The following is a 288,358-nucleotide window of genomic DNA, read 5'->3' as shown; positions in this document are numbered from 1 at the left end:
GATATGTACATGTGCATGGGTAATAAACGTAGTGCATGATTGCTGATTGAACAAGAGGAGAGAGCGAGCAGAGCGAGCATATGTGGCTATGGTTTATTGGTCTTTGTGCTGTAGCCAGTTGCGGGTGTTGCGCCTGAAGCTGTTATAGTATTGGTCTCTTCTTAACTCGACTGATAGCGCATTGCATTGCTGAGCTGCTTTTACTGGGAAGCTATTTCCACCTGTTTTTTGTAGGTGGAATCTGGGAATTTGGAGACAGTAGGAACTGACTGTTCTAGTTGGGCGTGTAGAGGGTTTTCTGGTTATTCTTTCCTTCAGGTATGGTGGTGCTGCGTTATTTCAGCATTTGAAGGTTAAAGTGACCATTTTGAGGAGGATCCGGTCAGTGATTTTTAGCCAATTGTAGTTTCTTCTGACATTGGAAATGTGCTCTCTGGAGGGGAGGTTCAGTGCCGTTCTGAGCGCATTGTTTTGCAGTGTTTGTAGTTTGTGATATATTTATTAGCTCCTGCATAAAGTGCATTGCAGTATTCTAACTTAGAGAGGACGAAAGCATTGGCTAGGATGATACAGCTAGCTGATGAGAGGAAGGGTCTGCATGCTTTGATGAGTTTGCCGGTGTAAGCCGTGTATAAGGCTAGGGAATTTACTTGTTTTTTTAGGGAGTGTGTGGAATCCAGGTAAAAACCTAACGTCTTCGCTTCTTTGGCCACTGTAATTATATTGTCTTCGATGTTGAAGGTATTGTAGTGGTCATTAAGTTTTTTTAAATTGTTTGCTGAGGCAAGGATTAGGATCTCTGTTTTTATCGTCATTCAGGCAGAGGCCTTGGGTTGCCATCCATGCCTGAATGAGGATGTAGATTTCATTCACTAAGGCTGTGTCTGATGTGAATTTGCCCGTAAGGGGGATAAGGATCTGGGTATCATCTGTATAATTTGTGTAGGTGATACCCAGCCTGTCCAATTTATCAAATAGAGGCTTAGTGAAGATATTATACATGGTGGGCGATACGCATGAGCCTTGGGGAACTCAATGTTGTTATGACTGGGTCTGCAGAGGCTGCCGTGGAGAAGACTCTCATGCTTCTGTTATCAAGACATGATTGGACCCAGGTTATAGCTTCACTTGAAAGGTGAGCGGCCAATGCTAGGTGTTTGCATAAAACTGCATGGTCCACCAAGGCAAAGCCGCCGACAGATCAAGGAGGAGTAGCATAGCTGTGTTTCCTTTATCGTTAAGTTCATCAATTTGGGCTTTAAGATCTATTAGGGTGGTCTCTGTGCCATGTTGGGGTCTGAATCCTGATTGGCGAGAGCCTAGTAGTTGGTTAGTTTCAAGATATTTTTGAATTTGTGAGTAGGCCACTCTGTCAATTATCTTCAGGAGTAAAGGGACAGTGGTAATAGGTCTGTAATTTGTTGGAATGGATGGGTCTAAGGTTATTTGTTTTTGTTGTTTTTTTAACTTGTTTATTTTTTTAGCAGAACACAGGCAAACGTTACATTACAATCATTCGACATATACTACATTTCAAGTCATATTCATCCTCTCCTAATTGTCCGTCCTTTCTTCCCCAGTCCGGTTGCCTTCTGGGTCTTGGTCCTCCGCTCATTGTGCGAGGTCCCTGTCCTCCGCTCGTTGGGCATTCATCAACGAGCGTGGTTTGTATGTCAGGGCTGGGAAGCGCTGGTCATAGTCTATCAGTGGTGACCAAATGTCTGTGAAGTGGTGAAGGTGCCTCTATTTGCCGCTATGAGTTTTTCCACAATGAAGATGTCCCAAAGCTTCAGCCACCATAAGATCAGTAGGGGGCCCTCTGGGGATTTCCAAGTCCGGGCCACTGTGATTTTTGCAGCTAAGAGCAATTGCGTTATGAGAGTCGCCCGCTTGCCAGATCTTGGGTATATGCCTGGGATCGGGATCCCCAGTAGGATTGGTTCCAGTTCCAGTGATAACGTGGTCTGAGTAATGTCTGCTATGGTAGCTATGCACTGGGACCAGAAGTTTGTCACCACTGGGCATGACCATCACATATGTAGGTAGGAGCCCACCATGCCGCAACAGCGCCAGCATAGCGGGCTCAGGGACTGATTGAAATGATATAGTCGAAGGGGTGGGTAATACCATCTAAGCAGGAGTTTGTGCGCGCATTCCCGATTCATCACACAAACAGAGGACGAATGTGTCCACGCCCAAATATCGGCTCATGATTGATCTTGAATCAAATGTCCCAGCTCCGTTTCCCACTGTGTCATATAAGTCGCTTTGACAGCGAGCAAATCTGTCTGCAATAATTTGTATAGAGTGGAAATTCACCCTCGGCTCGGTGGATCAGCGGCCGTTAACTCGAGGGCATCTAGTTCTCGCGTGGCTGCCATGCGGGTCTGGGGATGCGAACACCAATGTCTGATTTGGATATAAGAGTATCTATCGGTCTCAGTCAGGCCAAAGGTGCTTTTACTATGGGTCAGCGGCTGAGGACCTTCGAATAGCTGGCTTAAGGAATCGAGGCCCCCGGCGATCCAGTTTTTAAAGTTTGAGGGAGTGGCCCCAGGTGAGAAGGCCGGGTTGTGGAACACTGGGGCGGCTGGGCTCAGGTCTCTTGGGATGCCTCTGGATTTGCGTGCCCAATCCCATGCTTTTAGTGTCTGTTTAGTCGACGATAGGAGGGATGGCCATGCCCGTCGCAATGAGGCTGTCAGGTACAACAGGAAGTGGAGGGGAAGGGGTAATCGGGACTGTTCTACGTCCATTCATTTGGGGCGCGCTGACGAGATGGTCCAGGCTCGAGTATGAGCTATTTGCGCCTCCATCTGATACCTATGAAGGTCGGGGACCCCGAGGCCTCCCTGGATTGGAGTGCATAGCATGGTTCTCTGTGGAATACGTGACCTCTTCCCCCTCCAAATGAAGCTAAACATCTGTAGTGATAAGCAGTACCCGCACCTCGCTGGGATCCAGCACTTTGTGCAAAGTAAATCACGCCTAATTACCTTCCCACACAAATAAGGTTTAAGACGCACGATGATCTCAGTCTGGAAAAAAGCCAATCACACAGAATATATGATGCTTGCATTTATTATCTACAGTGGCTAATGAAAACTAAGCAGCAATTTATAATAATGTGGAAATAGAAAGTGCAAGCTATATAATGCCAATTATCAATCACAGATGAATATGCAATTATTTGGTCTTACGCTCCTAATGAAATGTAGATGAAGGTACGATCTGATCACACCCAGGACCCTCGCCGCTACAGGTGCCCGGCACTCCTCAGAAGATGAGGGGAGGACTGGCCAAGCCCCCACCGTCCTACACCAGAGCGGGGATGTGATGTTAGGAGTCTCGGCCCTGATAGTGCACAGCTGGTCGTCCAGGCACTGTTCTTCTTGATACGCGCGTCTTTCCAACAGCCCAGGATGAGTCCCCCCTTCCCTGGTCCAAGTATAGTTCTCTTATTAGGAGCTGCACGTCAATCATCATGACGTGTCAGCTCTTCGAGAAGCTTCTAGGCTCTCCCTTCCCAGCAGTAAACATGTTTTTTGCTTGGAAAGTTACAAGACTGGAAACAGCCAGTCTTGGCTCCCAGGCTTCGGGCACTGTGTTTTGAAAAGATCAGACATTCTTGCCTTATCAGTGCACCTGACTCGCAGAGCGAAGACGAGCAAAGCTGTGCCTGGCTCCCAAGGGCTGCATAGAGCCTCTTGCAAATGCTAGATGTTTTATTTCTTCAGAAAAGGCCTTCGCAATTAACCCCTTGCAAGCATGCAGGCTCACCCAGTTCGAGAGTCCTGGTTGATGTCAGCATTTTCCTCCACGCTTCGAATAGGCTCTAATACACACAAGATAGCTCAGTGGGTTAGTGCAAATGCAGGTTACTGCAAGCGCCTAGCAGCTTATCACGACATTCCACCCCTTTCGAAGTGAGGCCTGAAAATGCTGACTCAGTTCCATGATCTGGAAGCATGCACAGTGTGCTGTAGGCCAATTAAGCGTTTCTCTAGCGCAGTCATTCTAGTATAAAGGAAAGACATTCTGCGCAAGAGCCCAATGAAGACGATAAGTATGAATATTAGGGAAATCAGCAACCACAGCAATGGGTGCAGTATTATATTAAGCAGCTTAGTGGAGGAGGGAGACCATCCAGTGAATATATCCCACCAGCGGTGAGTAGTAACTGATTGCAGATGGTCAGCAGTTTTGATCAATTGGTTTCTGTCTATTATTAGCTTGTACTCTGCAGAAATAACTGAGGTAGCTAGCGTCTGGAAATCTTTCCAAGCAGTTTGAGAAAACTGTCTAATAGCTTGAAGCCGGGCAGTAATCACTCCATAGGATAGAGTCCAGTTAAGCAAATGCGTGAGCTCAGCATGCAGAGTAGTGTGAGACCACTGGGTTAAAGAATATAGGATATGAGTAACAATGTCTAAGATAGTCACAACTTGATCTTTGCAAAATACTTGAGGATTCCCTAATAACCTATAATTGTTAATAAGCAAGGAATGATTAGTAACTACGCAAGCTTTATGCTGATCTATCTGGAAGATGTCAGTCCCATTTATGTGGTATTGCATCCAGGTGTACTCCCCTGCTACGGGATGTATGCATGGGTCCGGAACCCTCCCAGTTAGGGGACACACCCACCCCTGATCCCAGGGCATGCAGGTGTGACTGTGGATGGTGTAGTTTTGGCTGTCTAACCATTCCCCTCATATTTGCGGAACCCACCAGGAACCATTGATTTTCATAGGCAATACTATAAAAGGGCACCATATTTCTAGAGCATAAGCGGTCCTACTAACTTGCATTAACGCATGGCAGGTGTTATTCATGCAATCAAAAGCAAGCGGCTTAATCCATATGTTTGCTGGTAACTGTAGCTCTGTGTGCCAGTGTGTTGAAGATAGTCGCCCCCATTCGGAGCGGAAAGCCAACACCTGCTGATTTAGCAAAGTTTGCCATAAAATGCATCGTGTGTCTTTAGCAGTTTTGTTGACATGTCCTATGGCAGAGAAAATGTCTTCATAGCTGAAATTCTGCCACTTCCAATGGTTGCCAATACTTGTAGCAGTGTTGCGCAGGGTAGGACTTATCAATGGGCCCCACTGGGCCAGAAGTTTTATAGCGCCGCTGGCATCAGAACCCATAGTGGCTAACATGTTGCGCACAGTTTCTATGTCAAAAGCATTTAAAGCCCCCGTTCCCACTCCCGCTGCACCCTCAATCAATGAATTTAAACCCCTAGCTACGCGCAATTTGGTGATGGGCCATAGAAATCGACTCCATTTATAGCAGCTTGGTAGTACTAAGGAGACATTGCCCCGTGACAAGTCTATGTCTAAGTGTACCTCTGAAATGATGGAAGCGTGCATCACATGTCTGCAATTTAAATGTTGTCTTACTACTGGAAAATCTAGCATGTTCACAGTTTCTACTTTGTGTGATTTGAAAAACACCATCCTCCAAGTGGGATGCCTACCATATACAATATTGGTTTTTGATACAAACACCATACTACCATCTGGTAGAGGCTGTTTCAACGTACAATTGTATGAAAGGCATTTGGTCAAGTTATAGTCCAGAAAATCTTGGCGAGTATACTCATTGCAGTTCTTGGGGCAAAAGAAACATGAAACATCAACCAAATTATTTGATCCATTCACTGAAACCTTTGGACCTAAGATTTCATAAGCGCCAGTCATATGAGTTAGTGATAAAAGGTGTCCGACAATGTGCCAATCTAGAACTCTTGCAGTTCCATGTGGATACTCATTTGTAACGCTTTTCTCACAGGTTACGGTGCGGTTGTAGTTATCACGCAGGACTGGAGCATCAGGTGTAGTGCATGCGTTTCTCAGAGTCCATGTAGTGTCTTGCAATAACCCACTCTTTACAGAGAAAGCGTTGGTTTGGCAGGCCAGGAGCACCCACAGCAAGGCAAGTCCCATCCCCTTCATACTGCTCTACGTTCGTGGTGTGAGCCTAGTAGCGGGAATATAAACAGGCACATCAGAATTATGCAAAAGTACAACATAAGTACTTCCAACACCTTGACTTAACACTTCCCCAGCCTCAGGCTTTTTGTTAGGATGGTCCACCCACACCTTTTTTCCCGTGCTACCAAAGCCTCCTTCCCCCCTCAATGTAGTGTCTGGGGATTGCTTGCTTTCTACTACTAGGGGGACAACTGCTTGTTCACAAATCAATTGTGCAATTCGGTCATATTTGGTTAATGGTACTGCAGATGCACCAGCATTATGTAAAAGTACCGAAACAGTCCCTCTATAATCAGGAACAATCACACCTCCCAATATGTCAATGCCTTGTTTTGCCAGGCTGGATCGTGCAGCAATGCGACCATAAGTGCCAGCCGGCAATTTGATGCCAATACCCAGCGAGATGGATTTGGTTTGCCCCGCCGGTATAACATCATCTTCACAGGTAGATAGATCAAGTCCAATGCTGCCTGCAGTCGCTTGCACAGGCAGCTTAGCTTCTTTGTCGGTTTTCCACACAACAAGAGTCTTTGTAGATTCCACTTTCGCACTTGTCAGTCTCACAAAGGGTGTCTGGCGATTTCCCAGTGGACGATTGTTCAGTTCAAACAGTGCTTGTGCCAGATGTTTGGACCACCCCTTGAGAGTGTGAGTCTTAGTCAGCTTCTTTATTTGTTGCTTGAGCAGCCCATTGCTATGTTCCACCAGAGCAGAGGATTCTGGGTATCGGCTGATGTGCAGTGTCCATTTTATGCCTTGCTCTAGTGCCCAGTCTTGCACATTGTGTCCAGCGAAATGGCTGCCTTGGTCTGATTGGATTTCATCCGGGATGCCATAGTGTCTGATGAGGTATTCCATGCCTTGCAAGGTAGCCCGTTGATCTGCATGGGCGACTGGATAAGCTAACAGCAGTCCAGAGTATGTGTCTACCATGGTCAACACATAATGCTTTCCATTCTCGGGCGGTAAAGGGCCAATATAGTCAACTTACCATACGCTAGCAGCTCTTTCACCTCTTCTCAAAGGGCCTTGAGGCTTCCTCTCCAGAGGGTAGTGCTTCACTTCACTGCACACGGAACATTGGGAGGCAGCTTGTATGGCTTGATCCATGGTAATGGGCAATTGTCTCTTTTTTGCCCATTGATAAGTTCCTGTTTGCCCTAGATGCCCTGAGGTTTGGTGTGCCCAATCCGCCATCCCTTGCAGCACCTCAGCTTCTTGCGGTGTTGTCACTGGGCGAATCTTTTCCATTTGGTCCACTTCATTGTTGAACAGGGCAGCCAGTGAGGTGTCAGGGGGCATGTGTGCATCGACATGCCCAATGCAGATTTTGCACCTCTCACCTTTGCACCACATCTCTTCCCAGATGTCTGGCCCTCCCCAGATCGGTGTGTTCTTGATCTGCCAACCATCTCTTCTCCATGCCGGTGCCCAATGTGTCAGGCCTTGATATGTGGCCCAACTGTCTGTGTATATGTATGCAGTCTCTGTTTCCTTCACCTGTTCAATCACAGAGGCCACTGCCTGCAGTTCAGCATACTGACTTGATCCCCCCACACCTTCTCTCATTAGCAGTGTTTCTCGGTGGGGCTGGAATGCGACAGCTTGCCAGTGTCTTTGCCCTTTATCATACTTTGCGGTGCCGTCCGTGAACCATGCAGACTTTTGTTCTTCTTCTGTCAATGTATCATAGGCGGGTGCGACTTTGAAGGGAGATTCTGGCAACGCCACAGGGGTGTTTGGTTCAGGCATCGCTTCCAGATCTACCGCCTCCAGCATTTGTTCTTGCAGTCTGGAAACCCCTGTGCGGCCAGCTTTCGCACGTTGCTGTAAATACCATTTCCATTTGACATGAGTGGCGTCTTGTGCTCTGCCACTTTTCCCATTTGCAGCAGTGTCACGCACCCAGCCCATGATTGGAATTTCTGTGCAAATTGTCACTGGTTGCTCGCCTGTGATTCTTTCAGTTTCAACTAGAGCCCACTACACTGCAGCAACTTGTTTCTCAAGCGGAGTATATCTTGTCATAGGATCTGTGAGTTTCCTTGACCAGAACCCCTGTGGCACTCTTTTTTGTCCTTGCTTTTGCCACAAGCTCCACACAGCCACGTCATTGTAGACAAGAATTTCCAATTCAAAAGGATCAGTTTTTGTCAGGGGCCCCAGCGTGATGTAATTTTGCAATGCGTCTTTAGCCTGTTGGAAGGAAGTCTGTTGCTCTAGGCCCCATGTAAAGTCATGTTTTTTTCTGGTGACTTTGTAAATGGGTTTCAGTATCAGGCTTAAATGAGGTATGTGATTTCTCCAAAACCCCATTAACCCAATGAATCGTTGTGCCTCTTTTTTATCTGTTGGTGGAGCCATCTGCTGAACCATATCAATTACCGGGTCAGGAATTTTCTTAACTGACCCAGACCAGATTGCACCTAGAAATTTCACCTCTTGAGCAGGCCCCTGTACCTTTTTGGGATTTATGGCCCACCCCCGATTTTGCATGTGTGTGATCAACTTTTCAGCAGCGTTTTGTACATGTTCTTTCTCAACACTGGTCAGCATGATGTCATCAATGTAATGAGCAATAAATACATTATCCAATTGCACCATCTTTAAGTCTCTGGCAATTAATCCATGACACAGAGTGGGACTATGCACATATCCCTGGGGCAATTTAGTAAAGGTAAATTGTCTGTCTCCCCAAGTGATAGCAAATTGGTCTTGTGATTCCGTGTCAATATCAATGGAGAAAAATGCATTGGCCAGGTCAAGGACCACATGCCATTCACCCAGTTCTCTCGTAAGGTTTTCAATCAGGGTGATGATGTCTGGCACCGCAGCAGCTACGGGCGGCACCTTCTTGTTCAAAATGCGGTAATCAATTGTCAGACGCCATGCCCCATCCGGGCGGCGGACAGGCCAGATCGGCGAGTTGAATGGACTGACTGCCGGCCTCATTATGCCAGCTTTCACCAATGACTCAATAGTTTCACCAATCTCTTTATGTCCTCCTGGCAACCGGTACTGTTTCAACCACAACGGGGTAAATAACTCTCACATGGATTTTTCGATTGCCAAAAACAAATTCGCCTAAATCTGTAGTCACACTTTTGCCCAACAACACATCCATGCCAAGGATGTACTCCGGTATATCTGCAATCAAAACATTTGCTGTGAAAGGCAATCCCTCGCCAATTGACATTTTTACATTAAAGGCTTTTGCAACAGTTTCTGCTCCCCCATAACCATTGACCAAAACTCTGGGACCAGATAATTTACTGGGATTGCCATTCAGAATGGTTACCTCAGCTCCTGTGTCTAGTAGAGCCAAAACATGTTTTACTTTCTCATCCAAGTACAAGGTAAGTGGCACAAAAGGGTGTCTGTCTCTGGGACTAGTTCTCTTTATTAACCGTACCTCAAAGACAGAGCCAGCCCTTCAATCAAAAATGGGGTCTGGGACCTCCCACTTGTCCTTTGCCAAATCAGGGTAACCTTTTGCTCGCACTTTGGGCTTCAACACCTCCTCTTCAGAGGGTGCAGAGGGCTTAGTTTTTTCCAATCCCTGTCTTTTTAATTTTTTCCATTTCTCAAGCAGCACAGATGTGGGTTTACCATCTATCTCTTCCCTTGGAATTCCTGCTTTTAGCAGGTCCACCCACATTTGTCTGCGTGTGATCTCGACAGTATCAGCTTTCTCTTTAGACTTTACATTTTTACCACGCTTTTTCTCTGAATCATTGTTTGCAGCCACTAGGCGCGCTGCTTTACGCACATCCAGCCCTTCTAATTGCCCTAACAGAAGTGCCACTTCACCAATGGCTTTGCCCTGCGCTGGACCCAGCAATGAAAGCAATGCGCCCTTCATGTGACTCGGTGCATTTCTTAACAAACGTGCGCGCATGCCAGCTGTAAACAACTCCATGTTAGGCCCTGCAAAATTTGCACTGTACAGTGCACACTGCAAACCCATCTCTCTAAACTGATCTGTTGCTTCAGTTAGTGATTGCCAACCACCCCAACTCTCTTCCATATCCATTGGATTCCCATACAGAGTCATTAAGGCAGTCTGAAGCCAATTAAACAAGGAATGAGAACCTTGCTGTCCGAGCGCACCGCGCACTATCTGTCCCAACATCACATTAGTAGTGAGTGAACCCATCTTTAACAGTTCCTCTGGGGTTAAGAAGATACTATCGGCACCCGTGTCCCAGAGGCGAAGGAACCATCTCAGAAGTGCTTCACCTGGCTTCTGTCTAAATAACTTAGCAATCTCTAAAAGCTCTGTCTGTGTATATTCGCGGACAAATCTTGTTTTCTGAATATTTGCACCGCCAGCTTGGCCTTTTGACTTGTTAGTGATTAACGGCCGCGCTGGATAAACACATTTCTTTGGAGCACATTCCAGCTCCTCTTCATCAGAACAATTTAATTCAGCAAGTCTAATTTCAACAGACTCATTCCAGTCATATGCTTGCTCAGTTTCACTATCACTGACTTCACCCGACCATACATTTGGGTCCCAGTTATCTTTCCTAATTAGCGCGCAAATCCTTATCTTTGACGGATTGCCCCGCTGCTGTCTGCGCCCTGTGCGTGGCTACACACACAGCTAAAGAGGCACACCTGTCCTCCATCTGATCAGCCCGTTTAACGGACGATTCAAGGGTCTGTCTCATAATAATTTGTTGCTCTTGGAGCAGGGAAATCTCATCTGTTAATTTGCGAATCTGCGCATCTTTAAGCAATTCATTCTCATGCACCTTTCTGAGCGCCTGCAGGAATAACCAGCCTATGTTTCATGCTGCCTTTAGCTCCCTTCTGCATCTCTCAAGCGGTAAACTCTCCAAGCACTTACTAATTACAGCCGGGGAAACATCATTTTCAAGCATGTCCCATGCCCTCGGTGCCGAGTACTGATGCAAAATATCTGCCACACCCGACCAAGCATTTGATGCCGGCCATCCTGGAATGTGACAGAGTGCACTATCTTCCCCATTGCATTCATCTTTTGCATGTTTTTTCCAGAATGGCATCGTGCTCGTAAACCCTGCTCACAGCGCCAAATGTAGTGATAAGCAGTACCCGCACCTCCCTGGGATCCAGCCCTTTGTGCAAAGTAAATCACTCCTAATTACCTTCCCACACAAATAAGGTTTAAGACGCACGATGATCTCAGTCTGGAAAAAACCAATCACACAGAATATATGATGCTTGCATTTATTATCTACAGTGGCTAATGAAAACTAAGCAGCAATTTATAATAATGTGGAACTAAAAAGTGCAAGCTATATAATGCCAATTATCAATCACAGATGAATATGCAATTATTTGGTCTTACGCTCCTAATGAAATGTAGATGAAGGTACGATCTGATCACACCCAGGACTCTCGCCGCTACAGGTGCCCGGCACTCCTCAGAAGAGGAGGGGAGGACTGGCCAAGCCCCCACAGTCCTACACCAGAGCGGGGATGTGATGGTAGGAGTCTCGGCCCTGATAGTGCACAGCTGGTCGTCCAGGCACTGTTCTTCTTGATACGCGCGTCTTTCCAACAGCCCAGGATGAGTCCCCCCTTCCCTGGTCCAAGTATAGTTCTCTTATTAGGAGCTGCACGTCAATCATCATGACGTGTCAGCTCTTCGAGAAGCTTCTAGGCTCTCCCTTCCCGGCAGTAAACATGTTTTTTGCTTGGAAAGTTACAAGACTGGAAACAGCCAGTCTTGGCTCCCAGGCTTTGGGCACTGTGTTTTGAAAAGATCAGACATTCTTGCCTTATCAGTGCACCTAACTCGCAGAGCGAAGACGAGCAAAGCTGTGCCTGGCTCCCAAGGGCTGCATAGAGCCTCTTGCAAATGCTAGATGTTTTGTGTCTTCAGAAAAGGCCTTCGCAATTAACCCCTTGCAAGCATGCAGGCTCACCCAGTTCGAGAGTCCTGGTTGATGTCAGCATTTTCCTCCACGCTTCGAATAGGCTCTAATACACACAAGATAGCTCAGTGGGTTAGTGCAAATGCAGGTTACTGCAAGCGCTTAGCAGCTTATCACGACAACATCTTTCTCTGCAGTCGCTGAAGCGGAGGGCGGGGAAATATAGTGGGGAGGGCGGAGCAGGTGTAGAGGAAATGTGGTAAGAGATTCATCTTACAGACCGCTATGCGACCTATTAACGAAATTTCCTGTGAAAGCCAGCGATCCAGATCCTTTTCCAGGGTCTTGAACAGAGTCGGGAAGTTCATCCGGTAGGTGTCTTCAGGGCAGGCAGGGATCTGGACCCCAAGGTAGGGGATTGCCTTTTCGCTTAATGGAATCGAGCAGTGGATACCAAAGGACTCCTTATCTCCCCTTTCCAGGCCTATTCCCAAGGCTGCTGATTTCACATAGTTGATGGAAAATCCCGAGACCCTTCCAAATCTGTGGATTTCTGCCAGGGCGGCCCTCAATGACTGAGAGGTGTCTGTAATGGTCAGCATCACATCGTCCGCATATAGCGCAATTTTATGTTGGGAAGGGCCTACTTGGAGGCCTTTAATTCTGGAGTTAAGGCGAATCCGTTGAGCCAGGGGCTCAAGGTTTCTTTTTTAAGAAGGGGTAGGACCCAAGATTCCTTTAAGCTAGTTGGGACAGTACTTGACATAAAGGAAGCGTTAATGAGTTTGGTGATAAAGGGAGCTAGATCTCTGGCTGCGTCCTTGAATATTTGGGCAGGGCAGCTGTCGCCTTTGCAATTTGAAGGCTTTAGTGAGGCAATATTTTTTTCTGTTTCTTGAATAGAGATGTTGGAGAAGCTGAATGGTGCTAAATCCGGTTTGTTGCTAGGAGGGGGTACAGTAGGGTTTTCCGTAGGTGGGAGTGAGGCTCTTTTTAACGCAATTTTGGTTTGCAATGTTTTTATTTTATTTGTTAAGGCATTTTGAATGTTGCTACACCATTGTTTATCTTTAGGTTGATTGTCCGGTGGGGGTACAGGGGATTCTAGTTTCCAATCTCAGTTCTTTTAGGTGAGGGGTGAACCAAGTGTTCAGGTGAGCTTGTTGTTTGCTCTTACAGTTCTTAAGTGGGGCGATGGAGTCCAAGATCTTAGTCGTAGCTTCATTATAGTGGTCAACCAATGTGTCTGGGTTAGAATTGCTTGGTAAGGCATTAATCACTGGAAGGAGGCAGGGTAGGATGTTATTAGTTGTGATGTTTTTGTCTTGATCTGATAGGGAGAGGGGGTGCCATTATTTTTTCTTCGTTTACTTCTTTATTGAGTGTTAGGTTAAATTCAATCAAGAAGTGGTCGGTCCAGGTTTGGGGTGTAATTTTTGTAATTCTGGTTGGGCAATTTGAGGTGGCTACCCAGTCAACGGTCGGGTAGGGTAGGGGTGGGTAGGGGTGAGGACTTTTTGGGAGAGCCCATGTTCATTGAGCATGGTGGCTATAGCTTGTGCTTGTTTGTCGCCTGGGTCTTTGAGTCCTAGGTTGAGGTCGCCAAGGATAATTTCCTTTCCATTCACAGATATCAGGGCATAAGGATGTTCACACTCTTCCCCATTCACACCTTGAATAACAATAACTGTAATATTTTCTATGTGACAGTCTCCATCTGACGATCCCTGATCCTCCTCCTCTGTTGCATATGGCACTTTTCTTTGGTTGAACATAAAATTCTTACAACAGTTGCCCCTTCCTCTTGCACTTCGCACATATTACTTTATGCCCAGGACATGACGCTGATCCGGCAAAATGCAAATTACTGGCACAGCAGAAACATAAATGCTCTTCTATTCTCTGGCCTCGATCACGAAAATTCTTATTGTCTACATTCCCTTTGGTTGCCACTTTCTCCCTGACCTTCTTTTGTTTAACATCCTCCGCCTTTAGGATCTCGACCTTTGTCTCTTTATTGTCGTTCTCAGTTAGTTTCGCCACACAAGCCATAGAATGCTCCACACTTATAGCAATGTCAAACACTTCATCCAATTTAGGTTTGTCTTTCAACCACAATTCCTCTCTGATCTTATAGCTATTGCAGTGGATTATAAATTGATCCTGAATATGTTCATCAAATGAATCTCTAAATTTGCAGGATAAAGCCAGATGGCGAAGAGCCGTTACATACTTTTCCACACTCAGCCCTTGTTCTTGTAGACGTACACCAAAATTGTATCTTTCCAAAATGATACTTGTGCGTGCGCTTCAGCAAATCCGCTTCATAAATCGCTGTTACTGCTGGGAAGTACTGTGGACGTTTACACTGCGATCGAGGACTCTTGAAAACCAACTATAAATTTAGCTTGGTGCGGGAGTGGTTAACTCCATCCCTTTCCCCCAGAAGCCTATTTGAACAGCGAGCGCGTGCTTCATGCATGCGCGCTTCAACAATTCCGCTTCGTAAGTAGGTGTTACTGCTGGGAAGTGCTGTGGACATTTACTCTGTGACCGAGGACTCTTGAAAACCAACTATAAACTTTGCTTGGTATGAACAATAGTCTCCTGGAAAACCCCAACGTTGTGCTGCATTGCAGTACTTGACTTGAAAAAGAACTTAAAATAAGCTAAACACATATATTTCTTTTGTTCTAGGTGCGGGAGTGGTTAACTCCGCGCCTTTCCCCCAGAAGCCTATTTGAACAGCAAGCGCATGCTTCATGCGTGCGCGCTTCAGCAAGTCCGCTTCATAAGTCGCTGTTAGGCTGTTAAGCTGCTTTAGCTGCACAGCGTAACGTGACGCGACAAATGGAGGTTTACAACAAGTGGTTATATTCCGCCTACCTGTCTATTTCTACCTGTGTAGTCAGACACTTAAAATTTTTATTTTTGACTCCCAGTTGAGCTGAAGGTTGCACGATTTTGATACCTTATCACAAGGTTTGCTACCCCGGGATTTTGATACCTGACATCAACTGAGTGAGTACTGTCCCGTGACTTGTTCAATTAACCTTACTCTTCAGGAGTCGATTGCTAGACAGTTCTGGCTGAATCACCTTGCAACATCACGACCTAAGGAACCTATTGATGCAAAACATCTTTTATACTTTAAAGTCTGGTATGCTGTCACACGTGGGAGTGACCCGTGCTTCTGTATTGCTAAAATCTACTCCGTATAAGCCGTCGCCCACCATCGCTCTCAAGAGGAAATGAAGTGGCCAACCCTTCCCCGCTCCAGACAAAAGAATCGCAGCGGGTGATATCCGTGAGTTTTGTTTGCCGCGGTGTGATTCAGTCAGCAACTGCAGCCCCACGGTGGTTAGTGCTTCAATTCTACCAAATGTAATTAACAATATATCTATATCTGAGTGTTGCAATGAACCTACTGCTAACGTGTCTTTTTCTGACACTCAAATCATGACTATGATACAGAATCCTGTACTTCATTGCCTGCTGTCATTCCAATGGTTGATTTGATTTCTCAAGGTAATTTGCAAGTGACACATTCTCATATATGATCAAGTTCAAGTCCGTTACCAGTGGTTATTGACCTCTCTAATTCTCATAGTAATTTAAATTCTGTTGTTCCTCCAGATGCATTATTCAACAATGTGCTTGATGTTCCTTCTATTGAGAATGCAGACTTGGTTCTATCACCTGTAAGAAAGGAAGTAGCGGCTGTTGACATCAGCCTTTATCAATCTCCTAGCTTGTTTGAACACCCATCACATGTCTCTGCTGATATATCGCCATCATTCTAACGGCCGAGTAGAGTACAAGCATCTTTTTTACCTCATGTTCCTTCCTTTGTACCTACTCCCCCAACCAAAAAAAACGGTGTTCCATTATTAGAAATAACCTTGAATGCCATGAATATGGCCATCATGTTTTTAACTAAACTGTTTGAAACATTGGATGCGAAGATCACACAGCAGTCCAAACAATACGACTTCATAGTAGCTCGGATGAATGACTTTGAATTGAATTATTTAACTAAGTCAAGACGCACCATCTCTCTGGTGAAGTGCACAGGTCTTTACCCGACACAGTTAAGTGTTCCACTTGACTCGCAGCCTCGTTCACCCTCCAATCTACCTATAGATGTAAGTGTCCTTCCAACCTTTCCTACCGTCATACCAACCATAGAGCATAGCAGTGAGGATATGCGTCCTTCTATTCCAATGGTGTCAGGCATGGTGGCTACTTCAAAACCCAAAGAACATTCTTGTGTTAACACATCTGTTGTGTAGAACAGTTTTGATTCAAAAGCAAAATTATACTTGTTTAGGACAAAAATGCAAATCCAATTTATGAAGAGCTCTATCCAATTCATTCACCACTCCACCATCACCCACAAATGGGGGCAGTGTATCATAAATGCATTGGCCTTCATAGCCGAGAAAGTGTGTAATTGAGAGAGCTTCAAATCACTGGAAAATGAATTTCCACAAGCAGCCTTTATATAATGTATAAATCCTTTTTTCCCATTGGCTGCATTTTATTTTGACTGGGCCAGGAGAAGCCATAAAGGTAGGGGGACCAGGCACACCGGGCATTGCCATTTTATTTTGATTCTTCAAGAACTGTGTTTAAGCCCCTTTTTGATTATCTCTTTGTTTATATCATGTACACAATAATCCTTTATGTACTATGAGGGGAATCCACACATCCAAGCTTGTCTTGATGCTCTTTCGAGGCGGTATTTACAGCAACCACATATATCAAACTGAACGCCTTTCTTTCTATGTATAGCTCTGTCGATGTGTTGTCACAGCAATCTTTGAATAAACAAAATGGTGGCACGTATTACCACGTCTTAGGGTTCTTTTCTTTTTTTTCTTTATTTTGATAAGCACATTAGGGTCCTTTTCCCTTCAGTGACTACAACCACACAACACAATGGAGATAAGCGCACACACACAATCTCACTCTGTTAGTGGGATTAAATGCTGGTATGGCCTGAACGTGATGAACGTATCGCGGCACTCTCCTCGACACAAGTGTTGCGCTGGAACTGACCTCATCTCTGATTGGAGAGCTCGCACTTGTTGTGGTCCCCACAAGCTCCTGTCAAAGTGCGGCTGGACATACGCTCCTCTTCCCGCTGAGGCTGGGCCTCCACAATTTCCTGGAATGCACAGCAGTAGATATCCTTCTGTATGGATGTTGTTGGCCACCACACCAAACTCTTCCTTCAGGATGGAAAGGGTGTTCCAGAGCATGGAACAAAGCTTTATGCTCTGAGAGTCATCTACTTCACGATAAACTCATCACAATTGATGCGAAGTATGAAACCTGCTTTAGAAATGGTTTATTTAAGTCACATAATAAGACCCCGAGCACAGCTCTTCCTCCTTCCAGCTACACAACTTCAACTGCTGTCACTGGAACTGGGTTCAATAGGTACATTCCACATGAATATACAGTGTTCCATATTCTAGGCATTGATACTCCTAGAACATAGCATAACACATACACATACACTTTTCGATTGTTTCATAAAGATCCTCATCAGACTTGGTTTCATGATGAACTGATTGCAGAAAGGCAGAAATTAAACAGCACGATTAGATATGCCAATTGGACTAAAGATTCAGTATCTCATGCTAAATGAAAGGTTTCTTGTGACAGGTATAAAAACTCTTTCTGAGGCAAGTGGCTGGACCCCGCGTTGGGGTCAAAACAACCAAAGTATGATACACCATCTACAAAAAACTATAACCTTATGGGATTGCCAAAATAACTACGCACACCTGGCGACCTTGAAAAGTTATACTTTTGTGACTTATGTACTCTACACCTTCAAAAGGAGCCAAAAGTATCTTAATCTGTGTCCCTTCGTAGCACTGAGACGTTTCATTCTGCTAATGCGAATTAACCATCTTGGCACATTAATGACCCGAACACGTAGCTCTACCTTACCAGAATCTGCAAAATCCTGTAGTATATGTGGTGTGTCCTCTAACCTTGAGAGGGCTAGACATGTACTAACCTTATGCCCTAAAATGACCAACTACTATAAAAAATATCTTAAGAGTTATGTAGACATCTTGGAATACATAGGGTCTGATGAGTTCTGGTACTACTGTATCAATACCCTTAATCCTAAACTACACATAGCTCTTTTCAGAATATGGGCTATCGCAGAAAAGCAAATGCCTACCTAAGGATAGCAGGAGGAACCAATAGGACTTGACCCTGGCTCTTATGGAAAGTATCCGAGCTCGGTCAAATTTCTTGGCACCTATCGGGAAACCAAGATTGAAAAAAGAAATTGAAAAAAATAAATTGCTGTTTTTATATTAAGATATTGGCAAATATTGTTTTATATGGAAAGTTTGTCATTCGATGAAGTGATTAATTGATGTCTTATATTAAGTGTAATGATTGATACGCTATAGTATTGTTTGTTTAAATGTGTAAAGTTTTAATTTTAAACTGTATCACATTAGAATAAATAAATAATATTTTAAAGAAAGGTTTGGTTCACTTTTGTAATATATCACTGTCCTTTTGGGTGGATTCTGTCGCAACCAACGGGACGTTGAGTATATAGCTCTATCCTAGAGGGCATCTTCAGATTCTAACTCCAGAGAGCTACCTATGCTGTAGCCTTACTCTTCTTGGGGTGGATGGTGGGCGCATGTGAATCCATAAAAGTTAGCAATGCTGGAGAACAGGAGTTACAGGTAAGCAACATACTCCTTCTTCAGCATTGGATCTTTCATGGATTCACATGCTTCGAACAGAATAGATAGCAGTAGAAATTAGACAAGGTCTGGTGGTGCAAGGGGAGAAAGGACTACCTCATTGAAAGAGGCGCTGCAATACTACTCTTCTCAACTCTTGCTTCCAGCTCATTCAGCTCTTCCATGCAGTAGTGCTTCACAAAGGTGTGTGGCACTGCCCAGGTAGCCACTTTGCAGATATTAGCCTGCGGGACCCCTGTCCACAACGCTGCCGAAGTACCCATCACTATTGTGGAATTAACTCGAATTGACCCTGGTAGGTGTCAGTTTTGTATGGCATTTTGAAATAGCAGACGTAACCCATCGGGCTATGCTCTACTTAGAGATGTGTTGACCTCTGTTCGGAGGACCAAAAGTGACAAAAAGCAGGTAAAACTTTAGGCTCTTGCAGAGGTCCAACAAGTGCGCGCTTTTCTGATGGAGTAGATGGATTAGCAAAGAAAGCCAGTATCACTATTTCCAATTGTAAATGGAATCCTGTAAGTACTTTTGGGATAAAGCTTGGATTTGTTTTCACAATTACTTTCTTAGATTTGAAGTGAAGGTATGGTTCTTTCATTGATAGAGCTTGGATTTTTGATGTTCGCCTGAATGACGTTACTGCTGGTAGAAAAAACATCTTCCACGATACGCATTTAATATGGGCAGTGCTTTCCGCCGGGGAGATGGGTTGGTCTTGAGCTAGATGCAGAAGGTCTGAATACTAGGCTTGACTCGGCCGCACCAGGGATATTAGAATAGTTTTTCTCCTGTACATTGCACTAATTTGCAGGTCTTTGCATATTACTGGTATCAGGGAAACACATAGGTAAACATCCCTTCCTATGATAGCGTGAAGGTGTCTCCCCGAGACCCTTCCTGTGGATATCTGCTGGCCCATTTCAGAAACCTTTTGTTCGTGCAGATCACAAAGAGGTCAATTAGAGGCGATACCCATTGTTTGAACACCTTGTACCTTGTAGAGTTGTTCGTTTGATAGCTGCTACTTGTGGCTTCGATTCACTGCTGCGTTGAACTGGTCTGCTGTTTTCTTAGTTGTAGGACGTCAATATGCCCATTTGATTCTTCTGTAGTCCATTGACACTTGATAGACGGATGTCCCATATGAGTGTCCCATCTTGTCAGAGACACGTCTGTCACCACTGTTTGTTGAAATTGGATGTCCTGGAATGGCATGCCTGGTGTTATTTGAAGGGGTTTGGCCCACCACCGAAGAGGGAGATTAGAAGTGTTGCGATTTTTACCCTGTCGCTCCATGTTCAGCTTGTTTGAGACCACCAGTCTGCCAGAAACTCCTACCACTGCCTCATACGAAGTCTGCAATGAGAGGTTAGAGGAATGTATGACAACATTGTCCTCGGCAGTTGCATACATTTCCTCACTGATATGCCATAAGTAGATGCGGAGTGGAGCCTGACATTTCCCAAAAGGGCAGACCCAGCTGCTGTTGGTGTTGAACTGTGCCCCCAGGAAGGCATACGATCTTAGACATGATTTGGAATAGCTCATCAAGAAGCCTAGCCACTTGAGGGTGTCCGTAGCGTGTTTGCTTGTGCCCTGTGCTTCATGTTTTGTAGCCGCTTTTATCAACCAGTCGTCGAAGTAGGGGATACACGTGGTACCCCTCCATCTTTAAGTACACTGCCACTGGCACCGGGCACCTTGTTAAGGTCTGTGGCACCGACCGGAGTCTGAAAAAGCAGGATTTCACATTGATAATGGTTGCTGACTAAAGTGCACATTGAAGAATTGCCAGTGGGTGTTGTGAATTGGCACATGGAAGTATGCAACTTTCAAGTCTAGTGATGCTAAGAAATCACCCATCTTATGACATCGAACAACGTGACCATCTTGAATTTTTGATGGGGTGTATTTGCTGAACTCCCTCCAGTCTAGTATTGTCTCCATGTTTTGTCTGGTTTTCTCATGACAAAGAAACTGGAATAAGCCCCCTTTCCTCGTTCAATTTTTGGAACTTTTTCTATGGCCCGTTTGATTAGCATCTTATTTACTTCATCCTGCAAGATGCAAATATGTGGCTGTTGTTGGGTGCTTGAAGACATTTGAGTTGGAACCTTGTTGGATTCTAGGATGTGTCCATTTTGAATCATGTCTAATACCCATTTGTCCTTGGTTATTTACCTCCATTGTTGAATTGTTTGGGACAGGGGGTTTCCCGAGACGGGCCTGTTTTTGTTGTCTCCCTTTTCGGAGGCTGTTCGTGGCCTCCTTCTTTGTGTTGCCTTGTAATCATTCCTTTTATAAGGGTACGCCTTTACATACCCCTGTGAGTAGTATCACTGTGCGTAATATGACCCTCTTTGATAGGGCTTGCCACCCCTGACTGAAGTTGTAGTTCGACCTGACGTTCCTTGAAAGGGTCAAAAGATGCATTAGATCAAAGGGATGCAAGTGATGTTACTGTAGCCATGTCAGTTTTAATGTCCTCATCAATTATTTGGAGCAATGGGTTGGTCCCCCTCACATGGCATGTCTAGCACTTTTGCCTTTACATCTGGCTGAAAGTCTGTGCACTTTAGCCAGGACTGCGCAACAGTACAGAGCCTGTGTTAGAGTAAGCCAGTCATACATGAAGTGCTGTAGTAGGGCCTTTATTGAAAAGGTCTATTTGTAGATTAAGATTACTTGTGGAGTAGGGATCCTTGTAGAGAAGGCAACCTTCCCTGTTACATTTCAGGTTTTCATATGGACCAAGCACTCATCGTAAACACAGCTCTTAGTTGACAATCCTGTCATTTGATGGGGCGTTCTAGTACATAAACTGCGCCATTGACTAGCCTTGTTTCTTGATGAGCCTCCATCATAGACTAGTCTTATAAGCGTCCCTTTACCTGCACAAGCTCTTTGGTTGATAAGGCTCTCTCGTAGAGAAGGTTCTCTCATAGACAAGGTGCTCTCGTAGACAAAGGCACTCTCCTAGACAAAGGCACTCTCATAGACAAGGGAGCTCTCATAGACAGGGCACTCTCATAGGCATGGCACACTTGTAAACACTGCAGTCATTTAAGAGTCTTCCTCATTTGAGGAGTCATTCTTATAGATGAGGCTCTACCACAGGCGAGGCTCTCTCGAGATGAGGCTGCCTTATAGACTAGGCTCTTATAGACTAGTATTGTTGACAAGTATCTCGTAGCCAAGGCTGTCGCTGATAGGACTGCTTGTTGATGAGGCTCTCTTGTAGACAAACCTGTCATTGATGAGCCTTTTTATTGACACAACTCTCGTAAACTGGCCTACTGTTGATGAAACTTTCTCGTAGACAAGCCTGTTATTGATGAGTATTTCTCGTAGATGAGGCTCTCGTAGACTAGTTTTTCGTTGACAAGCTTTCTCATAGTTGAGCCTTTCACATAGACAAAGTTCTACTGTAAATGAGGCTCTCCTGTAGATGAGCCTGTCATTGACTAATATTTCTCATTGATGAGCCTCTCTCATAGACAAGGCTCTCTCAAAGACAACCCTTTCTCACAGACAAGGCTCTCCTGTAGACAAAGCTCTCCCGTAGATGAGGCTGTTCTATAGATGAGCTTGTCCTTGATTAGTATTTCTCATTGATGAGTCTCTCTCATAGATGAGGCTCCCTCGTAGGTGAGGTTCACTGGCAAATGAGGCTGTCCTGTAGATGAGGCTCTCCCGTAGACAAGATTGTCATTGATGATTATTTGTTGGAGCTTTATGTAGACGAGGATCTCTCGTAGTTGAGCTTCTCGTTGACAAGGCTTTTCTAGACGAGGCCCTGTCATAGACTAGGCTATCTTGTAGATGAGGCCCTGTCATAGACAAAGATCTCTCGTAGACGAGCTTGTCGTTGACAAGTCTCGCAGACAAGGCTCTTGTAGACGAGCCCCTCTAGTAAACAAGGCTTTCTCGTGGACAGAGCCTTCTTTGGATGAGTCCCTCTTGTGGACAAGGCCCTGTTGTAGACAAGGCTCTGTCATAAATAAGGCTCTCTCTTAGACAAGGCCTTCTCATGGACAAGGCCCTCTCATGGACGACCCCCTATCGTAGATGAGGCTCTCTCGTAGATGAGGCTCTCTCAAAGTCAAGGTCCTCTCATAGATGAGGCCCTCTCGTAGACCAGGCCTTCTCGTGGACGAGGCCCTCTCATTGACGAGCCCCTGTCATAGACAAGGCTATCTCATCAACGAGGCTCTCTCTTCAACAAAGCCCTCTCGTAGATGAGGTCATCCCGTTGGACAAGGCTACCATTGACAAAGTCTCTGTCATAGGCTAGTCTCTCTCATAGACGAGCCTTTCAGGTAGACAAACCTTTCTCATGGACCAGTCTGTCGCATACTAGGCTCTCTCGTGGATGAGCCTCTCTTGTGGATGAGCCTTTCTCGTTTTCCTTTTTCCTTTTAGAAGAGGATTGAAATCTCCCTTCAGATCTGCCACTTTTTAGAGCATGAGGTTTATCAATCCTCCTGACAGTAGCCACATTCATAGAAGACTCAGTCTCAGATGAAGGATACTTCAACTCATTTAATCAACATACTTGGCGTCTGTGCCTCTCCCTCCATGTTCTTTCACTGAAAGTTATGCAGATTTTGCAGTCTTCTTGTATATGGTTGGGGCAGAGGCAGAAAATGCTCTCTTAGTTCATATCACCCTCATTTATTCCTTTTTTCCACAGGTCTCACATGGCTTAAAGAGGGACTTCTTAGATTTCCCTTCCATGATAATCCCTTCCCACTTATCTGAAGCAAGAAGAAGAAGAAGTTTGAAAACCTCTTCTGCCTGAAGAATATCTTACTTTAGTGAATTTCCTTGAAAATATTAGTAGATGAGAGTTTTCTCACAGGATAAAAGGTTTAGAGGACTCCTCAGCATGATGTGTAGTTAGAATCTGAAGATGGCCTCTAGGGTGGAGCTAAATACTCAACGTCCCACTGGCTGGGGCAGCATCCACCCAAAAGGACAGATATAGATTACAAAAGAGAACCACATTTTTATTGAGGATGCCCAGCCTGACTACAGGGAATATTCAAAGCATGGGAATTCATGAAAGACCCAATGCTACAGAATATTGTGATACCAGATGCTTTTGTAAGTAGGTGGTAACCAAACACAGCATTACATCTAGAATATTTACTGCATCTCGGGGAACCCCGAAGAGGTGCACACACTCACTACCTTTGTTTGTGTTTTACATTGAGCCATTTGTTCAAACAATAAGACAGGATGTGGTTATTGATCCGTTTGAAGAAATCAGCTGAAGTTTACACTTTATGCAGATGAAAAAGTATTTTTATAAAAATAAGGGTATTTATTGAGTGCAGACCTTGGTTCGAGAAGCAAGATAGCACTTTACAGAGGTATAAACGAATACAGATACATAACATAACTCTTGACAGAGGTGTACAACATTACAGATGTATAATGGAGCACTTTTCAGTGGTAACAACAGAACAGATATACAGCAGGGGTAGGATACAGAGGGGGACAGAAGAGGGGTACAACTGTACTGCGTAGCGGGTAGGAGAGAGGTGAGCGGTGTCTAGCGAATCAGGTGGCAAGAGGGGCGACGTGATTGCCTAATTATTGAGGCGGAGAGACTCCTTGAAGAGGTGGGTTTTGAGTTCTTTTCTGAATTGTCAGAGCATGGGGGTGAGTCAGATGCTGACGGGGAGGAGGTTACATAGTCTTGGGGCATAGGCAGAGAAGGCTTGTTTTCTGGCCCTTTTCTTTTTGAAGCAGCGGATTTCAAGTCTGCACTTGTCCTGGCTTCTGGTGGTGCACTGTCCGCTGGAGATGCAGAGTTTCTCCGCAAAGTAGCTGGGTGACTTGAGGGTGACTGCTTTATAGATGATGCAGCAAAACTTGAAGGTGATTTGTGTGTGCAGTGGCATCCAGTGAAGGTCGATGAGTGCTGGTGTGATGTGCTTGTATCTGCGTAGAGCCTTGATGAGGCATGTGGCCGTGTGTAGGACACTTCTCAAGGGCACAAAGAAGGATGACAGAAGCCCTTCAAGGAGTGCATTGCCACAATCCATGTGGAATAGGACCCACACTTGAAAGGTGGATCTAAAGCTGTCTGGAGGGAGGAAGGGCTTGGCTTTTTGCAGGAGGGAGAGCTGATACCAAGCTGTCAGAGTTTTCATAGCTATCTGTGTCTTGAAGGAGAGGTGTTTGTTGATGTGGAACCCGAGGAACTTGGCACAGGAGGTGAGCTTGGATGTGAAGCCCTCAGAATTCCTGGTTGATAGCCAGGTCTGTAAGTCTGAGTATTCGGTGTTGTTGGTGAGGAGTAAGAATTCGGTCTTGGAGGTTTTTACTGGACATCCAAGATTGGATCAGCGAGAGGCAGGGTTTGAGCTTATAGTTGTCCTTGATGGAGTTGATCTTGAGGTATAACTGTGTGTCACCTGCGTATTGGTGGATGTGGGTGCTGTGTGTGGCTAGGAGGGCTCCCAGTGGCACCATGTAGCACTGGGGCAAGGATGGAACCCTGCGGGATTCCACAGGTGACCGTTAGCATTGGCAATCTAGAGGAGTTCATCTAAACAAACTGCTTGTGGTTGGCGAGGTAGGACTTAAACCTGCATAGGACAAGGTTGCTGATCCCTATGCGCTGATGTAGGGTGTCCGTAGGTGACTGGTGGTCTACTGTGTCGAAAACAGCTGAGAAGTCGAGTAGAACCACAAGGCAGGGTCGGCCGTCATCAAGGATGTTGAGGAGTGTCGTCGACCACCCGTATGGTTTCTGACTCTGTGCTGCATCTCTGTCTGAATCTGGATTGGTAGGTTTGGAGGAGATTGTTGGGTTTGATGTGTTGCTGCAGTTGACCAGCTACCGCTTTCTCGATGGTCTTACCTAGGAAGGGAGGATGGTGTCATGACCCTTACCCCTGGCCCTCACTGGCAAGTCAGTCTTCCAGTTAGGGCCAGGTCAAAGGCCTTACAACCTCATCCAAGACTCTCTTGGAGTCAGTCCTGGCGCCAGGCTCATAACCATCATGAAGACCAACATTAGAATGGGACTGTTTACTTGGGACTATTTAACTTGGGGGGTTCAGCCAACATGGAGGCACACATATAGCTCAGTTACAAGGAACTGAGCTATGCGGTCTAGTCTTTTGGGTGTGGCAGGCCTGGGACTACTTTACCTGGACTACTTTGGGTGTGGCAGGTCTGGGACTATTTTACCTGGACTACTTTACTTGAGACTATTTAAACCGCACCCAAACAGCAGAACATGCTTTGCGTTATTCTGCTGTGGGCAGCGTAACGCTCACCGTGTCCAGTTCTTTGACGCCAGTTTACCTGAAACCAAGGACCTGCAGAGAGAGAAAGAACACTCCGAAAGTTACCTGGAACAGTATCCTGTCTTCAATCCATCGCCGACTTCAGTTCCACTCACCTGAAGGTACAAACTCCATCATCCGGCACTGCATGCATCCTGGAATACCATAACCTGGAAAGAGGAGAAAGAAAGACAGCATTAGTAAGCGTTTACTCACGTTTCCTCCCGATCGAAGAAAGCCACACAAGTCTTACCTGGGTAGTCATCTCCTGGTCAGTATCATCGCAGGAACATTATGGCGCTCGATGAGGAACATCGCGACCTGCAAGGAGAGAAAAACACAGGTTAGCAATATAAAAGGCGAAACAGCGCTGCGCATCGCGCATTACTCACCGGACAGCATCGCGCACACTGTGCTTTCACCTACCGGCCCATGCTCATCTTCAAACTGCATAACAACACCAAAATACTTTTCCATACCTAAAAGGAAAGAAGCAAGACATTATTATTCGTACTAAGATGAACATAAGAACTGCATATAAAGACTGTAAAGCAGAAAAACTACAGAGTCTCAGCAGGCCTGGATTCCCACAGGGGGGCTTGCACCAGTGAAGTAACTTGGTCGCTGCTTGCCCCCCACATCTACGTGCCCCTGCCATGAGGAGCACGACGAGAATCCACCTTTTACAATATTAAGGTGAGGAGAAGGCCGAAGGGGGAGGAAGGAGTTGAAGCCAAGGGAGGTGGGAAAACATAAAGACAATCTGGTATTGAATCCAGCTCTCCTATATTGCAGACCCATCTTTAACCAGAGGCCTTACCAAGGGACCGGGAGAGGGTTCGAGAGTGCAAATCATCCAACCAGGGCTCGGTGGCGTCCCCATGGATACCAGGTGAGCGTAACAGATGGGTGATGGGTCAATAGTTACCTAGGTTGTCGGGATCCAGAGTGGGTTTCTTTAATAGAGGGAGGATTTGTCCTGTTTGTAGGGTCGATGGGGAGGTGCCTTGAGTTAGGGAGCTGTTGATGATCTCCAGGTAGGGAAGGAGAGCTCCTGCGGGGTGGGTCTTGAAGATGGATGCTGGAAGGATGTCATCTGTATACTATGTGGTGTTGAGGGTGGTCAGGGTTTCTACCAGGTCTTCTGTCGAGAGTGTCTTGAATGTTGTCCAGGGTGTGAAGATTTTGCGAGGAGGGACATGAGGTGGGTCTGTGAATGCAGAGCTGGCGTCTATGTGCTTGCGAATCTTGCTGATTTAACAATGAAGAAGGTGTTGATGGCAGTGGATTTTTCGATACGGGCAGGGTTGGGTAGCGGGTTGACACACTGCTTGACCACAGTTAAGAGGGCTCTGCTTTTGTTGTCGGCTTCTGCTATGGTACTCTCAAGGTAGGAGGCCTTGGCTGTGTTGATTAGTTGTCGGCAGGTTGCTCAAAGTTCCTGGAGGAGCGCGAGACCAGATGCAGTCCTGGCACGATGCCAGATTTTCTCTTGTTTCCTGATTACTCTTTTGCTGAGGCTGAGTTCTTGTGTGTACCAGGGTGCAGGTTGCAGACGGTTTCAGTTTGCAGGTGCGTTGTTTCAGAGGCATGTACAATGGAAGCTAAAAGGGTGGCGTTGAGTGCTTTCAGTAGAGACTTGCAGTTTGGTTGGTGGTGCTTAGGCCAGCTTACCTAGATCCATTTGCACCTGCTCACTAACTGCAAAGGAAAGATGCTGGGGAGCTGCTTAAGTAGGGAAAAGGGCAGAAAAATAGGAAGTTGCCAACACTTTAAGGTGATTGACAGGTGGGCAGGGCTTAGGCCAGGTGCCCTAGATCAACTTGCACCTGCTCACTAAGTGCAAAGGAAATAGGCTGGAGGCTGGTTAAGTACGGGAAAAGGGCAAGAAAACAGGAAGGAGCCGACAGTTTAAGGTAGTGGACAGGCAGGGAGGCTTAGGCGAGGTGAACTAGATACACTTGTACCTGCTCACCAACTGCAAAGGAAAGAGGCTGGAGGGCTGTTTAAGTGCGGAAAAAGGGCCAGAAAACAGGAAGACGCCAACAGTTAATGGTGATTGGCAGGTGAGCGGGGCTTAGGGCAGGTGACTTAGAAGGCACCAACATAGAAGTCTTCGGGACATCCAAAGGGGGATATGCCATGTATTCTGCAACAGGAGCAGGAGTTTGTGAGTGAAGTATTGCAGGACATAGCTTGAACACCACTAATACTCAGTCTATTGCGCTGAATGCACAGAGCTACCATATGCAAACTGCAGAGGATGTTGCCTATTTGGAAGTTATCATTTGCAAAGAGCTGTTGAGGGAAACTAGAGGAAAGTTGTTGAATTTGTAGTAAGATAATTTCAATAATAGAAAAGGTGAACATCATTAAGATGAACAAGTTACTTACCCCTGGTAACGTTTTTTTGACTGGATGTTCCACCCATGTATTCCTTATTTTTTAATATTTCTAATATCCAGCTTCGTTGCCTCAGATTTTTTTTTTCAGCGGAGGGCTCTGTGCGTCGATGCTTGTCGACTCGATGTCCCTCGGAGGCCTCCGTCTCGATGTCGACGTCACTGAAGGCATATGTAGCACGCGCAGCCCCCGTTGGCTTCAGTTCCATTTTTACGCAATTTGTAATTTTACTGGAGGAGGAGTCCGAATTTTATATGACAATTTAATAGTTTTCATGGGCGTGTGTGTACGGAATGCAACACTGCTTTACCAAATACGGTCTCCTAGCCTGAGGAAGAGTCTAAACTATAATGTTTGGTAAAGGTATGTACAGACGACCATGTGGCAGCCGCACATATTTCCTTTATTGGTTCTCCTCTCTGTAAAGCAGAGGAAGTTGCCATGCCTCTGGTTGAATGAGCCCGTAGGCCTTCTGGAGGATCTTTTCCCGCCAGTCTGTAGCATTCTGATATTGCCAATATAATCCATCTGGATAATGTTTGTTTGGTGATAGCCATAACCAATTTGTGGCCCGAATAGCCCATGAATAATTGATCATCCTGTCTTAACTTTGCCATTCTAGTGATATAGAAGCACAGTGCACATTTAGGGTCAAGCCTGTTAAGCCTCGCCTCTCTCTTCCCAGGGTGAGGAGGATGGTAAAATGATGGTAAAGTTATCTTTTGAGTGAGATGAAACCCAGAGACAATTTTGAGTAGAAAGGTGGGTTTTACCTTCAGCACCACCTTATCTTTATAATAAACTGTGTAAGGAGGCTTGCAGGATACAGCCTGAAGCTCACTCACCCTTTGGGCAGATGTAATAGCTACTACAAAGATGGTTTTTAGGGTATAGTAGCCCCAAAGGACAGGAGTGTAAAGGCTCGAAAGGAGCACCCATCATAAACTTCAACATCAAGTTGAGATCCCAAATTGGGACTTGAAAAGGGATTGGAGGGAAAATATTTGTAAGTCCCTTGAAAAATTGGATTATTATAGGTATCTTAAAGTAAGAAACTTCTTTTGAAGTGTGCTTAAATATAGAAATCCTTTAATGGTCCAATCTGGAGCCCCCGATTAGCTAGGTGTAACAAAAAGGATAACAGCATCGGTGTAGTACATGTAAATGGGTCAACATTCCTATCTCTACACCAGCTGCAGAACTTATTCCAACGGCAGTGGTCCAAAGATTTAGTTGCTGGCCTTCTGGTTGAAAGCAAAATCTCAATTACATAGTCCGGGCAGTTCCCAAGCCTTGTGTCTCAGCCTCTCAGAAACCATGCGTGAAGGCTGAGCATCCTGTTATCCAGATGGAGAACCTGACCCTCCTCCCACGAGAGAAAGTCCTATCTTTGTGGAAGACGTATCGGAGAGCAGATGGACATGTCCAGAAGGTCCGCTACCACGTCCTCCTGTCCCAATGCAGAGAAACTAGGATCATGGAGTTCCTGAACTTTCTCAACCTTGTGATTATGTGATGAATGACGGGGACTGAAGGAAACACATAGAGGAGCGGAAAATCCCATTCCACTACGGACGCGTCTCCTAGAGCTCCTCTTGGGGGAAATTCCCTTTAGCAGTACAGCTTGCACATCCGGTTGGCACCAGTCACAAACAGATCCAATTGAGGGGTTCCCCCACGGTTGAAGATCTCTTGAAGGACTTCCTGAGCTAGTTCCCACTCGTGGGAGACTGTGCTCTGCCTGCTCAGAGCGTCCACTGCCATTTTCTCCACTCCGGCTAGGTGAACTGCCGATAGGGAGATTCCTTCTAGTATCGCCCAGAACCAAACCTGCATTGCTTCTCTGCACAGTGGTAGTGACCCTACACCTCCTCTTTTGTTGAGGTAGTACATGGCCACTCTGTTGTCCGTTATTATTAAGGCATTCTTTCCCCGTACAGATGGCAGAAATGCCTTCAGCCCTAGCCTGATTGCCCTCAGCTCCAAAAGGTTGATATATAGTTTGGACTCCGATGGAGACCAATGACCACTGATTGTCAGATCATTGGCGTGGGCTGCTCACGCCGTGAGTGAGGCGTCCGTCACTACTGTTATCTCCTGCCATGGTTGCCAAAACGGTTCTCCCTTCAAGATGTTCTCCCGACAGGCCCACCACGAAGGTCCTGTGAGACTCTGCTCAGAATTTGTAGGAGGTGTGACATCTTTCCTGAGAATTGGGACCACTGAGTCCTGAGAGCCCATTGGAAAGATTTCATTCTAAGGTGAGCCTCTGGCACCAGAAAAATGCAGGATGCCATGAGGCCGAGCAACCTCAGAAAATAAATGGAAGGCCGGTAGATGCTGGACATTTTGGAATTTGGTCACCATCTGCAGAATGTCTTGAGCCCTCACCACTGGTGGCAAAGCTTTTCCCAGGGATGCATCCAGGACTGCCCCAATGAATTGGAGTATTTGGGATGGTATCATGTGGGACTTCTTGAAGTTCAGGGAGAAGCCCAGTCTGTGAAGGGAGTGACAGGTGTAGTTGAGATGTTCCAGGGACTGTTCTGTGGAACTGGCCATGATCAGCCAATCGTCCAGGTAAGGGTAAATGTGAACCCCACCTCTCCTGAGACTTGCTGTCACAACCACCATCAGTTTGGGGATAACCCTCGGGGCTGAGGTCAGCCCAAATGGCAGAACCCAAAACTGATATTGAGAACCGCCAATGGTGAACCTCAGGTACTGTCTGTGCTTGTGATGGATCGGCGCATGAAAATAAGCATGCTGAAGGTCCAATGATACCATCCAATCCTGAGGCTGGAGGGCCTGAAGGATCTGAGAAAGGGTTACCATCTCTTAAGTCCAAGACTGGTCGTTCTTGGGGATTAGAAAGTAAGGGGAGTACCAACCCTTGTTCCGCTCCGCTACAGGCACTGGTTCTATAGCACCTTTCTCTAGCAGGGTTAGTATCTCCTGCATAAGGTGCGGATCTGGAACTTTGTAAGAGTTGTTCCCCGGTAGATGACTCTAAGGCTTTTTTAGAAAGGGAAGGCAGTAACCTTGGGCAACTGTTTCCAATGCCAATGCATCTGAAGTCATAGCCTGCCATTCTGTCAGATGCTGTTACAGTTTGCCTCCCACTGCAGTCTTGAGAACCAAGTCCTCAGAGAGGTTTTGGGCCGGCTGACGCAGTGGTTTATGGTAAGGTAGCTGCTGCTGTTGCGGTCTTAGTACTTTTTCCCCATCCACCATGGGTGAATCTTGTTTGGCCTCTTTGAGCTGGCTGTCCTCTGCCCCTTCCAAATGTAGTGACGAAAGTTCCTACCCCTCAAGGGTGTACCTATGGGGCGGTTTAGAGGCTGTCTGATTGCAGCACCAAGTGATTTGACTGCTGCCTTAGAGGTTTGCAGTTTCTCCAAACTCTCATCAGCCTTGCTTCCGAATAAATGAGTGCTGTCAAAGGGCATGTTGGAGAAGTCTAAATTGTACGTCTGGAGCAAATTCTGACTTTCTTAACCAGGCAAACCTGTGCATAACTGTACTCGCCGCCATAGCTCTGTCAGCAGAGTTGAGACCAGTCTGGAGGGATTCGCACATCACATTTTCCCATCCTTGACTATGTTTAAAAACCTGTCTCGCTCTTCCCCTTTGGGGATATGGTCAGCCGTCATGGATATATACTCCCAAAGGGTGTGAGTAAACCATGCCAACGTGCACTTGCCATTAGCTGATTTCAGGGCCATACGTCCAGCTGAAAAAACCTTTTGGACTAGGGCGTCATAACGCTTATCATCCCTATCCGGAGGGATTGTAGGGTATGCCTTTTGTTTACAGGTTGAGGTGGCAGCTTAAACCACCACGCTCTCTGGTGTTGGGAATTTTGATATGTAAAATGGATCAGAACTTGAAACCCTGTATTTTGAAGTCAACTTCTTGTTGACACCTGGAATAACTTCAGGAGCCTCCCAGTTGGTAGCCATGTGCCTTTGCAAGGCTGCATGGAATGGCACAATTTGGTCATCTTGGGGTCCCTTGTCCAAAATGTTGTTTAAGTCATCCTATTCAAAGATGGGAGTCGTTCTAGACCAAACCATATATTCCATTACTCTTGACATCAATTGTCTGTAAGTAACCTCTGCATGGTCACCGGGGTCTGCCTGCCAAACCCTACCTCAGGTGAGATATCTAAACCACTGGTATCATGCAGGCATTCTTGTAAATTCTTTATTCTGGAATCCTCTAAAATGAATGCTTCAGGGACTGATGGCGTACCATACTAGAGACCAAAAGGCCTAGATTCATCTGATGTTCCTCTGCATCCTCATAAATAGAGGAGAGAGACTTGAAATATTCAGCCCTAGGCAAAGGGGTATATGATTTCTCCATTGTACTCAATGTAGTCCTAATATTTGTGGTCAAAGGAGCCGAAATCGTCAAGACTGTTGATGTCTTCGATGGCTGCATCGGCCGCTTTGACACCTGTGGCGCTTCGAGCTCGATGATCGAAGCGTAGATGGTTTTTCATAATTTTTCGGCGTCAATGACGCACCTTTCAACCCCGATGGTGTCGATGTCAAGTCTTTCAGTGTCGATGACGTCTGTGACTCAGTCCTCAAAGGGACTTTTTTCTTGACTGGAGGGATCCTTCGATCACTTTCAAGGAGTTTTGCCTGCCGAGTTCTACGACGCACAGCTTTTATGCTTAAGAGGTCTTTCGACCGGAGCATGGCTTTTGGGTGTAGTCAAGGGGAAAAGGCTTTGTTCTCGAACACCTTTAACATCTTGAGTCTAAACTCTTCCCACTGGGCTGGTGAGGCAGATTTAATGGGGCATACGTCTGGTTCCGGAGAGGAACTGGAAGACGAGGAAGATGGCGATCTATGGCGCTGTTTCTTTCCATGTATAGACAATGACGAATGGTGGGAACCACTACGTGATCGGGATCATTTATTCTTCTTACGGCGAGAAGAAATAACTCTCGACTCATCCGAAGTTTGTTTTTTTGACAGAGTCTAAGAGGATTTATGAATCCTACCTGCTGCAAGCTTCTCTTTGCACACTCTCAGGGCTTTCAACGTCATGGACAGGCAGTCTTCACACTCCGATGATGGATGAGCGGATCCCAGACACCATAAACATATTCTATGGGGGTCTGTAACGGACATCTTTGAACCGCAGTCACAGCATTTCTTGAAACCCGACGAATGGGAGTGGAAGACACTGATGACGAAGCCATTCTCTCGAATTTTACTTGAAGATTTCACAAAGGTTTACGGCCGATTTTCTGCACAAGGAACGAAGCGTACCATATCCAAAGCGTTAGCGCAGAAAAAACAGAACTGAAGCCAATGGGCGCTTCGCGTGCTACATAAACCTTCAGTGATGTCAACATCGAGACGGAGGCCTCCGAGGATATCGAGTCGACAGGCATCGACACACAGCACCCCTGGCTGAAAAATTCATTCCAAAGCAGCAAAGCTGGATATTGGAAATATCAAAAGATAAGGAATAAGTGGGAGGACACAATCCATTTAAAGTTTATTTTACCAAAAAATGTTGCATCTCTTCTGCACAACATCAATCTGTTAGGATAGGGTGCAATTGACACTTCTCAATAGGTTAATTTCGGGGTTCATTTGGAATCAGAGAATCCAGGTGGACAATCATTACCAAAGCTTTATAACTATGCAGAAAGTTAAGGCAGAGTTCTATAGAGCCTGTAGTTTTCTAGTCAGAATGACCCTATGGGTAGTATTTGATGATCAGCATACTTGCCAACCCTACCGATTTAGGCGGTAGAATACTGCTTTTTGAACAGTCCTACTGCCTACTGATTTAGTGGCAACAAATACCGATTTTAGAAAAAAACGTTTTTTTATTGTGGCCTGGCTGCCTGAGGCCTGGCACAGCATGATCAGCATCCTCTGGTGCAGTGCCGGCCTTAGGGGGGGGGGGCAGCTGGGTGAACGCCGGGGCACCACTCCCCCCGGGGTGCCATTAGGCCCCGCCACGCCAGCTCAGGGGAGTATTTCAAGGGCTCCGTCGAGCTGCCGTAGCGGGAGAAGGCGCGGCATGCAGGCTTTTGACGTAAAAGGCACCCACGACGGTGGGCTAAAAGCGCCCCTATGCCACAGGTGCCTTTGACGAAAGCCCCATTAGCCCCCTACCACGCCTGCTCAGGGGAGTCTTTCAAGGGCTCCCCCGAGCTAGCGTGGTGGCAGAAGGCGTGGCAGGTGCCTTATTGCCATTGAATGCACCCGCAGCGGCGGCCTCATTCAATGACAATGGGCTGCTGACGCGCCCTATTCCTACCATTACCTCCTCGCCAGACTATTTTTGAAACTTTAAGGTTCCTACAGATTTTTGGTCACAGAATGTTGGCATGTATGGATCAGTGGTACATCTAGTCATCTTTCTTGCATGCATTTTTAAGTAAAAATAAATGCTGTAATCCATGAACCCAAAAAAGATGATGTGCTTGCATTACGTTTATTAGGCAAGTGAAATGTATACATGCAAATAGAGGTTTACATCACTTTTTTAATATTTAATATACAATGGTTTTAAAAGTGGTGAGTGGACTCGTGTGTATTTATTTTGGGCACAAATGTCAGTTTAATACTGTAAGGGATGCATACGCAATTTTATATGAGAAATATAAATCAGAAAAATATCATGTTGTGTGTTTTTTCATGTGTGCATATATTATAGCTGGCATTCCCGTATTTTGGAGCCTTGAGGGCTGTTATCGTCCCAGTATGCTCTCAAAAGCAAGGACGATTGCTGTTCACACAGGGTCTCCTCTCCCTCTGTGGTGTGAATACTTTTAAAGTAGATTTTTTCCTCCAGGAGATGGGCACAGTGATGACCAATGAGCAGGGACCCTTCCTTATATAAGTCCATTACTCTAAACCCCCTCGCTGTGAGAAAACAATCACGCACAAAAAGAAAAACAAAGATGGCTGACTACGGCCCCTTTCTATTTCCATGGTGACATGGGTGCACGAGTGGCCAGAACGAAGCGGTCCCAGGGCCAATCAGGTGAGTAGGTTTGGCTATTGTCCCCTCCCCATAGATAACCCCACGCATGTTATTTTTGATCTCCTTATTGATCTCTTCTGTGATCTCTCGAATGTGCTCATGGGCTGGACAGCGTGAACTCTGAGTTAAGATCTTCGTCACTTCCCATACTCACTAAATTTCATGGGTTGTATTGTGATACATTGGTCTATCTTAACTCTGCCTTAATGAAAGTTTTCAAGGGTTTTGTTATGCTATATCTTTTCCTGCATTCACTAGCCATAGCCCTCAAATGTGCCCACTGTCCACTTTGAAAACAATTATGATAAATGAGAATGGCCCAGTGGCCATGGCTTTTGGTCATAGCCCACATCCCCTCGCTACTAAGTAACCAGATATCACAAGCCATGGCCCTTGTCTGTGGCCATTGCCACTGTTCAAATTGCAACAATGGCTAATACCCCACACTAACGTGAGATGGGGGTTTAGATTCTATTAAACACAAGGAGGCGAGTATTAGGCATAACAATCTTTACTCTGAAACCACAGCAGCAAAGAAAAAACGTCTACAAACAAAAAAGTTGTAAAGAACAGAACTAAATAGAGTTCAATGTCAATGTAAGAGAGCTCCCCAATCCATCATGGAGGACAGGTCATGCCCTGCAGGAGACCAATGAGCAGGGACCCTTCCTTATATAGGTCCATTACTCTAAACTCAACTCCTCTTTCTGTAGCTGTCTTGAACCAGACGTCCACTCCACCGATCAGATGATAAACGATGAAGACAAATCCAGCGAAGCTCTTTTACCACGCACTCCACATCTTGTAACTGTGAGCCACACTCCTGTTCAGAACCTCAACTCGTTGCTGTAAGAACAACAAGCAAGAAGGGTGGGTGGATGGGAAGAACAACAAACCAAAGAATGTTCTCTTTTGAAACACCTGTGTACATGCGTGTCAAACTGTCATATCATATCATATGAAGGGTAGGTGGGTGGGATAATACTCACCTCCTTGTCTTTAATAGAATCTAAACCCCCATCTCACGTTAGTGTGGGGGATTAGGCATTCTATGACAAGACAGGAAGCTCATATTATGCAAGTTCGAAGACCTTGCATCCCATTAGTATAACATGATCAATACAATAGAGACAATATGATAAAAATATAATAGAAGAAAATGTTTTAAATGTTTTCATTTGATCAATCAGCTGACCGCAAGAGAATTGCCCAAGACTAGGCTGCCCGAATAACTGTCTTATAAGGCATAGCCAAATCCACTGCAAGAGAAAAACTGGAAGATGTGACAATTCCAGCGTTCCTTACAGGCCACCAAAACCAACTGGTTAAAAAGGAGGGGGAAAAACACTGAACAAAGTTTTCCTATACTAATAGGTTAGGAAAAAATCCATCGGAATAATAAACTCTGTTGTCCAATCAACCCTTTAAAACACTTAAATTCATACCATCTCTGGAAACCTAGATAGCAAATCCAAGAAGGGAAAAACTTAGCTCTCCTGGAGATAAAGAAAATACCCCTTAGGGGGTAAAAGCTTTGTAGGATCCATCCCATGCGTTAAAGAAAGATATCGCATTCGAAACAGGGCATTTCACATAACTACACTGGGAAACCAAGTGGGAAAGACAAATCTTCATAAAAGGTAAAATGGGAGTAAAAGGACATTTTAATAATCTGTAATAGGACGACCTATCCTGAGCGGAACTGAAAAGCAATAGACTTAACACACCATTGCCTCCAGACACATGTGTATACTAAGAAAGCTATGTCTTCTGGAGGCAGAAGCAGAATGGAAGAGAGGGGCCCCAGCTGAAAAGCCAAACCTGTCAAACCGCCAAGACGGAGACCTACAGACCTCCTGAGCTCTTGAAGAAGAACTCTGCTACCATGACAAAAGGAAGATATTTACAAAAACCTGACCCTTAAGAGACCGAACCTGGCAAGGAAAAAAAAATTATCTTTCATCCAATCGCTACCATTATAGTGATATCTGAACCCCCTTGTAGATGGGGTTCAGATATCCTGTTCCCTCCTCCATGGTTGAAAAATCCCCTAGAGGATCATAAACTAACCGAAGTAGGACCACTAAATTCCAAAGTCTTAGCAAAGACTCTAAACTGCAAAAAACTGATCACTAAACGGTTAAAATGAAGTTGCTCACCAGAAGAGGACGAACCTCTATCTTAGCCAATTTGAAGAACCTTGAAGCCCCCAGCACCCTGAGCTGGCACCTTATTGCAAAAACAATCTCCTGTGAAAGACCCCAAAAGGTCTACCTGCAATAAAGGTGACTAGGAGAATCAAGTCATTAACTAAATGTATCCCAGCCCTCTGGAAATCGCACTGACACCTTCTGATATAGTTAATGTAGAGAGGCTGGAACGCATTGTGATAGAGGGTTGTAATAACTTGGATGGGAGATGAGTAGCACTCCCAGACCTTTCTATCCCACCAGGGGATATTGAGCCTTCCCAAAGGAGGAGAAACCCTCCCCCTCTTACCTAAGGAAAAACCTTGCAACCCCGAGGAAGGCTACCCTGAGGACCACAGTAAAGCCCCGCTTTACACCCTTAAAATAAATACACTCTTGCACTTCTAATCAACCCCCTGACCGTGGAAGGGGGCTCCGCTTAACTTAGTGAAATACCATGAATTAGCACAAAGGAAAGTAAACTGACGGGAGGGAAATGCTCAGTGAGAGTCTGCACTGGTCATGAGCCAGAATGTCAGGAACGGAGTATGGAAGGTTTGGAAGCGCTGGAAACATTGACTTGCGAGCGCTCTAGTCCTCATTCAAGATGGTGGCCGTACCTTTAAATTCTGACTCCTCCCCCAAACCGATGCGTTGTATCTGTACACATCGCTCCGGTTCGTGTGGAACTTCGTTGTTGGATATTTCCTCCTTGCCGACCATCCTTGCAGCTACCTTTTGCCTTCCTTGTGCCTACCTTTTGTGCTTACATAATTTCTTCCCTTGTTACCTGTCTCTTGGTTCTTGCTAGTTCTGCGAGCGTTTCTCTCCTCATCTGTTCTATAGCTCCGCCTCGCTTGTGCTTCTGTACTACACCTCCGCCGAATCATTTCAGTTTATTTGATTCGGCGTTTTCTGCCTTTCGTCTTCTCTACACTCTAATTTTTCATTTGCAGACTTACTGCACTCTGCAGGCATATTTCTACTTTCTGCTTATGGTTACCTACACACTTTTCCTTATTTAGCACTGTTATTTACGGGCATTTCTCTCTGTTCTGTCTTCCTTTAAGATTTATTTATTGGTTTATTCGAATTCCTGTATCTTTCCTCTGTGTGCTTCGCCCTACTGTCACCGCAGGGCTTAACTGCTCTCTCCACCGGTGTTGGAGGTCATCTACTTCAACTATCAGCAGCAGCCATACTTCAATTACTTGTGAAGGAATTCTCCACTCCTTATTAGAACCCATCTGGAAACAGGGTTTTTTCTGCCTTTGTGCTTTTTCCCTGATTTAGGTCTGGCCCCCTGGGGTTCCCTGCGGACAGGGTTCTATCTCTGCCGCGGTGGCCTCCGGAGGGGCTGGACCCTATTTGCACGAAAAGAAAGCCAAGACATCAAAGAACACGACTCCTGTAAGGAGGAAGGACCGTAAGAAGACGGAGTTGAATCCGAAGGAATCTGCCACAGAAGATTCAGGTGAGGAGGGACGGGATAAGGCCTCCAATCTTGACAGCATACAACGCCCAATATCTACCATGGCATCGTTAGAACAATATCAAGAATTGGTAGCAGCAATGCAGAACCTTACCCTGGAGGTCCAGGCTTTGAGAACAGAGAACATAGCCCTCCAACAACAGGTTGTGTTGCATCGTGATGACAGGGGAGACCTGCCTACAATGCCACTCTCCTTTGGCAAATATGATGGTCACCCGGGAGGGCTGAAGGACTTTATTGACGCATGTAAGGTGTATTTTGCCTTTCAACCTCATGCTTATGAGACTGCTAGATCTAAGGTCGGGTTTATAATTGCAAACCTAATGGGTAATGCGCTTTCATGGGCTACACCGTTTGTCACCGGAAACGACCCGATTTTGGGAGACTATGATCGTTTTATAGAGGAGTTTAAAGAACGTTTCGACCGACCAGAAGTCTTCTATTCCTCTCTAGAAGCTATCCTAGATGTCAGCCAGGGAAACACTGACGTACAAACCTATCTGACTCGTTTCCAGAGGTTGGCAGCTAAGGCAGATTGGCCTGATTCCGCTCAGCAAACCATCTACAGACGTGGCCTTCGTGATGAAATCAAGGATGAGCTAGCCCGAGTGGCGAGACCTGCATCCTTTCAAGATCTGGTTACATTATCTCTTCAGATTGAGTTTCGTCTACAAGAGAGACGACTAGAAAGAAGACGAACCCGAGGCTTTCTGCAACCAACTGGCCTCCCCTCTCCTGTCCCTCCCACCAGAGCTACCCATCCTCCTGAAGAACCTATGCAGATAGGGGCGGCCCGGGGTCCTCTAACTCAAGAAGAAAAGAGAAGAAGAAGAGAGGCTGGACTATGTATGTATTGTGGCTCCTCGAAGCACTTTTTGAGAGACTGTCCGAGGTGCCACCTCGACGACAGGGAAACTTCAACCCCCGATCTACAGCAAGGGAGGTTTCGGGGGGAGTAACAAGCACCCTTGCAACTACACAAGAGCAGTAACCACTCCGGATGACAACAGTCTAATGGTGTTTCGAGTTGACTTATGGCTGTCTGATGCAGGTCCCACAGAGGTACTCGCCATGCTTGACTGTGGAGCAGCAGGGAATTTTATCGACTCCAAGTGGGCAGCAGAACATTTTGTTCCAACAAGATCTAAAGCCGCTCCCATTCCGGTGGAAGGGGTGGACGGAAGACCCTTATCTTCGGGACCTATTACCAAGGAGACCACTCCGTTGAGAATGAGGTTAGGCCATCACGAGGAGTTCCTGGTATTCCATCAGATCAGGGCAGCTCATTTTCCATTGGTCATTGGCATTCCTTGGTTAAGGAGGCACAACCCTCTAATTGATTGGATGGCTAACAAGGTAGTCTTCCATTCTACATTTTGTAAATCACACTGCATGAGCTTGTCCTCAACGTCCAACACTTTAGCATATGACCGAAACAGTACTCCAGTTCCAATCACAGTGGCATCAGTGCCCATCCATTATCAAGAATTCTCAGAGGTGTTCCTGGATGCAGTTCCCCGTCAACTCCCGCCTCATAGAACAGAGGATTGTGGTATAGACTTAATACCTGAGGCGGTGGTGCCCTTTGGGAGGATGTACCCGTTGTCTCTACCAGAGAGGAAGGCTCTGAGAGAATACCTCGACGCAAATCTTCAAAACGGACTCATCCAAGAGTCCAGATCCTCCTGCGGGGCTTCCTTGTTCTTCATTCCTAAAAAGGACTCAGCAGAGCTACGCCCTTGTATAGACTACAGGGGGCTCAACAAGGTTACCATTCGAGATAGGTATCCTATGCCTTTGATCCGGGACATCTTGGAGGCTGTACATGGGGCAGTGTTCTTTACCAAGCTTGACTTAAGAGGGGCTTACCACCTTTTGAGGATTAAGAAAGGGGACGAGTGGAAGACAGCGTTCCGTACCCCTTTTGGACTCTTCGAATACCGAGTGATGCCATTTGGTCTTGTGAATGCACCGGCTATTTTCCAAAGGTATATGGACAAGATATTCACAGATATGCTGTTTGTATCGGTGGTAGTGTACCTGGACGACATCCTCATTTTTTCCAAGACTCTATCAGAGCACAGGTCACTGGTCAGACTAGTCTTACAGCGTCTGCAATTCCATCAACTACTGGTAAAGCCGGAGAAATGCTAATTTGAAACTACGTCCGTGTCCTATCTAGGATATATCTTATCCAAAGAAGGTATCGAGATGGACCCCAGTAAGGTAAAGGCTATCAGAGAATGGAGAAATCCTGGCAATATCAAAGAACTCCTAAGCTTCCTAGGATTGGCCAATTTTTATTGAAGGTTCATTCCCAACTTTTCTAACAAGGTACTTCCACTGACCTCTCTATTGGAGAAAGGAGTCAAGTTTGTATTCAATGAAGGGCCCCAAAAAGCCTTCTGTTTTTTAAAAGAATGTTTTTCCACAGCCCCCATTCTGGTCCAACCAGATCAGCATCGACCTTACATTCTGGAAACAGACGCTTCTACAGGGGCGGTGGGAGCAGTTCTGCTTCAAAGGTCAGATGACGACTATGAACATCCGATAGCTTATTACTCCAAGACACTTACCTGTAGTGAACGCAACTACTCTGTGATTGAAAAGGAGCTATTGGCTATCAAACTGGCCTGTCAAGAGTGGAGACATCTTTTACAGGGAGCTACTCATCCGTTTACTATTAGAACAGACCATCGTAACCTTCGGGTTTTACAACAGTTGGAATGTTCCAACGCCAGGCATGCCAGATGGGCATATTTCTTTTTACAATATGATTTTGTAATTACATACTTACCTGGTACCGAGAACATGAAGGCTGATGCCTTGTCAAGAAGCCTTGGGGATACCTCTAGCTCCTACACGGGACACAAATTGTTTCTCCCTAATCTCAAGGTATTGGCCTCAACTGTTTCATTTCTTCAAGACCTCATTCCACAGTATCAGATGGGCACCGAGCTTCCGTCAACTGTCATTCCAGATAAGGACGGATTGTATTATCATGAAGGAGCTCTCTATGTTCCCACTAAGAAGCTACAAGATCAGATTCTTTCCTGGTGTCATGACACTCCTTTATCTGGACATCCCGGAATCAGGAAGACGTTGGATCTGATACGGAGGGGTTTCTGGTGGCCGACCTTAAGAAGAGACGTAAGCCTGTACGTTTCCACTTGTTCGGTCTGTGCATCTAACAAACACCGAACGGGAAGACCTCTGGGGCTACTTCAGCAAGAACCCTTACCGGACAATCCTTGGGAACACATCTCTACTGATTTTATTGTAGACCTCCCTCCGTCATATGGCATGACTACGATTATGGTGACAGTTGACTCATTTAGCAAACTCGCCCGTTTTTCGGCCTTTAAACAGGTTCCTTCTGCCTCCGAAATGGCCGCAACCTTCCTTCAGGATACAGTCCGTCTACATGGTTTGCCCAGGACCATAGTGTCGGACAGAGGACCCCAATTCACCTCCAAGTTCTGGGCTTCTCTCTGCCAAGTTCTAGGGATTCACAAGGCACTCTCTTCTGGATACCACCCACAGAGCAATGGCCAAACGGAAAGATTAAATGCCAGCCTAGAACAGTACCTCGGGTGTTTTTGCAGTCCGCAACAAGAAGAATGGTATCGTTTCCTCCCACAGGCAGAATTCGCCTACAATAACTCTCTCCATACCTCGATCCAAATGAGTCCTTTGTATTGTACCTACGGATATCATCCTCAACATTTACCCTGGCTTAATCCTCCTTCTACCAAGATTCCGGCGTTGGATGGGGTGCTACAGGACCTACAGGAGGTACACAGACTCGCTAAGGAAGCACACCAAGCGAGTCAACTTACACACAAGAAATGGGCAGACAAAGGTCGTACTGCCAACCCGAGCTGGAAGATAGGGCAGCTTGTCTGGTTGTCCACTAGATTTCTACCCAGATGGGTTCATAAGGGGAAGTTCTCCTCTCGTTTCCTTGGGCCATTTCCCATTCTTCAACAGATCAACCCTGTTGCATATAAGATCAAGCTACCTGAATATCTCAGAAGGGTACATCCCATCTTCCATGTCTCCCTTCTCAAGGAACATAAGGATGACCCTTTTAAGAGACCTGTGTTCAAGACGCGTGCTCAGGTGAGCTCTACGCCAGAAGTATATGAGGTGTCTCGTCTTGTCGATTCCAGATACCACAAGGGACGGTTGCACTATTTGGTTCATTGGAAGGGTTATCCAGTGGAAGAGAGGACATGGGAACCTGTGAGCCATATACATGCCAAGAGCCTTGTACAGAGGTTCCATCGCCTTCATCCGGGCAAACCAGGGGGTCCCCCGAGAAGACGGGGGTATACTGTCAGGAACGGAGTATGGAAGGTTTGGAAGCGCTGGAAACATTGACTTGCGAGCGCTCTAGTCCTCATTCAAGATGGTGGCCGTACCTTTAAATTCTGACTCCTCCCCCAAACCGATGCGTTGTATCTGTACACATCGCTCCGGTTCGTGTGGAACTTCGTTGTTGGATATTTCCTCCTTGCTGACCATCCTTGCAGCTACCTTTTGCCTTCCTTGTGCCTACCTTTTGTGCTTACATAATTTCTTCCCTTGTTACCTGTCTCTTGGTTCTTGCTAGTTCTGCGAGCGTTTCTCTCCTCATCTGTTCTATAGCTCCGCCTCGCTTGTGCTTCTGTACTACACCTCCGCCGAATCATTTCAGTTTATTTGATTCGGCGTTTTCTGCCTTTCTTCTTCTCTACACTCTAATTTTTCATTTGCAGACTTACTGCACTCTGCAGGCATATTTCTACTTTCTGCTTATGGTTACCTACACACTTTTCCTTATTTAGCACTGTTATTTACGGGCATTTCTCTCTGTTCTGTCTTCCTTTAAGATTTATTTATTGGTTTATTCGAATTCCTGTATCTTTCCTCTGTGTGCTTCGCCCTACTGTCACCGCAGGGCTTAACTGCTCTCTCCACCGGTGTTGGAGGTCATCTACTTCAACTATCAGCAGCAGCCAGACTTCAATTACTTGTGAAGGAATTCTCCACTCCTTATTAGAACCCATCTGGAAACAGGGTTTTTTCTGCCTTCGTGCTTTTTCCCCTGGGGTTCCCTGCGGACAGGGTTCTATCTCTGCCGCAGTGGCCTCCGGAGGGGCTCGACCCTATTTGCACGAAAAGAAAGCCAAGACATCAAAGAACAAGACTCCTGTAAGGAGGAAGGACCGTAAGAAGACGGAGTTGAATCCGAAGGAATCTGCCACAGAAGATTCATGTGAGGAGGGACGGGATAAGGCCTCCAATCTTGACACAGAACCACTGTAAAAGGAAAAACGGACACCATCAGGTGTTACTCCAAGAGGTGTAATATTATGAAGCAATCTCCCCCAAGGATGGCAGAAAGGAGAATGAGGGGGGAAAGGACTCTGGGATAATTATCATGCCCCGTAAATGAAAGGTTGTGAAAAAATACTGGGACCACTGTCCCTTCAAACCCTGAGGTCTGAGTCTCTGTATGCGTGTGAGGCTGACTGGTCACTATGGGGATCAGGGAAAGGAAAAATTAAGCACAATGTCTATAGCAAAATAGCACTTATATAGTGCTACGAACTCTCAGGTACACGAGTGTTGCCCATCACTACTACCAACGGTGTGTGGTGTGAGGTGTTCACTTATCGATTGCAGCAGGATGAAAGACTGATTTAGACCTTTCCAAATTAGGAACCTGCATACGTAGGCTCAGCACAGATCTGAAAGCAGCACTCTATTTGCTGCACTGTAGAAAGAAAAAAAAAAAATATATATATATATATATATAACGAAAGGGGCTAAACAACTCTCTTGAGGGTACAGAAGCCTGCTTGTACTCCTCGAGCAGAGGAGAAATTGTAACACACTGCCAGACTGTTTTTAGCTGAAAAAACAGGCCATGCTTTGAGAGGAAAGACTCCATGGGCCAGGCGAAAGTTATTCTTTGGCAACCAGTCCCTCTGATACCAAACACTCCAACCAACTCCAACCAAGGAGAACCTGGTTGCTCAACTTGCCTTGCAACAAAACTGAACAGTTACCCTCGAGCTGACCTTGTCTCCACCAATAGTCCAATAGTATAAAGAATGTCAAAATGGGACAAATAGTAAGGGAAACACGCCACCCACTAAAGTGAGCCTCAAGCCCTGCAGACCTCAATAGGGGCATAAAGTATAATTTTTTTGTCATTTCTTTTTTCTTCCTCATGTAGAGAGAAAAAATGTGCAGCTTAATCAGCACGGGCACTGGGTGGAGCAATTGTTATTGGTGAAAGCAAAACCTAAGGAACGGACTGAGTTGTCCTGAAACTAACTAAGGTAAAGGGCGACAGAATTTTACTAAAAGACAAAGGTTAACACCTGAGTGATGGCTAGAGAGGAAGGTACAACCCCCCACATGGGTCTGTATACAACCAACTCTTTTCTTCAAAGTACTTAATGAATAATATTAAATGCTATAAAATACTATAAAATACCCACTGAGCTATCCGGGGAACTGAACATTTTGAAAACGCAAATGTGTTCCAGGCATCACTTAAATATATCATTTAGCAAAAGAGTACACTGAGAAAGTGTACCTCTACCGCTCACCTTAGCAGGGTGTGGAACCAGCAGTATACGAGGTGTTCACCTCGCAGAAGAACACAGGCAAAGCTTGCCACCGAGCAAGTGACAGCAAACCTACAGGGAAGATAATGACCGCTGCCACATGCAGCACCTAAACAAAGCTGTCGACTTTAAGGGAGGAATACACTGAGCAAATGTACCCCAACTGCTCATCTGAGCAGGGGGTGGAACCAGCAGTACACGAGGGGTTCACCTCGCATTAGAACTCAGGCAGAGCCTGAAACCGAGCAGGTTGTGGCAGACAAACAGTTACGGTAATCACTAATGCCATATGCATCACCCAACAAAGTTGCCGACCTTAAGCGAGGAATACACTGAGCAAGTGTACCTTCAACTGCTCACCCTAGCAGGGTGTGGCAACCAGCAGTACCCGAGGGAGCACCTCGCAGTAGAACCCAGGCAAAGCCTGAAACCGAGCAAGTTATGGCACGCTTACAGGGGAAATAATGACATCTGCCATATGCAGCACCTAAACAAAGCTGTCGACCTTAAGGGAGGAATACACTGAGCAAGTGCACCTCAAACTGCTCACCCTAGCAGGGTGCGGCAGCCAGCAGTACACGAGGGAGCACCTCGCAGTACAACCTAGGCAAAGCCTGAAACCGAGCAGTTTATGGCACGCTTACAGGGGAAATAATGACATCTGCCATATGCAGCACCTAAACAAAGCTGTCGACCTTAAGGGAGGAATACACTGAGCAAGTGCACCTCAAACTGCTCACCCTAGCAGGGTGCGGCAGCCAGCAGTACACGAGGGAGCACCTCGCAGTACAACCTAGGCAAAGCCTGAAACCGAGCAGTTTATGGCACGCTTACAGGGGAAATAATGACATCTGCCATATGCAGCACCTAAACAAAGCTGCCGACCTAAGGGAAGAATACACTGAGCAAGCGCACCTCAAACTGCTCACCCTAGCAGGGTGTGGTAGCCCGCAGTACACAAGGGGCACCTCGCACTAGAACGTAGGCAAAGCCTGCCACTGAGGTCATGGCACGCCTATATAGAAGGCCATCACTTAAGTTATATGCGGCGCTTAAACAAAGCTGCAGATTGTCAGCGCATCAAGTTCCTGAGTGGGCGCTAAAATATATATATATATATATATATATATATATATATATATATTGTAAAATATCCCTATTAAAATATCCAATTAAAATGACAATTTTAAATATATCTAAAATAAATATGTACTGGAAACATCACCCGCATGGAAAACATGCAGTTCCATCATTGAGCTATCCTGCTTTTTAAATGAAGCAGGGGCTTTGTTACACTCCAATATAAAATCAATGAGCAAAGCCATAAAGGGCAGGCAAAGACCAAATCATAAAGTTACCGCATAATAAAATGCTCAGACATGCGCCCAAAATATATTAAAATATTTCATAACATTTTAAAAATATATATATATATATTAAAATGTAATCATCCAGAGAGGTTTCCTGAACCCTGTGTGACAGCACTGGAGGACTGGAGCTCTAACTGTTGAGCTATATAATCTCAACCTCCGTGCGCCGGGCATGAAGCAAAGCTTCCACCTGGCCGGCGCGTGTTACGTACAAAGTGCAGTCTCAGTGACACACGAGAAATAACAACCCAATAACCTAATTAGTGACACCAAAGTGAAGCAGTAAGCGTGTAACTTAAAAGTAAAACACTATACACATTCTAACATATCATATATATATATATATATATATATATATATATATATATACATATATATATATATATATATATATAGTTATCTATGTATATATAATTTCCCAATAATGTATAAATATTATGCACTCGACTAGCATGCAAGGCACAACTAGAAGGAGTGATTTAGCTGTGGTGTCAGCAGCAAAGAAAGAGGAGTTGGGTTTAGAGCAATGGACTTATATAAGGTAGGGTCGGTCCCTGCTCATTGGTCTCCTGCAGGGCATGACCTGCCCTCCATGAGGGATTGGGGAGCTCCCTTACATTGACATTGAACTATATTTAGTTCTGTTCTTTGCAACTTTTTTGTTTGTAAAAGTTTTTTCTTTGCTGCTGCGGTTTCAGAGTAAAGATTGTTATGCCTAATATGAGCCTCCTGTCTTGTCATGGAATTAGGCTTAAACACTTTTCCCCATATCACCCTCCTTAGTAAATACATTTTACCCACCTGAAATGGCATTCTGCACTGTTCATGTTCACCCAAATAGGCTAAAAGCCCATGTGCTAGCTCCTTTTTCTTTTCCCCCTTAGTTCATTCCCACAATCTTTTCCCATGGCAGATTCTCACAGAAACATAACTGTGGAGCTACTCTGTATTCCACGATAATAATTCCCACGAATAACGTTTTCCGATTAAAACAGTAATGCGCCAACACTTGAAAATTAAAAAATCTTCTCCATCACCACTGCCACTGTACATGTTCAACCCTCCTCCTGTTGATGTCACCCCACTCACTGTGTAAATCCCTCCTGTCACTATCGGGTTATCCTCTTTCCCTCCGGTTCCTGTGACACACTTCTCTTTTACCAAGCGCATCCTGCTTGATTCCTGCAGTAAGATGAAAACGATCAGACTCAAAATGGGCTCTTAAACTCTGACCGATGTTCCCAACTAATCCTTTGGTCCCTTTTCATCCACTCCATTCCTTGTCTGACGTGAATCCACCAGATTCATTCCACTAAATATAATTTTGAGCACCGTTATGTTTCACCTTCCAACGAGATTACTGTGGGAATTGCTTGATAAAAATAAATGTCAGCTTATTCAGTACTGGAATGCACCACGGGATATCTATAAACGTTTTGGTGGACCGAGAACACCCCATCTCCATCAAATTTTTAAAAACTACTAGACGAATTTACACTAAACCAACAAAAAAAAAAGAATATCTGGACCGCTTTGTATCCAACTTGTTTCTCATTTGCGGAAAATCTGTCCAGAGTTTTTCAATGTTGTGTGTCATGGAAGCGCCTTTTTCTGTATGGGAAAAAGAATGGGGGTAGGCCTAATAACTTTGCTTTACAACTTTCACACCATTTAACAAATTCGCCCCACATTTTCCAATTTGGGGGTGCCCATGCCAGATATTTTGGTTTTCCAAATGGCATCCAAATTCATTCAGTGAGTCAAACGTTATTAGCAATAGGATTTTGAAAAAATGTAAATGCCTATTCATTTTCTCTCAACTATAGGCCAGTAACACATCATAGCACGGAAGGCGGAGGACCAAGGTGCTATTAGCACCTTGGTCCATGCCGGTAAAATACCGGCACCGCCTTGGTGGAATGGGGAATTACCGCCCTATTCCAAGGTTGGCGGGGCGATAATTCCCCCTTCCACGACTGCCCTTCCCCATTCCCATTTTTGCCCCATAGGGCATAATGGGAATGGGGAAGGTGCTAATTACGGCACCGCAATTTTGCGGTGCCGTAATTAGCACTAAGGTCCCTTAGCGGGTTGGTTTTTAACGCCTGCAAAAAGCAGGCGTTAAAGCACCAACCCGCTAAGGGACCTCGTAGTAAGGCGGTAATGGTTAACCGTCACCGTTACCATTAACGGTGACCGTTAACCATTACCGCCTTCCGTGTAATTAGGCAATATATATGCATGTACATTTATATGCATATAGTGCATATGTATTAACAATCACCACCCTATAATAACCTACACCCTATTATATATAATGGGCCCAAGTCGTCATCCCATTAGCCTTGATTCAGTGGGCCACACACAGGGGTGGACTGGGAACCAAAAGAGGCCCTGGAAATAAGGTTGAAAGTGGCCCTATATTACATATTTTCAGCAAGACCAACCCTTTTCCTATGAGAACATTTGCAAAAAAAAGAAGTTACCATAAAAATAGGCCCAAGGTGCGGAGGCATACAGGGAAATCTCCCGAGTTCACTATAGGCCATTCCATCCCTGGCCACACTGACCCTGCAAGGGATCCCCAATAATCATGCCTTATGTTGTATTTTTTGTCCACGTGCAGAGCAAACAATGGACACCTGGATTAATTACACTCTCTCCCAACTGTAGTATTCTGACCAATGGCAATGACTGACTGCACTGACTTGGAACCCCTAAGAAGTGCATAAAGGTGGTCCATTACTGCTGCCGGGAGATAGGAGGCTGGGACATAGAGGAGCTTGGCCTCCCAGCCTGCAGTGTAGCGGGTCCGCGGGTTTAGTACCATGAGGCTGTGCTTCATGCAGTCCGTGATAAGCGACAGGTTGGATCTGGATACATTTGGATAAGCCTTACCAGCTTGTAAACTGTAAAGACAGAATGGAAGTCTAGTCAAAATTCTGCGGCAATTAAAAGAAAAGTTTTCAATGGCAGATAAGGATGCCCTTGTTGTGCATGGCCTGTCAAAATGGCTGCATGTTGTGTGAGTATTCCTCACGTTGCAGGGTTCTTTTTTCTAATGTACAACCCAACTGGAGAGGCATACTGGGTTTCCGAAAACAGCGATTTCTTTACATGTGCTGTGCAGGGTGCCCCGGGTTGTTTATTGTCCAGGAGGCACTGTGCGGCTTGGGACCTCTCTCCTGTATGGTCCGGAGGCAACTGCTGCTCCATCTGTCCTTCTCCGTTTTATTGGCTCGGCGTCACACTGTGGAATCCTCGAAGTACTAGCTAATACAGCATGAAGTGTACGTGGATACAGTGAGATATTAGAACAGGGTTTATTGCATAAAGGTAAGTTAAGTTAAAGTGTTACAAAAGGAGATATGAATGATGATCCACTCCTTCCTTCTCTTCTCTTCCAACCATCACTCTCCCGCTCCTTGCGTTCTCGAATGGAATCCCTCATTCCCACATTCCATGGTACAGTGCACCTGGTCTAAAGTCGGGGAAGCCATAGTCAGAAGCCAGTGACAAAAAGTACTGTGCTACTTACATTTTGTCTGTTGGTATGATACAGAAAAGATAATAACTGCACTACACAATATGTTACAATACGCTGCAGTATGCATAACCCAACAGGGATTGGGGCACCATAGAACAAATTAGATGAAATCTCATATATAGCAATTCAGGTCAAAATCTATTAGGGGCCAATGAAGACAATACACAAATCCAATATTACAACCGCTGAAAAATTTCACTGCCCATCGCAGAGACATTTTCATTTGTTACATCAGGCCCTCTGTAATAAGAGACTTTGAATGGTAAAGAGACTTTGGAACAGAAGGCCCTGATATTTTTGTTTTGGAAGTGCTTTCTCGTGGCCGAGAAGCCAAAGTGTGTGCAAAGCTCAAGTGTGCCGCCTTGTCCTGTGCTAAAAACGTGGGGAAGGGAAGTCAACTGCTCAACTATCCTGACATATTATTTCTTGAACAATTTTCTTTTGCATAACATTGTTTCCCACACCATTTTTATTTAGAAGTAAGGATTGGCAAAACGTTTATTAGTATAGGCCCTTTTATTTTGACAAGACTCAATGAGGACTGCGTTATTATTATTTGATGGTCATGGCTTGCTCCCATCTTTAGATTTAGGATTAGATAGGTGTTCAACCAACCCATTTGAAAGTTCAATAAACACCCTTAAACTGTGATCACTTGTGTCTGTCTTCACTGTTTGATACCATGCCTTCCTTACAGGGGGGATTATCCATACATAGTCAGTTCAAGCAGGCTGAGAGGCATCGCCAGATTATCTGTACTTATTCAGAGCACGCCGTCTCGAAGTACAGTGGGCTGCGTGATCCTCGGTCTCAGGGGGTCTTGAATTCTCCTAAGAGCGGTCTAATATTGATCAGTGACATCAAATCAGAGAAAATGTGTCCATAAGCTGAAAAATAAACACAGTGACCCCCCCTCAAGATGGGTAAAACGGAGCAACAGCAATCCACCCGCAAATGAACAACCCCCCCCCCCCGGAAGCTGTGCAGGACATTAAGGATATGTTCACAAAGCTACAGGCCGGCATTCAATCTCGGGATGCTAAATTAGACATGCTGATGTGTAAAGTGGACAATATAAAAGTTAGACTTAATAAATATGGCGACAGGCTGGAGGTGGCAGATAATCGGTTATCCACAGTGGAAGACGAAGCCTCAGCATGCTTACAAGAGGTAACCAAAATCACAAAGGCACTCAAAGGAGTTGAGCAAGAAGCAGGAGGACCTCAAATCCAGATCCCACAGGAATAATCACAGGATAATTGTGGTCCCTGAGACTGTAGATTCGAGGTTCATGGAACTCTTGGTTGAATCAATCCCATGCGAGATGCTGGATCAGGAAGGCTTCCCGTCTCCATTTGTGGTTGAAAGGGCACATCGTATCCCAGGATGGAGGGGGCCTGTTCCTGGAGCTCTGGGTAGACCCATCACAGCCTGACTGCGCAACAGAGACCATGCTCCAGAGAAAAGGGTGCTCTCGTATACAAAGGCAACATGGTGTGTCTATTCCCGGACTTCTCTAACGAGGTACAAGCCACCAGAAAACCTTTTCTCAATGTCAAAAGATGACTATGGGAGAAAGGTCTAATGTATGCAATGCTCTTCCCAGCAAAGCTCAGGGTACAACACAAGGGAAGAGCATTGTTCTTTCAATCTCCCGATGAGGTTGTTGACTTTCTGGATTTGATGCAGCGTACCCCCAGGATGGCTTATAGGGGCAATCATTCAGATGGCATCCTATGGAAGGGCAGTGGCAGAAGAATGTTGTATACCTCAAGTATAACTGTTTACGGCTGTTATACTGCACTGCAGTGAATGCAGATTGATAGGTCGAGGAGGGTTGTCAGGGCTCTAGCTTGGTCCTCATGTGACTATGCAGTATAGTCACTATGCAGTATACAAAGGCAACATGGTGTGTATATTCCCGGACTTCTCTAACAAGGTGCAAGCCACCAGAATACCTTTTCTCAGTGTCAAAAGATGACTAAAGGAGGAAGGTCTAAAGTTTGCAATGCGCTTTCCAGCAAAGCTCGGGGTACAACGCAAGGGAGGAGCACTGTTCTTTTAATCTCCCGATGAGGTTGTTAACTTTCTAGATTTGATGCGGAGTACCCACACGATGGCTTAGAGGGGTAATAATTCTGAGGGCGTCCTATGGAAGGGCAGTGGTGGAAGAACGATGTATACCTCAAGTATAACTGTTTACAGCTTTTATACTGCACTGCAGTGAATGGAGATTGATAGGTCGATGAGGGTTGGCAGGGCTCTAGCGTGGTCCTCATGTGACTATGCAGTACACACACTGGTTTGGGAGTGTGCGGTTTTACTGGCAGGTTAGGGTTGCTGGTGGGAGAGGGGATGGTTTTCTGTTTTTTATTTTGTTTCACGTGTTGGGTTTTATGCTCCTTTACTTCAGGCAGCAGACCTTTCTGGTTTCCAAGATGGCACTGTGACTTGCTCAAAGTTGGGGGTAGTAATTCGGCTGAAAACCAGGCTGTTTATCATGCTGCTTCAGCTGGACCCTTCTGAATGGGGAGTCTCAGCACTGGCCATAGATTTGTACACTGATTAACCATCTGGGTTTCAAATGTTGACTGACAAGATAAACCTGGAATACACTTGGTCTTAATTACCCCTCAAAAGCGCGGAAGGTTTTGTTGTACATGCAGCAACACCATGTCAATGTCTCTTTCTGACAAGAGACACACCTTTCCCCCTGATTAATCAAAAATGTCCAAACCTTGGGGCTGTCATACGTATTTCTCCACCTCTTCCAATTACTATAGGGCTATATGTATTGCGATGCTCAGGGCATTGGGCTTTCGTTTTATGGATATGCTGATCTTTCAGCATATCCATATCCAGAGTCTTCTCTCAGGGTAGGACGCTGATTGTTACAGGGGTGATACAGGACCAAGTTATCATATTGGTCAATTATTATGGCCTCAACGCAGACTCCCTGGACACCTTGGAATAGGTTGAAAGGCAAATATTTAAGTATTCAGCTAACACTATCATCTGGGTGGGGGGTGGGTACATAGATCCCTCTATTAAGCTATGCAGAAGCTTCAGCAGATTTGCTTCACCACTGAACTTGTTGATGTCTGGAGGGAACATCATAGGCTTGTAGGGGTTATACGTTCAGATCGGCAGTACACCAGTCTGCGTCTAGAATGGATTCTATACTCGTCTCAGAAAGGGGTGCAGGTTTGTTTACAGAATGTTCCATTTTGGCCGATACATTATCGGATCATGTGCACGTGACTGTTAGTGTCGCAATCCCTGGTAGGAAAAAGGGAGGGATTAGTTGGATCTTTAAGAATGAGAGCCTTACTGATGCAGTGTTTAAGAACTCTATCCAGGGGAGTATTGTACTTTTTTTCCAGGACAACGAGGGGACAGTGGCCTCTTACTCTGTTCTTTGGAAGGCTTTCAAATGTGTTATCCGGGGGGAATGTATCGCCAAAAAGGCGGGAATATTTAACATTATCATGGCTGAATTGGCCAGTAGTGAATCGCTGCTTCAACAAATGGAGGTTGGTGCAGGTTTCCTTTCCAAACCGGCTCTAAAGGCGAAGTTTCATAAAGGGCTAGGGAAATGTAGGGAGGCCGCTGAAAGGGAGGTGACATTTTTGCATAGGCAGATATCTATCCACCAAAATGGAGCGGGTCAACGTCCAGGTAGATTGCTGGCATGTGCAGTTGGGGTGAGACTCCTAGAGCTCATATTACAGCTATAGGAAATCAGGCGGGAGTCCTGCGGCATCAAGATGAGGAAATTACTCAGGCCATGGTGGATTATTATAGTAAGGTTTATGCTGCCAAGGCTATGGCACATCAGTCTATGATAGAAGAGTACATAGGTCGGATAGCTTTGTATTGATCTACTCAGGGGGAAAATCAATGGTTGGGTAGACCTATCACAGTTTAAGGGGTTCATAATGCAATCAGGGCTTTACCGTCTGGGAAAGCCCCAGCTGCGGACGGCTATTAGACTTTCGACGTTTTTGGTGCCACACCTTTTGAAGATGTTTCATGAGGCACTGGCAGACAGGAGGTTGCCTGAGTCAGGGGAAGTAGGCACGATGAATGCTCCTTGTAACGGTTTTGCTGAGAAATATAGATAATAAAATATTACCAAGAATTATGGCTGCTAGGCTAGCTCCATTAATTGCAAAAAGTTTAAAGACTGATCAAGCAGGCTTTATTACCAGGCGGTCCACACCTTATGGATTGCATAGAGAGCTTGGCCTGCTCTCGGCATTGGATCAACAAATCCCAGTGGATGGGTTATCTGGGCCTATCCACCTTGGTAGTGGAACCGTTGGCTGAATTAATTAGGTCCAGGCATGTGCATAGAGGCGTACCTTTGTTCAAACACAGGCTGGTAATTTCATTATGTGCAGACTACATGATCTTGTTTGTCAGTGACCCGGCAGTTCATTTGGCACCTATTATGGTGGATGTATTAAAGTTTTGCCATTTCTCTAGTCTTGCTATTAACCCTACTAAGTCTGTGTTGTTTCCTTTAACTGAGAAGATGGGGAGATATGGTAATGGGTTGCGCTTCCAATGGCATGACGAGAGTACGTGCCCTTTGGGGATTCGGGCTTGCGCGATCCACCAAGATTCTTTATCAGAAAAATTATATTGCACCATTTGCACAGGCTAGGACTGTAGTGGAGAGGTGGAAACATCTTCCACTATCCTTGCACTGTCGTATATCCTTGGTTAAAATGATTGTTCTTCTGAGGTTTTTGTACACTTTCTTGAAGTGCCGAGGGCCTTTTTGATGCACTGAAGCCTATTTTGTCCGCGTTTATGTGGGACGGTAAACCACCATGAATGCACTGGGATAAGTTGCCAGCTCCTCTGGAGAAGGGCAGACTTGTACTAACAGATTTGAATCCTACTATAATGCAGCAGAATCTTAGTTTCTGTCTTACTGGTACTCCCCCAATCCGGATAGATCAGATATCCAGATACAGAGGGCCCTTGAGGCTTTGTCGCTTTTGAGGGTGGTGATATTTACCTCACCACATTGTATTGGTAGAGCTAGAAATATGGTAGAATGCACCTGTAAGGCTTAGCAGCGTATTGAGCATAATTCACGCCACAAAGTAATGTACTCTCCCCCTGTTGCTGTTGTACATGTTTCAGGATTCCACTAACTGAGGAAGTGGGTTACACTCAAAGCATGATTAAACTATGTATTTCAGATGGCAAGATTTATTAACCTTAGGACAATTTCCCACAGTATATGAGTTTAAGCTCTTGGGAGGGACAACTGCACTGGGCCTGTTTCTCTATTTTAGGCTGAGAAATGTCTTAAAAGAATGGTTGCCGTCCTTCCCAGAGGCGCCACCTGTAACACCTCTTATTCCTGGTACGATATTTGCAGAGGGCATGGGTAAGTTGGTTTCAAGTTTATATGCAAAGATTATAGAGAATAAAGTGGGTTGCACTGAGAATGCTCCCAGGAAATGGGAGGAATCGCTGGGTCCCCTATCCCGGATGAGATGTGGCGCTATTGCTGTGCCCTGACTAAGAAGGTAGCACGCAACAGTAAATACATTAATACATTTTAAATTCCTACACAAGTTTTATTTCACTCCTGTAGGTCTACACACATGTTTCCTCTATGTTTCGTTGAACTTTTGCAATGTGGGCCGCCCTACCCGGACACCTTTTCACGTTTATCATGGCAGTGGCCTTGCATATATGATTATTGGATGCAGCTGGTCGGCGTGATAAGTGAAATTGTCGGAGAGCACTTGACTCTGTGGTTAATTGCTTGCTTTGCTGGGATACACAAAGGAAACGGCTTGTCATATCAGACGTCTCCTAGGTCTCCTTCTTGTGCTAGCAGAGGACGGTGGTCCTGGCCCGGGGAAGGGGTTTCTCGCCTAGGCATGAGCATTGGAAATATTATATCCTGTATTGTCATGATGTGGAAGCTCAATACTGTGCTCCCTCTGCGGGACCCAAAGATATTTGGGACCCGTATATGTCCTATTTGTTATCAAAAACACATCAGAACCAATTGATTCCATGGATTCGACTGATGATTACTAGTAATTACTGTTGTCCTACATGAAATGATTGAAATTACACATTTCCTGTAAAGTGTTAATGTCAAAAACAATAAAGTGAGTCGTTTCCAAAAAATGGTTCCTGGGTTTGTAGCTATTGATTGATTGATTGATGAGTGGATCAATGCCATTGCTGGGTACTTTGCATAATCATGGTAAGGTAGTCAATCCATTAAACACACTGGAATCTTTAAATGGAGTGCGACAAGTCAGACTTTAGATACATCTTCAGTAATTACCTTCCTGACAACTATATATATATATGCAATCCAGTTGTGACAGTGGCTACAGATCATGATTATTGCACTTAAAGACCTTGGGGCTTCCGCTTGAGGGACAGAGGTGTTCTTAATGCCAATCATGAAGCATGTCCTTCAATTCAGAAGGGAGGGAGTTCCAGTGATTGGAAGACATGAAGGTGAAGGAGTCAAAGCAGGAGACAGCGCAGAATGGATGTGGGAAGGTTATGCTGAGGAGAGGCTGATGGGGTGCATGCAAGAGGGAAAGTATTAGGAGTTGGAGCTAGACAAGCAGTGGTGGGTGAAAGTGGGAGCAAGAGTACACCATGCATGGATTTAAACACACAAAGGAATTGGAATAGGGAGAGGCTCTAGTTGGTGTGGGTAAAAAAGGAGTAAAGAGGAGTCCCTTGAGGAGGCTCGAGCAGTAATCCAGCCCGCTGAAGACCCCAATGATGATGAGTGTTTTAGTGGAGTGAGATGTGAGAGGGGCCGGATTTTACTGATTCAGGAGGTTACGCATGGGAGCTGTAGCTGTGAAGGAGATGAAGCACTGAAGTTTCAGATCACTGTCAAATAGGAACTCCGGATTTTGAGCCTTCTTTTATTGTATAGGGAGGACAGGGAAAGGGGGTGTGAGGATAATGACTGTGGCATTGGAAGTTGGGAGAAAGATCACTTCAGATTAAAATTAGTTGAGCAGCAGGCAATGCAGCAATATCCAGTGATCGTGAATAGGCAGTAGTGATACGACCGGTCAGCTGAAGGGTGGATTGGGGAAGGAAGCGATCTGAGTATCAATGCTACATAGTTGGTCTGAGAAGCCAAAAGAGGAGAGGAGCTTGTAAAATGAGAAGGTGTAGGGTGTGAAGAGATGAGGACCAAAGACTCACCCTCGTAGGACCCCTTCCAAGATGGGGACGAGAATGAGGTCCATGTGTTCCAGGAAAAGGAGGGCATCAGCCAGGTATATGGCCACTCAAGCGAAGATGGTGCCCTGAAAGCCATGATTTGAGTCTGAAGGGTAGAGTGATTAAATGTGTCAAAGATGGCAGAGAGATCAAGGAGACTGATAATCGATGACTAATGGCTGTGGTGAGATAGTTAGAGATGTGGGTCAGCTCTGTCTCATTGAAGACTGAAGACTGAAGACTACTGGGCCTTTTGGTCTCTGGACCGTCAATGATGTGGTGTAAGACTACACACTTGAAAACTTTGCAAGTGTGGAAGTAGAAAGACAGATGGGCAGTTGGCTGCGGGGCTGGCGTTAGCGATGGGTTTCTTCAGAATGTTTAATAGCAGTGATCACCTCGAAACAGGGTAGGAGGCTACTAGAGGAAAGTGAAATCATGAGGAGAAAGGATAGGTGCTAGTTCTGCTTGGGTGGTGCATTGGAAGTCTAATAGTGAGGAGAGGGTGGTGGTGAAGACATTGAGAGAGGGAGGAGGAGTGACAGGGTGTCCCATGTCTTCAAGAGTTTGCCCACGAAGGGGGTAGTGGAGATAGGGTGGTAGTTAGCCCGGCAGGAAGGGTCCACAGATGGATATTCTAGGAGGGGTGCACAAGGGAGTGATTGAGGGGTGATGGAAGGGAGCCAGTGGCAAAAGAATGGTAACAGAACTCAGCCAAGGAGGGTGCAAGAGAGACAGTTTTGCCCTTGATAATTCTAGAGGAGCAGGGGAGCACCTGTTTGGAAGAGACATTCATAGAGCAGACTGTCTTGATAACCTTATCCAGCGCTAAGGGTGAAAAGGAGGTTAGGGGAGAAGGAGGGAGGGGGGCCCAGGGAGGTCTGGGTACGGGGGAGAAGGGAGGGCGGTAGAGGAGAGAAAGAACAGGATGTCCTACGTTTTGGTAGTGAAATGGGTGGCTAAGGCCATGCAGAGGGCCTGGGAAGGAAGCATAGAAGTGGAGACAGAAGGAGGATTGGCAAGATCCTTGCATATTTTGGAAAGTTCAGCCGTGTTGTTTGTGGCCCCAGAGATGTGGGCTTGGATATGGGCCCGTTTCTTGGAGCGGATGGAGAGTCTGTATTGCCTTGGGAGCAGGTGAAAGGCCAGTTTGTCAGAGGATGTCCTCGAAGACAACCATTTCCGTTCAGCAACTTTGCGCTTGTGTTTAAGCGAAGCTGGGTTGGAATCATACCAATTATTGCACTTGGAGGCAGGCTTCAAGTGGATCCTCATGGCATGAGCAAGGATAACAAGTGTGTTGGAGATGGAGAGGTGAAGGTTAGCAAGGGAAGAGTCAGTGTAAGAGTCAATAGCAGGAGTGGGGGGAGGAATGACGGAGGCAGCAAAAGCAGCTACTGACACTCGCTTCATCGGTCTAATGACAGAGAATGAGACTGGCAGTGAAGGGAGAGGCTTAGCCGGGAAGTCCATGAGCTCCACATGGGAGGAGAGGAGAGCATGGTCAGACCGGAAGAGAGGGTTAGAGAAGGGGATATCAGCTGTCATGAGCGCATCCAAGGTGTGCCTGGTTGAGTGGGTTGGATCAGAGGGAAGAAGGATGAGGGAAAGAGAGTTGCAAGGGTTGCGTAACAGTAGAGTGGCTGCATCAGATGAGTCTAGATGAATACTGAAGTTTCCAAGGAGGAGAAGCTTCGAGTTAGAAGTCAGAAGAGAAGAGGTGAGATCAGCCCACTCCAAGAGGAAGAGTGAGATCGGCCCAGGGGTCCTTTAGATGAAAGAGAGTTTGAACGAGAGGGAAGGAGAGATGCAAAGCTTACAAACAAGACATTCAAAGGAGGTGTAGGATTGAGTGGGTATGACGGAAGCAGGGACCATTCAGGGAAGACAATAGCCACTCCGCCTCAAGACCAGTTAGGCCTCGGCTTGGAAAGGATCTTACAGCCCTCAGGAAGGAGAGTGTCAAAAGCAGTGACATAGCTGGCATTGGACCACGTCTCAGTGAGAGCGAGGGCGTCGAGGTCAAAGTCTTCAAGGAGGTGACAGATGTCAGAGGAATGTTTGAAAACAGAGCAAGAATTGAAGGTAGCTAGGTGAAGCAGGTTGATACCTTTAAAGGTCTTCCAAGGCAGGGTACAGGGACGAGGTACATCCGTCGGTGCAGGCGAAGAGGCCATGGGGGTGGCAGAAAGAGGAGTGGCAGGAGAAGGGAGGACTTTCGCGAGGAAGGGAAGACACCTATCAAGAAGGAGGAGGTTGGACTGAGAGCGCCATTCTCGTAGACATTAATGATGCATCTGTATAAAGTCTGCCACTAGCACTTCGCATCTGGTTCCACCATTAATGGGTGAGGACGAAAAAGGGAAGAGGATAGATACCATGCAGGGAATCCATAGGTCGGGAGAGGGGACAGCAAAGAGGATGTCAGTTATAGTCTGCCTGGAGGAACCAGGTAGGTGTCAGCAATGGGCAATCCTGGGTTGGAGACCAGGAGTGCTTTTATAAATGCTTCCCTTCCGGTCTTCGAGAGAGGGGTAGGAAAGGTGATAGAATAGCAATTAGAGTAGAAAGGAGAGATGGAGAACACAATTATTTTAGGGAGGGCTGGGGGGCAGGAAGCGTACTGCACAATGCACGCAGAACTCACAGGCGGCCTAGCAGCAATTCCGGTGGGGAAGAGTCAATGCAACAAATGAAAACAGAAAATCAAAGGGTAAGAGGGAAAGGCCCTAGGTTACAGCAGGCGGAAGGGGAGCACGAACATTTCACAGTTTAGAGCAACAGGATTCAATAATCAAAAAATTAAATTCAAAATGCCAACATGTGAGTAAAGCCAGCAGTTTTGGGAGAGCAGGAAAAGGGAGACAGGAGAGAGTGATAGGGGAGGGAGACAAGGAACTAAGCAACCAGAGCAATTGTAAAGCGTGTAGGTTTGGCTTTCCTATAGGAGAGGAAAGAGTATACTGTCCAATACAAACAGCAATATTCAGGTAGGCAGATTCGAAATTTCTTATAGGTGAATAAAAACACACACTTTCCAAATGCAAGACAGCAATATGCAGATACGATATTCCAAGCAGGTGAGTAAAACACACTATTTGGCAAGGAAGGTAATTGCAAAATGCATACAATACATGGAAACATTTGGTTAGTATAGTCGCAGGCAATGCCTAAGTGAATGAGGAGAAAGGCACTGTGAAATGAAGGCGAGGAGCAGGATACATTTTGATATACGGCCTGTGTGGAAGTCACTGAGAAAAGGATGGAGACCAAAAATAGAGTCCATCAAAGAACGGCGGTGCAGATAGGCATTGAGACAGATCGATCCGGCCCACATGCAGGTGCAAGGAAGGTGGGGGACCGTGAGGCATAGCAGGAAGGCAGTATAGTAGGGTAGAACACTGGAGTGAGGTAGAGGGAAATGCGAGATGGGGAGAGGCGGCAGGTTAGTGATCAGTAAAGGGAACGCAGGGACAGAAGAGGATGCATTACAGGAGTGTCTGCATACTAGGTAGATCAGCGATGTAGGGTCGATTGGGGATGCTCACAGGAGGCACAAGTGAGGCAGAGGGAAGGATGTCTTACCAGCTTAGTGCCAACTGGGGATCCACAGTTAGGAGACAGTGAGAAGCAGGATTGGGAACCCTCTGATCCCTCCAGGACCCATACAGGACAGTCCCTGCCCATTAGAGGTGGCCCTTAGATGGGGGGGGCGGCATTTGCCTGCCGGCTCCAGGGCCTGGAACAGACATAATGAAGCCTGCGACCAATAAGGCGGCTTCAGGGAGGCTGGTGGAGTGCCTCAGAAAGCAGCATTGTGTCCGGCGGCCATGTTTGAAAAGGACCGGTGGAGATGAAAACAATGCTGACCTGGGAGGCCTTAAGGGCATTTACCAAGAGGAATCAGGCAGGAAACCACTATATTATCAGTGCCTATAAAAACCACTGGGCTCCTCAGGCAGGTGAAGCCCAATAGAGACTGCCAAATTGTTTGCATCTTTCTCCAGTTTGATCAACGAAACCCTGCCTTGAGCTGACTGGTCCTTCCAAGTTGTTCCCCACTTTTTCAAATTAGCATCTGTGTTCATTACATCTATTGGTGCCAGATACAATGGTATGCCCTGTAAAGCTGCAACTAGCCGTGCTGGAGGGGTGGCATTATGTTACCTTTGTGGCATTTTCTATGTGGACCAAACCTCTAGAAAAGCCAAAGAGCGACGGAATGAGCACAAAAGTAACATTCAGATACTAAATCACCTGTCACAAGGCATTCTTTAGAGCATAGACACTCAATTGCCCAACTTTGTTGCGTATTTCATAAGGTAGTCCATAAAGCACCTAGAAGGGTAGCCTTAATAAGATCCTGACTCAATGTGAATTATACTGGATTGATAAGCTTGATTCTCTATACTCGAATGGAATGAATGAAGACTTCTACCTTGGTGCATTCCTGTAGCCATTGACTGCATAGGCCACTAATCTTTATGAGTTATCTTTCATTCACTGATATTGCCCAATGTACTGGTTAGCTACCAATATGCTGGTTCCTACGACATAACGTATATGTACTTGTTTGGACCATTTTTGATTTTGTGACCTCGAATTACCCATGATCATGATTTTTTATCATCTTACATAGATGTTACATCACATGAATGTTCATTACCCATTAACCCTATGGTTTTATAGATTGGTCAACCAGACACTATATTTACGCTCTTCTGACATCTTCCCAGAATGTGTACCTTTTGAGATTTCAGATAACCTTGGTTAACTTTCCTGTTGCAAACCTTTTTATCTACACGGATATTGACATGAATTTATACTGGTTGTGATATACTGTAAATATGAGGCTCTTCTCATGCATTGGGGTGTCACAATGAGTTATTTGATTGTTCGCAGTATGTAAACAGATGCGTTTGTAAATTGGAAATATTTACTTATTTGCCTATGGGCAGCAACCCATGCAAATCTAAATTTAGCCGTCTGCGAGTATGGCCTACATCTGATTAATGGATTCAAGTTTTCGCTACATGACTCTCTTCATTACCGTGGATATGGGACACACACCATGCCAGTGGGGCACGTCCGTGACATCGTCGTTTGTGACATCGTCCGTGACATCATCACACCATCAGGTGACCATTGAATTCACGTCCTGTATATGGTGGCCATTTCTTTTGCTGCACCGCATGGAGTGCTGGTGTTCTATCAACCTCTGCACGGGCTATCAAAGAGAGTTTTAGACCTTCAAGATAACTTTGGGTAATTTGGATTATGCTCTCTTATATGAATAATTTGCACCGTACTTAGGTGTATGGTTGACATTATGTCTCTAATTTAATCTATTGTACTGTTTTGCCCCTTGAAGACTTGCCGTAAACCTGATGGACACGTCCTTTCTGGCACAGTATCTATACGGAGACTGCTAAATTGATTCTACCCCTCTTTGATCTCAATTGTCTAATAACCTTAGGGGGTAGCTGAAGACTATACTCGTTACTCGTACATCTTTTATTCAGACCTGTTTGAATATTAATATCCAGACTCAGACTGTCAAACTAAGCTCCCTCAACCATTATATTTGAGATTTTAAGGTATGTTTATGTATACCATCACAGATATCTATGTGCTTATGTTATGGTATTGTTTATTTATATAGCGCCTACACACAGGCAAGTGTTTCAAAACGCTCGAGGAGGGTGGGAACACGGGGAAAAAAACAACAGTCGCTCAGAGCCCTTGAAAATCTGAGACGATAACAGTCTGCGAAGGCAGAGTAAGTGCATAAAATACATTTAACAGTATGGGATATAGCAAATAGGCCTGACAGCGATTCTGCAATATTAACAGTACAATTAGGGGTGAAGAGAGGGGAGAAACAGACAGATGATCTTCAGGCGTGGTGCTTATGGATCGTGCAAGGGCACAGAGGGTCACAGGGAGGGTAGGACCAAGTGCACCCGGTCGGTTGAGACTGGGGTAAGTGCAGAGAGTCACTCTCTTGGGTTAATTTCTCAGTGCATTGAGTGTGGGTGGGGTGTAGGGCCCTGAGGAAAGTATGAGAGAGGATGGGCAGGGGTGCTTGGACCCAGTGAGACTCTAAGTTACACCTGTCGGCCAGTCAGCATTCTGTAAGGAATAGGAGGGAGAGAGGGAAAGGATAGAGAACTAGGTTAGCAGGGTAGCGGGAGAGAGAAGGAAGAGGAGCAGAGGAAGGTCTTGAGAAGTTTCTGGAATTTCAGGAGCTCCGGCTTAAGACGTATGGCGGCAGGGAGGCTATTCCAGAGGGAGGCACCTGCTGAGGATAAGGATCTCCCACCAAATCTCTGCTTGGAGAACCGGCTCACTCACAGAAGGTTGGAGGTAGATGAGCGGAAGGCTCGTGAGGGACAGTATTTAGGGAGGCAGCGTTAAAGGTAGGTGGGTCCCAGGCCCCAGAAAGCCTTGTGAACAATGAAAAGGGTCTTGAATGTGATCCTTGCAGACACAGGGAGCCAGTGGAGGGATGTCAGCGCCGGAGAGATGCAGTCCCTGGGATTGAGGCCAAGAATACGTCTCGCAGTTCTATTCTGGATGAGTTGCAGAGGGCACAGGGCAGAAGAAGGGAGGTTGGGGAAGAGGCTGTTGCAATAGTCCAGCCTGGAGAGAACCAGGGCACTGGAGACAGTGAGCCTCTGGGGGAAAGTGAGAAAGGGTAGAGTACTTCTAAGGAGGTGTAGCTGATAGATTTTTTTAGAGATGTCTGAAATGTGAGAGGAGAAGGAGAGAGTGGAATCAAAGATGACCCCAAGGTTTCTTGCTTTGCAAGTGGGTGCAGGTGTAGGGCGAAGGGAGGGCGGCCCGAGTGAAAGTGGGAAAGTGGGAGCAGGGGTCCCAATGCGAACAATCTCAGTCTTAGTGGTGCTGAGGCAGAGGTTGTTTGCAGCACACCATGACTTAATAGCAGACAGTCAGATATGAGCGAGGAGGATGAGGAGGCTCAGGGTAGCCTGAAAGATAGTTGAATGTCATCTGCATAGCACTGGAAGTTAGAGGTGAAGGTAGCAATCACCTGTGCCAAGGCAGCCATTATATGGGTCAATGTTTGTTATTATGCAGATTATTAGTTGGACCTAATTTTCACAACGTTGTTTGTAAAGGGTTCTCTAAATGAATTACAGTATGATCGGCGGATCAGGTACATTCAATCAATATTTCACCTACTTTTTGTAATTATGAGCTATAAAATTGGCTTTTTTTTATACCTCACATATGTACAAAATGTATGCTCCTAAAGAATGGAAAATTCATGAAACATGTTGAGCTCTACACTATCTTATTCTTGTTTTATTTGAATTGTTTATGTATGATTGAAAATGATGCTTCTAAAAACAGTCCAGCCTTATTGCATTATGACTTTTGTTGTAATGTGTATACTCAAATTGTTAAGCTTGAACTGAATATTTGACTGGTCTCAGGGTATAGGAGTGCAGGCGACGGGAGTGTCCTATAAGTTAGCATACCAGTTTTTTTCTTGTTGTATTGCAACCTTTGTGCCAGGGTTGTTCTACCTCCGCAGCACCCTTGTCCTTTTAGGTTTTCATGATATTTTATCACACATCCTTACTATATTCATAAATTAGGTGTGCATCTTTCCCTTTCTCGTTTTGGATTACTTCGTCGGTGGAGCTGCTCGCCCAGGAGCCTCTTCCACACCTCAAGGAGAGCATGAAGGTATGCTTTTGATGTAATCATTTGTACCATGCTACGCACATTTCGAAATTTGCCACCAGCAAATTGTACATTAACGTGCAATTGTAAGAATTTCATTGGAACTGCAACCGAGTGACAATTTTCAGCATTTTGGTATTTTTTAAATCTCTATCACTCGACGTATCTGCTGCTTTTTATTGCTCCATCATGGCTACCACTGCTTGAGCACTGGAGTGCTTGGGTGTTTGTTCCCATTAGGGCCTGTGATTGGCTGTTGCCTAACTCATCTGGGCCAAACAGCATCACCGGCAGGCGAACACCAGCCCCAGTACAATAGGCCACTCCTGAGGCCCCAGTCTGACCCTGTCCGGGCTGAGGAGGGTCTGGAGGCCCTTAGCCCTGTTCAATCTATGCTCTGTCTCCCTGACTAACTATACCTTCCCATGTCGTGGGATCCTAGACTATCTACGCTTCATCCAGACATAAAAGTGAGCTTGGCTGACCTCCTCCACTATCTCTCCTATTTGTGCCTTTCATTTCTTCTCGCTGCAATCAACACTCATCTTCCATCAATGCAATTGTGACTCCTAGGTACATCAGAGTCTTGTGTGTTTGTATTCATCTGTGAACCGCCTGCATTTCATTGTTTTGTGCATCCATTCTTAAAATCGGATTTAGGTGTGCTTTTCACTGTTTTGTGCCTGCATTTTTTAAATCGGATTTAGGTGTGTTGTATTCATCTGTGAACCGCCTGCTTTTCACTGTTTTGTGCATCCATTCTTAAAATCGGATTTAGGTGTGTTGCATTCATCTGTGAACCGCCTGCATTTCACTGTTTTGTGCATCCAATCTTAAAATTGGATTTAGGTGTGCTTTTCACCTTTTTGTGCCTCCATTTTTTAAATCGGATTTAGGTGTGTTGTATTCATCTGTGAACCGCCTGCTTTTCACTGTTTTGTGCATCCATTCTTAAAATCGGATTTAGGTGTGTTGTATTCATCTGTGAACCGCCTGCATTTCACTGTTTTGTGCATCCAATCTTAAAATTGGATTTAGGTGTGCTTTTCACTGTTTTGTGCCTCCATTTTTTAAATCGGATTTAGGTGTGTTGTATTCATCTGTGAACCGCCTGCTTTTCACTGTTTTGTGCATCCATTCTTAAAATCGGATTTAGGTGTGTTGTATTCATCTGTGAACCGCCTGCATTTCACTGTTTTGTGCATCCAATCTTAAAATTGGATTTAGGTGTGCTTTTCACTGTTTTGTGCCTCCATTTTTTAAATCGGATTTAGGTGTGTTGTATTCATCTGTGAACCGCCTGCTTTTCACTGTTTTGTGCATCCATTCTTAAAATCGGATTTAGGTGTGTTGCATTCATCTGTGAACCGCCTGCATTTCACTGTTTTCGGACTCCTTTTGACTTCCGACTAGGCCTCCTAGGGAGTTCAGCTTGAACACTACTCTGAAGCCACTCCTCTTTCTTTCCTTGTCCAAACCTCTGCTGACCTATGGCTCTCTCCATATTCTCTAACTGCTACACTATCACCTATTCCCCCTCACTCACTAAGACCGGCAGTAAAAAGCACTACAAATACATCTTGAGTGCAAACCCTGGACTGCCCATTGCAGACATCTATGTCAGCGCTTCCTCTAGAGAGGTTTTCACTGATATCCTCTTCTCTGTCCCCTCTCCAGATCTATGGACCCCCATCTCATTTCTACTCTCTTCTTCCACATGCTCTAGCATTAACGGTGGCACCAAGTGAGAAGTCCTCTTGCTGGCTTCTCATCCTCTCGTTGTTTCGTTAATGTCTATCACACTGGCACTATCCTGGTCCAGGGTCCACAACCCAACCTCCTTCTCTTTGATTGGATCCTGCCTTCTCTCATTAACTTCCTTCCTTCTCCTACATCTCTGCCTTCTACTCTCAATGCCAGCTCAGTCACTGCTTTTGACTCGCTCCTCCCTGATGGCTTCAAGATCATCTCCAATCCTCGACCTCATTGCACTGGCGAGGGGGTTGCCGTAATCTTCCATGAGTGGGTTCCTGCTTCCATCTTACCTACCCAGCTCTACTCTTCCTTTGAAAGCCTGGTTTGCAAGTTGGTCATCTCTCCCATCTCCACATTGACCATTGTCACTATTTACTGGCCCCTAGGTGCCACTACCCTGTTCCACTCTGGATGGGCTGACTTCTGTTCTTCCTTACTTTCCTCCACATCCACCCTACTCCTACTGGGTGACATCAACATCCAACTGGACTCCCCAGGCTCTGCATCCACTTGCTTCACTGACCTCTGCACCTCGCATTCCCTCCTCATTCTTCCTTCTGGGCCAACCCACTCAGCTGGACACACTCTGGATACCCTCAAACACTCTGACCTCTCTCTGTCCCCCCCCCCCGACTAGTCACCCCGCTCCCCTGGTCTGATCATTCTCTCCTCTCCTCCCACTTGAATCCCCTTGTCCCCTGTTAGGGAGAATTTTCATTTCTGTGCTAGATTCCTCCCACCTTGGAGACACCCCAGCTCTTTTGCTGGACTTAGGACATTTTAATTTGAACTCTTGAGTGAGTTGGACCTCTTTCTCCATCTCTCATGTGTTTTAACTTGATTTGGATTTTGTGTTTTCACTGTTTCTGGAGTCTGACAAACTCGATGGGCATCTGCTTTTTGGATGGTGACACACAGCACCTTCAGTGCAGTGTCACTGCGAAATCCTCTGAATTTCTCCCAAGGTTGAAATACCTTTTCTTGGTTGAACTACCGTTCCCAATAATAGTAAAGTGAAATTGACTTTACTTACCTTTTCTCTTTGTAGGTTCAGCACAGCACACACCATGTTATGTGGAGTGCTTGGGGCTTACTTAGTAGCCCCTTATCCTACATTCCCATGTAAAAAGAAATGTGTTACCGGCACTGCTTTAAATGGCTGGTGGCAGTGGTTTACTTTTTCCTACCATTGTGCTTTTCTACTGCAGGCTGAACCCTCAGCTGCAGTACAGCACCAATGGGTGACCATTTTGTCAAAATGGCCCCTGTATTCTTTTTTTGCCATTTTCTGTTTGTGAGCTTTTTCTTGGCTTTTACTCTGTGTGTTGAGACAGGTTTGAGCCCTTTGTTTTTCTGCCTTCGGTGGGCTTTAGCCCTAAAGCCCGCCCATTGCTCCAGTGTGTCTGGAAGAGCAGGATGTGAGGGAGGGTCCCGAAGCTCCCCTGTCCTTTGTCTCTAGGAATGCCTGAATCAAACTAGTCCTGATTGGCTGACTGGCTTTCCTAAAAGGACAGGCACCCTGCTGTGTGATTGACAGCCTAGGCTGTGCATGAATGGGAACACTTAAAAGTTGAGGTTCTTGGGACTACAGGCAGAGTCGACCACTGGAAGAAATATCGGACAAAGAAACTGAGAAGCCCGCTGCAACCTCCTGGACCTCGAATTGCCCGGTGAAGCCCTGCTGCTGTGCTGACCTCCTTTTTCACCTCGACAGAGAAGCTCCGGATGGAGTAACTTCTCCTCTTGGGTTAGTGGGAAAAACTAACCCCAAGACGAACTCCACTTTGGTGCAATCCCCGACTTGCTGTGCCTCTCTGTTGCTGCAGAAGCCCAATGCCAGGGGTCGAGTGTCCATAGTTGAGTGCAACATCTGCTGGTGAACAAATCTGTCCAAAAGCTCCAGGGACCTGCTAAGGACCTTCTAGAAGCTGGAAATCCTGATCCAGAGTCCCCTCACCAGAGTGCCGGACCGAGGGAGCAAGGAAAGTCCAACCGGTAGCCATCATTCTGCATCAGTGCTGTTTACGGAGCACCGAAACCGCAAAGTACAGCTGAAACGAAGAAAACCTGCAGCTGCTGATGACCATCCCGAGTATCGCCGCAGGAGCCCTCCAGATGTCCTCCCTCTTGTCCCCATGACTGAGGCTCGAGAACCAGGGCCTGCTTCGCTGTAGCAAGACGAAATCCAGCTGGACCCCTTGCTTCTAACCAAAGGTATTTTTTCGGGCTTGGGGGTACTTACCTTCTTGCCTTAAGTCATGCTGTCTCACTGAAGAGCCTTGCACCGGCTTACTTTCTGAGTTGATTTCAACGCCCTTTGCACAGGCTTAACAGCTTGTGTTCCTACCAGGGATTTTTCTGAACTCTCTAACTTTGTGCCACACTTTGTATCCAAGAAGTGCATCAGAACTATAGACTTTGTCCAAAATGCTTTGGCTGTCCTGACTCCCTACAGGCACTCTTCTATATCCATCGACTTTGATATTGCTTGTCCCTCATAGGTTGTAGCTTGTATAATACTGTTACTGCTGGGAAAGGGTCATCTAGACTTCATTGGAAGATTTAGTTGTCCTTGCATGTTCTGAGAAACTGTTATAACCTTTTCTTTACTTCCCTTAAGCCTTCCTTTCTGCAACTCAAGAGTTTACCAAAGTATTGGTGTGATATATAAATGCAAATACTATCCTTGTGATTGAAGTCACCTCGGGTGTAGGAGACGTGTATGAAGCATATCCAAAGATTATCCACTAGCTTTACTAACTCATATTTCCCCCTCTTGAGATAGGCCTGGCTGCTCAGTCACACTACCAACTTGTGTAGTACAGTCCTACACCAAAAGGTGGGTTACCTAATACCAAGCAGATAAGACTTGTGTAGTCTCATACAGTGTGACTGCATCAATTCTTACCTAACAGCCCCCTGACTCCCCCCCGAAAGTCCCACCAATCTCTTTCGCTAACATCCGCCCAATGAAACGAGTGTCTGCAGCTGCCTTAGCTTCCACCCGCACCCCCCTCAGCCCCCACCTCTGACTCTACCTCTGACTCTGACCTCAGCACCCTCCACCATTCCATCACCAATACTCTTAACATCCTTGCCCCAGTCATGAGGGTCTGCTTGAAACCTGCCTCTAAGCGTGGCATCTGGTACGATACTTAACTTTTGGCCCTGAAATGTAAGTGCAACGGAAGTTGCAAACCTCAGGCTCCTCCCCTGACAAACTGGCCTGCCGCCTACTCCAAAGGCCATACAGACACTCCATCCGTGCCAAGAAAAAAGCACACATTCAGAAACGGGTTTCCAGTGCATACAATAACACGGCTGAACTTTTCAAGTTCTGCAGGGAACTAGCCAGCCCCTACTCAGTCTCCTCCTCCACTGCTCCCTCCCAGGCTCTCTGCAATGCACTGGCCTCACACTTTGCCTCCAAAAACCCAGGATATCCTTGCCACCCTTGCTACACACCCTCACAACCCGTCCCTCACCCCTTCACCTCCCTCCTCTGTCCTCATTCTCCTCCTTCACCACTGGCACACCTGTAGACGTTAACAGAGTTGTCTGCTCCATAATAGCCTCTTGTAAGCAGGTTTCCCCCTGCTCATCCAGTACCATCAAAGATAACATCAGCTCTCTTGCCCCTGCTCTTACTGATTTCTGCAATCATTCTTTTTTCACAGAATCTTCCCCTCCTCCCTTGAGCACTCCATTGTGTGCCCACTCCTGAAAAAACCTTCATCAGTTCCTACTTGCCCTGCCAACAACCGCCCCATCTCCATCACCCCCTTCCTGGGGAAACTGCTGGAAAAATTGGTTCTGTCCCACCTCAACTCACACACTGGACTTGTTGGTGGTCTTCACAACCATCAATCTGGATTCCGAGCATCCAGAGGCATGGAAGCTGCTCTTCTGAACCCCCGTGAAGAACTGCTCGCATCTCTGGACTCCAACTCCCCAGCTGTCCTTATGCTTCTTTATCTTTCCTCTGCCTTTGACACAGTCTACCATTCCATGCTCATATAAAGGCTCCACAATACCCTTGGTATCTCAGAACATGCACTGGACTGGCTGACATCCTTCCTTACTGACCGCTCTTCCCAAATCATCCTGGGCACGTTCTCCTCTCCTACCTGTCCCTGCACCTGTGGTGTCCCCCAGGGTTCCATCCTCTCCCCCTGGATGTTTAACCTCTACCCTGCTCTGCTTGCACGCCTAATCGCCTCCTTCTCTTGCAACTTCCAGTGTTATGCAGATGACAGACAGCTCTTTTTCAAACTCCCTGCCAACCCTCTTGCACCCTCCATCATCCCAGACTGCCTATCTGCCATCCAGTCCTGGTGCACCGCCAACGATCTATACCTCGACAGTGTAAAACTGAGACATTTCCCATCTGGACCTCTGCTCCTTCCTTCTTCCCTTCTCTCTGGCCTTCCTCTTTTGGCTCTCCCCCCTGCGCCCTCTTCTGAAGCCAGGAACCTTGGAGTCATCTTTGACTACTCTGTCTCCTTCCTCCCTCACACTCAGGACATTGGCAAGATGCCCCACTTTCAGCTGTTCCTTCTCAAAGGATTTCTCCCTTTCTCACTTTCTTCCAGAGGTTCAATGTGACCCAAGCCTTGGTGTTCTCTCTAGGTTTGAATATTGTACTAGCTTCCTCCTGAAACTACCATCTTCCACTCTGCGACCCATCCAACTAATCCAGAATACGGCAGCGAGACTTATCCTTGGCCTTAAGCCCAGGAACCGCATCTCTCCTGCACTAAAAAGTCTTCACTGGCTCCCGGTTGCTGAACGGATTAAAATGAAATCCTTATGCATCATCCCCAAGGCGGTCTGGGCCCAGGGGGACACTATTTTCAACTCTACTATACTAAATACTCTTCCTCTAGACCACTACGCTCCTCTGGCTCCAACTCTGTGTGTGAAGCATTTTGCTAAACAGAGGGCAGGTGGTCGTTCGCTTTCCTCAGCTGGCCCCCTCCTATGGAACAGCATCCCCTCCCTCTGCGCCTTGAGCAGGATCTTATTAAATTCTGAAAGCGCCTTAAAACTCACCTCTTTACCTCCTCCTTCCCTTCCTCTCTCCCCTACTAATCCCACAGTTGCTGCTATTGGTGTCCTGGGCTCTCATGCATCCTCGGGGCCCTGACCTCCCGCACCCAATTGGCCCAGCTCCTGTCTATCCTCTGCACTTGCACTTACACCCTCTGCACTGGAGTCTTGCACTTACACCCCCTTGCGGCTCCAGGTCATGTAGCACTCAACATTCCTAGCACTTCATCTGTGGCTCACCCATGAGCTCAGACTCCCCTGCACTTCCCTCCTGCCCTCTTCCTTGCTGCACCTGCCCGTTCTGAATACTCACAAGGCATAGTAGTTTTGTCCTCTCCCACCCCACTGCTCTCAAGTATTGTGTTTTTTATGTATTTTAATGTATTTGCCACTCCTGCTCCCTCCGTTGCCCTCTGGGCGCTTTGAAACAGTATTTCCTATTGGTTAAGTGCCAAACAAGCAAACAATAAAAATAAATAAATAAAATTATCACGCACAACCAGCAGGAGTATCTGTTCCTATGGAGCTATGCTGGCACCGACAGCATGAAAATGTGGTTTTGTACATGCAAAACGGAGACACATTAGTCACAGGCAGCATTAAAATGTGATTTACAAGGCATTCCCGCAATATATTGTTGGGTACAGGCTGCAAGAAAATTTGTAATACAGGGCAATGCCGGAATATTTTGTGGATAAAGTCCTCATGGTTAGTTTCGACATAGCATGACAACGTGCTGCAAAATGTTGCTTTTTCTGTTGATGTGCTGCCTATCATCTATGGTAGTCTCATGTTTTTCCTACATAATTAATTGTAATTTGTATGACATTTGTACTGCTTACTTCTGAAATGTATGCATAAAAATGCACTATTTCAGCCCATTTTTACAAACTGTTCTTAGGGCAAGAATGTCACCAAATCTCCCTAATGGTTTGTGCTTGCTCACTTAAACCAATTTGGGGGAAATAATTGCTCTCAAACCTTCGATGCATGCAACAGTCGCCCCTGGTTTGGGTATTCTCAGCAGCAGAGTGATGGCTGGTTCTGGGCATGGTCATAATCAGTGGAATAGATGACGGAATCTGGTTGCTCTCGTGGGCAGTCTATGAATCTTCTGTAGATGATAGTCTGCTACTCAAAGAGCAAAGGTTGTTAAAGGGTATACTGGGCACTGGAAAAAAGGGCCAGACTCGCCATGCGTCAAGATATGCTCTGGGCTTGTGAAATCCTAGGTGGCAAGTTGACCCACATGTTTTGGTGTTTGCTAATGAGAGGGAACCGTGCCACTGATTGACCCTATAACTGGCCTATGCAGAGAGCAGCATTAGCTATAAATTCGGCCTTGGACCCTCACATCGTATGTGGTGAATTGTTGAGTATGCCCACACCTCATATTCCTACATGCTGACACCCCACTGAGGACATTGAAGATATCCCCGACTATGGCCATTTTCTGTGACTTGAACAGTTGGAGTCTCCATATCCAAAGGAGGAGTGCAAATATCAGAATGGTCACAGGAATGCAAACAGACATGTCATCATACATGCATACCTAAACCAGACTTAATGAAAGGCGTAGCGTGATAACCAAAATGTGCTGCATATTGTCATTATTTGAACCTTTACTCTTGGCAGGCGATGTTGCGACTTAAGCCCCTCCTGGGCTCGGGCGAAAGGCACGTGTGATGTGACACGTGGGTGACCTGTCATTAGGCCAAGAAAGGGCTGGCGGCTTCCCGCTCGGCAGGCTTTTACCACCAAGACTCCTGCCTCCAGCCTGTCATTTTGCGCAGTGCCAGCGCTGCACAAGAGGCAGTGGGCCTGCCCAGCAGAGAGCAGAGCCCTCCACCAGCAGGGCCTGGGAACAGCCCCTTCAATCTGATATGAATACTAACTTCTAGGTTCGTCTGGCACCCTGTTCTGACTTGATGGGTCCGACTTGATGGTCGTGCAGTTATGTAATGCCTCCGCCCCCAAGTACCGCTCGAGCAGAATGTAAAACACTGCCCTAGCAATCTTTGAGGCCACAGGTAGGAGTGTTGTCGTCAGCCTGGTATTGAGAACGCCGGAAGGGCCCCTGAGTGCTGTAAGGCAAAGGATTACGATCAAGGAAACACTCTAAAAGGCAATTGGCAGTTGGCAGAGAGAGTAAACAAGATGCAGTGACACCAGCTTACCTAATAGAGGCGGAGCGTAGGTAAAAAACCTATGCAGGGGAATCCACGGCAGGCTGGGATGATGTAGTTGGCACTCCTGAAAGTACCTGGTGGAACAAGACAGGATCCGTGGCAAAGCGTGAAGCAATCCGAGAGTTGCAAAAACAGAAGGGCAATCCAAGAGCAAGTCCAGTATACAAAAGGTGTCAGATGTCCGGGAAATCAGAGAGCACGCCAGAGTCCAAGGGTAATCCAAGAGCAGTTCCAAGAGAGTTCCAAGGTTGAAGCAAACAAGAAGCAGAGGTAACGCGAGACAGTCCTCCGTAGAAGCAGCTGTGAAGCAAAGAGTCTTGTTTGCCGGCTTCTTTTGAAGTGGCGAGCGGTATCACGTGACGCATCACGTGACTGCTCGCGCACGTTGCGTGGAGCGCAACGCGGCCAATGATTGGGGCTGCCGGTACTTCCTGGTATCCTGACGTCGCCGGCTGTGCAGGAGGCGCCATGGCAACCGCCAACGCGGAAAAGGGCGAAAAGAGGCGGATCCGCCCAACATGGTATTCCGCCTGCCATGTTTCCCCCGCTGGTGTAAATGGGAAATACGACGGGGAGAAGCGCCTGATGAGGGAGACAGGTGTGAGGAGGGAAGTGAGAGATGGGTTGTGTGAGAGGGCGTGACAGAGCCCCGCCTCAAAGGCCCACGACCGCGTGGGCAGGAAGGATGCTCCCGGTGAAACCGGGTCACCAGGCGAGGAGCGTGAACATCCCGGGAAGCAACCCAGGAGCGGTCCTCGGGGCCGTACCCCCGCCAGTCTACCAGATACTGCAACCCACCCCTGTGAATACGGGAACCCAGAATAGCCCGTACCTCAAAGACATCGGGGGACGAGACAGAGACCGGGGCAGGAGGGGCAGCCAATCGGGTAGGGCCAGGGCAGGGCTTAAGCAGGGAGACATGAAAAACCGGGTGGATCTGCCAGGCGGGAGGCACCGGCAGGCGCATAGCCACCGGATTCAGGACTTTGACCACCTCGTAAGGACCCACAAAGCGAGCGAGAAGCTTGCGACAGCCAGGAATGTGTAAATGGCGGGAAGAGAGCCAAACCTGGTCCCCCACCTTGTACGCAGGTGCATCCGCCCTCCTCCTGTCAGCAGCGGTTTTCATGGAGGATTGGCCTCACGCAGGTGGATCAAAGTTTGGGCATGGACTGAGACCAAATCCCTAGCACAGGCTGAAGCAGCGGGGGTATCAGAAGAGGAGAAGTCCGGTATGGGAAGAGTACGGGGATGTTGGCCATAGAGGGCGAAGAACGGTGAGAACCCAGTAGCTGAGTGCAATGTGTTGTTGTAAGCAAACTCGGCGAGATGCAAGAGGTTAAGCCAAGTGTCTTGATACTGTAACGTTAAGCAGCGTAGATATTGCTCTAACGACTGATTGACCCTCTCGGTTTGCCCGTCGCTCTCCGGATGGTAAGCAGAGGAATAATGAGCATCGATACCCAACAGAGAGATGAGGGCCTGCCAAAAACGAGAGGTGAACTGTGTGCCTCGATCGGACACCAAAACATGGGGCAGGCCAAAGAGACAGAAGACGGACCTAAAGAAATGCTTGGCTAAAACCGGGGCTGAGGGTACCCCCTTGCATGGTATGAAACGGGCCAGTTTGGTATAGGAGTCGACAACGACCCAAATAGTATCGAAACCCTGTGTACGTGGCAGATCAGTAATCAGGTCCATTGAGACCGTGTGCCAGGGACGTGGAGGAACAGGGAGAGGAAGAAGAAGGCCCAAAGGTTGGCCCCTGCGTGACTTGCCCTGAGCACAGATTGAACAGGTATTGACGTAATTCTGTATGTCACGTTTCATAGCCGGCCACCAACACCAGCGTTTGAGTAATTCTAGGGTACGATGCTGCCCGGGGTGACCCTTAATGGCAGCATCATGAGACCACTCCAATGCCAGGTTCCTGGTTTCACTCGTGGGAAGAAAAAGCTTCCCGTGTACAAAGGGCAGCCCATCCTGCATAACGGGATCCTATTCTGTTAGTGACTGGGGATAGCAGGAGACCCATTGTCGTATGGTGGACTGCAATGAAGGTGATGGTGTGCAGACACAAACTACATGAGACTCACTCAACAAGGTTTCAGGGAAGGATGGGAGAACCTCCCCCCCAGGGGAACGAGACAGAGCGTCTGCTTTCCCATGCCCGACACCAGGTCTATGTTTGACCACGAAGTCGAACGCGGCAAAGAAGAGATGCCAACGTACTTGTCGGCTATTGGTACATTTCAGGGAGGCAAGGTCTTGGAGATTCTTATGGTCGGAGAACACCTCCGTCTGGTGTTTTGCGCCCAGAAGGTGATGTCTCCAGGTCTGTAGGGCGTCCTTAATGGCCAATATCTCTTTTTCTGTGACTGTGTAGTGTAATTCACTTGCCGTGAACTTGCGAGAGTGAAATGCCACCGGATGTAAACGACCAGTGGCAGGACATGGTTGGGACAGTACAGCTCCTAGTGCATAAGAGGATGCGTCTGCCTCGAGGAGAAACGGGAGTTCAGGGTCGGGGTGTTGTAACACCGGAGCAGTGGTGAACATAGTTTTCAGAGCGTCAAAGGCGTTTTGTTGTTTTACGGACCAGACATAGGGGACTGAAGGACTAGTGAGCGCAGTGAGTGGTGCTACAATAGAGGAAAACCCAGCTATGAATCGTCGGTAAAAGTTGGCGAAACCCAAAAATGACTGCAGTTGCTTGAGTGTGGTTGGAATTGGCCATTCGTTAATTGCCCGAACTTTGGACTGATTCATAGAGAGACCCCCGGGGTAGATATGGAACCCCAAGAACTCAACCTGGCTGGTATGGAAAATGCACTTTTCGGGTTTAGCAAATAGTGCATTGGCTTGAAGACGCAACAACACCTCCTTGACATGCATGATGTGTTCGTCGAGAGAGGAAGAGAAAACCAATATGTCATCCAAATACACTACTACGTAAGCATTGGAGATATCGCCAAATATGTCATCCATGAAACGCTGAAACGTAGCAGGAGCATTACAGAGGCCGAACGGCATAACTGTATACTCAAACAGTCCTTGTCGTGAGCAGAAGGCCGTCTTCCATTCATCTCCCTCCCGCATACGTATGAGATTGTACGCGCCCCGTAGATCCAGCTTGGTGTAGATAGTGGCATGAGTACGTTTGTCCAACAACGGGGTAATGAGAGGTATAGGATAGCGGTTTTTTACTGTGATGGCGTTCAAACGCCTGTAATCAATGCAAGGACGGAGATCCCCTTCCTTCTTTGGCACAAAGAAGATAGGACTTGCAGCTGGGGATGTTGATGGGCGTATATGACCCCGGCGCAGGGCCTGCTGTATGTATTCTTGCAGGACTCGCTCTTCTGTCTGGGTTAGGGAGTAGATCCGCCCTTTTGGGATGGGGGCATCCGGGACTAAATCAATGGGGCAGTCGTAGGAACGGTGCGGAGGAAGACCTTCCGCAGAGCTTTTGTCAAACACAGCCCGAAATTCGTAGTACTCAGAAGGTATGTTGTTCGTGACCGCCCCTACCATGTGAGTGGCCCGGGAGTTGGATCCGTCTTCTATGGCTAATGAAGCGACTACCCCTAGGATGTCTGCGGGACAGGAAACCCGAGGTGTCTCAAGTAGGCAGTAGTAGTGACACGTTTCCGATTCAAAGAAGACCTGACCCGTACCCCAGTTAATCAGAGGATTGTGCCTCTTTAGCCAAGGAATGCCCAAGATAACACCAAACTGAGGCGTGGCTATGAGATCAAATGACATGGTCTCTCTATGGACTTCCTGTATGATTAATTCCAAAGGGGCTGTCTGTTGTAAGATTGGTCCAGAGGCTAGGGACGTCCCGTCTACTGCATGAACCGGTTCGGGGTGTTTCTTTTGGACCAGGGGTAAGTTTAGCGCACTGGCCAGTGCTATATCTATAAAGCAGCCTGTAGCTCCAGAGTCAATCACTATTTGTACTGCATGGGAGACCCCTGCAGCTAGGTTCAAGGAAGCTTGCACCACCACAGGTCGGACGGGACCAAAAGCTGGATCAGAGGTATTTGGTATAGGACTCGCCCCAACCCCTGATCTCAAGGGCGAGTCTTTGGAAAACCCGGAACTTTGTTTCTTGGCCGGCGGGGACACTCCTTTACAAAGTGCCCGTTGAGTCCGCAGTAGAAGCAAGCGTTGTCCGCCCTTCTGCGCTCTCGTTCGGCATGAGTAATAGGGCTGCGTACCCCGCCGATCTGCATGGGTTCAGGTAATGTGCCAGATGAGGCTGAAGGTGAGGTACGGGATAACCCTGCTTCCCCCTTTCGTTCTGCCCGCCTGGCATCGATTTGCAAGGTTAAATCTACCAGGTCGATATAGAGTGAGGGAAGAGTTGGCACCACAGATAAAGCATCCTTCATGGAACCACACAGGCCCCGATAATAGATCGCTGCTTTCTTGTTCTCTGGCCAGGAAGTCTCAGTAGCGAGTTGATTAAACTTGGTAATATACTCAATGAGAGTGGATAGGCCTTGAGTGAGATCTAAGAGTTCCATGTCTCTGGATTGGGCTTTATATCTAGTGTCAAAAACCTTGGCCATTTCTTGAGTCAATAACTCGAAATCGTACAGAGCAGGATGATTGCCTTCCAACAATGGGTTAGCCCATGTGGCTGCCACACCCGACAAATGGGAGAGAAGAAAAGCCGCCTTAGAGACCGGATCGGAGAAAGCCTGGGGTCGGCATAAGAAATGGAGTTTGCACTCATTTATAAAGGTGCGATATTTCAAGGGATCCCCCTGGTACCTCTCAGGGGCTGCTAGAGGAAATGGAGTCTGAACTACCACAGACGGGACTGGCAGAGTGGGTGGTGTGATGGGAATCGTGTTTTGGGATGGGGCAGCATCGCCGAATTCAGCGTCGACAGGTAAGGTATGTCGGGTGCTTTGCATGGCATCAAGACGGTGGTTCAGTGCATTGGTGGCAGAGGCTAAATCAGTGCGGAGAGCAGTGGTAGCAGCTGCCATATCTGTCCTAAGCGATGTCACTGCTTGCATTAAAGCAGTCACAGGGTCCCCGGCTGAAACATCCATAACTGGACGACCATAAGGCTTCACAGTCTGTTCTGACTTGATGGGTCCGACTTGATGGTCGTGCAGTTATGTAATGCCTCCGTCCCCAAGTACCGCTCGAGCAGAATGTAAAACACTGCCCTAGCAATCTTTGAGGCCACAGGTAGGAGTGTTGTCGTCAGCCTGGTATTGAGAACGCCGGATGGGCCCCTGAGTGCTGTAAGGCAAAGGATTACGATCAAGGAAACACTCTAAAAGGCAATTGGCAGTTGGCAGAGAGAGTAAACAAGATGCAGTGACACCAGCTTACCTAATAGAGGCGGAGCGTAGGTAAAAAACCTATGCAGGGGAATCCACGGCAGGCTGGGATGATGTAGTTGGCACTCCTGAAAGTACCTGGTGGAACAAGACAGGATCCGTGGCAAAGCGTGAAGCAATCCGAGAGTTGCAAAAACAGAAGGGCAATCCAAGAGCAAGTCCAGTATACAAAAGGTGTCAGATGTCCGGGAAATCAGAGAGCACGCCAGAGTCCAAGGGTAATCCAAGAGCAGTTCCAAGAGAGTTCCAAGGTCGAAGCAAACAAGAAGCAGAGGTAACGCGAGACAGTCCTCCGTAGAAGCAGCTGTGAAGCAAAGAGTCTTGTTTGCCGGCTTCTTTTGAAGTGGCGAGCGGTATCACGTGACGCATCACGTGACTGCTCGCGCACGTTGCGTGGAGCGCAACGCGGCCAATGATTGGGGCTGCCGGTACTTCCTGGTATCCTGACGTCGCCGGCTGTGCAGGAGGCGCCATGTCAACCGCCAACGCGGAAAAGGGCGAAAAGAGGCGGATCCGCCCAACATGGTATTCCGCCTGCCGTGTTTCCCCTGCTGGTGTAAATGGGAAATACGACGGCGAGAAGCGCCTGATGAGGGAGACAGGTGTGAGGAGGGAAGTGAGAGATGGGTTGTGTGAGAGGGCGTGACACACCCTGATGATGGGCAGTTTTCTGGCCCATGGACTCATTCAAAACAAGATGGGAAATGCATTTCACAGGTGCAACCACCCAGTGACCTCATACCACAGGTAGGTAGGGCTGTAACAAATAGCATATTTAGTATTCAGCCGAACACCAAATAGTTTGGCAACTATTCGGCCGAAGCCGAATATGAAGCCGAATAGTTGCTTTATTTAACAAATCATGTTCCAAACTTAAAAAAAACACACTTATTAAAAAAACAAATAAAGCACCATTTTAAATGCATTGTATACTTTTATTTCTCTTCATTGTAATTAATGTAGCATCTTTATTTATAGCATGAAAGCCAGAAATAAAGCAGATTCAACCAAAATGAAGGGACCAAATGTACAGAAGATTGTTGCATATTCAGTGCCAGTTGAAGTAGGAGGCTTCACAAATACAAAAGGACTGCCTTTGTGAACCAGATGCATTGCATTCTCTATCCAGTTGCAAAGTCGATGTGGTTGAGTTTCGAAACTTCATTGCAGCTCACATAGAAATGTATATAATGGTTGATGTCGGCTCATGCAGGACACAAGTCAAGAGGAAATCTGAAATGCGTGAACTCCATCTCACAACTATTCACCCCACCCAAACAAATGCTGCTCACTTCTCACTTATCTTAACCACTCCTTCTCGCCAATACACAAACATATGCAACTTATCATTCCTGATAAAATATCAGATAATGTTAAACTCAGGACTCAAGTCCTTAAAAAAAGAAAAGGGGGGGGGCTATGACGTACGTAATGGGAAGTGACATGACAGGAACTGAAAGTATCTATGCACATTTCTTGGTTTGTCTTTTCCAACTGAAAAAAAGTGTACATTTCATATAAACATTCGCCAAAAGAAAAGATTTTCCTGTGTTGTTACAGGCTAAGTATAAAAGATGAGCACCTTTCATGTCTATGAATCTGTAACAAAACATGCCCTAAAGAGCAGATTACAATATAAGATATTTTTCAGCTGTGTGATAGCAATTTGTCTGGTCTAATTCTATTCAGTTTTGCAAACTGAAGTCTACATTTGCCTTTCTGAGTTCATGTTGCATTGTATTCAAATGAGAATGTCAAAGTATTCGTCAACAGCCGAATAGCAAGAAACTATTTGGCCGGAGCTGAATATCCTTTTTTCAGCCAGAATTCGGCCGAATACTTACTCGAAGCCGAAGTTCGGTACACCCCTACAGGTAGGATAGGGTATGTGGAGGGAGGTGATGTGCATAAAGGGAAGCAACTAGAGAACATTGGATAATCCACGTTTTAGCTTTTCTTTGCAGCCTGCAATCTTACCAGACAGGAACATTCCTGCCTTTTCACCTGAACCTGTTGCACAACGCGTGTATACCTAACACGGGGGCAAAATTCGCAGAAGGAATGTCACCCTCAGACAGAGTAGGACTCATGTTTAGCAGCAGGACAGATAGCTCACTGTGTTAGGTGCTTGCTGCTGAGGTCTGTGTACCTAGGGCAGGTAACATAAAAGTAATAGAGCCAGTAGATAAAGTGGGCGGGACCGGTGTTCCTCTACTTTTTTGTGTGTGTAAGTTTTACTTTTCTGATACTTTTATTTTAAAAATAAACCACTCTGGAAAGGTTTGGTTGTAAAATAAAAGTGTAGGAAGAAGTTGAAACTTGCACTTCAATGCACTGCACGGAACATTCCCTTAAATGGCAGGTGTGTTTGGGGGTTTGGATTGCGTGGGAGGGGGAATGGTGATGGGGTTAGTGGGGATCAGGGGGGAGACCAGCAGGGAACATGGTTCCACTATTTCTTTTTGTACACTTGGACCACTGCATGGGGCATCAGCATGGCCCGGACATATAGACCGCATTACGGCCCAGACCGCCCTCGTACCAGGAAGCTCTGGGTCGGGATTGATTTTCGGCAGTGCCAGAGTGGGAAGGCAGGCACAGCGCTGGTCTGCACAATATTATAGCACAGACCTTTTGTATGCACATGGCAAGGACTTTGCACAGGCAGCGAGGGTTGTTTGCAGAGCTATTTGGAGCCAAAACATAGAGCCAATTCTGGGTAGTGATCGATTAGCAGCAGTCTGAGAGTGGGAAGTAGAGGCCCGGTACAAGGCTTATCAGTACAATGTTGCAGGGACACCTATTGTATGTATGTGGCTTTTGTAGCAAGGACTTTGTACAGGCAGCGAGGGTTCTGTGCAGAACGGTGTGCTCTGGCTTTATACAGCCACGTCTAATAACTGCCCCAAGGGAATTCGTTTTAATGCACTACGAACTACATGACTAATTCATGACCGTTCATTCATAGCACGATATAGAATGGGGTAAAAAAAAGTCTCCCATTACTACCAAAATCTGGAGGGATATGTGTACTGTATGAAAAGGGCTTTAGATAATCTGGTAACAGCTCAGTAAGTTGAGCACACGCTGCAGAGCTACATGTCACCTGCAGATCACAGAGACCACTCCCAATCAGCTAGCTCATCAGGTTAACGGACCTGTTGCAGAGATCTGTGTGAAGCCAGTAGGTCATATGTTTAATGGCAGTACAGTAGCCTCAGGGAACGGTGGAGATACTCGTTGAACATGCCCATATGGATAGCACATAGGGTAAAGTACTGTCCTCTGACATAGGGACTACCTGCTGTTCACAAGTCCGATTCCAACTGCAGAACTGATTCAGCCCTTCATCCTTTCAAGGTTGATAAATGGAGTACCATTAATTGGGCAATGAGAACAACTATTATTTAAAGTGCTATGATTGGCACCTTAGCCCTGTTCAAACTATGCTCCGTCTCCCTGACTAACTATACCTTCCCATATCGTGGGATCCTAGACTATCTACGCTTCATCCAGACATAAAAGTGTGCTTGGCTGACCTCCTCCGCTATCTCTCCTATTTGTGCCTTTCACTTCTTCTCTCCACGCTGCAATCAACACTCATCTTCCATCAATGCAATTGTGACTCCTAGATGCATTACAGTCTTGTGTGTTTGTATTCATCTGTGAACCGCCTGCATTTCATTGTTTTGTGCATCCATTTTTAAAATCGGATTGAGGTGTGCTTTTCACTGTTTTGTGCCTGCATTTTTTAAATCGGATTTAGGTGTGTTGTATTCATCTGTGAACCGTCTGCATTTCACTGTTTTGTGCATTCAATCTTAAAATTGGATTTAGGTGTGCTTTTCAGTGTTTTGTGCCTCAATTTTTTAAATCGGATTTAGGTGTGTTGTATTCATCTGTGAACCGCCTGCTTTTCACTGTTTTGTGCATCCATTCTTAAAATCGGATTTAGGTGTGTTGCATTCATCAATGAACCGCCTGCATTTCACTGTTTTCGGACTCCTTTTGACTTCTGACTAGGCCTCCTAGGGAGTTCAGCTAGAACACTACTCTGAAGCCACTCCTCTTTCTTTCCTTTTCCAAACCTCTGCTGACCTATGGCTCTCTCCATAGTCTCTAACTGCTACACTATCACCTATTCCCCCTCACTCACTAAGACCGGCAGTAAAAAATCACTACAAATACATCTTGAGTGCAAACCCTGGACTGCCCATTGCAGACATCTATGTCAGCGCTTCCTCTAGAGAGGTTTTCACTGATATCATCTTCTCTGTCCCCTCTCCAGATCTATGGACCCCCATCTCATTTCTACTCTCTCCTTCCACATGCTCTAGCATTAACGGTGGCACCAAGTGAGAAGTCCTCTTGGCCGGCTTCTCATCCTCTTGTTGTTTTGTTAATGTCTATCACACTGGCACTATCCTGGTCTGGGGTCCACAACCCAACCTCCTTCTCTTTGATTGGATCCTGCCTTCTCTCATTAACTTCCTTCCTTCTCCTACATCTCTGCTTTCTACTCTCAATGACAGCTCAGACACTGCTTTTGACTCCCTCCTTCCTGATGGCTTCAAGATCATCTCCAATCCTCGACCTTACTGCACTGGCGAGGGGGTTGCCGTAATCCTCCATGAGTGGGTTCCTGCTTCCATCTTACCTACCCAGCTCTACTCCTCCTTTGAAAGCCTGGTTTGCAAGTTGGTCATCTCTCCCATCTCCACATTGACCATTGTCACTATTTACTGGCCTCTAGGTGCCACTACCTTGTTCCGCTCTGGATGGGCTGACTTCTGTTCTTCCTTACTTTCCTCCACATCCATCCTACTCCTACTGGGTGACATCACCATCCAACTGGGCTCCCCAGGCTCTGCATCCACTTGCTTCACTGACCTCTGCACCTCGCATTCCCTCCTCATTCTCCCTTCTGGGCCAACCCACTCAGCTGGACACACTCTGGATACCCTCAAACACTCTGACCTCTCTCTGTGGCCCCCCTGACTAGTCACCCCGCTCCCCTGGTCTGATCATTCTCTCCTCTCCTCCCACTTGAATCCCCTTGGCCCCTGTTAGGGAGAATTTTCATTTCTGTTCTAGATTCCTCCCACCTTGGAGACACCCCAGCTCTTTTGCTGGACTTAGGACATTTTAATTTTAACTCTTGAGTGAGTTGGACCTCTTTCTCCATCTCTCATGTCTTTTAACTTGATTTGGATTTTGTGTTTTCACTGTTTCTGAAGTCTGACAAACTCGATGGGCATCTGCTTTTTGGATGGTGACACACAGCACCGTCTGTGCAGTTTCACTGCGAAATCCTCTGAATTTCTCTCAAGGTTGAAATACCTTTTCTTGGGTGAACTACCGTTCCCAATAATAGTAAAGTGAAATTGACTTTACGTACCTTGTCTCTTTGTAGGTTCAGCACAGCACACACCATGTTATGTGGAGTGCTTGGGGCTTACTTAGTAGCCCCTTATTCTACATTCCCATGTAAAAGAAAATGTGTTACCGGCACTGCTTTAAATGGCTGGTGTCAGTAGTTAAATCTTTCCTACCATTGTGCTTTTCTACCGCAGGCTGAACCCTCAGCTGCAGTACAGCACCAATGGGTGACCATTTTGTCAGAATGGCCCCTGTATTCTTTTTTTGCCATTTTCTGTTTGTGAGCTTTTTCTTGGCTTTTACTCTGTGTGTTGAGACAGGTTTGAGCCCTTTGTTTTTCTGCCTTCGGTGGGCTTCAGCCCTGAAGCCCCCCTATGGCTCCAGTGTGTCTGGAAGAGCAGGATGTGAGGGAGGGTCCCGAAACTCCCCTGTCCTTTGTCTCTAGGAATGCCTGAATCAAACTAGTCCTGATTGGCTGACTGGCTTTCCTAAAAGGACAGGCACCCTGCTGTGTGATTGACAGCCTAGGCTGTGCATGAATGGAAACACTTAAAAGTTGAGGTTCTTGGGACTACAGGCAGAGTCGAATACTGGAAGAAATATCCGACAAAGAAACTGAGAAGAGAAGCCCGCTGCAACCTCCTGGACCTCGAATTGCCCGGTGAAGCCCTGCTGCTGTGCTGACCTCCTTTTTCACCTCGACAGAGAAGCTCCGGATGGAGTAACTTCTCCTCTTGGGTTAGTGGGAAAAACTAACCCCAAGACGAACTCCACTTTGGTGCAATCCCGGACTTGCTGTGCCTCTCTGTTGCTGCAGAAGCCCAATGCCAGGGGTCGAGTGTCCATAGTTGAGTGCAACATCTGCTGGAGAACAAATCTGTCCAAAAGCTCCAGGGACCTGCTAAGGACCTTCTAGAAGCTGGAAATCCCCAGAGTGCCGGACCGAGGGAGCAAGGAAAGTCCAACCGGTAGCCATCATTCTGCATCAGTGCTGTTTACGGAGCACCGAAACCGCAAAGTACAGCTGAAACGAAGAAAACCTGCAGCTGCTGATGACCATCCCGAGTATCGCCGCAGGAGCCCTCCAGATGTCCTCCCTCTTGTCCCCATGACTGAGGCTCGAGAACCAGGGCCTGCTTCGCTGTAGCAAGACGAAATCCAGCTGGACCCCTTGCTTCTAACCAAAGGTATTTTTTCGGGTTTGGGGGTACTTACCTTCTTGCCTTAAGTCATGCTGTCTCACTGAAGAGCCTTGCACCGGCTTACTTTCTGAGTTGATTTCAACGCCCTTTGCACAGGCTTAACAGCTTGTGTTCCTACCAGGGATTTTCTGAACTCTCTAACTTTGTGCCACACTTTTTATCCAAGAAGTGCATCAGAACTATAGACTTTGTCTAAAATGCTTTGGCTGTCCTGGCTCCCTAAAGGCACTCTTCTATATCCATCGACTTTGATATTGCTTGTCCCTCATAGGTTGTAGCTTGTATAATACTGTTACTGCTGGGAAAGGGTCATCTAGACTTCAATGGAAGATTTAGTTGTCCTTGCATGTTCTGAGAAACTGTTATAACCTTTTCTTTACTTCCCTTAAGCCTTCCTTTCTGCAACTCAAGAGTTTACCAAAGTATTGGTGTGATATATAAATGCAAATACTATCCTTGTGATTGAAGTCACCTCGGGTGTAGGAGACGTGTATGAAGCATATCCAAAGATTATCCACTAGCTTTACTAACTCATATTTACCCCTCTTGAGATAGGCCTGGCTGCTCAGTCACACTACCAACTTGTGTAGTACAGTCCTACACCAAAAGGTGGGTTACCTAATACCAAGCAGATAAGACTTGTGTAGTCTCATACAGTGTGACTGCATCAATTCTTACCTAACAGCCCCCTGAGTCCCCCCGAAAGTCCCACCAACCTCTTTCGCTAACATCCGCCCAATGAAACGAGTGTCTGCAGCTGCCTTAGCTTACACCCGCACCCCCCTCAGCCCCCACCTCTGACTCTACCTCCGACTCTGACCTCAGCACCCTCCACCATTCCATCACCAATACTCTTAACATCCTTGCCCCAGTCATGAGGGTCTGCTTGAAACCTGCCTCTAAGCGTAGCATCTGGTACGATACTTAACTTTTGGCCCCGAAATGTAAGTGCAGGGCAGCAGAACGGAAGTTGCAAACCTCAGGCTCCTCCCCTGACAAGCTGGCCTGCTGCCTACTCCAAAGGCCATACAGATACTCCATCCGTGCCAAGAAAAAAGCCCACATTCAGAAACGGGTTTCCAGTACATACAATAACACGGCTGAACTTTTCAAGTTCTGCAGGGAACTAGCCAGCCCCTCCTCAGTCTCCTCCTCCACTGCTCCCTCCCAGGCTCTCTGCAATGCACTGGCCTCACACTTTGCCTCCAAAAACCCAGGATATCCTTGCCACCCTTGCTACACACCCTCATAACCCGTCCCTCACCCCCTCACCTCCCTCCTCTGTCCTCATTCTCCTCCTTCACCACTGGCACACCTGTAGACGTTAACAGAGTTGTCCGCTCCATAATGGCCTCTTGTAAGCAGGTTTCCCCCTGCTCATCCAGTACCATCAAAGATAACATCAGCTCTCTTGCCCCTGCTCTAACTGATTTCTGCAATCATTCTTTTGTCACAGAATCTTCCCCTCCTCCCTTGAGCACTCCATTGTGTGCCCACTCCTGAAAAAACCTTCATCAGTTCCTACTTGCCCTGCCAACAACCGCCCCATCTTCATCACCCCCTTCCTGGGGAAACTGCTGGAAAAATTGGTTCTGTGCCACCTCAACTCACACACTGGACTTGTTGGTGGTCTTCACAACCATCAATCTGGATTCCGAGCATCCAGAGGCATGGAAGCTGCTCTTCTGAACCCCCGTGAAGAACTGCTCGCATCTCTGGACTCCAACTCCCCAGCTGTCCTTATGCTTCTTTATCTTTCCTCTGCCTTTAACACAGTCTACAATTCCATCCTCATATAAAGGCTCCACAATACCCTTGGTATCTCAGAACATGCACTGGACTGGCTGACATCCTTCCTTACTGACCGCTCTTCCCAAATCATCCTGGGCACGTTCTCCACTGCTACCTGTCTCTGCACCTGTGGTGTCCCCCAGGGTTCCATCCTCTCCCCCTGGATGTTTAACCTCTACCCTGCTCTGCTTGCACGCCTAATCGCCTCCTTCTCTTGCAACTTCCAGTGTTATGCAGATGACAGACAGCTCTTTTTCAAACTCCCTGCCAACCCTCTTGCACCCTCCATCATCCCAGACTGCCTATCTGCCATCCAACTCTGTGTGTGAAGCATTTTGCTAAACAGAGGGCAGGTGGTCGTTCGTTTTCCTCAGCTGGCCCCCTCCTATGGAACAGCGTCCCCTCCCACTGCGCCTTAAGCAGGATCTTATTAAATTCTGAAAGCGCCTTAAAACTCACCTCTTTACCTCCTCCTTCCATTCCTCTCTCCCCTACTAATCCCACAGTTGCTGCTATTGGTGTCCTGGGCTCTCATGCATCCTCGGGGCCCTGACCTCCCGCACCCAATTGGCCCAGCTCCTGTCTATCCTCTGCACTTGCACTTACACCCTCTGCACTGGATTCTTGCACTTACACCCCCTTGCGGCTCCAGGTCATGTAGCACTCAACATTCCTAGCACTTCATCTGTGGCTCACCCATGAGCTCAGACTCCCCTGCACTTCCCTCCTGCCCTCTATCTTGCTGCACCTGCCCGTTCTGAATACTCACAAGGCATAGTAGGTTTGTCCTCTCCCACCCCACTGCTCTCAAGTATTGTGTTTTTTATGTATTTTAATGTATTTTCCACTCCTGCTCCCTCCGTTGCCCTCTGGGCGCTTTGAAACAGTATTTCCTATTGGTTAAGTGCCAAACAAGCAAACAATAAAAATAAATAAATAAAATTATCACGCACAACCAGCAGGAGCATCTGTTCCTATGGAGGTATGCTGGCACCGACAGCATGAAAATGTGGTTTTGTACATGCAAAACGGACACATATTAGTCACAGGCAGCATTAAAATGTGATTTACAAGGCATTCCCGCAATATATTGTTGGGTACAGGCTGCAAGAAAATTTGTAATACAGGGCAATGCCGGAATATTTTGTGGATAAAGTCCTCATGGTTAGTTTCGACATAGCATGACAACGTGCTGCAAAATGTTGCTTTTTTCTGTTGATGTGCTGCCTGTCATCTATGGTAGTCTCATGTTTTTCCTACATAATTAATTGTAATTTGTATGACATTTGTACTGCTTACTTCTGAAATGTATGCAGAAAAATGCACTATTTCAGCCCATTTTTTACAAACTGTTCTTAGGGCAAGAATGTCACCAAATCTCCCTAATGGTTTGTGCTTGCTCACTTAAACCAATTTGGGGGAAATATTTGCTCTCAAACCTTCGATGCATGCAACAGTCGCCCCTGGTTTGGGTATTCTCAGCAGCAGAGTGATGGCTGGTTCTGGGCATGGTCATAATCAGTGGAATAGATGACGGAATCTGGTTGCTCTCGTGGGCAGTCTATGAATCTTCTGTAGATGATAGTCTGCTACTCAAAGAGCAAAGGTTGTTAAAGGGTATACTGGGCACTGGAAAAAAGGGCCAGACTCGGCATGCGTCAAGATATGCTCTGGGCTTGTGAAATCCCAGGTGGCAAGTTGACCCACATGTTTTGGTGTTTGCTAATGAGAGGGAACCGTGTCACTGATTGGCCCTATAACTGGCCTATGCAGAGAGCAGCATTAGCTATAAATTCGGCCTTGGACCCTCACATCGTATGTGGTGAATTGTTGAGTATGCCCACACCTCATATTCCTACATGCTGACACCCCACTGAAGACATTGAAGATATCCCCGACTATGGCCATTTTCTGTGACTTGAACAGTTGGAGTCTCCATATCCAAAGGAGGAGTGCAAATCTCAGAATGGTCACAGGAATGCAAACAGCCATGTCATCATACATGCATACCTAAACCAGACTTAATGAAAGGCGTAGTTTGATAAACAAAATGTGCTGCATATTGTCATTATTTTAACCTTTACTCTTGGCAGGGGATGTTGCGACTTAAGCCCCTCCTGGGCTCGGGTGAAAGGCACATGTGATGTGACACGTTGGTGACCTGTCATTAGGACAAGAAAGGGCTTTCGGCTTCCCGCTCGGCAGGCTTTTACCACCAAGACTCCTGCCTCCAGCTTGTCATTTTGCGCAGTGCCAGCGCTGCACAAGAGGCAGTTGGCCTGCCCAGCAGAGAGCAGAGCCCTCCACCAGCAGGGCCTGGGAACAGCCCCTTCAATCTGATATGAATACTAACTTCTAGGTTCGTCTGGCACCCTGATGATGGGCAGTTTTCTGGCCCATGGACTCATTCAAAACAAGATGGGAAATGCATTTCACAGGTGCAACCACCCAGTGACCTCATACCACAGGTAGGTAGGGCTGTACCGAATAGCATATTTAGTATTCAGCCGAACACCAAATAGTTTGGCAACTATTCGGCCGAAGCCGAATATGAAGCCGAATAGTTGCTTTATTTAATAAATCATGTTCCAAACTTAAAAAAAAAACTTATTAAAAAACAAATAAAGCACCATTTTAAATGCATTGTATACTTTTATTTCTCTTCATTGTAATTAATGTAGCATCTTTATTTAAAGCATAAAAGCCAGAAATAAAGCAAATTTAACCAAAATGAAGGGACCAAATGTACAGAAGATTGTTGCATATTCAGTGCCAGTTGAAGTAGAAGGCTTCACAAATACAAAAGGACTGCCTTTGTGAATCAGATGCATTGCATTCTCTATCCAGTTGCAAAGTCGATGCGGTTGAGTTTCGAAACTTCATTGCAGCTCACATAGAAATGTATATAATGGTTGATGTCGGCTCATGCAAGACACAAGTCAAGAGGAAATCTGAAATGCGTGAACTCCATCTCACAACTATTCACCCCACCCAAACAAATGCTGCTCACTTCTCACTTATCTTAACCACTCCTTCTCGCCAATACACAAACATATGCAACTTATCATTCCTGATAAAATATCAGATAATGTTAAACTCAGGACTCAAGTCCTTAAAAAAAGAAAAGGGGGGGGGCTATGACGTACGTAATGGGAAGTGACATGACAGGAACTGAAAGTATCTATGCACATTTCTTGGTTTGTCTTTTCCAACTGAAAAAAAGTGTACATTTCATATAAACATTCGCCAAAAGAAACGATTTTCCTGTATTGGTACAGGCTAAGTATAAAAGATGAGCACCTTTTATGTCTATGAATCTGTAACAAAACATGCCCTAAAGAGCAGATTACAATATAAGATATTTTTCAGCTGTGTGATAGCAATTTGTCTGGTCTAATTCTATTTAGTTTTGCAAACTGAAGTCTACATTTGCCTTTCTGAGTTCATGTTGCATTGTATTCAAATGAGAATGTCAAAGTATTCGTCAACAGCCGAATAGCAAGAAACTATTTGGCCGGAGCTGAATATCTTTTTTTCAGCCAGAATTCAGCCGAATACTTCCTCGAAGCCGAAGTTCGGTACACCCCTACAGGTAGGATAGGGTATGTGGAGGGAGGTGATGTGCATAAAGGGAAGGAACTAGAGAACATTGGATAATCCATGTTTTAGCTTTTCTTTGCAGCCTGCATTCTTACCAGACAGGAACATTCCTGCCTTTTCACCTGAACCTGTTGCACAACGCGTGTATACCTAACACGGGGGCAAAATTCGCAGAAGGAATGTCACCCTCATAGTACGACTCATGTTCAGCAGCAGCACAGATAGCTCACTGTGTTAGGTGCTTGCTGCTGAGGTCTGTGTACCTAGGGCAGGTAACATCAAAGTAATAGAGCCAGTAGATGAAGTGGGCGGGACCGGTGTTCCTCTACTTTTTTGTGTGCGTAAGTTTTACTTTTCTGATACTTTTATTTTAAAAATAAACCACTCTGGAAAGGTTTGGTTGTAAAATAAAAGTGTAGGAAGAAGTTGAAACTTGCACTGCACGGAACATTCCCTTAAATGGCAGGTGTGTTTGGGGGTTTGGATTGCGTGGGAGGGGGAATGGTGATGGGGTTAGTGGGGATCAGGGGGGAGACCAGCAGGGAACATGGTTCCACTATTTCTTTTCGTACACTTGGACCACTGCATGGGGCATCAGCATGGCCCGGACATATAGACCGCATTACGGCCCAGACCGTCCTCGTGCCAGGAAGCTCTGGGTCGGGATTGATTTTCGGCAGTGCCAGAGTGGGAAGGCAGGCACAGCGCTGGTCTGCACAATATTATAGCACAGACCTTTTGTATGCACATGGCAAAGACTTTGCACAGGCAGCGAGGGTTGTTTGCAGAGCTATTTGGAGCCAAAACATAGAGCCAATTCTGGGTAGTGATCGATTAGCAGCAGTCTGAGAGTGGGAAGTAGAGGCCCGGTACAAGGCTTATCAGTACAATGTTGCAGGGAAGACCTTTTGTATGTATGTGGCTTTTGTAGCAAGGACTTTGTACAGGCAGCGAGGGTTCTGTGCAGAACGGTGTGCTCTGGCTTTATACAGCCACGTCTAATAACTGCCCCAAGGGAATTCGTTTTAATGCACTACGAACTACATGACTAATTCATGACCGTTCATTCATAGCACGGTATAGAATGGGGTAAAAAAAAGTCTCCCATTACTACCAAAAGCTGGAGGGATATGTGTACTGTATGAAAAGGGCTTTAGATAATCTGGTAACAGCTCAGTAAGTTGAGCACACGCTGCAGAGCTACATGTCACCTGCAGATCACAGAGTCCACTCCCAAACAGCTAGCTCGTCAGGTTAACGTACCTGTTGCAGAGATCTGTGTGAAGCCAGTAGGTCATATGTTTAATGGCAGTACAGTAGCCTCAGGGAACGGTGGAGATACTCGTTGAACATGCCCATATGGAAAGCACATAGGGTAAAGTACTGTCCTCTGACATAGGGACTGCCTGCTGTTCACAGGTCCATTTCCAACAGCAGAACTGATTCAGCCCTTCATCCTTTCAAGGTTGATAAATGGAGTACCATTAATTGGGCAATGAGAACAACTATTATTTAAAGTGCTATGAAATTGTAAAAATGTGGTAGCTTGCACTATATAAAATATCAAATATTATATTTCTTGAAGGTTGCATAATTCAATACCAGTGAGATGGTTAAGGGATTAACTAACTTTCTAAAGGATTGTGCGTTTGACAGGAATACAGAGGTTCAAGTCCCAATAAATTAACATATGTGCTTAATGATCTTGCTACCGAGAACCATGGGGAAATGAGTTCCAATCCTAGTAAAATAGTTCATAGAGAAACATGCTTCTGGCAGTGATCTGCATGCACCCTAAAGATCACAGGTTGAAATCCTTCAGGAGCAATTTAAAGTTTTATCCCCGAAGGGTGATAATATGCTATGCAAAACCTAGGGATCGAGAACTTTATGAAAGAAAAGGCAAGCTAATATATTTCTCTACCCCAAAGTACCCAAGTTTCTAAAATTGCAAGACAGAACTGTGCTTCCAACAACAGAAAAATGCCCCTCAATATTAGACAGTTGAAAAGATTGTCATGGTCCAAAAGGAAAAATACCCAATTAATTGCGGTACCGTAATTGGCTCCTTCCCCATTCCCATTGCGCCCTATGGGGCAAAAATGGGAATGGGGAAGGGCCATGGAGAAAGGGGGAATTATCCCCCCGCCAACCTTGGAATGGGGTGGTAATTCCCCCTTTCTCCATGGTGGTACCGGTATGGTAGCGGCGGCAACCATGGTGCTAATAGCACCATGGTTTACCGCATAACGTGTAATGAGGCCCTGAGTTTACTCCCACTGATGCCATTTTCTGATGCCACCTATAGCACTGCCAGAGCATATGCAAATTATATGGCATGCACATTTTATGCTGCACATGGCTATGTGCACTAATCCTAGAACCGGCTCTGGTTTCCACCTTTTCTCTGATAAAACCAAAGGTGGGCTACAGAGGTGGGGAGGCAGGTATAGGTTGTGTGTTCTGGTTTATATTTATACACTTAAAGGCACAGGGCCTCATCACAAGTTGGGCAGTAGCCCTTAAATACGGCATTAATGGTATTACCGCCGCATTTAAGGGTTGGCCCTATCACGAGTTGGGCGCTAAATGGGCTGTTTTACCTCCAAATCCCATTTAGCGTCCTGTTTTTGACGTAATTACCACTGGCTATATTTGCGCTGAAAATGCCCCATTGGATCCAATGGACCCAATGGGGAATGGGGATTTACAGTCAACACCCAACCCGTGATCCGGCGGTAATATCACCGGACCGGTTGGCGCTAACAATAAGATAAGGACTCATCACGAGTTGGGCGGTATCCTTTTGGTATTACTGCCGGGATACCACCTGGGCTAATATCATTACCGCCAAACCCTACGGCACTATTAGCACCAGATCACGGGTTTGGCGGTAGCGGTAATTCCCCATTGGGTCCACTGGGGGATTTTCGGCACAATTAGCGCGGGCTAATAGCGCAGTGCTAATTGCGCCTGAAAATGGAAATTTTCCCGGCGCATTTACCCCCAGCTTTTAGCTGGGGGTAAATGCAGCCAAACCTGTGATTTGACAGACCCTTAAATGCGGCGGTAATAGCGTTGCCACCGCATTTAAGGCTTACCGCCAAACCGTGATGAGGCTGTATTACAGTTGGGTGGTATTGCAGCCGGGATACCCCCCAACTCGTGATGAGGCCCACAGTCTACAGGAATCCTTATGGTAAAGATATATTGTTTTTGCGAGTCATTGAAACCTGCATGTAGCTTGATGATGTAATTAAAAAGTACAGCCCCAGAAAACAAAGGTGTAACACAAAAGATGACTTAACATTTAAAGTTAAAAAAAAATCTATATTTTCTTTTTTACCCATACAGCATATCAATGTATATTATTTCCATATGGCCTACCAACTAATTCAATTTAAAGAAATGTCTTTCCACACATAAGGTATTCATCTTCCAGAAAGACCTTAGATAGCTATTGACATTATAAATCTTTGCTAAAAATACCCAACATATAGACACAAATGTACTAATTTCATGAACATACAACTAGAAAGACCAGTCTCAAAAGTCTGTACCACACATAAACAGTCATACTACGGACAACATATATACATTGAAAACATAGAAAAATGACATCCATAATTAGCACTCAGATTTCAGTGTACAGATCGTCATCAGTTTTCCAATTAGTGCAAGGTACAAAATGCTCTATTAAATACATAATTCAATAGTAGTGTGCAAAACAATGCAATGTGAAAATAGAGCTTTTAAAATTCAAATTTCATACTTCAAAAGTTCATTTGATTCCTTGAATTCCCTGGTGCCTAATTTCGCGGTACTATGTCATAATCATAGTTTATAGCTTGATTATGTGGCTTAGTGCTGTTTAGTTGGTGTTTACATCAGAGTGCAAGTTTAGTGTTCTTACCTGCTTACTTGGGCTGTGAGGTCATGTAGAATCTTTGTGTCTCATGGAAGGTTGGCAGGGTTTGGGGTTCTGGGATTCTGGGAATGGACAGTTGAAGGCTGCTCTGGTTGAGTGTGGATGTCCCGGTACTTTCCTGGTATGTTCCTGGGTAATTACCTGCTTGTAACTACTATACATAATAAACCTGTATTATAATTTACCGGACCCAAGTACTTTGATTACATCACTGACGACAAGGATTCGTGCTGCTGGGAAGGAGCAGCTGGACACGAGTAGCGCCTTCCTTAGGTGACAGTCCACATTTTCGCCAGGTCAGGACTGCCAGAAGGAGTTGGCTGGCCGGATTCTGCCGGGTGGGGCAGAAGCAGCAGCAGATTGTCGGGGTCCAGGAGTGTGGCCCTGATCACGGTGTCAAGTGATCTAAGATAGTAGGAGGCACAATCCAGGCGGCAAGGTTGTGCTGGTCTGTGCCTGTTGGCGCGGGCGTCGCTGGAGGAGCAGTCCAGTGTGTGGCATCGGCTGGTGAGGTGCTGGCACTGGGCCTGTGGGCTTCAGGTCCCATGAACCGCAAGGGTAGTCTGCACGAGTTGATTGCAGTGCGCACAGACTGTGCGTTGTGCTGGGTGGTGCTGCGACATGGAGCGGGTCCGTTTCTGTGAGGATTTTGGCAGGCCGAGGGGAGTGTTGTGCAGGGTGGCGCAGCAGAACCGAATAGTGACATGGAGGATGCCGGAGTAGGTGTGCCGGTAGGAGACTTTGCTCCTTTGGTGACAATGTCCATTATGATGACGTCGGGTGGAGGAGGGCCGGCATCGGTTGGAGGAGGGCCGTCGTTCCAGCATCATGAGCTGGAACGCAACGTTGGATGTCACAGCAGCGTTTGTTTGGAACGCAGCGTAGGCGGCGTTGTCTGCGTGGTTGTGGCCTGGAGAGCCGGGGCGGAGCAGTTTATGGCAGAAACTGCAAAAACTGAGGAGTGGTATGTGAGCATCGCTCGGATGATTAACGCGAGCCTGGAGGAACCTGTTTAACAGAAAAAATTTGTGCGGTAACCACTGAGGATGATGGGTGCAGGATCATGTGCCCTGCGGTTGCGCCAAACTTGAGGGAGTTGGATCGCGACCTATAGGGTCTTTTCAGGATGATGATGGTGTGCACCAAGGCAAACCTTTGGAGCCTATGTTGGTGGATCAAGATGTGCACCTTTGCGGAGGACTAATTGGGGTAGGTGTTGATGAGGCCTGTCAAATAGGTGTTGTGTATACGTTTTGGCCTCAGGGGGTAGTTGCCATTGGGTCGGGCCCTGGGTTGTTAGTGGTTTTGGGCCTGTGATATTGAATTTTGATTGATGTTGTGTTTATGTGCGTGGCCTATGGGTTTAGGAGATCACAGGGTTTCGGTGGACTTGTGGGTGCGGGGTCCTGGGTCATGCTATGTGGTTGAGAGAATGCTTGTTTTTGCAGGAAGGGGGTCTGGATGGACTTTATGGACTTTTCCTTTGGGGTATTAATGTTTTTTTTTTATTTTTTATTTTCCTCTTACTTTCCCCTTCGGGACTTGAAGGTGTGGGGCAGCGTTGTTCTTCAACGCATTTGACAATTGGACTATACCTATGTGCATCTTATTCCGGAATTTAATGCTTTGTCATTTTATCTGTTGTGTTGTTTTGTTTTTGTGTTCGTTCGTAGGGGAGATTTCCCCAGGCTATTTCTGGAGTGGCCGGGTGGGCTCTGGAGGGAGGTTAAGGGGCAGTTAGGTGCTGTCTAGGTTAAGGGACAGTGAGGTGCTGTCTAGGTTAAGGGGCAGGAGGTGCTGTCTATTTTTGCGGTAAGGTCGCAGTTAGGTGCTGTCTAGGTTAAGGGGCATTGAGGTGCTGTTTAGGTTAAGGGGCAGTGCAGTGCTGTCTAGGTTAAGGGGCAGTGAGGTGCTATCTATTTTGCGGTTAAGGGGCAGTTAGGTGCTGTCTAGGTTAAGGGGCATTGTGGTGCTGTTTAGGTTAAGGGGCAGTGAGGTGCTGTTTATTTTTGCAGTTAAGGGGCAGTTAGGTGCTGTTGAGGTGCTGTCTAGCTTAAGGGGAAGTGTGGTGCAGGTGCTATCTAGGTCAAGGAGCAGTGAGGTGAGATGCTGTCTATTTTGTGGCTGGCAGTTAGGTCACGTCCAGGTTGTGGTGGCTGGTCGTGGTATGGGGGTAGTTAGGTTACTGTTTTCTGTATTGCGGGGGTAGAAAATTGTGGAGTTGAGTATAATGGGCACAGGCATGGTGGCCACATGTCTGTGTGGGGTTTTGGTGGTGAGTGTTCATGTTTTAGTGTCGGGGTGTGCAGGGTGCTTAACGTGGAAAAAAAATAAAATGTGTTGTTATCCAGTCGGTATGCATAGCGCTTGTTTCGTTGAGCTGGATATGGTGGTTGTGGGCTTGCGGGTTTAGGTAGGGTGTAGGCATTTTGTTTCAGTGTTGTTTTTGGTTTCATTATAGGATTCTAGCGGATTTTCCTGTGACGTGGCATGTTTGCTTTAGTGGTGAGTTTTTAGCTCAAGGTTAATGTGAGTCGCAGGTTTTCTTCACTGTGTTGTGTATGTTGCTTTCATCTACTTGTTGGTGCACAGTGCTATTGGTGGAATCTTTTCCACCATCGGGTTGTTGTGACAATGGTAAGGAGGGAGATGTGTCATAATCATAACTTATAGCTTGATTATGTGGCTTAGTGCTGTTAAGTGGGTGTTTACATAAGAGTGCATGTTGAGTGTTCTTACCTGCTTATTGGGCTGTGAGGTCATGTAGAATCTTTGTGTCTCATGAAAGGTTGGCAGGGTTTGGGGTTCCGGGATTCTGGGAATGGACAGTTAAAGGCTGCTCTGGTTGAGTGTGGATGTCCCGGTACTTTCCTGGTATTTTCCTGGGTACTTACCTGATTGTAACTACCATACATAATAAACCTGTATTGTAATTTACCGGACCCAAGTACTTTGATTACATCATACTATTTAGAAAATTATGGTTTTGCAATCTTATTGCTCACAACCTATTCATCATGAGCTCAACAGTTTTAAGTAGTTATTCAGCATCATTGTTTTTTTCTGGAAAAGCTGGCAGTTTAATTGGGAATGTGGGAGCCTTGTGACGTTTTGACATTCAGCTGCAAAATTTCCTGTTACAACTCTGATTACCCAAAAGCTGCACACATTGCTGCCTTCCTTTTGCTATTTACTGCATGACAAAAACAAAGACACACTAAGGCTGCTAATCTAGCCCATAGTGTGCCTGAAGCACCAACACCTTTTCATACCTTTGAAGGTGCTCAGGGAGCTTCAAACCCTGCATTTCGAAGACTCTAATAGGGCTGAGCTGCAACAGTCAGCTTTGATGCCATGGCCACACTTATTGATAGGGCTAGGTGAGAAGGGTCATGTGGGCCGCACAGTTAGATGACCACTGTAGGGTGTCTATTGCTTGGGAAGGCTTTTGTCCTCTCTGTCACTGTTTGCTGATGCCGCTGCTGTCATGAGTCATTAGCACCTTGGTCCATGCCGGTAAAATACCGGCACCGCCTTGGTGGAAAGGGGAATTACCGCCCCATTCCAAGGTTGGCGGGGCGGTAATTCCCCTTTCCCCCATTGCCCTTCCCCATTCCCATTTTTGCCCCATAGGGCTCTATGGGAATGGGGAAGGCGCTAATTACGGTGCCGCAAATTGCGGTACCGTAATTAGCTCCCTGGTCCCTTTGCGGGTTGGTTTTTAACGCCTGCAAAAAGCAGGCGTTAAATTCTCCAACCCGCAAAGGGACCTCATAGTAAGGCGGTAAGGGTTTACCGGTACCGGTAAAATACCGGTACCGGTAAACCCTTACCGCCTACCGTGTAATGAGGCCATGGTCTGGATATCACATGAGCCGTACCACTTCTGCCTCAAAGTGGGAGGGCTTTAGCCATCCCAAGCCCTAGCCTGGTGCTGCCCATGGAAGCATGGTAAGAAGGGCCTCATAAAACAGACTGAACTGAGCTACCAATGGAATCAGGGCTGCTGGTATTTGCGTCCCACTTAATGAACAGGGCAAAGGTTCCTTCAGACAGCACTCCAGCCCGGTAATGATAGTGCACACGAAAGAGCTACTTATTGGTTATACTGCCTGCTCCAAAGCTCTTCTAAAGCAATTAAACCACTGTACTCCTGTACTTCTTCAAACTACGCACCTCAGGTTTACGTCTCTATAACTTCCAAAAAAGGCTCATCTCATGATCAATGGTGGAAGGATGGTTTTCTCCTCTTCACTTTTGGTGACTTCTTCGAACTTCGCAGCTTCACGGACATTGAGATTTGTTTTCAGCTCGTCAACAATGTTATATTGTGCAGACAGGCCTCATCAGTTACATCTTAAGCATTAAAGTGCATAAAGGCACGGGACACACCTACCAGATACATAACTCAGTTCAGCTCAGCTCTCAACACGGCATTCACTGACATTCTGACTCTCACGCATTATGGCCATCAGTAGTGGTAAACAGGAAACAACAAAGTCTCTTTCAGGTTAGCAGACCCAAGGTTCACCATAATTACTGTGCTCAAGTGTAGAGAGAAAAAATACGGAGGAGGATGGTCTAAGGATCGAAATGTAGAAATGGCAAACTAGGAAAGTAGGTGGAGTTATCATGGGTTTATCATGAGTTCTTCTGCCTTTGACACAGCCAACCACTCCATCCTCTTAAATTGCCTCCATGATACCCTAGGCATCACGGGCAGGGCACTGGCATGGGAGACCTCCTTCCATTCAAATAAACCATCCCAAGTACAAATGGGTCCTTTTCTCTCTCCCACCTCTACCTTTGGAGTACCTCCCATCGGCATGGTTCTTCCACATCTACCTGGCCCCTCTGGCCTACATGATCTCTAACTTCTCCCCAATATTTCCAGTTTTTTGCAGATGACTCACAGCTCTCCTTCAAGTGGCCATCCTCTACCTCACCCCTCCTTCATACCTGACTGCCTGACTGCTATTCAGGCATTGGGCTCTGCCAAAGATCTCTGCCTTAATGCCAGTAAGACGGAGATCCTTCTCATTGGGACGCCTGCTCCTTGCTCCCCCCACTCTCTGGCCATTCTTCTTGCCCCCCCCTCACCAACTTGGCAAAAAACCTTGGGATCATCTTTGACTCCTCACTCTCCTTCTCTACACACATCACGGACCTTGCCAAGAAATCCAACTGAGGAATTCTACCTTTCCTCACCTTCCCCCAGAAGATCTACGTCTCCTGAGGCCTGGTTCTTTTTAGGCTGGACTACTGCAACAGCCTCTTCCTTAATCTGCCTCTTTCCTCCCTTCACCCCGTTCAACTAATCCAGAATAGACTGCAAGACTTATCTTTGGCCTTAAGCCCAGGTGGCGGATCTCTCCAGCCCTAAATTCTCTCCACTGGCTCCTGGTGCCCGCAAGGATTAAACTGAAGACCCTTTCCATCACCCACATGTCTGTCCGGGGCCTGGGACCCCTTTCCATTCAGATTTCCCACCCTAAATACCTCCTTGCCAGAGTCCTTCGGTCCTCTGGCTCCAACCCTCTGCTGGTCAAACGTTTCTCCAATCAGAGAGTGGGAGGTCGATCCCTTTCCTCTTCAGGTTCCTCCCTCTGGAAAGACTTCCCTGCCCCTTCCCCCTCAGACTTGTGCCAGATCTTCTTAGGATCCGGATACTTCTCAAGACTTTCCTTTTCTTCTCTTCCTTTCTTCTCCCCCTCCCGTGCTAACGTTCCCTCTGCCGATGCGACTGGGGCCTGTTCCCTTCAGTCACACAGGGGCCAGACCACCCCCTACCAGTCCTCTTCCAGCATCCTTTACCAGCACTTGCTCACGGGCTCACGGGCTCCCGTCCAGGGACTAGCCCTAACCTGGTCCTCCCTGTCCACTGCACTCCTCCTCCCATCCCCCTGGCACTTGCCACCTTGGTCCTCCCTGCTCTTCCCTGCTCCCCCTTCCCTTGGGAGCCCTACTCCAACACTTCTCTCTCGCCGCTCCTCCCCCAGTACCCACAACTTGTCTTGTGGCCCCTGGGAACACTTGTGTTAGGCACGATACAATTGTTCAATAAACAAATAAAAATAAATAAAATGAGGCTGAAGCCCTGAAATGCATGCATCAGACTCAGCTTAAAGAATGTTCCAAATCAGAGGACGTGAAAGTCTTCTGTGAAAAAGTTCTAAATAAACAAGCATTGGAAATGCCAACAGTTTGGGTTTTTGTGTAGGCATGGCAAAGGCACTTGCCAGGCACGGTATCAGAGCTCTCCCACAATCCCCAAGTAGTTACCAAGGTCTCAGGGTTGCAGGTAGTTGAACTCGTAGTGTAGTAGACAAGTTCTTCCTACCAATGTACCCCTCTGATCCGTTAGGAAATAACCACACAGAGGGGTCTATTAATCGGAAGATGGGAGGGACCCACCGCAGGACACCACCGGCTGAAAGACAAACATACAAATAAATTACCTGTCTAGAACAGCTGTAATAGTACAAGACAGAGGACAAACAATGGGGCTGACCTGTGTATGGAGTAGTGAAAGGACTAATGCTAGGGCGTACCTTGGGTCAGCCTGAAGACGGCGTCTCCTGTAACACGTATACCAAGGGTTAGGGAGGAAGACCTAGGAAGCAAGGGCTATATTGCGAGAAAAATGAATTCACTGGTCTCTTACCGAATATGGCATCCAGGGAAAGCACAACTAAGGGAAAACCAGATGTTCCTCTGCAAGGGTTCAGTAATCCAGGACTGGAAGGCTATCCCGACAGCACGAGGATGCCTAGATGAAGAATGGATCTCGGAAGAAATCTCTAGTCCCAAACAGGTCCACCTACCCCGATGTCACGAGGACGCCTATGAGTTCCGTGAAGTGCACTAGCAGGAAGTCTCTAGTCCGTGCACTAACAGTGGGGGACTAGACATGAAGTCCGGATATGCAGGCCGCAGTACGGTAGAAGAGTCCAAAGGTGAGCAAGGTTGGTAACGAGCGAGCAAAAACCAGGGGCCAAGGAATTCACGAGCAATGCATAACACAGATCTGAGTAGGCTTTTCACAGGCAGCGAGGTACAGAAGGTGAGGCAAGAAGTCCAGGAGGCAAAATCAAATCGATCCAGTGGAATCACAATCAGACAAAAGAAGTAGGCAAGGCGAGGTTCAGGAAACAAGCACTTGGTCAAGAAACGAGGAAAACAGCCTCAGAAGCAGTAGATTTCCAGGCAAGCTGCTGAGAATCAGAAGCACTGGGGCAACGCGAGGGTGGAGCTTAAATCTAACCTGTCACATGAAAGAGCGAGCCGCGGCTTCTCGGTTGGAACGTGTGACGTAGTGCGTGCACAGGGTACCAGTGTTTCCATGGCAACTGCCAAAGTGCACGGAACGGTGTACTGTGTCCGAAGGGCATAGTCTTTTGGTGGATGCAGGACCGCGGATCACTGAGCTTTGGATATTTATTATCGTGTGGTCCCTTTTGGCTATGGGGAGACTTGAATGCGGCTAAGGGAGCGCGATGCTTGAGCTAAAACATGGCGCTGGTGCGCAATGCATTCTGGGGGAACTCAAAGCCATAATGGATATTTATCCATGCCTCAGTGGAAAGCTACACTTGCTTTGCGAAAAAACATGTTTTCAACATTATTTGTTGCTGGGCCTGGAATGCAGGCCTCCTCAGCCAAGGACACGGCGCTGGGAAAGCTAGGATCCGCAGGTGCCGGCTGGTACTAGATAACAAGGTTTGTTGTGGTTTGCTATGCCCGCGCCAAGGTTTTGAGATGATATGATATGATATATGATTGTTTATTTATACAGCGCCTATACACAATGTGTTTCAAAGCGCTTCAAGGCAAGGGAGGAAACAAGGGAAAATACAACCACATTCTTACAGGCCATGAACAGTAAAGATGTGAAATTAACTATCGTACTCGGCCTGACGACATTTCAGATAGTGCAAGAGCTAAGACGTAGATAAGGAAGGGAGGGGGAGAGTGGGAAGGAAATGGAAACAGACAGGCGACTACCGTACTAGGCCTGACGACATTTCTGGTAGAGCCGGAGAAAAACAAAAGGTGAGGGAGAGGGGTGCAGAAAGGGAGGGGAGGAACAAAACAAGCGACTATCATACTAGGCCTGACGACATTTCAGATAGTGTTGGAGGGGTGGCGAGGAGGAAAAAAACAGTAAAGGGAGGGTGGAGAAAACAGACGAGGTTGCTATCATATTAGGTCCAGGGACAATTCTGATAGAGTAAGTGCATAGAAGAAAGCAAGGGGAGGAGATAGGAAAAGGGAGAAGGGAAAGGAGGAGAGAACAGAGAGTAAGCAGTCAAAAAGAGTGGAGAAGCAAGAGTGGAGAGCGAATACAATTGCAGAAGTCAGTAGTAACACATAGGGCCTCACTACACGGAATGCGGCAAGGGTTTACCGGTACCGGTAAGGGAACCGGTACTGGCAAACCCTCACCGCCTTACTACGAGGTCCCTTTGCCGGACCCGACCTCAACAGCTGGTTTTAGCAGTCGTTAAGAAACGGGCCCACAAAGGGACCTTGGTGCCAACTTTGGTACCGCAATTTGCGGCACTGTAATTAGCTCCTTCCCACTCCCATTGAGCCCTATGGGGGCAAAAATGGGAATGGGGAAGTGCCTTGGTGAATAACCCAGATGAGTTATAGAACTGTTGTCCATAGCGTTTTAGGAGAGGGAAGTGCTTTGCTCCTTGGGGTTACTGTCGGTTGACCCAGCTGGCAACCAACGGTCACTCATCAATGTGCAAGCACTAATGCCAGAAGGTTCGAGAAATTGCCACCCCTTTTGAGGAGTGAATATATGCGGAACTCTGTAACGTTAAGGCGGGATAAGCACAAAGACCTCAGTCGGAGGTGGGACGCCTTGTTCCGACATACCTGCGGGCTGTTGTGCTCTCGGCCTGGCTGTTACCGGGGTCTTCCAGCCGCTTCTGGCGAGATGAGGGAGTCAGTTACGTCCATGGTGATGTATTCTTGTTAACTTGCTATCTTTTCTGTGATTTTTCTGTGATTTATTCCTGTATTATCACTTATTGCTTATGTATGTTTAACTATGAATAAATAGCTGTATAAGTGCTACTTACTCTCTAAGTGTGCGTGTGGTTGTAAGTCATTGCGTCGTCTACCTGCGTTCAAAGTATTGGCTCTGCAACTGTACTGGTGATAAATGACTGTCCGTGCACTTTTGGCGAGCAATAAAGGGAGATAACCTGGAAAAGCGTGTGTGACGTGAAATGGGCGATGCCGTGAACGGTTTCCTGACAGCCGGCCATAGTGGTATTAATTGGCCATTGATGGTAGCAGGTGCAAAATGATGCGAGTACCTGGGCATCCAATAGCAGTGCCTGGCAAATGCCTAATATGTACACACAAGTCAAAACTGTTGATGGTAAAGCTTGATCAAAGGGGGCTCACAGAGTTCCCATGAGGAGGTGCTTCGGGCGGGGAGGAGCAGGAACTGGGTGGGAATGGCCATAGAGATTAGCATAGCCGTGGGCAGTCAATGAGTGGGCTAATATCCAAACCACACCTACAAGCTGTAAGTCCCTCCTGATATGCCATTGCTCCCTATCAGTACTATAATTCAATAGTGTCAGCTTATAGGTGTTGCAAGTGACACCTAATATCCCAAACTAAAAAACTGTCAAACCCCAAGAACAAGATGGTCAAAAAGTCACTGTGAGTGAGTTGAATGTGTTCTATGAAGAGCAGTGCAAACCCATTTGCTTCTTGGCGCTGATCATGACTGCAGGAGAGACACCACCATAGCCAGGGAAAGTTTTCAAAAGCACCCTGAAGCAGAGCAGAAATGGGTCAATTCCAGACTCCTATGCATATTGCCTATGTTTCCTTTTTGTTTTCCCAGATGGCTAACCGACAGTCACTCTAGGGATGACCAGCAAGCAGAACCATATAGGTGCATCTATGCTACCTAGGAAAAATTGAATACTAGTGAATTGTAGAATTCAGGTAAATGTTCCCACACATGTAGGCACAAGGCGTGGCTTCCTGCATTTTTAAAAGGATGGTCATGGGAATTCCTGTATATAAAAGGTTGTAGGCATTTTAGCTGGAGTTCAGAAGTGCCTGGAGGCTGGTGAATATTTTAAATGGAGGGGCGTAAATGTATAGAGATGGTTAAAATGGGGCATGTTAAAGCACACATTATATGAAAAGTTGTATACAATGTCACACAGTTTAAAATTGGTTTTGTAGGGTAACGTGAAAAAATCCAATAGATGTAAGTCACCAACAGTGCACAGGAGCATTTTCCAATGCATGTTCGCGATGCTATTGCCCACAATATATGCCAACATAAAGAAAATCATGCTAGCTGTGCACACACTGGCTACATTAGTATATGCTGGCATTCCCCTATAAGAACATGTACACATTTGCTTTGCCCATAATCCCAGTAATGATTCTGTAAGAAAATATGTTCATGCTGGCTTTGCCAATATATGCCAATGCACCCATGTAAGAACACACTCCGGCTGGCTTTGCCAATTGAATTGCCATACCACAGTAAGAAAACATGTTCAGATTGGCTGCTCCAATGTAGGCCAGCATGGCCACGCAAGAGCACACGTTGAGTTTGGTGTACATTTGATGCAAGCAAAAATGCCATGCCACAGTAAGAAAACACTTCCAGATTGGCATTGGCAATGTAGCCAATATGGCCATTTAAAAACACTCATCATGTTGACTTTATCCTTGATACCAATAACAAATGCCATGTCAAAGTAAGAAAATATGACCGGACTGGCTGCCGCTGCACAAATGTAGCCTCTCTCCCAAATTAGAGGCTCCCGGCCCAGCACACACACTAGTACATGCAATCATACATCATAGTGTCTTATTCACATACGCATACATACAGCATACATACACTATCTCATTCAACCGTGCACCCATACACCATACACTCTCTCATTCACATAATAACCCAATCAACATGCACTCTCTTATTCACAATCGTAATTACACACGTAAACTTTTGCATCCCCAAATACATACATACATTTCTTGGTTACATGTCTTTATAACGAATCCCATAATCCCATATATTGACACCATATAACAACGAATACCATATAACGAATACATATTTACCGAAATGCATTCAAAATCATTAGAGGAGTATAACGTGTATAACGAAATCAATATCTCGATAGTGAACAAGGAGCTCTGAGAAAAGGACCCTAATGAGGAAGTGTGTTTGAAAACAAGAGCAACGGTTCAATAACAGTTCATTGCGAGAAAAAGACAGCAGTGACTTGACTGAAGAGAGTAATGGAAGAAAAACAAAAGAAAAGGAACGCACCATATTAACTTCTGAGTTAAGATTTATAACGTGCACGTAAGGTAAAACATTAGTGATTCTAACATATAACAGTGGCAATAGAGCATTTAAAAAGGGTTCTTAAATAACATTTTGGTTAACAAAACAAGGTTTTTCATTCATTTAGAGTTTCACATAATGAGCGACAGCCTGCAAAATATTGAATCAAAAAACAGAAAAAACAATTGATTATGAATGGCTTTATAATGAACAAAGAAAGGGAAGAAAACAACTTACTTAATGAGGGAACCCACAACCACATGCCAGACAGCACAAAAGTGGAAATCATGTATTTTATAGCAGAAATGAAAGCATATGTAGATTCAAATGAAAACGAGCCCAATGGATCTATAATAAAAAAGGATGCAACGGTTTACCATTCCACGTGGCAGGACAAATGCCTAATGTCAAACTACTTCAAAGATAGTTGTGTTAACACAGACAAAAAAAGCACATTTTTCTCCAGCTCCACAAAGATTTCATGATGTAAAATTGCCACTGGAATTTTTAACTTCAAAAAATGAAAACTTTTTGCTGTTGGACAACGAAATGATGGAGCAGAGATTGCTAATTTTCGGAACCACAAAAAACATTGAGTATTTGAAATATGCAAAACAATGGCAATTAGACGCAACTTTCAAGGTCTGCCCAAAACCATTCTCACATTTTACAGTGTGCGCGGTATAATATAAGACATTTTACTTCCGTTTATATTCGCACTAATGCCTTCTAAATCAGAAGATAATTACAAGCAAATATATAGGTTTATACATGAAAACATTCCACAAATGAGCCAGAAATTGTCATTTTAGATTATGAAATACAACAAATGAAGGCAGTAACAGAACTCTTTCCAAAGACTAAAATATAAGGTTGTTTTTTTCATTTCACTAAATTATTATGGCGTAAAATACAGGCAAATGGAGAGATTTAGAATTTCAATTCAACATAAAATTACTGTTCACTTTAGCTTTTGTACAAGAGAATCATGTGGAAGAATATTATGAACTTTTGACACAAACTGACTTTTATAAGGCAAATGAACAATTTTTAGAACCAATTTTGGACTATTTTGATTCAGCATGGATAGGACAACTAACAAAAAGTGGGACAAGATGAAAATCACGTTTAGAAAAAATCTGTGGAATTGTTACATAGCAGTCAGAAACTAATAACAAACTAGAGGGATGGCACAATGGCATCAGACAGTCCTTCAAAATGTGCAATCCAACATTATGGTGCTTTTTTCAACATCTCAAAAAAGAACAATCATATCAAGAACTACAGATTGCACAACGTACATCATGAGAAAAAAACAACAGTGCAAAGAAAGAAATATCGGAACAACCAGCAATAACTAAAAGAATGTGCACTTGCATTCAAAAAGCAAGAAGAAATAGCATATCCGAACAACATTACATTTAATATCAACTATTGAAAAAAAGGAAAATTCACTTACACCGCAAACGCCAAAATTCCAAACACCAAATATCCATAAGTAGAAAAAGCCAAATGGATCCAACAAACAAGAAACAAAATCCAATCCAAAGTCATTCCCGAACCGAAAATAAATAAACTTCAAAAATCTGATTACAAAACAAATATCAATAATCAACAGTACGGGTATGCAGAAAACTGTGCAAAAACACAACCGCCCCCCAAAAACCCAGCCAATCCACAAAAAGCAAAAAGCTGTTTGTTGAAAAAACAAATGTTCAAATAAATCCAAAAAAGCAGGAAAAGGCGCAAAAAGAAAAAGAACTCCGGAGAAAGACTTCATCCACTGCAACGCTGGAATGCCAAAACGGCTGCAAAGGTTCTGGTGTATCCTAGTGTGAAAAATTAACTATAGAGCGATACTTACTGGTCAAATTAAATATTACATTTTACAAAAAAGTTGATGTATTTATTTAAAATGTTATAAGTATTAAATATAAAAAAAATGATTTATTTAAAATAAAACATAAATCATCTATAAATGTTTTCTTCATTAAATAATTCGATATAAAAAAATTCTTTATATATATTTTTCGTTATTAAAAATTCATTGTAACATGATTCAATATGAAAGCTTTGACCAAAAGCTTTAAAGGAACTTTTGAGTGTAAAACACGTAAACTGTACTGCGGGGTTGGCTGGGAGGGTCGATGAGGAATACGGGGGGAGGAACATCCAATCGAAAGAATGTTACAGTTGGTAAGTAACTTGCTCTTCGAATGGATTGGGTCCTCCCACGTATTCCTCATCTTAGATAGGCTCCCAAAGCAGTTTTAATAGGAGAAGGGAGTACCATGAACATTAATCATGTACAGAATGAAGTAATGATTTTGCAAAGAGACCTCCCTGTGAAGAAGTTGAGTCAAGGGAATAGTGTTTTACAAATGTGTGCATGGATGACCATGTGGCTGCTGCACAAATATCTTGTATCGGGACATCTCTCTGAAGAGCTGTTGAAGTCGGCATGCCCCTGGTTGAATGAGCTCTCAGCCCATCTGGAGGATCTTTCCCAGCCAATCTATAACATTCAGTTATAGCTAAAATTATCCATCTGGACAATGTTTGTTTTGTCAGTGCCAGCCCTAATTTATGGCCAGTATATCCCACAAAATGCTGGTCACACTGATGAAATTTAGACAGTCCCGATATACAGAAACTAAGAGCTCTCTTAGGGTCTAATCTGTGTAAGCTCTCTTCCTCCTTACTTGCGTGAGGAGGAGGATAAAATGCAGGTAATGTTATCCTTTGTGACAGGTGAAAATCGAAACAATTTTCGGTAGAAAAGAGGGTTTAACCTTTAGAATAACTTTATCTTTGTGAAAGATGGTGTGAGGAGGTTTGCTAGAAAGCGACTGCAACTCACTCACCCTGCGGGCTGAAGTAATTGCCACAAGTAGTATAGTCTTTAGAGTTAAGAGCCTTAATGGGCAAGAATGTAATGGTTCAAATGGAATACAAGTGAGAAATTTTAACACTAAATTTAGATCCCACATAGGTATTTGAAAGGGTATAGGAGGAAACACATTAGTAAGCCCTTTTAAGAACTGTACAATTAAAGGTATCTTGAAATAAGATTCCTCCTCTGAGCAGCGCTTAAAAATGGATAGCGCTGCCAAATACCCCTTAATCGTGCCAACTTGAAGCCCCAAATTGGCCAAATGTAAAAGAAAAGACAATATTGTAGGAATATTACATTGAAAAGGATCCACATTCTTATCTCTGCACCAGTTACTGAATTTTATCCAATGATACCGGTACAGAGATTTAGTTGCTGGCCTTGTGGCCGACATCAAAATCTCCATTACATCATCCGGAAGTTCCCAATCCTTGTATCTCAGTCTCTCAGAAACCATGCATGAAGGCTGAGTGTCTCGACCTCTGGATGGAGAACCCGACCCTCCTCTCGCGAGAGAAGGTCCTCTCTTTATGGAAGACGTATTGGAGGGCAGAAGGACATGTCCAGAAGGTCTGGGTACCACGTTCTCCTGGCCCAATCTGGGGCAATTAGGACCATGGATTTCCAGAACTTTCTTAACCTCCTGATTACTTGAGGAATCACGGGACTGGAGGAAACACGTAGAGAAGTGGAAATTCCCAGTCCACCACGAAGCGTCTCCTAGAGATCCTCTTGGGGGTAATTCCCTTGAGCAGTACAGTACGCATTTCTGGTTGGCACCGGTCGTGAACAGATCCACTTGGGGGGTTCCCCAAAGGGCAAAGATCTCTTGAAGGACTTCCTGAGCTAGTTCCCATGCGTGGGATACTGTGCTCTGCCTGCTCTGAGCTTCCACCGCTCTGTTCTGCTCTCTGGCTAGGTGAATTGCTGTTAGAGAGATTTGTTCCTGTATTGCCCATAACCCAAGCTGCATTGCCTCTCTGCACAGTGGTAGTGACCCTACTCCTCCTCTCTTGTTGAGATAGTACATGGCCACTGTGTTGTCCGTCATTCTCAGGATGTTCTTTCCCTGTACAGAGGGCAGGAAGGCCTTCAGCGCTAGTCTGATTGCCCTCAGCTCCAAAAGGTTGATGTGTAGTTTGGACTACAATGGAGACCAGCGACCACTGATTGTCAGTTCGTTGGTGTGGGCTCCCCACCACGTGAGTGAGACGTCTGTCACTACCGTTATCTCCGCCCATGGTCGCCAAAAAGATTCTCCTTTGAGGATATATTTGTTGCAAGCCCACCATCGCAGATCCTGTGCCACTCTGGTTGGGACTTGCAAAAGATCTGACATCGCCCCTGAAAACTGGGAACATTGAGTCCTGAGTGCCCACTGTAGGGAGCTCAACCTCAATCTGGCCTCTGGCACCAGAAAAATGCAGGATGCCATAAAACCGAGCAACCTTAGAAAATGGAAGGCCGGCAGATGCTGGGCATTCTGGAACTTTGTTACCATCTGCAGAATGTGGTGAGCTCTCTCTTCGGGAGGTGAGGCTTTGCCTGAGAAAGTATTCAGGACTGCTCCGATAAATTGGAGTCTTTGCAATGGTATCATATTTGACTTCTTGAAATTCAGAGAGAAGCCCAGTCTGTGTAGGAAGTGGCAGGTCTTGCTTAGATGTTCCTGCGCTTGTTCTGGAGAACATGCCCTGATTAACCAATCGTCCAGGTAGGGGTAAACGCGAATTACCCCTCTCCTGAGACTCGCTGCCACTACTGCCGAAAACTCTCGGGGTGGAGGTCAAACCGAATGGCAGAACTCAAAACTGATAGTGAGAGTGGCCAATTGCGAACCTCAGGTACTTTCTGTGCTTGAGATGGATTGGCACATGAAAGTAAGCATCCTGAAGGTCCAATGATACAAACCAGACTTGGAGTTGGAGAGCCTGAAGGATCTGAGAAATGGTAACCATCTTGAACTTGTCCTTCCTGAGGAACTTGTTCAAGTTTCTTAAGTCCAAGATGGGTCTCAATCCTCCGTCCTTCTTTGGGTTGAGAAAATATGGGGAGTACCAACCCTTGTTCCTTTCCGCTACAGGTACATGTTCTATTGCACCTTTCTCTAGCAGGGTTCAAATTTCCAGCAACAGGAGCGGGTCTGGAATTTTGGCAGAGTTGTATCCCGGAGGGTGATTCTGAGGTTTCTTTTGAAAAGGAAGGCAGTAACTTTGGGATACTGTTTCCAGTGCCCAAGCATCTGAAGTAATTCCCCACCATTCTTCCAGATGCTGAGAGATCCTACCTCCGACCGGGTTCTTGTGGGTGAAAACCTCAGAGTGGTTTTGGGCCAGCTGCAGTAGCGGCTGATGGGACAGTTGCCGCTGTTGGGGCAGATCTAGCACCTTTTCCTCACCCCGAGGAAATGTCCTTTGTCCTCTTTGACTGGCCTGTCCCCTTCCTTTTCAAAATGAGGAATAAAATCGAAAGGGGTGACCCCTCCAGGAAGATGAGCCTGTGTAGGGGCATTGTTGAGGATGTCGAATTGTGGCACTAAGTGACTTTGCTGCCGCTTTAGAGGTCTGCAGCTTCTCCAAACTTTCATCTGCCTTGCTGCCGAACAACCTCAAGCCATCAAATGGCATATTGAGAAGTCTGGCCTGCACATCCGGTGTAAAACCTGACTTTCGCAGCCACGCAAATCTGCGTAGCACCGTACTAGATGCATGGACCTGCTGATGCTGTCAGCAGTGTCCAAACCTGATTGGAGGCATTCCCCATAGCCTTCTTTCCATCCTTAACTATGACTAGGAAACCTTCCAGTTCCTCACCATCAGGAATATGTTCAGCTGCCGCTGTCATACAGTCCCACAGGGTGCATGTAAATCTTGCAAGGGTGCAAGTTACATTTATAGATTTCAATGCCATGCTACCCAAAGAAAAACTCTTACGGGACCATGCGTCAATTATTTTCTCATCCCTGTCCAGGGGAATTGTAGGGTATGCTGCATTCCTAGAAGACGTGGTCGCCTGAATCACTAGGCTTTCAGGTGATGGATGTTTTCTTAAATATTCAGGGTCTGAAGAAGGCTGCCTGTATTTAGATGTGAATTTTTTATTCACTGCAGGGGCTGACTCAGGGCTTTACCATGCAGCATTCACCTTCCTTTGCAAAGCTATGTGAAAAGGAAGTACTGGGTCTTGTTGAGGTCCCCCTAAAAGGATGTGTGTCATATCATCCTCTTGGTAAGCCAGGGAATTTTTGTTCCATCCCATAAATTCTGTTACTCTATTCATTAATCTCCCTAATCCTCTATCTGCATGATCAGCAGGGTCAGGTTTTTCAAACTCATACTCTGGAGATGTGTCCAGCTCACTTCCTGTTTGTAGACACTCATACAGATCTGCCATTTTTGAATGAGGGTCAACTATCTCCTCAGGGACTTCCCTTGCCCCAAACTTCACACCAGCCGGTGAAACATCCTCCTCCTCTGAGGATTTCTCCTCATAATTGGAAGACATGCATTTGAAAAAATCCTGTCTATTTAACAGATGGAAAATCTTCTCCAGTGGCATAGACCTTACCTTCGACACAGAAGTCGATTTAGTAATAGGAATAAGCAAAGACGTCGACAATGGCGTTGATGGCATTGACGTTAAATGGTAAAGGCTTTGATACAGTCGAAGAAGGCTTCAATATCGTCAAAGTAGTTATCAATGCCATCGAAGGAACTTTTGACACTGTCGAAGAAGTACTCGACTTAAGAGTCTTTAAGTGGCCTGTTGACACCTTGGACTCAGACGTCTTCGAGAAAGGCTTAGAGGAAGCCTTTGATGACGATTTTAATGGCGGATGAGTATCCAACGCCATTTTATCGAGTTTTGCCTCTGGTTTTTGCACTGCTAGATGTTTCTTGTGAGGTGTCGGGGAGGATCCTTTCGACAACGCCCTCGACAATTTTTCATCAGATTTTTTTGTTTTAGATCTTCCCCTGTCACTTTTAGCATGAGCAGGGGCATGGCTTTCAATAGACTTCTTTGAGGGAGTCTGGGCTGCATTCTCAAAGATCTTTAACATTGAGGCTCTGAAGGCCTCCCACTTCTTCGGGGAATCATGTTTGGAAGGGCAGGTGATAACCTCCTCTGAAGACGTCGAAGAAGAGCAAGAGGGTGACCGGTGTTGCCTTTTCTTTTACTTTTTTGAAGAAGACTTCCTAGATCTACTCCTCGACCTTGATTTCTTCAATTTATGATGTCTTTCAGTGGACTCAGCCGAGCCTTTCTTTCCTCTCGAAGCAGACTTCGAGAACTCCTCCCCCACCGCTAGTTTACCTCTACGTTCCTTTATCGGTTTATCGGTCATCGACTGACAGGAACCGCACTCGTCTATTCGATGGTCGGTACTGAGGCACCAGAGGCAATTTCGATGGGGATCTGTTATTGACATCTTCTTATCGCATTTCTGACATTTCTTAAAGCCAGTTTTAGGCGTAGAAGGGTTTGATGACAAAGGCATATTAACAAGAACTGAAGCACTGTTTTCTTGGTACGAAGCGAAAGCTATCGGAAAAACCGAACTGAGGCCAACGGGCATGGCTCGAGCCATTTATACTGCGGATGACGTTGACGCTCGACGGATACCACTGAGGGACAATGACGCCGTGGACTCGAGCAGAGCACCCCCTGGTGGAGAATTTTTTTTTGCCGAACCAGCAAATCTGAAGGTAAGGACATATCTAAGATGAGGAATACATGGGAGGGCACAATCCATTGGAATGTGTCTTTATAAAGACTGTATACCCATTTCTTTTCTTACCTGCAACCTGGTACAGACTCTTTTCAGCCTCACACCACCTCAGGCTTCCGTGAAGGCCCTCCAGCTCCTATGTAGCAAGCCACAGGAACCACGTAGAGTTTCCTGGTTGTTGCATATGCGTGGCGGAGCTGGAGCACCTCCATCTCGCCACCCCTTAATCTTTGCATATCTGGGGAGGCACAGAAGAACCTCCTACACACATTCAGCCCTGTAGTACCCTAGCAAGCATTCTCAATGCGACTATCAAGGCAGAGGACGCTAAATAACTTTGCCCTTGCATGGCCCATTGGGCATGCATGCTACAATACTCCACCCTCACAGGGAAACTATGTTTCGCTTTATAGTTAAGGCTAGGTCAGGAGCGCTCCCTCAACTGTTTGCTGCAGCTGATGGGGTGCTCAATATTTTCACTGGGCAGGCTTGACTCATCCATAATGCGTGGTGGGTTGGCACCCTGTCACCCATTATGGACAAACCACCTGTGTTAGCATCTGTCTTCAGGTGGAAGTAATGGTAGGATATGCCTAACAAACTTACTTAGATGGGAAAAAAGCCCTCCTAACTAGTTAACCTGGGAAGGCATTGCCAGTGCCAAGGCCATCAACTCCATGATTGTGATTTTGGACTATAGAAATGGATACATTCTTTGGGAACATGGGTGGAGAGAGAGAGACACTGAGAGAGAGAGAGAGAGAGAGAGAGAGAGAGAGAGAGAGAGAGAGAGAGAGACAGAGACAGAGACAGAGAGAGAGAGAGGGGGGGAGACAGGCACCTGGTAATAATAAGGGGCAGATTAAATCATTTCTGTATTCCCCAAATTCAGCTGAAGCCAATTTATCCTCCTTCAGTTGTTTGTCTGTTGTTGTAGTCGAGGTACATCAAAGAAGTTGGAGAGTGCGTAGGCTGTATAAAAGGATCTACGTGATTTGTCCTCGGGTAAATTGCCAGCAACGGAAATGTTCACATGGGAAATGTACGCAATACAAATTGTTTGTGCATTTCCCATGCCAGCATTTCCATTACAAAACCATACAAACATATACACACACCCCCACCTACACCCCCACCACCCTACTTACCTTTCCTTTGCAATGTGTCCCTGCAGCACCGGTTCCCTTTCACTTCTGTGATCGGGATCCAGCGGCGAAGGGTTCTTTTCTTTTTTCTTTTTTTTGGGCAGCTGTAGGGGTTTCCCCCCGCAACTCCCGCTCAATATACTGTGCAGTATAGTGAGCGGGGTGTTGGGAGGGACACCCCTGCATCCCCTGTTTTCGTGGTGTGTGTTTTAGGTCTTTTGGTAAGGTCATTTCAGGTTAGGTAATTTCGTCCTAACCCGTACAAAAAAGTATATTTGGCTTGAATTAAGGATTATAAAAAGTACTGCATGCTAAAGCCTGTTCACCTTCTCATGTTTCCAACTGTTTCATTCTTTCCAGCCTCCTTAAAGCATGGCGCATACATTAGATTTCCAATGGAATACCACAGGTCTCATGGTGAGGTGGCTAGCTCAATAGCATCTTATAACATATAGATAAATGCACACATTGACAACCATTGTTTCTTAAGACAACACATCTTCCCCCGTTTTGCAAACAATTCACATTTCATTTTTTTAACTGATCTTCACTGCCTGAGACTTATTCCATATCTTCCCATCACCAAGTTTGAAAGTGTATTTTCATGTGTGCACAACTCTGAATATTTTGTAGACTAATGAAGCAACTTTGGGAACATGCTGTGACACTTTTATGTTAACTTAAAAAAATAGCTTTTACTTTAACGCTGTCTCCAATTTAAAGATCATTTATTTCAGTAGAAGTGGTGCGGTGTGGATGCGCCTATGACCATCCCTTGGTGACCACAGATGACTGCAGGCAGGATGAGGTTGCCAATGCTCCTTTGACAGCCCCAAGGAGATCATTAGTGTCTATAGGGCTTGGAAGGATGCATGTGCACCTGGGTCTGCTCAGACCTCAGTGCGGGAACCTAGTTGGGATAACGCTGTCTCCAATTTAAAGATCATTTATTTCAGTAGAAATGGTGCGGTGTGGATGCGCCTATGACCATCCCTTGGTGACCACAGATGACTGCAGGCAGGATGAGGTTGCCAATGCTCCTTTGACAGCCCCAAGGAGATCATTAGTGTCTATAGGGCTTGGAAGGATGCAAACGGTACAGGGTGTGGATCTGCTCAGCAGTGAGGTTGAATGGACTGGCTCTGATGCGTGGGATTGGGGGCTGCCTGCGTGGTGGCACTGGCTGTGCTGGTGGGGCCTGCTGGCCCTGCCTTGCCCTCCTTCTCCTCCTGCGTCTCCTCTGTGCTGCCTGTTGTTGTTGTTGTTGTTGTAGTAGCACTTGCATTGCTATCAGGTCCTCCAGCCCCAACATTGCAAGTCGTATTGGTATCATTGTGGAGTGTGACTGGGTGTGGAAAGGGGTGGGGTGTGCTCTTTTTGTACTTCCTGAGTCTGTATTGCCTCCACCTGTGCTGTTTCTGTGCACCTGTGGCAGCTGGATTCACTTTACATGGCCATTTACGGTTGGTTCGCGGTGGCGTACTTAGCGCCATGGCGGTAAGGTACTTAATGGGCTGGGTGATGGCGTTAGGTGCATGTCCGCTTGGGTCGGCATTCGCGTACCTTTCCGCCATGGCGCTAAGTACGGTGTGGGAGGTCGAGTGCGCGCGTCCTTGGCGCAGATAGCGGCAGCGTTGACTACGATGCCGCTAATGGCATCGTAGTTAACGGTCAAGGGTCATAATTGGACCTAGCGGAAAACGATGGCGGTAATCATTTACCGCCATCGTTTTTCGCTTAGCGCCAGGGTCGTAATGAGGCCCTATGAGTTCAACTTCTAAACCTCAAGAAAATATCTGTTCAATCAGTTTTCTAAAACCATGCTTCTATATTGCAACAGAGGAAGCGGGCAACAACAGAGCGTATCATTTTTCTACTGTCCAAACCCTTAAAATGATAAGTGCAATATTTGGCAGTAAAGCCTGGGATGTTGTACAAACCTTGACCACTGAAACAAAGACTTTTTCCAGCAAGTGCATTGCACAGTGCTGTCTGTTCTTGTAGCCATGTTTCATCATATTCTAGAGAAGAGGAATTTCCTCTGGTATTTGTAGTAAGTGTTCTTAGACATGGGGCCTCATCACGAGTTGGGCGGTATCCAGGCGCATATACTGCCGAGTGATATGTGCGATAACGCTGCGAGTTGTGGCATAAACAACAAATAGCATTCAGCGTTAACAGTGGTTGAAAACCTGAAAACTCAGAGAACATTGCGTTACTGCCAGCATCACGCGCTATTAGCGCACAATACTAGTGCACGCTAATAGCACCACAGGAAATGCGTCACAGCCGGAACGGGAAACAAAGCGGCAGCCATTTTGGAAATCACAATCTACCTGAAATCGGAGCCCTTGGAAGCCATCCACCCGAACAAACCTCACAAAATGTCTCAGGAGCGTGTGCCCTGGACAGGGTGTGCAAACCTAGGTTCTCAACTCAGAACTCGCAATACTGGTGGAGGAGGTTTTTCCCACCAAGATGAACACTATGGACCCCAACAAAAAAAGACGGCTCACAGTGGCGTAACCACATCTGGGAAGACATCAGCCAGAAGGTCACTGCAGTAGGCTGTGTCCCCAGGGATGGAGAGCACTGCCGCAAGTGATTTAACGACCTGCATGTCCGTGTCCAGGGCCTCCTGGCACAGCACAGGAGTGAGACTATGGCGACTGGTGGAGGGCCCCACTAACCTGTCAGAAATCCACAGCAATTACTTGACCACGTAGTGTAGCCGAGAGTTCTTCCCAACAATGCTACTGACTGGCCACCTAATAACAGACAGTCAGTGGCATTGTTTGAAAGATGGAAATCCATGAACCGCCAAGCGGATCCCAGAAGACGCCCAGAGGATCAGTCACAAAGTGATGCCAGCAACTCCAGGACCCTATGAAAAACACCCTGATAACAGCACAATGCAATATATTTGTAGAGTACTATAAGTAGCAGAACCAACCTCTAATGGGAGGAAGACAGGAGCCATTAAGAAGTGCAGGGAAAACTATCCTCCTTAATTCTATGACAGAGCAAACAAAAGACAACAGAATAAGTGGTGGAAGTTCTAAAGGTTCGAGAAATATGTGCAATGTGAATTATGTACCTTACTGTGGACCCAAGGAATGTCAGCAAGGAAGAACAAGAGGTAAATGCCGTATCCAGGTAGCAGCAGCCCAACTGCGCGCGACGACACAAGGACACCTTCGTAGAGTCTCTAGTTCCAAATGGGGGAACCTGACGAAACGAGGACCAACAGAAGCACACCAAGCCGGCAGTCACTAGTCCAAGGTGTACGACTGGAGGGAAACTGGGACACAAGCACTTCAATTGAAAGGTCGTAGTGAAGGTTGAGTCAAACAGGTCTGGTACGCCGTGGTTAGTGGGAAGCACAAGAGACGCTGTATAGTAACGAACAGCACACGAAGCAGACAAGGGAGCAGCAAGACAATCCAAAGGAAACGTTCCAGGGTCGAAATACCAAAGTTCCAATAATATCCAGGCAAACAAAGCAGACAAGGAGTAGGCAGGAGACTGAGCCAAAAAACGAAGTCCGAGGTCGAGGCAGCAGAAATCCAGAGTTCAAAAAACAGGAAACAAAGCACACCTCCGCGTAATCAGAAGCACGGGACCCATGGCAATCGAGCACTAAGTAATGCAAAGTCACATGACATGGATGCAAACGTGATGACGAAACAATCACGGGCGCCATAGTTTCCAGGCCAACCACCAGGAACGACCGTAGCGTCCCGTAGGCTGAACCCTGTGGGAAATGTAGTGCAAATCATGACTTGGTGTAAAACAGCGAAGGTTCTTATGCAGAACGAGTCGCTTAGCCGTCAACTGAGGTCTGGGTGAGATGAGTGTGTGTTTACTAATAGTTTGTGAAGTATCATGTAAACTAGCAAAGCCCGTGAGACCTTGTGTGAGTGACTGGAGTCTAGTGGTAGGTGGATACCTAACAGAACCCTCTCCCAAAGAGCGCCACACTCTACAGTTAGACCAGAAATCAGAAAGAAGAACAGGTGCATGAATATTTCCGGCTGGTTCCCAAGTGCGATCTTCCGGCACATAACCCTTCCAATCCACCAAATACATTCTCACACCCCTCTTGACCTTAGTATCTAGGATACCACTAACCTCATAGTCATCAGGACCCCCAACTGCCACAGGTCTAGAATGAGGAAGTAGCCGAAGGTCTGCATGCACTGGTTTGAGCAAGGACACATGAAAAACGGGATGGATTTTCCAAGAACTAGGCAAAGCAAGTCTAACGGACACTCGGTTGATGATGGCAGTGATCTCATAAGGACCAACGTAGCGTGGTTGTAGAGACCTTCGTCCAGATAAGTGGAGATGTTTAGTTGTCAACCAGACCTTCATCCGATGGAATAAGAGGGAGAAGCAGAACGATGAGCATCAGCATGAGACTTGGAACGAGCCTGGGCTTCTACAAGATGCTGCTTGATAAGCTCATGTGTTTTTTTCAATCCATACGCACAGGTAATAGCGGCAGGGTTTGCAAGGTATTATTGTCAAAGGACTTGGAAAAGCCCGAGGATCACGGCCATAGGTAGCGAAGAAAGGAGAGGTACCCGTGGGCATATGTACTGTGTTATTATAGGCAAACTCAGCCAATGGTAAAGCTGACAACCAGGAATCCTGGTAATGTATCATCAAACAACGGAGATACTGTTCCAGAGTAGCGTTCAATCTCTCCGTTTGCCCATCAGTTTGAGGGTGATAGGCGCTTGAATAACGGACTTCAATACCAAAACAACCTGTCAAGGGTCGCCAAAATCGAGAAGTGAACTGCGAACCACGATCCGTCACTATGATGGACGGTAATCCAAAAGGACGGAAAACGTGCTTTAAAAACAGATCTGCCAAAACAGGAGCTGTCGGAAGACCACGACATGGAACAAACAAGGCGTATTTCGTGAAATAGTCAATGACCACCCATATAGTATCATGACCTTGTACGGATCGAAGTTCGACTATGAAGTCCATAGAAATCATAGACCAGGGATGTTCAGGGATCGGTAATGGGTGTAACAGACCTACCGGTTTACTGCATAAACACTTGGCTTGGGCACAAATGGCACAAGAGGAAACATGAAGTTGAACATCTTTGAGCATACCCGGCCACCAACACCAACGATGGAGTAGCTCAAAGGTTTTCTTTATACCCGTGTGTGCTGCCAACTTAGAATCGTGACAATATGCCAGGGCTTTTTGCCTTGTAGAGGTATCTGGGAGATAAAGTCTCCCCTGAACATAAGGAAGGGAGTGAACGACCTGAATTTCGTCGTTTGTTAGCAACTGCGGATTCTTCTTAACCCAATCTTGAATAGCGACCTTCATGGAATCCTGAAGAGTACAAGCACAAACGACTTGATTGGGCAGAATCAAAGACCCCGTAGATCTGTGTCTTGTAAGATCACCATACAGACGCGACAAAGCGTCTGCCTTAGTATGTAATGAACCAGGTCGATACGTGATAACAAAATAAAATTGGGAAAAGAATTCATGCCAACGGGCATGGCGGGCCGTAGAGCATTTGACTGATTGAAGAGCAAGAAGGTTTCTGTGATCTGTATACACAGTGACGGAGGTGCTGGTGCCTAACAGATGATGTCTCCAAGTCAAGAAGGCATCACGTACTGCCAAAAGCTCTTTCTCTGTGACAGTATAATTACATTCATAGTAGACAGTTTTCGTGAATGGTAAGCAACCGGATGCAACAAACCCGTATCAGGACATACTTGAGATAACACAGCTCCTAAAGCAGAATCGGAAGCGTCAGCCTCTACCACAAAGGGTTTCTTTAGATCAGGGTGTTGCAAAACAGGTGCCGTAGTAAAAGCCTGTTTCAACATCTCAAAAGCCTTATCAGCTTTGGAATTCCACTCAAACCTATTCTTACAGCTGGTAAGACGACTGAGCGGAGCTGCTATTTGAGAAAACGACGTGAGGAAACGTCGTTAAAAATTTGCAAAACCAAGGAATGATTGCAAAGCTTTCAAGGTATTAGGTACTGGCCAGTCTAGTACCGCCTTGACTTTGTTCTGGCACATTTGAACGCCTTTGTCCAAGATCTCATATCCAAGGAATTCAACTCTGGCAACATGGAAAATACACTTTTCCAATTTGGCGTATAAGGAGTTCTCGTGCAGGCGCTGTAATACTTGTGTGACATGCTGGACATGGACATCCATTGAAGCTGAGTATATCAAAATGTCATCAAGATATATACGACAACAAAACGATGTTTGTTTGTTTATTTATTTGATAATGCGCACCAAGCCCAAGGGCAGCTGGGCGCAGTGGTACAAGAATACTCGGAGCTTAGTTACAGTGTTACATAGTTGGTACGTGCATAGATTACACAGATTACATAGATTACGTAGATTACATTACAGTATGGGAGACAGGATCCATCATATCACTGAAATTGTCATCAATGAAATGTTGAAACATAGCAGGAGCATTACATAACCCAAACGGCATTACACAATACTCAAATAATCCATATTTGGTCTTAAATGCTGTCTTCCATTCGTCCCCTTGCCGGCTCCTAACCAAATTGTAAGCCCCTCTCAGGTCTGATTTGGTGAAAATTACTGAGGATCCTAACTGATCCAAGAGGACAGAGATTAGTGGAATGGGGTATTGATTTCTTATAGTAACCGAATTTAATGCCTGGTAGTCAATGCATGGGCGAAGCTCCCCCTCTTTTTTGGGAACAAAGAATAATGGAGCTGATGCTGGTGAACGTGAAGGTCGCATGAAACCAGTTTTAAGAGATTTGTCAATATATTCCTTAAGGATCAGATCCTCCTTCTGGGTCAAGGAATAAATTCTACCCGTGGGAATCTTTGCTCCTGGAATCAGATCGATAGGGCAATCATAGGGCCTGTGAGGGGGCAGCGTCTTCGCACCCTTAATATCAAAGACGTCCCTGTAGGATTCATATTCTGGGGGTGAAAGAGAAGGCATGACTGCTCCAATTGCCGATGTATTAAGCAACAAGGGTCGGCAAGGACTGTTCTCTGTACTAGAGAATTCCAAACATGTTTTATCACAATGGTCCGAGACAAATTCAATGGTACCCAACCTCCAGTCCAAAATAGGATTATGTCACACCAACCAAGGTAGACCTAAGATCATTAAATATTGGGGCGTGGCTATCAAATCAAAATGAATGGTCTCGGAATGTTCGTTATTAGTGATCATACACAAGTCCACTGTCCGTTCGATCACTAGTCCGGAGGCTAGTGTGGAACCATCAACAGTATTAACTGTTTCAGGATGGGACTTAGGAACAACAGGGATACCCAAGGCCTTGGCATATTCAGCATCAATATAATTACCAGTGGCACCTGAATCAAGAACAGCCGTAATATCCCATTCCAAACCGGAAGATATGGAGCATTTTGTGGATATCGAAAAAGGAGCTGTGATAATTGGGCCCAAAAAAACACTGCTCGGGAGTCGGACCCCTTCTACTGCCGAGCTTTGGCATTTCCCGATTTCTTCGGTATCTTAGTACAGGATTTCAGAATGTGATCGGGAGAACCACAATAAAAACAGAGGTTATTTCTTTTTCTGTTTTCCCTTTCTTCTTGTGATAATCGGCCCCTGACAGCCCCAATTTGTATAGGCTCACTGTCAATGACAGAGGAAGCAGAAGTGGACATAGAAGGGGGTAACAGAGTTCTGCGTTCTCCCTTGCGTTCTGCTATTCTGGCATAGATCTGAAGGACTAAATCTAAGAGCTCTGGAAAGGCAACCGGCACAACCGGCACAGTGGCAGGAACATCCTTCAGCGAATCAGATAGACCCTTATAAAAAAGAGCCCCCTTCTTTTCCTGTGGCCAGCCTGTCTCAGCCACTAACTGATTGAATTTAGCTAGGTAAGACAAGAGCGGTAAAGAACCCAGTTGCAACCCCAATAATTCTAGATCCGTGGCCTGGGTCTTGTACCTCGTGTCAAATACCTTGCTCATAGCTTGGATAAGGGTGTCACAATCAAACAAGAGTCGGCTTCCTGACTCTAATAACGGATTGGCCCAAGATGCTGCCGTTCCACCAAGATGAGAGAGGAGGAACGCAGCTTTAGTTGTAGAATCCGGAAAGGACGTGGGTCGGCACAAAAAGTGCAATCGACATTGATTTAGGAAAGACCTGAATGTCTTCAGATCTACTGTAAACCTTTCCGGAGGAGCTAGCGGGAATTGCGTGGTCATGATAACGGGGCCTGAGCTCTGTGGTTGCAAGCCAGAAGCAGAGGCTTGATCAGACCCTGAAGGCATAGCAGCAGGTGGTTGCAACCCTGCTTGCAAGGCGTTAATACGAAGTTCCGTATTAGCTTGAGCCGTAGCCATATCATTGCGTAAATCCGCAACCAGCTGCATGATTTGTGCTAGGGTGTCCTGGATTTCCATTAAGGCTTCTGATTATGTCAGAAATCCACGGCAGTTACTTGACCACGTAGTGTAGCCGGAGAGTTCTTCCCAACAATGCTACTGACTGGCCGCCTAATAACAGACAGTCTGTGGCATTCTTTCAAAGATGGAAATCCACGAACCGCCAGGAGGATCCCAGAAGACGCCCAGAGGATCAGTCACAAAGTGATGCCAGCAACTCCAGGACCCTATGAAAAAAACCCTGATAACAGCACAATGCAATATATTCGTAGAGTACTATAAGTAGCAGAACCAACCTCTAAAGGGAGGAAGACAGGAGCCGGTAAGAAGTGCAGGGAAAACAATCCTCCTTAATTCTGTGACAGAGCAAACAAAAGACAACAGAATAAGTGGTGGAAGTTCTAAAGGTTCGAGAAATATGTGCAATGTGAATTATGTACCTTACCGTGGACCCAAGGAATGTCTGCAAGGAAGAACAAGAGGTAAATGCCGTATCCAGGTAGCAGCAGCCCAACTGTGCCCGATGACACGAGGACGCCTTCGTAGAGTCTCCGGTTCCAAATGGGTGAACCCGACGAAACGAGGACGAACAGAAGCACACCAAGCAGGCAGTCACTAGTCCAAGGTGTACGACTGGAGGGAAACGGAATAAGGGCTGATGTTACACTGGGACACAAGCACTTCAATCGAAAGTTCGTAGTGAAGGTTGAGTCAAACAGGTCCGGTACGCCGTGGTTCGTGGGAAGCACAAGAGATGCTGTATAGTAACAAACAGCACACGAAGCAGACAAGGGAGCAGCAAAACAATCCAAAGGAAACTTTCCAGGGTCGAAATACCAAAGTTCCAATAATATCCAGGCACACAAAGCAGACAAGGAGTAGGCAGGAGACTGATCCAAAAAACAAAGTCCGAGGTCGAGGCAGCAGAAATCCAGAAGTTCACAAAACAGGAAGCAAAGCACACTTCCGCGTAATCAGAAGCATGGGACCCATGGCAATCGGGCACTAAGTAATGCAAAGTCACATGACATGGATGCGAACGTGATGACGAAACAATCACGGGCGCCATAGTTTCCAGGCCAACTGCCAGGAACGACCGTAACGTCCCGTAGGCTGAACCCTCTGGGAAATGTAGTGCAAATCATGACTTGGTGTAAAATGGCAAAGGTTCTTATGCAGAACGAGTCACTTAGCCGTCAACTGAGGTCTGGGTGAGATGAGTGTGTGTTTACTCATAGTTTGTGAAGTATCATGTAAACTAGCAAAGCCTGTGAGACCTTGTGTGCGTGACTGGAGTCTAGTGGTAGGTGGATACCTAACATACCCGGATAGACCTGCCAGGCACAGCAACACCACCACGCCGTGTAGACCTGCCAGGCACATAAGCCCCACTACCCCACGTAGACCTGCCAGGCACAGCAGCCCGCACGGGATACAGGAACAGGTCCGGCCAATGCAGTATTGGCACGCCTGGATGTGATGGAGGCATGCCAGATGAGGATAGAAGGCATGTCCAGAAAACACAACCGCCACATCAAGGCCATTAGAAGTGCCATTAGGGGGGCTGCCAAAACCATGGTGCATGACAATGCCCGCACACTGAAGGTTGTAGAGGGATGCACTGCAGGACTCATAGGGCTTGGCCAGCGAGTACGGGATTATGTGAGGTGCAATCTGCACATGCCGAACAGATGCGTGAGTCAAATAATCTCCTCCACCAGCAGCTTCAGTTGGCTGCATCGGTGCCATCCACCTCAACCATCGCCACAAAGAGCTCCCTACAGGGGTCACCCAGGCGTAGGTCACTGACTCATTTACAGTGGTGCTCACCTGAAGGCAGAGCACGTGGGAAGTGACAAAGTCCCTGTTAGATGGACAATGCACTGTTGGCCTGAGGGCCGGGCACATGGACCCATATGCACTGTGTTGGGGCAGGGGGTATGTGTGCTGGGGAGTTGGTGGGAGAGGGGGTATGTGTGCTGTGGAGTTGTTGGGGGGAGAGGGTTAGTTCCACTTTAACTAAAGCATGTTCAAACATGACAGAAAGCAAGGACATTCATGATTGTGTACAAGTGCTTTTTATTTTCCAAGTGCTCTTCGTGACCTGTGCCCATCCACCAATTCAGAAACAATTCTCTATCAACGCCTGTCTGGCCAACCTTCCCTCCCTTACACCATCCTTGTGTGCATTAGCCCCGGCAACGGGCACATGGTCATTGTCACTGCCATCCCCTGGGTGTTGCCCGTCTGCATCAGGGAGTAGTGCCACATTCCTATGGCAGCAGATGCTCTGCAGCATAGCATAAGTGAATACAATATTTGCCAAAGTTTTGCTGGCACATACGTCTGTGCCCCTCCAGTACGGTCCATGCACGGGAACCGTGCCTTCAACAAACCAAATGCCCTTTCTACTTAGATGCGGTCCTACTATGGGCATTGTTGTACGCCAGTTCTGCCGGAGTTTGTGGATTCCGCATAGGGGTCATCAGCCAGGTCAGCTGCGGGTATCCTGAATCACCTGTATGGGATGAAATGTGTACATGAAGCCTAGGCTGCTTCACTGAGTGTGCAAGGAATAAGCATGAATACACTATACACTGTGTCATCATAGTGTGCAGCGGGAACATGCAATGTGAATGGCTGATTGGTATACATCCATCATCTTTCAGGCCATGCATCATCTGAACCGTACATGCACCTTGTGTGATTCAGTGGTATGTCCTGTTGCAGATTACATTTGGCTGCATATGGGATTACTGGACTTGCACCAGTGGATGACCTATGTGTATGGGATTGAATGTGACACTCATGCTCAACAGGTACCGTCATATAAACACTTGTCCTTTGAATATGGTGCATTCATGTTCCACGGGTTTGCTATGCAATGTGCGCCATGTCCCTTGTAGACCACTTTCTACATACACCGCTCCCTGGGTTTTATTGGCACAGTGGTGCATCCATACCATCAGGATGAGGCTCCCGTCATGACTAGCTGTTCAGGGCCAGTGGTGATTTGTATTTGGTTGTGCTTGTCTCAGTGGATGTTGGAACTTTAGCTACATTGTACGTTTTTGTTTGGTTTCTTTTTATTTATTTATTTGTGTTAAAATTGAAACAGTTTTTTAGCAATACCAAAATAACTTGGCAGAGTTCCTCTGCGGAATGGCAAGAAATTCATAAAAAACAAAAAATAAAACTCAATTGATCTGAGAAGCAATAAGAAATACAGTTAAGCAGATCCGACCTCTGGAAGAACTCCAGACAACGTTTTTGCCACAGCAATTACATGTTTCGTTTTTCGACCTTCCATTAAGGACCTCCACCAGGCTTCTGAGACTGAAATTAAGAAGTCAGAGAAAAGAGGTTTCAAATATTTTGATCGTACATCTCTTAGAGCCGGGCAAACAGTGATAAGGTGGAGCAAAGTTACAATGCCGACAGTGGTTTCATGGTGATTCACCCCGAATTGCTTGAAACTCATTTGTGGGATGAAGGTTCAAACGAGCTCGCAAGAATTGATCCCTAACCTTCTTGTCAGAGAACTGCTTCAGGTATTCACAAACTGTGTTTAATTTCCGGCCTTCGGCTGGTAAATGGGCAGCGGATTGATAGCTACTAGCCGCCTCCAGAGTTTGAATCCAATCATGATCTTTCACTTTTATTTTACTTGGACTGGGTTGGTCACCAATTGCTCTAGAGAGCTTCCAGTCTCTGCAAGATAATTCATCATTCTCAAATGCCAACCGTTGAGTTGCAGTCGGACATCATTTCTTTGTGTACCATTTCCAAAATCACAGGACGTGAAGGATTGAAGCATTTCCAGACATTACATTAGCTTTGTAGTACCTCAGGACTGGAATGATGGAAAAATGGCCGAACTCTCGGGTTCATTGCACATGCTTGGCTGGTAAGAACATTCATCTTTCCGTGCAGATAGGCTGCCATCGGAGCTTCAGATCTTGAGTTACTCAGCCAAACAACCAGGTACTTAAAAGATTGCACCTGTTCGATCTTCTCTCCATCTAGGTACCAAGAAAAGCAGTTTTTCCCCTTGTTGGAGTTACCAAAGCTCAAAGTTTTTGTTTTTCTCTTGTTGATTTCAAGGCCATTTCTTAGAATGTAACTTTGTAGGGTGTCAAGTTGTCTTTGTAGGCCCACAGGGGTTTGATCGATTAGTACAACACCGTCTGCATACAATAATCAAGGTAACTAAACTCCTCTGACCTTGGGTGGGAAAATATCTTGTTGACAGGAGAGCTTCAGGCATGTCCTCCAGAAAGAAGTTGAAGAGTGCCCGAGGCCATTGAGCACCCCTGCTTAACCCCTCTCGAGGTTTTGATTTCTTTAGAAAGCTTCTCCGCTTTGTTTAATCCCACTCTTAGCGAGGTGTTGGAGTGCATCACCATAATTGGATGAAATAGTGGTTAAGGGCAATTCTTCCTCTCAAGTTTCAACCAGAGTTTACATCTGTCGATTTGGTGAAACGCCTGGACCAAGTCCATGAAAGCCATAAAGATCCTGGGTTTGTGACTCCCTGGGTTAGCAAGATGTTTACTGGAGTGCCCAGGCCCTTAACAAAACCCGTTTGGAGTGGGTCAGTACAGTTGGTTTGCCGACATCAGCTGTGGAAATGATCCAGGATGATTGTACTATATAGCTTGCCAATGCTGTCCAAGAGAGCGATAGGGCGCGAATTCCTAGGATTCTCCCGATCGCCTTTTTTATGGATTGGTACCACTATCGCTCTCCTCCATGGACTCGGCAGCTGATGAGCAATGGCTATTTGATCGAACATACTAGATATAAAGACGGCACAGTCTTCGGGGAACTCTTTAAACATGCAGTTGGTCAGCCCGTCGGGGCCCGGCACTCTTGAGCTTTTTAACTTTTGGATTTGCCTTACGATGTCACTGACATTGTTTGAGAATACCCATGGTTCAGATCTCTCGAGGTCGTTGTCACTTTGAGTGGTATCCAAGACCGTGGTATATGGTTAATCCAACTTTCCTCACTTATCGGGATTGGTTGGTCTTCGTTTAGCGCGTCTCATCAAGTTTTATCAGTGACCAGAATTTTCTCTGATCTTTACCAGCCAAAGCTTTAAGCATGGCCTCCGAGTCGTTCTGGTATCTCTGTCGTTTAGTTGAGCAAAGCCAGTTTTTATAGCTTGACTTTGCTGACAGAGCTGTTTGGTGATCCTTGTTTTGTTTCACATGCATAAATATGCACATTCATGGGTCACTCTCTCAGGGATGCTCATGTTTGGATTTGATCCTGATCATCTACAGTGCTTTAGTGCATGGGTACTGCATTCCTCTCACTTTGCATTCCTGTGTGCTGAACTGGGTGAGGTTATGCTTGTGTGTGAGGGTGTAAAGCAGCACTGCAACACAGACAAGATGCATTCTGGTTGGTATGGTCACATGTGTTATGGTGTTTTGAGAAGTGTGAGGCCATCACCTTGTGTGGGTCCAGGTGTGTTGGCCGTGTGCAGGTGACCTTTTGTGCCACCAGTATATGCTACTGGTGCTGTGATGGTGCTGGATGGGGCTCCTTGTGGCATGCAAGGCTTCCTATGGCTCTGTCCCCTCCCCTACATTTGTTGTACTTTGACATGCATTTCAGGCAGGATTTGTACTCACCTACTATCCATGTGCGTTGGCCTCTGTGCCTATCCATGTAGGCTGGCAGTGTGCTGTTGCGCAGTACCATGGAGTCGTGGGTGGATCCAGGGTAGCGAGCGCAGTAGTGGCTGATGGTCCGGCCCGGGCTACAGGTCATCTGCACATTGAGTGAATCGAAATGCTTCCGATTCTTGTAGGCTGCCTCATGGTACCAGGGTACAACCAGTGCAACATGTGTGTAGTCTAGGGCTGCAATGGCGTTGGGCACCTGGGCAATCTCATAGAACTGTGCCTTGAGTTTGGTCATCTGTGCCTGCGTGGTGGGCAATGCAATGTTTTTGTTCACATGGAGCAGCAGTGCATCCAGTACCTGGCCCAAGACTACAATGAATGTGGACTGGGCCATGCCATGTATCATGGCAACTGTGTTTTGGAAGCTGCCCGTCCCATGGTATTGCAGGACTGACACCAACTTCACAAGTGGGGGCACAGCGGTGCTGATGGGAATCCTGCTACAAATGTCACCTTGGACTGTGTCCAGCAACTGGGTCCAGGATGTTGGCCTGACCCTGGGGATGGCTGGCTGCCTTGCTGGGGCTTGTCTCCTCCTCCTCCTCCTCCCCCCCCCCACCACCTCTGTGCTCCCTGTGACCTGTACTGGATGTCAGGCCTTTGTAGCTCCTGGCACAGCATGTAGAGGTCCATGTCAAGGCTCCCAGCTCCAAATGGCAACATGGTGTTGGGAGGTGTATTTTGGGCGTGGGTGGGCCTTTTGTAGGCCTCATGTGTGCATTATTTGTACCTGTGCCTATATTGATCTCACCTCCTTGCTCCTAATGGCAACAGGGTGTTGGGAAGGGTGTTTGGGGCCTGGGTGGGTCTGTGTGCATTGTTTGCACCAGTGCCTTTATTGCTGTCACCTACCTGCTCCTAATGGCAACAGGGTGTTGGGAAGTGTGTTTGGGGCATGGGTGGGTCTTTTGTAGGACTCTTGTGTGCACTGTTTGCACCTGTGCCTTTATTGCTCTCACCTCACTGCTCCTAATGCCAACAGGGTGTTGGGAAGGGTGTTTGGGTCTGGGTGGGTCTTTTGTGGGCCTCTTGTGTGCATTGTTTGCACCTGTAGCTTTGTTACTCTCACCTGTGTTCTTTTACCTCCAGTATTTGGCCGGGGGTATTTTCAGACCTATTAGCGCCTGTTTTTCAGCACTAGTAGCGCCGATACTGTACTTGTGATAGGTCTGTGAGCGCATTGCGTTGTTGCGCGATAACAGCTGGCGCTATTATAGCTTTCTGTAATAGCGCCAAGCTGGAATAGTGCCGGCTGGATTGCAGTCGTGATCCGGCGGAGTGGTATTGGCAGCGCTAATGCCGTTAGCACCGGATTTAAGGGCTACCACCCAACTCGTGATGAGGCCTCTGGAGCGATACAAATTCACAAGTTGATACTTTGGTGAAAGTTGAATCACTAAATAAAAGAGCACATTAACTAAGCATATAACCTTCTGCAACATTAACACCAATGGGATGAGCACACCAAGAAAGGCTGTAGTGTTTGTCTTGACAGGTCCACTGCATTTTTAAGTTGTGTCAAATAGTTTTTTTTATATAGAAAATAAATCAAAGCTTTTCCACAGGCAGTACTATTAGTTGACATGGTGCATTTCAACATCTTTAAAATATCAAACAGGAAGCACTCAAAAACTATATATTTATGTATCGACAACAGGCCCTCCTTTGGCATTTCACGGTCGTCTTCTTCATTTCCTCTGCGCTTTAACACGGATCAAGTCCTTAATTATGAGAAATACTTTCAGGCACTTCCTGTTTCTAGAAGTGATATTTTGTTGCTTGTGTTGGTGATATTTGTAAAATGTTCATCTCTCTAAGCAACGCCGGCTTGTGTGGCGTAGACTGCAAAATAGATTGACCTGCGCCAAATTCTGTATTTATTTCTTGAAGTGCTACCTCCTGCGATGGAGGCATTTGAGAAAAGCAATGATATTTTCATTGATCAGCACTGGTGTTTAATGCCAATTCTGGCTATGGCACATAAGCATCTTTTAGGACTAAGTTTGCTGATGGTTGTTGATGTTAAAAGATAAAATCTGCCCAAGTAAATATCGTCTGACAGCAATTGTCCCTTGCTTGTGATGTGGTTTGTGTTTTGGAGTCTCTTTTTCCTAGACCTGACCAAAAAAGCATACCATATGAAATGACAATGTTGGTCTAATGCGTTTATTTTGTAAACATGGCCACATTAAAATTATTTTACCAATCAGAGCTAGGTGAGTGCTAAACCACCAGCTTTTGCGTGCTTTTGCAGCCTAGGGACGATCATATTTTACTTGGGAGTACTTTTCATTTTCTTTCTTTTTTCATTATTTTCCGACCCACTTTAGCAGCACAATCGGCGCCCTTCCCCTGCCTCCACCTCCCTGCTGGGTTCGCCTCCCAATCCCTTCTCTAGGGCCCTCCTCCTAACCGGGGATTGGTCTCCTCAGGGACCAGGTGGCAGATGCTAGATGCAGATATCATTGTTCCGCGGCTCTGCATTTCTTTGCGGATCACAGCTAGCTGAGTGCTGCATCTGCTATATGCTTTTAAAGCGTAGGAAGATCGTTTTTTTTACTTCAGAGCACTTTTCCTTTTCTTTCCTTTTTTGTTTATTTTCCAACCCGCTTTAATAAAAACTGTAAAAATGTATTTGCATTGCAATGCATATGGCATGCTACATTATTTGTGTGCATCACCTCTGAAGAGACAGTCGATCGAGGGGGTGGGAGTGCCATTTCCTGATTTGGGGATAGACAAATAAACTAAAGAATGACATGCCGGACACAAATCAAGCCGTACAACATACACGGGAATAGAGTGACACATAAACCGGCCAGAAAAAGCACCTGCGTGCCCTGACTTTAAAAAAGAAAATCCTTGTTGTTAGATAACACAACCGTGCCAGGCATACCTGCATGGGCTGTGACGCTCCTGAATGCACTGACAGCACACTGCCTTCCCCCACCTCTTATTTCCTTTTATTTTATTGCTTATAGCATGAACCTAGCTCAAGAGGAGAAAGGCACTTTACAACAAGAGGATGCCAGAATTGGGCTTGGGATTTTACAAGGTAGTGCACTCCTGTTGGTGGAGGGAAACAGGGATTTATATTCGCCCAGCAGGTATTGTTGAAAGAGCCACATCTCTAGTGTTTTGTGGAACTGAAGGATGGTGGGTGCATTTCGACCCTCTACTGGGATTACGTTCCAGATGGGCGGGGTGTGGCAGGGAAAGGACTGCTTACCAGTCTTCTCTTTGTGAGTTAGCTTTTAATCCAACCTTTTGATGTGTGAGAGCCTCCAGAGGAGTGGAGTTTAGCCCCCAAGTATTTAGATGTTGTTTTGAGACTGCTTTGGAGGTGATGTGTGCATTTCTGAATATGATCCGGGTGGGGTGGTAGAACCAGTGAAGCGTGCATGGTTTTTGGAGAGATATAGTCAAATTTGCTGGCACCTGTAATGAAATGGGCTGCAGCATGTTTGGCTGCTTTGAGGGGGGCCAGGTGTGCGGCTGCAGAAAATAAATGAATGGGTCAAGAGCAATAGGCACCTTTCTCACATCTTGACATTTCACAGGCACATAGATTGGAGTAGGACTACACATAAACTGCCACCCCCGTCCCACAGACATTAGCCTTAGATACTTGGCCAGTCTTTAAAAAAGAAAATCTTGGTTATTCGACAACACAACCATGCAAGGCATACCTGCATTGACTGTGAGGTGTCTGAGGGCACCAATACTATAGTGGCTTCCCCTATCTTAGAAAATAAATGAATGGGTCAAGAGGAAAAAGCACAGTTCTCACATTTCGATATTGCACAGGGTACTTGGGTACAGGGAAAGACATAAACTGCCCAGATGTTAGCTACCTGTTTGACTTTGAAAAATAAATCTTGTTTATTCATCATCACAACTGTGCCATTGTATACCTGCATTGGCTGTGATGTGTCTGCGGTGCCGGCAGCATACTGGCTGCTGTCTCCACCTGCAAAAAATAAATGAATGGGTCAAGAGGGAAAAAAACCCACAATCCTCACATCTCAATATTGCACTTTAGAGGTCAGTCATATTTACTTAGAAGCATAAGGATTTCAAGGAAGTTGCCATGATTCAGCTCTTCGTTATCCAGCTCAAACTAGAGTCTGATTTTCCATGAAAGATGGGCCCCTTTTCCCAATGACTTTTACAACATCAATAACACGGTCCAATATGTCTCTCTTTTTTTTTATTTTTTTCACTTCGAGCTAATTTCTTTTGGTGGAAGAGCAGACTACTTATGTCTGCCCGTGTAAAGGTCATCATATAGGAATCTGTGCACCTCTGATGACCTTGGCTTGCCTCATGTTCTATAACTAACTTGTATTTCAGAGTAACTCAACCAATGCCGTTTACTCCCCTCTTTCCTCCAAAGTGCCAACTCTGCTTTAATTTGTTTATGTTTGGAAGGTTGAATTGGATGGTGCTGAAAAACATGGGAAAGTTTATCTGATTTGGGATGTTGAAACAAATAGCCTGCCTCCTGTAGATCTTCTTTACGTGGTCTGTGCTCCACACCCTAGTTCACTGAGTCCTCTGTATGTAGTAGAGCAGATAATGATTCTTCTGAATTACCAGTACCTGCCACTTCCTCTGGGGCAATGATGATGATGTCTCCAATTCCTTCAGACAGACTGGTTTCTGCCACTTCCTCCTTGGGGGCATCTTCAATTGTTTGTGACAGTTTGGTGGTACCACTTCCTGCCAGTTCCTCTAGGGGGATGCCTTCTACTATTTCCGACCGATTGATTTCCTCTACTGCCTCCCTGGAGGAATCTTCAATTGTTTGTGATGGAATGGTACCACCACTGGTTACCATATCCTCTTTCCTCTTGGGGGATGTCCTCAGTTCTTTTGAACAGACTGTTTTCTGTCTTGTCATCTGTGGAGTTGTGGTAACAATACAAGTTCAGAGCAGTAAAAAGGCACAAACTTGTCAGCTGAGGGATTATCCCACTCAGGTGAGGGATTATCCCACTAAATGAGGGGGCTTGTTGATAGCCACACAGTCCTACCTATGCACTAAGCTGAACCCAGCAAATTGTGTTCTAGATAAATAACCTATAGTTAGTATAGCTTGAATTATAGGTAAGTATGTAAGGCGTAGCATTGGACCCAGGCACTGTAAACAGGCCTTGGAGCTTGCTTTCATTGGAAATGAATTCACATTTTATTAATCTGCCAAGCAGCCATAGAAGCTAACTGCACATTGCAAACTACACATTTGCAGGATCATGTTGTAAGAGATGAGCAGCCTTTGATACTTTCAAGGTCAGGAAGCGAATCCAATGGGTGCTGGGAAAGGCAGTGAATGCACAAGCATTTTATAATACAGCATATTAGTTTATGAAACTCGTCTACTGACGGTTTCAAAGTGTCCTATGGCGGTTTCAAATTGCCCCTTAGCACATCTTAGCTTGGGAAGTGGTTTGAAGAGTTCCTAAGATGCAACATTACGCCAGTAACTTGTCAACAGTTCAAGGCTCTTGTAGTGACGACTGTGTTCCCATGAGAAACGGATGGAGATGACCAGTGGCAGATGAATAAAGAGCCGCTGGTCATCTCAAATGTATCAATGTTTTGGCACTATAATGTGGGAATTGTGGGCAGGACTGTGACATCACAGAGAGGGGCAAGGGTGTTATGGTAAGGTTTGCAGGACCCAATCATTTCAAGATAATGTATGCCCTTCTATAGGGGAATGATACATTTTCGCCAATCAGCTTTAAGAGGACTATCTTAATGTTGCATTATTTGTGGATGCTAATTAGTTTGTGTGATTATAAAAGCTTTGGTTCTTGGGGCGTATCTGACAGCGCTTTTCATGCAGTTCTGTTCGGCATTCTGTTTGAATTTGGCTTTCCCAGCTGTATCTGAGCCCAGAATAAAATTCTTTACTTCTTGCCTGATGTACACTCCTTTTTAGACTACTTTTGTAATTTTTACTGGCGAGTTCCGAGGTGGCCCGCAGAAAATGTTTGGTGGCCCGTACAGGGATTCAGCTTTCCTGACCAAATGTGGGGATTCCATCCTTACTCCCGGAGTAATGTGGAACAGCGTTTGCAGACCAGTCCGAAGAGCTCATTACCGAGGAGGCTGTGCAGACGCTGAGTTTGCGAAGGTCTGCCTGGTCGGAACGCTCCTTGCTCTCGGATTGGAGTACTGGCCTTTAAAGGAAGACTCCAGGGTCAAGAAGACTCAAGAATCTCTGTAGAAGCATATGTGAGTATAGACGTGCATGAACGCTTAGGAAGAGGGAGGGATTATTTTTATGGTGTATAGGGTACTCCCTCAAGAGGTGGAGGGAGATTGGCCATAGTAGTCGTAGATTTAGGTCCACTAACCCGATAGGGAGCGAGTGGGCGCAGGCACATCTGCGTTAGAGCAGAGGGTTGCTTAGTAGAGTGGTGGACCTTGTTAGACGAGAGTTGCGCATGGTGCAGGCAATTGGTATAGTTGCGTCATTTCTAATTTTTTACGGGTTGAAGAGTATTGAAGATTGTGAAGAAAAAGAGAAAAGGCATATGCATTGGTGTTTTGTCAAAACAGTAGGAGTTCATTGTGATAAGGTGTAGTTAGTGTGTTTTTCAGTTTATTGTGAATGTGGAAGTGGCGGAAGGGCCAAAGCCAAATTAACATGTACAGGAGTTGTGTAGCACATGTAAGGGGGTGCGGTTGAAAGGAGGGAGGATGCAACCGGACCCCAGGCAAATTAACATAGGTCATAATTGTTAAGGTGACAGGCCTGCAGAGAGGGGCATTTGTGCACTAACTGAAACTAATAAGACAGGCCTGTGGAGAGGGCCATTGTGTGTAAACAGTGTGAAAGGGCATGGTGTGAGGAGAAGGCCAGTGTGAACAAACTAGGGTGAACGAGTTGAATAGTAAGTGAGTGTGTGGCGGTTAAGAAGGGGGTAAAAGTGTTTGGAGATATAAGCGAGAAAGGCCAGGAATAGAAGGGGGAAGGGAGAGTACTCTTAAAAATTAGGGTGCAATAATGTCAGCCGCTTATATGGATTCACCCCTCAATCATATGTATACAAGGTTGCCCAATATTGTGATAAAATATTAAAATATCACTTTCAATGGGTGAATGCCACAGGAATGCCCCAGAGAGGGAACATTTCAGAAGGACATAATCGATGGTATGTACTCATATTTGTCGGCAACATAAAAAGGTGCTAAGCTTAAAAAGAGGCTGGATAATTTATGTCTCTGGAAGCTGTATGAAGAAACTAAAAAAGAGAAAAAGAAGGAAGAAGGGGAAGAGGAGAAGAATAGTGCTCCACCTCCTCCCTATGCATTATATCCACTGTTAAAACCAGCTGCAGGATATACAAACCCTAGGTGAGCATCCCCAGACAGGGGCAAAATAAAGAAAAACAAGGCAGAGTCAGAATCTCATTCTGGGGTTAAGGGCAACAAAAGGAAAAAGAAATACTTAGCAGATATTTTAAAAAAGCACACAACAGCAACTTGACTCAAAAGAGAAAAGAAAAGGCAGAGAGATAGAGAAAAATGGAAGGAACAGGGAAAGAAGGAAGACCAGCAGGGATGGACAGCAGGATTTATAACATTTAAAATTGATGAGTGGGGACAGGAAATGGAAGAAGGTGAAGAAGATACGACAGAGGGAGGTCAAACTGTATGAGATAGGGAGGACAGCAGCCTAAACTCTAGAGGAGTTGGGGTGCCCTTTTGGGAAGCAGCTGGGCACTTAGAATACAACATAGCACAAAAAAACAACAACAATCGCTGCAAAAGAAATTGTACTCTTTACCTTAAATATTTGTTAAATTGGTAAGATACCTTTTTGGCCGGGGCTAATGTACCAAATCTTGTCCCGAGCAACATCATATGTATGCATGATTCATGTAAATAAATGCCACATCAGCCATAACATTTTTGGTAAATAGTTATTAATGTAATAATCAGATAGGGAGGACAGCAGCGACAGTGACAACAGGGATGACGAATTTGACGCATGTAATTTAACAATTGGGAATAGAGGAAGGAGGAGAAAAGAAGAGGAAGAGGAAAGAGAGGAACACCCGGAGGACTGGGGGAACAGGCTTCGGAGTAGAAAAGCAAAGATGGTAGTAGTAAAACGGCAACAAAGGGGGGCTAGCCACCAAGCACAAACACAGCTGCCCCTTATACAGAAAGCAAAAGGGGAAGTACATTACGTACCCTGGCAGACAATGGACAGGGATCATTTGATCTACAGTCTACCTTCACTAATGGCAGGGGCCAGTAAATTGATATATGTATTTGAGAAGGAGACAGCAGGGATACCATTGGCCATAGGGGACATTAAGAGCTTATTGGCAGCATTGGTGGGGGAGCAAAGTGACTGTCATAATGCCTACCTCCAAGGTGCCAGACAAGACCCAGCTACCCCAGAGGCAGACATCATGTCTTCAAGGGAAGTCACAACAGCCTCAAGTAGGGGCTCTTTGGACTCAGTCCTGGCGCCTTTGGCGCCAGGCTCATATCGGGCCACAGTCCTGGCGCCATAGGCGCCAGGCTCATAAAAGGGGACTTTGTGTTAAAGGTGCTTAGTGTTAACTTACCTGATGCAGACCATGCTGCAACATCCAGGCCTTCTGAGGCCTGAATGGGACTACTTTATCTTTGGAACTACTTAACCACATGGGTGTGGCCAGGGGAGGGATACATACCTGAGAGGAAGGATACATACCTGGAACTACTTTGAAGGCTATTTAAGCCACGCCCAAGCAGCAACTCACGCTTCGCGTTGTTCTGCATCTAGCAGCTGGACGCTCACCGTGTTTTCTCCTGCATTCTGTCTTCTGCCACTCCTGCCAGCATCCTGGAACACCTGCAAAGAGAGAAGAGAAGAGAAAAGGGTAAAGAAGAGTCCTTACCTGCTAAAACCGCATTCCGGAGACATTTCGCCGACGGTCCTGAAAAGGAAGACATCCATTTAAAAGCACATCGCATCGATAGCTGCAGCGCCGCATCTCACTAACCTGTACAAGGTACCGCCACGTTCTACGGCGACATCTGGACTTGCAGCCACATCACCGCGCCTAGGGAGAAAAAGACAAGAATAAAGGTGAGAGGGGAAAGAAAACAAGGAAACCTTAATTTCCATTACAAAGCTTACCTGTTGGGTTATTCCAACTTCATTTCGGGTCGCTGCCGCATCCTGCCATTTCCAGACCCCGGCCCCTAAGGGGAAAAAGAGACATCAGCGTTAGTGGGCGCATGAAAAGACGTTACCCAACGCCCATTAAAGACTTACCTGATTTCTTCTGGATTGATCTTTGTTTCGGGTCGGTGCCGCATCCAGGCATTTCCGGACCCCGGCCCCTATGGGGAAAAAAGACATCAGCGTTAGTGGGCGCATGAAAAGACATTGCCCAAACGCCCATTAAAGACTTACCTGATTTCTTCTGGATTGAGCTTCATTTCGGGTCGGTGCCGCATCCAGGCATTTCCGGACCCCGGCCCCTATGGGGAAAAAAGACATCAGCGTTAGTGAGCGCATTGATACAAGGACACTGAGAGAACTCTCATCAAGCTCACCAGAGTCTCATTCTTCGGTTCCACAGCTCTTCTCGGAATAGTTTCCGCACCTGAAAAAGAGACAACAAACAATTATTATTGCGGAATCATACTCATTAACAGAATCCTTACGGTACTATACCGGGAAAACAAAACTTGAACCCTCTACAATCAAAATCCCAGTGAAGTAACTGGATACAACGCGCCCCTGCATGAGAAGCAGGATGGAGAGCTCAACCTTTCAAACCCTAAGGTGAGACTTCACGTGGGGGTCGCAGGAGAGTTTCGTAGAGGGGTGAGAAGGGAGCGGGAGGCTTATACTTTCTCCCGCAGATTGTTAATACTCCCTTTTCACATACAGAAAGATATTCCTGCAAGCCAGACAAGCCAGATTCGAAGGTCCGGTCCAGTCCATCTTCCGGGTCCTGCGCTTCACCATAGAAGAAGCAACAACACTCCAAACCAGACCTGCGCCTCTGTGGGAGTCAGGTGAGCGTAACAGTGACAAGATTTGGCGGTAAGCAGGATATGCTGGGGTAATGTAAAGCTCTAACATACATGACAGGGTGTCTTTTAATAATTACAGAGCACATGTGTAGAAGGCTTTGAAAGAGCTGTATCCAGATTCATCAGATATGGGATCAATATTAGCATGAAAAATGAAGCCAGATGAGGACCCTGCAGAATACATATGATCAATCCAAGAAATGTGGACACAAGGGAATAAGCAGTCCTGGGGTGACAAAATACCTCTCTTCTATCACATTCTCCTGAGGGGGCTCCCCACTGATGCACAAGCTTCTCTAGAAAACATTGTCGCGATCGAAGCAAAGGAATGGCCTGAGATACAGGCGACTATTGTCAGTGCTGGAAATGGAAAATATGTATTGGGGGAACCATCACTTCTTAGGAGGGGCAGGGCTTTGGGAAGGAGGGGTGGGGCCAAGGGGTGTGGCCCCTGGCCAGGTTCCGCAACCCAGGTATCTCTATATAGAACCCAATCCTGGCGATTTGCATAAAAGCAAAGAACATTATGGGAACGACATAATGTCCACAATTTTAAATGTTAAACATGTCTTATAATGATTCATTAAGAAAACCTGTAAAGCAAATAATGGACTGTTCCGTTTTGAATGGTCACAATATTCACCCTAATAAAGAGATATCTGTAATACGCAGGACATATATACCAGTTTAAACAACTGCTAAACTGTATTTGAGGCTTCAGCAGTTTCTGTATGCAGGCCAAAGTACTGCTCGGAAGCAACCTGCGCTACAAAGAGCAGACTGCTTTTAGAAGACTGGGTGTTTGTGCTGACTTCTGAAAGCTGTCTGCTTGAGGATCTGCAAGAGCTGTGCTTGGGACACCCTGGGTTTAGGAGACGGAGCGCAGCTCCAACAATACATTTTTGCCGGAGCGCAGCTACATCTTGTTTCCTGCGCTGACTATTGTACGTTATTGTAAAAGAAAACAGGAAAAAGACAAGGAGGCAGTAGACAACACGGTAGAAGCAGTAAACAAACTTGTGCAAAAGAAATTGGCCAAAATAAGCATGGAATGGTCAGTGCTCACAGGACCAATCAGCGTTCCACCAGCCCAACAAGCGGCGCTTCCAGTGAGAACAGTAATACAGCAACGTGGGTACACACAGGCACCATATAACCGGCAGTGGGGAGCACAACAAATACAACAGCAGCCCGGATTCATAAATACACAACAGACTGTGTATGCACACACGGACATGGGGCAGTATCACGTACATGGGGGAGTAAACACGTACACAGGGCAAATGTCTTAACCATGTCTGAATATACACAATTTGCTATATCGTTATTCCTGCAACTAGCCTTGCTGCACTCGTCCATCAGCAAAACCTAACTGCTGTAATTACTACATCCTGCACCATAGCTACATCAAACACCCACACTGATGCCACTATTAGCTCTGCCATAACGGTTAGCCTAAATTGCAGTAGTGTTGGCCTGCCATGCACCCCCTCAGCCATCCAACCTACCACCATCTGGTAGACTGTACCTACTGCCCTTCTAATCTTGCGCACCTACCATAAATATATTCAGCTCACCGTACCTATCCTTTGTACTAGCACATAGACTTATTGCATCTCGCATGTCACTAATTTGCCGGTCACTGAGGCAACTGAATGCTGTCTAAACGTCTCTACGAGGACTAAACTTGCCACCCACAGCCATCGCACATGTCTGTTACCCATATTTACATCATCTGTGATGTGCCGCATCACGGCCCGTGTGAACTACCGTATGTGATACAAACTAATCACAGTACTTCTGATCTCTGCAACCTGCCACTGCCTATTGTGCTATTGTTTACTCTGATAGCATTATTTGCAAAGTGTTTCTTTTTTGATTTTTTGATTAGTTGTAATGAGATTTCTTGCAAACCTTGCAGTACATTGTATTTCATCCAAACTGCATACTGAACTTCCATATCCATGCAATTTATCCTTGCACCACTGTTATTGTTATTTTAACGTGCACTGTGGATGACTTGTATTGATTTATGGTACTGCATGAGATATCCTGTGGAGCTTGTGGCCTGCTGCATTTCTTCCAAACTGCAATCAGAACCTCCATATCCTGCAATTTGTTGCTGTGCCACTGCCCTTGTTACCTATAACTTGCAACACAGATTATTTTATTTGAACCACGATACAGTGTTTCACCCATTACTACTAGTAAACACCTACTACTGCTAATCAGTAATTCAGCCAGTCAAACTAATATGACGGCTACACTGCCTCAAACAAACTTGTACTATGCAATTGGTAGTCTGCACCTAGCGGGTAACTAAACGCAATTAGCACATACTTATTATCCTCAGAACTAAGCCATGTCCTTGAGCCTAATCGTTCCGCTCCTCTCACTGGTGCTCCTTTGCACATGCCTGCCTATCATGTCCATCATGGCCAAGAATAAACTCACACCTACCAACATCCTACTTAGAACTCCTAGTATTAGCATAGCCATGTCCAAGAGACTACCTTCACCTAACTACATACCGCCAACCACATTCCTACCGCCTTGCCTACTATCAAAATGTACACCTACATTATATACTGCATCCACATGCAGTAACTCTTGCCACCTCACACCTGCCCAATGGATTCAACAATTTGCTTACAGGCCCAAACCGAACCAACCATGCCCACTTATACAAAGGAATCTAAGACTATGCTCTAGATTCAGATCTTCTCAGCCTTCCACCAAAATCACAATATTAGCTGTTGACCCCATCATGCACTCAGCGAATAACGCTAGGTCACCCACAGTAAATTCCACTCACAGAAAACACAATCCCAACAACACTGCCTCTAGTATTAAAGGCACACTAATCAATGCAAGATCCCTGCCAGCCCATGCCCTAGATTATGCCAGCTGTATAACCACAAACGAACTTGACTTCCTGGCAATTACCAAGACCTGGCTCCACGCAGCATTTGGACCTTCTCTCGCCCTTGCAATCCAAGATGGTTACTCCATTATCCGCATGGACAGAGACCATAATCAAACCAAAGGTGGAGGCATTGCATTTATCGCCAAAACCACTCTAGGCATTAGGCAAATATCAAGTTACATCATAAAGACAGAACTATTGTCCATTAAACTACCTATCTCAGCGTCTTCCACGATTACACTTCACCTTGTTTATAGACCTCCAGGACCCATCACTACATTTGAAGAGGATATCACGCTTCTTCTTACTTCTAATGCAAAGCCAGGATCTCAAATTATCCTGCTGGGGGACCTAAATCTGGGCCACCAAGATCCTAAAGATCGCAATGCACTACATCTCGCTAATTCAATCACAGAATTAGGCTTCATACAGTGCATCATCAAACCAACACATTTCGAAGGCAGAACACTAGACTGGCTAGTTGATATCAACTGTGACATAAATGTTCTCGACTGCCTGCCCTGTCCATGGTCGGACCATCACCTCATCACATTTGTGATAAATGAAAGTAACCAACCCATCCCTCAGAACCCAGCCCCAGTGCTACACACAAGAAATAATCATAATATAACAGTGGAGAAACCGCTCCCTCTGTTACAGCCCATTCTCAACACCCACACCATCTGATCTAACCCCACGGTCTTAGTAGACATCTACATTCACACCCTACTCAATGCCATCAACACCTTAGCTCCACTTAAGGCACACCTGAACTTGTGATTCACTCCACACCTCAGATCCTTACGCAAGATTAAGAGAAGCGCAGAAGCTCTCTGTGTTACACATTTTGGACGCTGGTCACTTTGGCAATGCAGTCGCCTATGTGGATTGACTATGAGGAATACGTCCAATATGGCAGGCGGCCTGGTGGACTGTTCAGAATGCAGCTTTACAGCCTCTTCACGTCCACAAGAGACGTCAGCGATTGCTCACGTGATTACATATACTGAACGAAGAGCGGCTCTCCAATGCGTTGCTACTGTTTTCACCGGCGCTCCGTGAGTTCGCTTCTAGGGTACTTCTTACATCCGCTTTTCCCTTGGACTTTCCTCCCGTCCGTAACTTTCTCAGCGGCTCCCTCCTTTTGCTAATATTTCTCTGTGGCCCCTCTCGTCAGCCAGCATTCAGCCAAACTTTGCTGCTCAACCTCGCTCCCAATTAGCATGGTATAACCCTTTCCGTATCCTTCCCAAAGTGAGTTCTTACCTTCTGATCATTAGGGAGTCTTCCTCTTCCATTCCCTTTTCAGCGCCTTTACTCCAGAGTTGAACCTCTCTGTCTAATTGTAGGACCCCTTTCTTCCAAGGACGTTTGGCTCCGGACAGTTCGATTACTGGGATTGGAACCTTCCCCTGCAACATAAGTAGGGCGATTACCATCAGTAGGTGAGGGCTGACCTTTCTAGCTTTCGTGTATTCCGTCCTTTCTCACTTTCTCTCTTGGAGAGTGCACTTACTATTCTTTGTCTGTTCACTTATAGAGGAAGTTTCCCAGCTGCAAGCATTGCATCATCCAGCCTGCGAAAGCCATCCTCAAGACCTGATTCAGTAGTTCCATTACCTGCCTCAACTCAGGGTTTTCTTCCCCAGAGGGTTTCCCTGTCTGTCGTGCCCTTTTCTCTCTGGTTTGTACACTTCTGGCTGAGGAGGGGCAGGGCGGTCCTTCACTGCTGCATCTGCTTTTCCCACTGGATACTTTTGCTGTCAGTCCAGGTGAGAGAATACTTGAAATTACTCCTATGTGATATTCTAAATTAGTTCAGACTTTGTCTGTACGTTTAGAGTTAACAGTCAATGACAGTAACAGTTAGCGATGTCAGATTTAGGGCAGACAGCAGTATCAATGGAACAGCAAATGCAGCAGTTTATGGCTGCTATGCAGTCGATGTCTCTGGAAATGCACTCCCTCAAGCAGGATAATGCTCAGTTACGGCAGCAAGTAGCCCAAGCATTTTCAGAGACACCCCCTTCTACTTTGCACACTGGCAAGTATGATAGGGACCCACACAAACAAAAGGCGTTCTTAGACAGTTGCACTGTCCAATTTACTTTCAAATCCCGCTACTTCCCGACCGATAAGGACAAAGTGGGTTTCCTGATATCCCATCTATCAGGACCAGCTTTAGCCTGGGCCACTCCGTTAGTCACCACTGGCTGTGCTATTCTTGATTCCTACCCGGCCTTTACTAACAGCCTTAAATCGATGTTTAGCTGACAGGAGATTTCGGTAGCAACTCAAGAGAGGCTCCTTGATCTTAGACAGGGCAGCAAGGATCTTTTATCCTATATCACCCAATTAAAACAGTTATCCTCTGAGACTGGCTGGCCTGATGATGGGCTTCTCACTTTATTCAGACGAGGACTCTCAGATGAGCTTAAAGATGAGGTCGCTAAAGTTCCTCGCCCAGCAAACCTGGCAGACATGATAACCCTCACGATGCAGATAGAATATCGCTTACAAGAGCGCTCCCAAGAAAGAAAGAAAGGTAAAGGGATCCGAACCCATACGGAATGTCCAACAACTAGTAAGCAGATCCCAGCGGAAGAACCCATGCAAATAGAATCGGTGAGAGGTCCACTATCTGCAAACGAAAAAGAAAGGCGAAAGACACTAGGTTTATGTATGTATTGCAGATCATCCTCGCATATTTTACGAGACTTTCCAGTTGTTCCTCCACGCCGAGCTCCAATTCCAGGGTCGGGAAACTCCAAGACCCTACCGTAGGGGGAACCACGGTAGGAGCACACAAACAGGGTTCCTCTTATAGAATGGGTTTGTCTCTAGAAGCCTCTTCACCTAATCAGACTATGGTACTCCTATCCTTAAATATAATTTTACCTGATCAAGTCCTGCAGGGTATACCTGCTTTAATTGATTGTGGAGCAGCTGGAAATTTTCTAGACGATAAATGGGCCACGGAAAATGGGATTGCTCGAGTCTCCAAAACATTTGTCACTCCTATTTAAGGTGTAAATGGTAGCCCTTTAAGCTCCGGTCCCATTCGGGAACAGACCAAACCAGTTACCTGTATGATTGCACCGCATAAGGAGACCCTAGTTTTCGATCTAATAAAGGCCACCCATTTCCCTGTTGTTTTAGGCCTTCCTTGGTTACGGGTTCATAACCCATTCATAAACTGGGCAGCTGGAACTCTTTTTCTAGGATCTGAATATTGTGTACATCATTGAGTCTGTAGGAGTGCAGATTCCAGCTGAGGTCTCCAATCATTCAGCAGTACAGTCCATTAGTCAGCTAGGGACCATCCCAGAATGTCATCAAAAATATCAATCTGTGTTCTTGACACCTAGGTTCCCTACTTTATTCCCGGCATTATTTTCTGCCGACGATGCAGTGCTGCTGGCCACATCACCTATGGGGATCAGGCGCACCCTGGACCGTTTTGTCACCAAATGTTCCCAATTGACAAGACTAAAATGCTGGTGTATGGTACTGGACTAATGAGATCAAAGCCCTGTGTATGCTCCATGAAGGTAGATGGTATTAACCTTGAACAAGTAAATTACTAACACTAGCTTGTAGTAAGATGTACTGATACCCCGGCATGGTCTGCTCCTCTCTTTATGGAGCTGAATCATGAGGACCTACAAATATTTTGGGACACTGGAGAATACAATTTAAAAAATGTTATTTAGACTTGCAAGAAGTTTTTTGAATGCTCTTTTGCAGATGGAGTGTGGTCTAGAGCTTGGAAACCAGTATTTTACTGGGTAAGACTCTGTGCAACTCCAGAGCTTGGAAAGTACAGGAAAGCTTACATTAGTTAATTTAACCATCTTGGAGGACGCTCATTTACATGGGCCAAGCACGTAAGACAGCAGTTAAGTGCAGTGGGCTTGGGTGATATGTGGGAGAAATCTGAGAACTTATCCAGCTGCAACAAATAAGAGGTAAAATTGGTCGCCAGATGGGATATAAAAGAACATCTCATAAATTTATGTTTAAAACTGAAAATGGCTGGATTATTTGTCCCTGAAAACTGAACAAACAAGGAGCTGAGAAATATCTTGATCTAATAGCTCTGGCCAATGCACATGCCTTATTTATGGAATTTAGCACTGGAATGCTAAAGGTTGCAACATTTACTCGCGACTAGAAAACAGGTAACTCCGAAATCTGCGTTTCGGCAAAAAATGCATAATTGACTCTGGACCTAAGCCCGATCGTGGCTTAGGTCCAGAGTCAATTATGCATTTTTTGCTGTTTTGTGAGAGTTATAATGACTTGAGAAGATTATATTTTCTCCCATTTTTCAAGAAAGCCTGTGTCAGTGCAGCGAAAGCTTTAATATTATGCCAATGTACTGAAACTGTTAATGACACTTATTGTGTAGCAATGTTTTTGTATCATGCTTGGTCCAGTAGGACATTTTGGGAACTGAACTATGTTTTTACGGATTTAATTATGTATTTTAGTGTTTGTGGATGTAATATATGTATTGAATAATTATGTATTTGCACCTAATACACTTCCTTCTTCTCCTTTATGACTTTGGACCCTCATCGGGGAGCTTTTCGCCCAGAAGCCTCTTCCACACCACGAGGTGAGCTGTTAGTGCTCCACCGACGCAATCTTGATGGTACGCCATTGATGCGGCCATTTGTGTCGTGCTGCGCAGATTCCAAAATTTGCCACCAGCTGAAACCACTTTAATGGGCAATCGTGGTTATTTAAACGGAACTGTAAAACAACACTGTCTACATTTTGGGCATTTTTAAATCCTTATCAGTAGTCGCATCTGCTTTTTATTGCTCCAACACGGCTGCCACCACTTGAGCCCCATCTCATTTCTACTCTCTCTCCTTCCACATGCTCTACTATTAACGTTGGCACCAAGCGTGAAGTCCTCTTGGCCGGCTTCTCATCCTCACGTTTCTTCGTTAATCTCTATCAGACTGGCACTATCCCGGTTCAGGCTCCACAACCTAACCTCCTTCTCTTTGACCGGATCCTGCCTTCTCTCATCAACTTCCTTCCTTCTCCTGCATCTCCGCCTTCTACTCTCTCTCTCTACCTCCTCTGACTGATGTACCACACCCATTGTACCACCTCACAAAATCTTCAAAGCCACAGACCTCCTCCACCTGGCAACTCTTAATGCCCACTAAGCCAACAAACACTCTGCTGACATCTGTCTCCTTCTTGAAGACATTGACCTCGACATTCTCCCTCTTACCGAGACATGGTTCAATGCCAGCTCAGTGACTTCTTTTGACTCCCTCTTCCCTAACGGCTTCAAGATCATCTCCAAGCCTCAACCTCACTGCACTGGCAGGGGGCGGGGATGTTGAATTAATCTTCCCTCAGTGGGTTCCTGCTTCCATCTTACCTACCCAGCTCTACTCTTCCTTTGAAAGCCTGCTTTGCAAGTTGGTCATCTCTCCCATCTCCACCCTGACCATTGCCACCATTTACCGGTGGCCTAACACATCTGTACCAATTAGCATTGCTGGTAGCCGCACGCCTCCCCCTGTGCAAAGGCCCACTCACGAGGCCCCTGTCTGATCCTGTCCGGGCCAAGGAGTGTCTGACCCCTGTTCACACTATGCTCCGTCCTCCTGACTAATTACCCCCCCCATGTCATGGGATCCTAGACTATCTACGCTCCATGCAGACATGAAAGTGAGCTTGGCTGACCTCCACCACTATCTCTCCTAATGTCCACTGTGGCTTTCACTTCTTCTTTCCTCGCTGCAACCAACACTCATCTTCCATCAATGCACTTTTGACTCCAAGGTACATCGGATATAGGTGTGTTTGTATTGCATCCGTGAACCTCCTGCATTACATTGTTTTGTGCCTCCATTTTCTAAATCAGATTTAGGTGTGTTTGTATTCCATCTGTGAACCTCCTACATTACATTGTTTTGTGCCTCCATTTTGACTTCTCCTACTAGGCCTCCTGGTGAGTTTAGCTAGAACTGTACTGTGCAGCCACTCCTCTTTCTTTCCTTGTCCAAACCTCTGCCGACCTATGGCTCTTTTCATTTCTCCCATATTCTACACTATCACCTATCCCCTCCTCTCTCACAAAGTCCGGTAGAAAAAAACGCAAAAAAGACATCTTGAGTGTAAACCCTGGACTTTCCATCGCAGATACTTATGTCAGTGCTTCCTCTAGAGAGGTTTTCACAGATATCCCCTTCTCTGTCCCCTCTCCAGACCTCTGGACCCCCCATCTCATTTCTACTCTCTCTCCTTCCACATGCTCTACTATTAACGTTGGCACCAAGCATGAAGTCCTCTTGGCCGGCTTCTCATCCTCACGTTTCTTCGTTAATCTCTATCAGACTGGCACTATCCCGGTTCAGGCTCCACAACCTAACCTCCTTCTCTTTGACCGGATCCTGCCTTCTCTCATCAACTTCCTTCCTTCTCCTGCATCTCCGCCTTCTACTCTCTCTCTCTACCTCCTCTGACTGATGTACCACACCCATTGTACCACCTCAGAAAATCTTCAAAGGCACAGACCTCCTCCACCTGGCAACTCTTAATGGCCACTAAGCCAACAAACACTCTGCTGACATCTGTCTCCTTCTTGAAGACATTGACCTCGACATTCTCCCTCTTACCGAGACATGGTTCAATGCCAGCTCAGTGACTTCTTTTGACTCCCTCTTCCCTAACGGCTTCAAGATCAGCTCCAAGCCTCAACCTCACTGCACTGGCAGGGGGCGGGGATGTTGAATTAATATTCCCTCAGTGGGTTCCTGCTTCCATCTTACCTACCCAGCTCTACTCTTCCTTTGAAAGCCTGGTTTGCAAGTTGGTCATCTCTCCCATCTCCACCCTGACCATTGCCACCATTTACCGGTCTCCAGGCGCCACCAACCTGTTTGTCTCTGAATGGGCTGACTTCTGCTCTTCCTTACTTTCATCCACATCCAACCTCCTCTTACTGGGTGACTTTAACCTCCAACTGGACTCCCCAGGCTCTGCATCCATTCTCTTCACTGACCTCTGCACCTCGCTTTCCCTCTCCATTCTCCCTTCTGGGCCAACCCACTCAGCTTGACACATACTGGATGCCCTCATACACCCTGACCTCTCTCTCCCCCACTAGTCACCACTCTCTCCTGGTCTGACCATTCTCTCCTCTCCTCCCACTTGAGTCCCCTTGGCCCCCTGACTGCACTCCTGAAAGTCCCACCAACATTGTTCGCTAACATCCGTCCGATGAAACGAGTGTCTGTGGCTGCCTTTGCTTACACCTTCATCCCCCTCACCTCTGAGTCTACCTCTGACTCTGCCTTCAGCAACCTCCACCTTTCCATCATCAATACTCTTGATATTCTTGCCCTAGTCATGAGGATCCACTTGAAACCTGCCTCGAAGCGTTACACCTGGTATGACACCAAACTTGCAGCCCTGAAACATAAGTGCAGGGCAGCAGAACAGAAGTGACAAACCTCAGGCTCCACCTCTAACAAACTGGCCTGCCGCCTGCTCCAAAGGCAATAGAGATGCTCCATCTGTGCCCAGGGAAAGAGCCCACATTCAGGCACGGGATTCTGGTGCATCCAATAACACAGCTGAACATTTCAAGATCTACACGGAACTAGTCAACCCCTACTCAGTCTCCTCCTCCCCTTTTCCCTCCTAGGCCCTCTGCAATGCACTGGCCTCACACTTTGCCTCCAAAACCCAGGACATCCAGACCACTGTTGCTATACACCCTCATAACCTGTCCCACACCCCCTCACCTCCACCCCCCTCTGTCCTCCTTCACACCCCTGTCACACCTGAAGAAGTTACCAGAGTTGTCTGCTCCATCAATACCTCTTCTAAGCAGGTTTCGCCCTGATCATCCAGGACCATCAAAGATAACATCGTCTCTCTTGCCCCTGCTGTCGTTCATTTCTGCAATCACTCTTTTGTCACAGGATCTTTCCCCTCCTCCCTTAAGCACTCCCTTGTGCACCCACTCCTGAAGAAAACGTTATCAGCCAATTACCGCCCTATTTCCATCACCCTCTTCCTGGGGAAACTGCTGGAGAAGTTGGGTTTGCCCCAACTCAGCTCACACACTGAACTTGTTGGTGGTCTTCACGTCCATCAATCTGGATTCTGAGCATCTGGAGGCACAGAAACTGCTCTTCTGAACATCGGTGAAGAACTGCTTGCATCTCTGGACTCCAGCTCCAGAGCTGTCCTTATCCTTCTCGATCTGACCTCTGCCTTTGAGTCAGTCAACCACTCCATCCTCATACAAAGGCACCACAATACCTGTGGTATCTTGGAATGGGCACTGGACTGGCTGACATCCTTCCTTGATGACCGCTTTTCCCATGTCACCCTGGGCACCTTCTCCTCTCCTACTTCCCTCTCCACCTGTGGAATCCCCCAAGGCTCTATGCTCTCCCTCTGGCTCTTTAACATCTACCTTGCTTGTCTCATCTCCTCCTTTTCTTCCAACTTCCAGTGTTACACAGACGACACACAGCTCTTTTTCAAACTCCCTGCTGACCCTCTTGCACTCTGCATCATCCCTGACTGCCTATCTACCATCCAGTCCTGGTGCACCGCCAATGATCTCTACCTCAACACCTGTAAAACTGAGATCCTTCCCATCGGGACCCCTGCTCCCTCCTTCTTCCCTTCACTCTGGCCTTCCTCTTTGGGCTCTGCCGCTGTGCCTTCTTCTGAAACCAGAAACCTTGGAGTCATCTTTGACTCCTCCCTCAGGACATTGCCAAGAAGTCCCACTTTCAGCTCTTCCTTCTCAAAGGAATTCTCCCTTTTCTCACTTTCCACCAGAGGCTAAATGTGACCCAAGCACTGGTTCTCTCCAGGTTTCACTATTGCAATAGCCTCCTACTGAATCTACCATCTTCCACTCTACGACCGCACCAGCTAATCCAGAATAGGGCAGCAAGACTTCTCCTTGGCCTTAAGCCCAGGGACTGCATCTCTCCTGCACTAAAAAATCTTCACCAGCTCCCAGTTGCTGCACGGATTAAATTCAAATCCCTCTGCATCATCCACAAGGCAGTCTGGGCCTGGGGATCACACTATCTTCAACTTCATCTCACTAAACACTCTACCTCTAGACCCCTATGCTCCTCTATCTCCAACTCTCTGTGTGTAAAGCGTTTTGCTAAACAGACGGCTGGTGGTTGTTTGCTTTCCTCAGCGAGCTCCCTCCTATGGAACAGCCTTCCCCTCCCTCTGCACCTTAAGCAGGATCTTCTTAAATCCAGGAAGCTCCTTAAGACTCTCCTCTTTACGTCCTCTTTCCCTTCTTCTCTCCTCTGCTAATCCCACAGTTGCTGCGGTGTCCTGGGTCCTCATGCATCCTTGGGTCCCTGACCTCCAATACCCCCTCCGCCCTGGAGTCTCGCGTTTTCACCCCTCGCGGCTCCAGGCCGTGTAGCACTCAACATTGCATGCACTTCATCTGTGCATCACCTGTGAGCTCAGACTCCCCAGCACTTACCCAGTATGCCTTCTTCCTTGCCGCACTTGTACGTTCTGAATACTCACAAGGCATAGTAGGCTCATCCTCTTTTCCTTTCCCCCCAATGCTCTTAAATATCATGTTTTTAATGTATTTTAATGTATTTCCCACTCCTGCTCCCTCCCTTGCCCTGTAGGCGCTTTGAAACAGTATGTTCTTATTGTATAAGCACCCAACAAGCAGACAATATACAAACAAAAGCATGTAGGCTAAAGGCAAATTTGTCCAATAAAGCACACAAATTAATGAACGATTAAGAAAACCTTTTCTTCCTGAAGAGGGAGAAGCATCTTGGAGCACTATCCTTCGGAAAAGCTCCTGGATCCGACGGTCTACCAATTGAATTTTATAAGCACTACAAATCCTGCCTTGTCCCACAACTATCGGCCCTGTGGAGCGAAGCCTGTGATACTGGTATCCTTCCCCCATCTCTTCGTGAAGCAATAATAACGGTATTACTCAAACCAGGCAAACCCCACACACAATGTGGCTCTTACCGCCCTCTCTCGCTTATCAACTGCGATGTCAAGATCTACGCTAAGATACCTGCTCTGAGATTGGCCCCTTATATGCAATATATTATACACCCAGAACAATGTGTGCCGTCTATTTAACATTTTGACCCGTATCGACCCGAACACACAAGCATTCGCGGTGACCCTTGATATACAGAAGGGCTTTGATTCCGTTTCATGGAGGTTCCTATGGCAGGTACTTGAGAAATGCAACTTTGGCCCTAATTTTAGATCCTGGGTTAAACTCCTATATTCTTCCCCTGTTGCTAAAGGTCGCACTGATGGCCTGTGCTCGACTCAATTACCGATAGCTAGAGGCACGAGGCAGGAGTGCCCCTTCTCACTGTTAATCTTTGCACTAGTTATCGAACCACTGGCGGACAGGATACGTCAGCGGCATGCACATAGAGGCGTGAGGGAGTCGGGTTCCCCTGAGATTATCTCCCTCTATGCGGATGATGCTGTCCTCTTCATTCAATCCCCTGAACATAACCTGGCTCCTATACTGGAGGATGCCATATGCTTTGGTGAGCTATCAGATCTCCAGGTGAATTGATCCAAATCTGTATTATTCCCACTGACTGAGACCACCACCCCCCTCGAATCCCCAGGGATTTACGTGGGCACAATCCGAAATCACCTATCTGGGAGTAGTGGTCTCACGACACCAAAATACTCTATACGAAGCTAACTTTGGGAGATATTTAACCACCCTCGCCCGGAAATGCATGGGTTGGGCCAGACTGCCGATCTCCCTGGCTGGTAAGGTGGCCATCCTCAAGATGGTGGTACTGCCTCAACTCCTATATAGATTCTTGAATGTTCCTCTATGGCCAGGCCGAGAATTCTTTGCAACACTGACCCGAACAATCAATACTTTCTTATGGCACTCCGGCGCGGTCCGGTTGAAATTGGACACACTGACCGCTCCAATGTCAAGGGGGGGGATTCGGCGCCCCCAATTTCGAAGTGTACTGGATGGCTGCCCAAGCCAAGTTTGCATCATTTTGGTTTGTCGTCAGAGATACCCCCCTCCACATCAAACTCAAGCGCCTCGCTACAGATGACTGTGACCTTTGCTCGATAGTTCTCCTCTCTTGTCGAATGGAATTTGAACCCCCTGATCTGGTTGGAGCGACAGAACTAGCCCTGGGCAAAATGTGGAAGCAGGCTGGCACCATTCACCCCTTCCATGGCGATCTTCCCCTCTGGAATTTCTTTCCAGAATCTCGAGTGGACGCCGCAACAATACGTTGCTGGGTGGGTGCCGAACTGACTTTTGTCCGAGACGCGTTTGAACAGGGCATCTTCATTGAATGGTCGAATCTGCCGGAGTCCCTACGGGGATGACCCTCCCACTAGTTGCATTATGCAGGATTTCGCCGCTCCCTCAAGAATAGACTCTCAGATTTCCCCTCAATGCCCCCAGATGATCCAATACTGCCAGCAATTTTAAATACCATGGGCCTCATTCCGAGTATGGCGGTAAGGGATAGCGGCCACCGGTAACGAGACCGGTGGCGGTAATCCCTTACCGCCATACTCCGAGTTCCCTCTGCGCCCTCGCCTTTAACGCCTGCTTTGAGCAGGTGTTAAAGTCGAGGGCGCAAAGGGGCCTGCAAGCCAATAACGGTGACCGTAATGAACGGTCACCGTTATTTGCATCTTCCCCATTCCCATTGAGCCCTATGGGGGCTCATTTGGGAATGGGGAAGAGCCTTGGTGAATGGGGAATTACCGCCCCGCCAACCTTGGAATGGGGCGGTGATTCCGCCATCCACCAAGGCGCTGCCGTTCCGGGTACGGCGTCAACCAAGGCGTTAATAGCGCCATTGGTTAGCGCCGTACTCGGAATGAGGCCCCATGACTCTTAAGGGGAAGGTCTCTAGATTATACACCACCTTCCAGAGTAAGGCAACCTCTCCACTTAGCAAGCTCAGAGACTCCTGGGGTAAAGATCTAAATGTCGAAATATCAGACCAGCGCTGGGAACATATGTGTGCCCATACCCACGAAATTTCATTTAATTCATGGTGCAAACTGATCCAGTTCAAGGTACTTCATAGATTCCATCACACCCCGATCAGACTGCACCAAATGTCACAAGACCATCTGCCCACATGCCCGAGATATAAATCGGATGACGCAAATTACATACACATGTTGTGGTCATGCCTACGCCGGATCCAGTTTGGGGAGGAGGTGTCCACATCCCTTTCTGAAATGTTGGACTGCTCTATTATTCCTTCTCCGCTAACATGTCTTTTTCATGAACTTCCCAGAATGGGCCGGGACTCCTGTAGACTGGCGGGCCTATGTCTACTTCTTGTGACTTGCTGTATTTTACTGCTCTGGCTGTGGCCTAGGTCTCCACGCACACTCAATGGCTCTGTGCCATCACCTGGGCCTCTGATACCGAGGAGTATTGGATAAACCTACAACCTACAGTGTCTAAACCAAGAAACATCTGGTCTCCCTTCTGGTCATATATCTCCTCCTTATCAACCAATACTGAAGATGGGGCTGATGAATAATCAACCTAGATATAAAAAGATACATTTTTATTTTGAAATACATAATTTCATACAAAATGTATTCTTTTTTATATCAATAAAAAATGGTAGATTTATTACCGTAAAACCAGATTAACATGAAGAAAAACCAACAAGGACTAGGAAGATAAAAACATGTTTTTTGAGAGGAGTACGGAACAAAGAGTAGGATGAAAGAGAAAGTAGAGCCAACGGAAGCGCATTCCAATGAAGGGGTGCAAGTAAAGCAAAAGAACAGAACCCAGACTGAGCACAAGGGGGGACATGGGACTGTGAGGAGAAATAGTGATAGAGAACGAAGAGATATAGGGAAATAAAAATAAACAAATGAAGAAAGATAGGGAGGAGCAAGATTATGAAGAGATTTAAAGACAAGACACAAGAAATTAAACTTATGTCGAAAATAAAAAGAAAGCCAAAGCAAAGAGAGAAGTGCAGGGTTAATGGAGTCATGCGCAGATAAAGAAAAGATGAACTGCAGAATTATAAATAGATTCAAGTGGGCATAAATGAGAGGCAGGAGCCATGAAAAGTAACAAGGAACAATAGAAGAGTCGAGAGAAGATAAGAGATGAAATAAGATGTTTTATAGCATGAAAAGAAAATGCAACCTTTTCCCGGGTAAACAAGGTGTGAGTGCACCATCCTGATTCAAATAGAGTAAGTGCTATGCACTATCCCAATTTGCATTAGAAACACTAACCACTGGGCAGAATAGAGATAGTTAGGAAGTCCTTGGGGGAGATTAGACAGCAACCGTTTTAGCATACCATCTGCAGTATAAGATAAGCTTCTAGCCAGTAGGTGTAAACATTCCCTAGCACCAACCAGGGGTTACAGATGCAGTTCAAAAATAGACAAGAGAGAGAGACGGCCTTAGTCTCCACAAGGGAAAACAATAAAAACTCTTGAACTGTTTCTACGTCTGTGAGCGATTTTTGTGCAACCTGTGACAGGAGTACCACCATGACCCCTCTTCTCATGACAGTCAACTCCTCTCTTAGCAAACACACTTTTCAAAACAGACTACAAACAGGGCTCATCCTCTTGGAAAAACACATCCTCGACCCGAAGGACCTGACAAACTGATTTCCTATCAGTAGGCTCCCTTTTATCAGAAATATCATTGAGACTGTGATTGCCAATCTATTTGCCAAAATTCACCAACTCTGCCTTCTTCAGGATGATCAATCCGGCTTATGCCCCAAACTCGGCACAGAGACAGCAATTGAGGTGGTTGATGAGACCTTGCAAATTATCGATTAAGGTGATGCATGCCTATTAGTCCTCCTCTACTGACCTCATTCTACCAAGACACACTACTGTCTCATCTTAGTCACAGAATGGGCTTTGCAGGCACAGTGTTGTCCTCATATCTATATAGGAGACACCACGCTGTCCAAATGGGTTCTCAAAGGTCAACACACAGCCAAGTGACTTGTGGTGTGCCCCTGAACTCTATCATCTGTTCGGTCTTATTCAGTCCATATATTGAACCACTCAATACACTCCTACCTGATTGACATCAGAGTATACAAAAATGCAGACGACACTCAGCAATCCCAAAGAGTTATCGACCACCTCTGTGCAGGCCTTACTGCCATTCAAAACGGATGTGAAGACCTTACTTGAAACGTAACCCTACTAAGACAGAATTAGTTATCCTAGGCTCTTGCTCAAAGGTGGCTAGAGAGCATGCACTTGGACAGATGTACCCTGAAATTCACTAACTTAGCAGAAATCTTTCAGGTTCATTGTGGAACTGAAAATATCCTTCCATCAACACATAAAAAGGGCCGGCATCAAATCAACCTGCTTTGCAAGATCAAACCCTTCCTGCCTCCCCAGGACTTGAGAGCAGTAGTGTAGGCTCTGGTGATAAATTGATCACTTAGATGGGGGAAATGCCCTACTAGCAGGGCACCCAGCCATATAGCTAGCCCCCTCCTTAAGGAGACACCATGTCCTACACCATATGCAATATGACTGGACACCCTTACCAGCTAGGATCCTGTTCAAAGATGCCTGCATCACCTACAAGGCTACCTCAGTAGGCACACCACCTTGCCTGTTGGCTAAGCTAAACACCTCTGGCAGATCGCGACAGACGCACGATAGGATCATTGCCACATTCAAGACTGGATGGGCCCGCAAGGAGAAAACTAGGAAACAGCCATTCTCCTGCTATGCTCCATTACTGTGGAATTGTATCCAAGCAGCAATACAGAGCAGCCCCTCTCTCCTCCTGTTCTGTAGAGAACTGAAACCCTTTCTATTTCAGTCACACCTTCATGTTACCTGGACTCTGAGGCTCAACAAAGTGCAACTGTGTTAACTGTTTCGTAGTTACACAATACTGCATTAATGTGTGCCCCTCAACACTCTCACCTGTTAATGTTACCCTAATTCTGCTGTATGCTGGTACTTAGCTTCTGAGCTAGGTCTGCGATATATAAATATAATAAAATAAATTCTAATAACACAACTAATAATCCGATTCCTGTAAAAATAAACTGACCACTGTACAAAACTGCAACTTAACCCCAGCCAACGCCCTATCAAGCGGCATCCATAAACACTTATAGATATTTTGTTAACAGCCTGATCGAGACACATCTATGCACAACTCCTGTCTAGACCCCACTCTGCAAAAAGCCAGTCCATATACCCGTTTTCCCTGCCCAATCCATACCTTTCTCTATAACAATATCCATGCACACGTTAAAATAAATCACTATCCAGCACACTCTTATTATGGTACATGAAGGCGCCACTGCATAGGAGGCCCATCCATGCCACCTCACCAAATGTCCTGAACCCTCTAGTCCTATCCATTCCCCTTTTACAAACCGAAATCCAGACCCACTTGACAAGGGTGCATCCAGCTGATTGTAAACAGCCCAAGCCATTTGCTATGCAGGGTCTCACTACTCTTCTCAAAGGTGCCATCCAAAACCCCTCTGTCACGGTCCAAACCTGTCCCACTTATAAAACCCCACACAAAACCTGTACGGCATAGTTCTATGCTGAGGCTCCTCTACAAAGCCCCACACAAAAAAGCCTCTGAAAAGGTCAGATCCTGGTGTCTTCTTCTTCAAAGCCCCACCCCAGAACACTTACACAAATGTCCAAACCTGCCCCCCCTCGGCAAAGCCCCTTCCAAAAGCATTATGACAAGGTCCAACATAGGTGCCCTCTCTAGAAAGCACCATCTGAAAGTGTTCTGCAAAGATCCAAAAGCGATTAAGCTCCATTCAAATCACCTCTAACCAAGTGCAATCCTGGTATATTCTCTGCAAAACACCATCGAAAAGCAATGACAAGATCCAATTCTAAGGGGTCATGTAGACCCCTCTACTACAAAGCACTATCAGCTACCCTTCTGCAAATCCGACTCCTACACCCTGCCCCCACCCAAAGCCACTCCTACAAAGCCAATTGCTCCTTTGTTGTAGGTAGTTAGCATTCTGATTTACAAGAACCATCCCAACCCTCATTTATAAACACCATGTTGCACCATTTACAAAGCACCACACAGATGCTACAACTGCACATTTCAACTTACAAACCTGTTCCTAGTCCTGTGGAGACTGCTCTTCACAGAACCCAAACCCAAAATGTAACATTGTTTGCTTCAATTCGCCTCTCTGCACAAAACCATAAGAAATCTCCCCCACAGTGACAGGGAAAATCCACCACTCTGCACAGGACCAGAAACAAATGTATGCTGAAACATGTACCTCTCTCTACACAGGGCAAATAAAATACATCCCACACTTCTGCTGCACAGGACAAATCTCCAAATACCCACTATGGGCAGGGAAATCTCATCCCACTCTCTGCATGGAGCGAATACCCAAACGCTGTTTTTGTAAAGTACACCTGTCCTCTGGTCAAATACCCAATGCTGTGCAAGACAACTAATCCCATACTTCCCCGGAACTATGTACAGGACAAATACCTAGGTTTGCACTCTACGACAAAAAGACAAATACCTACGTTTGCCACTGGAAATGGCCAAATACACACTCTGCACAGGAAAAACTGCTCCTTTATACTGGAGCACAAGTAGTCCCCCATTCTTCACTACCCACACGTGTCCCTCTGCACAGGATAAATGCTCAAGCATGCCTGTGTTCATCAGCTCTCAACCACGATGCTGTCTCAGGACCCTTCCCGCTTGTGCAATTATTAGTAGGTCCCAAACTGAAGTGTGCTGCAATGCGCAAGTATGCCCCACTGCACAAAACACATCTCGCCCCTCCGTTGCTCGTAAGAGATCCACAAACTAACCTCCTGCCCCCAGGCAGACCAAATCGCCCCTCTGCTAGGGTGACCAGAGGTCCCGATTTTGTAGGGACTTTCCCAGAATTGGGACTCCCCCCCCCCATTCCCCGAGTTTTTTTTTTATTAAAAACTCATGCCCGGTTTTGGGGAAAGGGAAGGCGACCACTGACAGTTCCACAACGAAATGATTGAATATTGATAGTGGATGCTTATAAATCAAACAAGCATCAGAACACTTAACATATTTTCCAACATCACATTAATTAACCAGAACTCTGACATTGCAGGGTTGGCCCAAACCCCCAATCTTTCAGGTACCCAAGTAAGCATACTGGTTACAAAACAAATACATAAGAAGGCCTGTAATAGAAATTGGAGCAATCACAGCAAAATCTCCTTCATTAATACTTACATTATATATATCTGCACATTTCATATTGAGGATAGCAGTCCAATTCTAGAAATAATGCGCAATAGGGTGTTTTGTGTGTTCGCCTTGGTAGTCCTTTTATGTTTGTGGCCATCCCAGTTTTTTATCTTGAAAATATGGTCACCCTACCCTCTGCCTGAGAAAACAATGAGTAGAAGTAATTGATTGTGTGGGTTATGTGCTGAACTGGTGGTAGAAACTATCAAACATTTGTTTGAATGTGAAAGCTTAAATGGAATAAGAATATCCACGTTTTTAACATATGTACATGATTTTAATAAGGATTTGACAACTATCTGGTCTGTATTTTATGATGGAAATTATATGCATCTGCTCTGTATTTTATGATGGATATTATGTGGTTTTAATGTATTATTTAGTTAAATTGTGGATCTATATTGAATTATACGCATTGTCTGGAAATAATTGTTTCTTTTAGTGATAATTTCATGTTATGGACAAAAAGCCTTAATAGGCTACAATGTATTACTTTTAAAGAAATAAAATGAAAAAACTAAAAAAATAACTATCCACCTATCTGTAAACTGTTATGCTGGAAAATGGTACCCAAATGTGTCCCAATGCACAGGATAGTGAAGTATGTCCCAATGCACAAAACACATCTCCACTCTCTGTTGCACATATCAAATCCCCAAAATAACAGTCTCCACGGGCAGGGGAAAAAAAACCTCTCCATAAGAAAACAAATCTAATCATACTAATGTAAACTGGTATACTGGAAATTCGCCTAGGAATGGAGGAATGTGCCCTAGGAATGGAGGAATGTGTCCCACTGCACAAAAAGCATCCTCTTGCATAACAATCCTAAAAGTACACTGAAATATCCCCTCCTATGAAGGCCAAATCACCCTGCTACACTAAAATAACAACCAAGTATGATACAGCTTTAAGACTTATTGTAGATCAAATTATCTTCTTAATGGAGGAATGACGGTGTTCATCAGGTCTCCGCCAAGATGCTGCCACATTCCTCTATCGACCACGAGGCTGTGCCAGCTTTCCCGCTCTTTCCGCCTCTTGCAAAGACCACACGTTCATGAAGTGCGCGATCTGAAACACGTGATTTCCCAGACACCCGAACGTGCAACTCACGTGATGACGAGAGGAGGAGCGTTGCTAAGGTCCGTTTCTCAGGTGCGAACTAAACATTATAAGTGGCGGAGGGAGGATCCAATCGTCAGTAGCGTTTTAAGGCTGCGGAAAGTGTGAAGGTTCCACAAGTAGGGGCAGGCAGTAGTACAGTAGGCATTTGGACATGTAGATTCCATCAGGCCGTTTTCTTTAACACACGCCAGAAAACAGCAAAGGTTAGGCATGCTTCAGAGAACAACTACAGTACCGCAATTGAAATCCAGGTGGAATGTATGCACTTAGATAAATCGTGTGCATATGCACTTGTATCCAGGGAGCAGGTACGATAGGTGGCAGGGGCCCTTTGTTCCAAGTTGAGTTGCTGCAGTGCGATCCAGAGGCAGGTTTAGTGAATGCATTGTTTTGCAGATTGCGGGTGCAGTAAATGCAGTGCGACCTAAATTCAGTAGATGTGCTGTGATCCCATTGCTTGGGAAGGCGCTGCAAGGTCATGCAGATGCCTGTGAAATGCTCTTTCTTTAAGGTGGTCTTGGCAGCGCTGATGCTTGTGGCTGTTCTGCAACTAATCTACCTGTCCCTGCTCTCTGGGCTGCATGGCAGGCAGCAGAAGTTTCGTTTTCTGGAACTGTTTGAGGCCAGGAAAGTGGAGCCAGCCCACCACCGATTGGACCAAGTGAAGAAGAGCCGCCTCAAGCTCTCGCTGGCCAGTGGTGGTGTGCTAGACTCCAGCGGACAGTACCGGCTTTATAAAAACCTGTTAAAGGCTGGTGATGATGCAGCAAACAACGATGGACTACAAATGGGTCAATGGGCTGCAGCAGCTCCATCACCACCCCGAGAAGATCTGGTTCTGGCTACCCACACTACCTTGAACAACTTGCACCACTTACAAGAGCTTCTGGCTCGTTGGAGGGGCCCAGTGTCTGTGGCCCTCTTTGCCCCCAGCCCAGAAGAGGTACGGTTTACTACAATGATGATCTATGTCCTATCCACTTTGTGTGCACCGGTGAACGAGCTAGTCTCATTCCACCTAGTATGCCATTCTGGTGACTTGGCAATTTTCCCAGAACTGGCAGACCGTGGTGAGTTTGCCCGTTTGAAATCGTGCGATGATGTGTTTAGGAAACTGGCAGATACTGGGATCAAGCTTCGCAACTATGACATAGGAGCCAATGCATCCTACCCAAATAATCTGTTGAGAAATGTGGCCCGGGGTGTGGCAGGCAGTCACTATGTGTTGGTCATCGATGTGGACATGTTGCCCAGTGAGGGATTACGGTTGGCCTTTCTCTCGCTGATGGCCGGGAGGCCTTCTATTCCGGAAGGAGAGCACACTGTGTATGTGGTACCTTCCTTTGAGATCCGGCACACTCGCAGGATTCCCGGAGCCAAGGCAGAGTTACTGCAGCTCTACCAGGTTGGGGAGATACGGCCGTTCTATGAGGAATTGTGCCAGCGTTGCCAAGCTCCTACTAACTACTCCCAGTGGCTAAACCTCCCGACTGGGGACGAGATGCAGGTGGTATACTCAGTGGAGTGGAAAGACCCATGGGAACCCTTCTACATTAGTGTCAGCTCAGTGCCTCCCTTTGACGAACGCTTCAAGCAGTATGGGTTCAACCGCATCAGCCAGGTATGATTTTATTCCTGCCGTGTGTATGGTTTCGTATTGACTCCTTGTGATGCCCTACTCCTCAGGCTTTTCTCGCTCATGGTGGAAGAGATGGCATCTGATTGTCAGCTTCATTGCAAACCTAATGGCATTGACCTTTTATTCCAGAAGTGTATTTGATAGTTTACTCTTTTGGTGTAAGATATGGCTTGTTTACTGGTTGTATGTGAGCGATGCCTCCTGTAGTTTACAGAATGTCCTTTCACACTGTTTATAAATGAAAAAAATGCTATGAGTGAGATTCCCCTATGTTTTTGTACACTCGTGATCTGTTTTTCTAGTAAAATCTGACTTTTTTTTTTTTTAATCAGTGATTTTTTTTTTTAATCCAGTGAATTCAGCTATCATTCGAAAAATATGTAGGCAACGTTTTAAACCCCTTTCTTAGAATTGTATCCTGAAGGAAGACTTGAGCTTGGTGCCAGAAAGAGCTGTGCACTGGCAGTACATGGTGTGTGCCAGAAGCCTGAAATGGTGCTGTGGCTCACAATTGGTACACTTAGGCTGATTTATTGTTCTTGGTGGAGAGCTGGCAGGTATCTTTAAGGGGGTGTGGAGGGGGGGGGTGTCTGGATGAGCAGAAAGTTGCCAGTAATGGCGCTAAATGTACTCAAATCTGGGTGCAAAAAAAGTGTTTGTGAAAAATCTGGTTAATGTTTGCCGTGGTGGATGGAGGTGAGATACTCATACATATTGTGATTTTCATGAATGTTAAAATGCTTTTCCTAGATCCTCTTTTGCGTTCAGGAATTTCAATCCACACCTAGGTTTCATGGCTTCTCTGTGTGTGCCTGACCCTTGCACGGGATAATTGTAGCAGGTCAGTCAAGGCTATCAGGAGGTGAATCTAGCAGAGCAGTCAGGGCTATACCCTCAAGTGGGGAGCAGACTGTTTTTTAGGTAATGTGAAGTTGGTTGTTGGATATTACATCACTTTAAAACATAGGTGCAGCCATATGAGTACATTGATTTTGTGCGGTGCTGCTAAGCTTAGGGGATACTAGCACACAACCTAGTGCTATAATGTAAATATGGTAGAGAAATCTCTCCAATGCTAGCGTTGCTACACAAGAAAATGAAGGTTAGCTATTTCGTCACTGGCTTACTTTTACTGTATATCTATCAAGAACTCATGTTATTTGTTCTTTTGAGAATAGTTAAAATATGACTTTTACACCAATAAAAACTCTAAAGTTACAAAAACATGACATTCTTCAGAGTCTAATTGTTAGTAAAGTGAAAACTTGCTCCAAACATTACTTTCATGACTCTTGCTCAACCAAGAGCGATATTATGAATTCTAGTAAACGAATCTTAGAACATTCCATAGTATGCAGTTGTAGCAGTCTAATCAGTTAAGATATCGACTACATGGCCATGAGTTTCACCCATTAGAGCTTTGTAAAGACAAGGTTCCAGTCCACAAGTGCAGTCATGCTGCGCTCAACTAAATCATACAAACAACTATGATATGATATATTTTATTTGTATTACGCTCTTATGCAAGTGTTTCAGAGTGCAACACGGCAAGGTAGCAGAACAGGGGAGAAAAAATAACTTATCTTACTAGGCCCAGTGACATTCAGAACGTGCAAGTGCATGGGAAAGGGGGAAAAAAGCATGAAAGAGGGAGAGTGGAAAGTCCGGAGCAGAGGATAAACAGATAAATAATAATAAATACAAATAAAATAGATCATGGAGCAATACACAGGGGGTAGTGCAGCCACAAAGTGGCAAGAGCTGTGTTTACGGCAGCAGAACTGGCTAAGTCTGATAAGTGCATAAAAAGAAGAAAATGGGGGCGGGGACTGTATGGGTACAGATACAGTCCCCAGTGCAAGGGGTGGCCGGGAGGCAGTGCAGAAGGGTGGCAGGGTGAGCAGGTACCTGGGCCAAGGGGATAGAGGTTGGCCAGGTGCACAGCGCTAAGGGAGAGCAGATCAGCAAGGGAGAGGGGAGCAAAGGCAGATGCAAAGAGGAAGGTATTGAGGTGCTTCTGGAGATTGTTCTCCTCAAGTTTTAGAGTGGTAGGGAGGCTGGTCCAGAGGTAGGCCCCGGCCGAAGACTGAGATCTACCCGGTGCTCGTTTCTTTGAGAAACAACTGACCCTGAGGGAGTTGGAGGTAGAAGATCGAAGAGCTCGAGAGGGGAGGTATTTGCGGAGGGAAAGCTGAAGGTATTTTGGACCCAAGCCCCAGAAAGCCTTGTGGACAATGCAGAGGGTTTTAAATTTAATCATTGCATCCACTGGGAGCCAATGGAGAGATTTCATAGCTGGAGAGATACGATCCCAGGGCTTGAGGCCAAGGACAAGTCTCGCAGTCCTGTTCTGGATTAGTGCAGAGGGCAAAGAATAGAGGCAGGTAGATTTAGAAAGAGGCTGTTACAATAGTCCAACCTAGAGAGAACTAGAGCTTGGGAGACGCTGAGCTTCTGGGGGAAGGCGAGGAAAGGAAGAGTACCTCTGAGGAGGTGCAGTAGGAAGTTTGACTTTTTAGAGACCTCAGAGATGTGGGCGGAGAAGGAAAGTGTGGGGTCAAAGATGACCCTGAGGTTCTTGGCTTCACAGTTGGGGATAGGAGGAGGGCGGCCAAGCGAGGCTGGCCAGAGAGAGAGGGGAAAGGATGGAGAAGGGTTGCCAATGAGGAGGATCTCAATCTTGCTGGCATTCAGACAAAGATCATTGGCAGCACGCTAATCTTGAATGGCAGTTAGGCAATCAGCGATGAGGGAAGGAAAGGAGGTGGCCGAGGGCAGCCTGAAAATGAGTTGTCGTCAGCGTAGCACTGGAAATTTGAGCATAGAATGGCAATGCAGTGGGCGAGAGTTGCCAGGTATTGGTTGAAAAGCCATGGTTAGAGGTTAGACTCCTGGGGAACTCCACAGGTAGAGAGGAAGATGAGGATAGGAAGGACCCCAGTTGGACCTGGGAGGGTCGATCAGAGAGGAAAGAGGTCAGCCAGGGCAGAGCCTGATCAGTGATACCCAGGTTCTCATGAAGACGGTTGAGCAGGATGGTATGGTTGACTGTGTTGAAGGCAGAAGAGAGATTGAGTAGGATGAGGAGAGAGGGAATGTTAGAGTCAAGGTCGGAAGTAAACAAATAGAAGTAGATGTGGGGAGGGGAGAACAGAATAAAACCTGAAAATGTGTTGTATATATGCCATGGACATTGTAGGGTGTACGTTTGTGGTACAATGTCAGGTTATAGAAAGAGTTTGGCTCTAACCTATCTGTTACTAAGTAACTCCTTATAGGATTGTGATTCCTCTCATTTCTTCATACATCCCAAAAGGCCTGTTGGGTCGCATTTATCAAACAATTTGTATAGGGTTCATACTTTCCCTTTCTGTATATCAGACTGTATTGTTAGTTCTAATGGAGTATGGTCTCTGCCTCTCCCGAGCCTTTGGGGGAGAGGTCCAATACCTTAATTACGCCTATTGAAACCGTTCCCCCTAACTCGCATGGAGCTTGATCTTGCATTCCTCAAATGTTAGGGTTTTTCCACTCATATGTAAATCCCCCCCAAATGTTCCAATCCACCTTCTTTCTAACTTCTGAATCGTACTCTGTCCTTGCCTAGAAGGAAATCTGGATTATTCCAAACCAGGGTGAGTGCTCCCATGACCATTCTTATACCCTATTTCCGAGCTATCCTTCTCCAATTGTAAATGGTATTTGCCGTTGTGGACAATACTGGGAATTCTGCCTTATGCTGCACTATATTTACAAATAGAAGAGGAGCAATTGTAGACCAAGCCTCCTCAATTTGTTTCCACTTAAGTACCGCCTCTACCCTACCCCATGTGAATATATGCAATATTTGTGCAGCCATATTGTATTGGTGGACATCTGAAACCTCCAACACTCTGTTTCCTGTCCGCATAAGCAACACCTTCCTTGATACTTGGTCCTTCTTTTTCCCATACACAAATTCCAAAATCCTCCCCAAGAGCTTCCTCAGATTGGCATCAGGTAGCCTAAGCGGGAGAGTCAAGCAATGGTACAGCAATCTAGGTATCAGATTCATCTTGATTGCTGCCACTCTCCCACACCACAATATTTCTAATTTATCTCATCTATCCAGGTTTTCACCAAATTCCTTGAACTGTGGGAAATTGCAGCGATGGATGCTTGAAGTATTAGGGATCTGGAGCCCAGATAATTTATGGTCGATCTCACCCATCGGATTGGACAAATCGTGGCAAACTCCAGTTGCCTTTGTTTTTTCAAATAAATACATTGGTTTATAAATAAACCTTTCACAACATGGCATTACGAAAGTACAAGTACATTGTGCAAAACATTTCAAATTCATTACCTTGAAGAATAAAAGAGAAATGTCACAACTAAAAGCAAATTAATAATATAGTTCTCACGTTTTAATGAGTCTAAGCAATGTACAGTTCATAAATCTATCCACTACTCATGTCTAGAGAATTCTGAATTTCCGAGACAAACAAGATCTGAGCTCCGATGACAAAATAGCTCAATTCTGTCAAAACATCAAAAATGTAGCAATCTGTCCTGTCGGAGCCCTAGACCATCATTATTCAGTTTCACCTAGTCTTACAAAATCTATTCCCCTGCAGACTTTTCCCCACACTCATTTTCCAAGATCTCACCTGTAGGGAATACATTGAAATTAGATTTTAGGAAAATATTATGCCAGCTTGCATTATGAAATGTTCATAAGTATGGCAGAGAATTCACAATGTGTTTTCCTCTTCAGCCAAGTCTTTATATAGACTAGATAAACTGCCCTAGTTTCAGACAAGTCTTAACAGCCAGATTTTCTTTTTTTGCAGAATCGGGGTTACAATTAAACATTTCACGATTGGACTCCAAAAGGTCAAGCAGTGTGTTACATTTCCTTACGGGTTCGTTTAGGTCCCCTAGAATATTCTAAATCTAATGTATTGTTTATATCCGTGTATAAGGAATCTTCAGAAGGGTCCAGAATCTTGTGGTAAAGAAGTAATCCGTTCCAACGTACCCACGCCCATAATTAAAGAAGTACCATTCATTTCTAAAGGCACAAGTATGAGCACTGTTGGGAACAGGTAGAACTCTTCTCCAAAGGATGCCCTCCAGGGTGAATAGTTTATCCCAATCTTCCAAGTGCCATAGCTCCAAGCCATAGGTGACAGTAGGCACAACCTTTCTATTATAGTATTTGATGAGTGGAATCATAGAAAAGTGGCAAACTCTGGCATGAAGTCTTAATTTGTGCGGAGAAGAAACCTATTTTTGATTTCAATTTAGCATTATTAATGTTTTCAAATTTAGCGGTGCATTCATGGAATTATTTGCGCTGAAAACGCAGATTTGGGCGCCTTTCTGCCCGAAAATCTCTGTTTAAGGTATGGGGATTTTCAGGCAGAAAGGCGCGCAAATCTGCATTTCAGCGCAAATAATTCCATGAATCAGGCGGTTAGTTTGTTAAAAATATGATAAACCAAATAAGTCAAATGTTTCACTACCTCCAGTTTATCCCTTCTTTGGTATATATATATATATATTCGACGCCAGCCCTATGGATACAATGTGTATCAGCCACGTTTACGCCCCAAAAATAGGAAGTGAAAAATCTCCCAACAAAAAAGGCATGTAGAATCTTGCACCCTTGTTTTTACCCTCACAACTTCATGAATATGTTTGGACCAGTAGTGCATGTTTACCATGGGAAGAAACTATTATTATTATTGCCCGATCGAAGAAGTAAACATGGATTTTTTTAATGTGCATCAATAACTAGGTGCAAAGAAATAAATATTACAGAAACATTTCCTTTTTTTTTTAGTTAGAACAGGATTTTACTTGCTTGTACAATACTCTCATTGGGAACTGGAATTAGATGTATACTCCCATTTTTAAAAAATAGGGAGTTAAATGCCCCCACTTCCAAATCTTATCTAGAGCACCGGTCACTGCACTATAGTTGAGTATCAAGTCCCATTTGAAACCCAAAAATTGAATTGCCAATAACTTTTTACTCGCATGGTGGATTTGGCTGATATTTTTCAAACAAAAGGTTTGTCACGCCGAGGTTCTCGAATAGTTTTTTTTCCACTACCTGTGTTGGCCGCCTTTTGGGAGTTCCTTGCTGTTAGGCAGAATTATATACAGTACCCTTTGGGAACACCACACACAATTAAGACTACAAGTGACAGTACAAATTCTCCTTTGGTACAAGCCTGTACTACACAGTAAAGTAGGAGTGATGACTGAGCAGCCAGACATCTCAAGAGTAAGTGAGCAGTATCAATAGTTACACAAAGGACAGCAATTGCTATGATTCAAACAAACACTGTCTCAAGGTTTCCGAGTAAAAGAATATACATTTATTTCAGTTGTAAAACATTTCACTAAAGTAAAGCAGTTGAAAAATCACACTCTTAATACATTACACCACACCCAATAGATTCTGGACAAGTTAGGCTCAAAATGAAGTGTGAGCAAAATGGCACTACAGCAATTTAAAAGGGAGGGAAAGACAATGTTAGGCAAGAATTGAATACACCAACAAGTAAGTAAGCAGGGCAATCTAGAAAAAGGAACTACAGTTAGGAAATTAGATTCAAACAGGGTGGGTCAGAGTCTTTTGCTCAAGATCACACAGTTCAGGGTAGTACGCGGTTAAGTCTTTGCCAAGAGTTCGAGACGAAGTTGTTCAGCAAAAAAGTTAGTTTAAAGAATGGCGAAGGACAAGCCCTCGGATTGGCAAAAGGTTTCACACTCTTTCACCGCAGCTGAATGAAACGGACAACCGGATTTGAACAGTACCTTAAATGGAGAAGAAGGCTGTAGCTGAGGCGGCCGTTCCTGGCAGGTCCTGCAGGCTCACGGTCCCTGAAGCGACTGTCGGACTGACACGAAGTAGGAAGACTGGAGGGTCCTGCAGTGCCCAGGGAAGAAACCAGCAGCAGAGCAAAGCAACGAATAAAAGGTGCGCTGCTTAAAACGGAAGCAGGGTCCATTCCTCCTGGCTATCCGGTTCACTGTAGCTCTGTACAGCAAATTCGACCAGAGAAGGGAGACCTGACGAGCAGTTTGGCAAACTGGTTGTTCCCACCAGCACAAGGGGAGAAGATTCCTTGAAGATCTTCCTTGTCATTGGAGTATGAAGATTCGGACATGCAGCAGGGCTTCACCGGGCGGTTCAGTCATTGTAGGGGTCCTCTTCTGTCAGCTCCTCTTCAGTTCTTTCGTTCCAGTGGTAACTCTGCCTTTCCAGACCCAGAGACCTGCTTTCTATGCAGTTTTCCCCCATTCACACAGCCTGGCTGTCAATCACACAGCAGGTTGGCTGTCCCGCCGGGACAGTCACCACAGCCAATCAGATCAGAGTGCGACATGGATCTCCAAGCAGACCCTCTGCAGGGAGTCCTAGACCCCTCCCTCACATCCTGTCCCCCCCAGACATACAGGCGCCTAAGGAGGGCTTCTGTGTAGAAGCCCGCGAAAGGACGGGGAACAACGGAACTAAACCTGATTTGGCACGCATAGAAAAACATGAGAAAGACTTTTACAAAAAGAAATGGCGAATAAACCCAGCCGGAACCATATAAAAACGTTTATGGTCTAGCGGGTTTAAGTTTGAGGTCACCAAGATAGCCTAAAACAATACCAGGGCTTTTTAAGATAACCACGGTAGCAAAAATAGGGTAGTTACCACTGCCAACAGCCAAGTCTTAATGAAAAGGGAGCGAAACAATGCTCCAAGAGAAACAGAGAAAAAGGGATAAGTATTAACCCTTTCCAGAACTTTAAGATAGTTTGTACTGGGTCTGTGAGTTTTAAAATAGACTTATAAATGGCAAATTTACACGTTCTGGGAGAGAGTAACCAGCCCCAGAAAATGGAGTCGGAGTTGGGAAGCCAAAAAGACAACCGTGTGTCACTGCACTGAAGATGCTGTGAAACACATAGTAAAACGATGATGCCTATGGAGTAGGTGAGGCTCCACAGTCTATGAACACAAATGTTAAACACACACAGCAAAACACATGTGAGAGTGGGAAAAAGGCTCACACTCTTACCAGGCGAAAAAAATAAATCCTAGAAATCCAGCAAAGCTGCTGTGGGACTCGGTAGGTAAGGGAAATTAGCCATTCTGGAGAATTCTCCCCAACACTTGCTATAATGGTCAGTGATCACTTGATTTAATTATTATTTCAGTTATTTTTTGTAAAGTGCCATCTCGCCCATATGCCCCAGAGCTCTACAATAAATGCAGTTATAACATAACAACACGCAAAACAGAAATCGCAAACCAGATGAAAACGAATACAGAAATAATCTAAAAAGAAAGCAAAATCAATTCAGTCAAATATAATTCTTAGGCTTGTGATAAGTGTCAGATTCCCCAATTTGTTGCAGTGACTCAGCAAGGATGGGAGATTATAGTATCGTAGATATTTCGCTAACGCTAATCTTGGCGACTGATTCAGCGATCTCCTTCACGACAACAGCAGTACTCAACGAAAGTTCCAAACACACACATCCACAACAGACGCAAAACGTTTGTTTCTTTTCAATAGCCAGGAGCGTAACAAGTACTTAGCATTTTGACATAATGCTGTAAAGAGGTCATTAAGCCCACAAAACATGGCTAACTTTTTCCAATCGAGGGTATAGCTAGCGGTCATTGCATGGTCCTAATTTTCTGTTTAACTGTGAACGGTGATCTTATAATGCTGATTCCATTCATCCATCGGTTAATCCCAGTCTTTGCATTCTTCACAGAAAGTTTTTATCTTCCATCAACCGATTGCTGATTGGCGCACACGGCGTTGCATTACAGAAAAGAAATGAGTGGTTTAAATTTCAAATGCAACATCTGCACGTTTTCAGAACCTGTAGGCTGCCGTGTTGCTGTCATGACTTACCGCACTCGGCCGATGTGGCATGCCTGGAGGCTCCGTATGTGACTCACGGTGGCCATTTTTTCCACCAATATGGCCGCTGCTAATGTTCTCGGCCAGCAATGAACGCTGTCTAGAGGTTCTCTGACAGCGTTCATATGCACCCAGTTCACTATCGAGCCTTGCGTCTCAATGCTCGGCTTGTGGTTGCCTTGTTCTGGCTTGTAATTCCTAGCTCAGCGCACTCCTTGCCTCTCCTTGTTCCCTTCCTGCTTTCCTCCAGGTTCCTTCTGTTGCTTCTGCTCTCCTTGCTGATCCTTCCTCCCTGACCTGATTCCCTTGTCTCCTTCCTGTTCCTTGTTTGTTCGTTCCTAGATTATCCTGCTGCTGCCGACTGGACTTTCCTTCTCCGGAACACCCACAGACCATATACAGGTTTGTTTCCCCTTTTTGAGGGGTTTTCCTGGATATGGGGTTGTTTCCCTGGGGTCAATCTGCTTGAGGGTTTGTCTGCTGGGCAGGGTGGCATCCGGGGAGGCTCACCCTTTTCTACATGTTGCCTCCTGGACTTTCCTTCTACGAAACACCTACAGACCATCTACGGTCTTTTTCCCTTTGTGAGGGTTTTTCCTGGATATTGAGTTTCTCCCCTGGGGTCAGTCTGCTTGGTGGTTTGTCTACTAGACAGGGTGGCGTCAGGTTAGGCGCACCCCTTTCTTCATGAAACCCAGACCAAAAAGAAAAGCACCAAGATAAAAGCAGCTAAGAAGACCCCACAGGTGAGCCCTGTTAAAAGAAAATCTCAGAAACCTGTCAGTTGCTCCTTATAACTGCAACTGCTTATAACTGCAACGCAAAAGGACAGATTGGTGTCTGGAAATTGCTCCCACAACATGTACGTATTATTTCAAAGAGGCCACTAAGCGAGGTGCATACAGGCTCGGATTTCCCTATACTTCAATAGTGCAATACCTGGGGAAAAACAAAACAAATTAATAGTGTGGGGACATTTTTTAGGCCAAAGTGGGCCACTTCTTTTCTGAAATAAACAGAATTCGAATACAAAAACGGTGGGTTAACATATAGAGATGGCACAAACTGACCTGGAAGGGAGGGGGGTAATGATTTCTCACCAGGCTGGGTGGACTATTGCAGCCAGGGCAACACATGCAATGATGAACAATAAAAAGAAAAACGTTTTCATCACTAAAATTCCTGCATGCCTCGAATGAGTGCAGTTTTGAAATGCTTACTGGCTTCTGTGAACATATCTATTCCAGCAATAAAATTGATTTCTGAATTGATGCATAACATGTAAATGTGCAAAGGCCACAAGCCCATGTTCATAGTTCACATTGGCAAGACCTATTCCTTTGCTCATTATTTCAGTGTTGGCTAACACTGTGGTACATAAATCTTTGGTCTATTGCTATCTGCAGCCACTTATGATTCCTACTTTCCAGGTTAGACTTCATTTATTTTATTATTTCATCATTATTTGTAAAGTGCCTTGTGAGAAACCTGAAGCTGTCTCATCCGCTAGTCTCCGGAGATCTGTCATCCAGATGGCCAGGACACGGCCATCGCTATTAGATCCAGTTCCTGGGGGTGGACCATTGGGGGAGGATCACCTGAATGAGGGGTCTTTGGGGAGTGGAAGTGGGACACTGATGGGTGAGACACGGTATCCCCTTCGTTCTAACACCTTTTCCCCATCTTACCCCATAGGATACGTAGAAGCTCTACCCCCCTTTCCAAACCAAACACTGTGAAAGACAACGGACTAACACCTGACATGTCCCAACACAAGGGTCAGGCAGAGTCAGGCAATTGACAATAACTACACACACCTGACAGCTTTTTCCCTTCCCCACAGGGATAAAAGGCAGAGCACGAGAGCACACTTTGAGCAAGGAAAAATGCACGATGGAGCAGCTATTCCAGGACGGCAGTTCAAACGGAGAACAAAGGCGGAGAGACCGGAAAGGTCAATAAGCGGGGAAGTGCCTTTGGCCTTTTCGACCCAAGCCTGCGAAGCCTCTGTAAAATGAATCATAAGATCGGGAACTACAGCTGACGTGTGGTGTAACAGATGTCAATGGTGCACAGGACCCTCCCACACTGATAACCGAGGCAGGGAGACGTACTTGCTACCATGGTACCATCCTTGACTCCAGAGACAAGCAACGACAAGGAGGTCAGCACAGCCTGTGAGTCAGAAGGAGACCCAATGGATAACCGGACTGTGTTGAGCAAAAGTGGCAACCAGCAACTTATTCTGAACAAAGAACTTGTGTAATACTGAACTTTTAAAATCGAGGGAAAGACCAGCTACAGAGTGGTCCAGCGCCATGTGTGCATCCATTCGAAAGTCTCTGGCAGGTCCCCTTTTCTTGTCAATAATATAGTAACAAGAGGCCGTAGAAAAGGCTGACATACAGGGTTAAGGTGGTCATACTAAGGTCGAGCCAAAATCCCTTGTACAATCGATCCTTAACCCATTACCAAGATTGTGACAGTGTGAAACAGGCTTGTGCGCCTTGCTGAGGGAAACCGCTGTATGACCGATAAATGTGGAGAGCCTGACTGGGGGTTAGAAAGCTAGGGGAAATGAGTCCCGCAAGGCATCACACAAAAGTGAATTGTGTGAAATTGGAAAAAGTGAACCCGACTGAGGGAAGCCAAGGTTATGAAAAGGATCGGAGCCTGGTTGTGGGGGATCCACAGGTTAAAGGAAATCACCCTACGAGAAGATTATTGGAAAGGAACTTTTTGTTTGTTGTTAATAGTACATCACGTCCTCTGAGGCAAGGGGATGGGTGTAACGGAGACTTGGCCACAGTAGGCCCTGATATTTTGAAAACAAACCGCAAGCTTGTGCTGGAAAAGCCCAGGAGTGTGCTGTGCTCGAGAGTCCTGCCTTGTCCTGTGCTAAAAACATGGGGAAGGGAGACCCCAGCTATACCATCCTCACTTGTCATGTTGTGAACACTTCTTTCTTTTCTAAACATTAGCCTACACTATTTTGTAACTTAGCTGTAAGGTTTGGCAATAGTTTTTTTTTTTAGAATGGGTCCTTTTTATTTGAAAAGACGCCACTAGGACTGCCTTATTATAATTTGATTGTCGAAGCTTGCTCCCATCTTGGATTTAGGTTTAGATTGGGCGTTTTTCTCACCCATTTATACAGTTTAATAAACACCCTTCAAATGTGATCACTTGTGTCTGTCTTTACTGTTGCCAACATGAGTTCCTTACAGCCTATACAAAAAAGGGTGTTTCAAGTGCCACAAGACAAAAAAAGGGGCTGGGAGGGGCCGGGAAAAAAAGACAATAATGGTCCTACTAGGCCTTGTGTCATTTGGATGATGCAAGAGCAGTAACAAGGAGGTGTAGGTCGGGGCAGAAGGAACATTCTAGAGTGGAAGCCGCTGGGCAAGAGGAGGTATACAAGTGCAGGGAAGAGGAAGGGAAGAAGACGGCCAAAGGGACTAGGCAAGTACTAGGCCAGGTGGGCAAGTGCCAGGGGAATTGGGGAGTGAGGACCACATGCGAAGCGCAAGGACGGGTGGACCAGGCTCGGTAGGGATGCACCCCACGCCAGGCTTGTCAGGGGAAAGGGGCCCGTGGGCAAGTGCAGGTTGGGGCAGGAGGAGGGCCTGGTGCCCTGTGGATCTCAGAAGGGACCAGGCAGCAAGGCAATGTGACAATGGCGGGCATTAGCAAGGGGGGAGGGAATGAAGAAGAGAAAAGTTGTGTCTTGAGAATCTTCCAGAACATAAGGAGATCAGGCAGAAGCCTGAGAGGGGCTGGGAGGCCATTACAGAGCGATGCTCCTGCCGAGGTTAATAGATCTACCCCACACTCTCTGCTTGGAATATCGTCTTATCTGCAGAGAATTGCAGCTAGCTGACCGAAGGTCTCTAAGAAGGAGGTATTTAGGGAATGTTGCATGTAGTGGGGTCCCTGGGCCACCTAGTATGCCATTCTGGTGACTTGGCAATTTTCCCAGAACTGGCAGACCGTGGTGAGTTTGCCCGTTTGAAATCGTGCGATGATGTGTTCAGGAAACTGGCAGATACTGGGATCAAGCTTCGCAACTATGACATAGGAGCCAATGCATCCTACCCAAATAATCTGTTGAGAAATGTGGCCCAGGGTGAGGCAGGCAGTCACTATGTGTTGGTCATCGATGTGGACATGTTGCCCAGTGAGGGATTACGGTTGGCCTTTCTCTCGCTGATGGCCGGGAGGCCTTCTACTCTGGAAGGAGAGCACACTGTGTATGTGGTACCTTCCTTTGAGATCCGGCACACTCGCAGGATTCCCAGAGCCAAGGCAGAGTTACTGCAGCTCTACCAGGTTGGGGAGATACGGCCGTTCTATGAGGAATTGTGCCAGCGTTGCCAAGCTCCTACTAACTACTCCCAGTGGCTAAACCTCCCAACTGGGGACGAGATGCAGGTGGTATACTCAGTGGAGTGGAAAGAACCATGGGAACCCTTCTACATTAGTGTCAGCTCAGTGCCTCCCTTTGACGAACGCTTCAAGCAGTATGGGTTCAACCGCATCAGCCAGGTATGATTTTATTCCTGCCGTGTGTATGGTTTCGTATTGACTCCTTGTGATGCCCTACTCCTCAGGCTTTTCTCGCTCATGGTGGAAGAGATGGCATCTGATTGTCAGCTTCATTGCAAACCTAATGGCATTGACCTTTTATTCCAGAAGTGTATTTGATAGTTTACTCTTTTGGTGTAAGATATGGCTTGTTTACTGGTTGTATGTGAGCGATGCCTCCTGTAGTTTACAGAATGTCCTTTCACACTGTTTATAAATGAAAAAAATGCTATGAGTGAGATTCCCCTATGTTTTTGTACACTCGTGATCTGTTTTTCTAGTAAAATCTGACTTTTTGTTTTTTTAAATCAGTGATTTTTTTTTTTAATCCAGTGAATTCAGCTATCATTCGAAAAATATGTAGGCAACGTTTTAAACCCCTTTCTTAGAATTGTATCCTGAAGGAAGACTTGAGCTTGGTGCCAGAAAGAGCTGTGCACTGGCAGTACATGGTGTGTGCCAGAAGCCTGAAATGGTGCTGTGGCTCACAATTGGTACACTTAGGCTGATTTATTGTTCTTGTTGGAGAGCTGGCAGGTATCTTTAAGGGGGTGTGGAGGGGGGGGGGTGTCTGGATGAGCAGAAAGTTGCCAGTAATGGCGCTAAATGTACTCAAATCTGGGTGCAAAAAAAGTGTTTGTGAAAAATCTGGTTAATGTTTGCCGTGGTGGATGGAGGTGAGATACTCATACATATTGTGATTTTCATGAATGTTAAAATGCTTTTCCTAGATCCTATTTTGCGTTCAGGAATTTCAATCCACACCTAGGTTTCATGGCTTCTCTGTGTGTGCCTGACCCTTGCACGGGATAATTGTAGCAGGTCAGTCAAGGCTATCAGGAGGTGAATCCAGCAGAGCAGTCAGGGCTATACCCTCAAGTGGGGAGCAGACTGTTTTTTAGGTAATGTGAAGTTGGTTGTTGGATATTACATCACTTTAAAACATAGGTGCAGCCATATGAGTATATTGATTTTGTGCGGTGCTGCTAAGCTTAGGGGATACTAGCACACAACCTAGTGCTAGAATGTAAATATGGTAGAGAAATCTCTCCAATGCTAGCGTTGCTACACAAGAAAATGAAGGTTAGCTATTTCGTCATTGGCTTACTTTTACTGTATATCTATCAAGAACTCATGTTATTTGTTCTTTTGAGAATAGTTAAAATATGACTTTTACACCAATAAAAACTCTAAAGTTACAAAAACATGACATTCTTCAGAGTCTAATTGTTAGTAAAGTGAAAACTTGCTCCAAACATTACTTTCATGACTCTTGCTCAACCAAGAGCGATATTATGAATTCTAGTAAACGAATCTTAGAACATTCCATAGTATGCAGTTGTAGCAGTCTAATCAGTTAAGATATCGACTACATGGCCATGAGTTTCACCCATTAGAGCTTTGTAAAGACAAGGTTCCAGTCCACAATTGCAGTCATGCTGCGCTCAACTAAATCATACAAACAACTATGATATGATATATTTTATTTGTATTACGCTCTTATGCAAGTGTTTCAGAGTGCAACACGGCAAGGGAGCAGAACAGGGGAGAAAAAATAACTTATCTTACTAGGCCCAGTGACATTGAGAACGTGTAAGTGCATGGGAAAGGGGGGAAAAAAGCATGAAAGAGGGAAAGTGGAAAGTCCGGGGCAGAGGATAAACAGATAAATAATAATAAATACAAATAAAATAGATCATGGAGCAATACACAGGGGGTAGTGCAGCCACAAAGTGGCAAGAGCTGTGTTTACGGCAGCAGAACTGGCTAAGTCTGATAAGTGCATAAAAAGAAGAAAATGGGGGCGGGGACTGTATGGGTACAGATACAGTCCCCAGTGCAAGGGGTGGCCGGGAGGCAGTGCAGAAGGGTGGCAGGGTGAGCAGGTACCTGGGCCAAGGGGATAGAGGTTGGCCAGGTGCACAGCGCTAAGGGAGAGCAGATCAGCAAGGGAGAGGGGAGCAAAGGCAGATGCAAAGAGGAAGGTATTGAGGTGCTTCTGGAGATTGTTCTCCTCAAGTTTTAGAGTGGTAGGGAGGCTGGTCCAGAGGGAGGCCCCGGCCGAAGACTGAGATCTACCCGGTGCTCGTTTCTTTGAGAAACAACTGACCCTGAGGGAGTTGGAGGTAGAAGATCGAAGAGTTCGAGAGGGGAGGTATTTGCGGAGGGAAAGCTGAAGGTATTTTGGACCCAAGCCCCAGAAAGCCTTGTGGACAATGCAGAGGGTTTTAAATTTAATCATTGCATCCACTGGGAGCCAATGGAGAGATTTCATAGCTGGAGAGATACGATCCCAGGGCTTGAGGCCAAGGACAAGTCTCGCAGTCCTGTTCTGGATTAGTGCAGAGGGCAAAGAATAGAGGCAGGTAGATTTAGAAAGAGGCTGTTACAATAGTCCAACCTAGAGAGAACTAGAGCTTGGGAGACGCTGAGCTTCTGGGGGAAGGTGAGGAAAGGAAGAGTACCTTTGAGGAGGTGCAGTAGGAAGTTTGACTTTTTAGAGACCTCAGAGATGTGGGCGGAGAAGGAAAGTGTGGGGTCAAAGATGACCCTGAGGTTCTTGGCTTCACAGGTGGGGATAGGAGGAGGGCGGCCAAGCGAGGCTGGCCAGAGAGAGAGGGGAAAGGATGGAGAAGGGTTGCCAATGAGGAGGATCTCAATCTTGCTGGCATTCAGACAAAGATCATTGGCGGCACGCTAATCTTGAATGGCAGTTAGGCAATCAGCGATGAGGGAAGGAAAGGAGGTGGCCGAGGGCAGCCTGAAAATAAGTTGTGTCGTCAGCGTAGCACTGGAAATTTGAGCATAGAATGGCAATGCAGTGGGCGAGAGTTGCCAGGTATTGGTTGAAAAGCCATGGTTAGAGGTTAGACTCCTGGGGAACTCCACAGGTAGAGAGGAAGATGGAGGATAGGAAGGACCCCAGTTGGACCTGGGAGGGTCGATCAGAGAGGAAAGAGGTCAGCCAGGCCAGAGCCTGATCAGTGATACCCAGGTTCTCACGAAGACGGTTGAGCAGGATGGTATGGTTGACTGTGTTGAAGGCAGAAGAGAGATTGAGTAGGATGAGGAGAGAGGGAATGTTAGAGTCAAGGTCGGAAGTAAACAAATAGAAGTAGATGTGGGGAGGGGAGAACAGAATAAAACCTGAAAATGTGTTGTATGTATGCCATGGACATTGTAGGGTGTACGTTTGTGGTACAATGTCAGGTTATAGAAAGAGTTTGGCTCTAACCTATCTGTTACTAAGTAACTCCTTATAGGATTGTGATTCCTCTCATTTCTTCATACATCCCAAAAGGCCTGTTGGGTCGCATTTATCAAACAATTTGTATAGGGTTCATACTTTCCCTTTCTGTATATCAGACTGTATTGTTAGTTCTAATGGAGTATGGTCTCTGCCTCTCCCGAGCCTTTGGGGGAGAGGTCCAATACCTTAATTACGCCTATTGAAACCGTTCCCCCTAACTCGCATGGAGCTTGATCTTGCATTCCTCAAATGTTAGGGTTTTTCCACTCATATGTAAATCCCCCCCAAATGTTCCAATCCACCTTCTTTCTAACTTCTGAATCGTACTCTGTCCTTGCCTAGAAGGAAATCTGGATTATTCCAAACCAGGGTGAGTGCTCCCATGACCATTTTTATACCCTATTTCCGAGCTATCCTTCTCCAATTGTAAATGGTATTTGCCGTTGTGGACAATACTGGGAATTCTGCCTTATGCTGCACTATATTTACAAATAGAAGAGGAGCAATTGTAGACCAAGCCTCCTCAATTTGTTTCCACTTAAGTACCGCCTCTACCCTACCCCATGTGAATATATGCAATAATTGTGCAGCCATATTGTATTGGTGGACATCTGAAACCTCCAACACTCTGTTTCCTGTCCGCATAAGCAACACCTTCCTTGATACTTGGTCCTTCTTTTTCCCATACACAAATTCCAAAATCCTCCCCAAGAGCTTCCTCAGATTGGCATCAGGTAGCCTAAGCGGGAGAGTCAAGCAATGGTACAGCAATCTAGGTATCAGATTCATCTTGATTGCTGCCACTCTCCCACACCACAATATTTCTAATTTATCTCATCTTTCCAGGTTTTCACCAAATTCCTTGAACTGTGGGAAATTGCAGCGATGGATGCTTGAAGTATTAGGGATCTGGAGCCCAGATAATTTATGCTCGATCTCACCCATCGGATTGGACAAATCGTGGCAAACTCCAGTTGCCTTTGTTTTTTCAAATAAATACAATGGTTTATAAATAAACCTTTCACAACATGGCATTACGAAAGTACAAGTACATTGTGCAAAACATTTCAAATTCATTACCTTGAAGAATAAAAGAGAAATGTCACAACTAAAAGCAAATTAATAATATAGTTCTCACGTTTTAATGAGTCTAAGCAATGTACAGTTCATAAATCTATCCACTACTCATGTCTAGAGAATTCTGAATTTCCGAGACAAACAAGATCTGAGCTCCGATGACAAAATAGCTCAATTCTGTCAAAACATCAAAAATGTAGCAATCTGTCCTGTCGGAGCCCTAGACCATCATTATTCAGTTTCACCTAGTCTTACAAAATCTATTCCCCTGCAGACTTTTCCCCACACTCATTTTCCAAGATCTCACCTGTAGGGAATACATTGAAATTAGATTTTAGGAAAATATTATGCCAGCTTGCATTATGAAATGTTCATAAGTATGGCAGAGAATTCACAATTTGTTTTCCTCTTCAGCCAAGTCTTTATATAGACTAGATAAACTGCCCTAGTTTCAGACAAGTCTTAACAGCCAGATTTTCTTTTTTTGCACAATCGGGGTTACAATTAAACATTTCACGATTGGACTCCAAAAGGTCAAGCAGTGTGTTACATTTCCTTACGGGTTCGTTTAGGTCCCCTAGAATATTCTAAATCTAATGTATTGTTTATATCCGTGTATAAGGAATCTTCAGAAGGGTCTAGAATCTTGTGGTAAAGAAGTAATCCGTTCCAACGTACCCACGCCCATAATTAAAGAAGTACCATTCATTTCTAAAGGCACAAGTATGAGCACTGTTGGGGACAGGTAGAACTCTTCTCCAAAGGATGCCCTCCAGGGTGAATAGTTTATCCCAATCTTCCAAGTGCCATAGCTCCAAGCCATAGGTGACAGTAGGCACAACCTTTCTATTATAGTATTTGATGAGTGGAATCATAGAAAAGTGGCAAACTCTGGCATGAAGTCTTCATTTGTGCGGAGAAGAAACCTATTTTTGATTTCAATTTAGCATTATTAATGTTTTCAGATTTAGCGGTGCATTCATGGAATTATTTGCGCTGAAAACGCAGATTTGGGCGCCTTTCTGCCCGAAAATCTCTGTTTAAGGTATGGGGATTTTCAGGCAGAAAGGCGCGCAAATCTGCGTTTCAGCGCAAATAATTCCATGAATCAGGCGGTTAGTTTGTTAAAAATATGATAAACCAAATAAGTCAAATGTTTCACTACCTCCAGTTTATCCCTTCTTTGGTATATATATATATATATATATATATATATATATATATATATATATTCGACGCCAGCCCTATGGATACAATGTGTATCAGCCACGTTTACGCCCCAAAAATAGGAAGTGAAAAATCTCCCAACAAAAAAGGCATGTAGAATCTTGCACCCTTGTTTTTACCCTCACAACTCCATGAATATGTTTGGACCAGTAGTGCATGTTTACCATGGGAAGAAACTATTATTATTATTGCCCGATCGAAGAAGTAAACATGGATTTTTTTAATGTGCATCAATAACTAGGTGCAAAGAAATAAATATTACAGAAACATTTCCTTTTTTTTTAGTTAGAACAGGATTTTACTTGCTTGTACAATACTCTCATTGGGAACTGGAATTAGATTTATACTCCCATTTTTAAAAAATAGGGAGTTAAATGCCCCCACTTCCAAATCTTATCTAGAGCACCGGTCACTGCACTATAGTTGAGTATCAAGTCCCATTTGAAACCCAAAAATTGAATTGCCAATAACTTTTTACTCGCATGGTGGATTTGGCTGATATTTTTCAAACAAAAGGTTTGTCACGCCGAGGTTCTCGAATAGTTTTTTTTCCACTACCTGTGTTGGCCGCCTTTTGGGAGTTCCTTGCTGTTAGGCAGAATTATATACAGTACCCTTTGGGAACACCACACACAATTAAGACTACAAGTGACAGTACAAATTCTCCTTTGGTACAAGCCTGTACTACACAGTAAAGTAGGAGTGATGACTGAGCAGCCAGACATCTCAAGAGTAAGTGAGCAGTATCAATAGTTACACAAAGGACAGCAATTACTATGATTCAAACAAACACTGTCTCAAGGTTTCTGAGTAAAAGAATATACATTTATTTCAGTTGTAAAACATTTCACTAAAGTAAAGCAGTTGAAAAATCACACTCTTAATACATTACACCACACCCAATAGATTCTGGACAAGTTAGGCTCAAAATGAAGTGTGAGCAAAATGGCACTACAGCAATTTAAAAGGGAGGGAAAGACAATGTTAGGCAAGAATTGAATACACCAACAAGTAAGTAAGCAGGGCAATCTAGAAAAAGGAACTACAGTTAGGAAATTAGATTCAAACAGGGTGGGTCAGAGTCTTTTGCTCAAGATCACACAGTTCAGGGTAGTACGCGGTTAAGTCTTTGCCAAGAGTTCGAGACGAAGTTGTTCAGCAAAAAAGTTAGTTTAAAGATTGGCGAAGGACAAGCCCTCGGATTGGCAAAAGGTTTCACACTCTTTCACCGCAGCTGAATGAAACGGACAACCGGATTTGAACAGTACCTTAAATGGAGAAGAAGGCTGTAGCTGAGGCGGCCGTTCCTGGCAGGTCCTGCAGGCTCACGGTTCCTGAAGCGACTGTCGGACTGACACGAAGTAGGAAGACTGGAGGGTCCTGCAGTGCCCAGGGAAGAAACCAGCAGCAGAGCAAAGCAACAAATAAAAGGTGTGCTGCTTAAAACGGAAGCAGGGTCCATTTCTCCTGGCTATCCGGTTCACTGTAGCTCTGTACAGCCAATTCGACCAGAGAAGGGAGACCTGACGAGCAGTTTGGCAAACTGGTTGTTCCCATCAGCACAAGGGGAGAAGATTCCTTGAAGATCTTCCCTGTCATTGGAGTATGAAGATTCGGACATGCAGCAGGGCTTCACCGGGCGGTTCAGTCATTGTAGGGGTCCTCTTCTGTCAGCTCCTCTTCAGTTCTTTCGTTCCAGTGGCAACCCTGCCTTTCCAGACCCAGAGACCTGCTTTCTATGCAGTTTTCCCCCATTCACACACCCTGGCTGTCAATCACACAGCAGGTTGGCTGTCCCGCCGGGACAGTCACCACAGCCAATCAGATCAGAGTGCGACATGGATCTCCAAGCAGACCCTCTGCAGGGAGTCCTAGACCCCTCCCTCACATCCTGTCCCCCCCAGACATACAGGCGCCTAAGGAGGGCTTCTGTGTAGAAGCCCGCGAAAGGACGGGGAACAACGGAACTAAACCTGATTTGGCACGCATAGAAAAACATGAGAAAGACTTTTACAAAAAGAAATGGTGAATAAACCCAGCCGGAACCATATAAAAACGTTTATGGTCTAGCGGGTTTAAGTTTGAGGTCACCAAGATAGCCTAAAACAATACCAGGGCTTTTTAAGATAACCACGGTAGCAAAAATAGGGTAGTTACCACTGCCAAAAGCCAAGTCTTAATGAAAAGGGAGCGAAACAATGCTCCAAGAGAAACAGAGAAAAAGGGATAAGTATTAACCCTTTCCAGAACTTTAAGATAGTTTGTACTGGGTCTGTGAGTTTTAAAATAGACTTATAAATGGCAAATTTACACGTTCTGGGAGAGAGTAACCAGCCCCAGAAAATGGAGTCGGAGTTGGGAAGCCAAAATGACAACCGTGTGTCACTGCACTGAAGATGCTGTGAAACACATAGTAAAACGATGATGCCTATGGAGTAGGTGAGGCTCCACAGTCTATGAACACAAATGTTAAACACACACAGCAAAACACATGTGAGAGTGGGAAAAAGGCTCACACTCTTACCAGGCGAAAAAAATAAATCCTAGAAATCCAGCAAAGCTGCTGTGGGACTCGGTAGGTAAGGGAAATTAGCCATTCTGGAGAATTCTCCCCAACACTTGCTATAATGGTCAGTGATCACTTGATTTAATTATTATTTCAGTTATTTTTTGTAAAGTGCCATCTCGCCCATATGCCCCAGAGCTCTACAATAAATGCAGTTATAACATAACAACACACAAAACAGAAATCGCAAACCAGATGAAAACGAATACAGAAATAATCTAAAAAGAAAGCAAAATCAATTCAGTCAAATATAATTCTTAGGCTTGTGATAAGTGTCAGATTCCCCAATTTGTTGCAGTGACTCAGCAAGGATGGGAGATTATAGTATCGTAGATATTTCGCTAACGCTAATCTTGGCGACTGATTCAGCGATCTCCTTCACGACAACAGCAGTACTCGACGAAAGTTCCAAACACACACATCCACAACAGACGCAAAACGTTTGTTTCTTTTCAATAGCCAGGAGCGTAACAAGTACTTAGCATTTTGACATAATGCTGTAAAGAGGTCATTAAGCCCACAAAACATGGCTAACTTTTTCCAATCGAGGGTATAGCTAGCGGTCATTGCATGGTTCTAATTTTCTGTTTAACTGTGAACGGTGATCTTATAATGCTGATTCCATTCATCGATCGGTTAATCCCAGTCTTTGCATTCTTCACAGAAAGTTTTTATCTTCCATCAACCGATTGCTGATTGGCGCACACGGCGTTGCATTACAGAAATGAAATGAGTGGTTTAAATTTCAAATGCAACATCTGCACGTTTTCAGAACCTGTAGGCTGCCGTGTTGCTGTCATGACTTACTGCACTCGGCCGATGTGGCATGCCTGGAGGCTCCGTACGTGACTCACGGTGGCCATTTTTTCCACCAATATGGCCGCTGCTAATGTTCTCGGCCAGCAATGAACGCTGTCTAGAGGTTCTCTGACAGCGTTCATATGCACCCAGTTCACTATCGAGCCTTGCGTCTCAATGCTCGGTTTGTGGTTGCCTTGTTCTGGCTTGTACTTCCTAGCTCAGCGCACTCCTTGCCTCTCCTTGTTCCCTTCCTGCTTTCCTCCAGGTTCCTTCTGTTGCTTCTGCTCTCCTTGCTGATCCTTCCTCCCTGACCTGATTCCCTTGTCTCCTTGCCTGTTCCTTGTTTGTTCGTTCCTAGATTATCCTGCTGCTGCCGACTGGACTTTCCTTCTCCCCAACACCCACAGACCATATACAGGTTTGTTTCCCCTTTTTGAGGGGTTTTCCTGGATATGGGGTTGTTTCCCTGGGGTCAATCTGCTTGGGGGTTTGTCTGCTGGGCAGGGTGGCATCAGGGGAGGCTCACCCTTTTCTACATGTTGCCTCCTGGACTTTCCTTCTCCGGAACACCTACAGACCATCTACGGTCTTTTTCCCTTTGTGAGGGTTTTTCCTGGATATTGAGTTTCTCCCCTGGGGTCAGTCTGCTTGGTGGTTTGTCTACTAGACAGGGTGGCGTCAGGTTAGGCGCACCCCTTTCTACATGAAACCCAGACCAAAAAGAAAAGCACCAAGATAAAAGCAGCTAAGAAGACCCCACAGGTGAGCCCTGTTAAAAGAAAATCTCAGAAACCTGTCAGTTGCTCCTTATAACTGCAACTGCTTATAACTGCAACGCAAAAGGACAGATTGGTGTCTGGAAATTGCTCCCACAACATGTACGTATTATTTCAAAGAGGCCACTAAGCGAGGTGCATACAGGCTCGGATTTCCCTATACTTCAATAGTGCAATACCTGGGGAAAAACAAAACAAATTAATAGTGTGGGGACATTTTTTAGGCCAAAGTGGGCCACTTCTTTTCTGAAATAAACAGAATTCGAATACAAAAACGGTGGGTTAACATATAGAGATGGCACAACTGACCTGGAAGGGAGGGGGTAATGATTTCTCACCAGGCTGGGTGGACTATTGCAGCCAGGGCAACACATGCAATGATGAACAATAAAAAGAAAAACGTTTTCATCACTAAAATTCCTGCATGCCTCGAATGAGTGCAGTTTTGAAATGCTTACTGGCTTCTGTGAATATATCTATTCCAGCAATAAAATTGATTTCTGAATTGATGCATAACATGTAAATGTGCAAAGGCCACAAGCCCATGTTCATAGTTCACATTGGCAAGACCTATTCCTTTGCTCATTATTTCAGTGTTGGCTAACACTGTGGTACATAAATCTTTGGTCTATTGCTATCTGCAGGCACTTATGATTCCTACTTTCCAGGTTAGACTTCATTTATTTTATTATTTCATCATTATTTGTAAAGTGCCTTGTGAGAAACCTGAAGCTGTCTCATCCGCTAGTCTCCGGAGATCTGTCATCCAGATGGCCAGGACACGGCCATCGCTATTAGATCCAGTTCCTGGGGGTGGACCATTGGGGGAGGATCACCTGAATGAGGGGTCTTTGGGGAGTGGAAGTGTACACGGTATCCCCTTCGTTCTAACACCTTTTCCCCATCCTACCCCATAGGATACGTAGAAGCTCTACCCCCCTTTCCAAACCAAACACTGTGAAAGACAACGGACTAACACCTGACATGTCCCAACACAAGGGTCAGGCAGAGTCAGGCAATTGACAATAACTACACACACCTGACAGCTTTTTCCCTTCCCCACAGGGATAAAAGGCAGAGCACGAGAGCACACTTTGAGCAAGGAAAAATGCACGATGGAGCAGCTATTCCAGGACGGCAGTTCAAACGGAGAACAAAGGCGGAGAGACCGGAAAGGTCAACAAGCGGGGAAGTGCCTTTGGCCTTTTCGACCCAAGCCTGCGAAGCCTCTGTAAAATGAATCATAAGATCGGGAACTACAGCTGACGTGTGGTGTAACAGATGTCAATGGTGCACAGGACCCTCCCACGCTGATAACCGAGGCAGGGAGACGTACTTGCTACCATGGTACCATCCTTGACTCCAGAGACAAGCAACCACAAGGAGGTCAGCACAGCCTGTGAGTCTGAAGGAGACCCAATGGATAACCGGACTGTGTTGAGCAAAAGTGGCAACCAGCAACTTATTCTGAACAAAGAACTTGTGTAATACTGAACTTTTAAAATCGAGGGAAAGACCAGCTACAGAGTGGTCCAGCGCCATGTGTGCATCCATTCGAAAGTCTCTGGCAGATCCCCTTTTCTTGTCAATAATATAGTAACAAGAGGCCGTAGAAAAGGCTGACATACAGGGTTAAGGTGGTCATACTAAGGTCGAGCCAAAATCCCTTTTACAATCGATCCTTAACCCATTACCAAGATTGTGACAGTGTGAAACAGGCTTGTGCGCCTTGCTGAGGGAAACCGCTGTATGACCGATAAATGTGGAGAGCCTGACTGGGGGTTAGAAAGCTAGGGGAAATGAGTCCCGCAAGGCATCACACAAAAGTGAATTGTGTGAAATTGGAAAAAGTGAACCCGACTGAGGGAAGCCAAGGTTATGAAAAGGATCGGAGCCTGGTTGTGGGGGATCCACAGGTTAAAGGAAATCACCCTACGAGAAGATTATTGGAAAGGAACTTTTTGTTTGTTGTTAATAGTACATCACATCCTCTGAGGCAAGGGGATGGGTGTAACGGAGACTTGGCCACAGTAGGCCCTGATATTTTAAAAACAAACCGCAAGCTTGTGCTGGAGAAGCCCAGGAGTGTGCTGTGCTTGAGTCCTGCCTTGTCCTGTGCTAAAAACATGGGGAAGGGAGACCCCAGCTATACCATCCTCACTTGTCATGTTCTGAACACTTCTTTCTTTTCTAAACATTAGCCTACACTATTTTGTAACTTAGCTGTAAGGTTTGGCAATAGTTTTTTTTTTAGAATGGGTCCTTTTTATTTGAAAAGACGCCACTAGGACTGCCTTATTATAATTTGATTGTCGAAGCTTGCTCCCATCTTGGATTTAGGTTTAGATTGGGCGTTTTTCTCACCCATTTATACAGTTTAATAAACACCCTTCAACTGTGATCACTTGTGTCTGTCTTTACTGTTGCCAACATGAGTTCCTTACAGCCTATACAAAAAAGGGTGTTTCAAGTGCCACAAGACAAAAAAAGGGGCTGGGAGGGGCCGGGAAAAAAAGACAATAATGGTCCTACTAGGCCTTGTGTCATTTGGATGATGCAAGAGCAGTAACAAGGAGGTGTAGGTCGGGGAAGAAGGAACATTCTAGAGTGGAAGCCGCTGGGCAAGAGGAGGTATACAAGTGCAGGGAAGAGGAAGGGAAGAAGACGGCCAAAGGGACTAGGCAAGTACTAGGCCAGGTGGGCAAGTGCCAGGGGAATTGGGGAGTGAGGACCACATGCGAAGCGCAAGGACGGGTGGACCAGGCTCGGTAGGGATGCACCCCACGCCAGGCTTGTCAGGGGAAAGGGGCCCGTGGGCAAGTGCAGGTTGGGGCAGGAGGAGGGCCTGGTGCCCTGTGGATCTCAGAAGGGACCAGGCAGCAAGGCAATGTGACAATGGCGGGCATTAGCAAGGGGGGAGGGAATGAAGAAGAGAAAAGTTGTGTCTTGAGAATCTTCCAGAACATAAGGAGATCAGGCAGAAGCCTGAGAGGGGCTGGGAGGCCATTACAGAGCGATGCTCCTGCCGAGGTTAATAGATCTACCCCACACTCTCTGCTTGGAATATCGTCTTATCTGCAGAGAATTGCAGCTAGATGACCGAAGGTCTCTAAGAAGGAGGTATTTAGGGAATGTTGCATGTAGTGGGGTCCCTGGGCCCAGAAAGCCTTGTGGATGGTGCAGAGGGTCTTGAACTTGATTCTCACAGCCATCGGGAGACGATGGAGATATTTCTGGGCTTGAGAGATGCGCTTCCTGTGCTTGATCCAAGGATAAGTCTCTCATTCCTATTCTGGATTAGTTGAAGAGGGTTAAGGGGGGGTTTAGTCAGAATGAGGAAGAGGCTGTTGCAGTAGTCCAGCCTGGGGAGAACCAGAGCTCTGTAGACATTGAGCTTCTGTATGTCTGCTGCAATTTTCTTCTTAGCTGCTTCAAATATTGTCAGTTCATTACAATCCGAGCTCGAAATCAGCATAGGATGAGCAGGAATTACAAGAAGTGCCTGGGTATCCAGCAGTAACAGGTCACCTGGAGCTACCACTATGGAACAAGTAGCTAGTTTATAGCATTACAGGAGTTGGCCTAGGGGAGCCTTAAGTATCTCCTGGTGACTGTTGGTTTTAAGCGCACCAGTCTCTTCCACTTTTGATTTGATTTGAGTCACATACTTGCAATAATCAGATAGACATTTATCGTTCTAATATGTCAATTATATTTATGGTAATACACAAATCAAAGACAAATGGAAATGTTAAGACCTCTCTAGTGTATTTCACATACATTAATTAATTAAAAAATAAATTATTTAACAATTGCATCTCAAGTGACATGCTATTCCATTTAATGTACGTTGAAAGCATGTTGCAAACACTGTAAAAGCTTGAAACTGGCTTTGTTAAGCTTTGTAAAGAGAGCCGCACATCATTTGAATCTTGAATTCAACCTTTCAACAAGTTCAAGTTTGGGAGGGCAGCCCTCTTTTGCAATGTTCCGTGCCATAGACTGGGCCCTGGAAACAAAATCTGGTCAATCCCATGCATTTGCATGGCCAGCACATTCAATGTCAAATCTTTGACAAATTAAAAATCCATCTGCTGGAAGATTGGCTTTGCCACCCACTATTTGCTTATTTGGGTAAACTCCTTGTTGTAAGGAGGCATCCTGAAAATTCCTGCAGTTTCTGCTTGTTCCCTTCCAACGTTCTCATTCTGTGCAAGTACAGCCAGTCTGGTTCTCACCTCCATACCGTCTATGCCAACATGCAACCTTTTAGGCCTGTACTTTAGGCACAGATTATGGAACACCTCCAAATCTACAGTGTGGCAGAACTCGGAGCGTCCCCTCATATCTCTTGAAAGTGTTTTATCGTACACAATCTTTTGAAGTGCTGTGTGAGGTGGGCAGCATGGAACCAACCACCTTTTCTTACGCTCCTGCTCCTCGCTCTATGGTCCTTATGCAGATTCGTGGAAAAGTTAGTTTTCTTCCCATATTAGAACAACGGTGCATCAATGAACGCCATTTTTCAAAGAGAATATCTACAGATCCATCACAAGTTTTTGAGCTTCGCCAAAGATGTTTACTGATAAACTGTGCCAAATATAAAATGTTTTCTGTAGCCTTTTTCTTTCCAGCAGCTGTAATCTTTTTTCAAAATTGATTTTGCGATGTGCCAGACATCATATTGATGCTTTATGTCTGAGAACTGTTCTCAAAAGGCCTTGGCTATGGAAAAGTGCCTGTCAGTGGCTATCGGGTCTATTTGCATTCATCTAGATTGCAGAAGTGGAATGGATTTGATGAAAACATGTTTTTACATGGCAACAGAAGATGTACATTCAGATACTTGCATGACTACTTTTTAGGTTTCCATGTCTTCGAAGTGGTAAGTGCAGTATTTAGCAGAAAAACCTGGACTGTCGCACTGTCCATCACCAGCAAGCCAGAGCCTTTTGCCAACGAGAGCATTTTCCATTGACCTCTGTTTCAGTGTCCATGCCTGGCTAATAGCGGGCAACAAGAAATCCTTCTGATATTTACAGTCCTGGGTTTTTGAAAGGAAATTGAGTCCCACAAAGTTAGAAAAACTTGAAATTGTACTGTACGTTGATCTGCTAAACATAAAAGAAGATGAACAAAGGTAATTTCCAGCTGTCACTTTTCCAAGTATAGGTTGAGCAGATCATGAAAATGAGTTAGGTTGGTGAACACAGCTAACCTTGATCTTCAGGTTGGTGCCTTATACTACACAAGTAACCTTCATCAATGACTCCCCGCAAAATCCTTCTATGCAATTTATGATCACATTTAATCATTTTCATAATCTCAATCAGGCAGCAGTCGAATACAATGTTTTTGGTTCCTTTAATAGCCATAAGTATAGTGGTTTGCGAATCCATGGTGGTGGCCAAGTCCTTACCGCTAGGAAGAGTGAAGTCCACATCATGAGCACAATCGTCAATCAGTAGAAAAAATGCTTCAGTTATTTCTGCATGTGATATTTCCTATTTGCCCACATGTATTGGGGCAACGGGGAGCATCGTTTCTTTAGATAGCATTTCTTTAGAGGGTGTTGATTGTGTGAGTGGTTCTGCAAATAGTTCTGAAACCTCCTCCGTGTTGCCTGTTTCTTCTGCGTGACGTGGGCTGAAACAATGATCCAGGGTTACTTTCCATGCGTCACTGCTTACATTCAATTCAAATTCCGGCCACTGGACATCTGCAAAACAATACTGAATCTTACAAGGGCCATGCTGAGCTTCAAAATGTAGCTGCTCCCAACGGTTTGGCAAGCAACATCATTCGTTTTTGTAGTTGTGTGAGTATTTATGCTCCCCTTCTTCCTAGGCCTCTATTCGAAGACAAAAAAAACATGCTTAATTTACAGTATACATACCGAATATATGAATTGCAACATAAAAATGTAAATAATTGATAACTTGTTTAAAAAAAAAAAACTTTATGTATCCGTGTTTTCCAAATTTTCCTTGAAACAGTCAAATTGGACCAAGCTGAAAAACAGCATTTTGAAATTGTATAAACCCTGAAATTGGCTCCTCCACTTAAAAAATCATATATACATATATACCTATATAACAAAATGTCACTATAGAAACCATTAAACATATTAAATATTACATCACAGTTAAAATGGATGATATGTCCAGTTGTCTTCTATTTCGACCGCTTCAGTAGTACATTCCTTGTACACAGCAAATTCAAATAACATTGATTAAATTGTTAATGAATTTAATGTTAAAATCTTTGATCGCACAAAATACATTTTTAGAAAGTTTATTTAATGATTGTCGACCTTACAGTATCAGTTCAACTATCTACAAAGATAAGGTTAATAGTCTGATTAAAATGTTTAAAATAGTATTGACATGAAGTCAAAAACTGTGTACATGTCACATTTTAAAAAGACATATTTGAAAACTGTACCTGATAACCTTCATAGATGTCGCAGGAAGTTAGTGCAAGATCATCCTGCATAGCATATTGATTACATTGTGGCCCTTTAATATGTTGTAATTTTATTTTGTTTCACTGATTCCATTTTTCGCTAAGCAGCTAAAGTTTATAAACCGAAACTTACACCATTCACATTCATGTAGTGAAAGGGTCTATGTTATTAAGTGGCAACAACTTTTTTTCATGAAGGACTACTTTCATTGTTGCATGTGTTTCAGAGATAAATACATTGAGGTTGTTGATCTAATGCTTTGAAAATCGCTGACACAATTGCAAATTATCAAAAAAATGTTATATTAAATGTAAAAAAGGTATTGTTAATAACTATTAGTATAAATCAAATATGCGCTTTGAGGCTTACGGGGTGAGTAGCGCATTATAAGAACTAAAAATAAATGATCACACCTCATCCTTTAGACCGGTTACAGTAAAAGAATAGCATATTCTCTTGAGCTTCAGGCTCTGCCTCTATAACAGTAATTGTAATAATAAAGATGTAACATAAAATAAAGAAATTCATGCAAAAGATGGTCGATATTGACTAAGAATCCTACAACCCAGTTTGTATCAAAAGCTAATATTATACATAACAATAAGCAATATGTTTTAAATTGAACTTGAACACATACATATTTTGTATAGTCTCATCTGAAGGAATATTCTAAAAAAATTACTTGAAGGGTGAGTGAGGTTGCTGTTGACTCGGTAATAGTGGTTGATGTAGCATCACAGTCCTTTAATCGATGTATATATTCATCCCATTGTTCAATAGAAAATGGACATTAGTATTATAATTTAGACCATATCAAAAACGATTAAAAGAAGTTTGTGCTCAAGTTGGTTAGCCTCACCATTAGGATGTTGGACATGTCTGTGTTTTCCTCAATGATAACGGTCTGTAATTCCATCAGTGCCGTCTACGTAAAGACAGACATGGTAATTTTATTTAAATTACATATTTTAAAGGACGCAATGTATGTTTTTGGAAAGGCTCCCTTTGCACTGAACTATTTGAGTATCTCTAAAGTAGGGATAGACAGAGTAATCTAAAGTTCAAAATGTTCGAACTACATTATCTCATGTCATAAAGGAAACTTGTGTAATAAAGTATCAATGGAAATATTCCCTAAAGCCCGAAAACCGTTCATTATGTTACCTGTTCACAGACCATTTCAATATTTTGAGTGGTCATTTATAAGGCCTATTATACCGGCAAATTTTAAAAATGGTAAATGGTTTTAAAACTTCAGCGTCCATTACTCACCTGAAATTCAGTTGGAACTGTATTGGGAAGTAATTTGCAAAGGAGTTTGGGGCGATGCTTTTTAGTGTACTGTGATTGTACTTGCATATCTTCTGAGAAGTGCATGCTGCAGACACGGAATCGATTGCCCATCACGTTGTCTCAGACATCCTTGGCTCTGCTTTCAATTTCGGACACTGGAAATCCACAGCTTAAGAGCAATTTTCTTATTAAATTTACATCCTTTGCCAATACATGCAGGACTGTGCTCTGACTTTTAGCATGGCTGTTAAAAGTGCAACCCAAAACGATACAAGAAGGTGTTGTTGGATTGCCCCTATGATCTGTAAAAGAAATATAAATAAATATTACTATTAAAGTATCACAGTGAGTAAATCAAACAGTCCTTTGATAATAAAAAAAAAGAAAGATTACATTTGTAAACAATACTCTGTAATGTTATGTGCTAATTACAGAGATAAAAATGCATAGGATGGTTGATAATGGTGTAGACATTTTGAATAAAATAAAATATGAGACTAGGGTGTACATTGAGTCTAAAGCAATAAAAAGTGGCCTAGCAGAGAATGGTGACACTACAGAAAACAATAGTAAAAGTTGACTCACCGTTACTTGGAAGAACAGCTGAGCCGACTAAGCAAGCATGGCAAAAAGTGGAGAGCTGGCGATATCCGTTGTCGATATCAGATGTTTTCTTGTTAACTTAAACAGTGTTTATAAAGGATTACAGAAGTGGGTGTGTAGGGGAATGTTTGATGTGTTCGTTCACACCCACCAGGCCTCTATAGCAATGTTTGATCTCCCCAATCCCACCAGTGCAGCCCCCTTGCGAGCGCACGCCCACAGGTGCGAACTGTCATTGATAGCGGAGGGGGGATGGATGAGGTGAGCGCAATAGGCCCAGAACACAGTCAAAGGACACAGACATATGATTGCAGATACAGGTTCTTCAAAGGGGAGTCTGGAGACACTGGGTCTGGCGTGGCCATGTGGATAAGGTTCCCCATGCAAAAGAACCCTTTGTGGTGTACATGGTATTCGGCACCTTGAGCGTTCCCATCCTCCGAACTCCCTTGCGAGCGCACACCCACAGTTTCAAACTGTCATTGATGGGGGAGGGGGAATGGATGTGGATGAGGCGAGCGCCATTGCCCTAGAATCTAGTCAAAGGACACAGATATGTTGATTGCAGGGACAGGGCCTTCAAAGGGGAGTCTGGAGACACTGGGTCTGGGGTGGCCATGCGGCCAATGGTCTACGTGTAAAAGAACCCTTTGTGGTCTACATAGTATTTGGCACCTTGAGCGTTCCCATCCTCCCAGCCACCTTGCGAACACATGCCCACAGGTGCGAACTGTCAGTGATAGCGGAGGGGAATGGATGTGGATAAGGGCAGCGAGATAGGCCAGTAAAAGTGTTAAAGCACACCAATCTATTACGATACTCTTTGTATTTAGTTTGGTAAAGTGGATGGCAATGTCCCTATAAATTATACTGCTACGGTCGATGTACTGTCTGTATAAATCCAAGGTATTGTCTGTGGTCACTGGAAATTCATCACGAATGGCTCGAACCACAGGCACGTAAGCGTGGAATCCCAGTCTTCCATGAACCCACCATGTAAAGGCACAATATGCCACAAGTCTAACACCTGCGTAAGAGATACAGAAATAGTTTTGCTTAAATGCACCAAATAATTGAATTGTTTCTGTTTGCACTACATTGTAAAATGTAAGGCATTGTTAGTGCTTTAAAAAGTACCTTTTCATGCAAAATACTGACAATACTTGTGATTTCAAGTAGGGATCGATTAGAAATGTAAACGCACATTCCAGCAAAAAACTGTTTGGGAGATACTTCCAAATGAAAGAAACGTAATTGTTCATACAATAAATCTTAAGATGAATGAGTAATTTTATTCAATTCACAAGAAAAATTATTTCGTCAGTGATCCATCAAATTTATATTGATGTAGGGGAACAAAATATTATGTTAGCTGTCTCGTTCCTCAAACACACAACATATATAGTGCTAACTTACTTGTTGGATTACGAGGGTGAACTGTAACTCCAAGGTTGTGCATAAGTACCATCATCATTAGCAACACAGACCTTGGAAGGCAGGCGGCCCTGAAGTCTTGCAGATCGGTAGCGCATAGCATTGGTCTCTTCTTCGGCAATGTAGGCCAAGTAGCCGGAGTTTTCTCTGCAACAGCAGCTCTCCACCAGAGTAGGCATAAACTCACAACGATGGCAGGTACACAAGGTGGAAACGTGTTCCATGCGACTGGGTTCAGGCTCCGGTGTTTGATCCTCATGACTTTCATCTGATTCCACATCGTCTCTACTTTTTTCTCTTAAGGATTTCCTCTTCAGAATATTCAGGCTTGTACAGGTAGGGCTGAATTGTTGCCATAGTTCCTGATTAGTGAAGAAGCACAGAATCAACAGTGAGATATATAAAAATGTTTTTGTGTGTATGGTTTCCTATTAACATTAAATGTTAAAGAAAGACAAGCGACGAAACAGCCATGTTACAAAAACACATTGTGAAAAGACAAGATTAATGGGCTCAAACTTTAAAAGTTGGCAAGGACACATGTTTAAATATGGTTTGGTAAAGATATTTGTCCATAATATAAGAAATTAAAAGCAACTACTGAGTTCATTTATTTTAGACAGTATAATTACGGGTTCTCAGTGTGTCGTACTTGGCAGATAGGTGAACAGAGCAGAAACAGTTCTGGGAAGCTCGAAATGAAATACACTGACACAAAGGAAAAATAAACTCCAAGGTTTTGTGATCAGAAAGGGTTTGTTTAACTTGTCGAGGAACAAGGCATCTTGGCCTTTCCATGGAGACACGTCAATAGAATGCACATAGAGGTTGTTGACATGAGATGTGCATTGGCGTTGTGAAATGGGGCATGATCGTCTAGTAATGTCAGCGTTAGGGGCGGGTGATCTGCATTAGCGATGTGAGGGCACTTGAATTTAGGGCGATGAATCAACGGATAACATTAGCACAAGATGACGGTTCCCGACCCATGATTTTCGCAACTGTTAAAGTGAGAAAAACCTGGGTACGTTGCATTGGAAATATTTTTAAGAAGGATCAATGTATGATATAAAATATATGCCTGATCAATTTGGCAATAACATTTCTGACCCAACTACCCCTTTAATATTCTTATTTAGAGAATGCCTTCTTTCCCTTTTTTCCTTTCACTCTTTTATTTCACTGTCTTCCAGCTCATTTAATGGAGAAAACTCCATTTAAATTTTGCCCTTCTTGCAGTCGAAAGTTTCCCTGGAAGGACACACAGCGTGTGTAAGCACTGTCTCCTTCGAGACCACCAGGAAACTAGGTGCAAGGCCTGTAAACTATTTTGACCAAAGAATAAAAGACCGACAGTCGAAGCGCTGGGCAGCCTATGCGATGCAACTTGAAGCATTGTCGGAATACCCCACTGGCTTCGAGGCAGAACAAGACAGCCATAAGTGACACAGAAGACTCCGATTGGGGGACGGAAGACTCCCAGGTGCTCGTCCCTTGCTCCGGAAGATAGGCATTGTGCTCTGCTATGAAGAGCACCGCTGGCAACAAGCGCACACACAGCAAACACAAAGAAAGAGTGCTGCACCATAAGCCGCTAACATAAACATACATCCTAACACTCTACACTCCCGCACACACTTTAGCAAATCTGCGGAAAAGTGCAAAGCCGGCAGCAGAACCTAGCCCTTCAGCAGGCACTTTGGTGTTAAAACCTCTGCTCCAGCGGCTTGGCCCTCGGTACAAGTCCCAAAACAAACGACAACCACAGGTTGTTCCATGCTGAGTATCTCCATGCATGCCCCAGTTCTGTCACAGCCACCAAAACATCTCGGAAAACAACCGCCAAAACAGATGATTTTGGCGATTGCTACTCCACAGGGCTCACCGTACACTAAATCCACCACCCCTTTACGACAAACACTAAAAGAAAAGGCCTCTTTTTCTCAACATGAAGAAATAGTCTTTCCCTTACAGGATACAACATTTACCGATCGCTGGACCAGGGACAGATTTGAAACCACCATGGACAAAATGGCTTCCTTTTAGATTTTCTACGAAAACACCCCATTAGACAAAGGCCCATTTCCCAGAGTGAGAGTGAACTTCCAGCTAAAGTCCCCAGAGTTCAGCACACTGAATCCTATGAGGAGTCTGTCGTTAACCTAGAAGAGGAGGAGGAGGAGAGGATGACGTCTTTTTAGCAGACATGCCTGCCTCAGACCTTGATGAGATAGATGAATGTCTTGTTCAGTCCCCTGACATAGCAGATGAGCCTGTCTCCAACTCTCCAATCGATAACCAAATACTTTATAATGATCTCTTAAAAAGAGCTGTTGATCATTTTAAGATCGATACTCGGGAGTCAGAAGAAGGCACTGACTCCGTAGACGATGTATTAAATGAAAGCAAACGGGTGGGCCAGGACATCCCCATATTGCAGTATGTTAAACATCTTCTCCCATCATTAACTACTCCTGCTCTAACTAAAGCTTTTAACCCACGCATTGAAAAGTGCTTCAAACCTGCCCCAAGAGATCCTTTTTTCATCAGGGGTCACTTAAAACAAGCATCTTTAGTGGTAACAACATGTAAAAGGTCAGTCCCCGCCCCCCTTCAGAATCCCCGCCGGACAAAAAGCACTGGTCAAAAAGTTGACAACATCTGACTCATACCAAATGTGAATACCCAGCAACACTACCCTTATGGTCGGCTTTAATGGGGCACTTTGGGACCTGGTAGAAGAGCAAGTTACCAGGGTGCCGCAGCCTCAGTGTTCACAGATTCTAAAGACCCAACATGACACCAATAGTGCTGCTCACACCAGAGAGACTACATGGCAACACCTGATATGAAAGATGCATACTTTAATATTTCAATGTTGCCAGCTCCCTGAAAATACCTAAGATTCAAGGGTGGATCCACACACTACCAGTTCAAAGTGCTACCCTTCGGGATTGCCTCCGTCCCTTGGGTGTTCACAAAAGTACTAGCTAAAAGGCAAGCCATTTGTCGAACCTCAAACACAAGCCATGTTTACAACAGTTGCATCGCTTTCAGGCTGGGGAGCTCATTATCTCCACCAAACAGCACGTGGCATGTGGACACAGACGCTAACATGAAAACATATTAACAACCTAGAGCTGTTATCGGTGTTCAAAGTCCTACAAGCTTTACAACACCACTTGACGGAGAAGACGATACCAGTTCTCAAGGACAGCACAACTGTCATGTTATATCAACAAGCATGGCGTTCCATTCTCACTAAATCCATCCAGGCTAGCACAGAAGATTTGGCAATGGAGTCTTAAGAGACATTAACCTTGTGTCACAACACGCTCCAGGGTAACACAACTGCTTAGCAGAAACACTAAACAAACACCTTCCCCCAGCGCACGAATGGGAACTACACACAGACATTGTGAACAGCATTTTCGCAAAATGGGGTCAGCCAGACATGGATCTGTTCGCCTCAACAGACAACGCAAAATGCCACAACTACGCCTCCAGGCTTCCCATGAAGGGGTCTGGGATCCAAGGGGAATGCACTGTGGATCAGTTGGTCAGGGATATTTGCGTACCATACTGACCCCACCTCTCAACACAGTAATCCACAAGATGCATCAGGACACACCTAAAAAATGATTCTGGTTGCTCCAATGTGGACACGCCAGACATGGTTCTCCCAACAGCTCAAAATTGATGTTTGGCCACCAATGAGACTGTCCAGCCCTTACACATTCTGTCACAGCATCAAGGAAACACCCTCCATCCACATCCTTAGACAGTCAATTTATCAGCTTGGGTCAGTTTGGGTCCTGAAGTCAGTGTCTCAACACCTTGACTTCTCAGACGGATGCATGGACATTTTAAAAGAAGCATGTAAACCTAACCCTAGACACTGTTACTTTAACAAATGGAAGCGATTTGTCATATGGTGTAGAAAATTTAATGTTAATCCAATTGACTGTTCTCCTTCCAACATACTGCACTCTCTATTACACTTGGCTTAGTGTTGAACTCTCTCGAAGTCCTTTTTAGCTGCTCTTTCTGGCTTACACTACCACAGAGTAAGATGTCATGGTGGAAGATTCCAGTTGTGAAAGCCTTCATGGAAGGGGTAAAAAGGATTCATCCCCCAATTGCAAATCGACCCCTGTGGTAGGATTTAAACAGTGTCCTAAGTAAGCATGGGCCCTCCCTTTGAACCCATGCATAAAGCAAGCCTCAAGGATCTTACCTACAAGGCCGCTTTTCTTATAGCCATCACCTCTATAAGAAGAGTGAGCTCCAAGCATTCAGTCTCAGAACCTTTTGTCATCATACATAAGAACAAGGTGTTCATAATAACACATCCACAGTTCACACCTAAGTTCATATCTAGGTTCCACATAAACCAATATATTGAACTGCCAGCTTTTTCTCAGAGCCCACAACACTGGTGAAAGAGCCCTCCATACTCTAGGTGTTATCCGAGCAGTTATGCACTGTCTCAACAAAACGAAATCAAAAAAGACATTCTTCATTTCCTTAGCTGAAGGCAGAGAATGGGGAACCACTTTCTCCAAAGTAGCAATTTGTAAATGGATTGTGAAGTGCATACAGAAATGCTACGGGTTATCCAACAAAGTACTACCATCTACACCTAGAGCACACTCTTCTTGCGGTGGACCTAAAACATCTTTTTGCCTCTGTTCCTTCAAAACAACCCATCTCGTTCTACTGATACTGCTCGCTAATCTATGCAAAGCATGTGATTCCAAGCAGATTTACAAGCATCAGAAGATAAATATTACATATCTGTAATCTTTCTGATGCTTGTATCTGCTGTGGGAAACTCATGGTGGCAACAAGTAAGACGGACACAAGTGATCACAGTTCAATGGTGTTTATTGAACAATGAACACTGTATGCAGGTTGGAGGAAACACCTAATCTAAACCTAAATCTAAGATGGGAACCAGTGTCAACCATCAAATGAAAAATAAGACGGTCCTAGTGGCATTGTGTCAAAATAAAAGGGCCTATACTAAGAAACCTATTGCCAAACCTTACTGTAACGCTCACCTGATTCCCACAGAGACGCTGACCCGAACTGGACTGCTACCGTTTCTTCTATCGTGAGGCGCAGGGCCCGGAAGATGCTCTGGACGGGGCCTCCGAATTTGGATTGCCTGGCTTGTAGAGTAAGTTTTCTGCAGGTGGAAGAAAAGGGATTGATTACCAGCTGGGGTGGATATGTGTTCCCACCAATCTCCCGTTTCTCACTCTTCTTGACCCCCAACTTGGTTTCTGCGAGCTCTCACCTTGGGTATTGTAAAGATGAGCTCTCCATCCTGCTTCAGGTGCAGGGGTGCGTAGAATCCAGTTACGTCACTGGATGGGAAATAGTTGCGGACACTGTGTCCTTCGTTTCTCCTATGGTAGCCGTAAGTATGAGTGTCTTTTCTCCACAGGAGCCGGGGCCCAGAAACCTAAAGCTGGTAAGTCTCTTGGTGAGTATTTGTTCTCCGTGCTTAGTTAGTGCTCACCATGTATTCCTCTTATGCAGGTGCTGGGATGTAGCTGGCGTCGTAGCCGCAGTGGAGGAAGGTAAGTGAAAGAAAAGCGACTGCTTACTTCTAATGATTGTCTTTTTCTGCTTACAGGTGCCGAGATGCTGCCGGCGACACAGCCGCTGTCGCGCGTGATGAGGCACGTAAGTAAGTGGAAGAAATGTGGCCGCTTTAGAGCGGGCACCTCTAATGACTGTCTTTTTCTGTTTTTCAGGTGCCGAGATGCTGCTGGCGTCGTGGCCACAGTGGAGTTCGGCGAGGCCATGGATGGGTAAGGCAAGGCGGCGCGGCTGCGAGCGTTTGAGAGCGCTGCTAATCTTGTACCTTTCCTTTGCAGGATCGTCGGAGGTAGGATTGCTGAGGCCGGATTCCGGTAAGTAATTTCTAATGCTCGCCTTCTCTTTTCTTGTCTGTTTGCAGGTGTTCCGGGTGCTGGCGGGCGTGTCGGGAGCCAGGATGCAGGAGCCGACTCGGTGAGCGTCCTGCTGCTGATGCAGAATAACGCGAAGCACGTGTTCCATTGGGCGTGGTTTAAATAGCAGAGAAGTGCTTCAGGTGTGTGTTCTTCCACCGGCCCCACCCAGGTAAGAAAAGAGTTCCTGAATAGAGGAAATAGTTCCTCCCAGCCCTGATGGCTGGGGACTTCAGCCAGACTGGATTGTTCTGGGTAAGTATGCAGCATGGTCTGCCTCAGGTAAGTCCATCCAAGCATTATTACACAGTTTATCAATATGAGCCGGGACTGAAGTCCTTAATGAGACTGGCGCCAAAGGCGCCAGGACACGGTCCAAAGGGCCCCTGTAGGGGTCTGCTGGGTCCGGAGATGTGGAAGAAGGGTCTGCTTCTGGGGGCGCTGGGCCAGTCCTGGCTCCTCGGGAGTAGTGCTCATGACACTTACAACTAATACAAAAAGAGGTGTGGGATAGTTCTCAAGAAAAGAAAGAAGTGTTCTCAAATAATATGTCAGGATGCAGTAGACTGGGTTTCCCTTCCCCACTTTTTGAGCACAGGGTAAGGTGGGACCTTGGAGCACAGTACAGTCTCGGGCTTCTCCAGCACAAGATCATAGTTGTAATGGCAGCTCTCAGGACAGTCGATGACCAAGTCTCGTTTCCTTGAAAGTCTCTTGCCTTCGAGGACCCGAGGTCTTCAAGTAATACAAACAAAAGTTCTTTTAACAAAACGAAATTTGTTTCCAGTGTTTGTTGGGTGATCGTTTCACCTCTGGGTCCCCCTTTTCTGGGCACTGACCTTTTTCTATTGTTTACCAAAATTTCACGTTGGGTGATGACTTCACCCCTGGGTCCCCTTCTTCTGGGCACTGACCCTTCTCAATTGTTTTTTCAAACATTCATAGTGGACATCCCTCGGCCGGGTTCACCTGTCAACACAATGCTTCTCTGGACATTAGACTTTTCCCCCTCTCGTCGGCATCCCTCTGTCGGGCTTACTCTTGCCAACTTCCCATTCGCATGTATTTGTGGGATTCACTTCCCTTGCTTTCTCATTTGGTGGGATTCACTTCCCTTGCTTTCTCATTTGGTGGGATTCATTTCCCTTGCTTTCACACTGGTGTGGATTAAAGTCTTTTGATTGTACAGAGATTTTACTAGACCTCCTGCATGACCACTTTGACCTCTTTCAGCGACTTTCCTTTTTCTCTGATGGGGATTGAAGAGAGTCTCTTGAGTTGGCACCCACGTGCCGGTTTTCCCTCTGCAGCTTGTCTCCCCTTAACACTCTTTACAGTTCTTCATTCAACACAGCACAGTTCTTATCGGTTCTCCCCTCGACTCACCGGCTGTGATGAATCCTTGGCTTTCGGCTTCACTGCAGTCAAGGCCGGTACCACAGTCGCAGGAGCTTACCTCGCTTGTGCTTATCGGCACAGGCTTGCCCTGTGTACCGTTGACATCTGCTGCATGTCACTTGAGCTATTTTTCACGGCCTTATGCTCTCCTCCACAAAGTGTCAGCAGGCTTGCGATGAAAAGCGCAAGGTTGCTTCTCTCTTCGCCACCTTCTCGATTCCTGCCGCCTTTCTCCTTCTCTTGAACTTCCGTGCCGGTTTAGCCGTCTCGTTGTGCGGTCTGCCTTGCTCATAGTGTGCTCTCTTGCTCCACCTTTTATCCCTACGGGGAAGGGAAAGGTCCATCAGCTGTATGTAATTCTGATCTCTGATCAATTGCCTGACTTTGCCTGTGACCCTTTTGTTGGGACGTGTCAGGTAAACGGCTCCGGTGTTAGTCCGTTCTCTGGTATATGGTGTGAAAGTGTTTGTCGGAAAAGGGGGGGGGGCAGTGGTTTTGAATGTCCTGCGTGGTAGGATGGGGAAAAGGTGTTAAAGGAAGGGGGATACTGCGTCTCACCCATCAGTGTCGCACTCCCTGAGGACCCCCATCCAGGTGATCCTCCCTCACTGGTCCACCCCCAGGTACTGGATCCAACAGCGATGGCCGTGTCCTGGCCACCTGAATGACAGATCCCCGGGGACTAGCCACGGAGACACTGTCAGGTTTCTCATACTGCTTAGATTCACATGTGCTCACCCTTCCTCTTTTGGAGTAGAAGGTACATAGACAAATTACAACTTAGACCTTTGTCATTTTTAATGTGCTCCAATACACACTTCATGCAACCTCATGTCAAAAACAAAACTATCTGTGGACCTAGCATGAAGGACCATGGGTACAGTGCACGTTACACTAGGAGGGATAGTATTAGAAACGTGCCCTGTTGACGTCCCTACTCAATTTAGAAAATAAGCCATGCAATATTCTGTGGCAACCACTAGATGTTGGCCTGTGCAAACTATATGAATTCAAGCAGATACAAGCACTAGAAAGATGATTCCAGGTATGTAATATTAGTCATATATATTTTGTTTTGGTTGGTGTTTGAGAAACTGATCATTTTCTTTTATTTATCAACAACAACTTGTTATCTTGAGCATTAATAATGCATTGAAGGGCAACTGAAGAATGAACGAATAGAACATATGTCATCTGCTTATGCTCGCTATTGTATATTAAGTTAGCCCAGCCTGTGAGGAAAACAGAACCAAAATCGGAAATATAAAGGTTAAGTAGGCAGGGCACTAAAATGCACCTTTGCTTTAATCCTCTATATGTTTTGATCTTTTTTTAATAGTACCCTGTGAATTTAGTCCGATCTGCATGCAAGTATCGGAGTGATGGTTTATAAGCAAACTCCCTAACTTGAAGGAATCCCCCTGGCGGCCATTTTTCCCCCCATAAGAAAGAATCATTGAAAAGGTTGAAGGCTACTGACGGGTCAATGCACCCTGTGCGTGTGTGTGGGCGTGCGTGTGTGCATGTGTGTGCATGTACATATACATGTGTTCAAAGCCTGCCCACTTGTTTCCTAAAGCCTGTTGGCCCTTTTGATCAGTCGACCTGTGTCCTTAACCGCTCTTTAAGCAAAATTGGTGCATATGTCCCCTCTTTTGAAGACTGGTAGTATACGAGTGACATGCCAGAATGTAGGAAAAGAGCCAGCAGCAAGTATTTGCTTAAAAGGGAGTATCTCTCCCCATGTTTTAAAATGTGATTTGTTAGCACATCAGGTCTAGGTTATCGTGAATTCTTGGCCTTTGTAATCAAAGATTCTATCTCCTTAAGATCAATGTTGAGGCTCTGTTTAGTTACCTCAACAAATGGAGGGAGTAGAATGTTGGTACTTGACCGTATTATTTATTGTAATGTTGAATCCAAATGTCTTTCAATATATTGGATTAGTCAGGAAATATGAATTCCTTATTAAGTAGTAACCAAAAGTTGGATGATTGATTTTTCAACATAATTCTCAGAATAACCTGGCTGTCCTTGCACATGGATTTGTGTTTGATGATCCAATTCTTATAACCCTGCCTTAAGGCCCTTACTTCGGTCCTATAAGAGGCTCCTGGAGGTTCATTTTGCTGAAGATGCTAAGATTATGATGTAATTCCTTTTCTTATTTTTGTTTTTAACTAATTTATCATACTCATGGATATGGCAATAGTTTTTGAACCTTGTTTCCACTATTGATACTTGGTAACTGGTAACATTGATTGTTGTATAAATGTATTATTAAATAAAGAGGGTGAGAGCAAATGACATCTATCTCCGTAGGGGAGGGGCCCAAAGGTTTCTCCTACCCTTTTATTGAATCTGTCTATATGTTCTAATTTTTTGGCTGCTGAGTGAGGCAGTTGACTCCTGTTGATAAGGTAAGCGGCATTGAGACTATTGACTCAGCTTTGCCTTCATCCCTAGGGTAAACAAGTTTCTAGCCAATCATGATCACTGTCCCAATCACTTCACAAGAAAAGCAACACTTGCACAAGAGGCAGTGAAACAAAATTATAATCAATGTACGGTAACTTCTTACCAATATGCCAGGCCATGTCACATAGTCTGGAGACATTGCTTCTCATCCAGGTCCAGGCATCACTCATAGGAAGCGAGCTCAATCTCGGCGTGATTCCAATATATGTTTAATTTGAAGAGCTTATGTTGACGGAAATAGTGTTTTAATTTCAATTTTAATGGTAGTAGTCCTGAACAAGGCTCAAGCCATATCTCTACACTTACCCTAAACTCTGTTGTAATTGTGCCTCCTGATAGCTTGCCCATCAGGCCACATAAGGCCACCTTTGGAAAGGTCCTATAACCCAACAATCAAGGTAAATCCATCAACCACTCGTGCTGCAACATAGCAATTTCAACTTTTTTTTAATGTGATACAGTTATTAAACTAGGCAATGTGGCCTCTGGAATTCCATGATAGGACATGAAAAGACTGTTAAAGCGTTTTCACACAAACTCTACACTGTATGGTGTCTGGATGCAAAAACAAAGGAAGTCTGTTCCAGTCCATATTGGTGGTGTTGTAATTTGATGTGTAGAGAAGGGTCAATGGAACGTGTGGAATGTGAATGTGAATGTGGAGGTGGAAGGCTGCTGTGTGTGAAGATGGTTGGCGGACGAAGGAGAGAGCTGTGGGGAGAAAGGAAGGAGCACTGAGTTTGACGGCTGGTTTTCCATACAATAAAGCCGGTACTTATCTACACATCAGCTCCGGTCTCTCGTTCAAGGAGGACACCACGATTTGCAACGAGGGCCACCAGCGGGCCGGACCTGTGATGCCGCAGCAATCTGTCAGCTCCGCGGCTGTTTGAGTTGGTGCGTTAAACCCACAAGCCATTTGTCAGCCCCACAGGGACCATGGAAGCAGATGAGTGCACTGAAGGATACAGGCTCCCAATTGAGCAGTATTTGCGTTTCCTGATGGAGCGTGAGTGAAGGGACTTTTTTCACACTGAAGACTCTGGCCATTGGAACAAAACACCTATTGGCCTGTGTGAAAAACGCACATAAACAGGGAACGGAGCATCTATTTAGAAAATGTAAAGGCACAGTTTTAATTTCAATGTAGCGCAATAGGGGATTAAGGCACGGCTTGATTCTCTGAAACCAAAACAAATGGTTTGCTACTTTTTTCATGATTTGTAAGTGTTTCATCAGTCTAAAAAGACGATACACAGTGGAACAATCTTTTTGAACATAACAGTACATCACTCAGAAAGTTTTATGCCCAATTCCTGGCAGCCATCCATTCAATGGAATGAGTGGAAAGAGTGCTGGAAGAATTATATTAAAACAGTAGAACACGAAAACCTCACTGCAGAAAAAAGGAGGCCACTCCTCATATATGCATTTGGACCAGAAGGGCAGCGGAAATACAGGCTTGAAAGAGTTGGAGGCTGGACACCTAGATTCACACGAGAGGGAGATTAAACAAGTAGATAAATATTATCCCCTAGAGACAAATGTTGCATCAACACGGTCAATTTCTATATGAGGGTGCAGAAAGAGGAAGGAATGAGTGAAGAATGTTTCTATTTTTTTAAAACTTGCCGTTGACATGTTGAATCGGGGCAGGCATAACGACTAAGGAATTGATAAGAAATCAGATAATATTAGATACTAAAGATACCTCTGTTCAGGAACGTCTTTGGATGTGTGGTGACCCATCGCTGCCAGATACCATAGCAAAGAAAATTGAGTAGACGCAGTTATGCTTAAGAGAAATAAAATTCAGATGTGCAACAGGTACAAACGGAAGGTAATAAAGAGAATGATAGTGGGACTTAAGCACAAGTAAATGTGATTAGAAAAAAGAAAGTGGTCAATCTAAAGATAAATAAAGAAGATGAAAAGGAAGAGGAAAGAATACAAAAAGACAGAGCAAGAACATACAGACTACCAAGAGATCAATGAGAAGATAATTTTTTTACAAAGGTGAGGGAAGAGATAAAGACACATATTTCAGATGTGGCAGAGTGGGACATTACACAAACTCCAAAAATTGTCCAGCGATTGGGCAAGTGGGTGCCTCATGTAAAATGAAGGATCATTTCACAGAGGCCTGTAGAAATAAAAGGAGAGTGCGAATTGTGCAAGAGAAGTCGGACGCGGAGGATTAACAAGCAGTGGTAGTGCAAGGTGAGAATGACAAACAGACTTTTAAAATGACTGAGCTGCAAAATAATGATTGAAAATTGAAAGTTGAAGGTCATGGTGAACAGTTGCTCACCATATACGATCATAACGAAGAATAAATGGTAGGATTTGAAGAGTAGAGGACTCGGAACTAAGGTATAAGAATCTGACATTAGAAATCCTGGAGGGTTTGAAGGGACAGGAATTGACATCGTCTGGATGAGGAGCATGGTCCAGTTCAAAGACAGGATGGCAGAAGTAAAGATATATGTTGTGAGGAAAGAGGTAAATGTACTAGGATAGAAAGACCAAGTGGCTTTGAAAACAAGATAAAATCCTTTCAAATCCATCTCAGTCCTACATGTTGGGAGCACAGACGGTAGTAGTGACCCATCTGGCACAAGTGACAGCAAAGATGTGGCAGAAATTCAGCCAGGATTGGGTTTACTTAAAGGATACTCACACAGGATTATATTGAAGTGGGATGCAGTGCCAGTGGTACACGAGAAGGCAAGACCCATTCCATTTGCATTGGCAAACAAAGTTGAAAAAGATGTAGAGAGGTTGGATAAAGTCAAGGTGATTGAGAAGATTGAAACGCCCCGATGGGTGAATCGCATAGTGGTGGCAATAATGTAGAATGGTAAAATGAGAATTTGTGTGGATTTGAGGGACTTAAACAGACATATAGGTTGATAGATTTCCTCTGCCCATAGCATGTGAAATGCTGAATAGTAAACTGGGCACAAGTGTGTCCACAAATTTGACATTTTCCAGTGCTTATCCGATAAAATTATGATTGCAGAGATTTGACGGCTTTCATAATGCTGTTTTAAATGTACTGTTATCGAAGGTTGCCTTTTGGACTTGGGTCTGCAGCGGGCAGTGTTTAAGAGGGCGGTGGCATCAATTTCGAAGGGTTTGAAAGGTACTTTGGTGTTTCAGGATGATATTATTAAATGGTGTTGAATAAGTTGAAAGAGAAAGGATTGAAAGTTGAAAAGAGCAAATGTAAATTTAGAGAGCAGCAAGTTGAGTATTTGGGGCATTTAGTGAGTGGCAAATGATACATACCAAAATTAGATACAATGGAAGCTATACAAACTGCACCAGATCCCACAAACAAGGATGAAGTAAGATCCTTTTGGGCAGTTGTTAAAGAAAGGGAGCAAGGTCATCTAGAGTGAAGAATGTGTGAAGGAGATGAAACTCATTAAGGAAGGCATTTGTAGGGCAATGGACCTGGGAGGATTTGAAGAAGGGAAAGAAACAAAGATGACTGTGGGTGCTAGCAGTGTTGGTTTAGTGTTTGAAGGCTCTTTGGAAAATATAAATTTCAAGCCCAGATGTAACAGATCCACTGGAGCTTTTCCTGCTTTTAAATTTTCAGAAACTCGACCAGAGTCATCAATAAACACTGAACAATCATTCAAGTTACTGGAATAAAAAATGAAAAACCTAGTAAGTACAGCCTCTGCTCTACTAAGAGTCTCCACCTCACCTACATCATTTCCTTCATTTGGCCTCAGAGACTCCCCTCCTTCCCCGTTGAGGGGTTTCGTTTTTACAAGGAATGAGGTGAGGTCACCCCCTGATGTCTTGTCGGATTCGTTGTGTTCTTTTTCTCCCCACCCGGCCCTACAGATAAGAGGTGTATCGGCCACTTTAACTCGCTAGAAATAGGCAAATACTCCCAAAAAATAAAAACGGAGAGTAAAAATACTGGTATTGGCATAGTTGACATAATGCCAACTTAACCTACTTCCATTTGACTGCATCATTTTGACCTAATTTGGTAGGTGAAATGGTGCACTTTAATTAAAATAGTTGTGTGGTGGGGTAAGGGAATGGGTTGAGGTGGGGGGAAGTCAGGGAGTATGTGGGGGGTCTCGCCCTTATTTCGGGGGGCTTGTGGGGGGTTTCCCTCTGCAGTAGGTCAAAATAAATTGGGTCCAAAAGAATTTGGTCAAGAAAATTCAGTCAAATGGGCAGTAGGTCAGGTTTTTTAGGTCAAACAACACATACCCAAAATACTCCCAACAAAACTATGGGAAAGAGACAAGTAGGACCTTGTGCCCCTGCTTTACCCCCACACAGCTCCATGTGTATGTTTCGACTAGTAGTACACATAATGCCACAGGAAGAACAAACTATTATTGCTGCCTGATTCACAGAGGTAAACGTGTATATCTTAATGTGCTTGAATTAACTAGGCGCACAAAATAATTACTTACACTTTTCTGTTTTCCAGATAAAAAATGTGTACTTGCCTAAAGAAAATACTCCTTTTGGAAATTGGACTTACTTTTTTACTCCCTAAAAAATCATTTTACTCCCAACTAGGTTTATGGGCATAGCCACATCAACTCATCGGTTTCCAAAGGCGTTGGTTTTAGCATCATATATTTTTTTAAAGATGCATAACAATTTCTGTATTAGTTTTGGGACGTTTTGGGCCTTTTCTGATTCTTTCTTTTTGGTTGTGTCAAAGCTGTCAAGGGCTGAGGGCTCTTTAGAAACCAGCCCCTTATTTGCTATACCTTCAATAGAACAGTCATGAAGTAGTATTGGTGCATTGCTCTAAATATCTGTTTGAAGAAGAAGAAAGGGCATGCTGTAGAGCATGTTTGGTGATCATTGTTAAATTCACCTGATGCTGTTAGTTTGTTTTTGAGTATGATCTCACAATGGAGAATAGCTTGTTATGCCAATCCTCCAATTTCCTTCTGTCGTCACAAAACTAGAGTTATATAGTTTTAATTCTGCAATTTTTTTTTTTTTCATTTGGTTTTACCAGAGAGCTCAGCACTATGTTCAGGGCTGAGATAGAATTAGACCACAATATAATATGATCCTGCAGGGTCTCCAGCATGTCACAGTAAGAACGTTGATCAGAATAGCGTGCTGAAAAAAGTAAATATTTGGGTTAATGTACTGGGCAAATATTTGGGTTCTGTTCTGCGCAAATCGAGGGGCTTGATTTAACAACACTAGGGATTGAATAGGAGTCTCTCTCAAACCTTCCAGATCGAAAGCTCTTGTTTTTTGTCGTGGAAAGCATGTGGAAAGCAGGAGTTTTTGAAAACGCGGAATACAATAGCTAGTCAGTGGAGAAAGGATGTATTTCAACAGCTATAGGAGGGCTTCATTCAAGAGCCAGAACGTAATACCTAATTCTGGATGTGTGCACGCTCTTGTTATAATTGGAGCTTCAACAGGCACAATTTTCTCATTTTCATTCGTAGAGTGGACCAAAGAATCCAGATCCAAGCCCGAGAGCAACACAGTAACATTAGACTCCCTCAGGCTGGAGCAGGTCTGATTGACAGATTTACTGCAAAGGTTGTATATGGAGCTCGCTCACAGAGGACATAGGGGAGGGAGAATGCCTGTGAACAGATAGTGAAGGTAGCAAAGGAAAACTGCTTACCTGCCCCCTTGCTCCACAAGAGCCGCTCCTCGAAAAAAGGTGAAGACAGTCCTTCAGGTCAAAACACATGCACATCAAACGTCAAGTTAGCTGCAACTTCAATTGATTAGTGGCTGGGGTGAGGATAATCGGGGAGGACAAAATAGGTCCTACCTTCAAAGTTTATAGTATCAATTAATTTTAGGGAAGTAGTCCCAAAGGTGCTCAAGAATCATTTATCTAAGAAAGTAAAAGGTTTGGGTGTAAAAGATATTATCCATGTTACCATTTAAATAATGATGGGCAGGAAAAAGGTCCTACCTTCCCAATTGTGTAGTTGAATTCGTCCAGGATAAGACGGGTCAGTGTTGATAAAATAGAAGGTCTGTAGACAAATGAGGATGAATAAAAGAACATATCAGACTCTTCAATGTGTGTCAAAAAGGTGTCTGGAAAACAATAAAACACTAGAAAATAAAAGCACTCCTCAGCTAATATACCTGTGCATTCAGGTGCAGGTTCCTCTTGTGTGAGAGTGTCATACAAGCTTCAGGACGCCACTGTACATGTGACAAGAAATGGCCACCATTATTATGGTATTACGATGTACGTAACACCGCAATTATGTAATCCTGTAGCTCACAGGAACCGTCATCTTTAATCTTGGTGCGTGGTAAAGATTGTCAATACGAATAACACAGTAGAGTAGTTCTAAAAAACCAAGTACAAATCTATATTCACGCAGTGTAAATGACTGTTCTAGTTCCTATTAATTACATACAGGGGAGACTGTACAGTCTTATCAAATAAGCCAAATGGTAAATAGACTACAGAGGTATATTTCCATGAAAGTTATGTTATTGCCGTGAGACCAAACAGTTATTCTCTGAAGTTAAATAAATTGATGACCATCTGAACATTTTAGAGAAGAAATAGCACAGTCAAAAAGATGAACTGACAGGATAAATGATAAACCAAAAATTCATACAGTACAATAGATGCATATTATCAAAAAAGGGTCTTATCAGAGAAAGATATATGAAGTCTTAAGATTCACAATGAACAGTAAAAAAAATGTAAAACACGATACAATGCAAGAAATTGGTTGTCGGCAACATTTTCCATTAGGGATCAACTCACATAAATGAACATGTTTACTGATGGCCAATAATAAGCTCAATGTAAGCAGAAGTGTTGGAGTAGATAGTACACTAGTTACACACAGAATACATTGGTAGTTTAACCACATTAGAGGATGCGGTATCTTAATAGGTAAGGCACTAGATCAATGAATAGGTCACATAATGCAGTCAAAGTATATTCAAAATCCCTGGTCACCCCAATGAGTATATTCATTGTTCTTGGTAGGAGTTATATGACTCTAACTTTTATAGAAATGCCGCTAGGTAAAAATCTTTGTCATGCCTAATCGATTAATGGTCTAATTGGTGTATCCAGAACAGTCTCTGTGTGATAACATTCTGTTAATGTCACCACCCCGAAAAGGGAGTGAATAACTCTAGTATTACACAAATGTGAGAGATTGTGATGATGATAATGGAAGTGCCTATATACTGGTGACTTATCATTGCATGTACGGATGTTTGACTTATGCTCCGTCCAGCATTCTTTTGCCTTCCTTCCAGTTTGTCCCAAGTAATACTTTCCATTCAGGCATCGGATGACATAAATCACATTCTGTGTCGCATATTGCATAATGATGGCGTCTAATCTTTTTACCAGTGTGTGGATGTCTAACCGAATCCCCTTTGAATTTACTACAGTGTTCACAGTTCAAGCAAGGGAATGTACCGACTTTAGTTTTTCAAAGGGACCTTTGTGTATCTTCCATAGGTCTCTGCTTTAATGAGTTGGTCTCTAAAATTCCTACCACGTTTGTATGCTACCATCGGAGCCTTTAGGAATATAGCCTGTGTAGCAGAGGGTCAAGTTGAATACATTTCCAGTTCTTTTTGATGGTACGTTATATTTGGTAGCTCTTGCAAGGCATAAATTAGTTTTCAAAAATTGATTAGCAAACAAGCCCATTTGATTAGCAATGGTATACTAATATTTGTTTGTCACCAGAAGTTATTTGTACCCAAGACATAGAATGAGCAAAAAAACAGCATTTTTGTGTACTGCTGAAGTAAGACATTAGTGAAAAGAGTCAGGCCTTGCGAATTCATTAAAAATCTGCTAGACCTGCATGTCTAGTAACTTATTTTACCTACTCGACCTAAGAGAAATGCACCTGACCCTTGACAACAGATGACCAAAAATGTAAATGCGTTATCTGTAAAATGGGGCATGTCACCAAAAACTCACTTTATATTTGGCACACTGAGTTCAGCCATGCATAGTGAAACCTTTATTTGACATTTACTGCAAACAAAATAAATATTAAATGTTTCAAACATCCCCTGCAAATGCTACTCGGCCTTCATAAAATCTGTGAGTGGTCTGGATGGGTGTCAAATAACAGTTTGGCCACCTCTCTCATGTTTGTGCTATTATAAAAGGCAATCACAATCCTAGAGCAAAGTGAGCTCTGGAGGCTAAATATGGTGGTGGTATTGCAGCAGATCTGTAGATGTACAGACTGGATGGAACTATTGATCACTACTTTCCGTAGATATCTAGTTTGTTTTGTGCATTCATTATGTAAGGGGAAGGAAAGTACGAGACTGACCAGAGTGGATGGTGTGGCAGGCAGAGGACTGGACAAACTAGGTGGAAAGTTGTAGTTCGTGGCCAACTCACTTTCAGGGTAGTTGGTATAAAGCAACAGGGTCATATGATAGAATGTCAAGAAGTACATGGTTCAGCTCATGGAATGAGTGCCAGTTGCAGATGCATGCAACTAGTAGGTCACAGAACTAGGTTTGCCATCAAAGGTATTCGGCTGTGTAATCATGTACATTTTCACTCGTCAGTATGATGCATCTTACCGAATAAAATGAAATGTAGTTGAGACTGAAATTTAGAGCATGGAGACTATGCAGTGTTTTACAATAGCAATACTGCAATTTTCCAATATGAATAGAATTGCATGACTGTCTTTTAAAAAATGTACAAAGCTAACTCATACTGGTCTTTGTCAGAAAGGATATAGCTGGCTTAATAAAAGTGTCATCCCAATTACTTCTGGCCTCACAATTATTTGCAAAATTCAAATTCTTGACTAGCACTCACACACAGACCTTTGGTAGTTAGGTGGAGGAGAGGATTACTGCAGGGACAGAGGAACAAATGGTGGAGAGAGGCCTGAGGGCAAGAGAGGAATGCAGGGTGAACTGTGCTTTCCTTGAACAGCATAACTTAAATAGCTGGCTTTGCTACTGAAGTGTCAATTTAATTAGCAAACCTACATAATTGCATAGCAAATTGCTATGCAACACTATTTATTTTATGCCTTGGAGCCCATATTGGGTGCATTACCTGGCCCAACTGTCAGGGTTTGTCCTAGATGCAAGTTGCTGGAGTGATCACCGGATTCCTCCATTATTGGTTTGTCATTCACCACAGAAGGTTGGTTGACAGGAGCCCGACAGTTTGAGGAATAATAGAGACTAGTGGCTGAGATAAGCAGGGTGTGTGGGGTAGGCTCGGAGGTGTGGGGGGTGGGGGTGAGGGGTGCAGGCTGAGCGAGATGTATTAGTGGCCGGTTATGGATGCAGAGGTAGAAACCAAAGTTGAGGAATATTTACTGTGTGCTCGTAGTGATAAGAGTGCTGTAAAAATGAGACCACAATTCTTTCTGCTGCAGATACCAAGAAAAGTGTGGTCCAATTTTGCTCTGCATATCATGAGACCAATGGATGTATAGGGAGAATATCGGTTTGCTATTGTGTTAGGATTATTTCTCCAAGTGGTTCGAGATGGAGATTGTGTCAGAGGTTACAACAAAGAAAATAATATAATTCATTCAAGACATTTTTAACAGAGAAGGATTACCCAACACAATAGTTAGTTATAATGGGGTACAGCTCGTCTCAAAAGGGATGAGGGCTTTTCTGAATGTTTATGGAATAGAAGCCATACATAAAGTATTGTATAATCCCAAAAGAAATGGTTTGGTAGAAAGAATACATTGCTTAATTAAAGACCATATACAGTGGTTTTTAGCCAGTAACTTAGTTTGGTGGTTTGAATTTGAGAGCTTGAACATAGCTTATAGACACGTACTGCATGTGGCAACGGGAGAGACTCCCTTTGTCATGAGCGGAAAGACACCCTAAAACAAATTAAATCCTATATGCTTGAGGTTGATCAGTCACAAGTTATCGATTTGACAAAGGTACTGGAAAAGATTAGGCACAATCAAAAGAAGTACAAGGAGTGTTATGACGAGGCAAGAATGTGAAGCAAATGGAATTACAGGAAGTTGATTATGTAAGATAAGTACCCGGCGCTGCAAATCAATGGGGTACACTTCATGTGGATTGGCTCATTTTCGCTACGCTCGGGCCTGTAACTATGGGTCCCGGGGGCATTACCTTGGGCGGTAATGACCCGCCACCTCAGGGCTTATTGCCTCAATAAGAGATCCTAGAAAAGGGGCCAAAGGGCTATCCAAGCATTTGCCTCCTTGGCAATGGATCGGTTTGTGTAGAAAAAGGAAAAATATGGAGTTGGGAAGGAATAGTCAACACTGATCTCTGATGAGCAAAGAATGATCTGGATGACCACTAGTGATTTTCGGTAGGAGGGGACAGTCTCAATAGGGTGCCTACTTTTAAAATGCATATGCGCACGTACCGGAAGCCAGTGTAGATATTTTTTATGATTTAGAGATGCGGTCTTTCCTAGCAATTCTTTTGATGATACGCACAGCATCATTCTGGATAATTTGACACGTATGCAAACGTGGTGTTTGCACCAATCAGGAGGGCTTTGCAATAGTTCAGCCTCAACCGTATAGTTGCTCTGGCTATAGATGCGCAGTTCTATACTGTGAGTAAAGGCCAGATGTTTTTTAGCAGGCGAAGGTAGTAGGGGGGAGTTCCTGGTGACCTGGTTGATGTGTGTTTCAGCACTCAGCGAGTTCGAGATGAGTGCCTCGAGTTTTTACTTTGCTTAGAACTGGAATATCGCAGGTAGGTATTTTGAGACTCAGATAGAGTTCAATTTGGATCTTGCCTGTGGAGATCCGAAGATCAAAAGTTTGTTTTTACTTCTTTTGAGGCACATCCAGTTGCGAGTCATCTATGACTCTATTACACTGTACGTGCATTGTAGATTGGCTGAATCAAGTTCGTAGTCTCTGCTGATATCCAGTACAAACTGTGTGTCGTTGGCGTAGTTGGTAAAACAGTATGCCCAATTCCTCAAGGAGTGTGCAGCGCGGTCTAATGTATAGATTTAATAGGGCTGGAGACATACAAGCTGTTTGGGGCACGCTGCAATGGATGGTGGTCGAATATGAAAAGGACTCTCCCCAATGAATTCAAGATGCACCGTGTGTCAGGAAGGACTGGGCCCACTCGGCTGCTTCGTTTGAGCAGTTGCCCAAGTCTCCCAATGTGTGGAGTAGGCATTTGTGGTCGAGGAGGTTGCATGCTGTGGAGAAGTCAAGGAGGATTAGTAATTCAACCCTTCCCTTATCTATGGTGCCCAGCATATGTGTGTTTGTATGTCGATGAATGCCGTTTTTGTGCTGTGTACTGATCTGAACCCTGATTGCCTGTTATGAAGGACACTATTTGATTCCAAAAAAGCTTCAAGCTGTGATGTAGCTATTTTGTCTAGTATTTTTAAAAGGAAGTTGGAATTGGTAATGGGTCTAAGGTTGTTGGGATCGTTAGGATCGAGGCCAGGTTTCTTAACCAAAGGGGTTACCGTGACCGCCTTGCTAGAATCCGGAACGTGTTCGTCACAGAACGATAAATTGACCAAGTGGATGAAAAATGGGGCAAATACCTCTTTATGCTCCAGAATCATTTTGGGTGGGAGAATGTTTTCTGGGTCGATCGTGGAGATGATGCAGGCAAGCGTTCTCTCCATGTCAGTGATGGAAATAGGAGTCATTGTACATTGCAGTTGTTCTTTATTCATTGACAGTGTAGCCATTAGGTTTCCTATAGGGGGAGCATTTGGTTCCATGTAATAATGTCCCCTCAAAAATATTGCCATGCAAAAATATCACCGAAAAATGGCCGTTTGGAACATGCGGGGGACACCCCCGCAACACCCAAAACCTTATTTTTTAAAATGTTTTAAATTTTTTTTGGCTGCCCCTGTTCCTATATATATGGTAACCAATATAATATCGCCACAACCTTTTCCCGGCGATATTATATATGGCGACCATATACATGGGGATAATATTACCTGGTACCGAGCATTTGCCAAGTCTTTTTTTATTTTTATCACAGGCTTTTGTCACGTTAGCTTCAAAAGCCGCCTACACTTCTGCACAGTCCTGGGCTGTTGGCAAAAACAGTACAGTGTGGGCTTTTGTTTTTTCCATAGATTTTAAGATCTTGAATAGTTGTCTTGGGTTATTAGTGGCCTCATTGATCTGTTTATTGTAGAAATTCTTCTTTGTTTCCACAATATTGAAATTATAGAGTTTTTCCTGATCTTTCCATGCTGTTTCATTAGCACCTGAAGGGCGTTTTAGCCACTCTGATTAACATTTTCATTTGGCCTTTTTTAGAGTGCTGAGATCTGGGGTGAACCATTTTTGATGCCCCGCATTGGACTGAACTGATGTAGTTCTGAAAGGTGCTATCCTATTTGGCATATCTGTAAAGATAACGTATAGGATGTCGCAAGGTGCTTGGCTGAGTCAATGTCAGATGCACTCGACATAAGCTCTTCCATGCTGCCTTGGAGGTCGGAGAGTTGTATCTTGTTGAAGTTACAGATGGTGTTTTTTTTTGTTTTTTTTTTTACATTGTTACTGTTTTTTGAGGGGTGAGCGTCCTGTAGTTGTATAGGGAAATCAACAACATAGTGAGGAGACCAAATGCTTGGGGTGATGTTATCAATATGCACCGTTACATTTCTTGCCACCACCCGTTCCCGCATTGTTTTTTGCTGAGGTCCGGTCACTGTCATAAACTTGATGGTTTATATTGTTAAGAGCAGTTTCCAAGTCAATGTCCTCTTTGTCCGCAGAATTACCCTGACGGTGATTTATATCTCCTAAGAAGAGGGTATAACAGTTAGGTTCATTATGTTTACTCAGGATCTGTGTGATTTCATCATTGAAATCGGGCATCTCCGAGGGGGGAAGGTAGATCAAGATGAAATTAATGCAGCTGCAATTGGTTGGTGTCATTTTTATTTGAAGAATTTTGCAGTCTTGGCATTGGAATGAGGCTGTGAAAAATCTCAATTTGCTTTTTGCAGTGATGGCCACCCTCCCCCCCTGTGGCCATGTACCTGGTTTTTACAGAAGATATACTAACCCTCTGGGATGACCAAATATGATCATTGGTCCACTGGCCTCTGAAATACACGTTTTTGTTAGACACAGTATGTCTAAATCCCTGTCAATGATGCGATTGTGATGTCTCAAACGTGTCTGTTCAGGGATCTAGTATTCAAGAGAGCCCTTTTAAGGGTCCCGATTACCTTAGTTGGTGAGGTCGCTGTCCCCTGCCCCAATTCATAAATGATTTTATGATCTTTAAAGACTGATCCATTACCAAGTGTTCTTGCTTTAGGTGTGGGACCTGGCTGCTGATGAAGGGATATTTTAACAAAAAAAATGTCTTTGTTTTCATAACAATTAAACAAAAGGGCCATGCACTGGCCGTCGCAAGCAAAACAATCCCCTTGTCGTCCTTCCCCCTCACAATTTTATTTCTTTTTTTTTTTCCACCCTTCGACTCAGTGTACATCGGAGTTAGTGGCAAAAGTTTACTTTACGTGTCATCAGGAAGTCTGGTTGCATGATGGAGTGGCTGTGGTATGGAGACGAGGTTTGTAAGTCCCATTCTTCATTGGTGGACAGCAAATAGGCTATGTATGGGCCCCATATATCTGGAGGGTGGGCGGGTAGCGGCAATATTTTAATAAAGCTAGTTTCTACGTCCTGGCAGTACGTAATGTCTTGTAGCCAGCATAGCCAGCTTGGCGGTGGGCCGTTCCCCCAGTTGCATGCAACTCTTCTGCGTGCTAGGTTTGTCAGTTTCCGGACTGTATCTGGTAGGTGGTGGGTTAGCCCTCGCAGTGTTATTATCGGGTCAGCTTCCAAGTGTGTTCTGTTAATTGCTGATGTTTTTTCCAGGAATAAATTCCAGAATGTGGCCACCGAGGGACATGTCCACGCCAGGTGCACAAAGTCTGCTTCGGGTGATCCGCATCAGTTGCATGCTGCGGATACTGATGGTCTCTGTGCATGAAGCTTGAAGCTTGAAGCATGAAGCTTTGCCGGTGTATGGTACACCTGGTGAAGAAAGTTGAAGTGTATCTGTTTGTATCTAGTGTAGATTGCTACTTTTTGAGTGAATCTGAGAATATATTTCCAGTCTTCATCAGCTATCGTGGTATTCAATGCTTTTTCCCATTTTCTTCTGGGAGCTGAGTTTGGGGGGGTCTATGTGGTCGAGAGGGACTTGTAAATATTTGCCTCCAGGCGGCCTTCTCTTTGGGCCTGTATTACCCCATGCATTAGTGGCCAGGAAGGGGGCTGGTCTCTAATGTGTTGTTGCTAACCGTTTCGCGAACTTGTTTGGGTGACAGGAACGTGCCATTTGGAAAAAGATCAGCTAGAGATTTTATTTGTACTTTTTCTGCCCATTGAAGGAAGATCTTTTCTGAGGTGAGTGGTATTCCTGGTATAAAACTCGCCGGAAGTCGAGGGGAGTATCTGCTTTGGATTTTGCTCTTCTTTGTTATTTTTTTCCAAATTGTGTATGTTGTGTAGACAATATTCATCTGCGTTTTGGCCGAAGATCACGGCTCGAAGTAGATGTGGCGTTACCAGGGCTCTCTCTATCTGGACGTGGGGTCTAATACAGTGAATAGCATACCAATAGCTGAGGAATTGGGCTTGGGCAGCCCAGTAGTAGCGTTCCATATCTGGGAGGGCTAGTCCTCCTTGTGTCACAGGGAGCCTCAGCTTAGTGTATGCCACTCTTGCAAATTTGCCTGCCCACACTAGGTCGAGGACCACACTTCTGATGTGTTGTAGGAACTTCTGTGTTAGGATTAGTGGAATGTTTGAAAAGAGGTATAGTAGTTTTGGGAAGATAACCATTTTGACCAAGGCTACTCTGCACAAGTGTGAGCGGAAGCGATTTACATCTGCTGACTTTGCTTTGAATGGTCACTAATGTGGACTCGTAGCTGTCTTGCATAATATCTCGGCAGGATCTAGACATGAGGATCCCCAGGTATCTCACTTTTGAGTGGTGCCACTTAAAGCCGAAGTTGTTGGAGAATTCCTTAGTAGCTGCTGTCGGTGGGAATATTATTGATTTTGAGTTATTGATTTTTAGTCCTGAGAAGTTGCTGAATTTGAGTATTGTGCGTATCACTGGGTTTAGGTTTTCAATGGGGTCTTGGAGAAATAATGCAACATCATCTGCGTAGAGAGATACTATCATCCTGTGCGGGCCAACGGAAAGTCCACGATGAAGGTGGTAGAGTCTAAGCTCACAGGCCAAGGGTTCCATAAATAGGGCGAATAGTAATGCTGACGGGGCAGCCTTGTCTCATTCCCTGTCGCAGGATTATATCAGCTGAGCGTCTGTTTCCCATTGTTATGTTCGATGTGGGTCTTTTATACAGAAGGGCGATCAATTCTATGAAGCGTTTGCTGAAGCCCATACGGTTTAAGACTGCGTAGAGGAAGGGCCTTGTCTGCGTCTAATAGAACTGCTACTGCCTGGTTTTCTGGTTCCAGTGCTTCCATCACGCCAAACATTCTTCTGATGCCAAACGAGGTATTCCTGCCTGGTACGAAACCTGCTTGATCAGCCAGTACCATAGCTGGCATTAGGGGCAGTAGCCTCTTGGTGAGGATTTTTGCAAAGATTTTGTTGTCAAGATTTATTAGTGATATAGGTCTATATGACACCCAGTCTTCTTTTGGTTTGCCGGACTTATAAAGGAGGATGCTGTTGGCCATGTAGAGTGTTGGTGGTAGTTATCCTTTAGTCAGGGCCTCGTCATGTACTTGAAGCAACAGTGGAGCCAGGAGGTCTGAGTAGATTTATTGAATTCGCCCGTTAGCCCATCGGGGCCGGGTGCTTTTGTGTTCGATAACTCTTTAATCACTTCAAAGATTTCTTCAGCAGTGATGGGTTTGTTAAGTGGTTCACGTAGTTCAGCGCTCGTCCAGTACAGCTCGATCGCGTCTAGGTATTGTGCTAGTTCTGTAGGATCCGCAGTGTAATGAGACTCCTAAAGATTTAGTTTCCACAATTTCTTCTTCCGAGTAGACAGGGATTCCCGTATGGTCGACGACTGATTCTATCATCGTGGGTTTCCTTTCTGTCGCTACAAGTCTCGCCAGGAGTGCCCCGGGTTTTTGCCCCTCGCCGTATTGCTGGATTTTATGGTGTCTCGTAAGAAATTTTATTTCCCTCTCTGCTGTGGTTCGGAAGGTCTTTAGTTCCTCCTTGAGTGTTGCTAGCTTATGAGGGTCATGCTTGGAGCAAAGCGTGTGTTCAATTTCTTTTAACCGGGTCTGATTTGCAGTCAGTTCCCCTCTTATCAGTTTGAGAATCCCATTTTCTTTTGCTAAGCAGGCCCCTCTGACGTAGCATTTAAACGCTTTCCATAGTGTGTCTGCTGAGGCCACGGAGCCCTGGTTAGTCTCGATGAAGGATGTTATTTCGACCTGTAGTTCATCTGCAAACAGAGAGCTCTGGGTTTAAATCTCCAGTGTGGTCTTTTGGTGCCTTCTCGGGACGTGATGCACTCCAGGGTGACTGCCGAGTGGTCTGATAGCGACTTGAGGAGGATGTGACATTCGCCCCATTGATACTGACTGCCGCAGGATACGAGAAGATAGTCAAGTCTTGAGCTGGTTTTATGGACCCAGGAGTAGTAGGTATATTCTCGTGTGTCTGTGTTTGCTTCTCCAGATGTCTTTGAGGTCATATGCCTTGCATATTTCAGTGATTTGCAGGCTTGCTGTCGAGGGCAGAGTTATTGTATTGTGGAATTTATCCTGGCGAGGGTTTAGCAGAGTGTTGAGGTCTCCACCCCAGACAATTCTGACTTTCCTGTTTGATTCTAAATGGTTCATTATCCAATTGAAATTGTTGGAACCGTCTGTGTTTGGGCTGTAGGAGTTTATGAGAATGATCTCTTCTCCGTCGATGTTCCCTTGTGCTAGTAGTGATCTGCCTTCTTTGTCTTTATGAGTTTTTATTAGTTTAAAGTTGGTTGTTTTGTTAATTAAGATGGCGACTCCTCTAGAGGAGAAGGATGCGAAGTACGTGTGGTAGCCCCATTCTTTAGCCCATAGGTTTTCGGCGGTAGGGTGCGTATGCGTTTATTGGATAAGGGCTATGTCAGTTTTGTGTCGGCGGGGGTACTGTGTCATCGTACTCATCTTGGTCGCCTGGTTGCGGTTGCCGCCTTTAATATTCCATGTTATCAAATTGAATGAGTAAGACCTTTTCTCGATAACTAAGCTGGGTGTTGGAGCACTACTGTGCCATCAGGTGCTCTGTTTTTTAGGCTGAACGCCTGTTTGGCTTGTGGTCGATTGTTGAATGGATGGGTGTTGGCGTGGTATATTCCGGCGGGGTCCGGTCGGAGGTGACTTGTTTTGGTCCGGTGCATGTGTTGGTGTCCAGTCAATTGGTCGACAGCAAACTGATCGACTGCAATTTGGTCGACACCATTTGGTCGAATGCCAAATGGTCAAATTTTTTTTTTTTTTTTACATGTGTTTTGTGGGTTTTCGTGTGGGGGGAAAAAAAAAGAAAAAAAAGGGGGTTGGGGGCCCCCCCCCCCCAAAAAAAACAAAAAAAGGGTAAAAAAAAAAAAAATTCGACCATTTGGCATTCGACCAAATGGTGTCGACCAGTTGTCCTGTCGACCAAATGTTTTCGACCAATTGACTGGTAACCGCATGTGTTAACTCCTGTACTGTCTTAAACTTGGCATCCCCCAACTTGCCTGTTCTCTCCCCTCCCTTCTTGCGGTCAACCCCCAACTTGCTTGTCTTCTGTACCCTCCCTGTTGACTCCCACCCTGTGAACTTTAACTGTGCCGTGCAAGGGGCGTTGGGAGCCTCCCAAGCTGTGTGGCTCTCATCTATTGTTTATTGTGTTGATTCCGGGGAGTTAGCTGCGGTATTTATAATCTCGGATGGGTTCGGGTGCCATAATTACGGTGGGTTTCTCTGTGCTCTATCTCTCTGTGGCAGCCTGGGTTATTATTGGGGGGTCCACATCCAGCCCGGTCGAGATATGCATTGGTTTCTTCAGGCGACTAGAAGAATTGGGTTTTCCCTTCATGTTGCACTTCAAGTCTAGCAGGAAAGAACATCGAGTAGGGTATCTGATTGTCGCATAGTCTTTGTTTAACACTTGTAAAGGATCTTCTTTGTGCATGAACGGCTGGAGAGAAGTCTGGGTAGAATTGGATTGAGTCACCATCGTGGTGCAGGTCCCCTTTCTCTCCCGCGAGTCTCAGGATCCTGTCTCGATCTTTGTAGTGAAGTAGTTTTGCTATGATTCGGCGAGGTGGGGCTCCTGGGATCGGTCTCATGGATGGAATCCTGTGTGCCCTTTCAATGACGAACAGCTGCGATAGCGCTTCTGCCCCAAAGAGTTCTGTACACATTGTTTCGATATAGTCTTCCATCTTCGTCTGTAGGTGTTGTTCTTCTACTCCAGCTATCCTTACGTTGTTTCTCCTGGAGCGTCCTTCGCGGTCTTCGTTCTTGGTGTTTACTATTTTCATTTGTGTTTCCAAGGTTGACACTCTAGTTGCCAAGAACTTTGTTTTGTCGTCCAAATCAGACACTCGTTGCTCTACATTGTCTAGACGGTCAGCGTGCTTGTCAAGCCGGTGTTGTAGTTGGTCTACCTTGGATAGTTCATGGATAATTTCTCTGATTATCAGGGACTAGGGGGGGGGCTTCTTCGTGGGATGCCTCTTGTGACGGAGATCCTGGTCTACTGTTAGGTCGAGGCCTTTTGAGCGTGGTTTCGGCTTCAAAGTTCAGCTTGCGTTGTAGCTTATCAGCTTCCCCTATGGTGGAACTGGGTGGATTAGGGGGACGGAAGATGCAGGTTGTTGAGCCCGAGCTGTTGGTTCAGGAAGACTTTGGTGCGTTCCGTTCAATTTGATCTCTGGTGTGTGTGGAGATGCTAATCTGAAGGGGCGCGCTTGCTTTGCACTGGTCCGGGGATTGTGATTCCGCCTCCTGCACTGATGAGGTGTGCGAAGGGTTGTTAAGCCATTGTCTATTTCGTATGCCTCATGTGGTAGTAAGTAGTTTGTATCGGTGGGCTTGATCAGTGAATTTATTTGGCAGGTTTCCTCTGTGCTCAAGTCCATGTGGCGGCGGGGGGCGGGGGGTCTTGTGGTCATTGGATGTTAAATGGACTTTGCTTTGTGGGTGCAGCCAGGGCGCCCTGAATAGTATGATGTATTGAGCGGTGGAGCAGGAGTCTTGTGCTCTTCCCATAATGTAGCGTTTTTAGTTTTGCACAGAGTGCTGTCCTCTGCTATTTGGCTTTGTCGTCTTGCGGTCACGGGGCTTGCTGTTAGCTATTGTGTGGCCCTCTCCTTATGTGTCCGCTGTGGAATGCCAGCGTGTTTATAGCAGAGGTGGGGCTGGGTGTCGGGACTGAACTTTGTTCTCTAGGTGCCGCTGGGGTCTTCAGCGCAGTCTGGTGGTGTGGATGGAGGAGCGGGACCCCAGTTCCCAGCCCAATATATAAAGGCAGTGAGCGCGCACACCCGGGGCACCGTACCTTAGGTTATTGCTGGTCTTCTCCTTCCCTGAAGGTCCTCCCTGTGACTCGCTACTGGGCTTGACTCTCGGGTCTCTGTGGGAATCAGGGTGGATGTTCTAGCCTCTGGGAGTCACTGACGGTGAGGAAGGCCGCAGTCTGCACACCCGCTCTGTGTCCCGGTGACGTTGTGGTGGGCGCCTCTTGCCGTCGCTGCTGTACTCTCAGCACAGGAGCGGGGCGTTGGGCGGAGGGCTTCTTCCTGCTGAGTTGTGTCCTCTGATGGTCCGGACACTGGGGTATTGGTAGGGTATTTCTGCTGCCCCCCTCTCCGACCGGGCCGTGGTCTGAGCTGCGACAGTCGAGACGGCCGCTCCGTTCCACCTCAGCGAGTGGCTTCCCCCTGAGCGCTGACTCGCCGGCCAAGCACTTGCTAGTATCTCTCAGCTGGCGTCTGCGGCCCTTTGTGACCCAGGTGGGTGCACCCAGGAGGCTACGATTCTGGTGTCCAGCCGGCGCCCACCCCGTCTCTTTCCTTTTCGGAGTTTCCATGTTGGGCGCCTCAGGACCTGGTTTCGCGGGCCAGCCGGTGCCCCAGTTGTACGGTTCTTCATTTGTGGGACGGGGACATGTTCTTGTGCCCTTCCCAGGCTGGCGTGTAATCATTGGGTCTCCCGTTGGGGCTGGCATTTTGCCCGCTTAGTGTTGCCCCTGATCGGTCCTCCGGTCGCGCCTCTAATTCCTTGCTCATTCCCTGTGCTCCACTTTCTCAGAGGGGTTACGGATGGCGGCAGAGAGCTTGCGGCCCAGTGCTTTATTTCCCACTCAGCTCCCTGACGAGTCTGGTTCTCTGCGACTGGATCTTTTGGTGCAAAAGTTCTTGTGCTTCCCTTGTCAGCTTTCGTGCATATATTTGGGTTGGATACCCACCGGAACAGTAGCGATTAGCCAGGATTCATCGAGAGCCACACGGGAGCTGAGATGAGAGCGGCCATGTTGTTCAGCTCTCTAGCGCCCTCTCGCTGATAAAGGGGTATAACAAAGGAGTGGACGTGGCCCATTGGGTCGGAGGGCTTCAGTATAAGACATATCCTTATCTGATTCAGAGAATGTCTGGGGGCGTTGTCTATTGAGTAACACTCCTTTGGCTTGAGGCTCAATAGTGTTAACTATCTGCAAAACTGGGTGGCGTGGCTATAGAGCCATGCTGTAGGAAGCACCTCTGAGAAGCTCCTGCTGATCCGACACTATCCTACGCAACGGCAGAGTTAATAAGATACATCCATGCACAAAAACAGGTGCCAGCACCACTAATACAGCAGACAGGGAACCATGCTGCAAGTCAGCAAAGGGGTGGGTGACTGACTGAGATATGGCAGTGGAAAGGATGAGCTCTGGTGACTGAAAAGAAATCAGAATGGCAGATGCCACACAACAAAGGGCTTAGTGGACCCAGACACCTGCAACATGTCGGACATTAACGAGCCGCTGGAGAGTACGATCACACAAGAAAGGGCTTAGTGGACCCTGACACCCGCACACGGCGGACATCAACGAGCCGCTTGTGAGCATGGCGCAACTTATCAGAGATTGCAGATAAGGGGGTTCTTATGCCTCCTCCCATTTCCTATGAAATTGTTGGAATCTTTGCTCTCCCCTCTTCTCTCCACTTTTCTTGAGTCATCTACATTGCTTGATCCTGCCCAATCCGGCTTTAGGCCTGGTCGGGGCACGGAAAGGGTTTTGGTGTTGGTTCAGGATGACATGGCCAGGCTAGTTGATGCTGGTGGGGGCACTGATTTTGTTAGATCTTTCAGCAGCCTTTGATATTGTCGACCACCCCACCCTGCTGACCAGCTTGTCCCAGATTGGGATTGCGGGTCAGGTCCTAGCATGGTTTTCTTAATTCTGGCTGACCGTGCTCAAGTACTCTCTCTCCATCCCCATCTCTCCCCTCTTGCTTGTGGTGTCCCACAGGGCTCTGCCTTGTCGCCCATTCTCTTCAACATGTACATCTGGCCCCTTATTTATCTCATCCGCTCCCTCAGTGTCAGGTGCTATTCTTATGACGACAACACCCAGTTTCTGATTCGTCTCGATTTAGCACCTACTGATGTGTCGTTGTGCCTCCATCAGCGCCTGACTGCTGTAGGTGAGTGGATGGGCCGAAGTTGGCTGAAGCTGAATGGGGACAAGACAGAGGGGACGGTGGTGGGTGCCCCCCTGATCCCTCACTCTGGGTGTCCACCTTTTGGCCCTCTTTTTTGGGGTCCCCGACCTGTTCCAGTGACAAAGGTTAAGAATCTCAGTATAACCCTCTCTGCTTCACTGTCAATGTATGACCAAGTCTCAGCCGGGTGTAAAGTAGGTAATTTTCAGCTTAAGATATTGAAGAAGGTTCTCCCACTTTTACCAGTCTCTCTCCATCCTCCGGTTGTCACAGCCATGGTGCTCAGCCAACTGGACTACTGTAATTCACTATATCTTGCGCAGCATAAAGGCTTAATCCAGCTGCTTCAGCGCCTTCAAAATCTGGCTGCACGTACTGCGACCGGTTCCCCCTACGGTGCTCATATCACTCCGGTACTGCACGCTCTTCACTGGCTCCCTTTTATTCAGAGAGTTGAGTTTGTCACTCTTCATTGTTCACCAAGTGCTTCATGGACTGGGGGCAGAATATGTTCAGTCTAAGTTTGTCCGTTATCCCCCCTCCCGCTCGCTGCGCTCTTCATCAGCCGAAATGTTGGTGGTTCCCCCATACTGTCGTGAACGGATTTGAGGTTGGGCTTTTTCTGTGGCTGTGGCTCAAATGTGGAACAACTTGCCACCAAAGATTAGAGCTATACCTAACCATTTAGCCTTCAGAAAATCTGTGAAGACCCTGCTATTCTAACCCTGTATTGGCCTTTTACTGGTATTCCTCCCTCTCTCCTTCTTGGCACCAAGATACCTCTGGTGATGGTGCGCTTTAAAAGTTTACATAACAACATAACAGGGTTCGCTAATGAGCCAACAGGACCATTGGCCGATGCAGGACAGGAGACTGAGAAGCATTTAGCTTGCACCGTTGGTGGGTGCCCCGGGAGCGTGCCGGAGGAGAAGGAGGCAGCTTGGACATCTAGCCGCATGAAAGAGGCTGACCGAGTCATGCAGCAGGCGCATAGATGGACGATGCGACATTGGATGCAGTGAGCATGCGAGACTCTAATGCAGAGGAGCGGCTGGGACTCCCACCTAGTCGGAGCGAACAGTGAGACCCTGGGGGAACGGCTGGTTAGCCAAGGCCAGGTGGACCCGCTGTGACCATAATGGCGGGTGAAGATAGAAGCTAGGATGAACTGGGGACTAGACGGAAGGCCCCAAGTTATAAGGAGTGATGAAAATAGCTCCCAACGTGGTCCAACCCGAAGTGCGGATTGCATATTAACCATACGCAGCTCCCGCAGTGGTCCGCCATAGGAGTAGAACACGGCTCTCAATGCAGCGGTGCTGATATAGCGGCCCCCACTGCAGTCCGCCCCAGGGAAGTAAACGTTTATACATGCAGGCTGATCATTGCACTGAAGGTGCTTGGGGCGGCTCGGCCTGGCGAATGTAAGTAAGATTGTGCGTGGACAGACGAGCATTACAACACTCGTGCTGCATCCTCCTGCGCAGGCTGGCCAAGGACAACGGAGAGGATATGAATGTTTCATGATGGCTATACAGACGCCGCTTGCCGGACGTAGCCTGCAACTGGAGGCATTTTCCAGCTGAGCCAATCCAAGCTGAAGTGGCGTGTGTGAGACTGTAGCGCACAGCTGAGGGGTGCAAGAATGATTGTGGCCCGGCCGGCGCTCACATGTGCAGCAGTATATGTGAAGGCACAGACTGGGGGCAGAAGCATAGTGGTTACAATAAAGGATGGATTAAGTTGAATGTTAGAGGACATGTGCGTCTTGAGGATAAAGCTGATTCCGGCCCCTCAGCAGTTGCTATACGGTGTGAGCCAGCTGAGAGAGATTGTGGCTGAGGAAGAGGAAGAGGACCTGGAAGCACACCGCAATAAGGCCTGAAGAAGGCAATAATAACACACAGAGGTTGGACAATCCGAGCACCCAGTATGACACCCTAAACATTACTTGACAGTTTGGACCACACTGGACATGGGCACTAAACGCGCAAGTCCTGGCAGACCAGTACAGATGATGCAGCAAGACTAATGAAGGGGTACCACCCTGCATGAATCAATGCAGCGCAATACAGGAGTGTGACCACGAGGAGCATGTGGAGGCTGACCGGTGGTATAGAGGGAAGGCTGCATACAGTACGCTCGCCGATAATACCAGACTCACAGGCCACAGCGGCTACGAGCCGTGACGGCGTGACCACTGATGTGGGTGCAGCGAATCAGGACAGCAGTGCACTATGGCGTCCAAACCACAAAAGAGCAAGGGGAAGCAGCTCACCCTGGAGGCATGTACCAAAACGGGGAACCCTGCTGAAAGCCCTGCCCAAACAATCTCAACATCACAGAGTGAGAAGCCACTGGAGGAGTGAGACCAACGTATTCTGGCGGCCATAGAATCCCTAAAAGATACTCTGGAAGCCAAAATAGATGCCATTTAGTATAGATGTGAACTTGCACAGACAGGACGGGAGGGCGCTTACTGAACGCACAGGCACACTGGAAAAGTCAGTGGCAGAGAACACCAGTGGCCTCAAAGATACCTCAGCAGAAGTAAATATACTGCAACAGTAGGTATGCAACCTGGAAGACAGAGCTGAGGATGCGGAAGGCAGGGCCTGGAGGAACAATATAAGAATTACTGTACTTCCAGAAGGGGAGGAGAGGTCAAACCCGATGGAATACGCAGAGACCCTGTTGCAGCAAGAAATTGGCCCAGGCACCTTCACCCAAGGCTTCACGGTTGAAGCAGCGCACAAGGCTCTGATGAGGAAACCACCGCCCGATGCACCACCGAGGCCAATAATAGCCTGTATTTTGAACTACAAAGATAGAGAAAAGGTCCTGGAATATTTCCAGAAGTACAAAAGCAACGGATTAACTTAATTTCGATCAAGAAGAGATTACGGGCGGCTAACGTGAAGTATATGCTGTTATATCCAGCGAGATTGAAAGTTATCCACGATGGATGCACCGTTTTCTTCGACAACCCAGAGGAAACATGAAATTGGATGGACACACAAAATCTACCAACGGGAGCGGAAGCTAACCCTAGAGACGAGGAGTAACCACATGCGGCTGGCCGGGATGACCACAAGCAGTAAAAATCTGTAATTATGTACTTTGCAGCGGTATGCGAACATGAGTACATGCTGCTGTACCGAGTCAGAGTGGACGTCCTATACAAAGGCCCAGGGTATCGTTTTCGAGACTCCAAAAGGGGCGAGTAAATGGATAGATGAAGCTAACCGGTCAGATGAGGTTGATGATCAGTTGAGAGGCAAAACGGACAAACTGGAGAGTAACGCCTAATCAATGTGTGATTGTGGTGATGTATGTCCATAAGACATTATTAAGTGCAAGTGTAAAAAAGGAAAAGCTACAAACACTGTTGCGGTAATGTGTAGCAAGCAGGAGCCACAAGTGTCGGACCTCACGAGGAGGTAGCAGCCTATACCCCTTACTACATTAGATTAGATAGGATACTAGTAGTTATGTATCCTTGTGCTGCATCCTGAACCCAGGGGATAGCATCTGGAATAGAGGTGAGACGCAGGGATGCCTGACACTACATATGGAGCTGGGCATTTGTTGGGAAGGGGGGTGGGTGGGGGTTGGGATAGTTAGAGGGGTGTTGGCCTGTGGACACGTACGAAGGTGGATTAGCGAATGCAATAGGGGGAGAAAAAGGGCGGGAACCACTAGATGGGATGGGGGAACTTAAAATAGTAACGTGGAATGTCAGGGGCCTGAACAGCTACATTAAGAGAAAAAGGGTAATGGCATATTTGAGACACCTGAAAATAGATATGGCTCTTATGCAAGAAACCCATCTTACTAAAGGAAGACAAGATACCTTGGCACGGAAGTGGGAGGGAGTAACCTTGGGCTCAACATATTCGGCTTATGCCAGAGGGTTGTTAATATGGGTGGCACTGGCAGTCACATTCAAGGTCCATCAGACCTTTCTGGACACAGAGGGTAGGATGATAGTGCTAAGAGGAATGGTGGAAAATAGGAAAATGTGTTATTAATATGTATTCTCCGAATCACGACACAGCAGCCTATTTTAGATCCCTATATCCAAAGATAGGTTTGTACAGGGATAGTGCGTTGATATGGGGGGGAGGGTGACTTAAACGGCACGCTGGACCCGGCAAAGGATAGATCGGATGGCAAATTCACTCATTCGGCCCCTTCAGATAAATCTCTAAACACGCTATTGAAAGCATTTCAGCTGGCTGATGTATGGAGGAAGATGTGCCCGCAGGGCAGGGCAGGGCAGGGTATACTCTCATTATACGATTCCTAAGAACCTCTACACGAGGTTGGATTGTGTGTTTGCGGTGAAAGAAGCTCTGGGGGAGTTCACAAAGACTGAATTGAAAGCAAGAGTCCTCTCAGACCATGCCCCTCTGTTGGTTACCTAGCAGTTCCTTTCCTCCCGAGCTAGGATCCCAACATGGAGACTTAGGGTCGAGGCACTTAAGGATGCAGGGTTTCGAGAACACCTGAGGATAGAGGTGAGAGAATATTTCGAGCACAATACAGACAGTGTGGAATAAACTAGTGGTGAGAGGGGCAGCCATTGCAAATTCGAAAGGGATACAAGATGTTATTACACAGGATCTACAAAAAGGGGAAGACGGACTGGAAGCCATAGAGAAGGCGAGAGATGGGTCCCTAGAGGAGGCTAAGGAGGTGTCCTGCCTACAGCAAGAATATCGAGAACACTGGAACAGGCTAAGTAAACTGAGCTACAAGAGATATGTAGAAAGACAACTTGCTGAAGGGGACAAGCCCGGGCGGTTGCTAGTCTGGCTTTATAGGAATGAGAATAAACGGGAAACAATTAGAGTAATTGTGGGAAAGGACGGGGAATTGTGCGAGACGCAGGAGGGGGTGAAATGTTTTTATGATTATTAGAAACGGTTGTAAGGTGAAACCTCAGAGTGTGACATGTCTGAGACAGAAGAAGCACTGTTAGAAATTAGTCTCCCCAAGCTCAACACGGGGGAGAGAGATAGGCTAGAAGGCCCCATCACCATCGAAGAACTAGAGTATGTGATAATAGAACTACCAACGGGCGAGGTTGCCAGGAGCGGATGGGCTTCCCCGTGAATTCTATAAAGAATATAGGGCGGAAGTACTAGCCCCACTGCTAGCAATGCTGAACAAAGTGCTAAGCACGGGCAGGCTGCCCGGATCTCTGAGAGAGTCGATAATTGTTCCCCTCCTTAAACCAAACAAGCCGGTTACGGACTGTGGCACATATAGACCCCTTTCGTTACTGAACCAAAATGGGAAGATTCTTACGGCTGTAATGGCAAATAGGCTTAAGCCGGCCATTGCCAAGCTTATACATTCGGACCAAACGAGATATGTCCCACACAGAAATATTACAAATAACCTGAGAAGGCTACACCGCATAATATATTCTACCCAAGGAGATGCGCAACAGGTGGCAGTGGCGTTGCTGGACGCAGTTAAGGCGTTCGATACTGTCATATGGCCTTGGCTAGTAGCGGTGCTAGAGAGGTGCAGTATCGGACCCACATACATCAAGTGGGTGGGGCTGCTGTATAATAAACCGATAGCGAGGGTCAAAATTGGCACAAACATCTCGGAACAATGGCAGTTAAGCAAGGGCACGAGGCAGGTTTGCCTGTGGTCCCCGTTGTTGTTCACTTTAGCGTTGGAGCCATTAGCAGTCTATTTACGGGAAGAATATGGGGAGGCTGGCATAATCATGCCGGGAGGGCGACATCTGATTTCATTGTACGCAGATGATATGCTCCTGTGATATGCTCCTGTACTTGCAGCACGCAGAGACAAATTTGCAATACATCCTGGACATGATGGAGCACTATACGGCCTTGTCGGCCATAACGAGCAACATGCAGAAGTCAAGCCTGTTCCCTTTGGGAGGATATGCTGGGAGGCCCGTGCACAACTTGCCTGTGCTACCCATTAAATGGGAGGTACACACATTTAGGTACTTGGGTGTAGACATTTATAATGATCCTAAGACAGAATTCACACAGAACACGGTGAGAGCAGTAGACAAAATAGAACTCCATATCTTTCTGGTGCATATTGCTGCTGTCCATGATTGGGAAAGCGGCATTACTGAAGATGGTGGTGCTGCCGCCGAGGTGCCTTTGTTATTTTGCAAATGTCCCGTTCGCGATACCGGAAACGTATTTTAGAAGGCTGAATGGTATATGTAGGAGCTTCCTATGGCATAATTCGAGGTGCAGGGTGGCACTGGGGAAGATTCAGAACACATATGAACAAGGGGGAATAAAGGTGCCTAATTTTGAAGTATGTTTTGTTGCCAGCCAGTTGCAATTTGTGGCCAAATTGCTGTCTGAACACCAGAAACACGGTTACTGTTACTGAGAATGCTCTGTTTTTCCTGCAAGAAGTGATATGGCTAATTGACGCTCGTGCAACTTGCCCGCCCTTGCTGTTGAAGCTGGGGTGTATAATGTGGTGCAGGGCCTGCCAATTGCTGGTGAACACCACACCGTATTCCCCACAGATCCTGTTAGTGGCGCTGGAAGGAGTGGATAAGCAATTGAGGTTAAATGTAAGGAAGTATTGGGAACCGAACGGAATGGCGACGGTGGGAGATGTGCTAAGCGAAGGGTTACCCAGGGAGTTTGAAGAACTGTCAGAAGACACTGGGGTGAACCCAGGGCAACACCTTACGTATTCCTGCCTTCTAAGTAGTCTTAGATGCAGATGGCCAGAGACCACGGCGCACTTGCAGTTGGACAAGACGATAGATATTTTATGATGTATCAGAAGGAGGTCGTGAAGTCTCGAGGCTATATGAGATACTGATGTCCAAGTTGGGAGATGCGTATCGCAGACAAGACGTAGCTGGGGAACAGACTTGCAGGAACCAATGACCGAGATAGTGTGGGTTAGAGCGATGGGGTACCACAAAAAGGTGCTCAGGAAATGCACGTTTACAACAGATTCAATTATTTGTGACCCAAAGAGCATATTTGACCCCGATTGGAAACGCTAAGTTCAGTCAGGCAGCAGCACAGTCATGCCCGACGTACATAGAGATTAAAGGAATAGTGCACTCAATAATATTATTGGCTTAAAGGATGGGCAATAATCAAAAACATATATAAAACATCTTTTTAAAGAAGGTTCCTATGTAAACTTTTGAGCAAACGAGGCTCAAAGCGTTTACATGGTGGCATCCATTTTGGTGATTTGAAGCAGCCTCCTCTGCATGTGTTAAGCTCTGCTCTTGCGGCACTAATCAAGCAGCAAAAGCCCCCTACTGGGAGCTTTTGCTTACTGCAGCCAGAGCAGAGCTGAACATGGAGAGGAGGCTGCCTTCGCTTTCATTTTACGTGCTCCCCAAGCCCGGGGAAGTACAGAAAACGTAAAATGAAAGGCAGAGCAATTATAGATACTTTGCCGGCTGAGTTTTCTTAATTGCTGCCACTTTCTTTCCTAGTTTCCTGTGCGCGGGAAACTAGAAAAAGTCGCAGCAATTATGAAAACTCTGCCGGATGCCGACGAAGTATTCATAATTGCCTGGACTTGCCTACAAGAAAAGGTGCAGCAATTATAAATGCAACGCTGTTGTATTTATGATTATCATGGTTGGAAAACCACGGTAATCATAAATACAACAAAGTTGTATTTATGATTGCGGTGGCTTCAGCTTTGAGTCTCCCGCACCGGGGGAGCCCGGGAGACTCGAAGCGAAAGCCGCTGCAGTAAAAAATACAACACGTTGTATTTATAATTGCTGTGGTTTTCTTTCTAAGTTTCCCGGGCTCCTCTGGCCCGGGGGAGCCCAGGAAACTTCGAAAGAAAACCACAGCAATCATAAATACAACCACGTTGTATTTATAATTGCCATGATTTTGTAAGGAAAAGAAATAAAATGACACTTACCGACATGCAGGCTTCTGCCTGCATTCTCTGCTCTCCGGCAATAAGGAAGCAAAAGCCACCTACTGTGAACTTTTGTTTATCACAGCTGGCTGGTTTTTGCTTCATTAGTGCCGCGAGGGCAGAGCATGACACAGGCACAGGAGGCTCATCCATTTCACAAAATGGATGCCTCCTAGTGCTTGACATTTTTGAGTTTGTGCCTCATTTGCTCAAAACTTAACATAGGAACTTTGTTTAAAAATATTTTTTACATATATTTTTGATTATGGGCTAACTTCTTAGCCAATACAATTTTAGAGTGAACTATCCCTTTTAACGCAGATCTGTTTCATATGTTCTGGGCTTGCACAGAGATTAGAAGATTTTGGGAGGAGCCCAAATGTTAGCAAGGGCGGATATAACCTTGGATATTGGATCCCCACTGGCATGTTTTCTGGGGGGCTTCACAAGGATTTGGCATATATACTTGCAAAATGCAGGATAGCGATGGGAAGGAAAGCACATGTGAGACCAGTAGTGCCGGTGTGGTGGATGGACCTGCTGAAATGGGCAAACGCAGAGACCATGGTGTGGCAAGAAGTAGGAGGTTCGAACATGGAACAAATCAAGGGTGGGGTGGAAGCTTAGAGGCAGTGGATAGTGGAGTTAGCCACCTCCGAACAGGGTGCAATAGAATTGGAGAATACTCCTGTACAGGAGGAGACTGATGCCAAAGTGGTCGCTAATGGATAGAGTTGTGAAGCTATGGAACTATTGAGTGTGCCGGAGGCCGGGGATGGGGTGGGGAGAGTTGTGGGAGTGTGGGGAACAGACGACCAAGACTGGTTGCGAAATGTGATGTACATGTTTATACAAGTCTGTAAGTTTCTGTGTTTATAAAATAATAAAAATTGTTTTTAAAAAAGAAAAAAATGACTGACTGCAAAACTGAAATTCATTCAGTAGGTTCAGGATCAGGCGCGGACTGAGCCCTTTGGTTAATGATAGACTGGGGACAGATGTAATTATCTGGTTCAGGGGAGTGATGCTGTGAGTCAATCAATTTTAATTGCACATCCTTGTTCACAATTGCCAATCAATCCGCTTTTTCGGCTACTAATAGCAGGTTCAGATTTTCTGTGTTTCCCATATTTCAAAACTAACAGTCACAGGCAGAGCAGAATGGTGCAAAGTGGTGCAGGATTCCTAGTATTGGTGTGGCCCGCTGTGAAGTTTTGCGGTTTTGTGGAGATCAATGATTGATTAATACCGTAGCATACCCAAGTGAAGGTGACACTAGGCACAGGAGCGTATACAATTTTACCCTCTGACCTGAGAGTATCAATGAGAACTTTGAGTACAGTCGAGGACCGGCGAAGACCGGTTTGTTGCTGGTGCGCCAGCGCTGTTGCACCTGGTCACCAGTTTAGTGTAATGCTTGGGCAAATTGAAAATGTAGTTTCCCGCCCTATTATCATTTCGGGATGCGGGCAAATTAACACAGAAATTAGCCACAGGAATTGAATGAGGCTCCTATTGTTTTAAACCCACAGAGTTAGAAGCAATTCAGACTTCAGGTAGGATTTCACTTTTCAGCAAAGATACAAAATAATAAAATTCTAGCTGGCTGTTTCCAAATATAATTTAGCTGTGTGCCTACAATTGAATCCTCACAAAACGGCATGGGAACCATGCTATGTGTGTGCAATAGAATTTTGAGAAAGCAGAGTGGTTCAAATATAGCAAAGTGTGAACAATTGATATTTCCCAAAACAACAAGGTCAGTAATACGAGCCGAGCTTGTTCAAAGATGGATGCCTAAATGAGTTTGCGAGCACAAGGCAACAGTTTAAGTAGCCGTCGAGGACCGGCTAGTTGCTGGTGCATCGGCACGCCTGTTCACCAGTTTAGTATGGTTTTTGGGCAGATGGGAAATGTAGTTTCTCACCCTATTAGGGTTTCAAGATGCGGGAAAAGTAACAGCGAAGCATTACACATTACTTATGGTAGACCTCTTCTCAGTGATAGCCCTAACAGTAATACGTTCAACCCTTGTGATAAGGGCATGTTCTCATTTGAATTTGATCCACATCAAATAATCTGAGAGCCTCTCACTGGAAAAAATATGTGAATGATTCAATGCCTTGGAAAGCTTTTACCTGCATATCAATGTTCTGTAGTATTAATATACTATAGAGCAGAGTAATTATTGAAGGATTAACAAAACCCTCCACTGCATTTTCTATCTCAAGGTAACTTTTAACACAAGAGACCCAAGGAATCATTACGTAGTCTGCTTTTGATGCCAGAATGTGATTCAAGAGGGTACGAGAATTAGTTGGTTTAGTGTTTAACCAAATTCGGAACCTGAGCTTGACTGGCTCAGTCGAGATCTTGTCTTGGATGTATATCATACCCAGCTCTCTGTGAACTGCATATTTAGGTGCTGAAATAAGTAAACCTAATTTACATTTAATAAAACTTCATTCTGAAGACAATCTAGACCAGACACAGCCCCTAGCCCCATGCCATATTTTGCAACTGCTTTTGCCTTAAAAGTGTAAACTCTTAACATAACATTTAGTGGTTGGGATTTATACGATTTTGCTAAACCTAACATTCCCTTCCCCCACCCCCCAATAAGCTTGGGACATTTTAATTATTTGATGATTAAAATGACAGGCCCCATTCAACCAGGCAATGAACATAAAGCCTAAATAAGCATAACTTGTACAAACCTCGATTGAGTCAGACCCAGCTTTAAAAACAGAACGTTTATAATGTGTGTAGCCGGCTTGGCACACCATAATGGCTTCTTCAGATGTGTTAATAGAGCGCTCTAGGTTTGACATAAACATCACAGAAGCCGTTATCAGACCTGGCAATGATCTGAGTCCTAGCAAGCGAGCAAGACTGTGTCCTCTGCATAGCACCCAGAGTTGGAAAGATGATTAATGTACAATTAAAACAGCAGGGGTGCAAAAATGTAACCCTGTGAGACACATGTAGCAACATTAAACCATGGTGTGCAATGGCCATTGGGTCCTGATCCAACACAAGCCTTACTATTAACATGGACCATCAACAACGCACCAACCAGATCCACAGGGCAGCCCATAGAGTGGTTATTTGAAGGCTGTGTGGGGAGTGGAAGTGTGAAAGAGAACAGTGCATGGCAGGAAGGATGTAAGAGTCACCGAAGAAAGGGAAAATAGGGACGAACGAGAACACGAAGAACAAAATGCAACAGATGGAACTAATATAGGAGTAGACAAAGAAATAGGCGATAAACTAGAATGCCTGTGCATTTAAAGGACTATCGCCCTCATTATAGGTTTTCCAGACCGGCAAACCACAAGTATATAAGTGACATCTGTTTTGTAGCTGTGTTGCATTTATATGTCCCATTCAGGTTTGATTTTGGGGAATTTCAATATGTAATGTGAACTTTTTTTTAATTACAAATGTTTGCTTACCATTGTTTTGCCCATAGTTGTATAGAATTAAGTTGGAGTGTAACATGTTTGGATTACATAATAGTTATTTCATGAAACAATAATTAAAACAAGCATTGTCAAAGCCAACAGTTTGGTCCTTTTTGTTTAGGTATGTGATAGGCCTTTGATAGGCACTGATATAATTTTACTACTTGGCCATATGATTGCAACAGCTGAAACAATATGTCATTACCTTGACATATGACAGCAGTGCCTTGCAAAAGCCTACATTTCAGATTGAGCCTCTTAGACTGGATAGAACATTTCAGTTAATGCCTCTGGAATGGGACAGTACCCCAGAAAAGGCTGCTAGGCCAAGGCATAATAATCTAGGTGAGGTGAGGGAGATAAGTTGCTGGAAAATACATTATTTTTAGTGTTGCATTGGCCCATGCTTTATATACAATAGTGTGCTTGTTTACCTTTGGCTGTTACATGGCATTGTAGCACCATCTTTAAAGTCTAAACTATTGGAATAGGATTACAGAAATTATGGGAATGGGGTAAAGTGGGACGCACAGCCTTTGGTTGTTTTTTTTTTGTGCCCACCAATTGACTGTACATGGGCTTCCTAATCCATTTGGCCATTCCCACGCCATACCCAACAAAATTACACTCTCTTTACTCAGATTATGAGCTTTTATGGGTCTACCTTTGTTATTATGTTGCCATCCTAGGGCCCAGTAAAAATGTGCCTGGCAAATGCCCATGCCACACCTACACAAAGGCTTTTCTGTTGGCTTTTGGAATGCTTGTTTTCTTATTCGAATGGTCTTGTTATAGAAAGCATGATGTGCCTCTGTGTGGTGAGGTTCCTAAGACATCCGATCCAGAAATGAGCGACCTTTCAACTGGGGGAATCGGGGATTGAAAATCGTTTGCCTCCAGAGACTTGGCTTCTAATGTGCACTGTTGCAATTTATCTGTGCTTTTACTGCATTTGTTTCAGATTACTCCTTCAAATCTGTACAAAATAGTCTAGATGAGGCTTTTAGAACTGGGAAGAAAACTCTAAAAAACGGAACACAGTGCTCCTGATGAGGCTGTCAGAATGGGACGCACAACTCCAGTTGATGCTTTCAGAACTACCACAAAATTCTAAATGAGGCATTGAAAACAGAATGCTATACTCCAGAAGGCTGTTGGAACAGAGCCAGCCACAAAACTAAAGGAGGCCTTTAGAACTGATCATAGTGCCCAAGAAGAGGCTTCCAGAATTGGATACAAAGCGCCAGGTGATGCCTTCAGAACTGGAACCAAATCTCCAGATGAGGTCTAGTGATCTAGACACCGTATTCCAAAAGCGGCTTCCAGAACTGCAAACAAATTTTAAACTGATACTGTCGGAACCAGACACAAAACAAGAAGGCCTTGGCAACTGGACATAATGCTCCAGAACTGGGCACACAGCTCCAGATGAAATCCTATATTTATTTATTTGTGCAGGCAAACAGATTGTATGGCTGGTAACTTGACACATTTTTACCAGCCAAATTTCATTGGGCAGTCCAACATTACCCTAACATCACTCAATTGACTAGATGGCTGCACAAAAGGGGTTGAAGACAGACCTACTGCAGGCAATAGGTACACATAGACATGACATAACTCAGTGGCTTGAGTGCGTGCTTATCTCTCATACATGCCGAAATGCCCCATTCTAGTTGACGGATGCCAATCCAGTCCCGGTTTTAATTTGAAATCTGGGACTACATGTGGGGCATGCTGACATGCAATGTTCCTTAATTATTTTTCTCCATGTGCGGAACTGGTTTGCTGTTGTGCGCACATTATTTTCCATGTGCGCAACTGACTAATGAGGTAAGCCACTTTGTGAGCATGCATATTTAGTGAACTACCGTCGCAGAAGAGAGTTTGGAAAGGAATTTCCTCTTCCCAGCCACAGCAATTCTTGACATATCTTACACTTTTTCCAAACACATAGGCTAAAATAGAATGTCATATGTGATTAAACAGAAAACTCATCAACCAGTCCAAGACTTCAACATCTGCCACAGTACCTTGCAAACGTTTTATGCCACTGGAAAATCACTCATGTGCATTACAAAACACAAATATCTCTTGCCATAAACGGATGTAGCTGTCAAGAAATTCAGACAGAATACAACATGTGCTGATGGATTAGTGGCAATTAAAAGCAATGTGTCAAAAAACATGCTGATAGGAGTTCAAGTGCCACTTTAATGAAGTAATTGAAGGGCCGGCCAGGAGAACATGCGTCTAATAATTTGTGTAAGGATGATAATTGAATCAGAATAACTGCACCTCAGAATATGATGATCAAATATTCCTGTGCCTCTGCTTACTATCCACATTACGTTGTCCTTTGGGTAGTGATAAAACCGTCCTTACAGCCAAGAGACATATACACCATCAGTTTTTACTCCCTAAAAATGAAAAGGTGCCCAACAAAAAACGAGAAACAATGAACATTTTGTTGCTTCAACCCACAAAGCTCTGCTGATATTTTTCCCGAATTAGAGACCAGCAGCAGAGCAGTGGCATAGGAAGGAATCTAATAATATGAATGCCTGATCTCAACAGGAATTTTAAGAGGAAGAACATCTTTTAATAAGCAGAAAGTATCCCTAGTGGCAACGCATATTACTTTTTTACTCCCCGAAAAATCATTTGACTCCATGTGGGGAGCAAAATCTGATTAGAGCCTTGCTTGTAACCCTGACATAGAAAGTGGAATGACAGGGAACATAATATAGTCTATAGTTTGTCACCATTCCACACCAGAACCTAGACAAATTAAACAAGAGCGTTATTGAGGTTTATTGTGGATCTCTGTGTAATAAAATCACATATATACGCCTTTTAAGTTAATGGCATCAAATCTCAAGAGATACAACATTACAAGGGTGGCGGTCCCGTAATGAAGGGTGCCGGTACGGGACCGGCACCCTTCATTGCGGGAGCGCCGATTACGAGGTTCTCTTTGCGGGACCCTGTAAGGACGCCCGGGTGCCGCGAGGAGAAGAGGGAGGTAATAACGGGCCAGTTGTAATGTGCCCGTTATTACCTCTCTCCCCATTCCCATTGAGCTCTATCGGGGCTCAAATGGGAATGGTGAATGGTTCTTGCAAGGAGGTATTACCGGGTCCTCCTATGTCAGAATGACCCGGTAAGCCCTCATTGCAGGAACCCGGTAATAGAGCCCGGTTTGGAGGTAGCCATGGTGCTTTTAGCACAGCCATGGTGCTAAAAGCACCATGGCTACCTCCAAACTCGTAATGAAGCCCATTGAGTCCCTTCTTCTGTAACTATGGATCCCTCTTCTGTAATACTTTGAGTTAAATAAGATGCAGGGAGATGCTAGAGACGATACAGAGCACATGGTTATATTGAAAGAATATCAGCTGAGCATAGAAAGAAAACAAAGGTGCTGTTGTCTAGACGGGTACTAGAATTTCCTATTCTTTAGCAAACAAGCAACACATTTCCTTCAGTATACTGCCGAAATGTCTGACTTGGTTTTTGAAATGTGCTGCTTTGTTCACCACCCGCAAAGAGTGATGACCTGTGCTCTTCCGCCCATACCCTTCCCTGGCCCCTGTGCTCGCCTCCAATACTAGTTGATAGAGCACTGTAAAAAGTGAGGGATTGTAGCAGTAAACACTCACTGGGATATTTGCAGACCCAGTTTAGTTTTTGTACCGCGCACCGAACCCTGAGGTAACTGGGCGCTAGAACTGGAGCGAGTGTTACAGGCATATAGTAGAATTTACAACAACACAATAACAACAATAAGTGCAGGTTGACCGATGGTTATAGCCAGGTTGGAGGTTGAAACAGTACATGTAAGAAAGTTAGCCTAGTATAACAGAGATACATACAGAGAGATTGAGCAGGCACAACATTGACAGTGTGTTAGCAGACCCTTAGTGTTTCTTATCGAAGAGCCAGCTCTTTACTTTGGCTTTAAAGGTCCAAAACGAATCCATTCTGAGGCTGAGGAGGAGGACCCACCATACTTTGCAAACAAGGCACAGTTAATATGCAACATATTATGTGCATTTTAAGAATGTCATGACTCTGCATGTGCGCCATTCTTTTGCAGTGCATACAGGATTGTTTGCAAAATACCCGACCCTCATATCATTGTATAGGATTACACAGTTCTCAATGAAACTGTTTTACATAGCAGCAAGTTACCATACAATGTGTGACGGTCTATGCCCAAAGGAAGGCATTCTCCTGTCTGAATATCCGGTGCCCTGATTACTATGGACAAGTAATCCCAGGCATAGTCCATACCCATTATCCCGTGTAGGCAAAGTAAATGATATTGCAATGTTGCTCTCCACCTATAGTGTAATGTTAGTAGTGCTAAAGTTGGTGATTCTGAGCACTACATTTGTCTTCTCAAAATCCGTACAGGGCAAATTAATATTTTAGTTTTATAATGCATTAACTTGCAAGGGGGCCGCTTCAAAGCACTTGCACAATGTATGTACTAAGAAGAAGAAGTATGGGATAAGGTTACACATCCAGGTAGCCTGCTTACTTACAGTCAGTATCCACTATTTTAGCTGGTAGTTTGATTTTATTGTGTGGGTGACGCTTTTGGTAAGGTACAATGAGTAATAGAAATTCTGGCACGTGAACATTATTCATATTACAACAAACATAAAACAAGTGGATGTATGTACACATCTGCTAACCTTTCGCAGAGCCAAGAGAGGAGGAGTCAAGGTTGTCTGGTACTATCCTAATCTGTTCTGGGGCAGAAATTAGGAGTCATAATGTCAAAGTGTGGTAGAATCAAGCTTAGGAGTCATGGGTGGGGAGGGAACATTATTTGGTTAATGTGTGCAGGTTAGATTCTTCTGTTCATGGAGCCAGTTTTTCATATTAGTTTTTGACCTCTTATGTGTGTATTTTGCTGTTAGGGATTTTAGGTGTTTACGGTCACCCTGGCATAGTACTGTAATGCAAATTAGCAGAATATCAAGACTAGTTGCTTATTTTATGAGAAAGCTAATTTCAATTAATTGCTGTGGCTTGTGCCTCGTTAAATATTTTTGAAGAGGTGAGAATTGTCTGTGTGCGCTGCTAAAAATCTTCTGAGCGGCACCCAGAAGGAAGTTGGGCAAGCGCACATGCGCACAGCTTAGAGGGAACACTGCTGACATGTATATTCTGTTTAATTTGTAGGCCACTTGTTCGAGCCCAGTCTTTCACTGGCCGAGGTCGAGAAAAATGCACAGTGGAGTTAGTAATGACGTAGATTATATACTCTCAAAGAAACAATTCATTTTTAAGCGTGTACTGTGCAAATGATTATTTTTTATTGTAAACACGTGAGTTAAAGTTCGTGTGGATTCCACTCGGCACTTTTTATTGGCACACATTTCACTGTTAAAAAGCATGTTCACCCATTAAGGCAAAAGGTGAGTTTCCAGGCACTGCCTAAAATACTTAAAGCTGCTAGTCAGAGGAAGTCGCTTGGTACAATTAAACTGAGACTGAAGCTCTGGGCCGAAAGGGGTTTGTCACAGCTATATTCCAGTTTTCATGCAGTGCTGCAAAATCCCTACCCCGGGCTAAATGATCGGAAGTGGGGGGGAGAGGGGAGTGGGGCCGGAGCCTTGAGGGAGGTTGGCCTTCATTGATCTATTGCAAAAGCATGCATTTCTCTCCCTCACCCTCTATCTTTTGATTTATCCAAGAAAGAGCTGTGATTTGCAGGTGCAGCCGCTCTCAGGGTCTGGCTGGAGCAGGGCAAGGAGCTTCACAGAGTGACCACATCCACCTTATCTATGGGCACGGGGTATGAGGGGAGAAGGGAGCCTGCCACCTGGGCATGTTAGGCAAAATCATATGCAGTACCCTTTGTGAACACCACACACAATTAAGACTACAAGTGTGAGTACAAATTCACCTTTGCTTTGGTACAAGCCTGTACTACACAGTAAAGTGGTAGCGATGGCTGAGCAGCCAGACTTATCTCAAGAGTAAAGTGAGCAGTATCAGAAGTTACACAAAGGACAGAAATTACTATGGTTCAAACAAACACTGATTCAAGGTTTTTGAGTAAAAGAATATACATTTATTTACACCATCAGTTATAAAACAGTTCACTAATATAAAGCAGCAGAAAATCACAATCTTAATACACTACACCACACCCAATCAATTCTGGACTAGTTAAGCTCAAAATGAAGTGTGAGCAAAATGGCACTCCAGCAATTTAAAAAGGGAGGGAAAGAACAAGGTTATCAAAAATCAACAACACCAACAAGTGATAGGCAGGGCAATCTATAAAAGGCTTACTACAACTAGGATTCAAATCAGTAGGCCTGGGCCAATGTTAATGGTTCACAGTCTTTGCAGAGGATCACACAGTTCAGAGTAGTTTGCGGTAAAGTCTTTGCCAAGAGTTCAAAACGATGTTGGTCGGAGGAAAAGTTATTCAAAAGAGTAGAGAAGGACAAGCCTTCGAAGAGGCCAAAGATTTAAAACACTTTCACTGCGGTCGGACGGAACAAATGACCGGATTTGAACAGTACCTTAGATGAAGAAGAATGCTGTAGCTGAGGCGGTAATTCCTGGCAGTTCCTGCAGGCTCACGGTTCCCGAAGCGACTGTCGGACTGATGAAAAGGAGGAAGACTGGAGGGTCCTGCGCTGCCCAGGGAAGAAGCCAGCAGCAAAGCAAAGAGTTGAATAAAAGGTGCGCTCCCTAAAAGCACAAATGGACTCTCTCTCACTGACTATCCGGTTTCCTGTAGCACAGCAAATTCGACCAGGCTGAAGAGGAGGCCCAGGGGCTTTGTGAGCTGGTTGGTCCCGTCAGGCTCAAGGGGACTGTTGTCGGAGTTTCAGGTGATTTGGACCTGCAGCAGGGCTTCACCGGGATGTCCAGTAGTTGCAGCAGTCGTCATCCTTCAGCTCCCCGTTGGTTCTCTCGTTCCAGTGGTGACTCTGCCATCCGAGTCCCAGAGACCTGCTTTTAAGCAGTTTTCCCCCCATTCACACAGCCTAGTTGTCAATCGCAGAGCAGGGTGGCTGTCCTGGCAGGACAGTCACCTAGCCAATCAAACTAGAGTGAGACTTGGGTCTCCAAGGAGACCCTGTGCAGGGGGCCTCGAACCCTTCCCTCACATCCTGTCCACCCAGACACTCGGGCACCTAAGGAGGGCTTCTGTGCAGAAGCCCGCCAAAGGATGGCGAACAAAGGAACCAAACTTGGTGTGGCGCGCAGAGTAAAACACGAGAAAGACCTTTACAAAAAGAAATGGTGAATAAACCCAACCGGATCCAAATAAAATTAAAAGGGTTCCAGCGGATTAAAGTTCGAGGCTACCACCATAGCCTCTAAAAGTACCGAGGCTATTTTCATAGCTTGCGGTAAAATAAAAATGATAGATACCACTGCCACCAGCCAAATCTTAGAGAAAGGGGAACCAAATAATGTTCCATGAGAAACAGACAAAAAGGGATAATTATTAACCCTTCCAGTACTCCATGGAAGATAGTTTGTACTGGGTCTGTAAATTTAAAAAGACTAGTAAAAGTCAATGGCAACTTCACATGTTCTGGGAGACAGTAGTCAGTCCCAGAATAGTGGGAAGTCTAAAAAGACAACCCTGTGTCACTGCACTAAAGGTGCTGTGTGACACACAGTAAAAAGATGATGCCTTTGGAATAGGTGAGACTCCATACTCCATGAGCACAAAATTTACAACACCTAGCCAAAACAGATGTAAGAGTGGAAAAAAGGCTCACACTCTTACCAGGTGAAAAAATAAATCCTAGAAATCCAGCAAAGCTGCTGAGGGACTAAGTAGGTAAGGGAAATGAGCCATTCTGGAGAATTCTCCCTAACAGGGCAGTCCCACAACCGCGACCTGTGACGCACCCACCATCCGTTACGGAGCAACCAAGCTGAATGCAGCATGATGTTTAATGCAGCTTGACAGTGAATGTAACTGTCATCTTGAAAAGGAATTTTTGTGACTCACTGCTGTGGGTCAGTTACTAAAGAAAATGAAATGTTTTTAATATGAACACAAAAATCTTTGGAGATGTTAACGCGTTACAATTTGGAAACCGGTTTTAACAAGTACATATTCTCTTTGGAAAAGTAAAGTATGTTCAAAATTAGCTAATTCATAACATGTAATGAAAAATTGACATCATTTTTAAGCCCTAAATTTCAAAACAAATGTATTTGTATTTTTATTTCACTGTATATAGCGCCTTTCACCAAAGCGCTTTACATAGGTCAATAACGGTACATTAAAACAGCAATGAGAAACAATATTCAAGGTCAGCCAGTATCCATCAATAAGGCAGCTGAAGCAAGTAGGTTTTTAATGAAGAGCGGAACAGAGACAAGAGAAAGGATGCAAGATAGTCGGGAGCAAGACCATAGAGAGATTTGAATACTAGACAAAGAAAATTATATTTCAACTGAGAGTAGAAGGGCAGCCATCCAAGTGAGGCTAGAGAGGCAGAAATTGAGTCACGATACGAAAGAAGAAAAGTGATCGGATAGAAGAACGATAGACTCATTTAAGAGGAGCAAGACGTGAACGGGGAAGACCAAAGAATAAAACAGAACAGTAGAAGAGTCAGGAGAAAACCAGCAAGGAAACAAGAAGTTTTGCGGCATGGAAGGTAAAAGTGGACACATTTTGCGGATATCGAAAAGGTGAAATCGACAAGCACGCGATGTAAGTGAGATGTGATGAGCAAATGAAAGATTAGAGTCAAAGTAAAGACCAAGATTTCGGGCAGTAGGAGAAAGACTAGCGTGGGAAAGGAGAGAGAAGGGAATGACAGTGACGAGAGAGTGTTGGCGGGAAAAAATAAGACTTCGGTCTTTTCTGCATTTAAAATGAGAAGATGGGAAGTCATCCAGGTTTTAATAGCAGAGAGACAGGATGTGAGAGTGTGATAAATGTCAGGAGTGAAAGATGAGAAGGAACGACTTGGTTTTGGTGAATCAAGGATTTTCCTCACAAGCTAACAATTAAGTGCATCGCCAATAATGCTGCAAGCATGGAAGAACTTAGACCTCAAAGAATTCCATGCAAAGAATTTGCGAGAGGGCAAAGGCAGGAAGGGGTGGGATTATCCATAGGGATTGGCAAGGCAATGTGCATGGAATGGAATGGGTGGGCTTATAACCAAAAACGGTTTATCCCTCCAGAATGTCATTTCTATGTGCCCCTCTTCAGAAACCTTTCTCCCATGTCCTTCTCCCTATGTATACATGAATTAGTGTTTGAATGCAATAGTTTGGGCTTTATATGTGTCGCAAGTGACACCCAATAGCCCAAACTAAAATATATATTTAGGAGTGGAATGTGCTGTAATATGCGGGTTTGTGAGATTAACAATGAGCAGGCAGCATAGAGAGGTGAGGCTGGGTTTTGTGAGAGAAAAGATTCAAAGGTGGAAGGGTTGGGATTGAAGTACAAACATTGAGATGTATGCTGGCTCTCACTCGCTCTTCTGTAACCTGTGCAAGTGATTGCTGATCAACATCACTTAACGACAATAACTTGTGACTGCTAACCTTTACAACACACTGCTTCCCCTTACAGCCCCTCCCCGTCTAGAATTCTGGCTCAATTCAGCTGTGAGTGCTAGTGGAGTATTTGTAAAGCGTAAGGATGACTATGGATCTTTATATTTGACAAATATATCTGTGATAAAGGGATTGCAGGAGTAGTACATAACTCACGCTGGGCTTGGTGCTCATTTAAATTTTCACAGCACTAATCTTAATCTTAAAATGTTTGTAACCCTGAATCATATGTACAAGTTTGTCAGCCTGAGGATTTGGGTGTCAGGATAAAATGGCTGCTACACGTCACTTCATTGGTGTCATGGGGCGACCTTGTTGCCTGTTTGCAGAGAATGTTTTAATAGGATGGGTGGGTCTCTGTGTGAGCATGCCTGTGTGAGCATGCCCACTCCCTAATCCACAGACATCCTTGGAAAATTATAAAGGATGGAAAGTCTTGTATAGCACCCTTCTGCCAATTTGGTGGTCTTGCTACGAATGGTGCTGCAGGGAAAGTGGGAGGGGATTGTTAGTGGGATACAGGAACAGACAGATGCGAAAACCTGTATTGTTTATGAGTGCCTTTCTAAGTCTATATGTTTGGCTGTGACACTTGGGATTTAGTTTACTGAGAGGGGAAATCCTAATATTCAATGTATTAGAGCACTCTTGATCTGGGTTAGCTACTGATGTGGTGGCCCATTGTAGAGCTAACGAGGTGAGCTTTATGGTAGCTTAATTATAGTTGACGTGGAAACTGAAAGGTTTACAGTGGCCATGTCAAAGTGTATTTGTGTGTTGAAATGTAACCTGAGGCCAGTCACTGACAGGTGTTTAGAAAGGAAAGCACTTGCAAGCAAAGTTTGGTAGTTCTGTTTGAACTTAATAAATGTAGTGTACATTCCATTGATGGATTTGAGAAGTGCTGGATTTAACTTGTTAAGAAACTTTGTGGCGATAGCTAAATGTAAGAAGCCTTTCTTTTCGTACCCTCAACTATGTGTCAGAGACTGGAAGTCTACACGCTCCTCCCATACCTCCTCCACATGCTCACATATTTGAAGGCATGAGTTTAACATGTATGGCCATGACAATTTATTGATCACATAGTTTGGTAGCACACGCCAAGTACACTGCTGCTCTTGTTTTGCCTCTGATACCCTAAGTATATTTGGAAATTAAACATTATTTTTATTTACATTTGAAGTTTAAATTTGTCACGGTATGAAACACTAGAATGTTGTTCTTTTTTTCAAATGCACTCTTCGTGTAACTTTTCCAGAATATTCCGAGGAATTACTTGCATAGTAAATTACCACATGTGTAGGTAGAAGCAGATTTTGCTACCTTTTCTAAACCTGTTATGCAAAGACCTTAATGAAATCCCACAATATTAGATAATTACTGTGGGCACGTATTATAGGCAAGTACTACGGCAAGTATATCATTTCTGCCTCCAGGTGGCACTTTCATGTTCACAAAAGGACGACGAAGCATTTGGTCAGTAAGCCACGGGGTTATTATGCCACCAATTTGTGATTTCTTGTAAAGAAGGTTTTGGGAAACAACATCTCATAATAAAATGACAAGATATGGTGTACAATTCAGAGAGACTTTTATTGAACACAGAAAGAAAAAAATGACAGTAAAATATCCAATTTGAAAATACTAACAGAAAATAAAGTTGAAGAAAAATAAATATTTTTACAAAAGAGAACAAGATCAACAGATCTACTGTAGTGTGATGTAATGTTTTACCACAAACTTGAAAAAGAACTTAAGCACAGCCCTGAAGAATCTCACAGAACCAGGAACTAGCTTTGTGTACACACGTAGGCTTAGTCGAAATGAGATCATTGGCTGTATTAAGATTTGGTGCTTGTGATTGACATTAGAAGAACGACTTGGTGAATATATCACTCTTGCATTGTAACTAAGGAAATACAATTTACTTTGGAAGGGTTTAATTTTCGTCTATGAATGAAACACGTATCTTGAGTTCAGTCTTGCTGCTGTTATTGAGGACAAACTAAGCACAGAATATAAAATGTGCCTCTGTTTTTTGTATTTTAAAATACTGTAAACTGGAAATGTGCTTGGATTGTCAAACTGGGTGTACCCTGCCGTGGTGATCACTGACTGTGTATGCTGCATGTGAAAAAATAGACATTCTGCTGAGATTGGTAACCTCAGACATTGCAGAGAATGTGCACGCTGGAAATATATGAGGGGTGTTATGTGCTCTTAAACAGGGTGTACAATTTCAAGTTGCAATCTGCTAGCCATAAAGTCATTTGCCACCTCAGTTCTATACATACATACAGACAGCACCCCATGTCTTACTCGCCAGGAGTCAGTTATCCCTAGACTCAGAGTTGTGGCAAATGATTTTGCACCATGCTCTTAAGCATTCTGGGACGGTCAAACTGGCAGACTACTAGGATTGTCAAAGTGGTAGAGTACTGTGTAATGTGAGAAACCAGAAAGTGTCTCAGCCACTAGTCCCCAGGGATCTGTCATCCAGGTGGCCAGGCCACGGCCATCACCTTTGGATCCAGTTCCTCTGGGTGGACCAGTGCGGGAGGATCACTTGGGTGAGGGGACTTTGGGGAGTGGGCGTGAGACACCTGATGGCGAGACGCGGTATCCCTCTCTTCACTGTAACACCTTTACCCCATCCTACCAGGTAGGATATATGGAAACTCTTCCCCCGCCCCCTTTTCTTGCACGAACACTTTCACACAGACAGCCCACTCTGGGAGAAAACAGACTCCCACCCAGGCTGTGTACTTGACATGTCCCACTACTATGGTCAGGCAATTATTGACAATCACTCACAGCTGACTGCCATTAAACTTCCCCACACAGATAAAAGGCGGAGCACAAGAGCGCACTTTAAGCGAGCCAAAGCACATGAAAGAATAGCAGTTTTTAGTCGGCAGCTGAACGAGGGGAAAAAGACGACAAATCACAAAGGGTTCGGAAGAAGGGAATTACTCTTAACCTTTTCGTCAAGACACAGTTACTTTCAAGAAACTTTCAAGGCAGAAAGTGTAAGGCCAAGAAACCAGTCTGAAGAATCCTGCATTGTGTGTCTGAGACATCGAAGGCGCTCCCGCGTAACTGACCAAGGCGGGGAGGAGCAGCAGACACTGTGGTATCGTCTTTGGCACCAACACAGAGAAGCGACAGAGAGATCAACACAGCAAGTGAGTTGGGGAGACCGATGCAAGACCGGTCTGTTATGAAGTCAAGGTTGCAAGCGGCCACGTTGTATAACGATCGCTGGAACAAACATTGCTAAACGCATGTGATGAAAGACGTGAGTAAAGCTAAACTGCTGATGAATGTTTGAACTTGAGAAGGAAAGATAGAATACCATTGATGGAGTGGTTTGGCTCTATGAATGTGCTCAATTGAAGGTTTCTTGCAAGGTATCCTGCCAAGAGAAACGAAAGTAGAAGATTGATCTGAAATACAATTGTGTGAAGGGAATCGAAGTGGTCCTGCGATGGTTTAAGCAAAACCCATCGCACATTCGAAAGTCTTCGATTCTGATATCAAGAGGATCTGTGCCCGAACGAGGAAGGATCCATGGCCCGAGCCCAAATGAGGGAGGCCAATTGTAAACATTGTGGAAAAGGGGGTCTGAGCCTGAATGTGGGGGATCCGTGGTCCGAGCCTGTAAGAGGGAGACCAATTGTGAACTTGTGAATGTGAAAACCCCGACAAAGGAAAGGAACTTTTGTATTTTGTTTGTTTCATCTGGCCCTTTGCAACAAGTGACCGTCACTGGGAGCGTGATTTTGGCAGAAGGCCCGGAGCCCTATGTGTTGAACTCTTACCTCGTGGTGAAAAAGCCAGAGTGTGTGCGAAGCTTGCACATGCCGCCTTGGCCCGTGCTGAAAACATGGGGAAATGTACCCAACTGCTCAACCGTCCTGACACTTTTCTTTTGCATACACCATTGTCCAACACCCTTTTGTATTTACAAGTAAGGATTGGCAATAGGTTTATTAGTATAGCCCCTTTTATTTTGACAGACTCCACTAGGGCTGTGTTATCATTATTTGATGGTCGTAGCTTGCTCCCATGCTTAGATTTAGGTTTAGATAGGTGATGGTTCAACCTATTTCAAGTTCAATAAACACCCTTGAACTGTGATCGCTTGTGTCTGTCTTCACTGTTTGATACCATACCTTCCTTACAGTAAGCAGGAAGTGTATTGCGTTTGTCAAACAGGTGTTTACTGGGATTGGCACTCTGACATTTTGAAAACTGTGTGTGTTGGAGGATTGTCAAACTGGTTAAACATTTGGGTTGTGCAAATACCATTGTTATCAAACGGGGGATGAACTAACGTTTTCAAACTGGGAGGTTACTGGAATAATGAAATGGGTAATCTCGGATTTTGCCAAATTTGTGTTAAAAAATAATAATGGGGTTGACAGACTGGGACCATACGGGTAGAATGCTAACTAGAATTCTGTAACTGAGTTGTTCAGGGATCATGCAAACTGGCCATTAATCCAGATTGCTTATTTGAGGTACATTGAGATTGTCAAATTTGAGTACACTGGAATTGTGCATGCTGGAAATATACTGAGCCTTTGAAAAGTAGGGCTATACTACAGTTTTTATTAGTAAATTGGGAGTAATCTGGAGTACTGGAATTGTCAATCTGGGAGGGTATTTAGAATGTCAAATTGGGACTGTGCCTGCATTGTAAAACTGGGATTATACTAGGTTTGCCAACCTCCTTGTATAGTGGAATTGTGCAATCCTGAGTATACATGAGTTGTCAGACTAGAAATCTACTAGGGTTGTGAAAACTGCAATTGTCATGTACCCATTGTACAGGAATTGTGTAAAATGCAAATATCCTGGGTTGTGAACCTTGTAGGCTAGTAAGATTGTCAAATTTGGAGTAGACTGCATTGGAGATTGTGATTGTTGTCAATGGATTGTACGAGGATTGTGCATGTTTGGAATATACAAGATGGAAGTATACTAGGGTTGGCAAACTGCCAATTGGATGTTGTGAGAGTTTCCTGCCCAGACAAAAGGTGTCACTCAATCGATAAGGTAATACAGTAAAAAACTCTAGGTGAAGAAGCTTTGTGATTATGAAATTGGTCATTCGGAACCAAGAGATCGCTTTTAGCTCCGTCTGTTTCATTGGGGTTTATCATACGTCGTCCTACTCATCCCTCAATTTTTCTTGAATTTTTATTGGGGGTTTGGACTTAATTTCTCAGCATGCCACAAACCAGTAATTCTGTCTTTTGGACTTGGGCTGGGTAATGGATTCAAATTTCAAGCATCCAAAAGATGATGGAACCTTTTTTGTCCTCCTCTTCTCTCCCTTCTGCTTGGGCTGGGCATCATACTTTGTTACCCAGCTTGCATTAATTTCGCAAAGTTAACAAATCTGCAGTTTTTGCTTTGCATGCTAGTTTTGGTGGATTTTCCGATACCTCTCGCTGTCTTTCCTTACTCACCCACCCACTACACTATTCATTCTGCCCGCTTTGTTTGGCTCCGTAGCTTTTCATTTTTGGGTTAGAGAATTGCATTTTTAAGAGTATGTGTTCTAAAAATACAATGTGTTAATATTCCTTCGTTAAAACCACACAATTGAAACCAACTTCCTGGTCTTTCTTTGACGTAACTGGGTAGAAGACTTAGTTTCCCTGCGTACAACAAATGATGCTGCTTCTCTCGGTCTCTCTCGGACTTCGGCTGAGTGCATAGCTTTATTTTCCAACATGCAACAAATGACTACATTTTTCACTGTCTTCTTAAATTTGGACTAGATGTCACACATCAGTTCCCATTACGCATCAAACGAGTCATCTCTTCTCTTTTTCCTGAAATCTGCCTGGGTATGAAACCTCTTTTTCCAAATAAAATGATTCAACTTCTCTGTCTCCCTTAAATAGATTTCACTGGCATACTTAAAATTAATTAAACTGCTTACCCTGTCTCTTAGACTTGAGCTGGATATGTGGCTGTTTCTCCCTATTCATTAAAAGATCCACCCTCTCCTCGGTTTCTCGCAGGCCTGGACTGTGTGTAATAATTAAGTTCTCAGCATGCATCAAATGATTTAAGTTCTATCTCTCAGACCCAGGCCTCTCGGACCTAGGCTGATGATTACACGTTGTTTCCCAGCATTCAACACATATGGTGGCTTTTAATCTCTCTTGACCTGGGATTCTCACTACGCTGCCACTGCAGTGCCTCAAACCTGCTCTCTTTGTGCTCTGACTCATGTTTTATGCTTCCTGGATGCTTATCCTCACTCTGCTGTTTTCCAGTGGTCTGTCTTTCTTTCTTTTCTCTAATCCCCTTTTCTCTAATCCCCTTTCTTTATTATACGAAAACCCATCTGTGTCACCATTTCCAATGGAAACAACACTTCCCCTATTATCTCTGCTCCCTTCCTCTAAAGTACTGCAGTGTGGTCAGGTGTGTATGCTCTGCCTTGGTTCATCTTCACTTATCAGTTGTGATGTTGATGGCTGTCTGGATGGCGGTATCAATGTCCTTTCACCTCAACAGCAGCAAAACGCCTTTGCACAGTTCCTCCTCATAGGCGATTGGTCACAGTGTATAGTGACACTGACTACATCAGGTTGTGCTAATTTGAATTAGGCATTTTCTGGGGGACAGGGGTGGGGAGGGGTGCGGGGGGGCTTGTGTGTGTGTGTGTGTGTGTGTGTGTGTTTTAGTGTTATATCAAATTGGGAATTCCGGTACCACAGTGTACGGTTGTCATGCTGCTCCAGAAAAATCCACTGAAGAAAAGGACACTCACCTTGCAGCTAATGGCAGTACTGTGCAGAGGAAGAGGACGCGAGCAATGTAGATTACTTGCAGGAACAACGGCATACGTTCTAGTCCTTGCTTTGGTGTAATTGGCTGCCTGTCATCTAAAGATCCAGTGGGAAAGTAAGGATGTCGCTTTGGATCCCAGCTTGCTATCGACCAAGCACTTTGCCGCACAGAGGAAACAGCTGACAGAGTGCTGATGAGAGCCAGACCCGCAGAAGACCAACAATGCAAGAGGCGGAGCAGGGAGGACGAGATGGAGACGTTCACCCAGAGGCAACTTGCTGCAACGGCATGTAAAATATTGCAGAAGGCTCTGCAGAGACAGAGAAACTGTCTCGACACCTGGGATACCCGAAACAACTGCTGTGAAGAGGCAAAGGCCTGATGGGTACACAGGTCACATCTGACACTGACTGTATCCTTAGTTCTTTTGAGGCAGGGAAACCACTCAAAGAGATGAGGCTAGTTGGGGCTTTCTCCAACACCTCTTATTTTGTCTTGAATACATGTTTGTATCAATCAATTTGCCACCTTTGTGTCCGTCTCTTACTCACAAACCCTCACAGTTATTTGATTGAGATTGACAACCTCAGAATATACTATGAAGTTTGGTTTACTGGGATTCCCAAACTGGGTATGTACAATGATTTATTAAAATGGAATATACTTAAGTTGTGACCCTGGAAAATACAGAGATTGTCAAACAGCAAGTATACCTTGAATGTCAAACTGGGATTTTACAAACTGGATTTTCAGCGGGATTGTCGTACCGGGAATATATTGGGATTTTGCAAATTTGAAATGTTATGTGTCTGATATCAAATTGGGAACTGTGTGCATTGTAAAAATGTGAATTTAGGGATTGTGCAGAGTAGGCATATAATGGAGTTGGGTAAATTGAAAATATGCTGTAGTTGTCAAACTGAATATACATTGTTTAGATAAACTATAATGACCAAATTAGGAATATACTATGATTGCTGAAACTCAAAACATTTGGCATTGGGAATACTTTCTGTGAACTTGAATTGAGTGTACTGGGATTGCCAAATTTGAAATCTAGTGGCATGTCTACTGTATAACATAGTGGGATTATGCGACCAGTGTCTTTTCTCTAATTGTGAAACCTGAAGGTACTTGAGTTATCAAATGTTTAGTATACTAGACTTGGCCAAAATGGGTGCACCGGAAACTGGCCATGATGTGCAACAATCTCCTAAATGGTCATTCTGTAATTTAATAACTGAGCATAATGGAAACTGGCAATAATCGGATTTCGAATATATCTACGCAAATAAATTGGCACTTTATAGTGACATTGCCACTTTGATTATGGATTGTGATTTCTTTGCTTGTGATTTACACTTGAAACCTTTTGCGTGTAGTGACTAACCAAGTGTAATTGGCCTTCCTTCTTTAGGCTTGTGAGCTCCACGTCGCAGGCTACACTTTCCTGGTGGTAAATAATGCCTTCTTGGTGCACAAAGGCTTCAAGGTCTCTGGCGAGTTCCACTCCAAGAAGGATGCCGAGAATCAGCACAACAAACTCCTCTTTCGGCAGTTCAAGCAAGAGCTAAAGATGAAGTACCCATCATCTGGGCTGCGCTGCTAAGACTCTGCTGCAGAGGATGGACATTGTCTGTTATCCCTTTTGCACCCCACCCCTTTTAAAGACAAAAGGTGCAAACTCTGAGGAGGTACCCAATTCGCTCATTTAATTGGTGCTCAAGTGCCCCATTATTATTTTTTTTTCATCAATATTTAAGTTTTATTTATTTTTTCATTCAGGTAGCTCTCACTGCAGTATTTTCTCTACAGAACCCTTGGCCACATGGGTTTGATAGTCTACTATCTGTTGAGGAATTTGTAAGATCTCTGCCATCATTGGTCATTTGGGCTTCGTTATGGTGCTCCTCCGACATGTCAATTTCTGGCTTTTGGGGCAGTAGATGTATTCCTATTTAGAAATGGTTACCACTTTCATTTGCTCCGTTCCTTCACTTGAAACCAGGCAGTTTCCTCCATGAGCTCAACTCGGCCTATGGTCTTGGTTTTGTGACGAGTAGAAACTGGGTTCCATGTTTAAATAACATGCGGGTCTTGTGTGATTTGCAAAATTATTGTCTATAGTTTATTTATTTTGTTCCTTTGAACTACCTTCATGCAATGTATTTTGACCGACACTTGCCTACCACCACTTGAAAGTGTAGTAATGTAAATCAAGGGCTTACATCTGGATTTAATGTAGGTAAGATTATACAGGGACTTCATATAGAAAATGCTGGAGAAGCTGTCTACTGGCGACGTGGTGGCCTCTTCTAAGGACGGACTGGAGTGTTACTCTTAGTTATGGGAAATGCATCACCCCACATGTTAGTTGATCATTTTCCTTCTCAATGAGTGGAGTGGCCGTCTTCTTTGACAGCGGTGCTGTTCTGTGTAACCTACCCTTGACCCTAGAAGCAAATCCTCAATATGTGAATCCCAATATTAGATAGTAGAAAGATCAGCGCGGATAGGCCTCTACCATCATAAATAGCTGTTCTAAATATTTTGAATCAGTTTATTTTCTCACACTAATCCTTGACATGTCTGTGGTGCAGACCATGAGCTGTCTTCTGAATTCTGCTCCGTCTGTGACCGGATCTGAGTTCATAAGGATAGCGGCAGGGCTGATGACCCAACTTGTTGAAGAGAAAATGTTCTATGCTCTTCTCTGTGATTTCTCTGTGAAAGTAAGTGGCTGCAAAAGAAATCTATTACTGCATATGCTAATTGTATTTAGGTAGTATAATTCCTACCATAGACCCCTCATATGACTGCAATTAAGCAATATCTCACAAAGACAATGCCATGCTCCCAGATGATCACTCTCTGAGAAGGCTCCCTATCGATTTCTCTGCCTACCTAAAGCACTTTTTTAGTCTGGGATCCCAGTGCCCTAGCCCACCCATCCTGTCACCATTACTCAATGATGTATCCTCTATTCGGAAAACCAGGAAGACCCTCCCTCTATTGGGATTATACCCCATCCCGTGTTTACCCCTGACTATCGATTTTGGGGGTCACTGTATTGTGTGGAATCATTGGGTGATTTTAGATTTGAATTATAGTAAACAGGTAATCCACTCACACAATGCATACATTTTGTATTATCAACTTGATATCTAACGTGGTTCTCTCTCAAAAATGAACTAAAGCCATGTCACCGATCTCTGTGCCTGACTCTCAAAGCGTTTCGGCAGTATCGTCTCTCTTCCCAAGAGCACATTTCACACCATCTGGCCTTTACCTTTTTACCCTTATTCGCTCCCCTCCCGTCTGTCTGACTCATGCAATTCCAAAAAGAGCTGACTACACATTTGAGACACAACATTTTTAGTAATTATTTTTCAGATTGGTCAGCTCCATGGAGGTCATGCCACCGCCAGTCCATTTCAAGCTAAACTGTGAACTCTCATATTACTAATAATAAATGTGGGTCTCGGTACAGATGACCTGGAACTAATATTCTACCCACTTGCCTTTACAGTAAAACAATAATTCCTATTGCTTTGTACTGCCAAGTCTGCTGAGGAGTCTGGAACCCTAATTTAGGAGGAACCGTGCTTGGGAAGTGCCAAGGTTCTCCTTCCATATTCATCTGTGTTTCAGAGCCAGGTTTGGAGCTCACTTTATACAGGACTAGATTGTAGGTTCTACCATTTTGAAAATTGTGAAGATGTCTGAATGGATAAAGCACACGTTGTTTTCTAGCACCTCCCATAATACAAACCACTTTTTCCCCTACTCAGCAGATGAATAGGTGAGAAATAGCGACGTTAGACGAACACCACATATATAATGTTTACCATATAATTAAGCCATATGGTTTGAACTTGTTTTCGTGTATATGGTATGTTTATTCCCAAGACCCCTCCCATCCCCCTTCCCACTGCCTCCCTTTAACCCATGTCATGGTGTGGGATAATCCTTGTCCCGTTATTGTGTACCACTCTCGTGGTGCATACAATGAAGTGACTGCTTCGCCAATGTGAAGCCGAGGCAACAAACAGACATGCCCTTGAGGAAATCATGATGGTTTACATTTTCTAACCCTCTTGATCAGGGCAGGTTCAAGCAACACTTTGCCTTACTCTGCTCCCCCCAACCCCTACAAATGTACTATTTGCCAATACTAATCCAACAATGTTTAATTGTCTGAAGGGGTATGTACTGCATCCACCCATACTTCATAGCTCTGTCTTTTTAAATTATTCTGCCTGTTATTATCTCAGTGTTGAGGTCTTTCACCTTACTCCGTGGCACCTGAAAACCTCTTTCCCTGCCAACATTTCCCCTGTAGAATTCAGAGGATCATTTTTTTGTGGGCTGCATGTCTTGGGTGTTTCTTTCTCATGATAGCATATTCAAAATCCCTCTAGCCTGCCCTGTGGTTCTTTCAATGTTTCTTTTATTTGAATTCTGAATCCATTAACACACACCGAAATTGTAGAGGCATCTCAACCCAGTATATTGGGACATATTGTGCACAACCTTAAAAAAAATAATGTATTTGTTATTTTATTGTTGTATAGAACAAAGGTTGTTTATAGAATGCTTTCAAGTTGAACAGTGCAAAAATATAGAAAGGCAAGAGGTGCAGCAAAATGTTTTGTATGAGTGGGGGCTGGGCCACTTTCCTCTAAATGGGATGTAAACTCCAGATCAAAGATTGGTGAACAGTCATGCCAACAACAGCCTATCAATCGTAAGATGGAAAGGGGAAAGGTTTCTGCTACGGGGCAGCTGAGTATTGTGGTAAAAGGCGTGAAGTTACCAGAAATAATTTGTCAACTCTTTTTGCTGCTGTCAGTTGGAACAGCTGGAGCACACAGATGTTGGATTGCTAAGCATACCAGAAGACTCCCATGTCACCGTGGATAGTGTGCACAAGTGTTTGATTTTCATATCTCCATCTTTGCATTCTGGAAGTTGTAGTCATAGGTCACTTGAAATAAAATGGGCTACTGTAAAAGCAAAGCCATGACTTGAGCAGGATGTTCCCGGTTATCTGGTAACCTTCCCAACTGAAGGTAGAGCATTGGATCCATTGAGCCGCTACCAGGCCGACTGATCGTCTTCATCTTCTACATATAGTCACTCAAACAGTCAAGTGGGAAGCAAATCATAAAGGTTGCTATCGTGATTTGGGCTTCGAGAGCTGAAATATGGTGTATGGCTGTCCGCTGCCGGCACCACATCTCTAAATAATTATCCATCAGGCAAGGTGCTGTAATCCAGCTGTTAATAGGGTTTAGACCATCTTTGTTAGGAGAACGACCGTAATTCACAAGGTAACTATTAAGCAACTGAGTAGGCATCCACAAGGAGTAACTCTTGGTAGGGACTGTACGATGGAATTAACTGCCTCCCCGGGTGATTACCTACAACTATTACTCAAAAGGGGTATTGCATGGCACCTGCTGGTTTTCATTTGCATAGAGACTATTGTCTGTTAATTGTGTCATGCGTCTACAGCAAAACATGGCGTTGTCAAAGGAGTGCATACTTACAATTACACGATGAAGCTCAGGCTAGCTGCAAGCAAAGAAGGTTATGAATAATTCACCCCTGAACAGTAAGCACTGCAAAAGTCTGAACTTTGAAAGCATACGTCAAAGAAGACAAGAGAGATGACCACAAGACAGGGGCAGAAGCACTGTCTGACATAAGCAGCCTTGGCACAGGATTCACATACAGCCAGTGGAGAAGTAGCAGAGTTGTGGAGAAGCTGCAGTGATTACCTGCAGACTAAATTATCAAAACATTGCTTAAGTTCACAGGACAACTAGGAAACATTATAACCTCTAGTGGGTTAAAGAGAAAGTTTGCTGGAAAGCCAAGTGCTGTGCAAAGCACCCAGTGATGATCAATAACAGTTGTTTAAATCAGACATGGAAAGTAGTCCAGCTCCATGCAATCGGATCCTAAAAACGTGCTGGAGAAACCAGCTTGAACTGAAGGAAAGTAAACGGTTTATAGTGAACATTTAAAAAAATAATTACTGAAAAAAACAAAAATGTCGGAAAAAAAACGTTGAATGTAAATATGTCGAAATGACATACTTACAATGGCCATGGTCATATGTTGGAAAAAAAATGTCGAAACCAAATTCGATAACACAATGCCAACATATCAATGATACTTGTCCAAAAAAAAGTTAACGTTATGGGAGGGGGTGGGGCCCCACCCCCCAAACCCCACGAAAACCTTGCACCCTCCACGAAAATTAGGCATACCTTACACATTATGAATAACGAAAACCACATAAAGTACGATTACTAAGGGTTAAACGAATGAGTGTAGGCCAAGAGTAAAGAACCTTAAATGAACGCTGGCAAACAGATGACCGTTAGGACAAACTGTCATTACCTGACAGAACCTGAGGTCGGAGCAAACGGAAAAAAGTACACTGCAGCGACTTGACATTAACACAGGTAATATTACATAAAAATATAGAAATATATATAGGCTATAAGAAGATTAATCTATACAAAATGTATAAGAAAAATAGTAAAACGTTGTTTTTCTTATTTTAGATATAAAATGAGCGAGAATGTGGAATATGTTACTTCTCAGAAGGGAGGAGAACAGCTGATTCATGAAGAATACGTATACAATAAAGAATTTTAAAAAAAACAAAAACATATTGGAAGTGCACAGAATATACAAAAACAGTGTATAGGAAGAGCGATAACTGAAAATACCATGGTAAAAATAAAGAGGGAACACAGCCATCTACCTGACAGAATCACTATAGGGTTAAAAAAACAATGAATGAACTCAAAAGAAAAGCAATGGAAAATCCTACTGGGGCCAGCGGGTCTGTGATTGCTCGGACGTGCAACAAAATTCCGTTGCACTTATCGGCACAAATGCCAGCGGAAAAACATATACAGCGTACAATAAATAGAACAAAACAACAAAGAGAAAATCTACCACCAGCACCCAGAAATTACGATGAAATCAGCATACCGGAAATATTTAAAATAACAGAAAAAGGAGAACATTTTCATTACACAACAATACAAGTAAAGGATGAAAAAGTTATAATGTTAAAACAAACAATAATTTAAGGCAGCTTGCTAAATGTGACATTTAGCAAAGCAACGCCACATTCAAATCGTGCTCACAACCTTTCCAGCAATTTTATAGTGTACATGGTTCGATTAATAACCATCTAATACCACTAATCTTCGTTTTGATGCCCAAAAAAACAAAATATACAAAATAGTGTTTGAGAAAATTAAAGAAGCCGTACCTGAGAAAAAATCTAGCACTATCATAATGGACTTTGAACTGGCACAAATCAAGGCATTTACAGTAATATATAAGGAAACCAATATACAAGATTGTTTTTTCCATTTTACTCAGGCAATATTGAGGAAACTGCAAAAACTAGGGCTCCATACCAAATACATCAAAAACAGCACTTTCCAACATAATGTAAAAAAATTATTCGCATTAGCCTTTGTATAAGAAGAAAAAGTTGTTACATTTTACGAACATTTGATTGAAACAGATTACTTCAAAAACAATGAGGAACAGAACACTGAATTAATGGATTACATGGAAAGCACATTGTTAGGACAATTAACGCGCAAAGGCACAAGAAGGAGACCTAAATATCGGGTATCATGGTGGAACTGCTACAATGCAGTGATTGAAGGAAGGGCAAAAATCAACTATGTTAGAAGGGTGGCACAACAGGGTTAACAGAAACTTTAATACCAAGAACCCAACATTGTGGCATTTCAAGTACCTAATATCGGAACAATCTGCACAGGAATTTAAATTATCCCAGAGCATTTCCCTTGAAAACACACAATTGGAAAAAAAAAGAAATATCGCGACTATGAACAAAGGATGCAAAATATAGTAAAACATTTTGAAACAGAAGAAACATACAACTATTTAGAATCAATTGCTTATAATTTTAAATGTTAACATACTCAGTTTGGAAATCCTCAATCCTCCATTGAAAATCCAACGTACCCAACGTTGCCAATCAGTCGCAAACAAAAGGAAACATAATCCACTGAGCGTCCTATTAAAAATCCATAGCGCGATCCAGCCAAAGAAAAACATAATCCATGATCCAATCCATAATTGAAAAATAAAATCCAGCCAAAAAAAACCACAATTCATAATCCAATCCATGGTCGAAAAGTAAAATCTGGATGTTCAAAAGCCAAAAAATCCAAGTAAAAAAAAACATAGTCCTTTCCATGAATCCGACGATAAAGAAAAGTCCATAGGGAAAAAACAATCTGTCCGTTCAAGGAATCCCACAATGGAAATACAAAAATTCTCCAAAAATAAAAAATCCAGGAAACAGCAACAAGTACACCCGACCAGAACGAAAGAGCTGGAACTAATGGACTTAAAAAATGGCGCTTACGTAGACGTAACGCTTACGTACAGTTACGTAAAGAACTGAAGAACTTATAATATTACATTAAAATAAGTTTTGTTATACAATGGCACCATCTAGTGGTGATAATAAATAACAGTTAAAACTCAGTTACAACTCACCAATACTACTGTTATTATTTAATAGAATATTTATTTCAGCACTGTTAAAATTTAATAAAATATTTAATGTACCACTTACCTTGTTATTTGAATTATTTCAAAAAATTTCGATTTATTGATTATTCGACATAAACATTTTCGTAAATAATATTTTCGACATTTTGACTTTCGAAATTATTATATTCAAAAATATAACTGGATACCAAAGTAAACACTAGCAAAATGCCATAGCTTCTAGGAACAATACCCAACTTGCACATAACCTCATAAGTGAAAGCTGGCACAGCCAGCAATGTAGACGTGCGGGCACAGCCAGGCAACCAAAATTAAAACTAGCATTGGCAATGCGAACAGTTAGGGCTTTTGTGTGGGCATGGGAAGGACACTTGCCAGGCACAGCCATAGTGGCATAAACTGCCCATTGTTAGTAGTAGGTGCAAAATGGTGAGAGTACCTGTGCATCTAATTGCAGTGCCTTGCAAAAGCTTAAAACGTATGCACAAGCCCAACATGCTGGCTTTGCCAATGTTTGTTTTTAACAGGTCTAAAGTGAAGGGCACGCAGAGTGCTCCTAAATCGAGTGGCTAAAGGCATGCCTGGTAAGACAGTGTATGTACAACTCCAATTTGAGATCTTAAAAAACATTGAAAACTCCAAGGAACTAAATGTGCTAACCTCATGGCTGGAGAGCTGCAAGATGATTTTAAAGAATCTTGATACTGATACCAAAACCTTACACAGTAACCCAAACTTGGTGAAAAAATACCTATGGAGAAGTGACTGGATCACAACAGAAGAGAAAAGAAGAACGCACAAATTGATGGAAAATGTACCACATGAAAAACGAGCATACAACGAAATCCCAAACTACCTAAAATTATTTCCAGAGACGCGGCGGCGTGATTTATACTTTAAATTCAAATTGAATCTATTTAAGACACAAGAGCGAAAAAGCTTGTGGCAAAAAAATAAAAACATGACAAAGATCTGCAGATTCTGTGGGCTATGTGAGGAGACGTTCAAACATCTTACTTTGCTATGCACAGCCCTCACAAGGGAACGAACAAGATGTCTCGGAGACTTGATCAACAAAAGACCCTTCCTAAATGCTGACGAGTGGTGGCAAATCTTGTTTGATGAGACAGATAGGAAATTAACTTTTGCCCTTACCTTTTTTATAGATATTGTGGAAATTAAATTAAATAGCTTTGAAAAGGAAACTGCTTAAGCAAACGGCCGGAAAAAACTGCTGAGTAAAACTGCAACAAGCGGTTGAATGAACCTTTTTATGTTATGTTGTATGGATTCGATGATGTAATCATATTTTAAAGGTTTGTAATAAACCGTATAAAATAAAAAAAAATAAAAAATTAAGTCATTAACTCTCAGGAGACTGCTTTGAACAAACATTGGCAAGCACTTTCAATGCAAAGCCTGATGGAAAGGCTTCATTAATATGTGCCTAAAGAGTTCTCAAGAGAGGAGGTGTTTTGGGCGGGCATAGGCAGGAATGGGTGGGAATGGCCATAGGGATAACCATGGCCATGGGCAGGCAATGGGTGGGCTCATAACCAAGCAACACCTACAGACTGTGGCCCTCATTACGGTCTGCCAGTAACACGCCGGTCCTACTGGCGGGTTGCTGGCAGACTCGCCTTACCGTTTCTGCCACCTGATATCCCGGTTATACAGGGATATTACAGGTGGCGGAAAGCCAGTAAGTTCCCATTCCCATGGAGTCCCTTTCATGGGAATGGGAACCCTGAAGCACCAGCACCGTTCGTAAAGGTGTCAGTGCTTTAGGGAAAAATCTGCTGGTAGGGCCCAAAACTACCGCCAGGTCAGGCCTGCCAGTAGTTCACAGCCCCTACCAGCAAACCTGTTACCGGCACTTTTTTTCTACACCGGCAAACCTTTAATCAGGCTGCGTGTGTCCCTCTTCATACGCCATTCCTCCCTATCTGTACTCAATGCAAACGTTTTGGCTTATAGGTGTCGCAAAGGACACCTACTAGCCCAAAGTAAAAATGTGATGAGTGGAAGGTTTTGAATTAATCTAAACCTCAGGCCTGCTCTGGGTAACCTTCTACACCATTGTTTTTAGCATGTCGCTGCCATTGCAGTAGGGGAACAGTCATAGGCAAATCAGTATTTGAACTGCCACCAATGCGAGTAGACTAATGGGGCAGACCAACCCAAACTGCTAGGCCACATCCCCTATGCCTAAAATCGAACACATTCTATAGTCCTAGAAATTGCCCTTGAACTGACAAGCATTTGATTCCACAGTACTAGCACTTCTTTTGAAATCCGCTATACTCTTAATTGCATAATACCAGCACTTATCACTTAAGTTGTCATGCACGTAATGACATTGTACCAGTACTTGTCATGAAAACTGTCATGCATTTGATTCCACAGTTGCAGCTCTTATGAAAATGGTCATACATGTAAGAGTAGAATTCCAGCACTTGTCACCAAAGCCATGTAAATAATGACTCAGTACTCGCTTTTCTTACTGAAACTGACAGACTTTTAATGTCACAGTGCAGCACTTCTTTTAAAAAATGTCATACACTTAATGGACAGCACTTCATATGAAAAGTGTCATAGGTTTAATGGGTCAAGTACAGCACTTATAGGTGCATACATTGAATGGCACTGCGCCAGCTTTAGTCCCTAGCTGACCATACATTAACAACATAGTACAAGCCCTTTCTATGAAACATGCCACATATGTATTGACCAGTGCTTGCACTTCTTATATTAATTGTTATAAGATTAATAACTCAGTACCAGCACTTCCTATAAAAAATGTCATACATTTTGTGGCAGGTACCATCTTTTTCCACCAGGTCTGCAGTACAGTTAATGGCTTTAACACAATGTAAGCACATGCCGCCAAAACTGTGAGACGTTTTAAGTCGCGTTACCAACATTATTTGTTAAAAGTAAGCATGCCATACGTTTAATGACGGGTCACTTAATATAACTGCCCCACCTTGAGTAGCACAATGCCAGAACTTCTTAAGAAAGCTGTCCTAAACATCATAAGGCAATTGCAGTGCCTTTTCATTTTTAAGAAAACTGCAGTTCGTTTAATGGCAGGCAACCCCATTATAGTTAGTTTTAATTTTCGCAGCGACCGAGCCACAAGGCATATTCATCGCCTAAAACTGCATGGACAACAGCCAGCAGTGTGCTCACCCTGGGCCATCCTATGCAGACTTGCTAGCTGGGATGGTAAAGGCAAAGCTCCTTCACCCCAAGCCCTTTGTTACGAGCTGTGGGAGGCTGGGGCCAGTGCCCTTTGTTCTCACCGGTTACCAGCTCGGGACCTCCTGCAGCTGTGTCCTAATTATGCTCAGCACCACCCATCGTGGTTCCAACCCATCGAGATGTCTTGCGAGATGCTTTATAGGGCTCCAGCTCTGCCACAGAAGTAAGTCAGGATCTGTCAATGTTCAAGTCCATCTTCAGGTGACAACACACACAGCCTCCCCAGCCCTCCAGGAACACACAACTCCACCCGTAGCTTCCTCCCACACCCCAGATCCAACTGCGTCTCACCTTTATGTGCTCCCAGACCGGGTGGGTCCGTTCAGAGCACAGCTTTAGCTTGGCTCGGAAACCCGCTTGTATACGGGTGGGGAGGATTTCAGAGGTGGCGCAGGGGCTTTACTGGCAAATAGGGTATGTAAGGAAGGCATAGTTATCAGATGTACGACAGACACAGGGAGTACAATCCAAGAGTGTTTATCGAACAGTATATGAGTGAGAAAAACACTTAATCTAAACCTAAATCTAAGATGTGAGCAAGCTACGACCATCAAAATAAAGAAAACGCCATCCTACCGGTGTCGTGTCAAACCAAAATGTCCTATACTAATAAACCTATTGCCAAATCCTTACTCTATACAAGAAAAAGGTGTGGGATAACAAAAGAGTGCAGTGCAAACTGAAATGTCCAAACGGGTTTCGGTAGTTCAGGACTGCTGAACTAGTGCACTACTTTCCCCACGTTACATCACAGTACAAGGCTGAACAGTGCCAAGACTGTGAGCACCCCTTAAGTCTTCAGAAAAGGCAGGATCCTTCGAATCAATGTCTTTTGCTTGGCATCACAAGACTTTTCCCAAGCTCTAACCATGCAGGATTCCCCTCTTCCTCAGCTTTCTCGTGATACCCCTTTGTTGGGTTCACCCTCGTCTTTACACCACTGTTCAGTCACTTTATCAAAATACGGGATTCACTTTCCATTGCTTTCAATTGGCATTCCACCGTCGGGTTCACTCTAGCCTTCCAATCACAGTTCAGTTAACTTTACCAGTTCTACTAGCTTATAACACTCAGGATCTCTTAATGTCTTTTTAAAGAAATATTTGGTACACTTTCACTGACTCACTCAGGTCCCCCTCCTCGGAACACAGACCTTCATCTGTAGGCAGTTCCGACTTCTGTCGATTGGGCGCGAGCATTCAAACCGCTAGCATCACACTTGTTACTTTGCAATCTTTCACACTTTCACTTCAAAGTATGTGTCAGTTCAATACAGAGATTTCTGATAGGCGATCGCGTTTGGCCGGGTCTCTCTGTTATATTGTAGCAAGTGTGTTTATTTTCAACAATCTGGCTTCTCTTTCTCAAGGCTGTACCCTTATCTTTACCCTTGTATTACCACTTTAACCATTCGCCTCCTCTCTCGGTTACTCTCTCAGGTGCTTCAAATTTCTTTTGCAGTTTCTCCCACACTCTCAATCTCGGCATTCTTCGTTCTTGCTGTAAAGTGCTTTCGCTCACGGTTTCTCGACAACCCAATGAGCACTTCAAACGTTAATGTCCTTTTCATTTATCAACACAAGCCGGTCTCCCATTTCACTCACCGGCAGTGGCTTATACAGTTTATCAAGACCTTCCGTCTAGTCAAGGCTTTTGGCCAGCGCGGCTCGCTTCCTTTCAAGTCCTCACACTGCACATGAAGGAGGTACCACCGTGACCTTCTGCAGTAGCAGGCAGTTGCCCCTTTAGAATTCTGCAGCGACCTTCACCCTGCAGCTGGTAGGACCACAGCCTTTCATTTGCCTCCTGGTCCCGTCTGCTCTGTGTCGCCTTCCCGGAATTTCTTTCCGTTCTGTTGAACTTGCACGCTTCGTTTGTCCTTATCGCCTTGCTCTACTTGCTCTATGGGTGCTCTCATGCTGCGCCTTTTATCCCAGTGGGAAAAGGTAACAGGATTCGGTGTGAGTCATTAGGATCAACTGCCTGACTCTGCTTGACCCTGATACTGGGACATGTCAACCAGACTGGCTGTGTGTGAGTTTGTCTTCCCTTCCAGTGTTTGGTCTGTGTAGCACAGTGCGTGTAGGAAAGGGGGGAGGTAAAGTTCTTGGATAGAAAATGGAATGAGGGTGTTCTACAGGAAAATGGGAACAGGGATATTGTGTCTCTCCTCCGGGTGCCCCTCTCCCCAGGAACCCCCCATTCAGGTGATCCTCCCACACTGGTTCACCCCCGGGGTCTGGATCCAATTGCGATGGCTAGGCTCCGGCCACCTGGATGACAGATCCCAAGGGACTGGTTGGTGAGACACCCTTTGGTTTCTCACAGGTACCAGCGCCCTCCAGCTGCTGGTAGTGTGCCTCCATCAACCGCTTGTTGCCCTGTACTGCAATGAGTGTTTGTCTCTGCCGGGGTACAGGACATGCCGCGGCAGCTGTGGTGGAGGAGTCAAGGGGGACGAGGCAAGGCCTGGAGCATCCCCTTCATAGGTGATGAGTGGCTGGGCGTAGAAGGCACTGACGGAGACGGGTGGGTATCGCAGAGTCCCTGTGAGGTTGGGGACATAGCCAAGCGCTTGGGGATTTTAAGCTGTGGAAGTGCGTGTTCTGACGAGGGATCCGGCTCGCAGGGTGCCAGCACATTTACTCTGGTATGGAGGGCAATGGTGCTTGATGTAGAAGACAGACTAAGACTAGCGGAGACTCTGCGGCGTGCGTGCACTGTCCGTAGTCCCTGGAGAACGACTGACAATCAAATGTGCATTCAAACTAGAAAAAGCTCTGGTGCCCCTGTCGTGCAGATCTTAACACTAAAATATGCAGGTAAAGGATAGGTGCATAGTTGCAGAGAAGAGATATCACCCGAGGGTGCAGTCCCACTTGTGGAAGCATGGCGTATGATTTCAGGGAGCAACTGCACAAGAGTCGAGTACATCGGCACGCTGCACGTACAACATTGCCATCAGCATGAAGAACGAGCTCCAAGAGTTCCCTTGTGGAGGACCTGTGGCCGGGGAAAGGCAGGAATGGGTGGGATTAGCCTTGGGGATTAGCATGTTTTTGGGCAGGCAATGGGTGGGCATATAACCAAACAACACCTAATAAACTATGGTCCTGATTCACAGAGCGTTTTCCAATGGGGTTGTGCCATTATAAAACGCTTCTGTGATCAGGCCCTGTGTGTCCCCCTCAAATGTCAGTTCACCTGTGCCCATCGTCATATGCCATTCCTCACTATGCATGCACGATCCATAAAATGAGTGCAATAGTTTGAGCTCTAAAGGTGTCGCTAGTGACATCTAGGAGCCTAAACTAAACAGGAATGTCAAAAGGGGGACCATAAGGTGCAAATAAAAGTGAATAGTCTGTGTGAACATGTTTTCTACAACAACCGCATATGAGTGATTAAATACATCTCAGCTGGCTCTTGGCGAGATAGAGCATAATCAAGACGTGCAAGTTAAAAACACTCACCCCTTAACTAGCAATCTATTGGCATAGATAACGCCTTCAAGTGGCATCCACCATCAGTCCCCACATAGTGTACCTGTCTTTTCTCAGCCTTTTAGAATTATACTCTTCTAGTGTTATGTTGAGCTTGCTCCAATTACTTTGTCCCCATTTCTCGACCCACTCCTTAACATGAATGGTGTCACCCTCGAGACAGATGCCCTAGTCTTCAATTAGTAAGTAAACATGCACCGCCCACTTTTAGAGGTTATAATACACGACGCTCCCATCATCCATATTGTTTTATCCTATACTTTGGATAGGTGCCTGTGGGGTATGCCCACCCCTTAACGAAAAGTCTTCTAAATTAAATGTTCTGTTACAGTTCTATTTTAGGTGAAAAAGTAATAGCATCACACATTGTTTTGCAGAGTAGAGGGCAGGTACTTAAGGTGCCGAGCTTAAGTTGCAGCTGTTGCAAATTTCTCTCTGCCATGTCGCAGGTCCCTGCTCCCCATACTATCTTCAGCACCGTTATCTGTCTAGCTAGACAATTTGATAATTGATTGGCTGGGCTACGCCAATATAGCACACACTCTCAGAAGTGCCCAGACGTGAGGGCTGAGGGTCACTGCTGGGTAACACATGGTTCTGCTTGATAGTTTACACCGAGTGAGGGCTGAGCTGCAGAAGGAATTGTAAGGTCACTGTTTTCCCTTTTTATCAAGCAAAAGCCTTATTGATTTATACCGGGAAGCTGTGGTCTGCACAGGAGCCCACTTATTAATTTCCTAAGGTGGGTGGGAGGACTGGTATTGGAGAAGTGGCAAAACAGCAAGTGATACAGAAAGGTCAAATAAATAGGAGGTGCCGTTCTTCCAGCCCCGTTTCCGGAAGCCATCACTGCTCCTACTCCACCCCCCATTATCCAGGTTGTAGCAGTCCTCAAAAGCAGGATCAACACCTCCATGATGATAAAGGGTAAGAAAAATACATGTTCTCCTGGCATCTGGTCCTTCTGTTGAGCGGTGTAGCACCACCAGAACGCTTTCCCAATTCAAGCCCAAACATGAACAAGTCACAAAAGTCCTAATGAAAAGGATAATGGTCCTTGACGCATGTAGAATGAAGAAAGCGGCGCTAAATTGTGAAAGCTGCAAGATGTATAGAATAGTGTGCGTGTTTTGGGGTTTATAAAAACAAAGAACAAGGTTAGTGTAACATTGACAACATTGGACAAGAAAGATGTTGTTTAAAAGAAACTGCACTCTTGAAAAAGCAGAACGATGTTGTGGCAACACGAACAGTCAATTTCTCCACAGCAGCACCAGGCCTACGCTTCCATGTCGTCTTACTGGTGGTGTGTCGGTCCGCTCCATGGGGCCAAAGCAAATGGAAGGAAAATATTTTCATTTCAGCAACTTGCCCATTTTAAAAAATATTCTGATGCAAATCAGTTTGTTGGATAAATTAAATTAATCTCTGTGTCCAAGAAGCAAAGCAACATTATTCAATCTGACTTGTCCCATTGTACCTCTCAGATAAGTCTTGAATTGCCAAAGGCAATAGTCTGTACAACCCACGAATGACCCCCGCCTCCAAGAACATGATAATGCAGGTATAGTTACTGCTATTTAACTAGTCTTGCCACTTCTGGGAACAAATGGTGCAAATGACAACCCATCTCTCCATGGGAAAAGTCAAAACTTGAGTCTAATACCACTGTACAAGTTCAAGGAACATTATTTCGAATGGATTTTGTCCTCCAACGTATTCCACATCTTTGACATGTAATGTTCCACAGCTGTGTACTTCGGAAACTTTTTTTCGAAACTTTTCCGGATGTTATAAATAGAAGGCACAGCGCCCGTAGCTTCAGTTCAATTTTTTCCGCAAACGTGTTTGCTTCAGAGGCTCGGTGCGCCTCGTATATTCCTTGTGAATAGGTCTTCTTCTTCGACCCCTTCGACTCCGTGGTCTGGCTTCAAGACTTGCCATCTAAGATGTTGATTACCGACCCGCATCGCATTTGTTTGTGGTGCTTGGGCTAGAATCACGACACCGATGACTGTTCCAAATGCCAGTCGCTGACTGCTAAGGCCTTGCGTGAGCGTAAGGGAAAGCTTCAGGTAGGTAGGGGTTCTAAACACAGTATTCCTGTAAATCTAAGTCCAAGGGGATGTCCACCGACGATTCAAGGGGCGACTCTCCGCATCGGGAGGCGTCCTGGGGGTCTCGGTCCCGGAGTGGTTCCCGCCATTCGTCCTCCTCGTCTCGGCATTCTCGGAAGCGCCGGCACCAGTCGCCTTCCCCGTTCTCCTCGGAGGTTGGAGCAGAGAGGAAAGTGGCTTGTCCAACAAAGTCCTCGACTCCAGAGGAATGGGCTGCCTTCAGGGAGCAGATGTTGGCGATTTTCCAATCGCAGGGCACAGTTCCGTCCGCGCCTTCTGATGAAGCCGGCAAGGAACGGTTTTGATCCGTGGCTCGTGCGCCTTCGGGCTCGGGACCTCAGCGCGATCCTCATCGGGAACCTTCGAGGACCCGTTCGGACAAGGCTAAGGATGGTCACAAGAGAAATGCTTCCAGGTCTCTGTCCTGGTCCCCAGCGAGACTGCAGAAACCTGCTAAGGGCTCGAGGTCGGCGTTCACTCCGTCCGAGCTGTGTAGGTCGGATACGGACATCAAAGCATTGCCTTCGTACCAGCCCTCGGCACTGTCAACGCCAAAGCCTGGGGCTCATGCTGAGTTGTCCTATAGGAGACTGATGGCTGAAGCTTTTGTTCAGGATGACTTGATGGATATTTTGGACCAAGGTCCGTCCTCTGACTCAGTGTTACCTTTTTATTTGACCTTGCAGAAAAGGGTGGCGGCTGCTTGGCAGACCCCAGAATCTCTTTTGGCAGTTAACAAATTGTTTACTAAGAAATACTGCCCTTCCGGTAGCGACCCCAGCTACCTTTCATCTCACCCCACTTCCGAGAGTTGGTGGTTCAGGTGGCTACGGCCGCCTCGAGGCAGGCGGCGCACCCTACCATCCCTCCTGATAGGGACGACAAATGCTTCGACGGTTGGGCACGCAAGGTGTTTTCTGCGGGGATTATGGTGCTGAAATCGGCCAACTACATTTGTGCCTTGGCAAGATTTTCACACACACTGTGGAATTGTTTCTCTTGCGTCCAAGCATATTCCCGAGGGGGAAGAAAGGGATGGGTTCCTTGCTCTCGTGCAAGATGGCAAGGATGCCATGTGTGAATCCCTCAGTCGGGTTTGGACACGGCTGACGGTGTTAGCCGGTCCATGGCTGCGAGCACCGTTATACACAGATTTGCGTGGTTGCAGAAGTCTGGTTTTGCTCCGGACGTGCAAGCCTGTCTTTTGAACATGCCCTTTTTAAGGCACGCATTTGTTTGGCAGCAAGGCTGATGAGAGCCTTGAGAGGTTGAAGACCTCAAAAGCTGTGGCGAAATCTTTAAGCGCAGCTGTGCGTCAACCTCTGCCTTTTTGTCCTAGGGGACCGCAGTGGAGGGGAGGTTCTTTTAGTTACTACTCCTCCTTTGGTAGAACAAGAGGAGCTGCCAGTCAAAGGGGTCAGCGTAAAAAAGGACCTGTGGTGGTCGGGTAAATAGAGGTGCCAAAGCCACTCAGGCAGCTGTCTCTGCCATCAGGCGCTGGCGCAGCTGCTCCTAAACAGTCATGAGGCCATGTCCCATGGTTCGCCAGTTGGGGGCAGACTGTCTCAGCATCTCGAAGAATGGTGAGCTATTACTTTGGATGCGTGGCTTCTGGATACAATAGCCCACTGCTACTGCCTTCCCTTCCTACAGCGGCCTCACGACAATCCACCGGGGAATCTCTTTGAAGCTTCCAGATCCGTTCCTTGTGCAGGAAATCTTGACCCTGCTAGTGAAAGGTGCTATAGAACTGGTGCCTGTAGCGGAGAGGAACAAGGGACGGTATTCCCCATATGTTTTGATTCCAAAGAAAGACTGTGGATTGAGACCCATCCTGGATTTGCGTTGGTTGAACAAACTTCTCAGGAAGGACAAGTTCAAGATAGTCACTCTTTCTCAAGTCCTCCAGGCCCTTCAACTTCAGGATTGGTTGGTGTGTCTGGACCTACAGGATGCTTACTTTCATGTGCCAATTCATCCCAAGCACAGGAAGTACCTGAGGTTGTGGCTGGCGACTCGCACTTTCAGTTTCGTGTCCTGCCATTCGGATTGACCTCCGCCTGAGGGTCTTGAACAAGCTAATGATGTTGGTGGCAGCGTACCTCAGGCGACGGGGGATTCACGTCTACCCCTACCTGGATGACCGGCTGATCCATGTGCATTCTCCTGAACAAGCGTTGGATCACCTCGGTCTCACCTGCCGCTCCCTCCACAAGTTGAGCTTCTCCCTCAATTTCAAGAAGTCGCATCTGACACCTTCACAACAGCTCCAGTACATCGGGGCTGTGTTGGACACGTCCTTGGGGAAGTGCTCGCCTCCCAGCGTAAGGGCTCATCACATTGTGCAGATGGTGGACAAGTTTTAACATGCCCAGAGTCTCCCAGCTTTTCGAATTCTTAAGGTTGCTCAGCCTCCTGGCATCCTGCATTTTTCTGGTGCCAGAGGCCAGGCTGAGGATGAGATCCCTGCAATGGGTCCTGAAGATGCAGTGGTCGCAGTTCTCAGGCAAGATGTCGGATCCTGTTCAGATTCCATTCTCGGTCTCCCAGGATCTTCTGTGGTGGGCCAACGAGGGGAACCTGATGAAGGGGGAGCCGTTTGGCAACCATGGCCGGAGATGACTAGTGACGGACGCTTTCCTCACAGGATTTTCTTCTATTTCCACATTTAAATCATCGACCACTGCAGTGGCATTTGTGTATAAGTCTTCAAATCCCTCATAGAGTAATGCAGTTGGGGTCTTCAGGTGTTTAAAACCATAATCAATGCCTCTTAGAATCTTATATTAGCGACACAAGAAAATAGCATGTAAAGTGAAAGAAGACCGTGAATGTTTTCAAACCTGTGGAGCTGCACAGGGATCCCACTGGCCTTTGCGCCTGTTTCGTGGTGGCCACTGACTGCAAGTCCCAGAAATTCTGTTATATTTTTGTAATTGGGAGCACAGTCTTCAAAGATCATGCTCAAACAGTCCATTGGGTAGGATACAACGGAATCAGTTTGACACTTCCTTCCTGTGGATAATGCTCACACCAAGCAAGGTGTTTATTGGAATTAATCCAATAGGATTCAGGTCCCTGAAGTTGTAAATGCCCATAGTTTCATATTGACGTTCAGATGGTATGCAAAGCAGTGCACGTAAATGGCTTATAGTTCCACTTCTTGGACAAGTGCCTGCAAAATGTTGATGTCCAGGCATATTAGAAGATTCATGATAACGCTGCACCCCAGCAGTTTTCCATGTTCTAGCTAAATCACAGGAGAACATCTGTTAAACTGGCAAACTGTGTTTGTGCTGTATTGCTGGGTGTTTCATTAAACCCAAAGTAAAATACCCTCCCCCGGACGATCCTCTTTTGCAGTGCAAAAGGCTCCAGAGACCTGCTTTCCTACTGAAACATGCAGTCTTCTCTATAATAAAAACATAATTGTACGTCCTGAATCACTTTCATCAGTCCATGGAGCAAGTGATGAGCTATAATTACCAACATTTAACTTAATAAACTTAATAGGTCATGAGACATCCATTTTAAGCTCATTATTATAATTATTATTATGGTATTTATTGAGCGCGGACCTAACTTTGAGAAGCAACGGAGCGCTTTACAGAGATATACAACAGAACATATATACAGCAGCGATGGGATACAGAGGGGCACAGAGGAGGGGTACAGTTGTACCTGGTGGCAGGGAGTAAAGGGGCGGGCAGCGTCTAGTCAGGTGGCGCGAGGAGCGATGTTATGGCCTGATAAGGCGGAGTTGCAGTTGTGGGGAATCTCTACACAAAGCTTTAGATCAAAGCGAACGTGGTTGTCAAGATCTTCGGCAGCAAACTTCTCTCCTTCCTCATATGCTTCAGGTGGCCCACTGATAAAACTGCTGCAGTGTTCGTACCAATTTTAACAGAAACCTAAGGCCATTGCTGCTGACCGATGAAGATTTGACTTGTGATGGTTGTTGCATCTCTCTAGGGCCTTCTTAAAATTGTCAAAACCATGGTTAGCAAAAGCTCTCCTGACATTCAATTGCAGTTGGCAATATTTTATAGAAAATGTTTTGAATAGACTCCTCATATGTAAGCAAATTATAAGCTTGTAACGTTTCTTTTGGAAAGTGCGTCCATGCTGGGTCGTAAAACCTTGCAAATCGTTCATGGTCGTGCAGCATACCTGTGTCACATATCTGCTGCTAGCATCACTGATGGTAAGAGCATCTGCTGTATTGTGCATGCATGCTACCTGGCATTTTGCCTAACTGTGGAGCCTGAAATGAATAAGACTGCTTTGGCAGTTATCGGGGATTATTGTAATAAACCTCTCCATGATGGTTTGTGGCATGGAGGTTCAGAGGAATATATTCCACGGCATTTGCAGCCAGGTAGAATAAGTCATGCACCCAGCTGCATGAAAGACAATGGGATGATTTAGTTCATATAAAAAGCATCTCCATAGGCAAGATTAAACCTTTAAAATGGTGACATGGTTAAAGATATTTTTGGGATTCTGAAATTCACGCTTTACACATCTCTGCAAGAGCAAGGAAAAAAACCTTTCACTGCCAAAAAAAGCCTGCATCAAGTGGTGGGTTCAGGATACAATTAGTGTGAGGAGTGTCTTGCTTTACAACACATAGAAGTAGCCTACATACATTTAGGTCTCAATACCCTTAGACTCTGCTCCCTCGAGGATATTCTTCCCCACCTCCCCCATCCCTCTAGAGCTCACATCACACACACTCCCCAACTCCATTCAACTGCCGCCCATCTGAATGGGGAAGCTATCGATGGTCAGAAGTGCAACAAGCATTCCTGGAGCTCCTGCAGTGCGGGGCACCCCCACTCTTCAGGTAGGGTTGGACTGGGAAATAAGATGGGCCCAGCGCTAATAAAAAGGTGTACTTCACCAACCCACCTTGCCCCTAAAACTGTATTGCTATGCATTACTTTTCATAGCAATTCGTCCGAGTTCTACATGGGGGCTATATTTTTTTATAAAATGTGTAGCAAACAGTATTTTGATGCAGTTTGGGTTAATAACCTTGTTTGAAACCATCAGCTGCACAGTGCACTAACTCATTAAAGTGTACATATTATGCCACAAACCTGGCCCACACTAGCCAGTTGGGCCGGTCCTTTAAGAATTTCTCTAATACTCTGTTGGCCAGTTCCATCCTGGATTCAGTGCAAGAGTCCTGTGTATGTATGTTGGTGGAAGAAGTCAGGTTTGTTAACTTAGATCACTAGAGAAGAACAATTCAAATCAATCCATAAATCAATTTTCTGTGGACCTTAGTAAAATGTGAACTAATTGCTTTCCCTGGAGGAATAACAGACGCAAGTCAACACAAAACTTCTTTCTCAGCCACTTTGTCCCTCTGTTTATCTCTATTTGCCTCTCTGTCCCCTATTCAGTTTGCACCCTCTTCCAATTGATAGTTGTCTCTACCTCTCATACACCATTTGATTCTCTGCCTCCCACTTTTTCTCTGTCATTCTCTTTTGTATGCCTTTCTGGCTTGCTCCCTCATGTAGCGTTCCCACATATTACTAATATATATTAGTAACCCGGCGAGAGACAATCTGAATGCAACAAGCATTCTGATTGGCTCTCGCCAGGTCCCTACCCAGCCGGGCATCCCTCTGTCGGGATTCCACGGCCTTTGTCCCTGGCGGGGGGGCGTGGCAACCCCTCAGCCAATCAGGAGACTCGAAGCGGGGCCATACCCGCTCCAAGCCTCCCCGCGGCTGAGAGGCTGCCTTCGCCCCCTGCCGGGGACTTGGGTAAGTCTTTTTTTAATTTTTTTTATTCCCATGCCTCCCTCCACCTGCCCCCCCCAACTTACCTTCTTGGTCCTGCGTCCCTGGCGGGGGACGACGGAAGCCTCCAACCGGGTGGAGACTCGGAGCGGGGCCATCCCCGCTCTGCGCCTCCACACGGCTGGGGCTTCCCTCGTCCCCCGCCGGGGACGCAGGTATGTTTTTAAATTTATTTATTTAATTTCCCCCCAGCCCTCCCCCCCAGTCCAACTCCCGCCCTCCCAACCCCACTTACCTTCTTTTTGATCCTTTTTCGGGAGCGGTCGCGCTGGGAAACACTTGTGTTCCCAGCGCGTCCGCTCCCGATGGCCGCCATGGAAAGGGAAAACAGACTCCGTTTTCCCTTTCCATGGTGGCAGGCATTTTTATTTTTTTTCTCCCGAAACGCTTTGCTCGGGTCCTTACCTATGGGCCCCGGGGCATTACCTGAGTCGGTAATGCCCCCGACGCTTGGGTTCTATATTGCTGATTTAATTCCAGCTATATTAAATAATGACATCAATGCATGTGATTCACTTTGGACTCTGGGGTAAACTATCTAAACAAAGGGAAGACCGTATTTCAAAAGGGCAGCTACATTCATCCATATTATTCTTGCAGACATTGGGAGTAAACACAGAAAAGGCCTAGGGCATGAAGGACCAAAAATGGTGTGAAAAAAGGTGCTGGTCACTGGGAAGAAGGGCGTAGAAAGAGAACAAAAAACTCACAAAAGTTCCAAGGGGGCAAATGATCTCACCAGCGTATGATTGGTGTCCTCCGCCGTTTTCCCATGACCGCCTGTACTGGCTGCTTCGTCTCCTCTACCCGGGGGCCGGTGCGGCTTTACCAGCGAGCCTGGTTGCAGTGGTTGCTTACACTGCACCTGTACTGCACATGGAAAATCAAGACAAGCGACCGCACTTGAATAACTAAAGCGGTTGTAGCCAGTGCTGCTAATGGGGCAGCTCACAAGCGCGGGCAAGTAACCTGGGGGGCAAGGAGGGCGTAAGGGGAGGGGGAGAGCACATGCTGCAGGACACATGGCCTTCCCCTCCCCTCTTCAGCTATAAGGAAACAAAGGGCAGGATAGGGCCTCACAAGGTGCAAGATCACATCTACATGTGCTGCACCAAAGATCTAATGGACAGGAAACATTAGCTGGTGACCTACAAAGGTCACCAGGAAGCACAAACTGCTGTCTGCGCCAGCCGGCCGGGGGCATTCATGACAAAATATAAGGGACTCCCTGAGCAGCAACCGACACAAAACCTGGATGCTCTGGACGGAGCACCATAAGTGATCTGCTTACGCAGATAACTTCTCTTTTCCCAAGGACCCACCCACCCAAGAGAAGAAGAAGAAAAGGTGAAGAGAAATTAAGTACAAGGCCATGAACGAGGCCTGCGCCACAGGGCCACAAACCAGGCCCACAGCGTCGTGGGAAGAGGAAGGTGGCACAGGCCAGCGGGCACAACCCTGGACATTGTGCCCAAAAGTATACATTATGTATGATATGGTTATTATTATTATGACTATTTTATGTAATATTACATAATGTACAATAAAAACCCACTGCCTTTTTATTGCCAACACTTACACAATGTGCCAGTAATCATTAGGGAAGCATAATATTGGTCATTGTCGCCAACATCTTGGCTCCACTGGTTACAATCTAAACGAAGAGAACGGAGAATTGATTACCCCTCTCTACAGGGCCTGAAGGTTGGAGATTGGGGTGGTTTTTACAAGATGTTTAACATTCAAACAACATTATTGTTGTACACACATTATACACACTTGGAGCCTTTGCCTAGGAGGAGCTTGAGCTCCCCCCACCCACTGCTGGAGCAGTGCCATGCCTGAAGGTGCCATGAAAGCACATCCTAAATGAAGGTAGGTCATCTGCCCATATTGTGTTGCATACCGAAGACTGCAGCGTGAGATGGATTTTCCCCATTTTATCCGCCGGAAACCCTCCATAATTCATCATTATTGCTTGGAAGCAGATTTCTAATTTCGCATTGGCAGATTAGCCCCCTTTACACCGGAGTGTAATTGCCCACCATTACTTGCCACAAGGTTTTTCACCTCTCCAAAATGGCCGCTCGCCATTTCCAAGACTACTCCCAGGACCAAGCCTACAGCTTTTAATCCCTATTGGCTGCCTGTTCTTACAAAGCCAAACACAAGCCGGCAGGCTTGAAGCTGGCTCACAAACGAAGGCACACAGCAAAGGCACCTTCCCTGTCGTGAGCCTGTTAGTAGCCTTCCGAGCCTAGGGCTACGATCCCTACAGCTCTCCCATAACGTTCCTCGTGCCCCCTCCCCCTCTACTAAGTCCCACAACCTGCAAGACTTTTCTCCAATTACCATGCTCTTGCTGCTGCTCCTGATGCTACTACAATGACCATACTGCCTTGGTAAGCACTACGGCACACGTACTCTTGAGACACTGAACTTACCTTTCCCTCCACCCACCTGGCACTCTCATTAGCGCATGCCGTGCCTTCCAGTCGGTACGTGACCCTTATCGCTATATTCCTAGCTGATTTCTTATTCACAACAACTTGTATGTTACCCGTAACCACTGTGTTTATTACATTGTCCCAGATTACTTGCTACAAGCCTTACAGTGGTCTGGCCCCTTAGTAAAATGCTAGTAGGCATTACTCCTATTTTCTACTGTTGCTGCACTGTACTAGTCTGACCCTATGCTTTTTGGATGCGTCCTAATGTACTAGCCTGACCCTATGCTGCACTGTACTAATCTGGCCCTATGCTTTTTGGATGCGTCCTAATGAACTAGCCTGACCCTATGCTGCACTGTACTAATCTGGCCCTATGCTTTTTGGATGGGCCCTAATGTACTAGCCTAACCCTGTGCTGCACTATACTAGTATGGCCCTACGCTGCTTGATGTGCCAACTGTACTAGCCTGGCCCGTTGGTTCCTCCTGCTACCTAGCAATAGCCAGACCCTTTATGGTGTGCCACCATCCTGAACTAGTTACTCCCATACCTTACACTTGCCGTCTTCAGGCAACCTCTCATACCAGCCTTGCTATGGCATCATCCATGTTTAATCTGCCCACGCGACCCTTAGTCATCCCTACCACATTCACTGCCCTATTTGTAATGGCAGCTATTCACTATAGACTCCCGACAGCATGGGAACCGTCCAACAAGACTCATACCCAGCCTCCCACCCAAGCTACATCAGAGCCCATCTACCAGATTTATCAGAGTCGGGTCTGCCCTACTACTCTAAGAAACCTTAGACTAGGATCTAGAACGCCTAATCAACCGTGAGCCTACCCCTCTCTAGGTCTTCCTAAGACGGAACCCACACGAATTCCGCACGACCCTTCTAAAAGTAGACCTACCCGGACTCAGAAACGCTATACTAATCCATCTGAGATCAGTAACAACGCTGACCATACTAGCGCCTCTATGAAAGGAACACATAACCTTAAGGGAGGCCTCATCAACGCCAGATCCCTGATAGCAAATGCCTCTGAAATTGCAGACATCATAACTTTCAACCAGCTTGACTTCCTATCAGTGACTGAAACATGGCTGCATAAAGCGGCTGGCCCAGCACTAATGCTCGCCATTCCGCCTAACTTCACCATCTTCAGAAAAGACAGAGAAACTTCCAAAGGAGGTGGCATAGCCTTTATTTGCAGAGCCGACCTTACTATCAAAGAAATAGATCATCATATGTCCATGCCCTCAGCAGAATTACTCTCCCTCAAACTAGGTATCTCTGCCCCACGTACTATCACTGTAGACCTTATCTATAGACACCCAGGCCTATTAGGCTCTTTTGAAGAAGACATAACCACCCTCCTTAACACCAACACTAAACCAGGGACACAAATCATTCTATTGGGTGACTTAAACATAGGTTATAATGACCCCAAAGATTCTAATGCCTCAATCCTAGCTAATACAATATTGGAAGCAGGCCTCACCATCCAAAATATTGACCCCACACACACAAAAGGTCGTACTTTAGACTGGGTGACATATCAACTGCACCCCCATTATAATAGCTATAGTCCATGCATATGGACCGACCATCATCTGATCCTGCTGACCATCTCAGACTTACCTCAACCTAAAATATCTAAACTAGCGGCACCTCCAGCCTTCACACGCTGTAAAAAAAAAACATAACAGTCACAAATCTCCTCCCTCTGATTCAGCCCATCACTAATCACGCTAATCTTATCAACAACCCTAATGATCTAGTTGACCTTTACAACAACACTATCAATTCCGCTACAGACGTCGTTACCCCACTGAAACTAAGTAAATCTAAACCTCGCCCATCTTAACGCTTGGTTTCCCCAAGTTTAAAATCTCTGCGCAAAGAAAAAAGACAAGCTGAAGCCCACTGGGGAAAAAAAACCCTCCCCTCATAACAAAACCCTCCTCATTACCCTCACCAGTAATTGCAAGCAACAAATCATTCAGGCTAAAAAAGAGACCTTTAACGACAGAATTAAAAAAGCCAATTCTAACACTAGGGAAATTTTCACTATCCTCAGAGAACTAGAATCCTCTATCACACCCATAGACTCCTGTACTAAAGACAAAATATGGTGTACTAACATTCAAAATGCCTTATGCAATAAAATCACCATGCTACAAGCCAAAATTTCTGTTAAACGATCCTCCCTCCATAATATTGTGCTCTCCACTCAAGAAGCCATCCTACAGGAACTCGCTGTCAACCAAACTAAACCTTATAACCAATTCAACTTTAGAGCTATCTCCATTCAAGAATCTAAGAATATCATTACATCTCTTAAACCTTCGAGATGTCTCGGCGACTCCTGTCCAGCCACTATTATCAAGGAAGCTGCTCAAGAACTGGCCCCCTTCGTCACCGCCTTTATTAACTCATCATTCAAATCATGCTCGGTGCCCACCAACCTCAAAGATGCCTGGATACTACCCCTCATAAAAAAACCTAACCTAGACCCTAACGTCCCTACAAACTACAGACCCATAGCAACAGTTCCATTCCTCCTTAAAATCTTAGATAAAACTGCCTATCTACAGATTCAATCCTACCTGGAGATCAATAATTTACTGGGCACCAGACAATCCGGATTTAGACCAAGACAAGGTACCGAAACGGCTCTCCTTGATCTCAAGAATCAATTCGATGAGCGCAAAGACAAAGGAAAGACATCTATCCTGCTACTCCTAGATCTATCAGCCGCATTTGACTTGGTGGATCACAAAGTACTTCGTGACCATCTTAAATCTTCTGCCAGTTTCTCTACCAAGGCCACAGCATGGATAAATTCTTTCTTGGACAATAGAACCATAGGAGTCTTCTCGTCCATCTCAGCCACTGACCCAGTCCCCATCACCTGTGGTGTCCATCAGGGGTCATGTGTCTCCCCTGCTTTGTATAATATTTTTACAAAGCCCCTCTTTGATATCTTGGTCAAACTGGGTGTCTCGTATACCAATTATGCTGACGACACCCAGATCCTCATCCCAATCCAAGGTGACTACGACAAAGACACCTCCCATATAAACAATCTACAAAATTATCCAAACTTGGATGGCCACTCACGGTTTATGCCTTAATGACGATAAAACTGAACTATTAATCATTGGATCCACTAGCAAACTTAACAAACTTTCCCACCTATACAAAACCTTTACTATTGATGGCATCAAAATCAAGGTAGCCAATGAAGTCAAAACATTAGGATTTTACCTAGACTTAGCTCTCAACCTTAACAAGCAAGTTAATGCCACAGCTTCAGCAACTAGCTACACCTGCAAGTTAATTCACGCATATAAACCTTTTCTATCTACAGACGGTTGCATCACCATAGCACAAGCCCTTATCCTATCAAAACTAGACTACTGCAACGCACTCTAACTAGGCACCAGCAAACACAACACCCATAAACTTCAAACCTTGCAAAATAATGCCCTCTGAAAAGCACTAGGCATTCCCAAAGGTCTCCACATATCTGACCAAAGAAGAAATATCAACTGGTTGTCCATCAATGACCGCATCAAACTTAAAACCCTGAACATCACACAAAATTGTCTTAACAACAAAGCACCTGCATACCTCACTGAGAAATCTACCAGGTTTACATCGGACCGCCCTATTAGAAAGGCTCAAACAAATAGTATCAGAATCCCAAATTTAAATCTGAAAAGAACTGGAGGTTCAAGCTTCCCAGTACTGGCTGCTAATTTATGGAATTCTATTCCTGGTCCACTTAGAGCCACTCCCTCCTGTCACATGTTTAAAATTAATGTCAAACTCTGGTTACAAACCAACGACTGTTGACATCTTGTCCTCATATGACAGATCTCCTAGACACCTCCCCCCTCTCCCGATGCTATCCCCTTATCCTCTTCTACCATCCCCTTATCCCTTCCTACCTCTCTCAACTGTAAATATATCCTAATATGCTTGCTTGTAATTGTACAGGTAAGCCTGCAATTGTAACATAAGAAATGTAAGATATTTATAATTGTAAGATATGCCTCTAACTGTAACATAAGACATGCAAGATATTTATGCAACTTTTCCCTGTAACTGCAATATAAGAATTGTAAGATACTCCTGTAACTGTAACCTAAGAAGTTCACAAGCGCCCAGTTGGCCAATGGCCCGGTTGCGCTCCATAAATAAATAAACAATACAGTACAATAAACAATACAATTATGATCACTCAATTAAGAAAGTAGTTATTTTAGAGAGCAGGAGGAACACAGGTGAATTGAAAAGAAATAAACTTATTGAATGTTTGTTGTACAAAATTTAAAAGAACAGTACTCAAAAAGGACTGAACAGGTGAATACATAGACATCACAAACACCAGGAAACTAAAACATAGAATAAACAGGGGTGTAAGTCACTAAATGAACATTTCTTTGCAGAATTAATTCGCCAGACTACTATCATTAGTGGTCTTTTACGAGATAGTTGACATGTTTCGGCCATAACTTAAATTGGACACTATCTCTAGTGTCTTTTCAGAAATAGATGTAACGGCCATCTTCAGGACAAAGGATTTCTTCCAGGAAATCTTCGAATTAATGATTTACCCCATTTTATGATGCAAGTGTAAGATCACTGATCTATAAAGATACAAACAATTGATTATTAACTTGGAGTGATCTTGTGCTCTATACAAATGTTATTAACATCTTATCTGGTACATTGATTACAGATAAAACAAAATTAGCTGATCGCAAAGCACGATACTCGGCAGAAATTCATACACTTCAACCTGTAACTTTCAAAATTCATGATTAGGGATTCCTGCACTACAACCTATGTATTTCTAGTTTCACATATAAACAAATAACAGATAACAAATAAAATAACCACACCAATCTCTTACTTCTCCATGCTCTGTGAGAAAAAGTTGATGCAAGTTACGTCAGTCTGAACAATTTCTTTAACTCCTGTATATTTCGTCCATGTTAAATGTCCTTGTGGCAAGGGCAAAACCCCAGTCTTGTCCTACAATATAATAGTTATTAGTTCCCATAGTTAGATTTGTTCCTAACTAGATGTCGTATTGCTTGGTTTTGAACACAGCTCAAAATCAATGATGGATTTGTCCTATTATCTAAGAGCAGAGCAGACGGTCAATGTATATCATGTTCCTATGTGATCTCATCTTGCAACGAGATCTTTGTAAATGAGGTGTGGATAAGTCATAAAAAAAACATTGGCACATCCAATCTACTTCAGACTTTTGCCCGGCACCACCTAGGTTTGCCTTTAAACGTCAAAAAAACTTCAGGGACATCTTAGTTCACACCTACCCGAAAGAACAGGCACCTCAAACCCAGCCAACGTTATGGCATTTACCACCGGTAATTGGCTATTGTAAATGTTCCAATGTTCAGTCTGCTCCCTGACTAACAATCTTAAATCTGTCGAGTTAAATGGAAAAACGTGGGTACTTCGGAACTTCTCAAACTGCTCAACGGATTGGGTGGTTTGTGGCATTAGATGCCCTTGTAATCTACTATACATAGGCAAAACCTGTAGACCTGTAAGACAACATATATGTGAACATAGGTCTTGCCTAAAGAATAAAACAGACAAAAAACCATTAGTCGCACATTACGTAACAACAAAACACAAATATACAGACTTTCAATGGTTTGTGATCCAAAAAAATCCATCTGCAGCAAGGAGAGGTAATGGGGCACTTAGTCGGTGCGAGCAACGTTGGTTCTATACCCTTAATACGGTTCACCAAGGGTTAAATTTGTCAGTCAAATGGAACAACCTCCTGCGTACATCCTTGAGACAAAACTAGTGTCTGCCTTTTGATCCACCCTCCGTTTTGTTGTGAAATATTGAACCTATTGGTAGGCGCTAGCACCCTCTTGTCCGGAGGAGGTTTTGTTTTTCAGGTTCAGTCTTGCACTGGCTTGATTATATCTCTTGGGCTTTTTGTCTGCCTTATGTGCTGTGGTTTTTTAAATGGTAACCACGACACCTCTGTGGTATGCACTGTGCCTTTTAAGGAACAGTGTTTACCTTGCACGCGCTTCTCATAGTCACGTGATCTAAACGTGCTTTTGTAGCATGTCCTCCTTTAACGCCGGCACGTTAAATAGTTCCTTTGCCAGGTCATTCACGAGCATCTCCGGCTTTAGTCTCACATGGCTCTGACCCTGCGTGTCCTAATAACAAGTAAGTGCCCTCCCATCTTGGTGTATTCTGCAATTCTTAAAGCATGCCTGTCTCAGTCCATCCTGAGCATTATCTCTGCATTCACCTGTTCAGGCCTTTTTGAGTACTGTTCTTTTACATTTTGTACAACAAACGTTAAATAAGTTTAATTTCTTTTGAATTCACCTGTGTTCCTCCTGCTCTCTAAAAGAACTTCTTTCTTAATTGAGTGATCATAATGTTGTTTGAATGCTAAACATCTTGTAAAAACAACCCCACTCTCCAACCTTCAGGCCCGTGTAGAGAGGGGTAATCAATTCTCTGTTCTCTTTGTTTAGACGTTTGAGAATTGATCCCCGTACATAAAAAAAATAGGGATTTTACCTTTTTTTCCGAGATACCTTCACTGGTTACCAGCCACAACTTCCACTATCCAGGCCTGCCCCTACGCTCTCCCCTTCTAGGCCTCTAACCAGTAGTAAGCCTGCAGGAAGGGCTTATTTATTTGAAAAAGGAAGACACAGCGCTAAGGTGATGGCCCAGGCAGGCCAGGTGTCATGCAACCCTCTCCCCCAGGGACCGGAGAGAGTGGGCCCACAAGTGAAGGCCAACCATGCGGCTTCACTTTGCCCCATAGGCAGGCTGGGCACCAAATTGTTTTTACCGGTGAGTGCCAGAGAGGCAACAGGGAAAGGAGTGCATCTCCTCGCCACTCCATATTAACCTCAGCAGGGATAGAGTTGTTCACCCTAGAGGACTTCAGACTCCTGGGCCTTTTTGATTACAGGGTGCAGTCCTCCGCTCCACCTGCAGTTGTGCCTGGCAGCGCCCGGTGGGAGTTGTTTACGTTTTTTCTGCTTCTGATCTTCAGAAGCTTTTCGAAAGCATGCACTGAGAATGCAGTGTTGGACAAATGCTTTCTTAAGTGTCCAACAACACCACCATTAATTTTGGCTCCACAAGCTTCAATTCCCTTGCCTATTACTCCAGCCCTTCCTTACCCCAGCATGGTTT

At 45.2% G+C, this 288,358-nt stretch overlaps 1 protein-coding gene across 1 annotated transcript; it reads left to right on the top strand.

Annotated features, from left to right (window-relative positions):
* Positions 1-161,477: 161,477 nt before the first annotated feature.
* B4GAT1 (beta-1,4-glucuronyltransferase 1) lies at positions 161,478-265,341 on the top strand. Its single transcript, XM_069653471.1, has 2 exons — positions 161,478-163,060; positions 256,803-265,341. The coding sequence occupies exons 1-2, from the start codon at positions 161,918-161,920 to the stop codon at positions 256,992-256,994; spliced, it is 1,335 nt and encodes a 444-aa protein (XP_069509572.1). The 5' UTR covers positions 161,478-161,917; the 3' UTR covers positions 256,995-265,341.
* The last annotated feature ends 23,017 nt before the right edge of the window (positions 265,342-288,358 follow it).

Source organism: Ambystoma mexicanum, chromosome 3q (assembly GCF_040938575.1).
Source record: "Ambystoma mexicanum isolate Mex_15411 chromosome 3q, UKY_AmexF1_1, whole genome shotgun sequence".
NCBI classification, from domain to species: Eukaryota; Metazoa; Chordata; class Amphibia; order Caudata; family Ambystomatidae; genus Ambystoma; species Ambystoma mexicanum.
Note: the sequence above shows the minus strand (reverse complement) of the source record. Positions and strands in the feature narration are given on the sequence as shown.

What these genes read in the sequence shown, in the direction of transcription:
- B4GAT1 (XM_069653471.1), top strand. Translation starts at nt 161,918, where the DNA reads ATGCAGATGCCTGTGAAATGCTCTTTCTTTAAGGTGGTCTTGGCAGCG. An exon ending in GGTTCAACCGCATCAGCCAG is followed by an intron (nt 163,061 to 256,802) that starts GTATGATTTTAT and finishes TTCCTTCTTTAG; the next exon opens with GCTTGTGAGCTCCACGTCGC.